This window comes from Neomonachus schauinslandi, chromosome 16 (assembly GCF_002201575.2).
Source record: "Neomonachus schauinslandi chromosome 16, ASM220157v2, whole genome shotgun sequence".
NCBI classification, from domain to species: domain Eukaryota; kingdom Metazoa; phylum Chordata; class Mammalia; order Carnivora; family Phocidae; genus Neomonachus; species Neomonachus schauinslandi.
In genome coordinates, this window is record NC_058418.1 from 15,636,531 (window position 1) to 15,924,888 (window position 288,358).

The 288,358-nt window shown below is 41.2% G+C and overlaps 11 protein-coding genes and 2 pseudogenes across 21 annotated transcripts in view; 6 read left to right on the forward strand and 7 right to left on the reverse strand.

Moving 5' to 3' along the window:
- The window catches only part of LOC110590101 (zinc finger protein 382), a 382,742-nt gene extending 382,172 nt beyond the window's left edge, over positions 1-570 (forward strand). For 2 of the 3 annotated variants that reach the window (XM_044922194.1, XM_021700819.2), the window contains one exon: positions 1-297. This exon is cut by the window's left edge. The gene's annotated coding sequence lies outside the window, so the exon portion shown is untranslated. The other variant, XM_021700817.1, reaches the window with a different exon arrangement.
- A 3,192-nt stretch (positions 571-3,762) lies between these two features.
- LOC123323264 lies at positions 3,763-8,924 on the forward strand (annotated as a pseudogene).
- Positions 8,925-22,591: 13,667 nt separating this feature from the next.
- LOC110590108 (zinc finger protein 461) lies at positions 22,592-42,118 on the reverse strand. Its single transcript, XM_021700828.1, has 3 exons — positions 41,995-42,118; positions 40,812-40,907; positions 22,592-23,982 (listed from the first exon to the last, which is right to left on the reverse strand). The coding sequence occupies exons 1-3, from the start codon at positions 42,116-42,118 to the stop codon at positions 22,592-22,594; spliced, it is 1,611 nt and encodes a 536-aa protein (XP_021556503.1).
- A 25,572-nt stretch (positions 42,119-67,690) lies between these two features.
- LOC110590097 (zinc finger protein 567) lies at positions 67,691-224,039 on the forward strand. The gene is given in 11 exon segments (XM_021700812.2): positions 67,691-67,702; positions 68,248-68,309; positions 69,072-69,176; positions 71,368-71,441; positions 90,954-91,080; positions 91,334-91,420; positions 95,171-96,869; positions 138,808-138,851; positions 138,854-139,180; positions 139,183-139,555; positions 222,787-224,039. Coding segments are annotated over 8 exon segments (3,681 nt in total). The 5' UTR covers positions 67,691-67,702; positions 68,248-68,309; positions 69,072-69,176; positions 71,368-71,432; the 3' UTR covers positions 223,802-224,039.
- On the forward strand, positions 119,813-128,824 carry LOC110590220 (annotated as a pseudogene).
- Positions 143,400-144,718, reverse strand: LOC110590141 (dnaJ homolog subfamily A member 1-like). The gene is made up of 2 exons (XM_044922204.1): positions 144,409-144,718; positions 143,400-143,844 (listed from the first exon to the last, which is right to left on the reverse strand). The coding sequence occupies exons 1-2, from the start codon at positions 144,716-144,718 to the stop codon at positions 143,525-143,527; spliced, it is 630 nt and encodes a 209-aa protein (XP_044778139.1). The 3' UTR covers positions 143,400-143,524.
- Positions 168,327-194,594, reverse strand: ZNF146 (zinc finger protein 146). 9 transcript variants are annotated; one of them, XM_044922201.1, is made up of 3 exons: positions 194,526-194,594; positions 184,614-184,847; positions 168,327-171,417 (listed from the first exon to the last, which is right to left on the reverse strand). In XM_044922201.1, exon 3 carries the CDS (start codon positions 170,621-170,623, stop codon positions 169,745-169,747), a length of 879 nt encoding a protein of 292 aa, XP_044778136.1. In that variant the 5' UTR covers positions 170,624-171,417; positions 184,614-184,847; positions 194,526-194,594; the 3' UTR covers positions 168,327-169,744. The 9 variants fall into 9 exon arrangements, 7 of the variants coding, with proteins under 7 accessions (XP_044778136.1, XP_044778138.1, XP_044778135.1 ...); XM_044922203.1 differs by lacking the exon at positions 194,526-194,594 and adding an exon at positions 194,351-194,435 and having other exon boundaries at positions 184,614-184,704; XM_044922200.1 differs by lacking the exon at positions 194,526-194,594 and adding an exon at positions 194,351-194,425 and having other exon boundaries at positions 168,327-170,752.
- Positions 224,040-231,837: 7,798 nt separating the features above from the next.
- LOC110590151 (40S ribosomal protein S24-like) lies at positions 231,838-232,332 on the reverse strand. The gene has a single exon (XM_044922205.1). The coding sequence runs from the start codon at positions 232,291-232,293 to the stop codon at positions 231,901-231,903; it is 393 nt and encodes a 130-aa protein (XP_044778140.1). The 5' UTR covers positions 232,294-232,332; the 3' UTR covers positions 231,838-231,900.
- An 18,847-nt stretch (positions 232,333-251,179) lies between these two features.
- On the forward strand, positions 251,180-252,859 carry LOC110590162 (cytochrome c oxidase subunit 7A1, mitochondrial). The gene is made up of 4 exons (XM_021700907.1): positions 251,180-251,234; positions 251,974-252,060; positions 252,204-252,288; positions 252,737-252,859. The coding sequence occupies exons 1-4, from the start codon at positions 251,220-251,222 to the stop codon at positions 252,790-252,792; spliced, it is 243 nt and encodes an 80-aa protein (XP_021556582.1). The 5' UTR covers positions 251,180-251,219; the 3' UTR covers positions 252,793-252,859.
- Positions 252,860-253,590: 731 nt separating this feature from the next.
- On the reverse strand, positions 253,591-261,664 carry CAPNS1 (calpain small subunit 1). The gene is made up of 11 exons (XM_021700873.1): positions 261,585-261,664; positions 260,472-260,701; positions 259,467-259,500; positions 259,096-259,185; positions 258,883-258,940; positions 258,721-258,785; positions 256,422-256,490; positions 256,250-256,328; positions 256,002-256,118; positions 254,333-254,391; positions 253,591-254,147 (listed from the first exon to the last, which is right to left on the reverse strand). The coding sequence occupies exons 2-11, from the start codon at positions 260,681-260,683 to the stop codon at positions 254,121-254,123; spliced, it is 810 nt and encodes a 269-aa protein (XP_021556548.1). The 5' UTR covers positions 260,684-260,701; positions 261,585-261,664; the 3' UTR covers positions 253,591-254,120.
- A 12,458-nt stretch (positions 261,665-274,122) lies between these two features.
- Positions 274,123-283,335, reverse strand: TBCB (tubulin folding cofactor B). The gene is made up of 6 exons (XM_021700877.1): positions 283,141-283,335; positions 282,483-282,626; positions 278,200-278,296; positions 277,374-277,565; positions 274,528-274,600; positions 274,123-274,391 (listed from the first exon to the last, which is right to left on the reverse strand). Exons 1-6 carry the CDS (start codon positions 283,252-283,254, stop codon positions 274,277-274,279), a joined length of 735 nt encoding a protein of 244 aa, XP_021556552.1. The 5' UTR covers positions 283,255-283,335; the 3' UTR covers positions 274,123-274,276.
- A 455-nt stretch (positions 283,336-283,790) lies between these two features.
- POLR2I (RNA polymerase II subunit I) lies at positions 283,791-285,116 on the forward strand. Its single transcript, XM_021700892.1, has 6 exons — positions 283,791-283,966; positions 284,044-284,098; positions 284,412-284,485; positions 284,575-284,649; positions 284,754-284,805; positions 285,009-285,116. The coding sequence occupies exons 1-6, from the start codon at positions 283,908-283,910 to the stop codon at positions 285,069-285,071; spliced, it is 378 nt and encodes a 125-aa protein (XP_021556567.1). The 5' UTR covers positions 283,791-283,907; the 3' UTR covers positions 285,072-285,116.
- A 47-nt stretch (positions 285,117-285,163) lies between these two features.
- On the reverse strand, positions 285,164-287,484 carry OVOL3 (ovo like zinc finger 3). Its single transcript, XM_021700888.1, has 4 exons — positions 287,391-287,484; positions 287,252-287,316; positions 285,853-286,054; positions 285,164-285,372 (listed from the first exon to the last, which is right to left on the reverse strand). The coding sequence occupies exons 1-4, from the start codon at positions 287,482-287,484 to the stop codon at positions 285,164-285,166; spliced, it is 570 nt and encodes a 189-aa protein (XP_021556563.1).
- Positions 287,485-288,358: the final 874 nt, after the last annotated feature.

The window sequence follows — 288,358 nt, forward strand, 5'->3', positions numbered from 1 at the left end:
CTAAATTTTTTATTATTAGATTCAGCAGGCATAAGCTTCCTCTGTCAAGTTTCTACAAACATTTAAAATTGCTTATTTTCAATTTCAAAACATACCTTGTTGTGACCCACTAATAAGGAGTTGACCAACTGGCAGTGGTCTGTGGACCACACTGTGAGCGGAGGTGTTTTAAAGAAAGGAAGTGTGAACTGTATTTCTCGTTGGAAATATGAAATAAAAATTAGTTGTTACCTCCTCAAAATTTACCACAGTTCTGACTTCTAACATTATAAATTAGGTTTTGCTTATTATGAACCTTTATATAAATTGGATTATACATCATGTATTCTTTTATATATGGCTTGTTTCATTCATCATTATGTCTGTAAGACTCATTAGTGCATGCAGCAGTTCATTTATTTCTATTCTATATAGAATTCCATCATATGATTAAATGACAATTTATCCAATCTACTCTTGATGGACTTTTTCGTTGTTTACAGTTTAGGGTCATAATAAATAATGCCTCTGTGAATATATTTGTTTTTTGGTGTACATATGTTCATTTCTCTTGTTTTCATACTAGGAATGGAATTGCTGGGTCCTGGAGCATATTTGTTTGGTCAGCTTTGGTAGATATTACCAAACAACTCAGAACTTTCACAGTATGAGATAATTCACTCTGAAGGAAAACAACTGTGAATATAAGCGATATGGTGATGGTTCCAACCAGAGAATTCATGCTAGAGGGAAATTCTACAAATATGAAAACTGAGAATCCAATTATAATGCATGTATAAAGACTTTTAGCCACAGCCCAAACTGTAATATAATACCAAACAAATGTAATAAATGTGAGATTGCCTCCAAAAGTCATACTCAGGAGAGGAAGGCTCCTAGTAGGCTTCCTTGCATTAGAGAGTTCTAACTGGAGAAAAGTCCTATGAGTATAGTAAAGAGAACAGGAGATAATAGCTTTTACCTATGGCCTATATCTTGCTGGATGTGTAAAAATGATGAATATGGAAAAGCTTATGGTTCAAATCATACACAACACCATGGAATTCACATTGGATGGGAACTCTTTAAATGAAATGATCATAAGGGGTGCCTGGGTGGCTCAGTCAGTTGAGTGTCCAACTCTTGATTTTGGCTTAGGTCATGGTCTCAGTGTCGTGAGATCAAGCCCCGAGTCAGGCTCCACCCACAGGAGCCTGCTTGGGATTTCTCTCTCCCTCTATCCTTCCCCACAACCCCCAACACACGTGCTCTCTCTAGAAAAAAAATAATAATAATGATCATAAGAATGACTTTAGACATAGCTCACTCCTTATACAACATCAAAAAATTTATACTAAAGAAAGGAAAATTTAAAAAGGGAATAGATGAGGCTTGGAACTCTAACTCTGGGGAAAGCTGCTTCCAGGAAGAAGTCTAACCATACTGAGATTATAATGCTAGAGAGTCTACATGCTATAATGCTAGAGAGCACTTGGTTAATAGCCCCAGCTAAGCTCCCAGCCATCATCCAGTAACATCTGTCAACTAAATGAGCCATCTGGGACACCTAATCAAGTCTTCAGATAACTGTAGCCCCTACTAACATCCAACTGGAACCACCTGAAAGACCCCAAGCAAGAACTGCTCAGCTAAAGCCTTCTCAAATTCCTGATCACAAAATGGTTACATTTTAAAAATTAAATTGGATTGATTAAAAGAAAGGGAAAATAGGGGCACCTGGGTGGCTCAGATGGTTAAGCATCTGCCTTTGGCTCAGGTCATGATCTCCAGGTCCTAGGATCGAGCCCCACATCGGGCTCTCTGCTCAGCAGGGAGTCTGTTTCTCCCTCTTCCTCTTCTTCTCCCCACTGCTCCTGCTCTCTCTCTCTCTCTCAAATGAATAAATAAAAAAATTCTTTAAAAAAGGAAAATAATCTCTGAATGTCTATATTATAAAATAATGGTATGAACATTTGGATTCAGAGTCAATGAGCAAAAGTGTGGCGACCAGTAGGAGATTTTTGGCATGAAAAAAAAAATCCTGATACACAGTTGAAGATTGGCTGTATTTTTTGTTTGCAATTACATACATAAATAACAACTCGATGAAGGGTTCATATGCTATCTTTCTCATTTTCCGGCAGTAAATTATACTTATCAACTTGGTTAGCTTAGCTATGCAAATGCATTCTTCACAATTTTGCAAAAATGAAAATAGCCCCAAAAGACCTACTGTGGATAATGCAGGGAAACAAGTCTATCTTTGAAAGATCCTGTGCAGGGGCGCCTGGGTGGCTCAGTTGTTGGGCATCTGCCTTCTGCTCAGGTCATGATCCCCAGGTCCCGGGATCGAGCCCTGCATCGGGGTCCCTGCTCTGCTGGAAGCCCACTTCTCCCTCTCCCACTCCCCCTGCTCGTGTTCCCTCTCTCGCTGTGTCTGTCAAAAAATAAATAAAACTTAAAAAAAAAGAAAGAAAGATCCTGTGCAGAGTCATTTCCCTGATGTTCCATGAACTAAGATGCAGAGAGAAATCAAGATACGGAGATAAGGGGGCACCTGGGTAGCTCAGTTATTTAGTCATCTGCCTTTGGTCGGGTTATTTTCCCAGAGTCCTGGGATCGAGCCCTGCGTTGGGCTCCTTGCTCAGCGGGGAGCCTGCTTCTGCCTCTCCCTCTCCCTCTCCCTCTGCCTGCTGCTCTCCCTTGCTTGTGCTCTCTCTCAAATAAATAAATAAAGTCTTTCTGAAAAAAAAAGATATGGAGATAAGTACAGCCACGTCCCTGTAGAAGGTACTTTCAATGCTTTGAAGAAAGTCTAAATGAATTTTTGCTTTCTAACAGCTATTCACATATAAGCTGCTTCTTAGAAAAAGCAGGCCCAATATTTTATGTTTTGGTGTGAAACAGCATTGGGCTATGTTGCATACTCCTATATTAAAATTTCTTTTGAAGAAGTTGGGCATGTTCTTTTTCATTAATTTTTATGTATATTTTATGAATGGATAAATATATGAAATGAGGACTTTTCAACTAACCTATTGGTGAATGAAGTTTGGGCAGCTCTTAGGAGTGAATATGATTTTGGATTACTCCTAAGTATATATAACAGAATAGGAACTAATTCACAAATTCATATTTTATACACCTAACTGCAAGGTCATGAGACAAAAGATGGTTAACCTGTGCAAAGATTCCATCAGTCTAAAGGACTGACAAGACTCAACAGAGCATATCCATGTAATGCTTTCATTTAAAAGCAAAAGGGGGGTGCCTGGGTGGCTCAGTTAAGCATCTGACTCATGATCTCAGCTCAGGTCTTGATCTCAGGGATGTGAGTTCAAGCCCCACATTGTGGAGCCTACTTAAAAAAATAAATAATAAAAATATAATAAATAAAACCAAAGGATGTGGCTCACTAAGAGAAAGAAAAGGTAGGTGAGTAATTAGGGAGTCAGAATTATTCACACGCAACCTCCCCAGTGTCCTTATTCACATGCAGACTGCACTTTTTCTCCAGGTTGAACCACTAAGATCTGTGTGAATCTTTACTTTGGGAGAGCTCAAGGCAGAAGTTCCCTGCAAGGGCTTTTATGCCCGTCTGTTCACTCATTACATAATCAAGCTAGGCTACCTAATCATTTACTTGATAAACAAATTGGCTCTGGGGATCTACAGGGGAGCTTTAGACTTTAAATAGCGCCTCACATATCTCTGCCCTTATCTCAATCAAGGGTCAATGCCAGACATCCAAGCATCATGAACATAATGTTAGAGCTTTTCTAACTAACTACTGTTAACCTTTCTCCTATCCTTCTCCAAAGGAAACTATGGCCACTTACCAAGGTAGCTGCATTGGGGAAAAAGAAATAATCATACTTTTTAGGAATTACTGAACACTGGGTTGAATTGACTCAAGTTTCTGGAAACCCAAAATGTCACTGTGGTCCATCAGTTACAGTCGGGGCTAATGGAGGTCAGGTGACCAATGGAATTTTAGCTCAAAGCTGTCTCACAGTGAGCCCATTGGTCTCTCAGCCCATCTTGTGGTTATTTCCCCAGTTCCAAATGCGTAATTGGAATAGACATACTTGGCAACTAACAGAACCCCATATTAGTTCTCTGACCTGTGGGGTGAGGGTTATTATGGTAGGGAAGGCCAACTGGAAGCCTTTGTAGGTATAACTGCCTCTACCCACAAAAATAGTAATTAAAAAAATAATAATACCACAATCCTGTAGGTCTTGCAGATATTTGTGGCACTGGACTTGAAAGATGAGTGGTGATTCCAACATACTTCATTCAAGTCACTTACTTGGCTTACGCAGAAAACAGATGGATCTTAAATGACAATAGATTATCATAAATTTAATCAGGTGGTAATCCTAATTGCATTCCAGATGTGGTTTTGTTGCTTGAGCAAATTAACACATCCTCTGGTATGTGGTATACAGTTATTGACCTGGAAAAATTATTTTCTAGGTATCTTTTAGTAAAGACCACCAGAAGTACTGTGTTTTCAGGCCAGCAATATACCTTCACTGTTCTACCTCAGTAGCTGTGTTAATCTGGGTTCTCCAGAGAAACAGAACAACTTAGGGGTTTATATATAACACACATACACATATCTGTGTGTGTGTGTGTGTGTATTTGTGCAAACGCCTAAGTGGTACCCCCCCCACAGATACGTATATGCATACATGCATGTATATTTTGTATATACACACACATGTATGCATGTAACATATATTTATACAAATATATATATACACACACACACACATATATATTCTTTAAAGATTTTATTTACTTATTTGACAGAGAGAGACACAGCGAGAGAGGGAACACAAGCAGGGGGAGTGGGAGATGGAGAAGCAGGCTCCCCGTGGAGCTGGGAGCCCAATGCGGGGCTCGATCCCAGGACCCCGGGATCACGATCTGAGCCGAAGGCAGACGCCCAACGTCTGAGCCACCCAGGCGCCCCTACACACACACATATATAAAGAAACAGAAGGCAGAGAAAGAGAAAAAGAGATTTAATTAATTTTTTTTTAAGATTTTATTTATTTATTTGAGAGAGACAATGAGAAAGAGAGAGAGCACATGAGAGGGGGGAGGGTCAGAAGGAGAAGCAGACTCCCTGCTGAGCAGGAAGCCCGATGCGGGACTCGATCCTGAGACTCCAGGATCATCATGACCTGAGCAGAAGGCAGTCGCTCAACCAACTGAGCCACCCAGGTGCCCGAGATTTAATTTAAAGAATTGGATCAAGTGGGGCACCTGGGTGGCTCAGTTGGTTAAGCGCCCAGGGTCCTGGGACCAAGCCCCACATTGGGCTCCCTGCTCAGCGGGGAGCCTGCTTCTCTTTCTCCCTCTGTCCCTCTCCCTGCTCATTCTCTCTCTTTCAAATAAATAAATAAAATCTTTTTTTTAAGATTTTATATGACAGAGAGAGACACAGTAAGGAGGGAACACAAGCGGGGGAGTGGGAGAGGGAGAAGCAGGCTTCCCGCAGAGCAGGGAGCCCGATGCGGGGCTAGCCCCAAATAAATAAAATCTTAAAAAAAAAAAAGAAAAGAATTGGAAAGAGAAGAATTGGATCATGCAATTGTGGAAGCTGGTAAGTCAAAAATCTGCAGGGTAGTCATGCAGGCTGGAAAACCAGGTAAGAGTTGATGCTACAGTTCAAGCCTAAAGCAGTCTGCTGACAGAATTTCCTCTTCTTCAAGAGAAGGCAGTTTTTTTTTCTATCAAAGCCTTCAACTGGGGTGCCTGGGTGGCTCAGTCGTTAAGCATCTGCCTTCGGCTCAGGTCATGATCCCAGGGTCCTGGGATCAAGCCCCGCATCGGGCTCCCTGCTCCGCGGGAAGCCTGCTTCTCCCTCGCCCACTCCCCCTGCTTGTGTTCCCTCTCTCGCTGTGTCTCTCTCTGTCAAATAAATAAATAAAATCTTTAAAAAAAATTTTTTTAAGCCTTCAACTGATTGGATGAGGCCCACACACATTATGGAGGGCTATCTGCTTTACTCAGTCTACTGATTGAAATGTTAATCTTATCTAAAAATTACCTTCAAAGAAACATCTAAAATAATGTTTGAGGGCGCCTGGGTGGCTCAGTTGGTTAAGCGACTGCCTTCGGCTCAGGTCATGATCCTGGCGTCCCGGGATCGAGTCCCGCATCGGGCTCCCTGCTCGGCAGGGGGTCTGCTTCTCCCTCTGACCCTCCCCCCTCTCATGTGCTCTCTCTCTCATTCTCTCTGTCTCAAATAAATAAATAAAATCTTTAAAAAAATAATAATAATGTTTGAACAAATATGTAAGTACTGTGGCCTAGCCAAATGGACACATAAAATGAACCATCACAAGGGTATATCAACTCTCCAGCTCTAGGTCATAATTTAATCCACCCACACCTCGATCACTTTTCCCTTGCACAAGTCATCATGCTAGGCCATTACATTAATAAAGACTCTAGACATACTAGCAGAGAGTGGGAAATAACTTTGGCAAAAATTCAGGGGCCTTCCACCTCAGTTGAATTTCTATGGATTCAGTGTGGTGCATATTGAGATATCCTTCTTAAAGTGAAGAATCCCGGGGTGCCTGGGTGGCTCAGATGGTTAGGCATCTGCCTTCAGCTCAGGTCATGATCCCAAGGTCTTGGGATCAAGTCCCACATCAGGCTCCTGGCTCAGCAGGCAGCCTGCTTCTCCCTCTCCCTCTGCCTCTCCCCCTGCTCATGCTCTCTCTCTGTGTCTCAAATGAATAAATAAATGAATGTCTCAAATGAATAAATAAATAAATGAATAAACAGCATCTTAAAAAAAAATAAAGTGAAGAATTCCCTCCTAGTACAAAAATAGAGCCACGACACATAGTGGACTTTTTGGATTTTAGACACAACGTTAAAAAAAAAAAAAGTAATTTGGATATGCCATTATGGCCCCTTTACTTAATGAACTGAAAAACTCCTAGTTTGAGTGGGGCCCAGCATGAGAGAAAGCTCTTCAACAGGTCCAGGCTGTTTATACTATCTCAAATGAGAGTGGTATATTAGAGATTTGGCTCAAGCAGGCCCTGAAGGCAAAGTTGCATGAAGAAGTGGACTAAAGGGGCACCTGGGTGGCTCAGTCAATTGAGCATACGACTCTTGATTTCAGCTCAGGTCATGATCTCAGGGTGCTATGAGATTGAGCCCCGTGTCAGGCTCTGCACAGGGCCCGGAACCTGCTTAAGATTTTTTCTCTCTCTCTTCCTCTCCCTTTGCCCCTCCCCACCATGCCCTCTCTCAAGAAAAAAAAAGTTAAGTGGACTAAATAAATGCACATGATCCCTCCACCCCTACTCCTAAGATACTACAACTCCCAGCCCACCCTATGGTCTCACGGGGAGTGCCCTACAACCAGCTGGCTGAGGAAGAGAAAAATGTGAACACAGTTTACAGATGGTTCTGTATGACATGCAAGTACCACCCAAATAAGGACAGTTGCAGCACTACAGCCCCCTTCTGGAAACTTCTTGAAGGACAATGATGAAATTTTCCCAATGGGAAGAAATGTGAGGAGGGCATCTGGTTGTTTATTTTGCCTAGAAGGAGAAATGGCCAGAAGCAAGTCTATATTCATAGGCTGTGGTCAATAGTTTGGTTGGATGGTCAGGGACTTAGAAGGAACATGGCTGGAAAATAGGTGATAAAAAGTCTGGGGAAGTGGTAGGTGGACAGACTTCTCTGAATGGGAAATGATGTGACAATATTTGTGTCCCATGTGAATGCTTATCTCAGCAGAGGATCTTAATACATGTATAGGATGACCAATTCTGAGGATATCAGTCAACCTCTTTTCTCAGCCACTTGTGTCATTACCCAGAGGGCTCATAAAACAAAGTGGCCATGGTCCCAATGATGGAGGTTATGCATAGGGTCAGCAACGTGGACTTCCACTCACCAAAAATGTCCTGGTTATAGCTACTCCTGAGGGCCCAGTCTGCAGAGACCAACACTGAGTCACCAAAATGGCCTCATTCCCTGGATGATATGGCTTTTCTTTCCCTGCATTCAGTGCTTCCACCACACTACTATCTGTGGACTTATAGAGCACCTTATGCATCATTGTGGTATTTTAAATAACATTTGCTTCTGATCAAAGGGGTCATTTCATAGCAAATGAATTATGGCAATCAGCCCATACTCATGGTACTCACATGGTCTTCCCATGTTTTCCATCATTCTGAAGAAGAATTTTTTTTCCTGAAAAAGCTGTCTTGATAGAATGTTAGAATGGCCTTTTGAAGCCTCAGTGTCAATTGAGATAGCAATATGTTGTGGGACTGGGGAAGTGTCTTTGAGGATGCTGTATATGCTTTAAATCAACATCCAATATATGGTACAAATGGGTCTCGGAATCAAGGAGTGCAAATGGAAGTGGTTCCACTCATTATTACCCATCGTGATCCACTAGCAAAATTTTTGCTTTCCATCCCTGTAACCTTAGGCTCCGCTGGATTAGAAGCCTTAGTTGCAAGGAGAGGAATGCTTCCACCAGAAAACAATAATTTTTCCATTAAACTGAAAGTTGAAGCTGCCACCTGGGGTTGAGGCCGCTTTGGGCTCCTCATGCTTCTGAATCAACAGGCAAAGAAGGAGGTTACTGTACTCAATGAGTGATTGGTCCTGATTACCAAGAGGAATTTGGGCTGCTAATATATAATGAATGTAAAGAATCTTGTGTCTGAAATATAGGAGCTCCCTTAGCATATCTCAATACTACCATGTCCTGTGATTAATGTTAATGGAAAACTACAACTGGATTCAGGCAGGACTACTAATGGCTGAGACACTTCAGGAATATTTGGTTTATCCTGACAGGAAAGAATCAAAATCCTGAGGTACTTGCTGAGGGCAAAGTAGATATGGAATGTGTAGTGGAAGAAGATAGTTATAAATACTAGCTGTGACCATATGACCAATTGTAAAAATGAGAACAGTAATAGCATGCATAATTCTTCATTTTGTTATGTTTGTATACATATTAACCAAATATTTTTGTTTCCTTCCCTCTCTTATCCCCTTACTGTCAAACATAAGATTTATTAGTAATAGTTAGCTTTATATCACAGTTACAGGAAATAAGAGTGACCCTCACCCAAGGACTTCTGCGTCCTCTCTTGGGGAAAGGGTTAATGTGTTTTCAGTTGTACACAAGATAGCGTTTCATGTTAGTTGGAAGTATGACTTATTGTCTTCATTTGAAGAGTGTGATTAAAGGAAATGTGTGTGGGTGCCAAGCTGATAAGCAGTGGACAGTTAAGGTCATTTTTATGTGTCAACTTGGCTAGACTACAGTTATTCAAACACTAATCTAGGTGTTGCTGTGAAGGTATTTTGTAGATGTGACTAAAGTCCATAATCAGTTGGCTTTAAGAGAGATCACCCTAGATAATCTAGGAGGGCCTGATTTAATCAGTTGAAAGACATTAAGAGTAGAGCTGAGGAATTCTTGAAAAAGAAAAAATTCTGCCCGTGGATAGCAGTTTCATCTCATGTCCAAGAATTCTAGCTTGCCCTTCCTGATTTTAGACTTGCCTAGACAGCCCCCACAATCACATAAGCAGACTCACTGCAATAAATCTTTATATATACTGTTTCTGTTTTCTGCTTAAATACTGACTGACATAACAATCTTCCAACCTTTCTTCTTCCAGGCCCCTGACTAGGCCATTTACCCTAGGAGTGTGATTATTCTTCTCTTCGGCCTCTTCTCCTTCTACATGAAGTGGAAGACCAAATGCAATACCTGAAATTTCACCCATTGAGAAAAATGTCTCTTTAAGAGCTACCAGTGTGAAGCTTCTGTGTAATGCTGCTGCTTTCCATTTCAGTTTACATTCACATATAGAGCCAACAGACTGTAAGCCAAGTTCAGCCTTTTTCTTTCTTCCTCAGCTGGTTATATGGGACTCCCATATGTCCATATGAGTGATCTGAGAGACACTCTGGTGGAAGTGATGGGTGACATGCTCAGTAGATTGTGTGCCCTTAGTACTTCTTGTGCACTATTCTGAATGTACCATTTCCATTTTTTTCAAAGGTTGCACTGGGCTCATCCAACTTTATCACTTTGTGGTTCTGACAGGACATACCACACAATGGGCAATTCAGGGTGCATGGTGACTTGGTTTCACATGGTCAAGCATTCTGTCTTCACAGAGCCCAGTAGCACACTAGGAGCTTATTTTCAAAAACTATGTAATTATCTGCCGTGGATGACATGTCCTTGCTCATTCTGCTCTGACTAGGGCTTGCCATGAACTCCACGTCACATCATTTTCAATCAATCATATCTCCAACAGTATACAGTATTTCAGATCATATAGTTCAAGTGGAAGCATTATTTGCACCTCAGCTGGGACGTGCTGCTTTACTGTGGTAGGCTCCACTCAAAGCTGGCTGCATTCTTTGTATTCTATATGTGGGTATTCTAAAATGTTGAATGTGTTGCTTTCATAGCACAAAGAAGTTTGCCCGGACATGCACTTTCTTCTCAATAGTAGAGGATACAAACAGAGTAATTTCTCTTTTACTTTACTAAGTGGCAGGTCTCCGAATCTTTGTAGGTTTTTCTCTCATGCCTTGGGGAACATGTGTCTTAACAAGGCTTCCAATGTGCATGACATCCTTTCCGCATGCTGTCTTATCAAACTGATGTCATCAATGAAATTAATTAGTGACATTTTTCCAAAGAAGACATCCAAATGGCCAACAGACACATGAAAAAGTGCTCAACATCGCTCAGCATCAGGGAAATCCAAATCAAAACCTCAATGAGATATCACCTCACACCAGTCAGAATGGCTAAAATTAACAAGTCAGGAAACGACAGATGTTGGCGGGGATGTGGAGAAAGGGGAACCTTCCTACACCGTTGGTGGGAATGCAAGCTGGTGCAGCCACTCTGGAAAACAGTATGGTGGTTCTTCAAAAAGTTGAAAATAGAGCTACCCTATGATCCAGCAATTGCACTACTGGGTATTTACCCCAAAGATACAAATGTAGGGACCCGAAAGGGGTATGTGCACCCCGATGTTTATAGCAGCAATGTCCACAATAGCCAAACTGTGGAAAGAGCCAAGATGTCCATCAACAGATAAATGGGTAAAGAAGATGTGGTGTATATATATACAACAGAATATTATGCAGCCATCAAAAGGAATGAGATCTTGTCATTTGCAACAACGTGGATGGAACTGGAGGGTATTATGCTGAGTGAAATAAGTCAATCAGAGAAAGACATGTATCATATGACCTCACTGATATGAGGAATTCTTAATCTCAGGAAACAAGCTGAAGGTTGCTGGAGGGGTGGGGGGGTGGGAGGGATGGGGTGGCTGGGTGATAGACACTGGGGAGGGTATGTGCTATGGTGAGCTCTGTGAAGTGTGCACGACTGTTGAATCACAGATCTGTACCTCTGAAGCAAATAACACATTATATATTTAAAAAAAAAAAGAAGAAGGAGAAGAAGAAGATAGCAGGAGGGGAAGAATGAAGGGGGGGGAATCGAAGGGGGAGACGAACCATGAGAGACGATGGACTCTGAAAAACAAACAGGGTTCTAGAGGGGAGGGGGGTGGGAGGATGGGTCAGCCTGGTGGTGGGTATTGAGGAGGGCACATTCTGCACGGAGCACTGGGTGTTATATGCAAACAATGAATCATGGAACACTACATCAAAAACTAATGATGTAATGTATGGTGATTAACATAATAAAAAAAAAGAAAAAAAAGTACAAGAATGGAAAAAAAAAAAAGAAATTAATTACTATGATGGTCCAGATTTCCTCATTTTATATTTTGACAGAGGTGACAAAATTATAAACATGTATTTTGTCACTTGCAAATGGTCTTTGGTTTTCTTTTGTGATTGGGATAGAAAAGAATACAGTCATTCAAATCAATTACTATGTACTATGTATCTTCTATAACAAAAATACCAATTCCAGAGGCTACTAATTGGTAGAGCTTGCAGTAGCCTACAGCCATCTTCCAGTTACATTCACAGACTGGTGCATAAAATAGACATATGATTGTGAGATATAATAGTGACTGCCAATATTATATCCTTTTGATCTTCAGGGTGCGACTAATATCTACTCTTTCTGGATGTGATACAGTTTTTAATTTACCATTGTAGCTTGAGGGGACAGAGGTAATCTCAGAGATTTCCACTTGTCTTTTCCATTGTTACCCTTAACACTTAAAGGCCAAGAATTGCCTATGTGGAGTAACTCCAACTCCAAAGTATGTCAATACTTCTTGTAAATTTAGGGATACACAAAATAACCACCAGATGGTCTGTGAACCCAACAGATCCACTGTAAGCTAGACATTGGTCAGAAATCCACTTATTACCCGACCCCTGCATATGACTATTTTAACATGTGGACCATGATAATGCTTTAGGTTTCTGGATATCATTGTCAACTCAGACCCCTGTATGGGAGATTTCAAGATGTCTGGGTATTTTCATTTTTCCAATGTGTGGTTGCTCAAGTAAATAGCCATAGGTCTCTGTGGCAGAAAGACTAAGATGACCCTCAATGATCTCTGACTCCTGATATGCATGCCTTTGTGTAACCTCCTTCCCTTGAGAGTGCGCTGACTTGTCAAGTTATTTCTAATCAACCGAATATGGCAAAGACCATAGGAAGTCACTTATGTGATTAAAGTTACAAAAGAGAACTTCTTTCTTTTCTTGCTAGAAGACTCTTTATTGACTGTCTTGCTGGCTTTGATGAAGTTTGAATGCCATATTGAAGTTTTATGACTTCATATGTCATTTGATGAATTATGGAATATAAATATATAAAATATGCCATTTGATGAAGTTTGAATGCCATATTGAAGTTTTATGACTATTTTCAACTTTTTGAAGAACCTCCATACTGTTTTCCAGTTTGAATGCCAGTATGTATGTATGTATGTATGTATGTATGTATGTATGTATGTAAAGTTTGAATGCCATATTGAAGAAGCCCATACAGCAATGGAACTGAAATTGGATCCTGGCCAACAACCAGCCTGAAACTGATTACCTTAGTCTAACAGCCTGTAAGGAACTAAATCCTGTGTGGGCTTGGAAGTCATCTGTCCCCAGATGTGCCTTCATGTAAAACCTGGCCCATACCTTGACTGTAGACTTTTTTTTTTTAAGTTTTATTTATTTAAGTAATCTCTACACCCAAGTTGGGGCTTGAACTCACAACCCTGAGATCAAGAGTCACATGCTCTTCCAACTGAGCCAGCCAGGTAGCCCTTGACTGTAGCCTTTTGAAAGACCTTGAAGTAGAGGACAAAGGTTGTGCTCAGACTCATAAACCTCAGAAACTGTGAGATAATGACTGTGTGTTGCTCTAAGCTGCTAAGTTTGTGGTAGCTTGTTACAAAGTAACGGATAATACAGTGTAATAAAGGGTATGATTTCCATTTTTGATGTTTGACTGCTGTGTATCATTTCCTTTAGTGCCGGTGGGGAAGTTCAAACTACACAAACCCCAGCCTCTTCATGGGAACTCTTACAGAGCCTGACCCATAAGCGCAATAAAAAACCCAAGCCACTCTCCCCTCCCTTACCTCTCAATCCATTCTGAGACCTGCTTGGAATCCTCCCTTCTTCTCCCCAGAAAATCTCACTATGTAATAAACCTTTCCATACCCTGTTGGTGCATGTGTGGTACCATCAGTCTTGACACCCAAACCAAATTTTGAGTTGGGGGTCTATCCCACATCTTTAGGGTGGCTGCAAAAATGAGAGCAGTGAGCAGAGTGTCTAAGCAATAGCTACCACTACCAGGGGTCTCTCTTCTCATGCTTTGGTTTCCTAACAAGCTCTGTTGCCTTTTAGCAACTACGTATTTTGAGTTGTTGCCTCCTGGAAAGCATGCTGTTTGATATGTGCTGCTGTCTGGAGAGTTTGTGCTTTGACCTTTGCCACTTTGTGCTGTATTTTCTGAATCCTACCGAACCTCCATTATAGATTTAACTGATTTAAATCACAAGTTTTGATAATTGGCATTTACAGGAATGAGATTGAGGCCCTCCTTAAAGTAGCTCTCGGTCATGTGTCTTTGCCCAAATCTCTATCTCAGATTGAATCATATGTCTCAATTCCAGCAAAGTTATTACTGATGCTAGGCTCAGGGAAATGACACTTACCCTGGGACAATTACTTGTGTGTTTCAACCAGGCACTGACACTCATTCTAAAGCGCATGCAGGAGAAAGACTGATAGCCTGTGCAATATTCAGGACTGCTGGGTGATTGCTTCTGTGAAAGAAATGCAGTCACCATAGCATGTTACAAATCTATACTCCTTTTAAAACCAGACGGTCAAGATCATACAGAATACCTTTGCCAGTGCTGCTGCCTATGCCTCTGCAAAAGATTCTGATCCTCAGAGTTATAGAAGAAAAACACTCGGGTGCCTGGGTGGCTCAGTCGGTTAAGCGACTGCCTTCGGCTCAGGTCATGATCCTGGAGTCCCGGGATCGAGTCCCACATCGGGCTCCCTGCTCAGCGGGGAGTCTGCTTCTCCCTCTGACCCTCCCCCTCTCATGCTCTCTCTGTACCTCATTCTTTCTCTCTCAAATAAATAAATAAAATCTTTAAAAAAAAAAAAAGAAAGAAAGAAAAACACTCATGGAACCCTGTGGCATGGTCCCTTATGAAAAGTGGCCCTGAACACTTTATGCTCATCCCTTTTAAAGGGTGTAAGACAATATCACCGTATAGCCAACTGTAAAATAAAACAAGAAAGACTTTGGGATTGATTGAGGGCCACAGATTATCAATATTCAGAAAGCAGGGTGGGAAAATCAGTACCCAGAGTTGCTAAAATATATAACACGATATATTACCTAATGTGTTAATTTTAAACAAAAAAATTATGAGACATACAAAGGAATAAGAAAATACGACCCAGACATGGGGAAAAAAAGCAAGCAAATGAAATTGTCTGAGAGTGCCCAGATGTCACATTTAACAGAAAAGGACATCAAAGAAGCCATTAGGGGCGCCTGGGTGGCTCAGTCTGTTAAGTGGCTGCCTTTGGCTCAGGTCATGATCCCAGAGTCTTGGGATCGAGCCCAGCATCAGGCTCCCTGCTCAGCGGGGAGCCTGATTCTCCCTCTCCCACTCCCCCTGCTTGTGTTCCCTCTCTCACTGTCTCTCTCTCTCTGTCAAATAAATAAATAAAATCTTTAAAAACAAAACAACAAAAAAGAAGTCATTAAAATTATTTTGAAGAACTGAAAGAAAGCATGATTAAAGAAGCAAAAGAAAATATGATGACAATTCTTCATCAAAGAGCAAACATTAATAAAGAAATTGAGGGGTGCCTGGCTGGCTCATTCAGAGGAGTATGTGACTCTTGATCTCGGGATCATGAGTTTAAACCCCACATGGAGTGTAAAGATTACTTAAATAAATAAAACTTTTAAAAAAAAGAAAAAGAAATTAAAATTATAGAAAATCAAATAGAAATTGAGTTTAAAATTGCAATAACTAGGGGCACCTGGGTGGCTCAGTTGGTTAAGCAACTGCTCAGGTCATGATCCCAGGGTCCTGGGATTGAGCCCTGCATCAGGCTCCCTGCTTGGTTGGAAGCCTGCTTCTCCCTTTCACTCCCCTTGCTTGTGTTCCCTCTCACGCTGTCTCTGTCAATTAAATAAATAAAATCTTTAAAAAAATAAAATAAAATTGCAATAACCAAAATGAAAAATTGACTTGAGGAACTCAACAGATTTGAGCTGGCAAAAGAATGAATGTGAATATTATGAAGATTAGTAACTCCAAGTATAGAAAGAAAAAAGAATGAAGAACGGACAGAGCCTCAGAGAAATGTAGGACATCATTAAGAATGCCAACATACATGTAAAGGAGAGAAGCAGAAAAAACACTTAAGAAATAATGGCTGAAAATTTCCCGATTTACTGAAAAACTTTAATATACACATCCAAGAAACTCAAGAAACTCCAGGCAAAGATCCACAAGGACCTCATGGTAAAATTAATAAAAGCTAGTCAAGAAGAAACTCTTGAAAGCAACAGAAAAAGACTTATAACTTACAAGGGAGCCCTGATAAAGTTAACAGTGGATCTCTTATCAGAAACAATGAAGACCGGAAGACAATGGGATGAAATATTCGAAGTTCTGAGAAGAGGGGGTAAATCTGTACACAAAGAATTTTATATGCAAGTAAAATTGTCTTTAAAAAATGGTGAAATAGGGGTGCTGGGATGGCTCAGTCAGTTAAGTGTACGACTCTTGGTTTCAGCTCAGGTCATGATCTTGGGATCATGGGATCAAGCCCCACATCTGGCTCTGTGCTCAGCATGGAGTCTGCCTGAGATTCTCTCCCTCTCCCTCTGCCCTTGACCATGCTCGCATTCTCTTTCTCTCTAAAATAAATAATTTAGGGGCACCTAGGTGGCTCAGTTGGTTAAGCAGCTGCCTTCAGCTCAGGTCATGATCCTGGAGTCCTGGGATCAAGTCCCACATCGGACTCCCCGCTCGGTGGGGAGTCTGCTTCTCTGACCCTCCGCTCTCTCTGTCTCATTCTTTCTCTCTCAAATAAAATATTTAAAAAAATAAAATTAAATAAAATAAATAATTCAGGGGTGCCTGGGTGGCTCAGTCATTAAGCGTCTGCCTTCAGCTCAGGTCATGATCCCAGAGTCCTGGGATGGAGCCCTACATCGGGCTCCCCACTCAGTGGGAAGCCTGCTTCTCCCTCTCCCACTCCCCCTGCATGTGTTACCTCTCTCACTATATCTCTCTCTGTCAAATAAATAAATAATTTTTAAAAATTTAAAATAAATAATTTAATTAAATTTTTAATGAATGAATAAAAATTGAAAATGGTGAAATAAAGACATTGCCAGTCAAACCAAAACTGAGGGAATTTGTTGGTAGCAGACTCACCTTACAAGATACATTAAGGAAAGTTCTTCAGAATGAAAGCGACTTTAGATGGTACTCAAAAAAGCACCAGTAAAGGTAATGATGTAATTATAAAAAAGAGAGCACAAATGCATATTTCTTCTCTTAACTGATCTAAAAAGCAATTATATATATAAAACAATGTTTTGTGATAGTCCCAATCTATTGATAACCAATGTTGTGGCTGGACTGGCCCTTGGGGTTCTTATTATGACTGCAATATGCTCTCAACAATAAATATCAGGAAACTTTGGAAGAAAACATTTATTACTTGCAAGACCTGAAAATTACATGACACCCTTAGAGCCACACAGAGGGGTTGCAGGGAGAGAGACAGAGAGTGAAGGGTTCTACTTTTTTTTTTTTTAAGATTTTATTTATTTATTTGAGAGAGAGAATGAGAGATAGAGAGCATGAGGGGGGGAGGGTCAAAGGGAGAAGCAGACTCCCCGCCGAGCAGGGGGCCCGATGCAGGACTCGATCCCGGGACTCCAGGATCATGACCTGAGCCGAAGGCAGCCGCTAAACCAACTGAGCCACCCAGGCGCCCAGGGTTCTACTTTTATTGGGGTTGTGGGGGGCCTAGGGTTTTGTGGGCTTACTATTTACTGATGAAGTTAGAACATACGAGCAGGAATTTAATGTGAAGGAAGAGAAAAAAAAACAAGCAGCCCAAATGGTCAGTTGTTGAAATCAACCAAGATCTCTAAAACAAAAAAGCCCTGGAAGAGGGGAGGCCTGGCTCTTTATCTAGTCATGTGGCTGGCAAGCGTTTGAAATAGCCATCTTTGAAGTGGATGCCTCTTTGAAATGGATGCCTTGGTTTAAGTCAGGCACTTGCATTATTAAAGAAGGAAAACTGTTAGGGCTTATACTATACAATACTTATAAAATTGTATACAATATAACTGTATTGTTAGGCCTAGAACATATAGAAATATACTATATTAAATAATAACAGCACAAAGATGAGTGGAGCAAAGTTGTATTAGAATGAAGAAATGACACTAAATAGTAACTTGAATCCACAAGAAACAAAGAGAAATAGAAGTGGTAAATAAGAAGGTTAATATAACAAACTCTATAGTATAAACTTTGCCTCTTATTTATTCAGCATCTTTAGTTGACACAAAAATATATAAAGTTTGGGTTCATTACATATATAGATATAATATGTAAAATAACAACATGAAACAGAGGATGTGGAAATAAAGCTACCGATGGGTAACATTTCTGTATCTCACTGGAACTAAGTTAATACACAGGTAAAGTAGATTTTGATAACTTAAGATGGATATTGCAAGCTACACAGATGAGATTAAGACATTTCCAAGAAGACAAAAACTGGGAGCTCATCACCACTCTAGAACTGGGTTAAAAGAAATGCCAAAGGGAATTCAAGTTGAAATGAAAGGACACTAAGTAACAACATGAAATCTTAGGAAAGTATAAAACTCACTGGTAAAGATAAATAGTCAATTTCAGAATACTTTAATATTGCAAAGGTGGTGCATAAGTCACATTTCAATATAAAAGTTAAAAAACAAAAAATATTAAAAATAACTAGCTATAATAATTTCTTGACATGCAATATAAAAAGATGTAAAATGCATCATTAATATAAAATGGGGGAGGGCAAGGGTAAAAGCAGGGCATTTTTATGCAACTGAAGTTGTTATTAGCTTAAAATAGACTGTTACAAGATGTTTTATATAAGCCTCATAGTAACCACAAAGAAAAAACCTATAGTAGATACATGAGATAGAGAGAAGGAATCTATTTTAAAAAATCCTCAGGGGCGCCTGGCTGGCTCTTTTGGTGGGATATGTGACTCTTAATCGTGGGGTCATGAGTTCAATCCCCACATTGTGGTTGGAACCTACTTAAAATAAAAACTCTCCCCCCAGCTCTTACTCTTTCTTGCTATCTCGGTCTCATTTATTTATTTGAGAGAGAGCCAGGGTGGGGGGGATATAGAGGGAGATTGAGAGGAAGAAGATTCTCCGCTGAGCAGAGTCCCAACATGGGACTCGATCCCAGGACCCTGAGATCATGACCCGAATGGAAAGCAGATGCTTAACCAACTGAGCCACGCAGGCGCTCCAAATAAAATCTTTAAAAAAATAAAAAATAAAAATTTGAAAAACATAAATAAAAAATCATCAAATCACAAAGGAAAACAGCAAAAGAGGAAGAAAGGAACAAAAGAACTACAATACAGTAAGAAAACAATGAATGAAATGGCAATATGAAGATCTTATCTATCAATAATTACTTTAACTGTAAAGAATTAAATTCTTCAATCAAGGCCACCAAGTAGCTGACTGGACCAAAAAAAAAGAAGAAAAATAAAAAATATCCCAAAGTACGCTGTCTACAAGAAAATCACTTAAAAAAAGAAAAAAGAAAGAAAGAAAAGAAAATCACTTTAGCTTTAGGACACACACAGGCTGAAAGTGAAAGGATAGAAAAAGATATTCTGGGGGCTCCTGGGTGGCTCAGTCATTAGGCATCTGCCTTCGGCTCAGGTCATGATCTCAGGGTCCTGGGATCGAGCCCCGCATCGGACTCCCTGCTCCGTGGGAAGTCTGCTTCTCCCTCTCCCACCCCCCCTGCTTGTGTTCCTTCTCTCTCTGTGTCTCTCTGTCAAATAAATAAATAAAATCTTAAAGAAAGAAAGAAAGAAAGAAAGAAAGAAAGAAAGAAAGAAAGAAAGAAAGAAAGAAAGAAAGAAAGAGAAAGAAAGAAAGAAAGAAAGAAAGAAAGAAAGAAAAAGATATTCTGGGATGCCTGGGTGGTTCAGTCAGTTAAGTGTCTGCCTTCGGCTCAGGTCATGATCTAGCGGTCCTGGGATTGAGCCCCACATCGGGCTTCCTGCTCAGCAGGGAGTCTGCTTCTCTCTCTCCATCTGCCCCTCCCCACTGCTTGTTCTCTCTCTCAAATAAATAAAATCTTAAAAAAAAAATAAAAAGACATCCTGTGCAAATGATAATCAAAAGAGAGCAGAGGTGGTTATGCTTAAATCAATAAAAATAGACTTTTAGTCAAAATCTGTCAGGAGACAAAGGTCGCTATATAATAAGTGGTCAATTCAAAAAGAGGATATAACAATTATAAATATATATGCATTCAACATTAGAGCATTTAAATATATAAAGCAAATACTGACAGATCTGAAGGGAGAAGTAGAAAGCAATAAAAGGATAGTGGAGAACTTCAATATCCCACTTTCAACAATGGATAGCTCTTTCAGACAGAAAACCAATAAGGAGAAAGTGGACTTGAATAACACTTTAGACCAAATGGAACTAACGGACATACACAGAACATTCCATTCAACAGCAGCAGAATACACATTCTTCTCAAGAACACACACAACATTCTCCAGGATATATCATATGTTAGGCTATAAGACAAGTCTTACCATGTTTAAGACTGAAATCATATCAAGTAACTTTTTTGACCACAATGGTTTGAAACTACAAACAGGAGGAAAACTGGGAAATTCACAAATATGTGAAAATTACATATTTTCAGGAGTACACACTCCTGAACAACCAATGGATCAAAACAGAAACCAAAGAGTATCTTAAGAAAAATGAAAATGGATATAAACGTATGGGATAAAACAAATGCAGTTCTAAGAGGGGAGTTTACAGAGGTAAAAGCCTACCTTAAGGGAAAAAACCCCCAAAACTTAAGTACCTAACTTCACACCTCAAGGAACTAGAAGAAAAGAACTAAGCCCAAAGTTTGCATAAGGAAGGAAATGATAAACCTAAGAGCAGATATAAATGAAAGAGACTTAAAAGACAATAGAAAAGATCAATAAAAACGTAGAGTTGGTAGGTGCCTGGGTGGCTCAGTCGTTAAGCATCTGCCTTCGGCTCAGGTCATGATCCCAGCACGGAGCCCCACATCGGGGTCCCTGCTCAGCGGGAAGCCTGCTTCTCCCTCTCCCACTCCCCCTGCTTGTGTTTCCTCTCTCGCTGTCTCTCTGTTGAAAAATAAATAAAATCTTTAAAAAAAAAAAACAAAAAACTAAGAGTTGGTCCTTTTTATTTTTATTTTTTTTAAGATTTTATTTATTTGACAGAGAGAGTCACAGTGAGAGAGGGAACACAAGCAGAGGGGGTGGGAGAGGGAGAAGCAGGCTTCCTGCCGAGCAGGGAGCCTGACGTGGGGCTCGATCCCAGGACCCAGGGATCATGACCTGAGCTGAAGGCAGACGCTTAACAACTGATCCACCCAGGCGCCCAAGAGTTGGTCCTTTTTAAAGACAAAGTTGAAAAACTTCTAGCTTGTCTGACTTAACCAAAAACACAGAGACAGAGAGGACTCAAGTAAATAATATTATAAACAAAAGGAGAGAGTTCCAATATTGCAGAGCAGGCAATGAAGGATGAGGAGCAGAAAGGCAGTAAGTTTATAGTTGGCACAATTTTTATAAATCCCTGGATAATATTGAAAATAAATGAAAGAGGGCTAAATTTGGACCAATGATGAGAATTTCATGAATAAAAGATTATGACTGGGGCACCTGGGTGGCTCAGTCGATTAAGCGTCTGCCTTCAGCTCAGGTCATGATCCCTGGGTCCTGGGATCGAGCCCCACGTCAGGCTCCCTGCTCGGCAGGAAGCCTGCTTCTTCCTCTCCCTCTGCCTGCCGCTCCCCCTGCTTGTGCTCTCTCTGCCTGTCAAATAAATAAAATCTTTAAAAAAAAAAAGATTATAATTAATCTACTTTCATCCGAAGAATTTTTTTAAAAAGTTAATCCCTGGAAGAATACAAAAGAATTGACAGCTGTGGTTGACTCTGTGTAAGTAAAGCAGGTGGCTATAGAACCGGATATTAAGGAAGCTTTAATTTTTACTTTACTTGCTTGATAACTTGTGAATTTTGTAGCATGTGCTTTTATTGTCTAATTTTTAAAATTAAAAAATCAATGTAATATCAAAACATACATACACTCTCATGGCTGGTAATCTACCCTCCATAATGGAAATAAAAGAATGACAATGTAAGAATGTTTATTGTATGACCATTTGTGATGAAAATAGAAACAACTGAATGTCTACAGTAGGAAATGGCTTAAAATACAGATATATATCCCATACTAGAAATATTCTGAGGCTTGAAAAAAAATGAGTTAGATCTTTATGTATTCACCTGGGAAAATGTTCGCAATTATTTGTGCAAAAAGAAACTGCCATGAAATATGTCACTGTGAGTGGTATAACCTTCCACACACATGCAATAAACCCTTCATATTTGCAGGTATGTTTGAGCAGGATGGAGCAACACTCACATATTGGCTATCTCAGGGATTTGTGAAAGGGGAAGAAATTGTTTTCATTTTATTTCTGCCACATTTCACTAGTTTCAGTAAAAACACTGTTTTATAAAATTTATCTCCAATACTGGGTGTTATAACAACCCAGAAACAGCACTGGAACCAGAGCAATTAAAAAATTTTACCTGTTAATTACTTTTCCATTTTCCCGCTTGAATTTTTTTTTTCCCCAAGGATTACTGAAATAAATCAGTAATAATGAAATTCAGTATTTTACCAACTTTTACCTTGAAGACAAAAAGGAAAACCTGTATTTCTAAAAATATTATCATGATGCTAGAGTAGGATGGGGAGAGAGGAGAGGAAATCTTACTGGCATCTCAACAGTATGAAGTGCCTGATGTAGATTAAATTGCAAACCATGATTAAAGGCCTTTCCACACTCATAAGGTTTCTTCCCAGAATGAATTCTCTGATGGTGTGAGAAGCTTGAATGATAGCTAAAGGCCTTCCCACATTCCTTACATTCATAGGGCTTCTCACCAGTATGTATTCTCTGATGTTGAATAAGGTGTGAATGAAGTCTAAAGGCCTTACCACATATCATACATTCATGAGATTTCTCACCAGTATGAATTCTCTGATGTCTTTTGAGGTGTGAGCACTGCCTAAAAGTCTTCCCGCATTCCTTGCACTCATAGGGTTTCTCACCAGTATGAATCCTCCGATGTAGAGTAAGTTGTAAGCCATCACAAAAGGCCTTCCCACATTCATTACATTCATAAGGTTTTTTGCCAGAATGAATTTTCTGATGGTGAGAGAAGCTTGAGTGATAGCTAAAGGCCTTTCCACATTCTCTACACTTGTAGGGTTTCTCACCAGTATGAATTCTCTGATGTATGGTAAGGTGTGAGCGATGCCTAAACGTCTTTCCACATTCTTTACATTCATAGGGTTTCTCACCAGTATGGAGTCGAAGATGTTCAGTAAGTTGAAAGCCACGAATAAAAGCCTTCCCACATTGCTTACATTCATAAGGTTTTTCACCAGTATGAAGTCTCTGATGTTGAGTTAGCTGTGATCGCTGCCTAAAGGCTTTCCCACATTCCTTACATTCATAGGGTTTTTCACCAGTGTGAATTCTCTGATGCAGAATAAGTTCTGAGCCGTAATTAAAGGCCTTTCCACATTCTTTACATTCATAGCGTTTTTCACCATTATGGATTCTCAGGTGTTGTTTAAGTTGTGAACAATGAATAAAAGCCCTCCAACATTCCTTACATTCATTGCACTTGCTACTATTTTGAATTCTCTGTTTAGTAAGATATGATGTATTAACAGTTTCTGCACATTCCTTACATTCAGAAAGTTTTTCTTTAGAATGAGTTCTTTTGTGATGACTAAAAAATAAATGGTAACTGAAGATTTTTCTACATTCTTTACACTCAAAATTTTTCTCTCTATTATAAAATTCCTGAGTGAGTAAAGTATGTTGGTTAAATATAGGCATGTGTTCATGGTTGATAACAAATTGCCTGAAATAGCCCTCCTGTTCCTGTTGTATCTCAAACTGACTACTGCATTCCCAAATATCTCTGAAAATGGACTTCTCAGGATTATGACTTTTAAACTGTTCCATGATAGCCCATCGGGATGTCTCTGTCTCATAAATGTCTCTTTTTGGAGATAACTTCTTGGCCTCACACCTGGACACCAAGTCTGAAAGATAAGAAACACATTTTAATTGCTGGCTTTGTGTTAGAAAACAAATAAAATATCTATGGTAGAAAAGAGAGATAACTGAAAAATAATTCACACAAGAGATGAAAGGCTTGGAGAGCTCTTAAATACCATCATGCAACTGAATGAAAAAAAGGGTAAGGAGAACATAGAGAAATGAGAGCTCATAGGAGAAAGTGAGGGAGTTAATTAACAAGTCAAGTCAGTGGTTCTGAAATTTTTTTTGAAGATTTTATTTTTAGGCAATCTCTACACCCAACATGGGGCTTGAACCCACAACCCTGAGACCAGCAGTCAAACACTCAACTAACTGAGCCAGCCAGGTGCACCAATGGTTCTGAAATTTTGATCTACCTCAGAATTTGTTGCAATTATGGATGTTTAGGAAACATTCTAGATCAAATGAATCAGTATCTACCAGAGTCAGTTTTAGAATGAGATCAACTGAATTAGAATCTACAAGTATATGTTTAACACTTTCCACCACGCCAAAGGATTATGATATGGAGACTACTAATTACCCCCAAATGTATATTGTATATTGACTGAACCCATGGTTTTTAGTTGAGAACAACGCTGTCCAATATAAAACACTGCATTTCCCAGGCTCTTTTGCAGAATATGCGATGTAACTGAATTCTGCCTTAAAAAATGCATAAGTATTATATAGTAGTTTCTGAGATGTTAAAAGCCAGCTGGCCCCTGTCCTATACCCTTTATTCTTCCATTTCCTCAGACTGCAATGTGGATGTGGTGTCATGTCACATAATGGTTTTGCAGGGCAGAACTTCCACTCCAGCCTGGACTTTAATGCAAGAGAAAACTAACCTTCTATATAGTTTAAGCCATTATTATTTTTGAGTTTCTGTCACATGCAGCCAAACCTATAACCAAATTAAAGTAGCTTTCTATTGAACTGAAATTTAAAAATCCAATTCTTTATTATGAGAACACAAGGCCCTCTGTGTCCTAATAACGCCTCACTTAGAGTCCATTTCCATTTTATTGGTGTGCTACAACACTAACCTCCTTTCAACAATTAGGACATTCCAAAGTCTTTCTTATCTTAGAGCTTTTCAGAGGCTGATTCAGAAGAAAAAGTTTAAGACTGACAGCTGTATAAAGCATCCTATTCTAACACAATTTATTTTCCCATTTTCCTAGTGATGGACGTTTGGGTTGTTTTCAATTGTTGGCTATTATGATTAGTACTGCTATGAACATTCCTGTACATTTCTTTAGGTGGAAATAGGACTCCTTTCTGCTAAATGTATACATTTAGGAGTGAAACTGTTGCATCATGGGATATGCATTTGTTCAGAGTTCACTGACACTTTTCAATAGTTTCCTCATTTTCTCATCAAACTGTAAAAGAGTTCCAGTTCCTCACATCCTCACCAACACTTGTTATTGTCAATCTTACATTCAGGCATCCTAGCAGATATGTTATGATACTGCGTTGTGGTTTAATTTGCAATTTCCCTGATGGCAAGTGAGGTTGAGCACTTTTTCATATGTTTATTGGCCAACTGGATATCTTCTTTAATAAACTGCCAACTCAGGTCTTTTGTCCATTCTTACTGATTTTGTGTGTGTGGTAAAATTCATATAACATAAAATCTACCAGTTTAAACATCTGGAAGTATACAATTCAGTAACTTTTAATACATTCTCAATGTTGCTCAACCATCAGCTCACTATCTAATTCCAGAACATTCTCATCATGCCAAAAAGAAACCACATATCCATAGTCATTTCCTCTTCCCCTCAGCTCCTGGCAACCACTAATCTGCTTTGCATCTCTATAAATTTGTCTATTCTGGAAATTTCATACAAATGGAATCATACAATATGTAACCTTTTGTGTCTTTTTTCACTGACTACAATGTTAAGGATCAACCCTTTTGTAATATGTATCAGTACTTCATTTCTTTTTTAATGGCTGAGTAATATTCCATTGTACAAATATACCATTTATTATTTATCCATTCATCAGTCGAGTGTCATTTGGGTAGTTCCTGGGTTGTACTGTTCTTTTTTCTTTGTAGGAATTCTTAATGTAGTCTGAATATAACCAACATATTGCAAATATCTTACTCGGCCTGGCATTTTCACTCTCTTAATGTTTTGATGAATAGAAGTTCCTAATTTTAAGGCAGTCTAATCCCAAGGTCATGAAAATATACTCATATTGTTTTCTATTTTGCCTTTCATATTTAGACCTATAACCTACCTAAATTAGATTTTAAATTTTAAGATTTTATTTATTCATTTGAGACACAGAGATAGAGAGAGAGAGAGAGAGAGAGAGAGCATGAGCAGGGAGAGAGGCAGAGGGAGAGGGAGAAGCAGGCTCCTCGCTGAGCCAGGAGCCCGATGCGGGAAAAACAAACATTTAAGAATAGCCAGAACACTACTGAAAAAGATCAGAGTCAGAGAATTTACAATGCCTATGATAAAGACATCACAAAGACTTAAAAATTAAGACAATGTAGTATTCATATAGGGCCTGACTCATGGAAAGACCAGAAGCAGACCCACATAGAAAGCATTACAGATCAGTGATGAAAGAATAATTTAATAAATGATATTAGAACAACTAGCTATAGATATAAAAAAAATTACTCTGGTTCCCTACCATACACCATAAATACATAAACTCTAACTGCATTAAAGACCTACAAGTTAAAGGAAAAACTGTAAAGTTTATGGGAAAAAATATGGATATATATAAAGCACACCTAAAGGTAGAATGGATTTCTCAAACAAGACACAAACAGGCTAACTAGAAAAAAGATAAAGCTAAAAGAAAAATGGGCAAAAGATCTGTTTAGACATTTCACAAAAGGAGAAACACTAATGCTAAACAATCATATGCAAAGATGCTCAAACTCACTAGAAATCAAGGACATTCAAATTAAGATATAATGTGATACCATTTCATACTCATGAGATTGGTAAAACTTAAAATATCTAAGAATTTCACTCATTGTTAAGATGTTGAATCACCAAAATTATTAAACATTGCAGTGGTAATGTAAATTACTACCAACACTCAGGAAAACAATCTGGTGTAACATAAAGTTGAAGATGAACATGTTCTATGATCCAGCAATTCCAATAGTACATAGCCTGGAGAAAATCTTGTATTATGTGCTTCAGGAGACATGTAAGAATATTCATTGCACCATTGTGGATACTAGCAAAAAATTACAAACCCAAATTATAACAACCAGAAATTTGTGGAATGAAATATTATACAGCTATGACAATGAACTCAGGCATAAAACAATATGGGAAAATTATTATAAACCATATGGTACAAAATAACCAAATCACAAAAAACACATCTCATTATAATTTTTATAAACTTAAAAATAAGCAAAATACAACAAATAGTATTTAAGGGCATACACAAGTGTCATAAGCTATTTTTAAAAATGGAATAATCATAATACAATTCAAGATAATGGTTACCTTTAGAGATGTAGCAGGGGAAGGGACCAGGGAAAAGCATACAGGTAGCTTGCATGGCATTGGTCACATAACAATTCCTAACTAAATCACCAGATAGACTCCTCAGATTAAATAAAACATTCCATTCTCTCTGGAATACATTATGACAGGATCCAGCAAGATCAGTGGTACTAGTTACTTGGCTACACGTAGCCAAGACGATCCCAACAGCCAAGTTGTATGCCTGCCAGAAGTCAGCTGTATTTGTTCCCCTCCCTGTTTATACCAATAGGTGAAATGAATATGAAAACTGTTTCAGTAAACTAACTGTTTTGGAAAGATCACATAATGGCCATCATTTAAGAAAAAGAAAAAAAAAATGCTACGAGAAAAAGATTGGTGATGGTGACATAAAAATGAAGTACTCCACACACACAGTCTTTAGGATCTTCCCCTTCTTTAAAGAAATCAAAGCAAATATCATAGAAAATGCACAGTCTAAAGTTCATTTTTTAAAAATTTTTTAAAGATTTTATTTATTTTAGAGAGAGAGAATACACGTGGAGGGAGGGGCAGAGGGAGGAGAGGGAGAGAATCTCAAGCAGACTCTGCCTTGAGTTTGGAGCCTGATGAGGGGCTTGATCTCAAGACCCTGGGATCATGACCTGAGCCAAAACCAAGAGTCAGACGTTTAACCAACTGAGCCACCCAGGTGCCCCTAAAGTTCATTTTTAAAGGAAAATTTAAAATCTCTATCACAAACCAAAAACCCTGGAAATTACCTATCATACAATAAAATTACTTTGAATGCCTGAAGCAAGAAGGTCAATTGATTTGGATTCTGTGGACTTGAGGAACTACCGTGTGGTGAGTTCCCTGGGGTTTCTTTTCTTTTTCCTGTTTTTTCTTTTTTAATTCCGCTATAATTAACATAGAATGTTACATTAGTTTTAGGTATACAATATAGTGATTCAACAATTCTATACATTACTCCATGCTCATCCAACTAAGTGTAGTCTTAATCCCCTTCACCTATTTCACCCATCTCCCCACCCACCTCTGGTAACTATCAGTTTGTTCTCTATATTTAAGAGTGTTTTTTTGTCTCTTTTTTCTTTGTTTCATTTCTTAAATTCCACACATGAATGAAATCATATATTTGTTTTTCTTTGACTACTTCACTTAGCATTATACCCTTTAGATCCATCCATGTTGTTGCAAATGGCAAGATTTCATTCCTTTTTATTGCAGAATAATATTCCATTGTATATATACACACCACATCTTCATCCATTCATCTATTGATGGACACTTGGGTTGCTTCCATATCCATGCTGTTGTAAATAATGCTGCAATAAAAATGCTGCATATATCTTTTCAAATTAGTAATTTCATATTCTTTCTGTAAATACTCTGTGGAATTACTGGATCATATGGTAATTCTATTTCTAGGGTTTTTTTTTTTTAAGATTTTATTTATTTATTTGACAGAGAGAGACACAGCAAGAGAGGGAACATAAGCAGGGGGAGTGGGAGAAGGAGAAGCAGGTCTCCCATTGAGCAGGGAGCCCGACGCAGGGCTCGACCCCAGGACCCTGGGATCGTGACCTGAGCCAAAGGCAGACGCTTAACTACTGAGCCACCCTGGCGCCCCTATTTCTAGTTTTCTGAGGAAACTTCATACTGTTCTCCACAGTGGCTGCATCAGTGTGCATTCCAAACATGCATGAGGGTTCCTTTGTCTCTACATCCTCGCTAACACTTGTTTATTGTGTTTCTGATTTAGCCATTCTGATAGGTGTGAGGTGATACCTCACTGTGATATCTCATTATGGTTTCAATTTGCATTTCCCTGATGACCTGTGATGTAGAACATTTTTTCATGTGTCTATTGGCATCTGTATGTCTTCTTTGGAGAAATGTCTGCTAATGTCTTCTGCCCAATTTTTAGTTGGATTATTTGTATTTTGGGTGTTGAGTTGTATCAGTTCTTTATATATTTTGATACTAGCCCTTTATCAGGAATGTCATTTGCAAATGTCACTCACTCTAGTGAGTTTCTAGTGAGTAGACTGTCTTTTAGTTTTGTGGATTGTTTCCTTTGCTGTGTAGAAGCTTTTTACTTTGAAGTAGTTCCAATAGTTTATTTTTGCTTTTGTTTCCCTTCTCTCAGGAGACATATAAAGAAAAATGCTGGTATGGCCAATGTGAGAGAAATTACTATGTGTGCTCTCTTCTAGCATTTTCATGGTTTCAGGTCTCACTTGTAGGTCTTTAATTCATTTTGAGTTTATTTTTGTGTATGGTGTAAGAAAGTGGTCCAGTTTCATTTTTTTTGCATGTAGCTGTGCAGTTTCCCCAACACCATTTGTTGAAGAGACTGTCTTTCACCCATTGGATATTCTTGCCTCCTTTGTCATAGATTAATTGACCATATAATTTTGGGTTTATTTCTGGGTTTTCTATTCACTTCCATTGAACTATGTGTCTGATTTTATACTGTTTGATTACTACAGCTTTGTAGTATATCTTGAAATCAGCTATTGTTTCTTCAGATAAATTTTCTGCCCTTTTTTCTCTCTTTTCTGGGATCCCTATAACGTGAATATTATTATGCTTGATGGTGTTGCTGAGTTCCCTTAGTTTATTTTCATTTTTTATTATTCTTTTTCCTTTCTCCTGTTTGGCTTAATTGCTTTCCATTATTCTCTCCTTCATGTTGCTGATCCATTCTTCTCTTCCTCTAGTCTACTACTTATTTTTAATTTCAGTTGAGTTCTTCATCATGGATTGGTTTATTTTTATGTTTTCTCTCTCTTTGTTGAGGGTTTCACCGAGGTCCTCCACTCTTTTCACAATTCCAGTTAGTACCTTTACGACCATTACTTTAAATTCTCTATCAGTCATATTACATATCTCCGTTTCACTTAGGTCTATCATTGTGATTCTGTCCTGTTCTTTCATCTGGGACATATTCCTCTGCCTCTTCATTTTGTCTAACTCTCTGTGTCTGTTTCTATGTGTTAGGAAAGTTAGCTATGTCTGATTACGAAAGTGGTGGCCTTATGAAGAAGAGGTCCTGTAGTGCCCTGCAATGCAGTGTCCTCCAACTAGAACCTGGACTTCAGGGGTGTCTCCTATGTGTGTTGCAAGTGCCCTACTGTTGTGGCTGAGCTGCATTTGCCTTCAGTCTAGTCATCTGCAAAGCTTCTCTTTGCCTGTTGTGAGCTGAGTTTAGTCCCTGTGTTGTTAGTGGGCCAGTCTAGGGCTACTTTGGGCTTGAGCTGGGTCAGAGTAGGTGTCTGCCAGAGATGCAGTAGCACCTAACTTCACGGTGCTCTCCTTGTGTTGTTTCCTGAGGAGCTGTCATTGGTGAGCAGGGCCTATGGTCAGATTAGATGTCTGCTCCAAGCCCGCTGCTGAAGCCATAGTCAAACTGACATGGTTATCTTCCCCTGTCCCCAGGGCAGGAGTCACTTTGGAGTGGTGCTGGCCCCTGTTGGAGGTGCTTGCACACTGTCACATTAGTGGCACCACTCTGGAGAACTCCTACCAGGCCAGGTTGGAGGGGCATGATCCAAAGGAGAACAAGGGGGAAGGTAAGTGGTGTTAGCAAGGTTTGTACTGGTCTGCAATGGGAGAGGACATGTAGCCGCTCTGGAGAACTGCTAAGGGAGGGTCCACAGGAGAGCATGGGGGCAGGGCATGCTGTTAACAAGCTAGGTGGAGAGTGTGCATGCTGTGCTGGTTCCCACAGGTATCCATGTATCTATGCTGGGGGGCAGGGGAAGGAAATGGTGCCTGCCAGCTCTTTTGTTCTCAGAGAAGTTTCCCATAGATCCCTGACCCACCAGCACATATTCTGAGATTAGCAAATAAATCTTCCTATGTACCCCCAGGTGTTTGTCAAATTGCTGTTTCTATGCTATATATCAGCAGGGTTGTTTATTATGCTGTCTCTTTAAGGGCAGGGACTCGGTTTTCTATCACCCTCCTGGCTCTCTCAGAGCTGAGCCTGCTGATTTTTAAAGTTCCAGATGTTAAGCCCAACTAATTTAAAAAACTGGTGAAGTTAGACACCTCTGGCTTTCAAAGCCAAATGTTACGGGGACTCATCTTCCCAGTGTGGGTCCCCCATGCCTGGGATGGGTTTTGCTCCTCTTCCTTGTCAGTGCCTGTGGTGTCCTTCCCTCCCACAGACATTATTACAGGTCAGTTTGGTTCCTGCCCACATCTCTGCCCTTCCTACCTTTTTCAATGTGGTGGTTTCTCTATACTTAGCTGTGGACAGTCTGTTCTGGCAGTCATCGGATCATTTTCTGGGTTATTCAAACTGATGTGGGTGTTATCGAGGTGTAGCTATGGGATGAGATAAGCTCAGGATCCTCTTACTCCACCATCTTCCCAGGAAGTTTGTCCCTGGGTTTTCTTTTTATTTCTTATATATCCCCATAATGGGCACTGGACAGCAGGCCTGCAACCTGGAACCATTATCAGATGCACACACACACACCAAGAAAAATCCACTCTCCAGCCAAAAGACTAGGAGGAGAGAAGCCCAAAAGACTTAGTGGAATCCCTAGCACCTGCTCCACAACCTAGACCCTAGCAACAGTTTCATCAGCCAGCTGCAGTAGCAGCAAGAATTCTGTGATTGATGTATCAGTAGCCACAGCAAGAGGAAGTCTCTTGATGTACAAGCCAACAGATCAATTCACCCAGAAAGGTACCATTAGCAGAGTCTTGCATCTCCCTGTCCTCTGCCCAGTGGCATAAGGAAATCCATGCCCAGTGCCTTCTGTATCTCACTGAAACTAAGTGTATCTCAATGGCTTCTGCCTCCCCCAACCCACAGAAGGTGGCCTAGCTACACTAGGGATTCACAGAAGTTTCTGTCCTTGCAGACAACACCAGCAGGCACTGAACAGGATTCCCAGCAGTACCAAAGATATAAAGCATATCAGAATAGCATTGAAAGGGCTCTGAAAACTAAGCTGCCATTAGAACTAAAGCTTACAAAAGTAGGACAGATCTATACACTAAACCTAACAGCATGACTCCCTGATAAAATAGATTTAAATAGACTTAAATAGAATCAAGACTCTCTTAACATAAAAACAAAAATGTCCACGATACAACAAATCACCTGTCATACCAAAAGCCAGGGAAACCAAAATCTGAAGGAGAAAAGACAATCAACTGAGACCAATACCAAGATTAATTAGATGCTGGAACTACCTGACAAGGATTTTATTTTATTTTATTTATTATTATTATTATTTTAGATTTTATTTATTTATTTGAGAGTGAGAGGGAGAGTGAGCACGAGAGAGACAGCACCAATGGGAGGAGAGGCAGACTCCCCACTGGGCAGGGAGCCCAGTGACGTAGGGCTTGATCCCAGGTCCCTGAGATCATGACCTGAGCCGAAGGCAGATGCTTAACTGACTGAGCCACTCAGGTGCCCCCTGACAAGGATTTTAAAGTGGTCTTCATAAAAACACATTGACAATCAATTACAAACTCTCTTTAAACAAATGAAAAAACAGAATATTTCTGAAAAGAAAGTACTTACAAAAACGAAGTAAATGCAATGAAAAATATAATAATTGTTATAAAAGACACACTACTGGTCTCTAGAGTAGACATAACAGAAGCCAGAAATCAGTGAACTTAAAGACAGAATTTACTTCATCTGAAAAACAAAGATAAACAGACTTAAAGAAAAAAATACAGCCTCATTCCCTGTGGGACAATAACAAAAGATCCAACATTCATATCATCCAAGTCCCAGAGGACAGGAAAAAGACGGTGGGAATGAAAAAGTATTTAAAGATACAACAGTTGAACTTCCCAAATTTCATACAACACAAATCCACAGATTCAAGAAACTCAGCAAATACCTATTAAGAAAAATCCAAAGAACTCAAAACCAAGACATCCATTTCTAAAAACTAGACAAAGAAAAAAGTCTTTAAAATAGAAATGCGTATTATATATTGATGATAAAGAAATACCAATTCAAAAGACTAGATTTCTCATTTGAAACCATGGAGACCAAAAAGAAACAGCACAATAATTTTCAAGTACTAAAAGAAAAGAACTGTGAACCTCAAATTCTATACCCATTGGAAACTATACTTGTTTTTTAAAGATTTATTTATTTATGGGGCGCCTGGGTGGCTCAGTTGGTTAAGCGACTGCCTTCGGCTCAGGTCATGATCCTGGAGTCCCGGGATCGAGTCCCGCATCGGGCTCCCTGCTCGGCGGGGGGTCTGCTTCTCCCTCTGACCTTCCTCCCTCTCATGCTCTCTCGCAAATAAATAAAATCTTAAAAAAAAAAAAAAATTTAAAGATTTATTTATTTATTTTAGAGAAAGAGAGAGTACGTGAGGGGAAGAGGCAGAGGGAGAGAGAGAAACTCAAGCAGACTCCGAGCTGAGCACAGAGCCCAATGTGGGGCTCAATCTCACAATCCTAAGATCACAACCTGAACCGAAACCAAGAGTCAGACACTCAACCGACTGTTCCACCCAGCCGCCCCTCCAATGAAACTATTCGTAAGGAATGAAGAAGAAATATAGGCATTCTCAGACAAAGGAAAACTAAGAGAATTTGTTTTTGCAGACATGCCCTTAAAGAGTGGCTAAAGGAAGGGGCGCCTGGGTGGCTCGGTCGTTGGGCGTCTGCCTTCGGCTCGGGTCATGATCCCAGGGCCCTGGGATCGAGCCCCGCATCGGGCTCCCTGCTCAGCGGGAAGCCTGCTTCTCCCTCTGACCTTCTCCCCTCTCATGCTGTTTCTCTCTCTCTCTCTCGCTCTCTAATACATAAATAAATAAAATCTTAAAAAAAAAAAAAATCCAGGGGCGCCTGGGTGGCTCAGTCGTTAAGCGTCTGCCTTCGGCTCAGGTCATGATCCCGGGGTCCTGGGATCGAGCCCCGCATCGGGCTCCCTGCTCCGCAGGAAGCCTGCTTCTCCCTCTCCCTCTTCCCCCTGCTTGTGTTCCCTCTCTCGCTGTATCTCTCTCTGTCAAATAAATAAAATCTTTAAAAAAAAAAAAAAAAAGAGTGGCTAAAGGAAGCTCTCCCAAAACAAAGAAAATGATAACAGAAGAAGGCTTAGACATTCACAAAGAAAAGAATAATAGAATGAGCAAAAGGAGAAAAAAACATACCAGGCTATTCTTTACCCCATGAGTTCCTTTAGTCCTATTTTATGGAAAAGCAAAAATTTTAACACTATCTCTTGTGGTGATTAATGTTGTAGAAGAAATACTTAAAACAATTATACCAAAAAAGTGGGGAGGATAAAGGGACCTAAATGGATGTAAGGTTTCTACACTTCACTTGAAGTGGTAAAACATCAAAACCAGCAGGCTGTGATAGGTATGTACATATATGCTAATACTTAGAGAAAACAATAAAATAAAAATAAAGCAACATATTAAAAAGCATAAATCAAAATGGTACTCTAGAAATGTTTGAGTAACTCACAGGTAGGCAAGAAAAAAGAAACAGAAGAACAAGAAACAGAAGAAAACAACAAAATGGCTGGGGCGCCTGGGTGGCCCAGTCAGTTAAGCATCTGCCTTCGGCTCAGGTCATGATCTTGGGGTTCTGGGATCAAGTCTTATATTTAGAAGATCCCAAAAAAGAAATCTCCAAGTCCGCATGGTTTCACTGAAGAATTTCACCAAACATTCCCAGAATCTTGCACACAGTTTCTGGCAGAAAACAGAAGAGAACACTTCCCAAGTACTTTATGAGGCCATTATTACTCTGATACCAAAACCAGGCAAAGGCAGCACACACAAAATAACTGCAAACCAACATCCCCCATGAACTCAGATGAAAAAAAACCTCAATTAAATTTTACCAAACTCATTAATGAATAAAAAGAATGATATACAATGACTAAGTGGGATTTATTCCAGGTATGAAAGGCTGATTCAATATTTAAAAATCAATGTAATCCATCATATCAACAACTAAGGAAGAAAAAAATCCCATGATCATATTAATAACCATTTATGATTTAAAAAAACTCTTAGGGTGAGGGAGACAAACCATAAGAGACGCTTAATCATAGAAAACAAACTGAGGGTTGCTGGAGGGGACGGGGGTGGAGGGATGGGGTAACGGGGTGATGGACATTGGGGATGGTATGTGTTTTAATGAGCACTGGGTATTTTGTAAGACTAGTGAATCACAGACCTGTACCCCTGAAACAAATAATACATTCTATGTTAATTAACCAATTTAAAAAAAAAAAAAACTTTCAGGGCATCAGGAAGAGAAGGGAACTTCTTCAAACTCATAAAGAGCATCTACAAAAACCTAGAGCTAATATACTTTATGGTAAAAGACCAAATCCTGAATGTTTTCCCTCTAAAATTGTTAAAAAGGATGTCTACTCTTACCACCCTTATTTATTTAATTTTTTTTTTAGATTTTATTTATTTATTTGCCAGAGAGAGAGAGAGACAGCGAGAGAGGGAACACAAGCAGGGGGAGTGGGAGAGGGACAAGCAGGCTTCCCGATGAGCAGGGAGCCCGATGCGGGGCTCGATCTCATGACCCTGGGATCATGACCTGAGCCAAAGGCAGATGTTTAACAAATGAGCCACCCAGGAGCCCCATTACCACCCTTATTTAATACAGCCCTGGAAGTACTAGCTATTCCAATAAGGCAAGAAAATAAAGGGCACAGTTTGGAAAAAAAAGGAAATAAAACTATTTGCAAATGATATGACTGTCTACAATAATGAATCTACAAGGAAATAATTGAGTTGAATAAGGTCACAGAATACAAGATCAACATACAAAATCAATTTAATTTCTATACATTGACAATAAGCAACAACCAAAATAAAAAGGCAATTTATAAATGCTCCTGAAAAAAAAAATACTTAGGTAAAAAATTAACAAAACATGTACAGGATCTATATGATAAAAATTATAAAATGCTAATAAAAGAAATCAAAGAAAAAATACTTGAAGAAACATACTGTGTTCATGGATTGGAAGACTCAACAGAGTAAAGATGTTAATTCTCTAACTTCATCTACAGGTTTAACATAATTCCTATGAAAGTATCAGCAAGTTTTTTTGTAGACACAGACAACCTTATTTTAAAATTTACATGCATGGGGTGCCTGGGTGGCTCAGTTGGTTAAGCATCTGTCTTCGGCTCAGGTCATGATCTCAGGGTCCTGGAATCGAGCCCCCTCTTCAGGCTCCCTGCTCAGCAGAGAGTCTGCTTCTCCCCCTCCCTCTGCCCCTCCCCCCACTCGTGCTCACTCTCTCTGTCTCTCAGATAAATAAAATCTTTAAAAAATAAAAATAAATAAATTTTATATGCATAGAAAAGAGCACTAAGGATAGTCAAAGAATTCTGAAAAATAACAAAGTGGGAAGAATCACTCTTTCCAGTATTAAGGTTTACAGTAATTAAAGTATGGTACTGGCAGAGGGTCACAAAGATCAATAGTACAAAACAGAGAACTCAAAAATGGAGCCACACAAATGTGTCCAACTGATTTCTGACAAGGATGAAAATGCAATTCAATGGATAACTTTTTAAATAAATGGTGATGGAGCAACTGGACATCCATGGGGGAAAAAAAATTAACCTTGACCTAAAGTCTCACATCTGTAAAAATGAACTCAAGATGGTCCATACACTTAAATGAAAAATGTAAAACTATAAAACTTATAGAAAAACACAGGAGAAAATCTTTAAGATGTATGACTAAGTGAAGTGTTTAGGCTTGACATCAAATAAATAAAAAAAAAAAACAACCCTCACAATTCATAAGACTAAAAATGGACAAATTAGATTCTATGTAAATTAGAAACTTTTGCTCTGCAAAAAACCTTGGTAAAAGGTTGAAAAGAAAAATTACAGACTTGAAGAAAATATTTGTTTAACTCACAAATCCACAAAGGCCTATCTAGAATACATATAGAACTTTGAAAATGCAACATTAAAACACCAAATAATCAAATTAGAAAATGGGCAAAGACATGAACACACATGTCACTGAAGAGGATACACAGATAGCAAATAAACACATGAGAAGATATTCAACAAAATTTTCTTTTTTTTTTTTAAAGATTTTATTTATTTATTTATTTGAGAGCGCGCGCGAGAGAGAAACAGCATGAGAGGGGGGAGGGCCAGAGGGAGAAGCAGGCTCCCCGCCGAGCCGGGAGCCCGATGCGGGACTCGATCCCAGGACCCCGGGATCATGACCTGAGCCGAAGGCAGTCGCTTAACCAACTGAGCCACCCAGGCGCCCTCAACAAAATTTTCTATTAAGGAAATTCCAATTAAAACCACATTGAGGTATCGCTACCCACATATCAAAATGGCTAACATGAAAAACAGATATAACAACAAATGCTGGCTAGGATTCAGTGAAACTGGATCACTCCCGTATTGCTGGTAGGAATATAAAATAGTAAAACCAAAAATAGTTTGGCAGTTCCTTTCATTACATGTTTGAGCTTTATTCCAGACTTCTTTTCTTTTTTATTATTATTATTTATTTATTTGACACAGAGAGAGAAAGCACAAGCAGACAGAGCGGCAGGCAGAGGGAGAGGGAGAAGCAGGCTCCCTGCAGAGCAGGGAGCCCGACGCGGGGCTCGAACCTAGGACCCCAGGATCATGACCTGAGCCAAAGGCAGATGCTTCACCGACTGAGCCACCCAGGCGCCCACCAGATTTATTTTCATGTACACACTTTTACATGAATATAAGGAACATATATATATATGTTTATGTGTATATATATAGTTGTAATTCATATAATATATATATTCTTACATTCAGGTACTATATACATGAGATAGAAGAGCCAACTTCAAAAGGACATACCGTAGGATTCCATTTATATAACATTCATGAAATAACATAATTAAATAGATGTAGAAGAGATTAGTGGTTACCAAGGGTTAGGAATAAGGGAGAATGGGATGGGTATAGCAATAACAAACAGGAGGGAGCCTTAAGGTGATAGTACTATTATTTTGACTACTGTGGTATGATACAAGACTATGTGATAAACCTGCATAGAACTATACACACAGAAGTCTGAAAAAGTTCTATGGATTGTACCAATGTCAATTTTTCAGTATGATATTGTACTGTTGTGCCAGATGTTAACATCTGGGGAGGCTGGAGGAAGTGCACATGGAACTTCCTTGAACATTTCTTTTTTTTTTTTTTTAATTTTATTTATTTATTTGACAGAGAGAGAGATAGCTAGAGCAGGAACACAAGCAGGGGGAGTGGGAGAGGGAGAAGCAGGCTTCCCGCTGAGTAGGGAGCCCGATGCGGGGCTTGATCCCAGGACTGAGATCAGGACCTGAGTGGAAGGCAGACGCTTAACGACTGAGCCACCCAGGCGCCCTCCTTGTACATTTCTTCGTAACCTCCTGTGAATCTAAAATTATTTCAAAATTCAAAGTTTTTTTTTTTTTTTAAGATTTTACTTATTTATTTGAGAGAAAGAGAGAGCACAGAGGGAGAGTGAGAGGGAGAAGCAGACTCCCCGCTGAGCAGAGAGCTCAATGCAGGGCTCGATCTCAGGACCCTGGGATCATGACCTGAGCTGAAGGCAGATGCTTAACCGACTGAGCCACCCAGGCGCTCCTCAAAATTAAAAGTTTTAAAAAGGAAACCACTACACCTTTGCAAAAAGAAAGGCACAGTCAGGCATCAAACACTGATAGAAGAATGACATCTTTAAATGAAAACAAAACACTTAGAGTATATATCATTTTTCCATGATTCCTTCCATATTAGTTTCTTAGGACTGCTGTAACAAAGAACCACAAACTGGGTGGCTTAAAACAACAGAAATATACTCTCTCACAGTTCTGCAGCACTAATACTGATTCACAGATATCATCAAAGACCACTCATCTGTAGTATGGCCCTGCTCTTGGCCTCCAGGACCCTATACTTTCCTAGATGACCTCCTTCCTTCCCAATCAACCCTCTACTACCTCTCTCCTTTTTTTTTTTTTTTAGTATTTTATTTATTTACTTCAGAGAGAGAGAGCACAAGTGAAGGGCAAAGGGAGAGGGATAAGCAGACTCCCCGCTGAGCAGGGAGCCCGATGAGGGACTCGATCCCAGGACCCTGGGATTATGACCTGTGCCAAAGGCAGACATGTAACTGACTGAGCCACCTAGGCACCCAACCCTCTGCTATCTCTACTTCCTCAATGTAATTTTCTTTAACTTTCCCAATTTCTAATCAACCTTAATTTTTCCTACCATACCATTAGAACATATGTTCTTGATCCACTACTGTAACACTTAAAAAAAGGTATTCCTGTTACCTCGTAAAGCAACTCGTAGGAATTTTTAAAAAAATTAATAAACAGGGCGCCTGGGTGGCTCAGTTGGTTAAGCGACTGCCTTCGGCTCAGGTCATGATCCTGGAGTCCCGGGATCGAGTCCCGCATCGGGCTCCCTGCTCGGCGGGGAGTCTGCTTCTCCCTCTGACCCTCCTCCCTCTCGTGCTCTCTGTCTCTCATTCTCTCTCTCTCAAATAAAAAAAAAAAAAAAAAATTAATAAACACTGTTGACTGTCTTTTGATGAATAAACATTTTTAAGTTTGGTGTACTCCCATTTGTCTATTTTGCTTTGTTTACCTATACCTTGCTTGGTGTCATATCCCAGAAATCACTGCCAAATCCAATGTCATGAAACTTTTTCCCTATACTTTCTTCTAGTTTGGAGTCTTAGATTTAGTTCTTTGATCCATTTTGAGTTAATTTTTGTATATGGCGTAAGGTAAGGATCCAACTTTATTCTTTTGCATATGGATATCCAGTTTTCCCTACTCCATTCATTAAAGATAGTCCTTTCCCCCACTGAATGGTCTTGGCACCTTTATCTAAAATCATTTGGTCATATATGTGAGGGTTTATTTCCAGCCTTTTTATTCTATTCCATTTTTGAAAGATTTTATTTATTTATTTAGAGAGCGCGTGCAAGTGGGGGAAGGGGGAGAGAGAGAGAATCTCAAGCAGATGCCATGCTGAGCACAGAGCCCAATGTGGGGCTCAATCTCACAACCCTGAGATCATGACCTGAGCTGAAATCAAGAGTCAGACACTTAGGCTACTAAGTCACTCAGGCGCCCCTATTCTATTCCACTGATCTGTATGTCTGTCTTTATGCCAGTACCACAGTCTGATTACATAGTGTTATAATTAGTTTTGAAATCAGGTTTTCCCTAATTAGTCTAAAATAACCTTACTAGCCCAACATTCTGACCAGTGGGCCTACTCCTTGAAATAGCTTCCTGCCTCCTGATCATTGCTCACTTACCTGGGCACCGTCCTCCTGTCACTTCCCTCACAACCATCCAGGGCTCCTTCCCTTGCTCTAACGAAGAGATCACAGCCGGCTTAGATATAGAAAGTCCTGGTTATAAGAAAAGAAATGGAGATGAAGTGGAAATCAAAGTACCCAAATACTATGGTTCAGAATTGATAAAAAAAAAAAAAATAAGCTATAGCACAAAATGGTATTTGATAAAGTCTACAGTTGAAAAAAAGAATAAATTAAACACTCATATTCAGGTAAAGTCAAGATAAAAAAACAAAGCAGATAAATAGGTGATAAAATGCTACTTAAATTAGATAAGCTTTCTATCTCTACTTCGCTATGTGGAAAAAACAGCTTCTTGAGTATGCTTATTTCAGATATTTTTCTATGTTAAATGAAAAGTTCTCAGAATGTAACTCCCAGGGGCGCCTGGGTGGCTCAGTTGGTTAAGCGACTGCCTTCGGCTCAGGTCATGATCCTGGAGTCCCGGGATCGAGTCCCGCATCGGGCTCCCTGCTCGGCAGGGAGTCTGCTTCTCCCTCTGACCCTCCCCCCTCTCATGTGCTCTCTGTCTCTCTCATTCTCTCTGTCTCAAATAAATAAATAAAATCTTTAAAAAAAAAAAAAAAAAAAAAAAAAAAAGAATGTAACTCCCAAATGCAAATTGTTTAAAAGAGAGCACATTTGTTGTAGGAAATGCAATAGTGTTCATCTGAGCACTAAATAGTAAGTGATATTTCTTGATCCAGTCCATCACTACATTAACTGGGAAAGCTAAAGAGCTTCACACCCAGGCCCCATGTGTTTAGTTTTAACCTACTCTAGTGCACCTGCAGGTTTAGCACAGTGCAAATGAAACAAAAGATGAAGTGGTTTCTTTGACCATTAACTAATTAACAATTAATTTATTAACATTAAATAATTAAATAATTAAGCATAAGCTTTAATGGTACAGAATTCCAATTCTGTTCTTTAATCATCAAGGAAGAACACTGATTATAAGGACCAGAGGAAGGATTAAGGATGGGGAAAATGAAGACGCACCCCCATCTAAGTGTGCACATTTTTATGCAAAGAAAAAAATTCATCTAGTTAAATTTGAAAGGTAGCTCTAAAATTCATGGTAAAGAAAGCAGAAATTCCAAGAAACAGATTCTAAATTATAAGAGGCAGATAACTTTACCCAGTGAAACCAAGTTGCTATAGTTCTCCAACATCACATCTTTGTACAAATTCCTCTGTGTAGGGTTCAGGCATTCCCATTCCTCCTGAGAGACATCTATAGCCACATCTTTGAACATCACCATCCCCTAAAATGACAAATAACAGTACTATTTTTTGAAATTATAAGAAATATTTTTCAAAAGGAAGAAGAGGTGCTAAAAGAAAGCATGCAGGAAAAGGACAGTATATATACATATATATGTGTGTGTGTATATATATATATATATATATAGCGTATAGTGAGTATATAGGCAAAGGTGGAAGCTTGTAACATGGGTCAAAAAGAAATTTAGTGGAAATGAAGCAGAGTGCTTCCATGTTCTTAAAAATTCAATTTTTGCAGACACATCCTCTTGCATAGGATGGAAAATCAGTCATCTAGAAATTTAAAAAAATAAGTAGAGGTTTCCAACTAAGTTAAATAGTTGGAATTTTTTTAATCTTTCCAGAATGTCTTATGAAAACCTCCAACTTGAGAAAAAGGACTTGAAGATGTTTCTTCATCATTATGACCATTATGTCATAACCATTTTTACTTTTCATGCAAATTCTTTAGTAAATATCCAGTGCAGATTGTATTTTCCAAGGATAGATAGAACAACAACTCCCATCCCATATGCTCTTCTTCAGTGTAACCTTGACATGCTCCCACACTACTGGTATAAGGTCTATGTCCTCTGCCCTTGAACCTGATCCTGGGAAAACAGTTGTGACTTACTCAACTTATAAAGTATAGCAGAAATAACTATGTGACTTCTGAAGCTGGATTATAAAAAATGTCTCTCCACCCAGTGAGAACACCCTACACCAATTCCCATAATGTCTATCTGGAAAAGTCAAAATTGTGGAAAAGTTCAAAGATTTCCCATGTGTGATTCAATTAACCATTTTCCCCTGACAACACCATTTCCTGTGAGGACATCTCAACTGGGTGGCTGGTTTTTCTCCTACAATCTTACTCTTTCCTCAATCTCACTCCGTCCTCTCTTCTCCTCATTGCTGGTGCCAGCAACTGTCCCTCCTTCTCTAAAATATAATGTCATCATTTCATCAGACTATACATGCATTATTTCTACCTATTGCAGTGATGTGATAACATGCAGATTTTCTTCCCTCAGGAATTTTAGCTCCTGGCTCAGTGCTACCATCTCCAATACTACTCCTATCTTAATTCTCAGTGATTTCAAATATCTATATAAGTATTCCATCTATCATCCTGGCCTCCCAATTTCCTCACCTCCTCTCCAATGAGCTTGTCTTCCACTCTAGTTCACTCTTTGTATCACTATCCTAGACATCATCATTAATAGTAACTTCAACATCTCCAAAATATCAGCTGTCTTTCTCTCTGGACACCTTTACATTGTCACTCACCACACTCATACCTCTTCTCCCCTTCTTACCCAACTTAAAGTCTATATTCAGCTAATCATCCAACTTCATAATGAGCCTGATGTGAACTTCCTTTTCATATTTGCTAATAAGCAAAGCCTGAATCCTAGATAAATCTCTCTTCCTACTCTATCACTGTATCTATGTAACTGAATATGATTAGAGAAAATCACCAACCTTAATGACGAGTTTTTATTTTTATATTTTGTTTCCCTTTCTTAAATAAACATTCAGATGTCTTACGCCCACCTTGTCCTTTCCATTTTGTCTCCCACCTCCTAACCCCTTACAGATGAGCAATTTTGTAAGTTTCTTTGATATCTTTGCAATGTTTTTAAGCAAACACAAATATATATATATTATTTTCTACACTTTTACACAGAAGGTAACATACTATAATATATACACTGTTCTGTACTTGATTTTTAAATTCTAAAGTTAATGGTTTCCTTATTTTTCTATAGGTACATATAGTCCATTTTTGGCATTTATCATAGTTTATTTAACCAGACATCTCTAGATGGATACTTGGTTGTTTCCAATCTTTTGCTCTAACAAACAATAGTGCAATGAATATTCCTGTAAATATGTCATTTTGTATACATACAGGTATATCTGTACCAGAAAGTCTCAGAAATCAGATTGCTAGGTCAAATGGAAAATGCATTTGTAATTCTGGTAGATGCTGTCAAGTTTCCCACTATAGCAGCTGGACCATTTTGTCAGACACCAGCAATATATGAGAGTACCCATTTCCTCACAGCCAAGGCAGCAAAGTATTTTGTCAAAACATTTTGTTTTTATCAATTTAGTATGATAAAGAAATTATATGTCAGTAGAATTTTAAATGGTATTTCTTGAATTATGAGTTGAGTATTTTTCTTTTTGGGGGTCTTTTATATTTCTTTTTCTGTGAAATTTCTGTTCATGTCCTTTGACTCTTTTCCTACTGGGCCATTGGTCTCTTTTTTAAATTTCTTAGTCTTTACAAATTAGATGATAAGTTCAGTGCCTGTATATGAATTGTAAATACTTTCCCCATTTTGACATTTCTCTTCTGACTTTTCTTACCAGTGTTTCTTGCCATGTAGAAGTTTTTTATTTTTATGTAATCAAATTTGTTAATACTTTCTCTTTTAGTTCCTAAAATTTTGAATCCTAGTTAGAAAGTCCTTCCAAACATCAAAGTTATGAAGGAATACTCTCATGTTTTAGTCTAGTAATATTATGATTGCATTTTAAAAAATTAAATCATTCAATTTAATTGGAGTTTATTCTATATGGTAGATGAAATACAGATTGGGCTTTATTTTCCAAAATGGCTACCTAGTCTATCTTTAACCAAGAAGGGAAAAGAATTGTATACTGAAAACTGTAACATGCTGATGAAAGAAAGACAGAAGTAAATGAAAAGATATCCCATGCTTAAGGTATGGAAGAATTAACATTGGTAAAATGTCCATACTACTCAAAGCAATCTACAGATTCAATGTAATCCTTCGATTCCCAATGGAATTTTTCACAGAAATACAACAAATAATCCTAAAATTTCTATGAAACCATCAAAGACCTCAAATACCAAAGCAATCTTGAGAAAAAGGAACAAAACTGGAGACATCACATGTTCTTGTTTCAAACCACATTACAAAGCTATAGTAATCAAAACAGTATGGTACTGGCATAAAAACAGACACATAGATCAGTGAAACAGAATAGGAAACCCACACATATATGGTCAATTAATTTATGACAAAGGAGCCAAGAATATACAATGGGGAAAAGACAGTCTCTTCAATAAATGATGTTGGGAACAGTGGACAGCCACATGAAAAAGAAGTAGACTGTATCACTATCTTATACCATACATAAAAATCAACTCAAAATGGATTAAAGACTTGAATATAAAACCTAAAAGTATAAAATTCTAGAGGAAATCATAGGTGGTAAAGGTACTTGGCAATGACTTTTTGGATTTGATACCAAAACAGCAAAGGCAACAAAAGCAAAAATAAACAAATGGGACTACATTAAACTAAAAATCTGCACAGCAAAGGAAATCATCAACAAAATGAAAAGGCAACCTACATGGGAGAAAAATTTTGTAAATCATGTATCTGATAAGGGTTTAATAATCAAAACATAAAGAACTCATAAAACTCAATAGCAAAAAACCCCAAATAATCTGAATTAAAAATGGGCAGAGGATCTGAGTAGACATTTCTCCAAAAAAGACATAAAAATGGCCAACAGGTACATGAAAACATGTTCAAAATCACCAATCATCAGGGAAATGCAAATCAAAACCATAATGAGATATTGCCTCACACTCAGAATGGCTATTATCAAAAAGACAAGACATAGCAAGTGCTGGCAAGGATGTGGAGAAAGGGGAACCCTCGTGTACTATTGGTGAGAAATGTTAATTGGTGAACCTACTACAGAAAACAATATGAAGATTCCTCAAAAAAATTAAAAATAGAATTATCATATGATCCAGCAATTCCATTTCTGGGTACTTACCCAAAAGAAATGAAAAAATCTACTTGGAAAGCTATTGGGACCTCCATGTCCACTGCAGCATCATTTATAATAGGCAACATGTAGGAAAAAAATCCCAGTGTCCTCCAATGGATGAATAGATACAGAAAATGTGATACACACACACACATACACAAGAATATTATTCAGCCATTAAAAAAAAAAAAAAAAGGAGAGGCACCTGGGTGGCTCAGTTGGTTAAGTGTCCAACTCTTGATCCCAGCTCAGGTCTTGATCTCAGGGTCCTAAGTTCAAGCCCGGTGTTGGGCTCCACACTTGGTGTAGAACCTACTTTAAAAAAGGGGGGGTGGCGCTTGGGTGGCTCAGTTAGTTAAGCATCTGACTTCAGCTCAGGTCATGATCTCAGGATCCTCAGCAGGGAGTCCGCTTCTCCCTCTCCTTCTGCCCCGCCCCTTGCTTGTGCTCTCTAATAAATAAAAATAAAATCTTAAAAAAAAAAAAAAAAAAGGAAATCCTACCGTTTCCAATAACTTGGATGGACCCTGATGGCATTATAATAGGTGAAATAAGTCAGACAGAGAAAAACAAATGCCACTTATATGTGAAATCTAAAAACAGAAAACAAAAATCAAACTCATAGATGCAGAGAACAGATTGGTGGTTGTCAGAGATGAGGGGGTGAAATGGATGAAGCTGGTCAAAAGGTATGGTAACTATAGCCATTAATATTGTATATCTGAAAGTTGCTAAAAGACTAGATCTGAAAAGTTTTCATCACAAGAAAAAAACTTGTAACTATGTGTGGTAATGGATATTAACTAGATTTACTGTGGTGATCATTTTATAACATATACATACACCAAACCACCCAATGTTGTGCACCCAAAACTAACACAATGTTACATGCCAATTATATCTCAATAAAAAAAGTCTATCTTTAGCTTGCTGTTTTGAGATATCACTTTTACTGATATTCAATTACCATATGCAGGTGTATTTCTAAATTTTTCTATTCTAGTCCCTTGATCTATTTATACACCAGTACCATGATGTTTTAAGTACCATGCTTTATATTATGTATAATTATATGAATTACTGGTAGAGCTAACCTCTTCTAAGAGGGGATTAACAAGATCCAGAGTCAGAGTCAACAATATATAATATACAATGTTGAGTGTACAATAAAAAATTATTAGAAATGATTACTAGTAAAAGATTACTAGAAATGCAAAAAAAAAAAGAAGAAGAAGAAAATATGACCCATACTCAAGAGAAAAATCACTTAATAGAGGGGCGCCTGGGTGGCTCAGTCGTTAAGCGTCTGCCTTCGGCTCAGGTCATGATCCCAGGGTCCTGGGATCGAGACCCGCATCAGGCTCCCTGCTCAGCGGGAAGCCTGCTTCTCCCTCTCCCGCTCTCCCTGCTTGTGTTCCTGTTCTCGCTGTCTCTCTCTGTCATATAAATAAATAAAATCTTAAAAAAAAAAAAATCACTTAATAGAAACACCAGTAAATAATTCAGATGTTCAGATTAGCAAACAAAGATTTGAAAAATTTAGGTACTTTAAAAAAGAACCACAGGCAAATCCTAAAATCAAGAAATAAAAAATTCACTGGAAGAATCTGCAGCAGATTAAACACAATAGAAGAAAAGATCAGTAAACTTCAGGACAATTCAATAGGAATCACCCACTGAGGATCCAGACTGAAAAAAGACTGGGGGGAAAAAAAAAGAGCCATAATGATCTATGAGACACCAGCAGTCCAACATACATGTAACTGGAGATTCAAAAGAGAAAAACAAGGCAAAAAAAATCCTTAGAACCAATGGGCAAAATATTTTCCAAATTTCATTTTTAAAAAAGCAACCCATAGATTCAAGAAGCTCAATGAATCCCAAGTAACATGAAACAAAGAATGCTAGGGGCGCCTGGCTGGCTCAGTTGGAAAAATGTGGGACTCTTGATCTCAGAGTTGTGAGTTCAAACCCCACATTAGGTGTAGAGATTACTTAAATAAATAAAACTTAAAAAACAAACAAACAAAGAATACTATACCTATGATCATACTTATAATCAACCTACTCAACACCAAGGATAAGGAAAAAAAAATCTTAAAAGCAACCAGACTCCTTTTCCTACAAAAGACACACTATGCATAGGGGAACAACAATAGGAATCAAAGATTAATTCCCATTAACAACAATGGAGGCAAGATGACAAAACAGTATCTTTTTTTTTTTTTTAAAGATTTTATTTATTTATTTGACAGAGAGAGACAGAGCGAGAGAGGGAACACAAGCAGGGGGAGTGGGAGAGGGAGAAGCAGGCTCCCCGCAGAGCAGGGAGCCCGATGTGGGACTCGATCCCAGGACCCCGGGATCATGACCCGAGTTGAAGGCAGTCACTTAACCAACTGAGCCACCCAGGCGCCCAACAAAACAGTATCTTTAAAATGCCGAAAGAAAGCTGTCAACCTATAATTCTATATCCAACTGAAATCTTTCAGAATGATAGGGAAATAAAGCTTTGGTGGGTTTGGTTTTATTTGGATTGTTTTTTTGAAAGAAACAAAACCTGAGAGGATTCTTCACCAAAAGACCTGTGCTACAAAAAATGTTAAAGCAAGCTCTTCAGGGGGACAAAAAATTGATACTAGGTAAAAACTTCTATCCATAGAGGAATGAAGAGTACTATAAATAATAAATTTGGGGATAAATAGAAAAGATACCATTTTCATTTCATAATTTCTTTAAAATATAATTGACCATCTAAAGAGGAGAAAGCTTTGTGGTTTTAATGCATTTAGAAATAAAATATATGAGAACAACAGAATAAAAAGATGTGAAGGGAAAATGTAAGTATCTAGTTGTAAGATTTTTGCATTATTTGTGAAGTTGTATAATTACTATAAGACTGTAATAAGCTCTTTTTAAAAGCATACTGGAAACCTTAGAACAACCCCTAAAACAATAAAACAGTAAAAATATAGTATAGCTAATAATCCTATAGTGGAGATAAATGGAATTCTAAAAAGTAGTGAAGATACATGGAATACTAAGCAAATATAAAACTCGTCCAAGAGAAGGCAGGAAAATAGGGGATAAAAGTAAGACTAGATGACAAGATAATAGATTAAACCTAATAATTACATTCATTTTAAACAGTCCGTGGAGAAGTCAGCAAACTTTTTCTGAAAAGGTTCAGATAGTAAATATTTTAGGCTCTATGAGTCACATATGGTCCCTATCACATATTCTTCTTTATTTATAACCCTTCAGAAACGCAAAATCATTCTTAGCTTGAGGCTGTGGGCTGGATTTGGTCAGCATACCACAGATTGCTAGCCCCTGGTCTAGATACTCAAAGGCGGTGATTATCAGACTGGATAAAAAAGTAAGACCGGGCGCCTGGGTGGCTCAGTTGGTTAAGTGACTGCCTTTGGCTCAGGTCATGATCCTGGAGTTCCAGGATCGAGTCCCACATCGGGCTCCCTGCTCAGCAGGGAGTCTGCTTCTCCCTCTGACCCTCCTCCCTCTCATGCTCTCTGTCTCTCATTCTCTGTCTCACAAATAAATAAAAAATCTTAAAAAAAAAAAAAAGGAAGACCAAACTATATGCTGTTATATGAGATACACTTAAGTTAAAATAAAAGGCTAGAGAAAGATATGCCATGAAATAACAATAAAAGAAAGCTGAAGCAGTTATATTAATACATAGAACGCAGGAAAAAGAATATTACCAAAGGAACATTTCATAATAAAGGCGTCAATTCATCAAGAGGATATAGGAATCTTGGGCCACCTGGGCTCAGTCAGAAGAGCATGCAACTCTTGATCTCAGGGTTGTGAGTTCAAGCCCCACACTCAGTGTAGAGATCACTTAAAAATAAATAAACTTAAAAAAAAAAAAAGGACATAGTAATCCTAAATATGCATGCACCTACTAACAGAATTTCAAAACATAAAGCAAAACTGACGGAATTGTAAGAGACAAATCAACAGCTGTATTTGTAGGTTTCAAAAGTCCTCTTTCAGTAACTGATAGACCAAGTGACAAAAAAAATCAGAAAAGATAGAGAAGAGTTGAGTACTATCACAAAACACTTGACCTAGGGGATAAATACTCTATCCAACAATAGTATAACACTGCTTTTTTTTTTTTTCAACTGCACATTGAGAATTAACCAAGATAGTCCACATTTTGGGCCATAAAACAAGTCCCAATAAATTTAAAAGGACTGATGTTACAGAGTATGTTCTCTGACCACAACAGAATTAAATTATGAACTAAATAAATTAAAAATGAATTCTCAGAAAGATCTGAAAAAGTCCCCCAAAATTTATATGTTAAAGAACACTCTTCTAAGTAGCCCATGGGTAAAAGAAAAAAGGGAATTTTGAACTCAAAAGGAAGAGAAAATTATGCAGAAAAAAGGAAAGAATAAAATCAGTAATCGAAAGTAGCAATCAAAGAAAGGGCAAACTCGGGCGCCTGGGTGGCTCAGTCGGTTAAGCGACTGCCTTCGGCTCAGGTCATGATCCTGGAGTCCCGGGATCGAGTCCCGCATCGGGCTCCCTGCTCCGCGGGGGGTCTGCTTCTCCCTCTGACCCTCCTCCCTCTCGTGCTCTCTGTCTCTCGTTCTCTCTCGCAAATAAATAAATAAAATCTTTAAAAAAAAAAAGAAAAAAAAAAAAGAAAGGGCAAACTGGAGAGAAAAATCAGTAAAACTAAAAGCTAGCCTTTGAAAAGATCAATAAAACTGATAAATTGCTAGTATACTGATCAAGAAAAAAAGACAAATTATTAACATCAGGAATTAAGGGGGAGGCATTACTATAGATCTGACAGGCATTAAAAGGATAATAAGGCAATATTATAAACAACTTTATGCTAATAAATTTGACATCTAAATGGAAATAAATAAATTTCTTGAAAGACACAAATTACTAAACTGATTCAAGAAGAAATAAAACCAGGGTGCCTGGGTGGCTCAGTAGGTTGAGCGTCTGCTTTTGGCCGGCCCAGGTCATGGTCCCAGGGTCCTGGGATCAAGCCCCGCATTGGGCTCCCTGCTCAGCAGGGAGTCTGCTTCTCCCTCTGCTCCTCCCCCCCGCTTGTGCTCACACTCTCTCCCTCTCTCAAATAAAATCTTTAAAAAAAGAAAAGAAAAAAAAAGCCCCCCAAGCCCTATATTAATTAAAGAAATTAAAGTCTCCCCATGAAAAAAACTCCAAATTCAGATGGTATATTCACTTTCTATTGCTGCTGTAACAAATATAGTACCTTAAAACAACAAATTTATTATCTTACAGTTCTGTACGTTAGAAGTCCAACAAGGGTTTCACTAGACTAAATCCAGGCATCAGCAGGGCTCTGTACCTTTCTGGTGGCTTTAGGAAAGAGTCTATTTCCTTGCCTTTTCCTTGCCTTGACTAGCTTCTAGAGGTCACTTACATGGGTCATGGCCCCCTTCCTCCATCTTCAAAGCCAGTAACATTGCAGTTCTCTAACAGGAGTATACACATGACATTCTCACATCTCCCTCTGATCCTGATTCTTCAGATAATAAAAAATAACCTCCCTATCTCAAAATCGTTAATTTAATAACATCTGCAAATTCCCTTTTGCCACATAAGGTACCATATTCACAGGTTCCAGGATAAGCAAGTAGACATATCTGGGGGTGATTATTGTGCTTACCACAGATCCCTATGTTGTTGAATTCTATCAGACAATTAAGGAAGAAATACTACAATTCAATAAATTCTTCCAGAAAATAGAAGAAGATGTATTTCCTGACTTATTTTATAAATTAAGGTGAAATAAAGACATTTCTATGTTAAGAAAGCTGAGAGTATTTATCATCAAAAGAGACAAACCATGGGAAATGCTGAAGGAAGTTCTTCAAGCTAAAAAGAAATGATACCAAACAGAAATTCAGATCTCAAGAAGCAAGAGCAATTAAAAATGGTATATATGTGGATAAATAAAATATATTTGCAAATAATCCAATAAAGTATTTTTTCAAGATTCTTTTGATTCCTTTGTTTCTGTGGATTTTCTCCTTTTTAAATTTTTATATTGCACTTTCTCTTTCCTAATTTGAGATTTGTCTTATCTTATTAATGATAAGTTTTTCCTGTTTTTCTAACACATAGAATTTTTATCTTTATAAATTCCTTCCATATTTCCTTTTACTTCCTTTCAACTTATGTATTTTCATTATTTTTGTTAGAAGCATTAAAACTGTAACTTTGGGGCGCCTGGGTGGCTCAGTTGGTTAAGCGACTGCCTTCAGCTCAGGTCATGATCCTGGAGTCCCTGGATCGAGTCCCGCATTGGGCTCTCTGCTCGGCAGGGAGTCTGCTTCTCCCTCTGACCCTCCCCCCTCTCATGTGCTCTCTCTCATTCCTTCTCTCTCAAATAAATAAATAAAATCTTAAAAAAAAAAAAAAAAACTGTAACTTTGCCCTTAGAGTCTTACTTTAACAAAATCCCATGGGTTCCAAAATATAGTGCTATCACAGAGTACCAGAAAGTCTTTACTTTTAGATTATATTTCTTCTTTGATCCAGGAACAATTATTGAGACAGATTTTACAAATTGTTGGTAAGAGTAACTTTATTTTTCTGATTTTGTTATTAAATCCTTGCTGTATTTCATTGTGTTCAGAGGATATCGTTTATCATTTCTACTTACTTGGACTTAATTGTAGCCTAATATTTTGTTATTTTTCCTGAATGATCTATGAACACTTGAAAAGAATGTATAATTATTATTACTAGGATACAGAACTGAATATATATCAATTAGGTAGATTTGATAGAGTGTTTCATCCTTACTAAATTTGTCCACTTGGCCTGACTTTGACTGAAAGGATTAATTAGTGTCCTCTACTGCTTTCTTCTTCTATCTGCTTTCCTATCTGCTCACGGAAATGTGATATTTGATACATGTGCATTTATAACTATGTTATCTTCATTTTGAAATGTATACCTTAGAATTATATAGTGTCCTTCTTTGCCATGTTTAGTGGTATGATGTGTCCTGAATTTTGGTGTTTTTAGTTTCCATTTGTTTGTTATAATTTATCCATCCTTTCATTAAACTTTCTAAGTCACGTAAGTGTCTCAGAGTCTCTTAAATACAGAGAGTTGAGTTTTTCTTTGAGACTCAATCTAAAAGCCTTTTTCTGAGTTAAAATTCATATATATTTATTGATAGGACATATATTTATTTTTTGCTCTTAGTTTTATCTTGTAATTGTTTTGTTCATTTGTTTATACATATACGTGCATATATATCTGTGGGTCTTAAATCTTAAGTCTGGTATTATATAAATTTATTTTTTGTCTCTGTCACTACAAGTTAAGTTTCACAAGGGATGATTTGTATGTGTCCGATTTTTTTCCCCCACTGATTTATTTGTAGTTACCTAGAAGTAATATTTGTTAAATCACCTCATCAAACCAAAGTTCTGACAAGAGAAACATCAGTATTTCCCTTTTCAAAAGAATACTATTTCTGTTCTCTCCTTCTCCTGGCAGAAGTCTGAGCATATGAGAAATGAAAAATTATTTATTGAATGATTATAAGAACACTGGTTAGAAAGGAGAGGAGGAAGACCCTGAAGTTTTGAAACTAACACTTACTCACTAGTAAGTTATTGTATGATATTCAATCAGGCAACAATATCAGGATAAAGAATGCAAATATTCATAGGACTACAGAAAAAAAAGGACATTAGGAACAAAAAAATCAACTTACATGGGCCATGGTTTTTTTTTTTAGAATTCAATGTATTAGTCCTCTTCTTAGTTCCACTTTAGAAGAAACTCACAGTCCAAAGAAAATATTGCTGGATGAGAGGGGTTTAAAAAAAAGACATGAGATGATCTTGCTTCTTAGCTACCAACTTGCTAATACAGAATGACATTTTTCTTCCCCTTGCACGTCTCCTATGCCCAATCTCCATACACACATACATGAAAGATTAGAGGGAAATTGGACAAATCCCAACCTTACTCAAAACAAGAAGGGAAGCCAGGTATAGTAGAATGGAGTCAAGAAAGACTGGGCCCAGGTCCCAGAAAGACTGGGACCAGTGTCCCAACCCTATGATAAAATGAACACAACCAACCTGTTCAGACCTATCTGGACAAGATCTTCAGTGAATTAAGAGGAAAAAGAAAAGGAAATGGACATTACAAAAAGATTAGAGAAATAGAAAACAACCCAAAAGCCCTAATGCATGACTCACAGGAATTTTTTTTTTTTAATTTTTTTTTTTCAAAGATTTTACTTATTTATTTGAGAGAGAGAGAGACAGCGAGAGAGGGAACACAAGCAGGGGGAAGAGGGAGAAGCAGGCTTCCCGCGGAGCAGGGAGCCCGATGCAGGGCTCGATCCCAGGACCCTGAGATCATGACCTGAGCCAAAGGCAGACGCTTAACGACTGAGCCACTCAGGTGCCCCGACTCACAGGAATTTTAAAAATAGAGACTGATGGAACACAGACAAAAAAGAAGAAATAAACAAAACAAAAATTTCCAGGCCAGAGGGGCCTGGGTGGCACAGTCAGTTAAGCGATGGACTCTTGATTTCAGCTCAGGTCACGAGGTCCAGCCTGTGTCAGGCTCTGCACTGAGCCTGTAGGCTGCTTAAGATTCTCTCTCTCTCCCTCTGTCCCCCCACCTCCGCACGCACATGGACATGCATTCTCTCTCTATTAAAAAAAATTTCCAAACCGAAATAAATACTTGAGACTTTAATTCGAAGTATTGGTGAGAAAGCACACCTGGAAGCATCCTGGAAAATCTTCTGAAATTTATTCCTGAATACATACAAAAGACCTAAATATCCTGTAATAAAGAATTACAAAACAATGTGTATTGTGGTCTAATCTTTCAGGGAAAACACACATATACATAAGCATATATGTATGCATATAAGGAGGGTGAAAGCACTTGTAATAAAATGTTCAAAGATGGGGCGCCTGGGTGGCTCAGGCGGTTATTCATCTCACTCTTGGTTTCGGCTCAGGTCATGATCTCAGTGGGATCAAGCCCCATGTGGGGTGGCTTGTCCCTCTCCGTTCCTCTCCCTGCTCACATGCTCCCTTTCTTTCTCTCTGTCAAATAAATAAATAAATAAATAAATAAATCTTTTTAAAAATGTTTAGAGTGGTTGAAGAATTATAGGTAACTTTTACTTTAAATAAAGTAATATAACAAAAGAATTTTAAAAGTTTATATGAACATTTTGGTAAGTAGCAGCACCTAATCATCTCAGACACTGATTTTGGAAGTGCAACAGTGCCATTCTTTCCTCCTACCCTAGGTGTTTCTAAGGGGAATGGCAGAAGTAGTGAGGTAGATAAGAACTACGAGACACCAGGCCTTTCCTAAGTAATCTCTAAACCCAATGTGGAGCTGAAATCACAAGCCCAAGATCAAGAATCCCATGCTAAAAAAATCTTTAACAAAAAAACAAAAACAAAAAAGAATCCCGTGCTCTACTGACTGAGCCAGCCAGGTGCCCCCAACCAGGCCTTTCTTGAAGCTCAAACTTTGTGTGACCTTGTGTGTGATGTGGAGTACAGATTGTTTGTGACCATGGTAACTATGATTCTATGACACTTGGTGATGTGTTTGAGCCCTTCAGATAACTGTTGGGGATGACGGCTAAGTAGGCATAAGGGCAGTTTGTGGTTGGGGAGTGGTTGTTTTTGTTTTACTATATATATGTGTCTGTGTCTGGAGTAGTGGGATGATGATAAACGTGAGTTGTATTATGTCTTTTTGGCTTTGTGTTGTATGAATCTACATTTGAAAACCGGAATGTCTCCCTAACTGCCTGATTACGTGAGCCTGGGTGTAACGCTTTGCGTAATTGTGCTTTTTTTCTTTCATGCAAGTATCTGAGGCTCACACAAATAGCCACCTGCAATCATGGTCACAACCACATACAAACTCCATTCACACAAATGGCCACGCAGACAATTACACTGTCACAAAAGCACGATCCGAACCCAGTCGCTCTCACAACTAACAGCCAAATATCCTTAGTCCGGAGACAAACTCATAGTTTCCTTCAAGCACTCACAACAACCCAATCTATCCTCCTAGAGCAGCTCCTGCGCTTTGGAGGCCTAACACTCCAGACACTCCTCTTGCCCAGGCCTTGAGTTCCAGGAGTCCTTACCTTCAGCATCCTCAGGAAGGGCTCTGGTCCAAATTCTGATTTGCATTCCAGGTGAGGCCGCACGCCTAGCCTTGCACACTCCGCTGGTCGAGTAAAAAGCCCTCACCTGCCTCTGCGGCCGACCAGTCAGCCAACGTTCCTACCGGAAATAGCTTTGAACCGCTGTGTCCTCTGGGAAACGTAGTCCAAAAGGAAAGCGCCGGGGAGTTGAAAGTGGTAAATCTTCTGCCGGGTTTCGGGATGCACCTGCGCAGTTTCATCGGGCCTGGAGTGACGCTACCACCTCTCCCTTTCGAAGGCTCAGACCCGAATATTGGGTCTGAATCCGGGTCCTCGGATTCCTCTGAGGGCGGATTTCCCCAAGCCTGGCACCGTGGCTGTCCCTGCCTCTCAAGGTGGACGCGCACGTGCTGTGGTTTGAGGGAATTGTTGTCCGATGCGGAGGGATCCGGCCTTCGTCTGTAAGGTGGCTATGGGAGATGTGTTTTCTGAGTCCGAAGGTGCGAGTGGCCGAGGGTGAGTTTGATCGAGAGGGAGAGGATGTATATGTTACACCGACTGAGTGTGTCCTGAATGAGGAAATTAGTTTGTGAGACGTTTCTGAGACCGTTTGAAATAGTGGTCGTGATGTATACCTGTGTGGGGCCACGCGCAGTGATTGTGAAGTGGTGTAATATAACGTGGCTTAGGAGTGAGGAGCCATTTGAGACCTGTGATTGATTACGCATGCTTGTAGGTGGCGTGACTATGCGGGCAGTGAGTTTGTAAAGTTTTGTGGGAGGCTGTTTGTGTTGGGTCTACGTATGACTAGCAGGAGCGGTTGGCTGTGGTAGGTGTCCATCGCGAGAAGGGAGGAGGCTGGTCTCCCTGATGGACCCTGATGGATGAAACAGATACCTGGGCCACGCAGAGCTGATCCTGAGCCTTACCTGTATGCGGGCAAGAGGCGTGAAGCGACATTGTGGGGTCTAAGCGTGTGCGAGAAACCAGAATTGACTGAGAGGGGTGGAAACTAGTACAGATTATCTGCCAGAAGAGGCAAATCTAAAGATTTTTAACCTTGCTAAAAGTACAGAAACCCTATCTCAAAGTGTCATATGAAGAAATTTATCTATGAGAACAAGTGGTTGTGTTTCTGGGTCTGATTCTTGGTCACGTGTATGAGTTGGTTTGCATTTGATATTGTCCAAGGTGTTGAGTGAAATATACAAAGTATCGGAAAGTGGTTTGTGACTGTACCCAAGTCTCTGAATGAATTGTATGACAGTGCAAGAGCAGGTGATTAAACATTGTGACGTTGAGGTTGATATATGTGAGTTTTAATTGAGTATGATTGGGAGATCTTGTGAGAGATCTAATAAATTTGTTGAAGGCCTTGATAGACTAAAGACTGCTCTCTCCCAGAGCGGAAAGGAACTCTGCCAGCAGGCAGCTTTTGGACTCAAACGGCAGCTGGGTGTCCAACCTGCTGACCTGACCTATAGATTTCAGACTTAACAGGCTTCTACAATCTTATGAGCCAATTCCTTAAAATCTCTTTCTTAACTCAATACACACACACAGACACACACATACATCCTGTTGTTTCTGTTTCTCTGGAGAACTCTAATACACTATTATAAGGACATGTATTGTCTAATTTAATCCTCATGAGAACCCTGTGAGGGAGGTATTACCATTCTCAGTAAACTGCTTAGGCAAGTGAGGCATCAAGGGCTGAAATAAGTTGTGAAATGTCACAGAGTTCCTGAGAGATGAAACTAGAACTTGAGTTCCAAAGTCCTCAATCTTTATTTAACTACCAGATTCTACTATTTTCCAACTCTATACCTTCTGCTGTATTTCACTAAGCCATTCCTGATGAGTATCTCTCTTTGACAATTAAATTGAGGCCAAAATCATAGTGGTTATAGTGTGGTCTATCATATCTTATTTAACACATTGTTTATTCTGAAACCTTTTTTTTTTACTAATTACTATCAAGAATTCTTTTTTAAATTATTCATTTGAGAGAGAGAGAGCACACACACGAGGGGGGGGGGGGGCAAGGGGGGAGAGAGAGACGCAGACTCCCCGCAGAGTGGAGAGTCCAACTCAAAGCTCAATCCCAGGACACTGGGATAATGACCTGAGCCAAAGGCAGACACCCAACCAACTGAGCCACCTAGGTGCCCCTATTATCAGGAATTCTTCAGTGAACATCTTTGTAATACTTGTTTATTTTTAATTCTTCCTAAGTATCCAGAAGTGGGATTTCTATATAAGACATTAGACATGCCTACAGTGTACCAGAAGTTGTGCCTATGTATTAGGATGAAACACAGATGAATAAGATATAATTGCTACCTTTATGCTGTTCATAATCCAACAGGGGAAATAAAAGTAGGTCAAAGGTAGAACATAACAAAGACCTCTGGAGAAGTGCAATGATAAACCATGGGAGTTGACAAGAAAGAATCCTAACTATAGCAGCATGTCCAAATTATCGTTAATTCACAGGAACTCTTGAATGTGAATTTTCCCTAGTCAAGTTTATGCCCTACAGTTTTGACTCCCTTGATGTTGGGTCCAAAGGGAAACTAGTGGAGCAAGGTGATTCTCTGACTGGTTGCAGGGCATTATGGCTAATATTTCAGAAGTGAAATAAATTCTTCCATCAAAAGACATAAAACAACTAGACCAGGGTTTGAGCCTCTTAGCTCTTCTCTAGGCAGAAACCCCTAGGTATGCTTGGAAACAAACTGTTAGAAGGGACATAAGACAAACCATTCATAGCCAACTATATTTAGAATATGCTGAGCTATAGGGCGCCTGGGTGGCTCAGTTGGTTAGGCGACTGCCTTCGGCTCCGGTCATGATCCTGGAGTCCCGGGATTGAGTCCCGCATCGGGCTCCCTGCTCAGTGGGAAGCCTGCTTCTCCCTCTCCCATCCCCCTGCTTGTGTTCCCTCTCTTGCTGTGTCTCTCTCTATCAAATAAATAAATTAAATATTTTTAAAAAAAAAAGAATAACTGATTTGGCATTTGTATAACTGGAAACAACTGCATTTTGTTTTTACTGAGGCTTCATTTTCTTGAGATCTAAGGTGATTTCATCTTCCTCTGGCCCTTTTTCCCTGATTGGCAGCACCTCAGCAGACCCAAGTCCCATTTCATTTCCTATATATAGGAGTTTATATCTCTCAGCCAGGTGTGATTTCCTTATCAGAGGAACGGAGACAGCCCTGAATGGTAGAGAAACCAATGAGTAAACAGGCTCCAGGAAAAGGGAAGCCATTATAGTTAAAAGCTCAGCTGATATGGAAAGCTAGAACTTTAAGATGTTTGAGCAGCTTTCTTTAGCCTGAATTCTCAAAGATACATCACCATCATCCCCATTCTGTGTCTGTAGCTACTTCTATAATTATTTTGTGAATGTAAAAGAAATAAATACAGAGCATTAAAATTCAGAAAACAGGGAATCCTAAAATAACAATAGTCTACTATGAACATTTATTGTAAATCCCTTTACCCTCCCTGTATATGTAGACTTTCCTTTCAAAAACAGAATTGGCTACACATGGCTATTGTGAAACCTACCTTTCTTACCTAACACTAGTGAACATTTTTCCATGCCAACAAGTAAAGGTCTAGAGCATCGCTTGTAATGTAAAAAACTTCCATTTTTTAAAAGATGGAAGTGTATCTTCAGAGTAAATTCCTAATATTGAATGTCTGGTAAATATATACTTGAATAGCCGTGGTTTGAACTGCGCAGGTCCACATATAGGCAGTAACTATTGTTATTGGTAAGGATTCCACTCAACAGTAGGCTATTAGTAGTTAAGTTTTGGGGGGAGTCAAAAGTTACACATGATTTTCAGCTGCACAGAGGATAAGCATCCGTAACCCCTGTATTGTTCAGGGTCAAATGTAGATATTTGTGTTTTTTTTTTAATGTGGATAGTTTTTAAACATACTGTTATATGCCCCACTATAAGGCTTGTACCAGCAATATATAATACTGCCTAATCCCCTCTGTATTAGTTTTCTGTGGCTGCTGTAACAAATCATCACAAACAATTATTTTCTCTCATAGTTCTGGGGCCAGAAGTCCAAAATCAAGAAGTCATCAGAGCCAGACTCCCTCTAAAGACTCCAGGGAAGACCTGTTCTTTGCTTCTTCCACGTTCTAGTGGCTGTAGGTATTCCTTGACCTGTGGCCCCATCACTCCAATTTCTGCCTCCATGGTCACATTGCCTCCCCTTCCTCTGTCAAATCTTTCTCTGCCTCACCCCTACAAAGACACTTGTCATTGGATTTAGGGTCCACCCAGACAATCCAAGATAAACTCTTCATCTCAAGATCCTTAATTTAATTATATCTAATTGAATTAATTTCCAAATTAACATTCCTAAGTTAGGACCTAGACGTATCTTTTTTGGAAGTCACCATGCAGCCCATTATACCCTATCTTAATAACAATATGTTGTTATATTTAAAATTTTTGCCATTCTGACAGGTGGGAAATGGTGCCAGTATCATTTTAATTTCCATTTCTCTTTTCATACATTTAAGTGCTTTTACATATTTTTTGTGAATTGTTTGTTCCTTTTAGCCATTTTTTCTGTCAAATTTGTTGGTATTTCCTTCAATTTTTTTTTTTAAAGATTTTATTTATTTATTTGACAGAGAGAGACACAGCGAGAGAGGGAACACAAGCAGGGGGAGTGGGAGAGGGAGAAGCAGGCTTCCCGCTGAGCAGGGAGCCCGATGTGGGGCTCGATCCCAGGACCCTGGGATCCTGACCTGAGCCGAAGGCAGACGCTTAACGACTGAGCCACCCAGGCGCCCCGGTATTTCCCTCAATTTTAAGAGTTTTTTTAAATTGGGGTATAATTGACATATAACTTAGTTTCAGATGTACAACATAATGATTCAATATTTGTATATATTGTTAAATGAAGTGTTTTTTTTTAATATTAGGAATTCTTACAGACTGAATTATGTCCCTACTCCCAGTTCATAATGTTGAGGCCCTAACCCCTTGCACCATACCTTAGAATGTGACTTTATTTGGAGATAGGGCCTTTAAAGAGTTAAGTTAAGGGCGCCTGGGTGGCTCAGTTGGTTAAGCGACTGCCTTCAGCTCAGGTCATGATCCTGGAGTCCCTGGATCGAGTCCCACATCAGGCTCCCTGCTCCGCAGGGAGTCTGCTTCTCCCTCTGACCCTCCCCCCCTCATGTGCTCTCTCTCATTCTCTCTCTCAAATAAATAAATAAAATCTTTAAAAAAAAAAAAAAAAGAGTTAAGTTAAAGTGAGGCTGTTAGGGTGGACCCTAATCTAATCTAACGAGTGTCCTTAGAGGAAGAGGAGATTAGGGTATACAGAGAGACATGTGTAATGCATACATACAGAGAAAAAACCACATGAGGACACAGCGAGAAGGCAGTCATCTTCAGGCCAAGCAGAAGCGACCTCAGGAGGAAGTAAACCTGCCAACACCTTCATCTTGGACTTTAGCTTCCAGAACTATGAGAAAATTAATTTTTGTTGTTTAAACCATCCAGTTGGTGGTATTTTGTTATGATAGCCCTAGCAAACTAATACAGGAATATTAGCCCTTTATTTGTGATACATCTTGCAAATATTTTTTCCCAATTTGTAAGTGGTCTTTTGATTTTATGTTTTTTTCTAATGTAGTCAGATCTTTGTAGTCAGATCTTTGAATATTTTCTCTTATTGCATCTGTTTTCTGAATCATAGTAAGAAAGTTCTTTCTTACATCGAGGTTAAAGAGGGATTCACTGATGCTTTCTTCTAAGACCTATATGGTTTCATTTCTAATGTTTACATTCCTAATCTGTTTGGAGTTTATTCTTGTGGTATGATAATGTAAGGATATAATTCTATTTTTTCCAAATGGCAAACCAGGAAACTTGTCCCAGCTATGTGCTTATATTTTAATTTTTTATTTTGAGATCATTGTAGATTTACATGCAGTTGTAAGAAATAATAGATCCCACATAACCTTCACCCAGCTTCCCTCAATGGTTATTTCTTGTAAAATAATAGTACAATATCATGACCAAGATATTGATATTGATACAGTCCACAGAACTTATATCTTTTGTCATTTTACATGCACCCATTTGTGTATCTATGTGTATATTTAGTTCTATGCATTTTTATCATTTGTGCAGAGTCCTGTGACAACCACTACCATCATGATTCAGAACAGTTCTATCCCAAGGATCCCTTTTGCTACCCTTTTATAGTCACAGCCACCTCCTCTCCACCCAATTCCTGGCATCCTCTAAGCTACTCTCCATCTCTGTAGTTTTGCATTTTAAGAATGATACATAAATGGATTCACACAGTTTATAACTTTTATGAGATTGGTTTTCAGTTAGCATTATTCCCTTGAGGTCCACCCAAATTGTGAGTTTCAATGGTTCATTACTTTTTTTTTTAAGATTTTATTTATTTATTTGAGAGAGAATGAGAGAGAGAGAGAGCATGAGAGGGGGGAGGGTCAGAGGGAGAAGCAGACTCCCTGCTGAGCAGGGAGCCCGATGCGGGACTCAATCCCGGGACTCCAGGATCATGCCCTGAGCCGAAGGCAATCGCTTAACCAACTGAGCCACCCAGGCGCCCCGGTTCATTACTTTTTATTGCCAGTGTTTTTCCATGGTAAAGATAAACCCTAGTTTGTTTAACCATTTACCTGTTAAAAGACATTTGGGTTATTTCCAGTTTGGGGTTATTACAAATCTACTATGAACATTCACGTATAGGTGTTTGTGTAAACCTATGTTTTCATTTCTCTGGGAAAAATGGCGAAGATCGCAGTTGGCTGGGTCGTATGGTAAGCTATGCACTTCTTTTATTGTGAAACTTCACTTATTTCAATTTTGTTCATTCCCAGCTCTGTGGATACCCTTATCCTTAGGAATTTATGTTGGCAGCATCACTGGTCATAAGGGGAATGCAAATTAAATATAAATGTACTACTACACACCCATTAGAATGGCTAAAATTCAAAAGACTGACGATAATAATGCTGATCGGGTGAGGCAACTGGAATTCTCATACATAGCACGTGGGAGCATAAAATGGAACATTCACTTTCAAACACTACTTTGCAATATTTATTAAATCTAAACATTTACTTTCTAATCTAGCAATTCTGTTTTTGGGTACATAATACAAACAACTGATTTCATATGCATGCCAGAGACTGACACAAGAGTGTTCATAGTAGCTTTACTCATAATAGCCAAAAACTGGAAACTCAAATACTCCATCAACAAGGGAATGGATAAATAAATTATGGCACATTCAGACAATATAATACTATACAATACTATGTTAAATTACAAGCTACTGCTGCATACAGCATGGGTGGCTGTTACGGATACAATGTTGGCTAAAAGAGGCCAGACGCAAAAGTACATACTGTATGATTGCAGTTCTGTAAAGTTCAATTATTGTGATAGAGGTCAAAATAATGGTTAACTTAGAGGTATATTGATTGGGAAGAGACATGAGGGAGGCTTCTGGGATGTTGGAGTTTATCAAATGGTGGTTGTAAGGGTTTATAAAAGAAATCATTAAGCTATGATTTTTTTTTTAAAGATTTTATTTATTTATTTGACAGAGACATAGCGAGAGAGGGAACACAAGCAGGGGGAGTAGGAGAGGGAGAAGCAGGCTTCCCCGTGGAGCAGGGAGCCCGATGTGGGGCTCGATCCCAGGGTCCTGGGATCACGACCTGAGCCAAAGGCAGACGCTTAACGACTGAGCCACCCAGGCGCCCCATTAAGCTATGATTTTAAGATCTGTGTTCTACTTTGTACAGAAGTCTTATTTAAAATGAAGGAAAAGAAATTATATATGCTCAGTAAATGGCAGGTCTATGATATGAATCCACATTTCTCTAACTACAAAATCAGTTCTCTTTGATTCTGGTTTTTTGTCCCAGACGCCCAGATTTTATTACATTAAATGAAACCTCAGCATAGGTAATTAATTTAAGCAAACAAACACAACTTCCACTAAAGGTAGATTTAAAGGATTGATAATATCCTATATTAGTAGAATAGACACTCTTTATGGTATGTTGGTGAAAATTTAAGCAGGGCAGTTGATGAAGGTATGTAAGTCGATTTTAACTTTGAAAGCTTCATTCTCAACAATGTTTAAGACTTTAAGATATACATGTTCACAAAAAGGAGTGTGCAGTGAAATGCTGTATGGGGAAAAGCTAGAAAGAAGTTAAATATCCTTCAATAGGGAAATGTCTTAGTCAAAACATTTGTGACAGTTTGTAATTTGATGACATGAAAAGCTGTTCACTATATTTTGTTAGATGAAGAAGGTAGATTACAAAACAGTATTGTGGTGTGATTCTGTTTTGAATGAATAAATCCTATATGCCTATATCCATGTGTTAATTCACAGAGAAACAGATGAAATGATTTTGAATAAAATGTTCAAAGAAGCTGTTTCTACATGAGCTTTATTTTAAGCTTTTCTGTATTTTCTAAATTTCTGAATTAAGAATGTACTAATTTTACAGTCAGAAAAAATGGAGCTAATCCCTCCCTCTTTGAAAGCAGAAGAAATAATAGGAGATATGTGTATGAAACATGGAGTAGAGTTCTGTAGTGGTATGAATTCTGGCTATAAGTGGCCTGAAGTTTCTTCATAGATGTGAAGCCTTTCAGATTCTACTACCTTAAAGGTCTTAATTTTGAAACTTAAGATTTTTTTTTAATTTAAATTCAGTTAGCCAAGGTATAGTACAAAACCTAGGATTTTAATACACAATGGATTCCTCTTGCTGGTTGCCCCTCAGTTACCTCGGCTCAGATCTCTTATTGCCAGTCTCTCCACCAGCCATTGCTCCAACAAGGAAATCACATCTGCCTTGGAAATTAATTAATACTAAACCCTGCATGTAGGAGAAGAAATGGGACTTAGGCCTGATGTGGCTATGCAGAAATTCAGACCGTTCCTTTGATGATTAGGCAGAAAAGGAAGTTAAAGTAATCTGAAGGATCGAGATGATGACACTTTAGAAAACACAGCAGAGATGTCCATTTCTACCTCCAGGAATCTTAAATCAGTCCTTCAGAAAATTAGCTAAGTACCCTAACAAGTCACAATGAAGGAAGTAAGATGGCTCCACAATGCAGATTTTGAATTGGAAAGGGGGAAAAAGATATTGTAATCATGGAGACTCAGTTGATTAGTTAAATAAATGTATATAGAACCTGTATCACACCCTTGAACAAATTCCTCTAAGTGGGTTGAGTCATCTATATTCCACTCAGCAGAAGTCAATATCACATTCCTAAGTCTACATACCCATGAAATGACAGGAACCATGTCCTGCTAAGGTTCTGGAAGGGAATGTAAAGTTGGTGAAGACATGGGAGCTGGACAGTAAGAAGGAGTTGCTCAGCAAAGTTAATAGTTAAATAAATTATAAAATATCCATGTAAAAGAATACCAAGATAAACAAATGCAAAGCTGTAGGAAGTAATTAAGGATATAGAAAAATTTCAAGATATAATACCAGTAGAGAAATCACTTTACAAAACAGGTTAACCAATACAATTATATCAATATGGAGTGATAGATTTTTAAAAAGTCTAGAAAGTTAAACACCTGTTTCAGTTATCTATTGTTATGTAACCATCCCCAAAGTTTGTGGCTTAAAACAAAAAACATTCATTAGCTCATTATTCTGGGGTTGGCAAATTTGGCTTGGCTTGGCTGAGCGGTTCTACTAATTCCACTCATCTGATAGCAGCCAGTGGCTTGGTGGGGGCTGGATGGTCTAATATGGTCTCAATGAAATATCTGGCAGCTATTGCTGAATGTCAGCTGGGTTTCTGTCTCCAGGTGATCTTTGGTCTTTAAGCAAGCTAGTCATAACCTTCAGTTTGAGTGGTCTCAGGGCAGGAAGAGGAAAAGGGCAAAAGCTGCAAGACCTCCTAAGGCTTTGTCTCGAAAGTCTTACAACATCACTTCCACCACATGCTATTAGTCAAAGTACATCACAAGGCCCTGCCTAATAGTAACCTAACCATTTCACAGAAGAACTTTTCTGAAAAACAAAAACAAAGAGAACAAGGGCAACAAAACCCCCAACCTTGAGCTTGGTTTCATATATGCCCAGTAATGTTTTATCTGCACTCTTCACTCAGAGAAGAGCACTGCAGGGGAAGGGGAGGGAATCATCAGACACCAGACCTTTCTTGGAGCACAGACTAGTGAAATCGGAAGAAGTTCAACACCACACAGCCTCTTGCCATCTATCACACACAGACGGAAGTAAAAGGGAGATGGGGAGTACTGCTAATCCTTTTTAGTATCAAAGGAAAAAGCCAGGGTCACTGACATCCAAGGCTGAGACTTTCTCTAAGTTCACAGCACGTTTCCTGGGGAGACAGCTTTGGGAATGATGTGGTTCTGAAACATGGAACTTGACCTCAGCTCCCAAGGGAGATCCTCTGAGGAAGGAATCCTACTCCTAGGACTCTTCCAAATGTCTTCCTGGGACTCTTCCAATTCTAAAATTCATTCCAAAAACAGGTGTGTGCTTTTTTGCTTGTATGTAACCTTTATACTACCACTCAAATATCTGACTCCCTTTTGGTGACCTTTTCTCTGCAGCTGGGGTCCATGGCTCTAAAGCAGGAGAAAAAAGGAAGTTGCAGGGAACCCAGGCATATACAAATCCTAAGAAAGGACAGAACCTAAAATTGGCCCCTAGATGGGCAACATCATCTTCACTGATACCCCCCACTGTGTTAAGCACGAAGCTAGGCACTGGAGGTGGGGGTGCCCTGACAAGGCAGCTCAGGCCATGCCTCGGTGCAGCGCGACTTGAGTTAACATAGGCATTGCAGTCTTCACAAGCACAGATATACTCTCAGAGAAGTCTTCAACAGACCCCTCAGTCCCGACGTTAAACCCAGAACTGAAGACATGAAGCTCTATCTCATTACACAACCAAACTCGTACCGGTCAGAGAATTAAAAGCCTCTTCCATCACACTAGGTAACAACTAGGCACTATCTTATGATGGGCAGTCTCAAACCCCACAGTGTCACATGCCTCACATCCCAGCCGACTGGTCAGCCACAATGTCCTGCATCCGATTCGGGACACACACGCAAATCACATACCTGTCACAGCCACATTACCGCACATACTCGCACTCGGCTTCGTCACGACCACAAACGCGCATACACAGGCTTGAGCCCCGGGCTCCACACACCCTGTCAGCACTGTGGGGGCGATGGGCTTCCTCACCGTGCGCGACGGTTGCCACTTGGAACGCGACGACTTTCAGGGTTTCAGGCGATAACCAGAGAGAACCCAGGAATCAAAGTTCTTTTCCAAAAGCTGCACAGGGGCTGTGGGAAATGTAGTTCAAGGGCGGAAAAGCCCGTATGTCGAGAAGGCGCGCGCGCGCGCGCGGAGACCACGGCCTGAAACACCGAGCCGCGGAGACACTTGGGAGGTACAGCCCGCGCGGGAGTACGCAGGCGCAGACGGCTGGCCAGTGGTCGAAGGTGAGGCTGGTGGGTCTTAGGGAGGCGGAGGAGGCGGGTGATGGCGGGACCTGTGGGGAATGCCGAGGAGGGAGGCGGGAACCTGGGCTGGGAAAAGCGAGGAAGGAAGAGGGAACCTGGGCCAAGAAGGCCGGGGAGGAAGGCGAGAGTCTGGGCCCTACAGAGAGCGAGGAGGGAAGCGAGAACCTAAGTAAAAGAAGGAACCAGGATCCAGGGCCGAGGAACGCCGAGGAGGGAATAGGGAGCCCGGGCCGGGGAGCGCCGTAGAGGCAACTGGTAGTCCAGGCTGGACAGCGCTGAAAAGGGAACTGGAAGCCCGGGGCTGGTGTGAGGATGGGGAGGGCAGGAATTTTGTCTGTTTTTTTCTCCCCCGTAAGGAAACTCCAAGTCTAGGAGTGCGGCCTGGCACACACGGGCGTTCAGTTCGTGTAGCTTTTTGTGGCTGTCGTTGTGTAGTTTGGGCATGTGTTACTCCGGGTGACGTTGTGGAACCGGTTGTTTGTGAAAGTGATAAGGTCTCCGTGTGTGTCTAATTTTTAAAATAGGTTACGAGTCGATTCGTGTTTGAGACTGCATGCGACTTTGGAGAAACGACAGTAAAGGGTTTGTGAGTAAAATTTTGCTACTTTGTATGGAAGTCTGTTATAGGCTCTGTGAGATTAGCATGACGTGTGTTATGGGATTGTGATTGTGTCGTGGGTGATATAATTGTGTCTTTGTCTAATTTTTAAAGTGTTTTGTGTGCACAGTCCGCGGTAATTCATGAATATTGTTTATTGTGTGACTGAGTTGGAGCGCTTGAGAAATTGGATGCATGACCAGTTAAATATGTATTTAGGTTATCTGAATATTGGCCTTTTTAAACGCTTGTAAAATTTGACCCTGTGGCAATTAGACAAGTGAAATAGAGATTTTTTTTTTTTATGGAGAAAAGGAAGTAAAATAAAAATAATTTTCAGATGGTAGGATTGTATATTGGGAAACCCCACACTGACTAATAACTTGTATGTTCAAATGAGTAGAACACCATTTAGGAAGACACACATAAAAAATTTCTCCCATAATTGCCACTCAAAGTTTCTATTTGGGTGAATCTCTTTATTTCCCTGCTGCTGGATGCATTCCTAGACAGATTCAGTAATTTCTTCAGTCATTCTGAAGACTGAATCTGTTGAACATTCAAATATAAGATTAGTCTCATCATCTAATAGCTATTTAAATAAGAGTCTCTATAGAAATCAATACTTCGAACTTGTTTTAAAAGTAAAAACTCTCCCTCCTGCTGGAAGCCTGCCGGGGAAAAGAGTACATGATCAGTTTCTTCTTTAATTCCTCAACCTCTATTTTGTCTCCTCCTTATCCCCTCTAGGTGGGTAGTCTCTAGCTGGAATGGATTGGGAGCTGGAAAACAGGAGACAAGTCAGAAGTCAGGGACGAGAAGAGACTAACATAATTGGTACCGTTATAATTTAGTGTAAGTCATCTCTTAACCTTCTGAGAGAACCCACTGCTGGGAACTTCCAGATACACTTCCCTTCTCATGGGTGCAGCCACTTCTCTAGCTGTCTCCTCAGTGTTTTCTCTGAGCATGCAGTAGTCCACCTGCTCTGGTGGGTCTTGTTGTCTCTCCAGTGAGTCCTCTTGGACAAGAGGATCCAAGTCAACCCAGGCAGGCTCCATCCATGGGTTGCCATCTAGAGCTCAGGTGAGAATTAGCCCTCTCAGTCACTTTGCCCTCTCAAATCCTGGAAATATGTACATTTCCCCCAAAATTCTCTCACCACTTTGGTTTCCAGTGGCATCAGCCTCTGAGGGGCCCCTTGTTTTCTTCCCCTGGAAAACTATGCCCTAAAACGATTTTTACTCTCCTAGACATTTCCTTCTCTCAGCCTCTCAAAGTTGGGGTTAAATTAATGATAGCAAACCTTACGTTTTTTACAAGATTTTATTTTAGAATTAGGGACACTTAGAAGCTTGTTTTGCTCACCAGCTTTGGGATGTCTGCTGAGACTGAGAGAAAAATTTCTAAGTTACCATGCTGTTAAAAACAATAACAACAATTAGAAAACTCAGGTTTGTTGGAAAAAACATTGACAAATCAATAGGCTTTCTATGTGTGCTTATATGTATGTATATATATGTCAGAAAACTATGGAAAATGGCCAGTGGCCATCAAAAATATGAGATACAAAGGATTTTGTAATCTGTGAAAAAAGAGTGTTCCTAAGGGACTCAAAAAGTCAGACTTGAATAAAAGAACACGAAGACACAAAGTAATAAAGTGTTAAAACTCCCTAACATCGTGCAGTTCCATTAAAATTTCAGTTAAATTTTTGAACTTTCTAAAATTCTTAGGAGAATATGAACAAGCCAAAAATTCTGAAAGAAAATAATGAAGGGGGAAGTAGCCCAAACCTGATACTAAAATATGTTTGAAAACTGTAGTAACTGAAGAGTCATCCAGACAATTAAATGAATAGATTAGTGAAACTAAATATAAACTCCAAATCTACTCAGATATATAAAGGAAATAAAGTACATGATGTCAGTTTTGATGAAGGGAGGAAATAATGTTATTGAACACCTAACGGTACTAAACCAGATGGTAAATAATCTGTTATAAGTTATTTTTGCATGGGAAAAACAAAGACAATTGAGAAACTATAAAAAATTATTTTAAGTGAATGCAATATTTCCGGGGCGCCTGGGTTGCTCAGTTGGTTAAGGGTCTGCCTTCGGCTCAGGTTGTGATCCCAGGGTCCTGGGCTCACACATCGGGCTTCCTGCAGAGCCTGCTTCTCCCTCTCCCTCTGCCTGCTGCTCCCCCTGCTTGTGCTCTATCAAATAAATAAATAAAAATATTTTTTAAAAAAAGAATACAATATTTCCTTCCTTTTAAAAAGATCTAATAACCAATCTAGAAAATAAAAATATGATAGAGAAATGAAAGAATTATAAGAGACCATTCACATGAGAAACTAAGGATGTTTTTTAAACTTATGGAAAGAAGCTTATTTTAATAAAAAAAATAGGGGCGCCTGGGTGGCTCAGTTGGTTAAGCGACTGCCTTTGGCTCAGGTCATGATCTCAGGGTCTTGGGATTGAGCCCCGCATCGGGCTTCCTGTTCAGCGGGAAGCCTGCTTCTCCCTTTCCCACTCCCCCTGCTTGTGTTCCCTCTCTCGCTGTCTCTCTCTCTGTCAAATAAATAAATAAAATCTTTAAAAAAAAAAAGAAAAGAAAAATAAAAGCTAGAACTACAATTTCTACCTATTGGATAGGCAAGCATCTAGAAGTTTATATCCGCATTTGTCAGGGTGGGGGGTGACAGGTATTCTCATATATCGTTGGTGATAGTATAAATGGTAGAGCCTTATGGAGAGCAGCTTGGAGGTAGGCTACTAAGAGAGAAAAGATGGTGCTAGAAAGAAGGGGGACTTGCCCAAAATCTAACCTGTTGCCCAAGAGCCTGTATCTCTGCATTTGGGGATAAAATAAGATCTGTCTAGCTCATTCTCCCCCCATAAATGATGTGGAATGTGCAGAGTGGTCAAGGGCCAAAGTAAGGGAAACGGAGGCAATTTCAATTGAGTCCTAAGTCACAAGAGAGCTGTAAGGCATGTATAGTGTCATGTGGCTTCATTTCATCTCAGCTTTGCCTTCATAGGAACTGCCTCTTTTCCAAAGAGGAACCCAAAGGAAGACTGGTCACCTCTTGCAGATCTCAAAACCATGGCTCAGGTGAGGTGATGATTTCTCTTTCCTTTCCAAAATCATCTTTTTTTTTTTTTTTTTTAATGGATATTTGAGCATTTGTCTTTCTTGCACTAAATCCTCCTGCCTATCATCCCCTACAGAGAAGTGGTCCTCATTTCTTCCCATATTGGCCAGATAAGTCTTTTCCTTCCACAAATGCTCCTTCTAATTTTAACCAGTGTTCACACATTAAGTGGGTATATCGTTGAACATCTTTCTTCTCCCAGAGGCAGAGTTGGGACAAAAAAAGCGTTTCCTGGGCGCCTGGGTGGCTCAGATGGTTAAGCGTCTGCCTTCGGCTCAGGTCATGATCCCAGGGTCCTGGGATCGAGTCCCACATCGGGCTCTCCGCTCAGCGGGGAGCCTGCTTCTCCCTCTGACCCTCTCCCCTCTCATGCTGTTTCTCTCTCGCTCACTCTCTAAAAAATAAATAAAATCTTGGGGCGCCTGGGTGGCTCAGTTGGTTAAACGACTGCCTTCGGCTCGGGTCATGATCCTGGAGTCCCGGGATCGAGTCCCGCATCGGGCTCCCTGCTCGGCGGGGAGTCTGCTTCTCCCTCTGACCCCCCCCATGCTCTCTCTCTCTCTCTCTCATTCTCGCTCTCAAATAAATAAATAAAATCTAAAAAAATAAATAAATAAATAAATAAATAAATAAATAAAATCTTAAAAAAAAAAAAAAAAAACTTAAAAAAAGCGTTTCCTCAAATGAGAACATATTACTGCATGAACTTGTCTTGTTTAAATAAAAACAGTCAAGAGGGAGATGGAATTGATATATTGTTATTAATAAGTGGCAAGGAGTCTTGTCTTGAGGCTTTGAGAATAGAGCTATGCTGAGAATCTTACTTTTCTCCTGTCTGATCCTTCAGTTTTGCTCATAGCTGCTAACAATTCCTAAAAATCTGTGGCTTGCCAATAACACTCCCCCATTATGCTAATGGTGTTCCTATGTTTAAATTTCTTATAATGGGGAGCCTGGTGGCTCAGTCGTTAAGCGTCTGTCTTCGGTTCGGGTCATGATCCCAGGGTCCTGGGATCGAGCCCCGCATCGGCCTCCCTGCTCGACAGGAAGCCTTCTTCTTTCTCTCCCACTTCCCCTGCTTGTGTTCTTGCTCTCACTATCTCTCTCTCTGTCAAATAAATAAATCTTTAAAAGAAAAATAAAAAATAAAAATAAATATCTTATCCTTTTATATTTGGATGCAGGAGAAGTAAATGTATATGCTTAGATCACCATACTGAATTACAAGTTTAACTCTTGAAATATTCTGTTCTTGGTTTCAAAGTCGTTACTCTCTCTTGGTTCTTTCAGAAAATTCATCTTTAGGGGCACCTGGGTAGCTCAGTCGGTTAAGCATTCGACTCTTGGTTTCGGCCTAGAGCATGATCTCAGTGTTATGGGACTGAGCCCCTTGTCCGAGTCTCCTTGGGATTCTCTCTCTCCCTCTCCCCCTATGCCTCCCTCCCCCACCCCGCTCACATGTGCATGCTCTCTAAATAAATAAATAAAATCTTAAAAAAAAAAAGAAAATTCATCTTTGTATCTGGACGTCTTAAATACTAGTGTCCTCCAGATTTTTATTGGTTCTCTTCTTTTTAGTCTCCTGTTCCTATTCACAATCTACCACTAGTCTAATGAAGCTCACATAATTTTAAACCTGAAACTCTGTCAGAACCATATCCAATCTCCAACTAAATATCACCACCTGCATGTTCCACAGATACTTCAGGCATATGGCCAAGATTTATCTCATTATCTCCTGCCCATCCTATTCTTTCTTGTTTTGTTTTCAGTCTGCTTTTGGCCCCAGTCCCATACCCACCTACTAATACAGCTAGCTTGAGTTAAATAAATGTCTCTCTTCCACTGCATAATTTAGTGGTAAATATTATTCCTTATAACACAGTTCCTTCATCCCCACTGATATCTTTATTTTGAGTGCCTCTTGCATCCCGTGGTCACTTGTTTTCCCATTTAACACCTTTGCTCCTTTTCTAGTCCTCCAAGTGCTCACCCCAGTGCTCACGTTTGGATCTTTGTGTTTCTGTGCTTTTCTGTTTAACTGTGTGTATGTGTGGGTGTGGGTGTGGTAAAATATACATAATATAATATAAAATTTCACCATTTTAGCCATTTTTAAGTTTTAAGTTTAGTCCCATTAAGTACATTCACAGTGTTGTGTAACCAGCACCATTATGTATTTCCAGAAGGTTGTCATCATCCCAAACAGAAACTTAAAACATTGATCAATAACTGTTCTCTTGGGGCGCCTGGGTGGCTCAGTCGTTAAGCATCTGCCTTCGGCTCAGGTCATGATCCCAGGGTCCTGGGATCGAGCCCCGCATCGGGCTCCCTGCTCGGCAGGAAGCCTGCTTCTCCCTCTCCCACTCCCCCTGCTTGTGTTTCCTCTCTCGCTGTCTCTCTGTCAAATAAATAAATAAAATCTATAAGAAAAAAAAAAAACAACTGTTCTCTTATACTTTTTATAGCATCAGACCTAAAGCACATTAGAAGAATGTGTAAAGACAGCCTGTTAGGGTGGAAGATGTTAAAATGCTTGTTAACAGTTTAAATTCAAGAATAGTCATCATTAATAATAATACGATTTTCTTTCTTTTTTTTTTTTTTTTAAAGATTTTATTTATTTGAGAGAGAGAGAGAGCCCATGGGGGGCGGAGAGTCAGAGGGAGAAGCAGACTCCCCGCCAAGCAGGGAGCCCGATGCGGGACTCGATCCAGGGACTCCAGGATCATGACCTGAGCCAAAGGCAGTCACTTAACCAACTGAGCCATCAGGCGCCCCAATAATACGATTTTCCAATTCATGTACATCTCTTTTTATTTAGATCGTTAAATTCTCTCAGTAATGCTTTGTTGTTTTCAGTTTACCTTCTTGTATATGTTTTGATATATTGATCCCTGAGTATTTTTTTTATGTAAATGCTATTCATTTTTATGTCAAATTCTCACTGTTTACTGCTAATATATGAAAATGCAATTGGTTTTTGTATATTGACCTACAATCTTTTTAGTCACTTATTAGTTCTAGTAATTTTTTTATATTATTTAGGATTTTCTACATAGACAGTCATGTCATATGTGAATAATGACTGTTTTCCATCTTGCTTTTCTTTTTTTAATTTTATTTTATTATGTTATGTTAATCACCATACATTACATCATTAGTTTTTGATATAGTGTTCCATGATTCATTGTTTGCGTATAACACCCAGTGCTCCATTCAATACGTGCCCTCTTTAATACCCATCACCAGGCTAACCCATCCCCCCACCCCCCTCCCCTCTAGAGCCCTCCGTTTGTTTCTCAGAGTCCATAGTCTCTCATGGTTCATCTCCCCCTCCGATTTCCCCCCCTTCATTTTTCCCTCCCTGCTATCTTTTTTTTTTTTTAACATATAATGTATTATTTGTTTCAGAGGTACAGGTCTGTGATTCATCAGTCTTACACAATTCACAGCGCTCACCATACCATCTTGCTTTTCAATCTATTTATTTACTACATTGTCTAGAACCTTCAGTACAGTATTGATTAAAAGTGGTGAGAACAGACATTTTTACCTTATTCCTGACTTAGGGGAAAGGGATTCAGTGTTTTACTATTAAGTATGATATTAGCTACAGGTTTTGCATAGATTTATCATGTAAAAAAGTTCTAGTTTGCTGATAGTTTTTATAATGAGAAGGTATTGAATTTTTTCAAAAGTTTTTCTGAATCTATTGGTTATTCCCCATTATATGAATTTTCTCTTTTTTCTTTTTTTTTTTTTTAAAGATTTTATTTATTTGAGAGAGAGAGAATGAGAGACAGAGAGCATGAGAAGGAGGAAGGTCAGAGGGAGAAGCATACTCCCTGCTGAGCAGGGAGCCCGATGCAGGACTCGATCCTGGGACTCCAGGATCATGACCTGAGCCGAAGGCAGTCGCTTAACCAACTGAGCCACCCAGGCGCCCGAATTTTCTCTTTTTTCTATTAACACAGTGAATTATATTGATTTTGATATGTTTAGCCAGCTAAGTAGCTCTAGGATAAATGCCACTTTGTAATGATATATTTTTTTTATATACTGCTTAATGAATTTGCTAATACGTTGGTTTTTTTGTTGTTTTTTTTTTAAAGATTTTTTATTTATCTGAGAGAGAGAATGGGAGACAGAGAGCATGAGAGGGGGAGGATCAGAGGGAGAAGCAGACTCCCCGCTGAGCAGGGAGTCCGATGCGGGACTCGATCCCGGGACTCCAGGATCATGACCTGAGCCAAAGGCAGTTGCTTAACCAACTGAGCCACCCAGGCGCCCCTGCTAATACGTTGTTAAGGGTTCTTTTGTTTATGGTTCATAAGAATTTGGTTTGATTTTTCTTGTAATACCTTTGTTTAGTTTTGGTATCAGGGTATTTTTTTTTTTTAAGATTTATTTATTTGAGAAAGAGAGAAGTGTGCATGCGTGTGAGTGGGGGGAGGGGCAGAGGGCAAGGGAAAGAGAGACTCTCAAGCTGCTCCCCACTGAGCTGAACGCTGGGCTCAGTCTCATGACCCTGAGATCCTGACCTGAGCCAAAATCAAGAGTCAGCTGCTCAGCCAACTGAGCCACCCAGGCACCCCAATATCAGGGTAATTTTTATAAAATAAGTTGGGAAGTATTCTCTTCTCTTATTTTCTGAAAGAATTTGTGTAAATTGGTATTACTTCTTTTTTTATTTATTTATTTGTTTATTTGACAGAGACACAGCGAGAGAGGGAACACAAGCAGGGGGAGTGGAAGAGGGAGAAGCAGGCTTCCTGCTGAGCAGGGAGCCCGATGTGGGGCTCAATCCTAGGACCCTGGGATCATGACCTGAGCCAAAGGCAGACGCTTAACCAACTGAGCCACCCAGGCGCCCTGGTATTACTTCTTCGTAAAATGTTTGTTAGAATTCAGCAGTGAAGCCATCTTAACCTGGAGATTATTTTGTGGATAGGTGCTTAACTAGCAGCTCAGTTTCTTTAGTAGAATTAGGAATATTCAGGTTATTGGGTTTTTTCCCTTCTGTGAACTTCTGTAGTTTGTAATTTTCAAGGAATTTATCAAATTTATTGACAGAGTTGTCTAAAATATACTTTTTATCCTTTTGATGTTTGTGCAATCTGTAGCAATGCCCCTCTTTCGTTTATGTTATTGGTAATTTGTGTCTTATTCTTTTACTAGGTCAGTTGGCTAGAGGTTTACCAATTTCATTGATTGTTTCAAAGTACCAGCTTTTGGTTTCATTGGTTTACTCCATTGTTTTTGTTTCCTCTTTCTTTACTTCTTTTCTTATCTTTTTTGTTTCCTTTTTTTTTTTTTTTCCAGTACTTTATTAAATCATGTTCTGGTTTTGCAGATGGAAGCTTATATTATTGATATGAGACCTTACTTTTTTTCTAATAGAAGCATTTAATACTATAAATTTCCCTCTAAGCACTGTTTAAGTAGTCTTCAAGAAATTTGGACATGTTATATTTTTATTTTGATTCAGTTGAAAATATTTTCTAATTTCCTGTGAGTTCTTTTTCAACCTATTGGTTTAGAAGAAATGTATTTAATTTCCAAAATCTGTGGGGATTTTCCAGATAGTTTTCTATTATTGATTTCTACTTTAATTCTTTTCAATCAGGGAACATATTTCTATTTGATCTTAAATTTATGGAGATCTTAAATTTATGGAGACTTTTTTTGTGGCACAGATATAGTTTAAGTAGATGACTTTTCCATGTGCACATGTATAGAATATTCTGGTGTTATTAGGTAAAGTATGCTCTAAATAATCAGGTCAAATTGGTTGATTGTGATGGTAAAGACTTCTGTATCCTTATTGATTTCAGTCTATTTGTTATAGCAGTGACTGAGAGGAAAGTTGAAATCTTCAGTTATAATTTTGGTTTTGTCTATTTTTCCTTTTCTATTCTATCAGTTTTTACTTAATGTATTTTGAAGTTCTGTTTTTAGGGGCATTCACATTTAGAATCGTTACATTCTCTCATGAATTGACCCACTCTATTATTATGAAATGCCTTATTTAATCCCTAATAATATTCTTTGTTCTGAAATCTATGTTGTTTGATATTATAGCCATTTTGGCTTTCTTATGATTAGTAGTTACAGAGTGTTACATGTTTTCCATCCTTTAAAAAAAAAAAAAAAGATTTACTTATTTTAGAAAGAGAGAGAGTGTGAGCAGGGAGAAGGGCAGAGGGAGAGAATCCTCAAGCAGACTCTCCACTGAGCATGGAGTCTGATGGGGAGCTCAATTCCAGATCATGATCTGAGCCAAAACCAAGAGTTGAACACTCAACCAACTGAGCCACCCAGGTGCCCCTCCATCCTTTTTACTTTAACCTTCCTATGTTTTCATATTTATAGTGAGCTTTTTTTTTTTAAAGATTTTATTTATTTATTTGAGAGAGAGAGAGTGTGTGTGTGCGCGCATGCATGCGCAACCAGGGGGAGAAGCAGAGGAAGGAGCTGAGGGAGAGGGACAAGCAGAGTCAGTGCTGAGTGCAGAGCCTGATGTGGGCCTCGATCTCTCCACCCTGAGATCATGACCTGAGCTGAAACCAAGAGTTGGATGCTTAACCAACTGAGCCACCCAGGCACCCCTATAAGGAGCTTCTTTTGGACTATATAGTTTGTTCTTACTTTTTTCTCCAGTCTGATACTCTCTACTTTTTTATTGCAGTTTTTAGTCCATTTTCATTTAATGTAATTATTAGTAAGTTGGGTTTAAATACACCATGTTGCCATTTTTTCCTTTTTTCCCCAATTGTTATTTTACTGTTCCTTTTTTTCTATTCTTACTTTCTTTTGGATTGAGAAATTTTTTTATGATTCCATTTTTTCCTCTGTTATTCACATATTACAAGTACTTCTTTGTTTTATTTTTTTAGTGGTTATCCTAGGCCAAAGATTGGCAAACTATTGCCTGAGGACTAAATCAGTCATGCCACCTGGTTTTGTAAATAAAGTTTTACTGGAACGCAGCCAGTTGCCAAAGCATTTGGATAGCTTATGTTGCTTTCTCTTCAAGTTTACTGCTCTTTACTTCTTCAGTGTCTAGTCTGTTGTTATTCCCATCCATTGATTTTTTCATATTATCTACTTTTCTTCTCTAGAAGTTTTTTTTTATCCTTTTTTATATCTTCATTTTCTCTCATCATATTCATCTTTTCCTCTATATTCTTGAGCTTATGGATCATGTTCCCAATATCTGCTTTAACATCCTTATTTGCTAAATCCATCACCTGTTATTTCTGGTTTGTTTTGTTTTGTTTTTTTCTTCCTTCTAAATATAGGTCCTATTTTTCTGCTTCTTCACATGCCTGGAATTTTTTTACTTGAATTTTCAAATTGCTGAAGGCTGTATTTTGTTATGTTCCTTTAAAGAGTAAGTTACTTCAGATCATTTTGACCCTTTTGAGGCTTAAGCTTTTGTTAGTGTAGAGCAGCATTTGGTCTAGGGCTAGTTTAGCCCCATTACTAAGGTTAGCAACTTAGAGTTCATAGCCAAATCCAGCCTGCTGCCTGTTTTTGTGAATAAAATCATATTGGAATGTAGCTAGACTCAATTTTTTTTTTTTTTTTTACATGTTGTCTGTGATTGCTTTTGCACTACAACCAGAGTGGTTGTAACAGAGACCATATGGCCCACAAGCCTAAAATATTTACTGTCTGGCCCTTACACAGAAACCTTGACAACCCCTGCTCTGCTCAAAGCTTGTATATTATCAGCTGTCTCTATTCTGACTGGTGGGAATACAAACTGTTCTCAGGCCTGTTTGAGCTCTGGGAATTGTTCACCGTATTACTTTCCTCTTTTTCCTTCCCCAGCTCCACAGAGTTTTACTTCCATGTATTTGCAGATCAGTGTTCAGTCATAGATTCAAGGGAATCACTCTGCAGATGTCTGGAGTGGTCTTGGGGTGTGTTGTGTGTGTCTCTGCTACTCCCTACTCCTGATTATTTTGCCTGGCAGTTCTAGCTATCTTGGACCCTCCAAACTCTGATCTCTGTTTCTGCAACTCAGGGAGCCTGCTGGGCTCTGTTTGTGTATCCTCTCCAGGTTCCTGACCTAGAAACTGTTTTTAGGTGGTAGGCTGGGGCAGTTATAGAGCTTACTTTGTTTCCCTTCTTGCAGGATCACCATTTTGTCCTGTCAGCTCTGCAGTACTTGAAAATAGATGTTTAATATATCTTTATAGTCTTTTAGCTGTTTATGGTAGAAGAGAATTTCCTATAGCAGTTAATGTCTATGGAAATGGTAGTGTGGAATACTGATTTGCTTATTGGACAGTTAATTTGGTTCAACTCAAATCTCAGACTCTCTGATTGGTGGCAGCTTGAATCCCTGCTTTATTTCCTTTATGTTTAACCAGGGTGCTTGGCTTTGGGCCCACCCATGCCTAATTTGGGTATTAGCCAAAGGTATGAATAAAGTTTATTCAAACTCTTGGGGCTCCCTTCTGGCTTTCATTTCTGTGGGATTTCCCTGCTTCCCTTCCAGCTGCTGCTGTTACCCTAAACTCTGTCTTTTGGTTCTTCAAGCTAGTAAGACCATGGGTTTCCACCTCAATTTTATTTGCCACACACGGTCTCTACTTGGTACTTTCCCTCAGGCTACAGGTAGTATAAATTGGCAATTCTCCCCTTGCTCTTCTGTTCTTCCAAATGTAAACCCTCCCCTCCAGTTTCTATCTGTTTGGGTCTCTTTGCAGTGCCTTCAGATAGTTTTTTAAATATATATTTTTAATCTGGAATTTATACTTGTTATCTACAGTAACAGTCAAATAAGAGATATGCTGCCATTCTTGAAGCAGAACCCCAAAGCCACTCTCATTTTTTAATCAACTTCATTGAGGTATAATTTATATATAATAAAAGCACTCATTTAAGTATAGAGTTCATGAACTTTGAAAAGAATATAGGTCTATATAATCACAACAGTCAAGATTACAAAATTATCTGTTACCCCAAAAAGTTCCCTTCTCTGCCCCCATACAACCAGTAGCTCTACTGCCACTCCTGGCCTTCAGTAATCATATATCTGCTTCTGTTGCTATAAACTAGTTTTGCCTCTTCTAGAATTTCACATAAATGGGATAATAGAATATGTGCTTTTGGAGAGATTGGTTTGTGTAACTCAATGTTTTTGAAGTTTATTCATGTTGTGTACATGAACATTCTTTGTATTGTTAAGTGGTACTCAAGTATATAAATATACTATAATTTGTTTACTCATGTTTTGATAGACTTTTTTTAAAAAGATTTTATTTATTTGAGAGGGAGAGAGCATGCATGAATGTGGGGAAGGAGCAGAAGGAGAGGGAGAAGCAGACTCCCCACTGAGCAGGGAGCCCGACATGGGGCTCAATCTCTGGACCCAGAAATCATGACCTGAGCTGAAGGCAGATGCTTAACCAACTGAGCCACCCAGGTGCCCCAAGACATTTTTTCCCCTACTTTCTGACTATTACAGATGATGCTTGCGTGAACTGTATTTTCATTTCTTTGGGGTAAATGCCTAGGTGTGGAATCAGTGGGTTGTATGAAAAATATATGTTTAACTTTATAAGAAACTGCCAGATTTATGGAGAGTAGTACCATTCTACATTCCCACCAACAATGTATAAGAGTTAGAGTAGCTCCATATCCTCACCAACACTTGGTATGGTCACTTTTTAATTTTAATTATCCTAGAGAGTGTGTAATGGTATTTCACTATTTTAGTTTTCATTTCCCTGATATAAGTGCTGAGCATTTTTTGCTTGACATTTAGATATCTTCTGAACTTGTTCAGAGCTTTTTCCAATTTTTAATGCATTCGTTGTTTTCTTTTTGTGTTGTATGAGTTCTTTATATATTCTAGATATAAGTCTTTTGTCAGATAAAAGTACTGTGAATTATCTTTTCCCAGTCTGTGATTTGATTTTTTATTTTCTTAAAGGTCTCTTTCAGAGCTGAAGTTTTTAATTTTGACAAAATCCAGTTCATTAGGTTTTCAAATTTTATGTTGCTTGTTTTTTGTGTCCTATTCCAAAACTCTTTGCACACTCCAGGCTGTGCATATTTTGTTTTTTTGCTTACTATATGAGTATTATGAGTTTAGACTTTCTTTTTTTAAGTGAATTATCTATTACAGCTTAATTCTTTTGTATGCCGTAAGAGTTGAGGTTCCTTTATTAAATTTTTTTAATGAATATTCAGTTTTTCCAGAGTTGTCTGTGAAAAGACATCCTTTCTCTACTGAATTATCCTGGAGCCTCTGTTGACAGTTATCCATATGTATAGGAGTGTTTCCATAGTCTGTTTTATTGATTTGTATACTTACCCTTTCACCAGTGTACACAGTCTTGATTAGTCAATGAGGTCACAAAATCAGATAATGTGAATCTTCCAACACTGTCTTTTTCAAACTTACTCAGACATGCTAGGTGTTGTACATTTCCAGTAAATTTTAGAATCAACTTAACAATCTCTATAAAACAGTCTACTTAGGGGTGCTTGGGTGACTCAGTCGGTTAATCGTCCAGCTCTTGGTTTCAGCTCAGGTCATGATCTCATGGGTTGTGAGATTGAGCCCTGCATTGGGCTTGGTGCTCAGCGGGGAGTCTGCTTGAGGATTCTCTCCCTTTGACCCTACCCCTACTTGCATGCTCACACATGTGCTTTCTCTCTCAAATAAATAAATTAAATATTTAAAAAAGAAAAACAGATGTGTTGGGAGATTATTAAAAGTGGTACTGTAGGGGGCGCCTGGTGGCTCAGTCGTTAAGCGTCTGCCTTCGGCTCAGGTCATGATCCCAGGGTCCTGGGATCGAGTCCCACATCGGGTTCCCTCCTCGGCAGGAAGCCTGCTCTCCCTCTCCCACTCCCGGGGCTTGTGTTCCTGCTCTCGCTATCTCTGTCTCTGTCAAATAAATAAATAAAATCTTGAAAAAAAAAAAAAAAGTGGTACTGTAGGGGCACCTGGGTGGCTCAGTTGGTTAAGTGACTGCCTTCGGCTCAGGTCATGACCCTGGAGTCCCAGGATCGAGTCCCGCATCGGGCTCCCTGCTCAGCGGGGAGTCTGCTTCTACTTCTGACCCTCTCTCCTCTCGTGTTCTCTCTCTCATTCTCAGATGAATAAATAAAATCTTGAAAAAAAAAAAAAAGCGGTACTGTAAGGGGTACCTGGCTGGCTTAGTTAATGGAGCATGTGACTCTTGATCTCAGGGTTGTGAGTTTGAACCCCAGGTTGGTACAGAGATTAGAGATTACTTAAAAATAAAATCTTTAAGGGTCGTCTAGGTGGCTCAGTTGGTTAAGCGTCTGCCTTCTGCTCAGGTCATGATCCCAGCGTCCTGGGATCGAGTCCCACATTGGACTCCTTGCTCAGCAGGGAGTCTGCTTCTCCCTCTGCCTGCTCTGCCTGCTCTGCCTGCTCTGCCTGCTGCTCTCCCTGCTTGTGCTCACTCTCTCTCTGACAAATAAAATCTTTTAAAAATATAAATAAATATAAATAAATAAATAAATAAAGTAGTGCTCCACAAATATGAAATGAGTTAGGTTGTTGTCAGTATTCTTTAGAGATTCTGAATCTGTCCAGATTTTCCCCCCCCTTTGGTCTAGTTCTTTCATTTACTGACAAACATTAACATCAACCATGGTTTTGGACTTTTTTAAGTCTCATGTTACTTTTGTCAGTATTTGCCTAGTGTACTTTGAAACTTTTCTTATTTAAGTACATATACATTTGTAATTGTTATTCTGGTGTATTTTCTCTTTTATCATTATAAAATGCCCCCTTTGTCTGTAGTAGTAACACTCCTCAACTTTCCCATGTCTAGTGGTTGTGTATAATTTTCCATCCATTTCCATTTTCAGCGTATTTGTGTCTATGGTATTTAAAATATTTCTCTTACAGACAGAATTATATGAGTCTTGCTTTTTCATGCAGTCTAATAATCCTGGCCATTTTATTGGAGTGTGTAGTCCATTTATATTTAATACAGTTAGAGGTGTATGGATATAGGGCTACCATTTTGCTGTTTGTTTTCCAAATGCATAACTTGTTTTGTTTTAAGTTTTTAACTAATTCTTTTTTTTTTTTAAAGATTTTATTTATTTATTTGACAGAGAGAGAGAGATCACAAGTAGGCAGACAGGCAGGCAGAGGGAGAGGGAGAAGCAGGCTCCCTGCTGAGCACAGAGCCTGATGCGGGGCTCGATCCCAGGACCCTGGGATCATGACCTGAGCCGAAGGTAGATGCTTAACCATCTGAGCCACCCAGGCATCCCTTTAACTAATTCTTACTAGTTAACATATAGTGTAATACTGGTTTCAGGAGTAGAATTCAGTGACTCATCACTTACATATAACCAGTGCTCATCACAACATGTGTCGTCCTTAATACCCATCACCCATTTAGCCCATCTCCCACCCACTTCCCCTCCGGCAACCCTCAGTTTGTTCTCTATCATTAAGACTCTTATGGTTCACCTCCCTCTTTTTTTTTTCCCTTCCCCTATGTTCATCTATTTTGTTTCTTAAATTCCACATGAGTGAAATCATACAGTATTTATCTTTCTCTGACTGACTTATTTCACTTAGCATAATACACTCTAGCTCCATCCATGTCATTGCAAATGGCAAGATATTATTCTTTTTGATGGCTGAGTAGTATTCCATACAGATACACATACCACATCTTCTTTACCCATTCATCAGTTGATGGACGCACGTTTGGGCTCTTTCCATAATTTGGCTATTGTTGATAATGCTGCTATAAATATCAGGGTGCATGTACCCCTTTGAATCAGTATATTTGTATCCCTGGGCAAATACCTAGCAGTGCAAATTGCTGGGTTGTAGGGTAGTTCTATTTTTAACTTTTTGAGGAACTTCCATACTGTTTTCCAGAGTGGCTGCTACCAGTTTGCATTCCCACCAACTGTGTAGGAGGGTTCCCCTTTCTCCGCATCCTTGCCAACATCTGTTGTTTAATGTGTTGCTAATTTTGGCCATTCTGATAGGTGTGAGGTGGTATCTCATCGTGGTTTTGATTTGTATTTCTCTGATGATGAGTGATGTTGAACATCTTTTCATGTGTCTATTAGCCATCTGGATGTCTTCTTTGGAAAAATGTCTCTTCGTATCTTCTGCCTATTTCTTTCTTTTTTTTTTAAGATTTTTATTTATTTATTTGACAGAGAGAGACACAGCGAGAGAGGGAACACAAGCAGGGGGATTGGGAGAGGGAGAAGCAGGCTTCCCGCGGAGCAGGGAGCCCGATGTGGGGCTCAATCCCAGGACCGTGGGATCATGACCTGAGCCGAAGGCAGACGCTTAATGACTGAGCCACCCAGGTGCCCCTCTTCTGCCTGTTTCTTAACTGGATTATTTATTTTTGGGGTGTTGAGTTTGATAAGTTCTTTATAGATTTTTGGATACTAACCCTTTATCAGATATGCCGTTTGCAAATGGGAGAAGTCCCATTCTATAGGCTACCTTTTAGTTTTGTTGATTGTTTCCTTCACTGTGCAGCTTTTTACCTTGATGAAATCCCAATAGTTCATTTTTGCTTTTGTTTCCCTTGCCTCTAGAGACTTGTCTAGTAAGGTTGCTATGGCCGATGTCGAAGAGGTTTCTGCCTGTTTCTCCACTAAGATTTTGATGGTTTCCTGTCTCATATTTAGGTCTTTAATCCATTTTGAATTTATTTTTGTGTATGGTGTATAAAAGTGATCGAGTTTCATTCTTTTACATGTTGCTGTCCAGTTTTCCTAACACCATTTGTTGAAGAGACTGTCTTTTTTCCATTAATCTTTCCTGCTTTGTCAAAGATTAGTTACCATATAGTGTGGGTCCATTTCGGGGTTCTCTATTCTGTTCCATTGATCTATTCATCTCTTTTTGTGCCAGTACCAGACTGTCTTGATGACCACAGCTTTGTAATATAACTTGAAATCTGGAATTGTGATGCCTCCAGCTTTTTGTTTTTCAAGATTGTTTTGGCTATTCAGGGTGTTTTGTGGTTCCATACAAATTTTAGGATTGTTTGTTCTACCTATTTGAAAAATGCTGGTGGTATTTTCATAGGAATTGCATTAAATGTGTAGATTGCTTTGGGCAGCATAGACATTTTAACAATATTTGTTCTTCCATTTCTCTGTGTCATTTTCAATTTCTTTCGTAAGTGTTCTATAGTTTTCAGAGTTCAGATCTTTTACTCTGGTTAGGCTTATTCCTAGGAAAGTTATGGTTCTTGGTGCAACTGTAAATGGTATTTGATTCCTTGATCAAAGGTGTATTGGTGTATAAAAATTTCTTTATGTTGATTTTGTATCCTGCAACTTTGCTGAATTCCTGTATTCTAGCAATTTTTTGGTGGAGTCTTTCAGGTTTTCTACATAAAGTATCATATTGTTTGTGAATAGTGAAAGTTTGACTTCTTCCTTGCTAATTTGGATACCTTTTATTTCTTTTTGTTGTCTGATCGCTGAGGTTAAGACTTCTCGTACTATGTTAAATTACAATTATGAGAGTGGACACCCTTGTCTTGTTCCTGACCACAGAGGAAAGGCTTTCATTTTTCCCCATCAAGGATGATATTAACTGTGGGTCTTTTGTATATGGCCTTTATGATGTTGAGGTATCTTCCATCTATCCCTAGTTTGTTGAGGGTTTTTATCAAGAATCGATACTATATTTTGTCAAATGCTTTTTTTTCATCTCTTGACAGGATTGTATGGTTCTTATCCTTTTAATAATGTAGCATGTCACGTTGATTGATTTGCAAATATTGAACTACCCTTGCAGCCCAGGAATAAATCCCACTTGATCATGGTGAATAATTGTTTTAATGTACTGTTGGATTCGGTTTGCTAGTATCTTGTTGAAAATTTTTGCATTCATGTTCATCAGGGATATTGGCCTTTAATTATCCTTTTTAGTGTGGTCTTTGACTGGTTTTGGAATCAAGGTAATGCTGGCCTTGTAGAATGTGTTTGGGAGTTTTCCTTCCATTTCTATTTTTTGGAACGTTTTGAGAAAAATAGGTATTAACTCTTCTTTAAATGTTTGGTAGAGGGGCACCTGGGTGGCTCAGACAGTTAAGTGTCTGCCTTTGGCTCAGGTCATGATCCCAGGGTTCTGGGATCGAGGCCCGCATTGGGCTCCCTGCTCCATGGGAAGCCTGCTTCTCCCTCTCCCGCTCCCCCTGCTTGTGTTCCCTCTCTCACTGTGTCTCTCTCTGTCAAATAAATAAAATCTTAAAAAAAAAAAAAAAAAGTGTTTGGTAGAATTCTCCTGGGAAGCCATCAGGCCCTGGACTTTTGTTTGTTGGGAGATTTTTGATTACTGATTCAATTTCTTTGCTGGTTATGGGTCTGTTCAAATTTTCTATTCCTGTTTCAGTTTTGGTAATTTATGTTTCTAGGAATTCATCCATTTCTTCCAGATTGCCTAGTTTGTTGGCATATAATTTTTAATGTTCTCTTATAATTATATTTCTGTAGTGTTGGTTGTGATGTCTTCTCTTTCATTTGTGATTTTATTGATTTGGGTCCTTCTCTTTTCTTTTTGGTAAGTCTGGCTACGGGGTTATCAATTTTATTAATTCTTCCAAAGAACCAGCTCTTAGTCTGATTGATCTGTTCTACTGGGGTTTTTTTTTTTTCTATTATTTGTCTATTATTTACTTCTGCTCTAATCTTTATTATTCCCTTCTTCTGCTGGCTTTAGGCTTTTTTTCCTCTTACTTTTCTAGCTCCTTTAGGTATAAAGTTAGGTTGTGTATTTGAGAGTTTTGTTTCTTGAGACAGGCCTGTATTGCTATGTACTTCCTCTTAGGACCACTTCTGCTTCATCCCAAAGGTTTTAGACTGTCATGTTTTCACTTTCATTTGCTTTCATGTATTTTTTTTTTAATTTCTTCTTTAATTTCCTGGTTAACCCACTCATTCTTTAGTAGGATGTTCTTTAACATGTATTTGTGGTCTTTCCAAATTTTTTCTTGTGGTTGACTTCAAGTTTCATAGCGTTGTGGTCAGAAAATATGTATGGTAAGATCTCAGTTGTTTTGTACTTGTTGAGGCCTGATTTGTGACCCAGTATGTGATCTGTTCTGGAAAATGTTCCATGTGCACTGGAAAAAAATGTGTATTCTGCTGCGTTAGGATGAAATGTTCTGAATATATCTATTAAGTCCATCTGGTCCAGTGTGTCATTCAAAGCCATTGTTTCCTTGTTGATTTTCTGTTTAGATGATCTTTCCTTTGCTGTAAGTGGTGTTAAAATCCCCTGTTATTATTGTATTTTTACCAATGAACTTCTTTATGTTTGTTATTAATTGATTTGTATATTTGAGTACTCCCAAATTGGGAGCATAAATATTTACACTTGTTAGATTTTCTTGTTGGATAGGCCCCTTTATTATGATATAATGCCCTTCTTCATATCTTGTTACAGTCTTTGGTTTAAAATCTCATTTGGGAGTGCCTGGGTGGATCCCAGTTGGTTGCCTGTCTGCCTTCAGCTCGGGTCATGATCCCAGGGAACTGGGATCAAGCCCCACATAGGGCTCTCTGCTCAGCGGGGAACCTGTTCTCCCTCTCCCTCTGCCTGCTGCTCTTGTGATCTCTCTCTTGCTCTGTCAAATAAATAAAATCTTAAAATAAAATAAAATAAAATCTAGTTTGCCTGAAAAAATATGGCTCCTCAGCTTTCTTTTGATGTCCATTAGCATGATAAATGGTTCTCCATCCCCTCACTTTCAATCTGCAGGTGCCTTTACTAACCCTCTTTTTTAATCCTTTTAAATATATTCTGTATTTTAAGGTAGTTTTAGGTTCATGGCAAAATTGTATAGAAAGTACAGTTTCAGGGCTCCTGGCTGGCTCAGTCCATGGAGCATGTGACTCTTAATCTGGGATTTTGGGTTCAAGCCCCACATTGGGCATAAAGATTACTTAAAAATAAAATCTTTTTTTAAAAGAAAGTACAGAGTTTCCATTTACCCCCTGCCCCTACACAAGAATAGCGTCCCCATTATCAACATTTTGCACTAGAGTGATACATTTATTACAGTGAACCTACATTAACACATCATTATTTCCCAAAGTCTGTAGTTTACATTAAGGTTCACTCTTGGTCTTATATATTCAGTGGATTCTCACAAATATATAATGATATATCCGCCATTATAGTATTATATGGAATAGTTTCACTGCTCTAAAAATCCTCTGTGCTACACCTATTCATCCCTTGTCCCTTCCTTTTTTTTTTTTTTTTTTAAACTATCTCCATAGTTTTGCCTTCCCAGAATATCATATAGTTGGAATCATACAGCCTTTTCTGATTGGCTTCTTATCCTAACCTGTTTTGGGGTTTTTTTTTTTTTTTAAGATTTATTTATTTATTTTAGGGGAGGGAGGAGTAGGGGGAGTGGGAGAGAGAGAATCTCAAGCCAACTCCCCACTGAGCATGGAGCCCAATGTAGGGCTCAGTCCCACGACCCTGAGATCATGACCTGAGCTGAAATCAAGGGTCAGATACTTAACTGACTGAGCCACCCAGGCACCCCAACCTGTTTTTTAGTCATCTGTTCTTATATATGTTGTCTCTTGTGTCAATCAAATACATTTTAATAGTTCATTTTCATTCATGTATTGATTTTTTACTTATATCTATTTCCATGCCCAGGTTTTTCATTACTTCTTTGAACACATTAAAAATAGCTGCTTTGAAGCCTTTTTTTGGCAAAATCCAACATTGGGGCCCACTAGGGATTAGTTTCTCTGGCTTTTTCTGAATATGGGTCATACCCCTTCCTCTTGTTTTGTTTTGTTTGTGTGTTTAGTAATTTTTGCTAGAAACCTGAATATCATGAATAATACAGTAATTTCATTCTGTCTTTTTTTTCTGAGGATTATTGGTTTTTTTTTAAGCAGGCAACTAATTTGCTTGAAATCGAACTTTAAAACTGCCCCCACCCTCAAGTGTAAAGCAGCTGATATATCAGTTCAGTTCTTTCAGCTTCCACCTGCTGCTTTTTGACCCTAGCCCCCTTAGGGGAGGGGAGGTCAGTTCTTTTTGTGTTCACGTACTTTAGCTCTTTATTAAGGAATTGGTGTTTACACTTATATTTTAGGGCTTACTTTCTGTAGGGCTCTTTCTTCCAGTGTTCACCCCCTATATTTCCTGCTGCTCTGTGAGCTGCAATTTTCTGACACCTCCATCCAGTAAGGCTTCAGTTTTCTTCTGCTTGAGCTATGAGCAGGTTATGTAATGCTGTTAATAAAAAAAATGCAGAAATCTCAGAATCTCACTAGGTGTAGGTGCACTTCTATTTTTCAGAACTCTTTTCTGGTATCTTGCTAAGTCCTCTGTGATGTCTCCAACAATTGCTTAGTTTAACTACCAACCTGGAGTTCTGGCAGCGTTTATACTCTGATTTTGGTTCTTATCCTTTCTGTAGTTCTCTCACTTCAGTAATTTATTTCCAGGGGTGCCTGGCTGACTCAATTGGTCAAGCATCCCTTGATCTCAGCTCAGGTGTTGATCTCACGGTCATAAGTTCAAGGCCCGCATTGGGCTCAACACTGCATGGAGCCTACTTTAAAAAAAGAAAGAGAGAAAGAAAGAGAAGGAAGGAAGGAAGGGAAAAGAAAAGAAAAAGAGAGGGAGAGAGAGAGAGAAAGAAAAGAAAGAATGAATGAATGAATTTATTTCTAAATCTCCAGCTTATCTGCCAGTTCTAAATTCTGCCTCAGGAGCTGTAGGGTTTCTGCTACCTTCATGCAAAAAAAAAGCCATGAACTGAACAGTTCTTACCCATTGCAGTTGCTGTCCATTAAGAATAAATTCTTCAGTTTTTGCTTGCTTTGATTATTTTCCAGTGCCATCTGTCATTTATTATATATTATGTTCAGAAATATATGTTAATTCTAAATAATGATTATCTGAGGGATCGTTTTCATGACCAATTCACTGTATTAGTTTGGGATGCCAGTTGTTCCTATGCATTCTAAAACCATATTCTTCCCACATAACATAATCTTGACAGGGAAAAATTTTACTTCCTCAGTTGTGCTCCCCTTGTAATATACTGCATCTTGTATATTCTTTTGTTGTAGTACCTGTAACACCTTCTAGCAGGTTTGTGTTTATACATACCTTATTAAAGGTGTGTGTTCCTTGCTTTGAGGCTATGTAGGGACCATGCTTTGTATGTCTTGGCATTCCAGTAAACGAATGCAGTTTTGGGGTACAAAGCGACTTCACGTAAATATTTTTAGAATTAATTATTAAATAAATTCAGTGCCAGTTACTTCTGCCTTCACTTTTGTTTATCTTACCATGTAAATCACAAGACAAAAATGATTGGCTTTCTTTATATTCATATGAATGCCCCAAAGGAGCAGGATCAAAAGTAGTCCACAATATCTAGTCAGCTTACTCTGATCATAGTCCCAATCCATTGCAGTCATCAGTGTCATTCAAAGATGTGACTGTGGACTTCACTCGGGAGGAGTGGCAGCACCTGGATCCTGCTCAGAAGACTCTCTACATGGATGTGATGTTGGAAAACTATTGCCATCTCATCTCTGTGGGTAAGAAAAACTCTCTTTGAAAATTCCAGTAGTATACATTTCCTTTCAAAGTGCCTGAATTATGCCCTGAATTTCAGGCTTAAGAGGTGATGAATTATTTGTCAACAGAGAGGATAATTGTGTCTTACCCAGAACAAGATGTTAAGTTTTCTCTTACATGAAGAAGTATCTTAATTTGCATTGAAAATGTACTGTACTAATTTTTCAAATGTATTGAGGCCTAAGCAACTTAATCCAAATTTTTCTTTATCAGGGTGTCACATGACCAAACCTGATGTGATCCTCAAGTTGGAACGAGGAGAAGAGCCATGGACATCATTTACAGGTCATGCCTGCTTAGGTGAGTTTCTGACTCTTCAGGTGGATAAAGTCTAGTGGAGAATAAATTTTAAAATGGTCATGTGGTGGGTGGCACCTTTGAAATATTTTGTCTTTTTAAAGGCTCCTAAATTTTTAAATGATCATCATGCCTGCAAAATTTAAACTTTTAAATATCACTTTCCCAATATAATATTCTTTTCTAGTTTGCTTGATGTTATCAAGGATAGTTGCCACTCAATCAAAATGTACTATAAGCCTTCCTTTAGATCTTTTTTCTTGATTTGTGTCTTTTTCTAGGCTCAGTCCTTTATCTTCTTGCCGTTGTATATATTTCTTTTAGGCATTCTTAAATCTATTTTTAAAGAAGAGAATATTCTTGGTTAATGTTTTTCTTCTCACTGCTTTCCATTTTTTTTCTTTTTCTTTTTATTACCTCAGATTTGTTTTCTGTGCTAAGTCTAATAAGCTCCCCTTCTCACCACAAATCTAGCTGTTGGTTTTAAAACTCACTTGCCTTGGCTAGATTGATAATTCCACAGTTATCATTTTCTTCCAGTAAACTTTTGTGGTTCATTTTATATGGCTGATCATCACACCTGAAGTCAACCCTTGGTGTGAGTAAAACATTACTTATTCTTATCCTGATTCCCTTAGTGATTATTTCCAACTTGTTCTGTTTTCTTCATTACTGGCCATATTGCCTGGAACAATACCTGGCATGTAATAGTCACTGATACATATATTTTTAAATGTATATTGTTTTACTAGACTCTCAGTCTTATTTCTCTGATTTGACCTCAAGGGATCTGCCTTTAAATTATAGTAATCTCATCCATTCTGAGGACTGAAGCTCTTTGTTTTATGTAGATGTCTCTAACACCGACATACTCAGCACATTTCTCCCACCTTCACTGTAGTACTTCAGGAGTTCTGAACTCTGATGTTTCATCTATTTTGTGACATTATGTTGAAATGAAAATCATGAAATTGCCTAGCTTTTAAATTCTTCCTCATTATCTATTTCCAAATTATTTTATTTCTACCATGACACCAGCTTTTTCTGTCTCTATCACCATCTCTTGTGGATCTCTTCACAATTTGTATTATGTTTATCAGCCTGTGAGATATATTTACTTACATCTTCCCATATTTTCATTTTTCACTGATGTCATACAAAATGATGTTACCTTATTTCATGTCTTGACTATAATAATTACATCTTGGCTTTCCTCTAATTTTGTCTTAACTCTTTCAATTTATTGTTCCCTATTATTATATGAAATTGAAATTCTTGATTCAAGGACTACTAAAATAAGTCTTCATTTGGTCTTTTCAGCTTTATTTTTCTCCCTGTGGAAAACTTGGTAATTTCCACTTGATCTAGTCTCCTCAATGTTCTTCACACATCTATGATTTGTGAAGATGTATGTACTTTTCATTGTGTTGTGTTCTCCCTTTCATATACTATATATCTTTTAAGTTAAGTCTTGAGATTTTTTTTCTCCATAAATTGTTCCTTAACTACTCCACATTCTTTTTCTGAATTCCCATGCTACCTACTAACTAAAACACAACTCTTGGATATGGTTATATAATTTGATACCTGATTATACATGGTTTATATTTAAGGATTTTTTCCTTAAGAGGATAAGATCCTCTGTTCGAATCTTTTTTGCTGTAGTGTATAATATGTTAAGGACTCAGTAGTTGCTTCATTAACTGTGGAGCTATACAGAGGAGGTATGTTTTCTTCTATTCAGAAAGCTCATACTGGTAATTCCTTTCAGATACCTGCTCAGGCCATCACTGTATAGATTCTGATTGAAATGGTTGAATTCTGCCAAGCACTATCTATCTAGGTAGGATACACAGTGTTAATGTACACTCAGAAGAGTTCAAAGGAGATAACCAATAAAGTATTTTTTTCTATGAAAAAGGATTACTATCAAAATCTGCATTTTTCATGAAATATTTATGACTTGATTAAGCTTGTAAAAAGATTTGTTAAAAAGACTTTCCTAGACTATAACCATTTTCAAGTTATAAAGAAATAGTGCTTAAAGTGGTGGGGGGAAATAAGTGAAGGAATTTTCATATCATCGAATGATAGCATTTTTTTTTAATTACCTAAATATGAGCAGAAATAAGACTGGAAGGCAAGCCAAATGATTAAAAGAACATGAGCAAAGCATGTGATTAAGTGAGATATTTATAAGGCAATAAATATGAGGCCTTCTGTTGTTATGTGTGAGATTTGTCAGATACGTGGACAACGCTGAAAGCTTGTTTGAGTATAAAAAGTGAATCTAGGTGATTTAAAGTCTTGTTTACAGAGGTTCCTTTTATGTTCGTGTTGAGGGTAATGGACTGAAGGAAAAAAACCTAGGTTTAACATTGTTCTATTGGATGTGGATGATTCCAGAGTAACAGAAGTCAAATATAGCTACAAAATTATAAGAGAAATGAAGGTTAAAGTTAATGATTTAGAATGAGAATGAACAATCTAATCTTGTCCAGCATATGGAAAACTGAGTTAAGAAAAGTTATTTTATTGGGGAAAGACTTGCAGCAGTCTTTAAACATGAAAAAGTAAGTCTACAAAGAGGAATAGTTATAATTGATGGTCATGAGATTTTTGTTATTGAACCATCCTAGAAGGATAGATAATAGCAATATGAATATGCCAGTAAATGTACCCCCAGTTTTATAATTCCTGTGGAAGTATTTTCTTAGCTCTTTTCTCACAAGAGAAAATGATTCCCAGCTATATGGGGGATTAGAGCCTAGGCTATAAGATTGTCTTTCGGGGCGCCTGGGTGGCTCAGTTGTTAAGCATTTGCCTTTGGCTCAGGTCATGATCCCAGGATCCTGGGATTGAGCCCCGCATAGGGCTCCCTGCCCCCTCTCTCACCCCCCCCCTTGTGTTCCCTCTCTCACTGTCTCTTTCTCTGTCAAATAAATAAATAAAATCTTAAAAAAAAAAAAAAAAAAAGATTGTCTTTCTAGGGGCTCCTGGGTGGCTCAGTTGGTTGACAGTCCAACTCTTGATTTTGGCTCCAGTCATGATCTCAAGGTCCTGAGATGAAGCCCCACATCAGGCTCTGCACTCACTGGAGAGTCTGCTTCCTCAGGAGTCTGCTTCTCTCCCTCTCCCCCCACTTGCATGTGTACTCTTTCTCTCTAAAATGTATCTTTTTAGAAAAAGTGTCTCTCTAAACACTAGGAAATTGATACTTGGAAGATTAATTAGCCATTGATAGCTACATGGATAGGGGTGGTGGAACAACTGGAAGTGTTTTGCCTCACAATCTAGGGATGAATGTATAAAAATACAGGCTCTGATCTGTGTTCTCCAAAAGTAATCCTTCCTCTAGTATTTTTCTTGAACAAGCTTTTCTACTAATTTTTCTTGTCCATCCTACTTAAAGTTTATTGTCTTTGAAAGGTTCACTTCATTGCTTCTGAATCCACCTATCCAAGCATCAGTCTCTCACCATTCTTTGTCTTCTCCTCACTGCTTGGTGTATTTGTTTCACTTTCTGTATGAAGTTCTGGTACAAAGTGCAGAAGTTGCTAATGTACATTGCTTAATTTTTTATTTTTTTCCACACTGAGGCAGGGTTTTTATTTAGGTTTTGTGTCTTTTCCCAGGCAGGGAGTAATTTGTCCTGGGTCTTTCTTGATCTCATATGCTAGATACTAGTACAACTTCTTTCCATAGCAAATATGTGAAGATTCACAAATTGTTATTAATTATATTCTTTTGTAGAAGAAAATTGGAAAGAGGAAGACTTTTTAGTGAAATTCAAGGAACACCAAGATAAGTTTTCTAGATCAGTTGTATTCATCAACCACAAAAAACTGATTAAGGAAAACAGTAATGCGTATGAAAAGACATTTACTTTAAGCAAAAACCCTATTAATTCAAAAAATCTACCTCCTCAATATGACACTCATGGAAAGATTTTGAAAAATGTTTCAGAATTAATCATCAGTAATCTAAGTCCTGCAAGAAAAAGACTTAGTGAGTATAATGGATATGGGAAATCACTCCTCAGTGCTAAAGTGGAGACAGCTCAACCTGGAGTCAAATCCCATAATCAACGTGGCAGGGCTGTCAGTCATAATGAAGTACTTATGCAATATCATAAGGTAGAAACTCCAGCACAGTCATTTGGATATAATGACTGTGAGAAAGCCTTCCTTAAAAAGGGAGGCTTAATTACACATAATAGAGCTCACAGAAGGGAAAACCCATCTGAGTATAATAAAAGGAGAAGAGCAACCAATATTGAAAAAAAACATACATGCACTGAATGTGGGAAGTCCTTCTGCAGAAAATCAGTATTGATTCTGCATCAGGGAATTCACACAGAGGAAAAACCCTATCAGTGTCATCAATGTGGAAATTCATTTAGAAGGAAGTCCTATCTCATTGATCATCAGAGAACTCACACAGGAGAGAAACCCTTTGTTTGTAATGAATGTGGAAAGTCCTTCCGCCTAAAGACAGCCCTCACTGATCATCAGAGAACACATACAGGGGAGAAATCATATGAATGTCCACAGTGTAGGAATGCCTTCAGATTGAAGTCACACCTCATTCGTCATCAGAGAACTCATACAGGAGAGAAACCGTATGAGTGTAATGACTGTGGGAAGTCCTTCCGCCAGAAGACAACACTCTCTTTACATCAGAGAATTCATACAGGAGAGAAACCCTATATTTGTAAAGAATGTGGGAAGTCCTTTCATCAGAAGGCAAACCTTACTGTACATCAGAGAACTCATACAGGGGAAAAGCCCTATATTTGTAATGAATGTGGAAAATCTTTCTCCCAGAAGACAACCCTTGCTCTTCATGAGAAGACTCATAATGAGGAGAAACCCTATATTTGTAATGAATGTGGGAAGTCCTTCCGCCAGAAGACAACCCTTGTGGCACATCAGAGAACACATACAGGGGAAAAATCCTATGAATGTCCTCACTGTGGGAAGGCCTTTAGGATGAAGTCATACCTCATTGATCATCACAGAACTCACACAGGAGAGAAACCATATGAATGTAATGAATGTGGGAAATCCTTCAGTCAGAAGACAAATCTGAATCTACATCAGAGAATTCATACAGGGGAGAAACCCTATATCTGTAATGAATGTGGGAAGTCTTTTCGCCAGAAAGCAACTCTAACTGTACATCAGAAAATACATACAGGACAGAAATCTTATGAATGCCCTCAGTGTGGGAAAGCCTTTAGCAGGAAGTCATATCTCATTCATCATCAAAGAACTCATACAGGAGAGAAACCATATAAATGTAATGAATGTGGGAAGTGCTTCCGCCAGAAGACAAATCTCATCGTACATCAGAGAACTCACACAGGGGAGAAACCCTATATTTGTAATGAGTGTGATAAGTCCTTCAGTTATAAGAGAAACCTCATTGTCCATCAGAGAACTCACAAGGGAGAAAACATAGAAATGCAATAAATGATGTGACTTCTTTGTAAACCCTTTCCAAGTTATTGTAAAACTTTAGTTTAAAAAAAAAAGCATGCTAAAACATTTTAATAAGGTAATTTTAATCACAAATGTAATAATAGTTAAAGTACCAACTACATAACTATCTACTGTTTACTAGCATATATAATGGGTATGATCATTGTTATTGAACTCTATCAGAAATGAAGCTAATTTTTAAGTTTTCAAGTTCTGTTGACTCAGTTTATTTTTTAAAAAAGTTTTACATAATACATGCAGAGGCAAGATACAAAATGGTAATAAAATCAGTTTTTATAAAAGAAAATATGAAATATATTTCTCCTTATGCTCTGGAATTAAAAAGTTGTTACTTCCCCAAAGATTACCATGTACCTGGCTTATAACGTCATGAAGTAGTCTTTGCATGTCTTTAAACTTTATGTATGTTTTATCATGTGTCATGAATTTTTTTGTGTCTTGTTTCACTCAACATTTTTAAGATTCACACATTATTGCATGTGGCAGCAATGTGTTCATTTTCATTCTCTTTACTCTTCATTTTAAAATATACCATATTTATCCTCTTGATGGATATTGGTATTTTTTATAATTTTGTGTTATAATAAAAATACTGCTATAAATGCTATAAATATTCATGTGTGTGTGTATTTCTGTTAATCTTATATTAAGATGAATTACTCAGTCCAAGGGTATATGCAAGTTTCTTCAGCTATGGTAGATAACTGCCAGACATCTCAGACCTTTCTGACTATGAGTTGATTCACTTTGGAGAGTAACAGCTCTGACTGTAAGCAATGTGGAGAAAGGTCTTTTAGCAGTCATCCAACTGGAGAATTCTAAAAAAATCCATATAGTGTTATAATTGTAAGAAGACTGTTAGTCATGAGTATATGAATGTAAGAAATTTTAAAAAGACTCTTTAGCTGTGGCTTAAACCTTACACAAAACCAGAGAATTCATATTGGAGGGAGCCCTACAGTTGTCACGATTATAGGGATACTTTTAGCCATAACTTACACCTTATTCAACATCAAAGAATTCATACTAGAGAAAGGGAGACCAAGAAGTGACATAGATGAGTAAAATTTGGGAGAATAAGTCACTGTAGACAGAATTATGAAATAGATATATAAGTAAGCCTTTATACCTTGATTTTTCTCAGGAAGTGTGGGTCTCTGAACTTCTCAAATGAAAAATCACTGGAGGGGCACCTGGGTGGCTCAGTTGGTTAAGTGTCTGCCTTGGGCTCAGATAATAATCCCAGGGTCCCGAGATCGATTCCCGCATCGGGCTCCCTGCTCAGCAGGGAGCCTGCTTCTCCCTCTCCTCCCCACTTGTGGTCTCTGTTGCTCTCTCTCTCTCTCAAGAAAAAAATAAAATCTTTTAAAAAGGAGAAAAATCACTGGAGAGATTGTGATGTTTGAGAATTGGAAATCTGCTAAAACAATAACATCTATAGCATCTTTTCTGTGAAAATAGTAAATTCAGCAGCACCTTGAACAGTGTTACTGAAAGCCCCTGATTATTTATAACATATATTTACTGTATACACTGTTACTCTGTATAATAAAATGCAGTGGAAATTTAAATAAGCTTCCCCTGCCCCCCAATTGAGGCCGTCTGTCTTACAGAAAGGGACGGCAATTGCCAGTGGATAATAAATGGAAACATGCTTGTCCAGGGCTTGCAGATAACTTGAGAGAAAAAAAAAGTGGGTGATAAGGAAATTCCGACATGATAAGAATTCAGACTTGAGAGGGTCATAGAAAATATAATGCCTTGTCTGGCCAGACAGAACATTGTGGAATTTAGCCTTTACAAATAATTATTTATGCTTACTGGGAATGGGGTCTTTTGAGGTTTGGGGTTTGTTTTGTTTTTTGAGTGTGGGCAGTTTGAACATACTAGAATAAAATAAATAGGTAAGTTATAGGGTCTGTATTCATAAATATGAGAATCTAGTAATTGTTTCATTTGAATAAATCTATATTTGTATATGAATAAATACTATTATATGCTAACAATTGGCAATTAACAAAAGAATTATACTCACAACTGAGGATGTAAGCCTATCCTTTTTCCTGGGTATGTAGTGAGTGGGGAGGTAGTGGTACAACTGAATCTGTTCTAGCCTCAACCAACCAAAGATGTTGGGAATGTGTGAGTCACTTTTTCTTGGATAGTCTACTCTCATTTGTTTCTTCTCTCCTATGCATTTCTGTGCCTGTCATAAAAATAAATTATCTAGCATTCCTACATGTGCTATCCTGCCTCCTGGTTTACTAATTATGTCCTGAAATAGCCATGTTTTGTTTTCAGTAGAGCATTGTATGCATATACTTATTGCTATACATAGTACATAAAATTCATGTTTTATAGGTCTTGTGTATGAGGTACTAGAAAATCTGGTGTACTAACGGACAGTGTTTTAAATGGCTAAACTTAAAAATACAATTACGAACTCACAGATGACTAGGCTGTTTTCTTACCTACTAGAACTTCCAGTATAGGAGGTTATATAAACAAGTCAAAAGTATTTGTATAGTCATCATTGGGAACCTCTACATATTTATGCTCTTAACTGTTTTCCAAGATCTCCTGCAATTTCTACTCTCCTATCATAGTTACTATACCCACCAAAATATATATCACTTATAGGAGGGGATGGAATGGAGTATTATTAGAAGAGACACATTGCTACTGTATTCATTATAATGAAAACATTAAAAACAGGTAGGCCAGTCCCAGACTCCTTTGGTACCCTAGGACAAACAGCAAATATCCTAAACCTATATTTCACATTTTACATTTCCCTTACTCCCAATCCTATAGTAAGCCCTCCTCATGCAAATCTGTGGGATGTAATATATCTCAGTTGGCTAAAGAGGGAAGGGGCAAAAAAGATACTATGCAAATGTTTGTCCACAAAATGTTACCCACTTGAAGTGTCCCTGCAAAAATTCAAAGAAGTGGCAGAAGCGAAGTTTTCTGTATGATTTTTCTGTTTTTAAATGTATAATTTTTAACTTTTCCATTTAAAATCAAGTCCATTCAATTTAATTTTGTAAGTGTGCTACTTTATAAATATACTGCAATTTTCTTGTTTTAACCACCAAATTTGTGATGATTTTTATGGTAGCTCCAGGACATTAATACAGATTTTGGTACCAGGAAATGGGGCTCTGCTAAAACAAACACCTAAAAATGTGGAAGTGCATTTTGGCAATGGGTAGAGGCTGGAAGAATTTTAAGCCACATGATAGAAAAGCCTAGATTGCCTTAAACAGACTGTTAGGCTTAGGGATGGTAAGGTGTAGGCTCAGGAGGAAAAGAGCAAGATTGAGAAAGCTATTTTCTTAGAGGATACATATATCCTCATGAGGAGAATGTTACTACAAATATTAACATTTAATAGTGTTTCTGGTGAGGGCTCAAAAGAAAATGAGAAAACTATTACTGGAAACTGGTGGAAAGATAATTCGTATTACATAGCAGAAAACTTGGCTGAATTGTGTTTTATAGTTGTGTGAAAAGCAAACTTGTAAGTGATGAATTTGAATACTTGGCTGAGGAAATTTCCAAGGAAAATGTTGAAGGTGGGACCTGGTGTATTCTTGCTGCTTATAGTAAAATGTGAAAGAAAAGAGAAATTGAGGAAGTAACTATTATGCAAAAAGGAACCACAGTCTGGTTATTTGGGGGAATTAGCCTATCCAAACTGCAAAGGATGCTGAAATTAGGAGATTCACTGGAGAAAGCTTGCTCTGGAGAGAGGGTGTGCCTGGACAACTTTAGCTGAAGAGATTAGGTATGTGACTCATGGATCCAATCAACCATCTCAATAGAAATGAATAGAGATGGTTGCCTAACAGTGATGGCTTTTTTTTTTTTTTTTTTTTTGAGTGTGGGCAGTTTGTCCTGCCTCCTGACTAATTGTGTGGATCCCTGTGACAAACAGAGAAGACCCACAACCCGTAAGGTCTTTGCAAATTTTGTATCAGCAGAAACACTGCTAGCTTGGACTGACAAGAACAGAGACAGGATGAAATAACAAGGCTGTCAGGTTTCCAAAATTCTACAGGCAGGAAAAGGGCTGATCAAGATACTCAACTATAAACATGCGTTACCTTCAAGAAAAGAGGAAGAATGACCATGAGCCATGGGCCTTGAGGGCAGAGACCCAACCTGGAAGGTAGAGTCTCAGGGCACAGGGGATTACTGTCAGGCCTTGAAAACTAATGAAATTTACTCCACTGGGTTTTGAACTTTCTTGGGACAAGTGACTTCTTGTGTGTTTATTGACCATCCGTATAGTTTATATCTTTTGTCTGTTTTTTCTTTTTTGGGGGGGGTTATGTGGGGGTTTTTGCTGTTGGATATTGAGAGTTCTTTATATATATTAGATATTAGTACTTAGCAAGATATGTGATTTGCAAGGATTTTCCTCTAGTGGGTAGGTTGTCTTTTCATCCTCTTAGCAAAGTCTTTTGCAGAGCAAAAGATTTTAACTTTGATGAGATCTAATTTATCAGATTTCTCTTTTATGAATCATGTTTTTGGTAATCATGTTTTCATCTCTTTACCTAGGTCTAAATCCCCCCAATTTTTTCTTTCTTTTTTCCTGCAAGTTTTATAGTTTTATGTTACACATTTAAGTCTACAATCCATTTTGAGTTAATTTGTGTTATATGATTGTATCATATATATGACTGAGATATTATTGAGTTATAATGTATAAGACTTAGGTAGAGGATTTTTTGTTTTTGTTTGCCTGTAGTGTTCAATTGCTCCAGCACCATTTGTTGAAAAAGCTGTCTTTCCTCCATTGAATTTGTTTTATACCTCAGAAATCAGTTGGGCATGTTTATGTGAATCTAGCTCTGATTCTTTGTTTTGTTCCATTGATCCAAGGGCCAGTTTCTACTAATACCACACTGCCTTTATTATTGTATCTATACTATAAATCTTGATATTGGGTTGAGTGATTCCTCCCACTTTGTTATTCTTTATCAAAAGGACTTTACACATTCCAGCTCATATGTCTTTCCATATAAATTTTAGAATGATCTTTAAAAAAATAATAATCTGGGGGGCGCCTGGGTGGCTCAGTCGTTAAGTGTCTGCCTTCGGCTCAGGTCATGATCCCAGTGTCCTGGGATCGAGTCCCACATCAGGCTCCCTGCTCGGCAGGAAGCCTGCTTCTCCCTCTCCCGCTCCCCCTGCTTGTGTTCCCTCTCTCGCTGTGTCTCTCTCTGTCAGATTAATAAACAAAATCTTTAAAAAAAAATAATAATAATCTGGTTTATATTTACCAACATAGAAAAAGTAATGGCCTCACAAATATATCCACATCTTAATCCCTGTGAATTTCCAGGTTATATAGCAAGGGATTGCAAGATGGAATCAAGGTTGCTAACCACCTGTCTTTAAATAAATTATTCTGGATTATTCACACGGGCATGATGTAATCACAAAGGTCTTTTTAAAGATGGAAGAGACAGAAGAGGAAGTCAGAATGATGCCTTTTGAGAAGGACTCTACCTGTTGTTGCCTGTTTGGAAGATGGAGACCAAGAGCGCCATGCGCCAAAGAATGCAGGCAGGCAGCCTCTAGAAGCTGGAAATGACAAGAAGATTAAGAAGAAAGAGGAGGAGGAGAATAGAGGAGAAGATAGAAGAAGGTCCCACCTGAGCCTCCAAAAGGCCATAAAGGAATGCAGCCTGCCCACAACTTGCTTTTAGCCCAGTGAGACCCATGTCAGACTTCTAACATATAAAACTGTAAAATAATAAATCTGTGTTTTAAGCCATTTGTTACAGTAGTAATAGTACATTTACAAAAATTCTTGCTGGATTTGGATAGGAATTACATTTAAACCTCTATATCAATTTGGAGTAAATTGACATCTTTACGGTGCTTGGCCTTCCAATCCATGAACACACTGTGTCTATATATTTTGTTTTATTTCTTTCATCATTGTGTAGTTTTCAACATAAGAGTCCTACATATGTTTTGTTTTACACTACTATGTATTTTTGAGTGATTATAAATAGTATGTATTTTTTAATTTCAGTGTCCACATGTCCATTGCTAATATATAGAAATACAACTGATTTTTGTATGTTTGTCTTCTACTTTGTGACTTTTCTGAACTCAGTTGTTGGTTCTAGAAATTTAATGACTCATTGAATTTTTCTACATAATCATGTTATCTGTAAGTAGGACAGTTTTATTTCCTATCTATAGGCCTTTTATTGCCTTTCTTTCCCCTACTGCATACACAAGAATTTAAGGATTATGTCAAGAATAGTGAGAGGATAAATTCTTGCTTCTTGATCTTCAAGGTAGGATTTACTATTACACCCTTAAGTATAATATTAACTGTAATTTTTTTGTAGATACTTTATCAATTTGAAGACGTTTCCCTCTATTCCTGTTTTTCTGAGTTGTTATCATGAATCAGAGTTGAATTTGGTCAAATGTTTGTCCTATATCAGTTGATTTGATTGTGTTGATTTTTTGTTCCTTCTTTAGTTTGTTGAAATGGTAGATTACCTTGATTGATTTTCAAATATTGAACCAGCATTGAATCCCTGGAGTAAACCCCACTTGGTCACGTAAAATTCTTTTTATATAATATTGAATTCTCCTTGTTAATGTTTTTTAAGGATTTTTTGTGTCTATATTCATAATGTATAGTAGACTGTGTATTTTTTTCTTTTATACTGTGTCTTCAGCATCAAGGTAATACTAGTATTCTGTTTTCTGGAAGAGATTGTGTTCTTTAAATATTTGGCAAAATTCTCAAATGAAATTATCTGACCCTGGAGGTTTCTTTTTGGGGAATATATTACAGATTATAGGTTAAATTTCCTTAATAGTTTTTTGGCCATTCACATTATTTTATATTGGGTGTGTTGTGGTAGTTTTGTGATTCAAGTAAGTTGTTCATCTAAGTTGTCAAATTTATGCGTAGAATTGTTTGTAGTATTCCCTTATCCTTTTGATGTCTGCAAAGTAGTGATATCTGCTATTTCATATGGGTATTGGTAATCTGTGTCTTTTGGGTTTGTGGTGGTGGTGGTCTTTCTAGAAGTTTGTCGATTTTATTGATCTTCCCAAAGAACCAGCTCTTAATTTCAGTGATTTTTCCTATCTTTTTTTTACGTTTTAAGTTTCACTGATTTCTGTTCTTACTTTGATTTGTTCTTTCTTCTGTTCGTTTCCCATTATTTTCTTTTCTAGGTCTTGTTTTGGGAAGTTAGATTAATAATTTGAGAATTTTCCTCTTTTCTAATATATGCACTTAGTGCTATAAATTTCCCTTTCATCCCTGCTTTATCTGCCTCCTACAAATTTTGATACATTTTTTTTTTAATTTTCTTTTCTTTTTCTTTTTTTTTATTTGACAGAGAGAGAGCACAAGCAGGCAGAGCAGCAGGCAGAGGGAGAGCAAGAAGCAGGCTCTCTGCTGAGCAGGGAGCCTCATGTGGGGCTCGATCCCAGGACCCTGGGATCATGACCTGAGCCGAAGGCAGACGCTTAACCAACTGAGCCACCCAGGCGCCCCTGTTTTTTAAACTTTCATTCAGTTTTATTTTCATTCATTTCAATGTCTTTTTTCTATGAATAATTTTTAATTTTTATTTACTCAGAAAAATTAAATAACCAAAGCAGTATTTTAAAATTGCATATGGTTCACTTATTTATCAATAGAGAGTATTCTTTCTGATGAAAATGCCATTTTCACTAACATCTCATTTTTAAAATTCAGGTAAGTCTCTTTGGTTATCATTCACTAAAATACATTTTGGTTTTTACCATATACCAATTTATATATGTAGTATTTATTTCCAAAATTAGGTTCCCAAACCATAATCAGCTCAACATGTTTTTGAGACTTCCTCTTTGACCCATGGATTGTTTAGAAGTGTGTTTTGTTTGGGTTTTTTTAAAAGATTTTTATTTATTTATTTGACAGAGAGAGAGAGACACACAGCGAGAGAGAGAACACAAGCAGGGAAAATGGGAGAGGGAGAAGCAGGCTTCCCGCTGAGCAAGGAGCCCGATGAGGGACCGATCCCAGGTCCGTGGGATCACGACCTGAGCCGAAGGCAGATGCTTAACAACTGAGCCACCCAGGTGCCCTAGAAGTGTGTTTTTAAGACAGCCACTTCTGGTTTTCTTTGATTAATGTTTGCATGATATATCCTTTTCTATTCTATTACTTTCAACTTGCCTATATCTTTATATCTGAAGTGCGTTTCTTGGCAACAGCATATTTTTTGTTTTAAAGATTTTATTTATTTATTTGACAGAGAGAGACACAGTGAGAGAGGGAGCACAAGCAGGGGGAGTGGGAGAGGGAGAGGGAGAAGCAGACTCCCCGCAGAGCAGAGAGCCCGATGCGGGGCTCGATCCCAGGACCCTGGGATCATGACCTGAGCCGAAGGCAGACGCTTAACCGTCTGAGCCACCCAGGCGCCCCAACAACATATTTTTTAAAATGTTTTAATTGTGGCAAAATATACTTAATGTAAAATTTACCAGTTTAACAATTTTTAAGTGTACAATTCAATGGCATTAAGTACATTCACACTGTTTTGCAAACATCACCACTATCCATCTCCAATATTTCATCATCCCTAACTGAAACTTGGTATCCATCAAACATTAATTCCTTATTACCACTTCCTCCCAGCCAGTGGTAACTACTATTCTACTTTCTGTCTCTATGAACTTGACTATTCCAGGTACCTCATATCATGGAATCATATATTTGTCCATTTGTGTCTGGCTTCTTCCACCTAGCGTAGTATCTTCAAGCTTCATCCATGTTGCATGTGTCAGAACTTAATTCCTACTAAAGGCCAAATAACATGTCCATTGTATGTATATACCACATTTTATTTTTCCATTCATCCAATAATGGACATTTGGGTTGCTTCTACCTAATTTTAGCTATTGTGAATAATGCTGCCATGAACATTCACATACAAGTATCAGTTCTAGTCCCTAATTTAATTCATTTGTCATTGTTGTACTGTATGATAATTATATATTTAATTTTTTAGAGGAACTGCCATAATGTTTTCTACAGCAGCTTCACTACAAGGGTTTCTCCACATCCTTGCCATTGATTATTACTTTCTTTTCTTTTTTTAATTATAGCCATCTCAGTGATTGTAAAGTGGTATCTCATTGTGGTTTTGATTTGCATTTTCCTAATGACTGATGTTGGTTCCCTTTATTCTTGAATGATTTTTATATATATGTTTCTGTTTGGGTTTTTTTGGGTTTTTTGCTGGATATAGGACTTGGAATTTGGAATTCGTTCTTTCAGTGCTTTAAAATGTACCGCTTCTTCTGGCCTCTATGGTTTCTTATGAGAAGTCTGCTTTTGTTTGAATTTCCCCCTCCAAATTTAAGGTGGTGTTTCTCTTACTTTCAAGATTTTTATTTTGTCCTTAGTTTTTAGAAGTTTGACTATGATATGACATGATATTGATTGGGGGCAGAGGTGGGGGGAAGCTTGTTACTCAGTGTCTTGAATCTGTTTATGGTCTTTTGCCAAACTGGGGGAATTTTCAGTCATTATTTCTTTGAGTACTTTTTCAATCCTGTTGTATTTTTTCTTCCAGGACTTCCATGTTAGGAATGTTAGATCTTGTATTATAATCTCACAGGTTCCTGAGTTGTTTTTCACTCTTTTTCAGTCTATTTTCTGTTATTCAGATTGGGTAATTTCTGTTGTTCTGATTCCTTCCTCTGTCTCCTCCATTTATGCTGTTAGCACATCTATTAAGTTTATTTCCATTATCATACTTTTCAGTTAATTTTCCTTTGTTTATTTTTTATATCTTCTATTTTCATCACTGGACTTCACATTTCTTTGCTAAGACTTTGTTTTTTCTTTTGTTTCAAGTATATTTGTTTCAGGCATTTTTGTGAAGTTTTATGTATTTATGAGATAATTCTAATATCTTTGTCATCTTGATACTCTTTTGAATATCTTTTTTCACTCAATTTGAGATTTTCCTGGTTCTTATTATGATGATGGATTCTAAATCTTATTTAAACCTTGTTTAAACTGGCATTCTCTGACTCCACTCACATGGGAAGGGGGTGTGCCATCTTGTTATGGCAGGTGGGAGACAGAAACACAGGTTTCTCACTCAGCCTCCATTGACGGGGGAAGGAGTCCTCCTCCTTACTATTATGTGTGAATGGGAGTTCTAGCACCCTACCAGCCTCCTTTTTATACCTTCCTGGTTGAGAGAGGTAGGAGTGCCTCTTTATTGCTCTTCATTTGCCCTCCATATTCACCATAGAAAAGAATGGCCTAGTTAGCCTGGGTGGTGGTGAAGATCTTGACTCTATATTACACTTACTCTGACACCAACCCAGTTAGTTGCTAAAAATTTCCCTCTTGGGGGATGCCTGGGTGGCCCAGTCTGTTAAGCATCTGCCTTTGGCTCAGGTTATGATCCCAGGACGCTGGCTGGGATCGAGTCCTATGTCAGGCTCCTTGCTCAGCGAGGAGCTGGCTTCTCCCTCTGCCTGCCACTCCCCCTGCTTGTACTCACTCTCTCTCTCTCTCTGACAAATAAATAAAATCTTTAAAAAAAATTCCCCTCTTGGTACTGCTGTGGCTGTATCCTATAAATTAATATCCTATATTTCCACTTTTGTTCAGTTGAAAATATGCTCTAATTTCGTTTGAGACTTCCTGTTTGACTCATGGGTTGATTACATGTCAGTTAATTTTTAAGTATTTGTGGACTTGCTAAATATCTTTGTTATTTTTTTCTAATTTAATTCCATTTTGGTAAGGAAAATGCTTGGCCTGATTTCAATTCTTTCACATTTATGAAGATTTAGTTTATGACCCAGAATATAGTTTATCTTGGTGAATATTCCACATGCAACTGAAAAGAATACATACTCTGCTGTCAATCTATAGATGTCGTTTAGATGGCATTGAATTCTTCTGTACCTTGATTTCTTGTCTGTTTATCTATCAATAGGAAGAGATAAATGTTAAAATCTCCCACATTAATTGCGGATTTATCTACTTCTTTCAGTTTATCAGTTTTTGCTTTGTGCATTTATTTTATATAGACACATATATATCCCCCACCTTTACCAAGGTATAACTGACATATAACACTGGCTAAGTTAAGATGCACAATGTGGGGGCACCTGGGTGGCTCAGATGGTTAAGCATCTGCCTTCGGCTCAGGTCATGATCCCAGGGTGCTGGGATCAAGCCCCACGTCCAGCTCCTGGCTCAGCGGGAAGCCTGCTTCTTCCTCTCCCTCTCCCTCTGCCTCTCCCCCTGTTCATGCACTCTCTCTCTCTCTCTCTGTATCTCTGTGTCTCAAATGAATAAATTAAAAAAAAAAAATCTTAAAAAAAAAGATGTACAATGTGATTATTTGATACATGTATATATTGTGAAATGATTACCACAAAGGGTTAATTGACCCCTCCATCATTCCATATAATTACCTTTTTGTGGGTATGGTGAAAACAGTTAATCTACTTCCTTACCAAATATCAGTTACATAATTCAGTATTAACTAGAGTCACCATGTTGTACATTAGATTCCCAGAACTTACTCATCTTATATCTAGAAGTTTGTACCCTTTGACCAATATCTCCCCACTTTTCCCATCCCCAAACCTCTGGCAACCACCATTCTCACTCTGTTTCTGAGTTTGCCTTTTTTAGATTCCACATATAAGTGAGATTGTACAGTATTTGTCTTTCTCTGGCTTATTTCACTTGCATAATGCACTCAGGATCCATCCATGTTGTCACAAATGGCAAGAATTCCTTTCTTGGGGCGCCTGGGTGGCTCAGTTGGTTAGGCGGCTGCCTTCGGCTCAGGTCATGATCCTGGAGTCCCTGGATCAAGTCCCACATTGGGCCCCCTGCTCGGCAGGGAGCCTGCTTCTCCCTCTGACCCTCCCCCCTCTCATGTGCTCTCTCTCTCTCTCATTCTGTCTCAAATAAATAAATAAAATCTTTAAAAAAAAAAAAAAAGAATTCCTTTCTCATGGCTGAAAACTACTCCATTGTTTTTTTTTTTTTTTTTAAGATTTTATTTATTTATTTGACAGAGAGAGACACAGTGAGACAGGGAACACAAGCAGGGGGAATGGGAGAGGGAGAAGCAGGCTTCCCGCGGAGCAGGGAGCCGGATGTGGGGCTTGATCCCAGGACCCCAGGATCATGACCTGAGCTGAAGGCAGACGCTTAACGACTGAGCCACCCAGGCGCCCCATCCATTGTATTTATGAGTGTACACACACACACCACATCTTCTTAATCCATTCTTCTATAGATGGATACTTAGATTGTTTCCATATCTTGGCTATTAGTGACTAGTGCTGCAATGAACATGGCAGTGCAGATATGTCTTTGAGATCCTGATTCTATTTCCTTTGGATATATACCCAGAAATGGAATTGCTGGATCATATAATACTATTTTTACTTTTTGATGAATTTCCATACTGTTTTCCATAGTGGCTGTACCAATTTACATTCTCACCAATGATGTACAAGGGACCCCTTTTCTCCATATCATCACCAACACTTGTTAAGTCTTGCCTTTTTAATAATACTATTCTAACAGGTATGTGGTGATATCTAATACTGATTTTAATTTGCATTTTCCTGATAATTAGTGATGTTGAGTACCTTTTCATGTACATGTTGGCTATTTGTGTGTCTTCTTTGGAAAGGTATTTATTCAAAGGTATTGTATGTCTTCTTTGCCTATTTTTTACTATTGAGATTTTTGCTGTTTGAGGTTTTTTGCTATTGAGTTGTAGGAGTTCCTTATATTTTAGATATTAATCCCTTATCCAGGTAGATGGTTTACAAATATTTTCTCAAATCTATAGGTCAACTTTTCATTTTATTTATTTTTCTGTGTGGAAACTTTTATTTATTTTTTTAAAGATTTTATTTGAGAGAAAGAGCACAAATGGGGAGTGAGGAGGCGGAGGGGTAGGCACGGGAGGGGCAGAGGGAGAGGGAGAGAGAGAATTTTAAACAGGCTCCACAGCCAGGGTGGAGCCAAGGGCACAAGGTTCGATCTCATGACCCTGAATATTTTCACTGAATAGAATGAGACTGATAGTGATTTCCTTGAAGTATTTTAAAAATGTTCCACCTACCCATGGCATTCATACTTTCTGATGAGAAATTTTGTTATTAAAGGTATTGTTTTCCTATATGTAATGCATCAGTATTCCATAAGAAGCTTTCAAGGTTTTTTTTCCTTTGATTCTCAGCAGTTTTATTATGGTCTGTCTCAGCAAAGTTTTCTTTTTAGTTTATCCTTTTTGTGGGATTACAGGCATACCTCATTTTACTGAGCTTTACAGATCAGTTTTTTTTTTAAGATTTTATTTGTCCATTTGACAGAGAGAGACACAGTGAGAGAGGGAACACAAGCAGGGGGAGTGGGAGAGGGAGAAGCAGGCTTCCCGCCGAGCAGGGAGCCTGCTGCGGGGCTCGATCCCAGGACCCTGGGATCATGACCTGAGCCGAAGGCAGACGCTTAACGACTGAGCCACCAGGCACCCCTGCAGATCAGGTATTCTTTAAAAATTGAAAGTTTGTGACAAGTCAGTCTTGAACAAATCTATTGGTGCCAAAAAAATTTTCGAACAATATTTGCTCACTTTGTGTCTCTGTGTTATATTTTGGTTAAGTCTTACGTCAAAATGTTCATTATTATTGTATTTGTTGTAGTGATCTGTCATCAGTGATTATGACTCACTGCTCAGATGATGATTAGCATTTTTTAGTGATAAGGTGTTCATTAAGGTATGTATATTTGTTTACACAATGCTATCGCACATTTAACATACTATAGTGTAGTGTAAACATGACTTTTATATGCACCGGGAAACCAAAAAATTCATTTGACTCTCTTTATTGTGACATACTTTATTGTGGCAGTCTGGAACCAAACCCAAAATATCCCAAGGCATGCCCATATCTTTCTTGAATCTGTAAGTTTGTATCTTTTGCCAAATTTGGTAGGTTTTTGGCCATTATTTCTTTAAATATTTTCTCATTGCACTTTCTTCTCTCCTTCTACAATTCAAATGACGCAAGTGTTAAACTTTTTGGTATTGTCCCTTAGGTCTTAAAGTTTCTGTTAAATTTTTTTAATCTTTTCTATTGGAGGGGTGCCTGGGTGGCTCAGTCAGTTAAGCATCTTCCTTCGGCTCAGGTCATGATCCTGGAGTCCTAGGATCGAGCCCCATGTTGGGCTCACTGCTCAGTGCTCCTCTCTTTCTCCCTCTCTCTCTCTCAAAAAAATATATAAAATCTTCTTTAAAAGTCTTTTATGTTGGGGGGCGCCTGGGTGGCTCAGTCGTTAAGCATCTGCCTTCAGCTCAGGTCATGATCCCAGGGTCCTGGGATCAAGCCCCACCTCATGCTCCCTGCTCGGCGGGAAGCCTGCTTCTCCCTCTCCCACTCCCCCTGCTTGTGTTCCTGCTCTCACTGTCTCTCTCTGTGAAATAAATAAAATCTTTAAAATATATATATATTTTGTTGGATAATTTTTATTGATATATGTTCAAATTCACTTCAATCTTTCCTTTGTTTTCTCCATTTTGTTATTGAGCATCAAGTAGGTTTTAATTTTTGTTATTATTTTCCAGTTCTAAAATTTACTTTTGATCCTTTTTTTTATAGCTTCTATTTCTCTGCTTAGTCATTCTCTCAAGAGTGTTCACCTTTACTTCTTGAAACATGGTTCTCATAGCATTTGAAAGTCTTTGGTAATTCGAACATGTGTGACCTCAGTGTTGGGTCTTTTATTTTTTTTTCCCCACTGTGAGTTGAAATTTTCTTCATTCTTTGTATGTAGAATACATTTTTGTTTCTTGGACATTTTGAATAATTTTATTCTCTTGGCCTAGAAATCCTATGGAAGTTGATAATTTTGGTTGGTTTTAGCAGGCAATTTATTTCCATTCAGCATGCAAGTTCCAAACCACTTTCTGTGCCTTGAGGCTCCAATGTCAGTTCAGTTTTCAAAGCATTTGCAGTGTTGTTATGCTTTATGTGTGTTTCACCCACTATCCATTTTGGGACCCAGATGATGATCTACCTTCTGATTCAGTTCTCAAGGCCTTTCCTATGCTGCCTAGTGTCAGATCTACACATGTACAGCTTGAGAGTGCTCCCTCAAGTCCATACACCTTATGGGACCCCTGACTTGAGTTGCCTCCTTGCCTCTGTCTCCCCAGAACTCTTTAGTTCCCAGAGATCCCCTTCCTGATCTAGTTAGATCTAAAGAGCTTTAGTTTTCTTATTCTTTTTTTTTTTTTTTTACACTAGGCTCCACAGCCCACCTGGGACTTCAACTCATGACCCAGAGATCAAGAGTCACATGCTCTACCAACTGAGCCAGCCAGGCACCCCTTTAGTTTTCCTATTCTGCTGTGCCCTTCCCACAGCTAGGTCTTCCTCCAGTGCCAAGCAGTAAGAGAATAAAGAGGAAAAAAGTAATGGGATTTCCTCTATTCTATTCAAAACAGACTTTCACTAATAAGGTAGGATTCTCCTTCCTCAGGGTTTAAGTACTTGCTGGCAGCTGCTGCAACTACCACCTGCCCACTACAGGATTGCAGCTTTCAGACTATTGTTTGCCTGGGGTGAGACCAGAAAGAAAACAAAACAACATAAATTTCTTAGACATTACCCCACAAAATCCTCTTCTCCCACTCATTTGACCAGAAAGAGCCTCTCTCGGAGTTCTTTCTATTTGAGCTTGGTGCACAGTTCTGGGATTCAGGTTGTGTTTTAGTCCAGGCAAGAACACTTAACCACCAAATTAGTCAAACTTCCAAATTCTGGTTTCCTTCTCCAGTCTACTAAAATTTACTTTCAGGTTTCTCTAATAGCTGCCCATCCATTCTCTCTAGGATTTTAACTGCATTCAGTGGGAGACACAGGGAAGAATATACTAATTCTATCTTAACTGGTATTGGCTCTTTCTTTTTTAAGATTTATTTATTTTAGAGAGAAAGTGCATGTGTGAGTGGGAGAGGGGAGGTGACAGAGGGAGAAGTGGGAGAGAGTCCCAAGCAGACTCCCCACCAAGCACGGAACCCTTCCTGGGGCTCAATCCCACAACCCCAAGATCATGACCCGAGCCAAAAACCAAGAGTCAGACACTCAACCGACCGAGCCACCTAGGTGCCCCTTCTGTTTGTTTTTTTAACTTCTTGAGTTTGGATACATCTTGCTTAAGAAGCTGTAAATAGAGTGCAATCATATAAATTATATAAATTTTTTTTTTTAAGATTTTATTTATTTATTTGACAGAGAGAGACACAGCGAGAGAGGAAACACAAGCAGGGGGAGTCGGAGAGGGAGAAGCAGGCTTCCCACGGAGCAGGGAGCCCGATGTGGGACTCGATCCCAGGACCCCGGGATCATGACCTGAGCCGAAGGCAGTCGCTCAACCGACTGAGCCACCCAGGCGCCCATATAAATTATATAAATTTTAAAATGGTGACTGATAAGCAAAGTTCTAGCTCTCAAATCATGATTTCCTCAATTCTTGGTTTCATTGCTAATGTTTTCCTTAGGGTATTTGTATTCATATTCCTATATCTATTTTTTTTTTAGAAACAATCCTCATCCAATATTGTTTCAGACTGTTAGCCTTATAGAATTAGCTTGTAAAATTCTTTTACAGATTATCTCTGCAGTTTTTACCTGGTGACTTATTTACGTATTTTTTTAAAAGAGAGATTTTGAACCAAATTTTCATTTTCCCACTACATTTATTAGACGAGGCCAATTTCTACTTTGAGTCAATTTGAAAAAAAAATATTTTATATACATAGTATTACCATGCTATTTTAAAACTCTCCATAAATATATGTATGCCACCTTATTAAAGCCATTGTATTTCTCATCTTTACATTGATCAAATTTATAAGTCTAGTTTAGATCGGTGTTTTTTCCACAGAAAATAGATGTTTTACTCATCCTCCATTAACTTCTAACTGTATGAATGTTTTCCTTCTGCTGGATTTAGGTTAATCTGTTCTTTTCCTAGTTTTTTTTTTTTTTAAAGATTTTATTTATTTATTTGAGAGAGAGAGACAGAGATAGTGAGAGAGAACATGAGTGGGGAGGAGAGGGAGAAGCAGGCTTCCTGTTGAGCAGGGAGCCCAACATCCCAGGATGTTGGGAGAGAGAGGGAGGCTCCATCCCAGGACCCCGGGATCATGACCTGAGCTGAAGGCAGACACTTAACCGACTGAGCCACCCAGGTGCCACCTTTTCCTAGTTTCTTAGGTTTGGATTGCTTTGACAGCTTATCAACTCTCCACTATGTGACAGATACTGTATTAGAACTAGGATTATAAGTGTAATCATGTGGGGCAATATCATTTGTTAGATGGTGACTGTTAAGCAAATCAAAATTCTGGCCCTAAATTTTCATTTCCTGCATTTATTAAAGAGTACTAATTTCCCACAAGATTACTTTCCAAAAATGACTTTAATCACCTCCTACAGGTTTTGATATATAGCAACTCATTATCACTCATATCTGAATGGTATCCTATTTCAACTCTGGTCTTGCCTTTGAATCAAACAAAATATAAATTTCCAAGAGGGTGTTAGAATCACTTCACAGATTACTTTCTAATTGTAAGGATTAAAAAGGGCCTTTAAAATGAGAAATTTAACAGTCATCACCTTAACCATATGATCAAATTTAGTTTCATGGTATCAATATGTGCCTCAATATATGACAATACAAAATATTTAACATCATTTATGATAAAATATTCTTGCAAAATTGTTTAACCCAAACTCAATCTTTTCTCTACACTTAATTTCCAATGTAGATGGCAGAGTAAGTTAAATGAGAACATTAGGAAACAAACACAACAATCCAAAATATGGAACACCCTACAAGACAACTGCATGGCCTCTAAGAAGAAAAAGCCAGCGTCATGGAAAAAAGGAATAAAGGTAAAGAACAAAACTAGACTAAAAGAGACATATCAACTAAATGTAATTTATGAACCTAGAGTTGATTCTAGATAAAAAGAAAAATAAATAACTATTAAAGTCAATCTTGGGACAACTGGGAAAATTTGAACATGCATCACTTGACATATTTTAGAAGGTGTGATTATATTATGGTTATGTAGAAAATTATAGGAAGATAAAGCAAATATGACAAACTGTTAGCCTTTTTTTTTTTTTTTTAATTTGACAGAGAGATAGTGAGAGTGGGAACACAAGCAGGGGGAGTGGGAGAGGGAGAAGCAGGCGTCCCGCCAAGCAGGGAGCCCGACGTGGGGCTTGATCCCAGGACCCTGGGACCATGACCTGAGCCGAAGGCAGATGCTTAATGACTGAGCCACCCAGGCACCCCTAAACTGTTAGCTTTTAAACTGGGTGGGGGTTGGATGGTAAATGCCTGTTCATTATCCTTTTCAACTTTTCTGTGTTTGGAAGTTTTCGTAATGACAAGATGGGGAAGTTTAATGGGCAGTTTTCTCCGTTATCCTTTTGATAATTTCTAATAAATTTTGAATTCTAAGAAGATAGTGTAGATTATAGAATACGTGTTATTTGGACTTGACTGCAAACTGCATAATACCCTTTTCTACTTCTTCAGCAATGAGCTATATTCTCAATATATATTTACAGCCATTAATTCCAGAGTATTCCAGGATTAATTTCCTGTTGCAACTTAGGAATGAAGTTGTCTCACATGTTCTTTATTTTTTTTAAGTTTATTTATTTATTTAGTAATCTCTACACAATGTGGGGCTTGAACTCACAACCCCAAGATCAAGAGTTGTGTGCTCTTCTGACTAAGCCAGTCATGTGCCCCCATGTTCTTTATATTCTACTATACTTTATTCAGAATCAATTATTTGAAGTTCAATAGGAGGTGGGTAGTGATTGGAGGCTTTCTAAGTTCATTACCAATATAGAGTCTTTCATAAGAATTCACTAACAGTTACGCTATTATTACCAGAAGAACAGTAGCTAATCTTTAGTTGCCAAATAATCTTACAAGGGTTTACAGAAGTTAATCCTCACAAAAACACTATCAGATAGGTATTAACTTCACCCTTTTACAACTGAGGCACAGAGCTAATAAGTATATTGTTGAATATCTTGAAGATGATGATAGGCTAAGTATGTGCTGTGACTTAAGGCTTTCCTTCAGTTCCACAACTGATAGAGTAAGAAATTCTTCTCTAGTGTGAATCTGCTAACATCCAACAGGAACTGAGTGATTTTAGAAATCTTGTATATTCAATAGATTTAAGACACCTGGTATGAAATTTTTTATGCCAAATTAAGTTGTAGGATTGACCCCCCCGCCCCCGGAAAAGGGTTTCCTAAACATTTTCCCCTAGTATGAATAATATTCTATGAATAATGGAGTAAAAGTACTTTCATATGTACTCAATAAGGTTATGAATTCTCAGATTTGATAGTGGCATGAATATTGGGCCTTCATACATTTCTCACCTTTTTAGAGTTTTTCATCATTATAAATTCTCTGATGCTCAATAAGGTATAAACAAAATCTAAAGGCATTCCCACATTCTTTACATTCACAGGGTTTCTCCTTAGTGTACATTCACTGATGTACATTTTATCTAAAGGCCTTCCCACATCACTCCTCACTTATAGAATTGGTTTCTCAGCATTGTGAAATATCTGATGATCTGTAAGGATTTAATGAAGTTGAAAGGCTTTTCCATATACCTTCAACCGAATTTCTTATTAGTATGCATTTTTTGATGTTGATTAAATGTTGAATTCCATCTATAGGCATTCTCACATTCCTTATATTTGTAGGGTTTCTCTTTAGTATACATTCTCTTTAGTGTACATAGTGATGTTGGGTAAGTTGAATTCTGTCTAAAGACCTTGCCACATTTCTTATATTCACAGGGCTTCTCACTAGTATGTATACTGTGATGACCTTTAAGGTGTGAATGCAGTCTAAAGGCTTTCCTACATTCCTTACATTCATAAGATTTCTCACCTTTATGAATTTTAGATGTCAGTTGAGTTGTTCATGCAATATAAATGGTTTTTCACATTCCTTATATTCATAGAGTTTTTCATCAATATGAATTTTCTGGTGTACTCTTAAAGTATCTCAAAGAGTTGAAGGTCTTCTCACAGTCCTGACATTTACAGCGTTTCTCACCAAAATGAGTATGCTGGTATATATATATTTTTTAAGATTTTATTTATTTATTTGACAGAGAGAGACACAGCAAGAGAGGGAACACAAGCAGGGGGAGTAGGAGAGGGAGAAGCAGGGTTCCCATGGAGCAGGGAGCCCGATGTGGGGCTCGATCCCAGGACTCTGGGATCATGACCTGAGCCGAAGGCAGACGCTTAACCGACTGAGCCACCCAGGCACCCCAGTATGCTGGTATATTTTAAGGTCTTTGCCAAAATTAAAAGCTTTCCTACAGTCTTTACTTCTTTTTTTTAAAGATTTTATTTATTTATTTGAGAGAGACACAGTAAGAGAGGGAACACAAGCAGGAGGAGTGGGAGAGGGAGAAGCAGGCGTCCCGCTGAACAGGGAGCCCAAAGCAGGGCTCGGTCCCAGGACCCTGGGATCATGACCCGAGCTGAAGGTAGACGCTTAATGATTGAGCCACCCAGGAACCCCACATTCTTTACTTTTATAGGGTTTCACACTACTATGAATTTTAGATGTTGAGTGAGATGCTGATGTATTCTAAAGACCTTCCCACATTCCTTACATTAATAGGGTTTTTCACCAGTATGAATTTTCTGGTGTCCTCTGACATACCTGCCCAAACTAAAAGTCTTTCCACATTCATAGGATTTCTCACCAGGATGAGTATTTTGGTATACTCTAAGATCTCTGCCAAAACTAAAGCCTTCCCACATTCTAGACATTTACAGGTTTTCAGATGTTGAGTTCTCCATGAAGCTTAAAGGCCTTCCCACATTCTTTACATACATGCATAAGAATTTTTTTTTTAGGGGCGCCTGGGTGGCTCAGTCGTTAGGCGTCTGCCTTCGGCTCAGGTCATGATCCCAGGGTCCTGGGATTGAGCCCCACATCGGGCTCTCTGCTCAGCGGGAAGCCTGCTTCTCCCTCTCCCAGTCCCCCTGCTTGTGTTCCCTTTCGCTGTCTCTCTGTCAAATAAATAAATAAAATATTTAAAAAAAAAAAAAAAGAATTTTTTTTTTAACAGATGTTTATTTGTCAGAGAGAGAGAGTGCACAAGCAGAGGGAGTGGGAGAGGGAAAAGCAGGCTCCCCGCTGAGCAAGGAGCCTGATGCCCAGACTCAATCCCAGGACCCTGGGATCATGACCTGAGCTGAAGGCAGATGCTTAACTGAGCCACCCAAGCATCCCGTGATGTAGTGATTTTTAATATAAATAAATAAAATGGTGGAATTACAATCAGTGGTTTATTAAATTCAATCAAATGTATTTTTTAAATAAGCTTACTAAGCCTTTTGTTTTTATTTTTTTATTTTTTTTAAGATTTTTTATTTATTCGTTTGAGACAGAGGCAGAGACAGAGCACAAGCAGGGGGAGAGGCAGAGGAAGAAGCCACTCCCCACTAAGCTGGGAGTCCAACATGGGGCTCAATCTCAGGACCTGGAGATCATGACCTGAGCCGAAGGTAGACTCAACCATCTGAGCCACCCAGGCGCCCTCTTTTATTTATTTTTTTTAAGATTTTATTTATTTGAGGGGCACTTGGGTGGCTCATTCGTTGGGCGTCTGCCTTCGGCTCAGGTCGTGAGCCCAGAGTTCTGGGATTGAGCCTCGCATCGGGCTCCCTGCTCAGCGGGAAGCCTGCTTCTCCCTCTCCCGCTCCCCCTGCTTGTGTTCCCTCTCTTATGCTGTCTCTCTCTGTCAAATAAATAAAATCTTTAAAAAAAAAAAAAAAGAATTAAAAAAAAAGATTTTATTTGAGAGACAGAGCACGAGCTGGGGGAGGCGCAGAGGGAGAGGGATAAGCAGACTCCCCGCTGAGCAGGGAGCCCGCTGCTGGTCTCGATCCCAGGACCCTGAGATCACGACCTGAGCTAAAGGCAGACGCTTAACCTTAACTGAGCCATCCAGGTGCCCCAATTCAATCACATGTATTAAAAAAAAAATGCAAAAAATAAATAAAACAAGAAAGTTCTTAGAAAGAATTCAGAACCGGGGCCCCTGGGTGGCTCTGTCGTTAAGCGTCTGCCTTCGGCTCAGGTCACGGTTCCAGGATCCTGGGATCGAGCCCCACATCAGGCTCTCTGCTCGGCAGAAAGCCTGCTTCTCCCTCTCCCACTCCCCCTGCTTGTGTTCCCTCTCTCACTGTGTCTCTCTCTGTCAAATAAATAAATAAAAATTAAAAAAAAAAAAAACACACAATAAAAGAAAGAATTCAGAACCATAGGTCGCCTGGGTGGCTCAGTCAGTTAAGCATCTGCCTTCAGCTCAGGTCATGATCCCAGAGTCCTGGGATCGAGCCCCTTGTGGGGCTCCCTGCTCAGCGGGGAGCCTGCTTCCCCCTCTCCCTCTGTCCCCCCACCTGTGCTCTTGCTCTCTCTCTGAAATAAATAAATAAAATCTTTTAAAAAAAGAGGGGGGGCGCCTGGGTGGCTCAGTCGTTAAGCATCTGCCTTCGGCTCAGGTCATGATCCCAGGGTCCTGGGATCGAGCCCCGCATCGAGCTCCCTGCTCTGCGGGAAGCCTGCTTCTCCCTCTCCCACTCCCCCTGCTTGTGTTCCCTCTCTCGCTGTGTCTCTCTCTGTCAAATAAATAAATAAAATCTTTTTAAAAAAAGAGGAAGAGAGAGAAAGAAAGAATTCAGAACCTGAAAGATGAACATAAAAATTGTGAATGTTTCAAAAAGAGAAAAAGCTGTGTGCTTACAAGAGAGTAAGAATCAGATTAATCAGACTTTCATCAGTTACAAATATGTGAGGAAAACTAAATCTTTTATTTTTTTTGAAAGATTTTACTTATTTATTTGACAGAGAGAGACACAGCAAGAGAGGGAACACAAGCAGGGGGAGTGGGAGAGGGAGAAGCAGGCTCCCCACCAAGCAGGGAGCCCGATGTGGGGCTCGATCCCAGGAAGGAAAATAATTTTGCATTTAGAACCCCATACTTTGCAAAACAGAAGGGGAATCTAAGCAGAATAAAGAAATCTCTGAGTGCCGACAGAAAATGAATATCCAACTTTTAATCAGGAATTAGACATCTGAAATCAGAGGGGGAGACAAACCATGAGATACTATGGACTCTGAGAAACAAACTGCGGGTTCTAGAGGGGAGGGGGGTGGGGGGATGGGTTAGCCTGGTGATGGGTATTAAAGAGGGCACGTTCTGCATGGAGCACTGGGTGTTATACGCAAAAATGAATCATGGAACACTACATCAAAAACTAATGATGTATGGTGATTAACATAACATAAAAAAAAAAAAAAAGAATTAGACATCTGCCGACGCCTGGCTGGCTCAGTCATTAAATGTCTGCCTTCAGCTCAGGTCATGATCCCAGGGTCCTGGGATCAAGCTCCACATTGGGCTCCCTGCTCCTTGGGAGGCCTGCTTCTCCCTCTCCCACTCCCCGCTGCTTTTGTTCCCTCTCTTGCTGTGTCTCTCTCTTCAAATAAATAAATAAAATCTTAAAAAAAAAAAAAAAGAATCAGACATCTGAAGAAGCAGATAAACATGAGCCATAAACCAGAAAAATATCCATTCATAGAAATAGATGCAAGAGACAGAGATAATAGAAACATCACACAAAAATGTCAAAAACAGTTACTATAAATAAGATCCAATGTACAGGAAAACATGAACTTGATATCTTTTTTAACCAAAATGGACAGAACAGATGAAAACAGACTATCTCAGTATTTCCATACATTCTGTATGGAACTAATAGCCGATTAGACATTGTAGCAGAAAAAGTCCAGTGAACTTGAACAACATAGCAACAGAAACTATCTAGAACAAAGCTCAGAGGGAAAAAAAAAAAAAAAACCTGACAAAACAAAACAAAAACAGCAATAATTACCTTTGGGATGATACCAAGAAGTCCAGCATATGTGTAACTGGAGTCTAAGAAGGAGCAAAAAGAAGGTGAACAGAAACAACCTTTCAATAAATAATGTCCAGCTTTAAAATATTTCATTAAAAAATATAAAAACCCCATAGATACCAGAATCTGAACAAACCCCAAACAGAAGAAACATAAATGGACACACACACACAGAGGCACATCATAATATGTTGCTGAAACACAGTGATAAAGAAAAAATTTTTTAAAGGAGCCAGAGGAAAAAAGATATCTAGATATTTTGCATACAAAGGAGCAAAGAACTATAGTTGACTTTTCATTAGAAACTACACAAGTTAGAAGACAAAATTGTGAACCTAGAACATTATACACAGTAAAAAATATCCTTCAAAAGTGTAGATGAAATAAAGACTTTTTTAGACAAACAAAAGCTGAGAATTCACTGTTGGCATACCTGCACTTCAAAAAATATTAAAGGAAATTTACTGAGCAGAAAGAAAATACTAACAGGTAGATATTTGGATCTACACCATGATGTGGAAAACATGGGAAATGATAAACATGAGGGTAAAATTTCACTGCTTAAAGGAAACACATATACATGTAAAATATATGACAAAAATAGCATACAGAATGGGAGAGGGGAAATGGAAATGTACTGCTGTTAGGTTCTTAAACTGTATGTGGAATAGTATAATATTATTTGAATTAAAACTGTGGTATGTTAAAGATGGTACTATGGCCATTATAGCAAGCCCTAAAGAAAATACAAAAACAAAGAGGTATAACTAATAAGCCATGGTGGAATAAAATGGAATCACAAAACAAACAAACAAACAAAACAGATGGAACAAACAAAACCAATGGCAAGATAGTAGAATTAAGTCCAACCACAGTGGTAATTACTTTAAAACATAATGATTTAAACCAGGGGTCGTCAACTTTTATGTGTAAAGGGCCAGGTACTGTTTTAGGTTTTGGGGGCCATATGGTCTCTGCCATAACTATTCAACTATTCAGTTGCAGCATGAAAGCACTACAAACATGTAAACAAATCTGATGACTGTATTCCAACAAAACTTTATAAAAACAGGTGGCAGGCCGGGTTTAGTCCAGGAACTAGTTTGCCAATTCCTGGTCTTAACACTCCAATTAAAAGGCAGAGATTGTCAGACTGGATAAAAGTATAAGACCAAACTATAAACGGTCTAAAAGACAGCCACTTTAAATATAAACATATAGACAGTTTGAAATATAGGACAAGAAGGGCTCCTGGGTGGCTCAGTTGGTTAAGCATCTGCCTTCGGCTCAGGTCATGATCCCAGGATCCCTGGGTCCTGCATTTGGCTCTCTGCTCAGTGGAGAGCCTGCCTCTCCCTCTCCCTCTGCCTGCTGCTCTGCCTGCTGTGCTCTCTCTCTCTCCCCCTCTCTGCCAAATAAATAAAATCTTTAAAAAATAATATAAAATGTAGAAAAATACATAACATGCAAACTAATCATAAAAAGGCAGGAGTGGCTATATTAATATGAGACAAAGTAGACTTCAGAACACGGAATATTACCAGGAACAAAAAATTTTATAATGTAAAAGGGGACAAAAAATCCTAATATATATGTACCTAATAACAGAGTTCCAAAATATGTAAAGCAAAAACAGAACTGGAAAAAAAAAATAGAGAAATCTATCATCACAGCTGGAGATTTCAACATACTTCTCTTATTGATAGGACAAGCAGACATAAAATCAATAAAAATAAAGAAGAGTTGACCAACTCTGTCAATCACCTTGACATTTATAGAATACTGTTTTCAACAACAGCAGAATACATATTCTTTTCAGCAGCATGTAAAACATTCATCACAAAACACCATATTTGGGGCCATAAAACAAGTCCTTATAAATTTAAAGGCTTGGAATATATTCTCTGAGCACAAAAGAATTAAGCCTGAAATCAATAATAAAAATATTTGAAAAATCTACAAAATGATTGATATTCAAACATCATATTTCTGAAGAATCCATAGGTTAAAGAAGAAATCATGAGGGGGTCGCCTGGGTGGCTCAGTCATTACGCGTCTGCCTTCGGCTCAGGTCATGATCCCAGGGTCCTGGGATCGAGCCCCGCATCAGGCTCCCTGCTCTGCAGGAAGCCTGCTTTTCCCCCTCCCACTCCCCCTGCTTGTGTTCCCTCTCTAGCTGTGTCTCTCTCTGTCAAATAAATAAATAAAATCTTTAAAAAAAAAAAAAAAAAAGAAATCATGAGGAAAAATTAAACTTTTGACCCAATAAAGAAAATAGGGCATACTAAAATGTAGGAGGCAGCTGAATAAAACTACATAGAAGGGAGGGAGATTTCTAGCTTCAAATTCCTGTATTACAAAATTTAAAAAGTTATCAAAATAAATGATCTAAGAAAGAAACTATTTAAAAAGTGCATATTTGGGTGCCTGGGTGGCTCAGTTGGTTGGGCGACTGCCTTCGGCTCAGGTCATGGTCCCGGAGTCCCTGGATCGAGTCCCGCATCGGGCTCCCTGCTTGGCAGGGAGTCTGCTTCTCCCTTTGACCCTCCCCCCTCTCATGTGCTCTCTCTCTCAAATAAATAAATAAAAAATCTTTAAAAAAAAAAAAAATAAATAAATAAATAAATAAATAAAATAAAAAGTGCATATTAAACCCAATGCAGAGAAAAATAACAGCATGGAAATCAGTGAAAGAGAACAGTCGAGATATAGAGAAAAATCAATTAAAAATTAATTCGTTCTACAGGAAGAAATAGAAAATTTGAACAGATCCATAACCAGCAAAGAAATTGAATCAGTAATCAAAAATCTCCCAACAAACAAAAGTCCAGGGCCTGATGGCTTCCCAGGAGAATTTTACCAAACATTTAAAGAAGAGTTAATCCCTATTCTTCTCAAACTGTTCCAAAAAATAGAAATGGAAGGAAAACTCCCAAACACATTCTACAAGGTCAGCATTACCTTGATTCCAAACCAAAGACCACACTAAAAAGGATAATTAAAGGCCAATATCCCTGATGAACATGAATGCAAAAATTTTCAACAAGATACTAGCAAACCGAATCCAACAGTACATTAAAACAATTATTCACCACGATCAAGTGGGATTTATTCGGGGCTACAAGGGTGGTTCAATATTTGCAAATCAATCAATGTGACATACCACATTAATAAAAGGATAAGAACCATACAATCCTGTCAAGAGATGCAAAAAAAGCATTTGACAAAATATAGTATCGATTCTTGATAAAAACTCTCAACAAAGTAGGGATAGATGGAACATACCTCAACATCATAAAGGCCATATACAAAAGACCCACAGTTAATATCATCCTCAGTGGGGGAAAAAATGAAAGCCTTTCCCCTATGATCAGGAACAAGACAAGGATGTCCACTCTCACCATTGTTATTTAACACAGTACTGGAAGTCTTAGCCTCAGCAATCAGACAACAAAAAGAAATAAAAGGAATCCAAATTAGCAAGGAAGAAGTCAAACTTTCACTACCTGCAGATGACATGATACTCTATGTAGAAAACCTGAAAGACTCCACCAAAAAATTGCTAGAAGTTATACATGAATTCAGCAAAGTTTCAGGATATAAAAACAATGTACAGAAATCAGGTGCACCATTATAGAGCAGCAGAAAAAGAAATCAAGGAATCGATCCCATTTGCAATCACACCAAAAACAATAAGATACCTAGGAATAAACCTAACTAAAAGATCTTTACTCTGAAAACTATACAACACTTACGAAAGAAATTGGAGAGGTCACAAAGAAATGGAAAAATATTCCATGCTCATGGATTGGAAGAACAAATATTGTCAAAATGTCTATGCTACCCAAAGCAATCTACACATTTAATGAAATCCCTATCAAAATGCCACGAGCATTTTTCACAGAGCTAGAACAATCCTAAAATTTGTGTGGAACCACAAAAGACCCCAACTAGTCCAAGCAATCCTGAAAGAGAAAAACAAAACTGGAGGCATCACGATTCCAGATTTCAAGCTGTATTACAAAGCTGTAGTCATCAAGACAGTATGGTACTGACACAAAAACAGACACATAGATCAATGGAACAGAGTATAGATCCCAGAAGTGAACCCACAACGCTATGGTCAACTAATCTTCAACAGACCAGGAATGAATATATGCAACAAATGGTGTTGGGAGCAACATGCAGAAGAATGAAACTGTACCACCTTCTTACACCATACACAAAAATAAATTCAAAATGGATTAAAGACCTAAATGTGAGACAGGAAACTATCAAAATCCTAGAGGAGAACACAGGCAGAAACCTCTTTACTTCGGCCACAGCAACTTCTTACTAGATATGTCACTGGACGCAAGGAGACAAAAGCAAAAATGAACTACTGGGACTCCATCAAGTTAAAATGCTTCTGCACAGTGAGGGAAACAATCATCAAAACTAAAAGGCAGCCTACAGAATGGGAGAAGATATTTGCAAATGACGCATCTGATAAAGGGTTAGTATCAAAAAATCTATGAAGAACTTATCAAACTCAACCCCCCAAAAACAAACAATCCAGTTAAACAATGGACAGAAGACACGAAGAGACATTTTTCCAAAGAAGACATCCAGATGGCTCATAGACACATGTAAAAGATGCTCAACATCACTCATCATCAGGGAAATACAAATCAAAACCACAATGAGATACCACCTCATGCCTGTCAGAATGGCTAAAGATAACAACACAAGAAACAAGGTGTTGGTGAGGATGCAGAGAAAGGGGAGCCCTCTTGAACTATTGGTGGGAATGCAAACTGGTGCAGCCACTCTGGAGAACAGTATGGAGGTTCCTCAAAAAACTAAAAATAGAACTACCAGCAATTACACTACTAGGTATTGACCCAAAGGATACAAAAATACAGATTCAAAGCAGTACATGCACCTGATGTTCATAGCAGCATTATCAACAACAGCCAAACTATGGAGATAGCTCAAATGTCCATCGACTGATGAATGGATAAAGAAGATGTAGTGTGGGATGCCTAGGTGGCTCAGTTGGTTAAGCATCTGCCTTCAGCTCAGGTCATGATCCCAGGGTCCTGGGACTGAGTCCCACATCAGGCTCAGCAAGGAGCCTGCTTCTCCCTCTGCCTGCTGCTCCCCCTGCTTGTGCTCTCTCTGACAAATAAATAAATAAAATCTTTTTTTTTTTTATTTGCGAGAGAGAGAATGAGAGAGAGCACGAGAGGGAGGAGGGTCAGAGGGAGAAGCAGACTCCCCGCTGAGCAGGGAGCCCGATGTGGGACTCGATCCCGGGACTCCAGGATCATGACCTGAGCCGAAGGCAGTCGCCCAACCAACTGAGCCACCCAGGCACCCTAAATAAATAAAATCTTAAAAAAAAAAAAAAAAGGAAGATGTAGATGTAGCGTATATACAACGGAATATTATTCAGCTGTCAAAAAGAATGAAATCTTGCCATTTGCAATGACATGGATAGAGCTAGAATGTATTATGCTAAGTGAAATAAGTCAGTCAGAGAAAGACAAATACCATATGATCTCACTCATATGTGGAATTTAAGAAAGAAAACAGGTGAACATATAGGAAGGTGGGAAAGAAAAAAAAAAAGGAGAGAGGGAAACAAACCCTAAGAGACCCTTAACGATAGAGAACAAACTGAGGGTTGATGGAGGAAGGGATGGGCTAGATGGATATTGGGTATTAAAGAGGGCATTTGTTGGGATGAGCACTGGATGTTGTATGTAAGTGATGAATCTCTGAATTCTACTCCAGAAACCAATATTGCACTGTATGTTAACTAAAATTTAAATGAAAAAAAATTGGTTCTAAAAAAATTCTTTGGAAAGATTAAGAAAATTGATAAACCTCTACTAGACTGGTCAAGAGAAAAGAGAACACAAAATTACCAATATCAGAAATTAAAATGTGGACATCAAAACTAGTTTAAAAAAGCAGATATGGGGTGCCTGGGTGTCTCAGTCAGTTAAGTGTTTGCCTTCGGCTCAGGTCATGATCTCAGGGTCCTGCGATCGAGCCCCAGGTCGGGCTCCCTGCTCAGTGGGGAGTCTGCTTCTCCTTCTCCCTCTCCCCCTGCTTGTGCGCTCTTCCTCTGTCAAGTAAATAAAATCTTTTTTAAAGGGCGCCTGGGTGGCTCAGTTGGTTAAGCAACTGCCTTCGGCTCAGGTCATGATCCTGGAGTCCCAGGATCGAGTCCCGCATCGGGCTCCCTGCTCGGCAGGGAGTCTGCTTCTCCCTCTGACCCTCCCCCCTCTCATTCTCTTTCTCTCTCTCAAATAAATAAATAAATAAAATCTTTAAAAAAAAAATCTTTTTTAAAAATAAAGGGATGCCTGGGTGGCTCAGTTGGTTAAGCATCTGCCTTAGGCTCAAGTCATGATCCCAGGGTCCTGGGACTGAGTCCCACATCGGGCTCCTTGCTCGGCAGGGAACCTATTTCTCCCTCTCCCTCTGCCTCTTCCCCTGCTTGAGCTCTCTCTCTCTCTGACAAATAAATAAATAAAATCTTTTAAAAATAAATAAATATATAATATAAATAAATAAATAGGGAAGTTTACAGCAATAGAAGCCTCTCTCAAGAAACAAGAAAAATCTCAAATAAACAATTGCACAATAGACCTTTAGGAGCTAGAAAAAAGAATAAACAAAACCCAAAACAAGTAGAAGGAAGGAAATGTAATAAAGATTAGAACAGAAATAGGGGCGCCTGGGTGGCTCAGTCGGTTGAGCGTCTGCCTTCGGCTCAGGTCACGATCTCAGGGTCCTGGGATCGAGCCCCATGTCGGGCTCCCTGCTCAGTTGGAAGGCTGCTTCTCCTTCTCCCACTCCCCCTGCTTGTGTTCCCTCTCTCGCTGTGTCTCTCTCTGTCAGATAAATAAATAAAATCTTTAAAAAAAAAAAAGATTAGAGCAGAAATAAACAAAATAGAAACTAAAAAAGCAATAGAATAGATCGTTGAAACCAGAAGCTCGTTCACTGAAAATATCAACAAAATTGATAAACCTTTAACCAGATTCATGAATTTTTTAAAAAGGAGAGAGGATTCGAATAAACAAAATTAGAAATGAAAGAGGAGAAATAACATAATAAAAGATTATAAATATAAATAAATGATTATAAGAGACTATTATGAAAAATTATATGCCAACAAATTGGAAAACCTAAAAGAAATGGATAAATTCCTAGAAATATATAACCTCCTGAAATTGAATCAGGAATAGAAAATTTGAACAGACCAATTACTAGCAATGAAATTGATTCAGTAATCAAAAAACTCCCAACAAAGGAAAGTCCAGGACCAGACAGTTTCACAGGTAAATTCTATCAAACATTTAAAGAAGAATTAATACCTATTCTTCTCAAACTATTCCAAAAAATAGAACAGGAAGGAAAGCTTCCAAATTCATTCTATGAGGCCAGCATTACCCTGATACCAAAACCAGATAAAGGCACTACAAAAAAAGAGAACTATAGGCCAATATCTCTGATGAACATAGATGCAAAAATCCTCAATAAAGTTTTAGCATACTGGCCGCTTCCGGGGACAGGGTCTGGGGGAGGGGTGGCAGGTGCCACGTCCAGCCGCGAAGGTGGCAGGAAGCCTCTGAAGCAGCCCAAGAAGCAGGCCAAGGAGATGGATGAGATAAGGCATTCGAGCAGAAACAGAAAGAGGAGCAGAAGAAACTTGAGGAGCTAAAAGCGAAGACCGGGGGGGATGGGCCCCCTGGCCACAGGTGTAATTAAGAGATCGGGCAAAAAGTAAGCTGTTCCTTGTGCCCGAGGCAATGATGATCCTTAATTCCATTCCTGTTTAAACATCTGGATTCCCTGTCATAGCATCTGTTGCTACCTATAGCTGGAATGAAGTGTTGTCTTAGATCCTGTTGTACATTTAAGAATAAACTTCTGTAAAAAAAAATAAAATAATCGTAAAACAAAAAAAAATATTAGCAAACTGAATCCAACAATACATTAAAAATCATTTACCACTATCAAGTGGGATCTAATCCTGGGATGCAAGGGTGGTTCAATATTTGTAAATCAATCAATATAATAAATCACCATCAACAAGAGAAAAGATAAAAACCCTATGATCATTTCAACAGATAAAAAGTATTTGACATTCATGATAAAAACCCTCAACAAAGTAGGTATAGAGGGAACATACCTCAACATAATAAGGGCCATATACAAGTAACCCACAACTAACATCATACTCAACAGTGAAAAACTGGAAAGCTTTTCCCCTAAGATCAGGAACAAGACAAGGATGTCCACTCTCAACATTTTTATTCAACATAGTACTGGAAGTCCTAGCCACAGCAATCAGACAACAAAAAAGAAATAAAAGGCATCCAAATCGGTAAGAAGTAAACCTTTCACTATTTGAAAATGATGTGATACTATATATAGAAAACCTGGAAGACTCCACCAAAAAACTACCTGAACTGATAAATGAATTCAGTAAAGTGGCAGGACACAAAATGAAAATACTATTTTATTTCCATACACTAATAATGAAGCAGCAGAGAGAAATTTAAAAAATGGTCCCATTTATAATTGCACCAAAAATAAGAAAATACTTAGGAATAAACTTAACCAAGGAGTTTAAAAGATTTATACTCCAAAAACTATAAAACACTGATGAAAGAAACTGAAGATGACACAAAGAAATGAAAAGATATTCCATGCTCATGGACTGGAAGAACAAGTACTGTTAAAATGTCTATACTACCCAAAGCAATCTACAGATTTAATGCAATTGCCATCAAAATACCAAGAGCATTCTTCATAGAACTAGAACAAATAATCCTAAAATCCATGTGTATGGAACCACAAAAAAAAAAAAAAAAAAAAAATAGCCAAAGCAATCTTGAAAAAGAACAAAACTGCAGGAATTACAATCTCAGATTTCAAGATATCCTACAAAGCTGTAGTAATCAAAACAGTATGGTACTGGCATGAAAACAGAAACATACATAGATCAATAGAACAGAATAGAGAGCCCAGAAAAAAACCCATGATTATATGGTCAATTAATCTTTGACAAAGGAGGCAAGAATATACAATGGGAAAAAGACAGTTCCTTCAACAAATGGTATTGGGAAAACTGCACAGCTACATGCAACAGAATGAAACTGGACCACTCTCTTACACCACACACAAAAATAAATTCAAAATGGATTAAAGACCTAAATATGAGACCTGAAACCACAAAAATCCTAAAAGAGAACACAGGTAGTAATTTCTCTGACATTGGCCATAGCAACATTTTTCTAGATAGGCCTCCTAAGGCAAGGGAAACAGAAGCAAGAATAATGTATTGTAACTGGGGCACCTGGCTGGCTCAGTCGGTGGAGCATGTGGCTCTTGATCTCAGGGTTGTGAGTTTGAGCTCCACACTGAGTGTGGAAATTGCTTAAAAACAAAATCTTTAAAAATAATAATTTATTATGCCAAAGTAAAAACTTCTACACAGCAAAGGAAACAATGAAACTAAAAGACAACCCACCAAATGGGAGAAGATATTTGCAAATGACATATCTGATAAAGGGTTAGTATTCAAAATATATAAAGAACTGATACAATTCACACCCAAAAAACAAATAACCCAATTTTAAAAAGGGCAGAAGACATGAACAGATATTTCTCCAACAGATGGCCAACAGACACATGAAGATGCTCAACATCACTGGTCATCAGAGAAATGCAAATCAAAACCACAATGAGATATCACCTCACACCTGTCAGAATGGCTAAACTGAAAAACACAAGAAACAGCAAGTGTTGGTAAGGATGTGGAGACAAAGGAACTCTTATGCACTGTTGGTTGGAATGCACACTGGTGCAGTCACTGTGGAAAACAGTATGAAGGTTCCTCAAAAAATTAGAAATAGGCTCCTGGGTCGTTCAGTCGGGTGGACATCCAACTCTTGATTTTGGCTCTGGTCATGATCTCAGGGTCATGGGGTTGAGCCCTGTGTGGTGCTCCACCCTCAGCAGGGAGTCTGCTGCTGGAGATTCTCTCCCTCTGCTCCTCCCCCTGCTCGTGTTCTCTCTCTCATAAATAAATAAATATATTTTTTAAAGATTTTATTTATTTATTTGGCAGAGAGACACAGCATGAGAGGGAACACAAGCAGGGGGAGTGGGAGAGGGAGAAGCAGGCTTCCTGCCGAGCAGGGAGCCCAATGCGGGGCTCGATCCCAGGACCCTGGGATCATGACCTGAGCCAAAGGCAGATGCTTAATGACTGAGCCACCCAGGTGCCCCAATAAATATTTTTTTAAAAATTAGAAATAGAATTATCATATGACTCAGTAATTCCACTACTGGGTATTTACCCAGAGAATACTAATTTAAAAAGATATATGCACCCCTACGTTTACTGCAGCATTATTTACAATAGCCAAATTATGGAAATGTCCAATGATAGATAAGGAAGATGTGGTGTGTGTATACACACACACACACACAATCGAATATTACTCAGCCATAAAAAAAAGAATGAAATCTTGACATTTGCAACAACATGGATAGATCTAGAGGGTATAAAGCTAAGTGAAATAAGTCAGTCAGAGAAAGACAAATACCATATGATTTCACTCATATGTGAAATTTAAGAAACAAAACAAATGAACAAAAGGGACAAACCAAAAAACAGCTTCTTAACTACAGAGAACAAACAGATGGTTACCAGAGGGGAGGTGGGTGAAGGGTTGGGTGAAATAGTTGAAAGGGATTAAGAGCACACTTATCTTGAGAGCACTGAATAATGTAGAGAATTGATGAATCACTATATTGTACACGTGAAACTAATTAACACTGAATGTTAATTATACCAGAATTAATTTTTTTTAAAGAAATGCAGGAAACCCTGCCATTTGCAACAACATAGATGGACATTGAGGGCATTATGCTAAATGGAATAAGTCAGAGAAAGAAACTGTATAATCTCACTTGTATGTGGAAATCTTAAAAAAATCAAAAAATTAAAAAACTGAACTCGAGATACAGAGAATAGATTGGTGTTTCCAGATGTGGGAAGCTGGGAAGGCAAAATGGGTGACAGTGGTCAAAAGGTATAAACTTCCAGTTATAAAATGAATAACTCCTAGGGATGTAATATATAGCATGTTGACTATAGTTAATAACTTTGTTGTAAACACTATTTGAAAGTTGCTAAGAGAGTAGATCTTAAAAGTTCTCATCACAAGAAAAAAAAATTTATTAACTATGTGTGGTGATGGGGACGCCTGGGTGGCTTAGTCAGTTAAGTGTCTGCCTTTGGCGCAGGTCATGATCCCAGGGTCCTGGGATCGAGACCTGCATCAGGCTCCCTGATCAGTGGGGAGCCTGCTTCTCCCTCTGCCTGCTACTTCGCTGCTTGTGCTCTCTCTCTGGCAAATAAATAAAATCTTTAAAAAAAAAGCTGTGTGGTGATGGATGTTAACTAAATTTATGAGATCATTTCACAAAATATATATATATTGAATTATGTTGTACACCTGAAACTAATGTTATATGTCAATTATGTCTCAGTGAAAAAATGATAATAAGAGCTATGGAGAAAAATTAAATAGGACAAGGGTGATAGGAAGTACACTGGTTGAGATGCTATTCTATACAGGGTGGTCAAGGATGGCTTTTCCAATTTGGTGATGTCTGAGTTAAGTCTTGAAGAAAAGTGAAGGAGTAAGTGATGCCAATATCAGGAGTAAGAAAATTCCAGGCAGGGGAATCATCAAACTCATACGCAGAGGGGTCAGAATTAAGTTACAAAAAAATTTACAGAAGATAGAGTCAGGTTAACAGAGAGCCAGATCACACAGGGCTATATAAACAACTGTAGAGACTTTGGTTTTTATTCTGAGATGGGAAACCACAGAAAGCTTTAAGTCAAGAAGTGACATAATCTGACCCACATTTTGGAAGAATCACCCTGGCTATTGTGTTAAGAAATAATTTTAGGCAGGCAATGGAGGAAGTAGAGACCAGTTAATAGGCTACTGCACAAATCAAATGAGAGAAGACTGTGGCCTAGATGTGGATCAGCTGAACTTTTACATGCAAAGGCTTCCAATATCTGAACTGCCCTTTCACCTGGGCATAGGTATTAGTCACAATGTTGAAAATGCATATGCTCTATCTCAAACACAGTTTCAATTAACTGCATAAAATGCCCGTATAGCAGGAATTACTTAAAATTTCCTTATTTATGAAACTCGTTTTGGCTATTATTATCTCAAAGATTGTCCTACGGTGTTGTTTTTAAATCCATCCATCTTTTTTGTAATCCTTAGTATCATTACAGTCTCTTTCCCTTTAGAAGTCAATGATGGACGTGGATTCCAGGTTGAGTACCCCAATGAGGACCATTTGAGCACTTAATTCAAAACAGACCTGGAAACTGGTCCAAGTGTTTACTCACAGATTACCGGGTAAATCCTGGTCTTATTGGTATAGAACTCTTTGATCAAGCCCCCAATCTCATTTATACTTCAAAAATACTGCCAAAGTGAAAGATCTTATCACTTACTTGGACTGAGACTAACCAACACCATCCCATAAATTGCATGGCTTTCGGTACCAGGACTGTGGTGTGTGACGTTACATACAAGGTAATCTTATTTCCAACAATTCTGTTAGGATAAAGGCTCTTGTATTTGCCTCACTAGACCAGCAGAGATCTTAGCAGAGATCTGGCACACAGAAGAAACTGCCCAATTAATACTAAGAGGGAGGGGATAGATTAAAAAATTGAGTCTTTGGACTCAATCCAAATGGGAAGTACTATGGACAAGGTTTGTTGAATGGGCTTTTGGTAGTCAGGAACTGTCAGGAGAGGGAAAAAATTATGCTCTGAGAAACAAGAACTATTTCAGGGAAGAAAGAAAAAAACCCCAAAGCACCTTGATCTTGGCCTCTAGATGTTCAATAATCGTTCTTTACTCTTCCTCTTAGCAATAGAAACTGCAGAAAGAGAAAAGAAATTGATGAGACACTGGCTTTTCTTGGAATTCCAGTTGACCAGGTTGGAACATACACTTTAGGGACTCCGGTCGCTCACTGTCCCCACACACATACAAAGGAAAGTCAGGGAAGCCTAATGTAGTTACAGGAAAGGGCCAGAATCTGTCATGAACTCACAGATGTCTCCTGGATAGAGTGGTGAGTAACACCCTCCACCCCATGTGCAAACATGGTGCTGTACCAGGTCACTCGCTTACATATAATCCCACACCTTGGGGACACACAAAGTCAGAATCACACAGCCTCCCCACACCCACATACCCATTGCCCCACAGCCAATCACAATCACACACACACACACATCCCCCAAGGGGGTCACACTAGTCACACCTGCACAGTCACAGACTCACACACACACACACACACACACACGATGCCGCACACGTTCCCAAAATCACACACACTCCCTCACCGCGGGACACAGTCCCAACTGCACAATCACCGGCCCTCTACATCCCTGTGCACGATGGTGCAGTCATGCAGTCACAATCACATACCCATTCTGGGAACACGCACAGTCCCAAGCACCCTACTCCATCACCCAGAGTCATCACCACATACAGTCACAATCACACACCACGACGACACGCGGTAACAATCACAATTAGTCTCTCTCCCCCTCCCATCCCCTCTCCCTCCCTCCTCTCTCTCTCTTATTCTAGCTCTCTGTCTCTGTCACACACACACACACACACACACACACTCACTCACTCACTCACTCTCTCTCTTCTCTTCAGCCCGCTCCGGACACGAAATGCTCCTACCTGAACTCCTCACCCTAGTCCTTCCCTAGTTCCGGTCTGGCCCAAACTGGCCAAGTTGCACCGGACTCCAAAGGCCCCGCAGCGGCTAACTCGGAGAAGCCAACGGTCCCGCCATCCCGCAAAGCGGCCGAAATCCTGAGGAATGTAGCGTGCGCCTGCGAGTCCCCTGGAAAATGCAGTCCGGAAGCGGGCAGCAGGCCTCCAGATTCCTCTCAGCGCGCGAGCTGGGCTCGTGCTCATCTACAGCTTCTCCGCGCCAAACAACCGCGAGGCCCGACGCCGAGCGGCTGGTAAGCGGAGCAGGTCGGCGGGATGCACCCGCCAGGCCTTCAGCCGCCTCACCCGTAGGCACTAGACGAGACGCCGCGTTCTCGGCGGACGCAGCCTCGAGCCGCAGCGTCTGTGGGAAATGTAGTCCAGGCCAGAAAAGCAGCCACTCAGGCCAGAATGCGAGCGGACACCTGGTCCTGGCCGCCGGAATCGGACCGGCGGCGCCCGGGAGATTTCTGGAGGTTCTAGTTCGCCTTCTGCATGCAAAGGGATGACATTTCATCTTCGTCGGTGAGTGCAAGCCTCGGTCGCTCAGCGCTGAGGGTGAGTGAAGGTGGGACGTAGTCGTCTCTTTCGGGACCTAGTGGAGGCGGCGACCGGGAAAGAATCACGGTCTTGCAGGGGGAAGTGGGGACGCGCCCGAGGGACGCCCTCAGGTGAAGAAGGCGGCGGGGCAGAGGTGAGTCCGGAGATGCTGTGTTGCGACCGCAGGGTGTGACTGGGTGTTGTGTATATATGAATATGGGTCACCTATTTGGGAGAGCAGGATCGTATCTGTTTATCACCAGTTAACCCCTAAGCCTCCTCCGTAAAATGGTAAGGAGGCATCTTTCTGGAGCATCAGTTTTCTTTGAAGGTTGACAGGAGGAAAAAGTAACCTATGACATGATAGACAACATAAAATGGGTTTTTATGTTAAAATAGACATGTTTAGTATGGATTAAAATGCTAATTTAACATGCTTTTAAAGCAAGAAAGAAGGTTGCAAAATAATTGTTATGAAATGCTTGATTTTATCAGTTGAGACCCTCAAGTTTAGAAACATACTTTCTTATGTACATTTAATGAAACTACTAAAATATTTAGGTTTAACTCTACCACCTCTTTGTTTTCTGTTTATTCCACCTGTTCACGATCTTAACCTTTTCAGAATACAGGTTCTTTTGCAGTTCTTCAATTTGTGTTTACCTGATGTTTCCTCATCATTTATACATTTTTTTAAAGATTTTTTTTTTTTTTTTTTGAGAAAGAGAGCCTGCAAGTGTGTGGAAGGAGAGGGAGAGAGAATCTCTCTTTTTTTTTTTTTTTTTGACAGAGAGACACAGGGTCCTTTTTGTGAATTGTACAGGGACCTCTTTATTTTGAAGAATCATGACCTATATTTCTAGAAAGCTTATATTTGTTCTCTTAAAGTTTCTTCCATTCAGTTTGCTCCTCTCTCTCTTGAACTCCTTTTATCTGGGTATTGAAATTCCTAATTTTATCTGTTATCCTTCTCATCTTTTACTACCTTTTTTAAACTTTTTTTTCCTACAACTGAGTGATTTCCACAACACTATTTCCCATATCTGCTATTAAATTTTTACTATAGCTATCTTTTTTTTAATTTCAAGAGCAGTTTTTAGGGGCACCTGGGTGGCTCAGTCAGTTAAGCGTCTGCCTTTGGCTCAGGTCGTGATTCCAGGGTCCTGGGATCGAGTCCCACGTTGGGCTCCCTGCTCAGTGGAGAGCCTGCTTCTCCCTCTCTCTGCTGCTCCCCCTGCTTGTGCTCTCTCTCTGTCAAATAAATAAATGAAATCTTAAAAAAAAAAGAATAAACTTTTTAAAAAGAGCAGTTTTTATAGTACCTGTTATTTGTTTCCTTAAAATAATATCTTATCTCTCTGTGGTATTGTGGGGGGGGGGGGGTTGGTGGGTTGTTTCTGTTTTTTTGTCTTTTTCTGTTCCTTACATGTATCCATTTCCTTGGAAATTTTTTTTCATTGTTTTCATTTGTCTTTCGTATTACTAGGTTTACATTAACATTACTAGGTTTTCCCTAATGTACAGATTAATAGCTGTCCTTTCATCTTTTCTTAATGCACTAAAAAGATGACTGTAATATCTATATATAATGAGGACTTGTCAACTTGCGAGCTTCTTTATAGAACTATTGGTCAAGAATTCAGACATTTCGGGACACCTGGGTGGCTCAGTCGGTTAAGCGGCTGCCTTCGGCCCAGGTCATGATCCCAGGGTCCTGGGATCGAGTCCCACATCGGGCTCCTTGCTCAGCAGGGAACCTGCTTCTCCCTCTCTCTCCCTCTGCTTGTGCTCTGTCAAATAAATAAAATCTTTAAAAAAAAAAAAAAAAAGAATTCAGACATTTCTGGGGCGCCTGGGTGGCTCAGTTGTTAAGCGTCTGCCTTCAACTCGGGTCATGATCCCGGGGTCCTGGGATCGAGCCCCGCGTCAGGCTCCCTGCTCAGCGGGAAGCCTGCTTCCAGACAGGGACAGGTCCCTCAGCAGGGAGCCTGGACAAAATCTTAAAAAAAAAAAGAATTCAGACATTTTTTTTGTCAGTCTCAAAATGTTAGTATTACAGGTTTTCTCCTGAGCTGTTCCATTTCTCCAGAGAAGAGTCTTCTCATCTCTTTTTTTTCTAAAGATTTTATTTATTTATTTGACAGAGAGAGACACAATGAGAGAGGGAACACAAGCAGGGGGAGTGGGAGAGGGACAAGCAGGCTCCCCACCGAGCAGGGAGCCTGACGCGGGGCCCGATCCCCGGACCCCGGGACCATGACCCGAGCTGAAGGCAGACGCTTAAGGACTGAGCCACCCAGGCGCCCCTTCTCATCTCTTGAATACCAGAATTTTGGAGGTCCAACAGTAATGAGGACCCACCATTTATTTAATCCCCCTGATTTGAGGTGCCTGAAAATGGCTCAGTCAGTTAAGCGTCCAACTCTTGATTTCGGTTCAGGTCATGATCTCAGGGTCATGAGCTAGAGCCCCACCTGAGTGGCTCAGTGGGTTAAGCATCTGCCTTTGGCTCAGGTTATGATCCCAGGGTCCTGGGATGAAGTCCTGCATCAGGCTTCCTGCTCAGTGGAGAGTCTACTTCTCCCTCTCCCTCTACCCCTAACCCCTGCTGTGCTCTCTCTACCTCTCTCTCTCATATAAATAATCATAAGACTTATGATTCTCTTCCTCTGCCTCTCTTCCTCTGCCCCTCCCCCCACTTCCATGTACTCTCTCTTAAAAAAAAAAAAATCCCCCTGATTTCAGTTTGGTGCCTTTCCCTGCCATCTGCTTTTCCTTTTTTTTTCTTAAAATTTTTTATCTATTTATTTGAGAGTTGAAAGCTTAATTTAGACTCAACATATTATGAAGGAATCCATGTAATAAAGAAATGCTATGAATATTGTAAGTATATTATAACTCATCCTATTTTGCAGTAACCCCTGCTAATTGAAATCTGTATTAACAGGGATTCATAAATAAAGCTCATTAAACACCTGAGAATACACTGTGGAGAGAAGCCCTATGAACTTTCTCCATGTGAGGGCTTATATTCACACTCATCTTATTAGTCACTAGAGAAATAACGCAGCAAAGGAAACCTGTACATGTAAGGCTATTGGAAAACCTTTAGCCAGTTACTCAAACTGAAGGAATATGAGAAAATTCAAACTGTGGAAAAACTCAATGACTGTAACAAGTTTGGAGAACTGTTTTGCCAGAAGCACAACTTCATAGAACATGAGAAAATTTAAACCTTATGAATGTGAAAAAGCTTCCATTCAGATGTCAAACCTCATAAGTCACCAGCAAATTCCTTTTGGAAAGAAATCTTATTCATGTAAGAAATAAGCCACAAACCAAATATCACTGACCATGAGAAAATCCATATGGAAGAGAAACCCTTTGAATGTAATGAATGTGGAAAAGACCTCAGAAGCAATACCTCACCAAGCATCACACTGCTCACTCTGGAGAGAAATCCTACAAATGTAAGGAATGTGGAAAATCCTTCGATCAGATAGAAAATCTCATTACCCATCAGAAAATTCATATTAGTGAGAAACCATTTGGATGTAATTACTGTGAGAATGCTTTTATTCAGAAGTCAAGCCTCATTGAACACCAGAAAATGCATACTGGAGAAAAATCCTATACATGTAAAGAATGTGGGAAAACCTTCAGCAGGAAATCAATTCTCACAAAGCATGAGAAAATTCATATTGGAGAAAAACCTTTTAAATGTAATGAATGTGGAACAGCTGTAGCCAGAAGCAATATCTCATTAAACATCACAACATTCATACAGGAGAGAAACCCTTTGAGTGTAATAAATGTGGAAAATCCTTCTCTCAAATTATATCACTTTTTGTACAGGTGAGAATTCACACAGGTGTTAAGTCTTATGATTATGAGGTATGTGGGAAAGCCTTCTCACAAAGCTCATCTCTTACTGTACATACGAGAAGTCATACAGATGAGAAACCCTATGGATGTAATCAGTGCGGGAAAGCTTTCTGTTAATTCTCAGCTCTTGCTTTACATGTGAGAACACATACAGGTGAGAAGCCTTATCAGTGTAGAGATTGTGGGAAAGCATTCAGCCAGAAGTCACACCACGTTAGGCATCAGAAAATTCATACTCATTAAAGATAATATTAATGCCTTGATAGCAAAGCCTTCAGTAGGAACTTACACCTCCTACACATCAGAGAATTCATCATGGGGTAAAACATTATGAATGTAGGAAAGCCTTTAGCAGGAGCTCAAAATATGAGATATCAGAACATTCTTATGAGCAGAAACATTAATATAATGAAAATCCTGAGTCCAACAAAATTTTCAGTAAACATCATAGTTAATGCTGAACCTTTGGAAACATTCCCATTAAAGTCAGAGACAAGACATGGATGCCTGATATCACAAGTCAGTATAATCCTAGAGACCAGAGCCAATGCAATAAAATGAAGAAGTATAAGGATTGAAAAGGAATACATATTTTCAGATGATATAATTTTTATATAGTTATGATTATTAAAACTTTGTGATATGCATTAATAGATATTAGGTTAATAGAATGGAATATGAAGCCTACATACAGTTCAATTCTGTAAAGAAATTATGACCTAATTAAACAATGTTTTGGGTGATTATTGCCTTTCTCTGTAGAAAAAAAGATTCCTACCTCTTATCGTACATTGAAAAAAGAAAAATCCACCATGAAAAAAAAAATCTGAAACTTTAGGAAAATGACTTAGTAAACCTGAATAGATTTTCCTAAAGTATACCTCCAAACACCCCAAAATTTCTTTTTTTAGTATTATGCCTTAGAAAAACTCCAATACAATACAGAGAGATGTGTACCATAATGCAGTGTGATTTCTGGCAGCAAAAACTATTAGCATGATTTCTAGCAGCCAAATATTGGGGGTGGAAGGAATTGGAAATGCCTGTCATTAGGTAAAAGGTTGAATAAAATGTGTTATATTTATATGATAGAATAATGTACAGCAATTTACTGCAACAAACCATATCTATATGGATTAATAAGGATGATCTAAAAACCATGATCTTGAGTGAAAAACAAATCAAAGGGCAGATGATGCACATAATATAATAATATCTCTAACTGGAATAAAACAACATTAGATTGTATATTGGTTATGGGTATAGATATGTATGGAAAGGTATAAAAAAGGATTGGATGATTGTATGCTAAATTCGTGATGGTGATTGCCTTTGGGGACAAGGAAGAAGAATGGGATGGGGTGATGGTTACAGAGATTTTGGCTTCACATCTAAATATGTATGTTATTTAAAGACTACAAAGAAACATAAAATATTTTACTTCTACATGGTGGTAATACACATATTTGTCTTGCTATTTTTTGTGTTTGTGAAGTTCTTCATAGTTGAAAAGGTGGATTTATATTACCAATAGAAATAACGTTAACAGTGGTCTCCATTTCCAATCAGATTACTAAAGGTGTATTTTTTGAGAAGTTTTTGTAAGCTGTTAGGTCTATTGAACATCACAAACCATAAGCTATGAAAGAACTTTGGGGGGGCGCCTGGGTGGCTCAGTCAGTTAAGCATCTGCCTTCGGCTCGGTTCATGATCCCAGGGTCCTGGGATTGAGCCCCACTGCATTGGCTCCACGCCCAGTAGGGAGTCTGCTTGTCTCTCCTACCCTTCCCCTGCTCGTGCTCTCTCTCTCTCAAATAAATAAATCTTTTTTTAAGTAAATAAGTAAATACCAGTCGTTATTAAGTAATCCTGTCTTTCAGCTGTGTGTTGGCCTTGATACATATGCAGCTTCCTGCTCTGTCATAGAAAGAAAGCAGACCTCTCAGGCCACCTCCACCACACAACACTTTCCCAGGAACTTCTTTAGTCAGGCACCTCTTCCTTCCTCACTCCTCACACTTAATTGTGTGAGAAGGAGTTTACCACCACGTACTGCCATGCCCTGGTGTGGCCACAGGAGTTCAGCCAAGCACTGGAGAGTGCAGTAAGAGTGGCAGAGGGGCTCTGTTCAAGAAATCCAGAGAGTCTGCAGCTGCCCCTCAAAGACCATTCCACACATTCATTTTCTAATTAGTCATACGTCAAAGGGGAGCAGAGGGACAGATGGATGGACTAGCATTCACACAAGCTGTGGTTGAAAGAATTCTGATTTTCCAAAACTGGTCTAACAGGGTGGTAGATGTGGTGATGTTAGTTGGGGTGGAAGAAGATTCATACCGTGTATTTGTTTAGTGACCCCAAAGATTTTAAATTATATTATCATTTGTATTTAATGACCATTAAATGCTCAGAAACTGATTAAGGTACCATGTTTTGATTCACAGTTTTTACGCCAAACCATTTCTTTGTTGTGTTTTGTTCTCTAAAAAATTCTAAGATTTACCCAACTCTGATTATATTTGTATTTCTCATGCCTATGTTTTAAAATTTGTATCCATGGGTTTTCTTTTGTCCCTTTCTTCTGAATCCTGGAAGAACTTTGTCTTTGACATCAGTGATATGATTTTTGAAGTGTCAATTTTTTTTTAAAGATTTTATTTATCCACTTGACAGAGAGAGCGAGCACAAGCAGGCAGAGTGGCAGGCAGAGGGAGAGGGAGAAGCAGGCTCCCCGCTGAGCAGAGACCCTGATGCGGGGCCAGGATCCTGGGATCATGACCTGAGCCAAAGGCAGACACTCAACCAACTGAGCCACCCAGGTGCCTCTGAAGTGTCAATTTTTTAAAAAATTGAGTTATAGCTCTTAGCTGCTAATACCAATGCTTCTTATAGTGGTGAAGTTTTGGTAGTTACTCAAAATTGTTAGATTCAGTTATATGCAGTTTTGTTTTTTGGTAGGGGAGAAAAATGTTTTTCTAATAGAATGTATTTCTGAAAACTTCTAATTGCTTACTATGTAAAATTACTCAACTAATTTATTAAAAATGAAATCAGAGGGGCACCTGGGTGGCTCAGTTGGTTAAGTGTCTGACACTTGATTTTGGCTTAGATCATGATCTCAGGGACATGAGATCAAGCCCTGTGTTGCTACACTCAGCATGGAGTCTGCTTGAAATGCTGTCTCCCCTCTCTTTTTGCCCCTCCCCCCACTCACGTGCTCATTCTCTCTAAATAAATAAAATACAAATAAAAAATTTTAACAATACTCTCTATATATTAATTCATTGGATCCTTATGATGCAAGTATTATCATAATTCACAATTTTCCAGATAAGGAAACTGAGGCAAGTTGTCCAAGGTAAGCTAGCAAATGATAGAGCTAGAAATCAAACCCCAGCAGCCTGGTTCTTACTCACTATGCTTTATTTCTTCTCACGCAAGACCCTAGACGAGACTTTCATGAATTAGAAAAATCAATAAATGGATACTTAAAAAAATGAGTGAATAAATGAATACATGGATTGCTGAATCAAAATTAACTCATGGAAAAAAAAGAATAAGCCACTGGACAGTAAGAAAAATGATCAGAAGTGTTTTTATTTCTTTTAAGGATTTTATTTATTTATTTATTTATTTGAGAGAGAGAGAGAGAGAAACAGCATGAGAGGGGAGAGGGTCAGAGGGAGAAGCAGGCTCTCCACTGAGCCGGAAGCCCGACGTGGGACTCGATCCCAGGACTCCGGGATCATGACCTGAGTCAAAGGCAGTCGTTTAACCAACTGAGGCACCCAGGCGCCCCAGAAGTGGTTTTTTTTTTGGTTTTTTGTGGTTTTTTTGAGCTTTTATATTTGAGTTTATTCTTCATTTAACTTTTTTTTTTTAAAGATTTTATTTATTTATTTGACAGAGAGAGACACAGCAAGAGAGGGAACACAAGCAGGGGGAGTGGGAGAGGGAGAAGCAGGCTCCCCACAGAGCAGGGAGCCCGATGCGGGACTCGATCCCAGGACCGTGGGATCATGACCTGAGCTGAAGGCAGTCGCTCAACCAACTGAGCCACCCAGGCGCCCCTTCATTTAACTTTTAAAACACTACTATAGTTGAATATTAAAACAAAAACAATAGCAAGTAGTGAGCTATGATTACAGTCCTTCACTCATTCACTACTGCATATAAAATGCCAGCAGTGTTATTCACTGGCCCCATTAAGAGGTCTGACACTGAACACCACCCCTGGAATGATGTTCATCATCCTCATAGGCTTCCCCATTGTAATGGCGCCATCTTTCCTGATTTGGATCAAAGTCCACCAGTTCTACCTGGTCCATTTCATCAGTCTCTTCTACTTCCTTCCTCTCAGGTAGGAGTTTTTCCAGCAAAGAGAGTTTATCAGGAGAGAGAAAGCCATTCTCAGCAAAGTTTACCTTAAATTCAATGATTAGGCGACCCTTCTCATATGGTCTACAATAAATTGGCATGCCTTCATTTAGCACACACTTGATATCTCCATGCTTGACAATTTGACCTGGGTGAGAGGTGATGATGATGGTTCGGTTGTCAAGAGTAGATATTGGCTTTTGAAAGCCGCACAGTGCTTCAACCAGCTGTATGTCCATACACATGAAAAGGTCTTCTCCTCGCCGAGTAAAAACAGCGTGGTCCTTCTGATCTAAAACAATGATAATATCTCCTGGTTCCAGTCCTGGTTCTTGGCCTCCTTCACCATGGAATGTTATCTTCTGGCCATCCTTCATGCCTTTGTCAATATGAACTTCTAGAATCTTCTTCTCTCGAACTATCTTCCTCCCATTGCAGCTTTTACATCTATCTTTGGGACTGATCCGTTCCCCATGGCCCTGGCACTCCATGCACACAGACTGAATTTGCTGAACCATTCCAGGTCCTATCTGATGAATTCTTATTTGCATTCCAGTACCTCGGCAATTGGGACAACATTCGACTGCTCCTTTCTTACCACCTCAGCCTTCACATTTATCGCAAATCACATTCTTTTGCAGAGCTAGTTTTCGTGTTGCACCATTATATAAATCTTCTAAGGTTACTGAGAGCTGATGCACAACATTTTTACCTCTCCTTTCTCTCTGCATCCTTCCTCCTCCTCCAAAAAACATATCAAAGATGTCCATGGGGGAGCCAAAACCACCACCAGCTCCACCTTCTTTAATTGCCTGTTCTCCTCCTTTGTCATATAATTCCCTTTTCTTTGCATCAGAGAGTACTTCGTAAGCTTGAGAAATCTGTTTAAACTTGTCTCCTTCATTTGGATTCTTATCAAGGTGATACTTCAAGGCCAGTTTCCTGTAGGCCTTTTTCAATTCCTCTTGGGTGGCATTGGGTTTGACCCCCAAAACATCATAGTAAGTGGTTTCTTTTACCATTTTCTACAGCCGGTGAGAGGGCAGAGGCCGGTGTCGGGGAGCAGGAAGGAGCGCGTTGCTGGGCGCAGCTCGGGCAGCTGCCGCTCCTCCGCGTCTCACCGAGCGTTCTGGAAAGTTCCCCAGAAGTGTTTTTAAAAAGTAGGTATTTGAGAGGGATGAAAACACGTAAGTATAAATAAATGCAAAAGAGCAAATAAAAAAGAACAAGACCTTAAGGACTGGGAAAAGATGTCCATTGGGGAAGAACAAGGGCACCTCCCTTTTTGAAATGAGAGAGAAACAGGTAAGGGTAGCACAGAGAATAGTCATCGGGACACAGAGAGGACATGCTGAAAGATTTTATCGCCTCCCAATGTCCCAGGCCTTTCTCCATAGGCCATGGCCTTTGAGGAGAGCTTCCCACTAAAGATCTCAAGGTTGTTTCTGGGGCTTTCCCCCACCTGATCAACCCCTGCCTGGGCACAGTCCTTCTGTCACATCCAATCATCCAGGGCTCTTTCCCGTGTTCGCATAAGGAGATCACATCTGGCTTAGAAATGGAATATTCTCTTCACACACACAAACACACACACACAGAGAAGAAAAGAAGAGAAAAGAAATGGGACTTGACCAAGTTGTAGAGATTCCAGAATTCAAATCCAGTTGCTTAGAAATGAAGGAAGAGAGGCAATCCCAGATAGGATTTTAAAAGGTGGGGGGCAGGGAGGAAAGGTTTTCTGGAGATAGGATGAAATTGCCCAAAGGAGCCGCTCATTCCCAAACTTACAAAGCACAAACTACTCCCTTAAGAAAAGAGAAGGAAAAAAAAAAAAGAAAGAAAGAAAGAAAAGGGAAGAGAAATTCTTCTAGGCACATGAAAGACGACCCATAAAAGCACAAATAAGAAATTCCAGAAATATTTGGAGATGGATATGCTTACCCACTGAAATTGGGCTGCTATAGTTCTGTAACATCACATCTCTATACAAATCCTTCTGAGCAGAGTCCAGGCATTCCCACTCTTCCTAAGAAAAGTCTACAGCCATATATATCCCTGAACATCACCAATCTCTGGAAAAACAAATCCGTGTAGTACTAGTGAAATTGAAGGAAATATTTTAAAATGGAAGAATCAGAACTGTAAAAGGACACTGAGGAGAAAGGGTGAAAGGCTGGAGCTAGAAGTTTGTGTTATAATATAGCACAGTAAGATAATTAGAGTACATGCATGTTGCTTAAGCATGGTAGGACTTTTCCATTATCCTTATATACCTGGAAGTGAACAAAATCTATGTAGAGATTAAAAAAACAAAAAACAGGGGCACCTAGGTGGCTCCATCAGTTAAGTGCATGGCTCTTGATTTTGGTTCAAGTCATGATCTCAGGGTCATGAGACTAGGTCCCACGTCAGGCTCCACGTGGAGTCTGCTTAAGATTCTCTCTCTCCCTCTCCCCCTCACCCTCTCCCCACCCCACTCCACTCCCACTTGTGCACCTGCTCTCTCTCTAAAAAAAAACAAAAACAAAAACAAAAAACAATGTTTATGAAATACAAAGCAAACTATAGGCTTGGTAATAAACAAATTATAAAAAAAAAAACAACACATGAATTCCTCATCTCCCATGAAGAACTAAACAAGAAAAAGGAGGGGCGCCTGGGTGGCTCAGTTGGTTAAGCGACTGCCTTCAGCTCAGGTCATGATCCTGGAGTCCCGGGATCGAGTCCCGCATCGGGCTCCCTGCTCGGCAGGGAGTCTGCTTCTCTCTCTGACCTTCCCCCTCTCATGCTCTCTCTCTCTCATTCTCTCTCTCTCAAATAAATAAATAAAATCTTAAAAAAAAAATAAATAAACAAGAAAAAGGATTTTTCCATAACATCTTATAATAATAAATATTTCCTTCTTGGAAAACAGAATTAGAACCAGGAACTAAAACATGGCTGGATCTGGGAACAAGAGAACTTCAGAACTGGAAAGATGAAGGCTGGGCCTTCATTTTACTGTAATTTTTAAAAAACAAACTCAAGCTTACAGAATAGTTGGAAATACAGTGGAAAGACATGCCCCATACCTGAATACTTCAGAGTGTGTTTCTCACAAACCAAGGACATTCTCACATATGACACAATACAACCATCACCATCAAAATCAGGAAATTAATATTGATACACTATTACCTATCCTCAAACATACCATGTGAATTTTGCCAATTGTCCCAATGATGTCCTTCATGGCAAAATGAGTTCAATATCATGTCATGTCTCCTTAGTTCATTCCGTCTGAATCACTTCTTCAATACTCTTTGACTTCCATGAATTTGACAATTTTGAAGATTATGGGCCAGTTACTTTGTGGAATAACCCTAAATTTAGTATTGCCTGATACTTCCTCATGATTAGATTCAGATTATACATCTTTGGTGGGAAGGTCACAGAAGTAATACTATGTTCTCAGTGTACTGTATCACGTTATACACAACTTGTCCCATTATTGATGATATTCACTTAGATCATTAAATTAAGGTGGTGTCTGTCAGACTTAGCTAAGGAAGAAAGCTTAAGAGGATTTAAGTAAATATTCCATTCATCAAATTTTCAATATATTTATTTTTTATATCAGTATGGATTCATGGTTTCTCACTGTTGGAGAAGGGAGTTACAAATATTGAGAAGGGAAAAACTAGAATAAATACTGTGGTGTTAGAATGAAATTAGAGGAATCAGTGTGAACTCGTGGTTTCTAATATATACAGTTAAATATAGAAATAAGTAAAGATGCTTAGATTTTGGCTCCTAAATACTATTTCCTACTTAAAAGGATATTGAGGGGCACCTGGCTGGCTCAGTTGGAGGAGTGCAACTCTTGATCTCAGGGTCATGAGTAGGAGCCCCATGCTATTCCATCATGTGGATACAGAATGATTTACTCATAAATTATCTATTATTGTATATGAACTCTGGGCCAGGTCTTTATACTACATAATTCTCCTTATCTCTAAGTATATCCATAAAAAAATATCCAGAAGTAAAATCACTGAAAGTTAAAGGTCATTCCCAGATATTACATAGTTTTTGATTCTAAATAAATCATTCTAAATCTTTTGAGGTTAGACTCCCTTTGGTGGATATTATGAAAATAAACATTCCTCTCCTCCTAAGATGGAACTGGACTTTTGGGGTCCACCTAAACACTGTCCAATAAAAACATAATACAAGCCATACATGTTAAATTTTCTTATAGCCATATTTTTTAAAGTAATAGAAGATAAAATGAATTTTAATAATATACATTATTTAATCCAATATTTTCAAATATTATTTCATCATGCAATCAATATAAAAGAATTATTCATAGGATATTTTACATTCTTTGTTTCCTGCTAGGTCTTTGAAATCTGAATGTATTTTATACTTACAGCCCATCTCAATTCTGATCAGTTACATTTCAAGTGCTCAATGGCCACTTGTGGCCAGTAGCTACCATATTGCACAGCACAGGCTCAGTATTATAGCTCCCATCTTTCACTGTGACAGGAACACCTAGGGAAAAGATTACTGAATGATCTTGATTAAGAATTCTCACGAGAAGGAAAACAAACACTCTCATGCTCTGAAAAAATAAGAAGTCACTTTCAGGAAAGAAAACAGCCACTAACCTCAGAGTTTATAGATCACCATTTTTTTCCTTGTCCTCTGGGCACCTTTCTTGGAAATGGGCAGAAATAGGAGAAGGAATCATGAAATATGGGCCCCTGCTTGTAACCCAGAGTGACCCAGAAAAATCACAGCCTCTGGGGATTAACATAAGAATAAAAAAAAAAAAATCACAGCCTCAATCCTTCCCCACTTGTCACAGACCCACAGAGGGAATCTGGGCAAGCAGGCCCTCCCAGGATTAGAGAAGAACCGAATTCCTCTACAAGGTGGTCCAAGGTAGGGCAATTCAGAGGGTATAGGGGAATCTCCTCCTCCTATTCCAGAGTTAAACTGGTGGAAACCTCCAACTCTAAGTTTCATTTTAAGACCTGGCATAGAGCATGGAGACCCTTCACCTCAAAACTTTACTCTAGGCTCATGTTCTTCCTTGGGGGTGATTTCTATGAAACTCTCCTGTCACAATAAGGTGAGAGGGTAGAGGGGCAGCAGAGACCACACAGTCAGAAACTTCCAGAAATCTAACACTCACAGTTAGCCTCCGGGTGCACATCACTCCCATAATGCCCAATCTGTGTCAGCTCCTAATAGGATATGGCTTGGAGATGCCAAGAGAAAACTGTACAGGTCCTGCTCGCATGAGGGTGTAGTGGCACTGTTGTGAAGCGAGGGGACAGGCCTGGGAGAAAAACAGGGGATTGGCACTAATACCAACCCCAGAAACACAGAAATAAGAATCTGTACCCATCCCCTGCCAGTTACATTCCTATGGTCAAATGCTCACAACTTCCTCACGATCTTCAAAATCCCCAAAAGTACCATTGCACAGCCAATAGAGATCCCAGAAACACTGAAATGAAGACAGAAACCTCTCACACCCACTCGCCTCACAGCCAAACTCTAATATTGTGACACAGGGTAACCACACTCATAGTCGCCTTCAGAGAGACGCAAAAGCAGCCACAGAAACACTATCACGCTGTCATAATCCAACCAACCCATATCCCGGAGACACAATTATGGAGATTTAAAAAAAAAAATGGGGCAACTGGCTGGCTCAGTCAGTGGAGCATGCGACTCTTGGTTTTGGCGTTGTAAGTTCGAACCCCACATTAGATGTAGAGAGATTACTTTAAAATCTTAAAAACCGGGCACCTGGGTGGCTCAGTTGGTTAAGCAACTGCCTTCGGCTCAGGTCATGATCCTGGAATCCCGAGATCGAGTCCCGCATCGGGCTCCCTGCTCAGCAGGGAGTCTGCTTCTCCCTCTGACCTTCCCCCCTCTCATGCTCTCTCTATCTCATTCTCTCTCTCAAATAAATAAATAAAATCTTAAAAATCTTTTTTTTTTTTTAAAGATTTTATTTATTTATTTGACAGAGAGAGACACAGCGAGAGAGGAAATACAAGCAGGGGGAGTGGGAGAGGGAGAAGCAGGCTTCCCGCGGAGCAGGGCGCCCGATGCGGGGCTCGATCCCAGGACCCTGGGACCATGACCTGAGCCGAAGGCAGACGCTTAACGACTGAGCCACCCAGGCGCCCCAATCTTAAAAATCTTAAAAACCAAAAACAAACCCCAGGTATGGAGATTATGCTCATACCATCTCCACTGCTCTTCACCTCCAAACCCTTACCAAAATAAATAACACAAATGGTGACATGCAGTCACACACAATCACATTCACACAGCCGTACCACACTACACTTCCACTAGCTGAACAATACAAATATAAAGCAACCCCTCCAATACATAGTCAATAACACAGACAAGAGACACACACAGTCCACGTCGTCACAAACGGTCACACGCATAATCCTGCAGTCACAATCATGCAAGAGTCACACAGCCAGCCAGTGCCTCACCCCACCCCACCCCCCGTGCGCGCGCGCGCGCACGTCCCCGCCGCCGGCTCCGCGCTCCCTCACCGACCGCCTCTCGAGGGTGGGTTCGGCCGGCTTCAAACTGCACAAACGAAGCTCCCGCGAGGCCGCAGCCTGGCTCCTAAGCGAGGGCTCTGGGACAGAGAGTAGCCTTGGGCACAGAGGCTTCTCGGTAATGTAGCCCTGAGCCCCGAAAGCCGCGGACCGCGCCAAGATGGGCTGTAGATTCTGCCCGGAGACTGGAGTTGCCCTGAACTGCGGGGCCTGAGGAGACCCTGAGTTCAACTCACCCTGGGCACCAGAGATTTAGCCAAAGCACGAACTGGGGCAGGTGGTAGCCTCGAGAAGAAGGTTCCAGGAAATGGAGGCCAGGGCTAGATGTCACTTAGAGGCGCGGTGGACCCTGTGAAATGGAATCGTGAGTGGAGCCAGCCTCGCCCGCCTGGCCTGCGCTCCCCTCCGTGACACCTCCGTTGCAGTGGCTGTCCCCGCGCAGAGCAGGCCCCTCCGCCCAGAACTGAGCCTCTTTCCTCGGCTGGGACAATTCACGCCCCCAGAAGCGAATCAGTGCGCTGCGAAGACGTGTGGTAGTCCCAGGGAAGGGGAAAACCCGTGCAGCTCTAAACCGAGGCCATGGTCATGGGAAGTGGAGGGAGGCAACTGCCAAAGGGATTCAAAGGACAGTGTGCGATCCTTAGCGACAGACCCTATGACTCTGCTTAAATACTGATACATTACATCTGTAGGGGGCAATGCGGGAGGCTCCATTTCAAACTGGGTCAAAAAATCAGAAGAAATAAAATAGGGGCGGCTGGCTTGCTCAGAGGTGGAGCAGGGGACTCGATCTCGGGATTATGAGTTTGAGCCCCAGGTTGGGTGTAGAGATGACTTAAAAATAAAATCTTAAAAAAAAAAAAAAAAAGAAAGAAAGAAAACAAAAAGTCAAATAAGAGAATTAGAATTTCAGAAGTTTTCTAGCCACTGAACAGGATAACAGGAATTTAAGAAAAGGGAACAGAGGAAATAAAATACTGAAACTGATCAATACAAGAAAATGTCCTAAAATTGACAGACATGAGTCAATAAGAGGAAAGCCCATGGAGAACCAAGCACCACTGAACGAAAAAGATCCATTCTAAGGCATGTAATTAGACAATATCAAAGCATCAGGGATGGCTGACTTCCACTACTACCCAACATGAAATAAAGCCATTACAGAGTATCCAATAACTACTTAACACTCTGGACAGGATACAAAAAGCAACCAACCAAGGACTCAGAAATGTAAATAATTGCAAGTGGAAGGGGCCGGGGCTGGATAAAAATTTGAAGAATGAACAATGCAGAGGTATGTTAGCTGGGGTATTTTTCTTCCCCATCTCCTGGTTTTGCCTGGAAGGAGGGCATGTCCCAGAACTGTATAATTAGTGCAAACAGCAAAAGCTGTAAGCGAAATCCCTTCTCTCTAGGCAGAGGACTAAAAAAAGAGGCTCCTGAATGGGAGTGGGGTGAAATTTCCCCTTTTTTTCTCTACTGACTTTGCACCAACATCATCACTGCAGGTCCTGAGGCTGCAGGTCCACTACAGTAGCTGTCAGCAGAACCAAGAAAAGAGGTCCACAGGGTCACCACAAGGTGAGTTGTATGACAGCTTGGGGGAGGGGGACAACCAAAACTTTGACAGAAACCCACTCTTCCTAACCTGAGGACTGGCAAAAGTGGCCGCTGGCAGTCATAGGATGGGGGGAATATCCTGGATGAGAGACCTAGAGAAGGGGATCCCCTGACTCTGAATGAACTGGTAGGAGACCCAGACTCCCTCTCAAGCTGTACAGGAATAGAACAGACTCAAAGACGCATAATAAAGGCTCTGAGAAGTGAGCTGTGATATAAACCACTACACAAGTCCTAGACTAAGGTCAGAGTGGCATATATGTGGGCATGCCCAAAGCAGCATAGTAAAGCCTTTGAAAACTGAACTGATATTGAATCCATGACCCACAGAAGGTTAAACAGAACATTCAGTGTGAACCTAACTGGGTATACTGCCTGCTAAAATTATTAATATATATATATTATCCAGATGATTTTATCAGAGTACAGAGTCCCAGGTAATAATATTAATATTAAAAATGGGGCTGGGTGGCTCAGTTGGTTGGGCGACTGCCTTCGGCTCAGGTCATGATCCTGGAGTCCCGGGATCGAGTCCCGCATCGGGCTCCCTGCTCCGCAGGGAGTCTGCTTCTCCCTCTGACCCTCCTCCCTCTCATGCTGTCTCTCTCTCTGTCTCAAATAAATAAATAAAATCTTTAAAAATAATAATAATAATATTAAAAATGTCCAGGATATAATCCAAAAATTACTTGATACAAAAAGAACCAGGAAGGGGCGCCTGGGTGGCTCAATCAGTTAAGCGTCTGCCTTCGGCTCGGGTCATGATCCCAGGGTCCTGGGATCAAGCCCTGCATCGGGCTCCCTGCTCCACGGGAAGCCTGCTTCTCCCTCTCCCTTTGCTTCCTGCTCCCCTGCTTGTGCTCTCTCTCCTTCTCTCTCTAATAAATAAATAAATCTTAAAAAAAAAAAAACGAACCAGGAAAATATGGTCAATTATCAAGGGAAAAGAAAAATCAATGGATGCCAAAGTCAAGATGACTCAAATGAGCCTGAGTGGCTCAGTTGTTAAGCCTCTGCCTTCGGCTCAGGTCATGATCCCAGGGTCCTGGGATCGAGCCCCGCATCAGGCTCCCTGCTCGGCAGGGATCCTGCTCTCCCTCTCCCACTCCCACTGCTTGTGTTCCTGCTCTCACTATCTCTGTCTCTGTCAAATAAATAAAATCTTTAAAAAAAAAAAGATGACTCAAATGTTAGAATTATTAGACAAATTATCAGATTAAGACTTTAAGACAGTTAACACTATGCTACATTTGACTCTTTAACTGAATGGAACCACAGAAGTTCTCAAAAAAGACAAACACTATAAAAGGATCCAAAGGAAAATATTAAAACTGAAAAATGTAATACCTGGAATAAAAAAAGAATTAGATGGACTCAATAGCAGAATGGAGATAACAGAAGAGTCAGTGAACTTGAACTTGAAGATCAGTGAAAAGTATCCAATCTGGGATGCCTGGGTGGCTCAGTCAGTTAAGCATCTGCTCTCGGCTCAGGTCATGATCTCAGGGTCCTGAGATCGAGTCCTGCATCGGGCTCCTTGCTCAGTGGGGAGCCTGCTTCTCCCTCTACCTGCCACTCCCCCTGCTTGTGTTCTCTCTCTGACAAATAAGTAAAATCTTAAAAAAAAAAAAAAAAAAAAAGTATGCAGTCCAAAGAACGGAGAGAAAAAGACTGAAAAACAACAACAAAACAGATCCTTTAGCAACCTGTGGGACAAGAGCAAATGCTCTAAAATTTGTGTCATTGGAGTTCCAGAAATTGAGGAGGGAGAGATTGAAAAAAAAAAAATATGTAAAAAAATAATGGCTGAAATTTGGTGGAAAACATAAATTTACAAGTTCAAGGAGTTCAGTAAACCTCAAACAGGATAAACACAAAATCATGCCCAGACACAACATCAAATTGTTTAAACAAAATATTTTGAAAGCAGCCAAAAAAAAAAAAGAACACATTACAAATAGGGGAAAAATGATTCAAATGGTTGTGGATTTCCCATCAGAAACCTTAAAGACCAGAAGACAGGAAAGCAGTATATTTAAAGAGCTGATTTAAAAAAAAAAAAGTGCCAATCTATAACACCAGTGGAAATACCTTGGGAAATAAGGTGAAATAAAGACATTCTTAGATGATGGAATATTAAGAAAATTCATTGCCAGCACCCTACTCTAAAAGCATTGCTAAAGAAATTCTTAAAATGGAAGAGAAATGAAAGAAGGGGGAAACTTGGAACTTCAGAAAGTAAGAAAAAGCAACATAAATGGTAAATACTGGGGAAAATATGAGACTATTTTTCCCTTCTGAAATTATTTAAAATATGTATAACTTCAAAAAGTATTACATGGGGCACCTGGGTGGCTCAGTCGGTTAAGCGTCTGCCTTCGGCTTAGGTCATGATCCCAGGGTCCTGGGATCGAGCCCCGCATCGGGCTCCCTGCTCAGCGGGAAGTCGGCTTCCCCCACTCCCTTTCCCTCTGTGCTCTCCCTCAAATAAAATCTTTTTTTAAAAAAAGTATTACATTGTCTGGTAGGGTTTTCATTATATGTAGATGTAGTACATATGACAACTGTAAAATGAAGTGGGGAGGCTTTAAGGCTTATACATGTACTTGAAGTTGTCAGATATTAACTTTAAGTAAACGGTGACAACACAAGAATGTATGTTGTAATAACTAGAGGAACCACTTTTAAAAATACAAAGAAATTGGGGCACCTGGGTGGCTCAGTTGGTTAAGCGACTGCCTTCAGCTCAGGTCATGATCCTGGAGTCCCGGGATCGAGTCCCACATCGGGCTCCCTGCTTGGCGGGGAGTCTGCTTCTCTCTCTGACCCTCCCCCTCTCATGCTCTCTCTATCTCATTCTCTCTCTCAAATAAATAAAATCTTTAAAAAAAAAAATACAAAGAAATAAAGCCAAATAGACAATACATAAGCTCTCATTCTCTCTCTAAGATAAATATTTTTTTAAAAAGAACTGCCAATCAATAATTCTCTTTCTAGTGAGAATATCCTTTAGGAATTAAGGTGAAATAAAGGTGTTCTTGGAGAATACCTTTGGTGAATACCTTGATGAATTTTCTTCTTGGAAGGAAAAGGAAGAGAATTCATTGCCAATATCCCTACTTTGAAGGAAATGCTAAAGTTCATCAGGCTGAAGAAAAATAAATGGGAAACTTGGAACTTAAGAAATAAAAGATGACCAACAAGAGTGGTACATACCTGGATAAATATAAAAACATTATTCATCCCTTTAAGAGTTGTCAGTGTATATAGATATAACACTAAACATAGAGATTTTAACGGGACTTTATGGTTGTGAGGCTTACATTCTTTTTTTTTTTTTTTTTTAAAGATTTTATTTATTTATTTGAGAGAGAGAGAATGAGAGACAGAGAGCATGAGAGGCAGGAGGGTCAGAGGCAGAAGCAGGCTCCTCGCTGAGCAGGGAGCCCAATGCGGGACTCGATCCAGGGACTCCAGGATCATGACCTGAGCCGAAGGCAGTCGCTCAACCAACTGAGCCACCCAGGCGCCCGTGAGGCTTACATTCTACTTAAAGTAGTAAAATATCAACTCTACATGGACTGGGAGAACTTAGATATGGATACAGATCCTCCTTGACTTGTGATGGGTTTACATCCAGATAATCTCATCATAAATTGAAAACATCATAAGGCAAAAATGCATTTAATACAATTAACCTATCAAACATCACAACTTAGCCTAGCCTACCTTTTTTTTTTTTTTTAAGATTTTATTTATTTGACAGAGAGAGATAGCAAGAGCAGAAACACAAGCAGGGGGAGTGGGAGAGGGAGAAGCAGGCTTCCCATGGAGCAGGGAGCCCCATGTGGGGCTCGATCCCAGGACCCTAGGATCATGACCTGAGCCGAAGGCAGACGCTTAACGACCGAGGCACCCAGGCGCCCCTAGCCTAGCCTAGCCTAGCCTACCTTAAAGATGCTCAGAACACTTACAGTTGGGCAAAGTCATCAAACACGAGCCTCTTTTTATAACAAAATGTTGAATATCTCATAATTTGTTGAACACTGTACTGAAAGTGAAAAACAGAATGGTTATATAGGTACAGAATGGTTCCAAGTGAATTGGTTGATTACCCTCATGCCCAACTGGGGTCTGTGGCTCACTGCTGCTGGTAAAATCTAACCTAGAGAGGGAAACTCTGGGTTGAACAGTTTTTTCTTTCATCATTTGAAAAATGTGCCATTTTCTCCATGACTTCTGATGAGATATCTGCTGTCAAATTGTTTTCCTTCTATAAGTAAGGTGTCATTTCTCTCACTGCTTTCAAGATTTTTTTCTTTATATTTAGTTTTCAGAAATTGGATTATAATGTGTCTTGGCTTGGATTTCTTTGGGTTTTTTTTTTTTTTCTTACCCCGTTTGGGTTTTGCTCAGCTTCTTGAATCTGCAGGTTATAGATGTATGTATTTTGCCATATTTGGGACATTTTTCAGCCATTATTTCTTCAACTACTTATTTAGCCCTGACTTCCTTTTCTCCTTCTATGGGACTCCTGTGACAGGAATATTATATTTTTTCTTATAATCTCACAGGTCTCTAAGGCTCTGTTTCGTTTGTTTATCTGAGGTTTTGTTTTCAGTCTAGTTTCTCTCTGCTGTCAGACTGAATAATTTTTATTGTCTGTCTTCAAAGTCAATGAATCTTAAAAAAAATTTAATGAATCTTTCCTCTGTACTTTCCATACTGCCGTTGAGCCCATCCATTGTTTTATTTTTTTATATCAGTTATTATATATTTCAATTCTAAAATTTCCACTTAGTTCTCTTTATGTCGTCCATTTTTTGCTGAAATTTACTTTCTATTTTTCACTTATTTCAAGTGTTTTTGCAATTGCTAATTAGGGCATGTTAATAATGGTTGCTTTATTTTTTTATTTTTTAAAGATTTTATTTATTCATTTGAGACACAGAGATACAGAGAAAGAGAGCATGAGCAGGGAGAGAGGCAGAGGGAGAGGGAGAGGGAGAAGCAGGCTCCCTGCCGGGCCAGGAGTCAGGAGCCAGGACACCGATGTGGGGCTCGATCCTAGGACCCTGGGATCATGACCTGAGCCGAAGGCAGATGCCTAACCATCTGAGCCATGCAGGCGCCCCAATAATGGCTGCTTTAAAAGCTTTGTCAGATCATTGTAAGATCTCTGTCATCTGTGTTGTCATCTATTAATATTTTTTTTTAATTTTTAAGGTTTTTTTTTTTTTGAAGATTTTATTTATTTGACAGAGAGAGCACAGGCAGGGGGAGCGGCAGGCAGAGGGAGAGGGAGAAGGAGTCTCCCCGCTGAGCAGGGAGCCTGATGTGGGGCTTGATCGCAGGACCCCGGGATAATGACCTGAGCCGAAGACAGACACTTAACCAACTGAGCCACCCAGGCGCCCCTCTATTATTTTTTAAATATTTTATTTATTTATTTGACAGAGAGAGACACAGCGAGAGGGGGAACACAAGCATGGGGAGTGGGAGAGGGAGCAGGTTTCCCGCGGAGCAGGGAGCCTGATGCGGGGCTCGATTCCAGGACCCTGGGATCACGACCTGAGCTGAAGGCAGATGCTTAATGACTGAGCCACCCCATGCGCCCCATCTATTAATATTTTTGATAGACTATTTTTTAAAGCAGTTTTAGGCTCATGACAAAACATCTATTGATTTTTATTCAAGTTGAGATTTTCCTGGTCTGGGTATGATTTTTTACTGAAACGTGGACACTTTGGGCATTATGTTATGAGACTAGATCTTATTTAAACCTTCAGTTTTAGCTGGCTTCCTCTGACGTTGTTATGGTTGAGAGAGCAGAGATACCACCTTGTCTCTGCCAAATGTGGGTAGAAGTCTAGGATCTCCACTCAGGCTTCTTTGATACCTGCGAAGGGGAAGTCCTCCTAGTTATTGCTGAACAGGGACAGGAACAGGGACAAAAGTTCCAGCTCTCCATTAGGCATCCACTGGTAACCTCCCTGGCTGGGACAGATTGGACTATATCATTACTGGTTCCCAGTTTCCAGTCTTACTAAGCTGCTGCTTTCCTTGTTCTTTGGTTAGAGTGCAGGATTTTTTTTTTTAAGATTTTATTTATTTATTTGACAGAGAGAGACACAGCGAGAGAGGGAACACAAGCAGAGGGAGTGGGAGAGGGAGAAGCAGGCTTCCCGCTGAGCAGGGAGCCCGATGTGGGGCTCAATCCCAGGACCCTGGGATCATGACCCGAGCCAAAGGCAGACGCTTAATGACTGAGCCACCCAGGTGCCCCTAGAGAGCAGGCTTTTGCTGGGGCTTTTTTCCTACTGTCTACACCACTTGGCATTTCAGAGTTGCCAACTTCTTCAGCTCCAAGTGTGGGACATATGAGGCAAAAAAAAAAAAAAAACCTCCAAGAATCTCATCACCATGTTATTCCTTAGGTCCCATGGTCCCAACCCTGTGTCTTCTTTCCACTTTCAAAATCTTACGTTTGTTTTCTCTAAGCATCCAGGGTTTTATTTGTACTTAGGAGAAACAGGGAAAAGTACCTCTACTCAATCCTCCTTGAGGCAGGGAATCTTCCATTTTTGCTTTAATTATTACTTCCACCTTGTACATCTGTCCTTTTCTTCCCCTTTTATATGTCTATTGTACATATAGAGGATATTCTAGATCTATTTTTATATTTTTCCCTTTCATAATTTCAGTGTCATTTTTCTTGGTCTTGTGATAACTTACCAAGCTGTTAAGATTGATTTGGTACCCTGCCTATCTATTCATTATGCTAATTATAGTTCTTCAGTCAAATTGCTTCATTGTATTGGTCTCAGTTTGTTCACTTATAAAATAAAGGGGTTAGAAAAAAATAAAATAAAGGGGTTGCAATAGTCTTGAGCTTCCATTTCATCTCTAAAGATGCTCTTTTACAATAATGGTTTAAGAACTAATATTTAATTACTAGCTATGTAAATTTCTATTTCCTCATCTGTAAAATGAAAATGAGTGACCACATTTCATAGACTTGATACATTATAAGTTTTTAGAACAGTGTTTGGCAAATATTAAAGACTCAATTATTGGTAGTTACTATTTAGGAACCTATGATCTCTAAGTGTACAAAAGCAGGAATAGGAAAGGCTCAATGGAAGAATAACAGCTGAGGGCGCCTGGGTGACTCAGTTGGTTAAGCGACTGCCTTCAGCTCAGGTCATGATCCTGGAGTCCCTGGATCAAGTGACCCTCCCCCTCCTCATGTGCTCTCTCTCTCTCATTCTCTCTCTCTCAAATAAATCTTAAAAAAAAAAAGAACAGCTGAACTCTGCCTTTGATGGCAAATACATTTTGATAGCTGGTAATTAAGAATTATAATGGATGGACATTCCAAGCAGAGGAAAAAGCATAAGAAAAGTTGGTAATGTGGAAGAGTGCAAAGCAAGATCTGGGACCATCAGCAATCTATTTTTAGTTACTATATAAAGCACATGCTGACTGCCTTCGGCTCAGGTCATGATCCTGGAGTCCCAGGATCGGGCTCCCTGCTCAGCAGGGAGTCTGCTTCTCCCTCTGACTCTCCCCCCTCTCATATGCTCTCTCTCTCTCTCATTCTCTCTCTCAAATAAATAAAATCTTTAAAAAAAAACGAGTTATAAATTAGTGATAGGTAAAACTAGAAAAGTAGAAAGTGAACAAAATATGAAAGAACTTGAATAATGATATAAGGAATTCAGATTGTTCTTCACAAGAATTGAAGAAATAGGGGCAGCTGGGTGGCTAAGTCGGTTAATATCTGCCTTCGGCTCAGGTCATGATCCCAGGGTCCTGGGATTGACTCCCGCATGAGGCTCCTTGCTCAGCGGGGCGACTGCTTCTCCCTCTGCCTACCGCTCCCCCTGCTTGTGCTCTCTCCCTAATAAATAAAATCTTAAAAAAAGAATTGAAGGGGCGCCTGGGTGGCTTAGTTGGTTAAGTGACTGCCTTCGGCTCAGGTCCCTTCGACTGCTCGGCGGGGAGCCTGCTTCTCCCTCTGACCCTCCCCCGTCTCATGTGCTCTCTCTCTCTCATTCTGTCTCAAATAAATAAATAAAATCTTTTAAAAAAAATTGAAGAATTATAAACATTTATTCTTTGAATGGCAATGAGATAACCAAAGCCATCTTTTAGATTTCCCTGGGAGATACGTGGAGATTGCATTTACCAATGACCACATTCTATATGGCTCTATTATCATAAAAACTTTGCAGGGCGCCTGGGTGGCTCAGTTGGTTAAGTGTCTGACTCTTGGTTTTACCTCAGGTCATGATCTCAAGTCCTGGGATAGGGCCCCCCTGAGGGGTTCCGTGCTCCATGCTCAGTGGGGAGTCTGCTTCCCCCCTTCTCTCTCCCTCTGCCCTTCCCCCTGCTCGTGTAGTCTAAAATAAATAAATCTTAAAAAACAACTTAGCTTCTCCTGCCCTTTCCTTCCTAGATTATGTATCTGACAGGAATCCTTGAATTATCTCAGTAACCCAGACAACCAAACATTTAACCATTTACACTTAAATGAAGTTAGGAAAAACTAAAACTGGTCTGGTTCCAGGTGAAAAAGATGGGTGTGACTGTCTGCAGTGGTTCAGAGAATTTACATAAGAAAGCCAACCAAACAGAGCTATGAAGCCCCTGCACCCCCACTTTTCAGACCTGTCAGCATAGCCACTGTTAGTCAACCATCCTCACACTTCCCCTCTACTACTGTCTGGGCCTATCATTTCATTTTGCCCTTAAAATTGCCAACCATATCACAAACATTGCATATGTGCTAAACCTCAACACTAAAAGTTCTACCTCCACTTTCTGCCTTAACTTAGCCACGCTTTTCCTAAGGATTTCTCTTTCCTATCGTCCACTAGAGTTGATGTTGCTCATTCCCCATGCCTCACAACCTATGGATCCCAGATGTCATTGTTTTGTTGCTTACATATTTGCATCCCTCATCCTCACAATGAAAGTCCTTCAGTGAGAGCTATGTTCTATGTTAATACCCCTTCCTATATTTTGAAATATTGTAATGTTCAAAACTCATTCTGGGAATATAGATTTGAGAAAAATTCACGCATCTAATTTTTTTTTTTTTTTTTAAGAAACTGATGCCTTCTAGCTAGATTTGCTCAAACTCATGCTGGCAATTTTAAGGACTTATGTATCTAAGCTTATTTTCACAGAAACTGCTGTTTGAGTTAGGTTTACTGATTTCCAGGTTGTGGGTTGGATTATGTCTCCAAAAAGATATGTTTAAGTCCTAACACTAGTATCCATGAATGTGACTTTATTTGGAAACAGGGTCTTTGCAGAGGTAATAAAGTTGAGATCATACTGCATCAGGATAAGCCCTAAATCCAATAATTCATGTCCTTATGAAAGAGAGAGGTTTGCAGACAGACAGAGGAGCCTAGGGGAAAGGGACCATGAAACTACAAAACCAGGAATGCCTGGGGCCACAAGAAGCAAGGAAGCATTCTTCCCCACAGCCTCTAGAGGGAGTATGTCCCAGATCACACCTACTGGTTTTGAACGTCTAGCCTCCAGAATGGGGAGAGAATAGCAAAATACCACAAACTTGATGGCTTGTTTTAAGTTTTGTGGTATTTTGCTCTGGCAGCCCTAGAATACAAACACTCCTCATTCACTGAAAACCTTTACATTCGTTTTGAATTTCCTCTATCTTTAGTTCATCATCATCTGCATGGAAGACTTACCCAATTGGCCAGTCCTCTTCTCACATATATTTTCACAGTGGTAAAGAACAGTGATGAATGAGAACATATCATGTGGATTACAAACTTAAGGGGCGCATGGGTGGCTCAGATGGTTAAGCGTCTGCCTTCGGCTCAGGTCATGGTCCCAGGGTCCTGGGATCAAGCCCCGCATCAGGCTCCCTGCTCAGCGGGAAGCCTGCTTCTCCCTCTCCCACTCCCTCTGTTTGTGTTCCCTCTCTCGCTGTGTATCTCTCTGTCAAATAAAATCTTTGACAGGCGCCCCAGCATATAGCTGCTTTAAAACAAAAAAGCAAAAAAAACACCCAAACCCATCCTTTCACAATCTTTGATCCTAACTGAAAAGTTGAGCCCATTTACACTTATTGGGATTAATGATACATTTAGATTTATTTCAAATATTCATTATGGTTTCTACTTAACTTTTTTTTTTTTCCCCCACTTTCCTGCCTTTCTTTGGGTTGGTTCTTTTCTCATTCCATTTTCTTCTACTTTAGAAGTTCTCTTTCCCTGCTGCCTCTCCCTCTTAGTGGCTACCCTGGCTACTTTAACATGCACACTTAAGACAGTATGTATGCCATCCTCTTGAAATAAAAGGACCTTAGAGTGCTTTAACCTAATAACTTGCTCATAAAAGTTTGCTTCTCAAAACTTTTTTATTATTTTTAATTAAATTTTAAAAAATTTAAGTAGGCACCACATCCAGCATGGAGCCCAACACAGGGCTTGAATTCATGACTCTGAAATTAAGACCTGAGCTGAAATCAAGAGTCAGATGCTTAAATGACTAAGACACCCAGGTGCCCTTTTAATTTTATTTTTAAGATCTTATTTTAGAGATAGATAGCACGAGAAGTGGGAGGGGCAGGACAGAAAGAATCTCAGGCAGGTTTACACGGGACTCCGGGGCTCAATCTCACAACCCTGAGACCATGACCCGAGCCCAAACCAAGAGTCGGACACTTAACTGACTAGCCACCCGGTGCCCCCTTTTATTTATTTATTTTTTTTTAAGATTTTATTTATTTTTTAGAGAGCGAGCGAGAGAGAAACAGCATGAGAGGGGAGAGGGTCAGAGGGAGAAGCAGGCTCCCCGCTGAGCCGGGAGCCAGATGTGGGACTCGATCCCAGGACCCTGGGATCATGACCTGAGCCGAAGGCAGACGCCCAACCATCTGAGCCACCCAGGCGCCCCCCTTTTATTTTTTTTTAAAGATTTTATGTGAGAGAGAGAGGTAGAGAGGACAGGAGCAGGGGGGAGGGGCAGAGGGAAAGGGAGAAGCAGACTCCCCGCTAAGCAGGGAGCCCGACGCAGGGCTTGAACCCAGGACCCTGGGATCATGACCTGAGCTGAATGCAGACTCTCAACTGACTGAGCCACCCAGGCGCCCCTAATTTTATTTTTTTAAAGATTTTATTTATTTGACAGAGAGAGACACAGCGAGAGAGGGAATACAAGCAGGGGGAGTGGGAGAGGGAGAGAAGCAGGCTTCCCGTGGAGCAGGGCTCGATCCCAGGTCCTGGGATCATGACCTGAGCCAAAGGCAGATGCTTAACGACTGAGTCACCCAGGCGCCCCTCTAATTTTATTCTTAAGTAAACTCTATACCCAACGTGGAGCTTGAACTCACAACCCTGAGATCAAGAGTCACATGCTCAGGACACCTGGGTGGTTCAGTTGGTTAAGCAATGGACTCTTGATTTCAGCTCAGGTCATGATCTCAGGGTTGTGAAGTTGAGTCCCACTTCAGGCTCTGCACTCAGAGGAGAGTCTGCTTGAGGATTCTCTCTCCCTCCTTCTGCACGCTCTCAATCTTTAAAAAAAAAAAAAAAAAGTCACATGCTCTACTGAATGAGTCAGCCAGGTGCCCCTGCTTCTCAAAATTTTAGTTCTTTTGTTAACTCCACAAAGTGGACATTACCATTGTTGCATAGTCACTATTCCTTAAAATATTTATGTTGAAAAAATTTTTTGCATAAATATTTAACACTTGGTATATTTTGTCTGGTCTCCAGTATTTTCTTGTTATCACATATCAACTTATTTTCTACAAGATTCCTGATGTAGCATTGCCAGAAATTCCCTGGCTCCATATTAATTCTACAGCTAATGAAGATTTGCCCAAAAGTTCATTCCTCCAACCATCTGCATTTTATCTTTTAGTTCTTTAGGAGAATAATCTCATTATATAGAACTTTTATTCAATAACAAACTCTCATTAATTCCCTTTCATTTAGCAGGTTATCTGAGTAAGTTTCTCAAATGTGATTAACATCTGAAATCATTGGAGAAAAGTTACCATTAGTATGTTCTTGGCCAACTCCATAAAACCCAGGGGTTTTCTGCAGTTCAAACTGGATACATCTTAGGGATGTATGAAATGAGGATTGCTTGATGAGGAAAAGGGGATTTTTTTTTTAAAGGTTTTATTTATTTATTTGACAGAGCCACAGCGAGAGAGGGAACACAAGCATGGGGAGTGGAAGAGGGAGAAGCAGGCTTCCCGCTGAGCAGGGAGCCCGATGTGGGGCTCGATCCCAGGACTCTGGGATCATGACCTGAGCAGAAGGCAGACGCCCAATGACTGAGCCACCCAGGCGCCCCGAAAAGGGGATTTTTAATGAAAAATTTAACAGCCTTCATTTTACTGGGGATCCATGAGCATGTTTCAACTCTTAAGTATAACATACCTCCTATTATCTCCTCAAATCTTACATTCCAGCTTTCATTCTAACTAAACAACTTTATCTGATAGTTCAGAACTCCTTTTATTCTTCCCATATTTTCAGATGTGCTTGCACTGATGCTTACATTCTCTTCCTTCCTGTTCAGATAAAATAAGCCAGTTCCTACCAACCACCAGCTGGGTCATCTATGCAACAGCTCATCTTCTCTTAGCCACTCAAATATTGTGTACTGAAGTTACCTTACGGGGGCATTGCCATCTGTTTATAAATATACTCTATATATTCTATCTTTAATAAAAACCAAAAACCCTTCCTTAATCTCACATCTGCCTCAACCTGACTCACTCTGGGCTTCCAGCAAGATATTTCAAGTAATCTATACTTGCTGTCACCTCTTCCTATCTTTGTTCACTATCTCAGTCTAATAGTGACAAACATTTATTGAGCATTTATTATGTACAGAGAGTAAGATTTTCTTTAATGTTAATTATTTAATTACAACAACTGTATGAGATGATGCACTACTGATAAGGCAACTGAGGCACAAATGTTACAAAACTTGCAGAAAGCCTCAAAAACAGTAGCAGGGGCGCCTGGGTGGCTCAGTCATTAAGCGTCTGCCTTCGGCTCAGGTCATGATCCCAGGGTCCTGGGATCGAGCCCCGCGTCGGGCTCCCTGCTCTGCAGGAAGCCTGCTTCTCCCTCTCCCACTCCCCCTGCTTGTGTTCCCTCTCTTGCTGTGTCTTTCTGTCAGATAAATAAAATCTTAATAATAATAATAATAATAATAGCAGGTAGGCTGATAGCAGAGCCATACTCTTACCGATTTATCCTATGCTGCTCCAATCTGGTTTAGGACCCCACCAGTCCACCAAACAGGCTTTTCAAAAGGTCTACAATGGCCTATAAATTGCCAAACCTAAAAGACATCATGTGCTCACCTTACTCAATTTTGTAGAAGCTATCAACAGAATGATTATCTTTCTCTCTTGGCTTCTGAGACACCAAACTCTAGATATCCTTTCTCCTTAGCACAGGAGATTGGCCACTTTTCCTTTTTCTACATGGTTCCTAAACATCGGAGTGCCAAGGCTCCAAACTAAGCTTTCTTGTTTTCTCAAACACATACTTTCCCGGAGTGATCTTATCCTATCACCTAACACTATCTAAAAGGTTGATTCCAAAGTTAGTGAGTGGTCTCCTCTTATTTCCACATAGTATCAAACAAGCTTTTCAAATCTAATGTACCCATAATGGATTCTTTTCCCTCCTGAAATGCTTCTCCACAGCCTTCAACATTCTTTAATTAACCAGTTATACATTTAAGAAGTTGGCATTGTGCTTGAGGTCTTCCTGTTATCATGCACCTCAGTAAATCCTGTTAGCTCACCTCCAAAAAAACCCAGATTTATCCATTTCTATCTCCAATGAAGCATCTCTGTCCTAACCTCTATCACCTCGTGTCAGTGATTATTCAACTCTTAAATGGTCACCCTGCCTCTACTCGTTCCCATTTCAATCCACTCTTCAAAAGCATCAAATGATCAAGTGTCAAAATGTTAGTCATATCACTGCCATACTCATTTTGATTCTCGTTGCATTTAATAAAGTCCAAGCCTTTGTTCAACACGTCCTATGATCCTTACATCTTATGCTCCATGTCTGTATCTTCAACCACATCCCACAAAACTTTCCCTTCCTACTAGTGCATTATTTTCCTTGTTTATCACAAAATAAAAAATGTAACAACTCCCCACCCCCAACAAGAGCACTCAGGCGGTTGGGCGACTGCCTTCGGCTCAGGTCATGATCCTGGAGTCCCTGGATCGAATCCCGCATCGGGCTCCCTGCTCAGCAGGGAGTCTGCTTCTCCCTCTGACCCTCCCCCCCTCTCATGTACTCGCTCTCTCTCATTCTCTCTCAAATAAATAAAATCTTTAAAAAAAAAAAAATCTCAAAAGGGCAGCAGCATGTTGTCTTGATACTGTGTATCTAATGTCTAGCATGTAATAGGTGGTAAGCAAGTATTTGTCAAAAGTTTGCAAAAGGGGCACCTGGGTGGCTCAGTCGTTAAGCGTCTGCCTTCAGCTCAGGTCATGATCCCAGGGTCCTGGGATCGAGCCCCACATCGGGCTCCTTGCTCAGCGGGGAGCCTGCTTCTCCCTCTCCCACTCCCCCTGCTTGTGTTCCCTCTCTCGTTGTGTCTCTGTCAAATAAATAAAATCTTTAAAAAAAAAAAAAAAAGAAAAAAATTCTCAGCTCCCACTTCAGATTTACTGAATCAGCACCTCTGGAGGTAAAGCTCAAGCAGCAAGCACTTTCGGTGACTCTAATGTACACTGAAGTTTAAGAATCACTGACTTTGATGAAAACACTGGGGAAAAAAAGTAAGGCTAAATAAATGCCAGCTTATGTTATCATTACTTTGTATGACAAAAATCACATTTAACTTTGTTATTCATTGGTGGAAAATAGTAACATTACAAAGCCAGTTTTTTTCACAAAATAGCTTGTGTTGGAGCTAGTATTTTAGACACAGAACACCTTAAATTTGAAATACATATGCAATCAAGGAAAGCAAAGAAAGTGTTGCTTACCGTAACAGACACAACTAAGGAATACCTTAAATGGTAGATTAAGGTTGACTGATAATTAGGACATTTTAGAGGTTTTTTGTTGTGCTTGGGGTAAATAAAGGAGACTGTTTAGTGGCCCTTACATGGTTTGGGTATTATAGACGGTATTTATCCAGGCAATGTGGGATTAACCAAGATTTATCTTACAAATCTTGTCTAATGATTCAGGTGTCCAACTGTCAAGTCACTTACCAATTAGAATGAAGTAAGATAGACGTACTTGGGGGTTCAGATCACCCACCTCCTGACATGCTGAGTAATAACAATTCTGAACTTCAGATTCAATTTTCCTCTATGGGTCAGTACAACCAGTCTTGCTCTGTGGGGGAGGAGTCCTAGGCCATAGCCAGTGAACACATAAGGCATTCCCCTGGTTTTGTCTTAGGGTCAGGCTTTAATTACTCTGTTGACTCCAAAGCTGCACAAACAGGAGCAGAGTTAAGAGTTAAGTGAAGCAAGACAGATAAAAGAGAAAAAAATACTTTAGGAAAATGTTTTAGGACTAAAATCTTATATACAATATTTTTCTTAACTGGCAGGTGATAAAATGGAGGCAATTTTAAAATGGTGTACAGGGGCGCCTGGGTGGCTCCAATGGTTAAGCAACTGCCTTCAGCTCAGGTCATGATCCCAGGGTCCTGGAATCGAGCCCCGCGTTGGGCTCCTGGCTCGGCAGGGAGCCTGCTTCTCCCTCTCCCTCTGTCTCCCCGCCCTGCTCATGCTCTCTCTATATCTCTGTGTCTCAAATGAATAAATAAAATCTTAAAAAAATAAAATAAAATAAAATGGTGTACAAACATGCGGTATAATTCCTCAGTAGATTAATATAGAACAACCTTTTTAAAAAGTGGGTGGGGGACTTCATATTAAAAAGGACTAAGATTTGGGGTGCCTGGGTGGTTCAGTTAAGCACCCGGCTCTTGATTTCAGCTCAGGATATGATCTCAGGGTTTTGGGATGGAGCCCAGCACTGGGCTCTACACTCACCTAGGAGTCTGCTCAAAGATTCTCTCCCTCTTCCTCTGCACCCCGCCACTCTGTTTAATAAATAAATAAATCTTAAGGGGGGAGGGGAGACCTGAGCTGAGATCATTGTTGGAAGCTTAACCAACTGAGCCACCCAGGTTCTCCCCAAACTTAAGCTGTTCTCATGAAAATGTACAGGACAGCAAAATTGGTATTCCAAAATCAGTTTATCTGAAAAAGACAAGTTATATGAAGTATGTGCATGTACACTTACTGAACTAAAAGTTCTTAAAAATTTCTAAGCTCAAATGGTATGTTGCAAAGTAATGTTAGAAATGTAAAGACAGACCATACAGTGCACACCATAACATGTAAAAATAAAACAGATTTGGATTATGCTGTCATTTTTAATTTTAATAAAATAGATAATTTCGTATTACATAGAGAGCAAGTCCATCCACTCATTATTGATAAAATTTTAGAAATATTTTCTATAAAAAGTTTAGTACTTGATTGGGAATGAATCCATTAGAACATGATTTCTACAGGTACAGTGTTCCCATCCTCACCCCCATTCTTATTAATTTTGAGAAAATTTAAAAATACAGAAAAGTACAAAAAATAAGACAAGATATCCATATACCACAATCCAGAATTATCCAGTATTTTGATATATTTACTTGCAGTCTTTTTAGTTTTTAAGAGAAATGGATGTTTATATATAAAATTGAAGTCCCTTTAAACAGTCCCCATCCCATCCCTCCCACACTCATCCCCTTTCCCTTCTCCACTCTTCACAAGCAACCACTATCAAGAGTTTGGTCTGTATCTTCCAATCCATTTCAAAAACATTTTAAAAACATACATACATATATGTATCCATTACCAATACTGAATTTTGTGAGAAAAGTTTTAAAATTTACAAAAATGTCATTGTAATATATGTGTTATTCTGCAACTTCATTTTCCCCCTTCAACATGATTTTTGAGATCTTCCTCTGTAATACATGTAGATCTTGCTTGTTAAATTTTACAGATATACAGTATTTCATCATTAAGTATTTTCCATTTTGTTCCCGATGGGCATTTAAGTTGTTTCCAACTTATGGCTACTACAAATCATGCCACAGTAAATAGACTGGTATATATTTCCGAAGCATACAAACTCAGAATTTCTAGGTATTCTTAAACTTGTTATAAGGAATGTTTCCCTACTCCCAAGGTCATAACCATTTCAGTATGTAGCTTTTTCATATTCCTGTTTTTATCTTCTTGGATCTTACCTTGGTGTATATATAGTTCATGGTTTGTTTTTTTCCTTGGAGAACAGATTACCTTCAAATCATTGTTTACATAGTCTCATTATCTTCTCACCTCCCATTGCCATTTCTATCATAGTCTAAATTCTAATAAATGCATAGGTGTTTCCAGAATCTCTTCTGTTCTGCTAAATCAATATAAAAGTCTCTTCCTTTCCAAAACTTACAACTTATTTTTTTATTACATTGGTGAAAATCTCCAGATCTATGCAGACAGCAATAAGAAGCATGTTTCCCATTCCCAATTTTAGTGGAAATGCATCTAAAGTTTCAGCATTACCTGCACCATCAGCTTTTTTGTTGGGTGCAGGATTTTTATCATACAAATGTCTTTCTTTTCAGTATAAATTCCCTGGTGTCCAGGATGTTTTTCGCTTTTGTTTTCCTCATTTGTGATACTTTCCTTGAGCATGATTATTTCTGATGTGCTACGAGGCTTAAATTCTTAGTCAATGCTTTCCAATTTTTAAGATATTTACATGGTTTTTAATGAGTATGAATTTTCTGATGTCTAATGTGGTGTGACTTCTGGCTAAAAGCTTTCCCACATTCACTACATTGATAAGGCTTCTTACCTGTGTGTATTCTCAAATGCAGAGCAAGGGTTGAAAACTGAGAGAAAGCTTTCCCACACTCATTACAACCATAGGGTTTCTCACCTGTATGGCTTCTCACATGCACAGTAAGAGATGAACTTTGAGAGAAGGCTTTTCCACATACATTGCATTCATAAGGTTTATCACCTGAATGAATTCTCACATGTACAATAAGCGATGTTCGTTGAGAGAAGGCTTTTCCACATTCATTACATTCATAGGGTTTCTCTCCAGTGTGAATGTTCTGATGTTTTATGAGGTACTTCTTCTGGCCAAAAGCTGTTCCACATTCACTACATTTAAAGGGTTTCTCTCCAATATGAATTTTCTCATGCTCAGTAAGGTTAGACTTGCCACTGAAGGTTTTTCCACACTCCTTACATACAAAAGGCTTCTCTCCCGTGTGAGTTCTCTGGTGTCTGATGAGGTTTGACTTCTGAATGAAAGCTTTCCCACAATCCTTACACTCAAAAGGTTTTTCTCCAGTGTGAATTTTCTGATGGGTAAGGAGGTTTTCCTTCTGGCTGAAGGATTTTCCACATTCATTACATTCAAAAAGCTTCTCTCCAGTATGGGTGTTCTGATGTTTAATGACATATTGCTTTTGGCTAAAGGCTTTTCCACATTCATTACATTCAAAAGGTTTCTCTCTGTTATGAAAATGCTCATGCTCGGTGAGATTTGATTTGTGGCTGAAGACTTTCCCACATACCTTACAAGCAAAGGGGTTTTCCCCACTACAAATTCTCTGCTGACTGAGGTGTGACATCTGAATGGAAGCTTTCCCACATTCACAAGGTTTCTCTCCAGTATGAATTTGTTGATGAATGAGGATTTACTTTTGGCTGAAGGTATTTCCACATTTCTTACATTTGAAGGGCTTCTCTGTGTGTATGACCTTTCAAATGTAAAGGGATAAAATTCAAGAGAAAACTTTATAATACACAGTACATTACAAGCTTTGTCTCCAAGTATAAATTTTCTAATGCTCAATGAGGTTTTGTTATATTAACTGGTTTCTCTCCAGTAAAAATTTTCTTCTGCTCAATGAGATCTGTCATCTAGCTAAAGCCTCCTCAGTATTCCTTAGAACAGGGTTTCTCTCCAGCCTGACTTCTACATTTAATGAGGTGTGACATATGAGTGAAAGTTTTCCCACATTCAGTAAATTCATAGGGTTTCTCGCCAGTATGAATGCTCTGTTTTCAGAAAGCGTTCAAACTTTTTTAACTAAGGCATTTCCACACTGACTTATACTTAAAGGGGGTTATTACCATAAAGAATAAGCTGTGGCAGGATTTCCAAACTAAATTAAGTTGATGATTCTTTCCTACACAACTTCCCTCATGACTATAAGCTAAACTGTGTTTCAAATTCTTTCTAGGTAAGTTGAAAAAGATGTTGCCCTTAAAAGATATAATGTCTGAGATCAGAGGAAGTATTTTTCCAATTTTCTTATATTCACTGCTTTTTGTTTTTCCTCAGTCTTTACTGGAGATGGATGCAACTTCCTTCCCAAGTCTTGTTGCCTCTCTATCTGCTCATCATCTTCTCAGGCTTCTTCTAAAATGGAGTACAAAGAATCATCATTTAAAGGAGTTAATGTATAAAGTGCTTAGTACTGTGGCTGGCAAATGGTAAGCACTCGATAATGTTAGCTTTATGTTACCATTATTTATGAGTTTTCCCATTACTAGTAATAAAATTTTGGATTGTGCTTTTGGGATGAACTCTGGAAGCCCACCTCACAGTATGAAAAAATCCTCATGACCAATGTCACCAAATAACTTTTGAGAAGGAAACGCTTGTGGAGGATATCTGCATAGAAAATTAACATTCATGGGCACACAGAGCTTAAGGATTACTCTTGAAAAATAACCTTTCCCATTTCTTAGTTCAGCAAACTGAATGTAACCAACAATGAGGAATTAACAAGTAGGATAAAAAGATGACATAAAATTGAGAAAGTCTCCCAGGATGTCTAAGAAAAGGAAAGGAATTAACCAACAACTGCTTCCTTCCAAAACTCCAATTAAAGACAAGAAAAGGGAAAATGGTACAAGCTCACAAGAAAAAATGGACAGGACTAGAGACATCAATACACACAGACATTAACAAATTTCCTGATAACATAAGAGCACACAAAAGATTTTCAACACAGCAGAGCTGAGGAAGTTTAAGTATGTAAAGATACTGCAGAAGATGCCAATGTCAAACCAATTTATGCCACAAAATACCAGAAAGACTAAGGAAATGAAGGGAATCAAGTACCTCAAAAGAAGGAATAAAGGATGGTAGCTGAAAAAAAGATTATATAAGGTGCAGTTGGAGCACTACCCTCCCAGTAGGACCACTCCTTTGTAGGAAATGGAAATTATTCTTTGCAGAAATTTTTTTTTTTTTAAAGATTTTATTTATTTATTCATGAGAGACAGAGAGAGAGAGAGAGAGAAAAGCAGAGGGAGAAGCAGGCTCCCAAGGAGCAGGGAGCCCGATGCGGGGCTCGATCCCAGGACCCCGGGATCACGACCTGAGCCGAAGGCAGACGCTTAACCGTCTGAGCCACCCAGGCGCCCCTCTTTGCAGAAATTTAATCAGAGAAGCTCCAGGCTCAGGGACATCCAGTAAGAGATGATAAGGGAGAGGTGCTACACTGAAATCAATGGGATTAAATCTGTACATAATATGGTGAGCCCTCCAGGACAGTCTGTAGCTCATGCCAAAAAGGGTTGGCCTTCGTAATATATACCTGTGAGCAGGGTATGAAAGGCTCCTTCTCTGAAAAACCTGAAAAGCCCATGAAAAAACTCAGTAGATACCCCTCCAAGATGTTATCTGTCACCTGTACTCTCTCTCTCTTTTTTTTTTTTTGACCAAAACAAAGGACCTGGACACATCAGGGTTTGTGTGAGTAAAGCAGTATAATCATTCTGTGGAGACCCTGGTCCATAAGGCATTCCCCTCCCCCACTTTTTTAAAGATTTTATTTTATTTTTTTAAAGATTTTATTTATTTATTTGACAGAGAGAGACATAGCAAGAGAGGGAACACAAGCAGGGGGAGAAGGAGGGGAGAAGCAGGCTTCCCCGCGGAGCAGGGAGCCCGATGCGGGGCCCGATCCCAGGACCCTGGGATCACGACCCGAGCCGAAGGCAAACGCCCAACGACTGAGCCACCCAGGCGCCCCTAAGATTTTATTTTTAAGTAATCTCTACACCCAGCGTGGGGCTTGAACCCACAACCCCGAGATCAAAAGTCACAAGCCCACCAATTGAGCCAGCCAGGCACTTTTTTTTTTTTTAAAGATTTATTTGAGAGAGAGAGAGAGAATGAGTGGGAGGGGCCCAGGGAGAGGGAGAGAATCTCAAGCAGACTCCCTGCTGAGCACAAAGCCTGACACGACCTCACTGGATCTCACGACCCTGAGATCATGAGCTGAGCCAAAACCAAGAGTCAAACACTTAACCAACTGTGCCACCCAGGTACCCCACCCCATGGCATTCTACTTTTGATTCACTGAAACCTACCAGATGACTAGAAGCAACCAGGTATGAAAGAACTTGTGATCACCTTTTAGTGGATCAGTCTTAAATATGGTCGCAGCCAATATTTCAAACACATTTGAGGAACCCCTACTAACAAGACAGATCAACATCAAAAGAAAAAATAAGAATGTCTGAGAAATATAGGTAAGGAACAATAAACAACAACAAAACCTAAAACCAATCAGACAGATGATATTTTATCAGTGAAACAATAATCTGGTTCTGTAAGCAAGAAACAAAAAGTTCCTTTGAAATTAAGATGGGGAGTGGGAAGTTAGACTGTATTATTCACTAATTAACAGGGTCCTCTTACTGGAGAAGGATTATAGTACTTCACCCTAGCAAACTCAGGCATGGCCAGCTAACCTGTTTGGCCAATGAAATATAAGCCCAAGTGACAAGTATTTCCCGGAAGAAGCTTTAAGAAGACAAATTCAGGGACGCCTGGGTGGCACAGTCGGTGGAGCATGAGACTCTTGATCTTGGGGTTGTGAGTTTGAGCCCCATGTTGGGTGCAGAGATTACTTAAAAATAAAATCTTAGGGGGCGCCTGGGTGGCTCAGTCGTTGGGCAGCTGCCTTCAGCTCAGGTCATGATCCCAGAGTCCTGGGATTGAGTCCCACATGGGGCTCCCTGCTCAGAGGGGAGCCTGCTTCTCCCTCTCCCACTCTCCCTGCTTGTGTTCCTGCTCTCTCTGTCTCTGTCAAATAAACAAATAAAATCTTTAAAAAAATAAAAATAAAATAAAATAAAATCTTAGGGGTGCCGGGGTGGCTCAGTCAGTTGAGTGTCTGCCTTTGGCTCAGGTCATAATCCCAGGGTCCTGGGGTCAAACCCCACGTTGGGCTCCCTGCTCAGTAGGGAGTATGCTTCTCCCTCTCCCTCTGCCCCTGCTCTCTCTTGCTCACTCTCTCTCAAATAAAATCTTTAAAAAATAAATAAAAATAGGGGCACCTGGGTGGCTCAGTTGGTTAAGCAACTGCCTTCGGCTCAGGTCATGATCCTGGAGTCCCGGGATCGGGTCCCGCATCGGGCTCCCTGCTCAGCAGGGAGTCTGCTTCTCTCTCTAACCCTCCTCCCTCTCATGCTGTCTCTCATTCTCTCTCTCGCAAATAAATAAAATCTTTAAAAAATAAATAAATAAATAAATAAATAAATAAAAATAAAAATAAAAATAAAATCTAAAAAAAAAAAAAGATAACAAATTCAATGCCAGTTACTCAAAAAATTAAAAATAGGGGCACCTGGGCAGCTCAGTTGTTAAGCGTCTGCCTTTGGGTCAGGTCATGATCCCAGGGTCCTGGGATCGAGCCCTGAATCAGGCTCCCTGCTTCGCGGGAAGCCTGCTTCTCCCTCTCCCACGCCCCCTGCTTATGTTCCCTCTCTCGCTGTGTCTCTGTCGAATGTAAATAAAATCTTCAAAAAAAAAATTAAAAATAGAACTAACCATATTCACTTCTGGTTATACATCCAAAGAAAATGAAAACATTAAGTCAAAAAGATATATGTGCCCCCATGTTCACTGCAGCATTATTTACAACGGCCGAGTTATGGAAACAATCTAAATGTCTATCGATGGATGAACAAAGACAATGCGGTACATAAAATACAATGGAATATTATTCAGCCATTAAAAAGAACGAAATCGGGGCGCCTGGGTGGCTCAGTTGGTTAAGCGACTGCCTTCGGCTCGGGTCATGATCCTGGAGTCCCAGGATCGAGTCCCGCATCGGGCTCCCTGCTCGGCGGGGAGCCTGCTTCTCCCTCTGACCCTCCCCCCTCTCATGTGCTCTATGTCTCTCTCAAATAAATAAATAAAATCTAAAAAAAAAAAAAAAAAAAGAACGAAATCTTGCCATTTGCAACAACATGGATGGAACTTGAGGATATTACAGTAAGTGAAAGAAGTCAAAGACAAATAATGTATGATCTCACTTATATGTGGAATCTTTTTTTTTTTTTTTAAGAAATTATTTATTTATTTGACAGAGAGAGACAGCGAGAGAGGGAACACAAGCAGGGAGAGTGGGAGAGGGAGAAGCAGGCTTCCCACCGAGCAGGGAGCCCGATGCGGGGCTCGATCCCAGGGCCCTGGGATCATGACCTGAGCCGAAGGCAGACGCTTAACAACTGAGCCACCCAGGCGCCCCTCTATGTGGAATCTTAAACAAACCAAGCTCATAGATAGAGAACATACTGATGGTTGCCAGAGGTGGGGTTGGGGTGTGGGCAAAATGGGTGAAAGGGGTCAAAGGTACAATTTCCAGTTATAAAATAAGTCATGGGGATGTAATGTACAGCATGGGAACTACAGTTAGGAAAACCGTATTGCATATTTGAAAGTTGCGAAGAGAGTAGTTCTTAAATGTTCTCATCGGAAAAAAAGTTCTTTAACCATGTGTTGACAGATGCTAACTAGAGTTACTATGGTGATCACTTCATAATATATACAAGCATCAATTATGTTGCAGGGGGTGGGGGGATGGGGTAATTGGGCGATGGGCATTAAGGAGGGGACCTGATGTAATAAGGACTGGGTGTTATTTGCAACTGATGAATCACTAAATTCTACCCCTGAAACTAATAATATACTGTATGTTAACTAGCTTGAATTTAAATAAAATCTTAGGGAAAAAAATATATTGTACATCTAAAACTAATATAATGTTGTGGGTGAATTAGACCTCAATAAATTTTTTTAAAAGACAAATTCAGAGCATAAACCAAGGTAACATATTAGCTGAGTGAATAAGTTCCAGAAAACAAAAGAAGAACACTGATTAGAGGAAATACTCAAAGAAAAACAAAACAAAAAAAAGCTTCCTCTCCTGTAAGCCATGAATCTCTAGACTTAAAGGGCACACTTAGTACCTTGCATGATGAAAACAAGATGCATACCTACATGTATCACCATGGTATTTCAAAAGAAAAAGAGGCCATAAATAAAAAAAAAACTATTATATATGTACACACACACACATATATATCACCCAACTACACGCAGATATGTATCACCGAAAGGAACAGGAATCAGAATGTCACCAAATTTCTCAACAGAAAAACGAGAAGCTAAAAGACAAAACTCTGAAGGAAAATTCTAAGCTTAGCCTACCAATCTAATGGGACAAAGCCATTTTTCAGGTATGCAAATTTTAAAAAATTTTATCTCAATGCACCTTTCCTCTCAGGATGCTACCAGATGAGCTCCACCAAATTAGTAGGCAGAGAAGGTGATACAGAATCCAAGAAAGGGGATATAACATGGGGAAAACAAATGAAAAAAAGTCTTTGATAATGTTGATGAAAAACTACAAGATAAGAGCTATCAGGTCAAAGTACAGCCAGTTCTGACTGGAGCAGGACAAAAATTCTACAGGTATATCTCCATGGGGAAAAAAATTTCCCAGTGCATTTGACCATCTGGAAACTAGTATTTAGAGAGCTTTTAACTATTCTATGGAGTCTGTGCTAAATATAGAAAACCAAGGAAACAAAAGTATGACAAATATAAATTCCATGAAAGAAAAAAAAGTATAATAAATAAAATTCTATACTACACAAATACTTCTGTTCTATATGAAAGGATAATAGTTGTCTCAAAAAGATGTCTTAAATAAGTTGTGAGCTAAACTAGTCACTTTTTTCATGGAGCACTATTAATTTACTTCAATAAATTAATAAATGACTGCCTTACAAATTATGGTTATTCAGACTTGGGTATTATTTGGCAGGTACTTTCTTGAGACAGAACGAAGTGAGAATCATTTCAAGAAAAACAACAGACAGTACATGTTGCCAATGATAAAATTTGAGTTTTCAAACAAAAATTAAAATTTTGGAAAATCTGTATCCTTCGCCATGAGATTGATAGGTCCCAATACTTAAAAGACTTTGATATGGGGCGCCTGGGTGGCTCAGTCGTTAAGCGTCTGCCTTTGGCTCAGGTCATGGTCCCAGGGTCCTGGGATCAAGCCCCACATCCGGCTCCCTGCTCAGCGGGAAGCCTGCTTCTCCCTCTCCCACTCCCCCTGCTTGTGTTCCCTCTCTCGCTGTGTCTCTGTCAAATAAATGAAATCTTTAAAAGAAAAAAAAAGACTTTGATATGGTAATATTTGAAAGATCTGTATAACTCAATTGACCAATACATGATGTTTCAAAAGTCATGCATGGGCAAGAGACCCACTCAAATTTTAAGACAGACCAACAGATTTTACCTAAGAAAACAAAAAAATACAGAGTTTCAAATTCTATATTGCAGCTAATCTTGAAAAAATTATTTATCAGGTGTTAATGTAGTACCAAAAAATATCCACAACTATCTGAAAAGGCTACTGAAATATTTCTCCCTTTCTAACTACATCTGTGTGAAGTCACAATTTTTTCATATACGTCAACCAAAATAACATGTTACAACAGCAGAAATGAGAAATCTAGCTGTCTTCTATTAAACCAGACATTAAAGATATAGATATGACAAATACTGCCTCTCTTCTCACTAAACTTTTTCATTTTGAAAAATTATTTTTTTTTAATTTGTCAGAGAGAGAGACAGAGAGAGAGGGAGAGAGAGCATGAACAGGGGGAGCGGCAGGCAGAGGGAGAAGCAGGCTCCCCACTAAACAAGAAGCCTGATGTGGGACTTGATCCCAGGACCCTGGGATCATGACCCGAGCCGAAGGCACTTAACTGACTGAGCCACCTAGGTGTCCCTGGAAAATTATTTTTATTAAGAAATATAATTTAGGGGCGCCTGTATGGCTCAGTCGTTAAGCATCTGCCTTCGGCTCAGGTCATTATCCCAGGGTCCTGGGATCGAGCCCCACATCAGGCTCCCTGCTCAGCGGGAAGCCTGCTTCTCCCTCTCCCACTCGCCCTGCTTGTGTTCCCTCTCTCACTGTGTCTCTCTCTGTCAAATAAATAAATAAAATCTTTAAAAAAAGAAAGAAAGAAAGAAAGGAAGGAAGAAAGAAAGAAATATAATTAAAGGGCACCTGGGTGGCTCAGTCGTTAAGCATCTGCCTTCGGCTCAGGTTATGATCCCAGGGTCCTGGGATCAAGCCCCGCATCGGGCTCCCTGCTCGGTGGGAAGCCGGCTTCTCCCTCTCCCACTCCCCCTGCTTGTGTTCCCTCTCTCTGTCAAATAAATAAAATCTTTAATAAAAAAAATATATAATTTAAATTTACAAGTAATGGGATTATTATTTTTTAATAAATACACTTTTAAAAGTTTCTCAATTTTACTTTTAAATAAGGCAAATATCACTAAAGTCCACATAAACCAAAAGGTCCTCGTGTTTGTTTATATATTCCATTGTGGTAAAACACACAACATAAAATTTGCCATTAACTATTTTTTTAAAAAGCCATCCAGGCGCCCCTACCATTAACTATTTTTTTCCTTTTACTTTTTGTAATTGAGGTATAATTGACATAACATTATACGTTCTTTAGGTTCAGGTGTACGACAAGGATTCGATATTTGTATACACTGCAAAATGGTTACAAGTCTAGTTAACATCTGTCACCATACATACAGATCTTTTACTTGTTATGAAAATTTTTAAAATCCAGGTGGTCCTCAAGTTTTAAGAATATAAAGGTGATTGCTAATGGGTACCAAGTTTCCTTTTTGTGCGGATGAAAATGTTCCGGAATTAGTGGTGATGGTTGCGCAACTTGGGAATATACTAAAAACCACTGAATTGTATACTCTAAAAGGATGCATTTTATGTTATGTGAAGTAAATCTCAATAAAGCTGTCATTAAAAAAAAAGTGGAAGTCTGAAAACTGCTACTCAAAACATTTCTCATTACTCATTCAACAAATACCTTCTTTCCTTACTCTGTGCATGGCACACTTCTAAGCTCTAGGGATAAACAATAGTGACCAAAACTGACAAAATTCGCTGTCCTCATCAAGATTACACTATAGTGGACAGATAAATAAAGAAGATGGTTTGTTAAAAAGCTGTAACTGCTATGGAAAAAAGATCAGAGAAGGGTAGAGTTTTAATTTTAGATAGAGTGGCCTCTGAGAAGGCAAGATTCAAGACATAAAAGAAGAAAGTGAGCATTCTGAACAGATTTTAAAGAAATTCACCAGACCTGAGGAAGAGCCTGTCAAGCATGTTAATTATGCAATCAGTGAATCACAATTATGCATATTATGTTCCTCATGTCCTTCTTTGGTTTAACTTGACCCCTCCTATTTTTTGACCATCTTAGAATCTACAGAACCTCCTGAGAGCAGCTCCAATAACATGCTCCTAAAAAGCTTTCTCCAATCTTGTCTCTTACTTATGAACATCTTTCCCTGAACTTCTAATTACAATCAGATTCACTTTTCCTAAAATGTTTCATACTAAGTATCTTTAAACCGAATTTGTATATAGCTAAGTCTTAACATCCTAACTATAACCTGAAATGCTGGATTGTATTAGTCACTCTACTCTTTTCTTTGAATGGCTGATGGCAGAAATTTTTTAAATGCCAGGGGCAATACCATGGGAGAAAAAAGGAAGAGAGAGAACTTAGATTTTAAAGACTAAAAAGACAACAACCAAATCCAAAGTCTAAGCCTTGACTGGATTCTGGCATTTTAGAGAAAGCTGTACTCCACACCGGGTATAGTTAAAGAAAAAAAAAAAAGAACAAAATTTTTTTAAAGCTATAAAAGTATTTTGGATATAAATGAGGAAATCTAAATATGGACTAATTATTACATATTAGGGCATTATAGCTAATCCATCTAAGGAGTAATGATATTTTGGTTACGTAGAATGATGCCATTATTTTTAGACAATGAATACTTAATTTTTTAGAGGTGAAGTGTCATGACGTTTCAGCACATACAAATATGCATACACAGGGAGAGACATATAAAACAGACATAGCAAAATAAGTATTGAATCTACATAGTGGTATATGGGAGAATGCTGTACTCTTCTTTCAGATTTTAATATTTGAAAATGTTCATGGATAAAAAACTGAAAAAGAATTGATCAATAACAATCCTTCCACAACAATTCATAGATTAGTTAATAAGTATCTCCTATTTAATCAAAACGGGAGACAGAACCATGGGCCTTCTTTTCAACAGGTTATAATATAGACTCCAGATACCAAAATATAAAAACATGTAAGACAACTTACTCAGGACTTTTGAATTTCCATGAAAATGTGAAACAGGATGGTCGAAGGGGAGATCAACAAAAGAGGAACATGTTTAAATAAGTAGGACCTGAATAGGTAGAACATTGCGTAATCAAAAGCCAAGATTCAAAGAATTTTATAAAGAAAATACGTTCACATTTATATTCATGGTTAGTTAATATGTCCTCTCTTGATAAGATTAAAGTATATCTTTTTAAAGGCTTGGCTGACCATATCTCAAAGATCATGAGAAAATAAATAATCCAGACATAATATGAAATTGGTTTTAGGTAATCTCTCTGGACCTGAAAATAATGAGCTGAAATCTCCAATTTAGGTATTATATTAATGACTTCAGTGATACAAAAAGAATGAAACAAATCAGACAGTTGTTTATAGTATAAACAGGTAAAATTATGGTGGGCAAGACAGAAAGGCTGGAAAAATAAAAACTGATACTATAGAGTTACTTCTAACTTCAGAATAAATGAGTGTTGGGGAGCCTGGGTGGCTCAGTCGGTTAAGCATCAGCTCTTGGTTTCGGCTCTGGTCATGATCTCATGGGTTGTGGGATAGGCTCCGCACTGCACATGGAGTCCGTTTCAGATTCTTTCTCCCTCTCCCTCTGCTCCTCCCCACTTGCACTCAAGCAGGCACACACACACTCTCTCTCAAATAAATAAAATCTTTTTAAAAAATGAGTCTCTGGGATTTAATTTATAAAGAAAAGGAGGAAAGGCAGAATGCAGTGTTCTAGGAGCCACCTCCAGTGAGAGGAGAAAGGGGAAAAAAATAAAAGCAAAAGATAAGAAAACACTTAGAAAGATAAAGCAACATCTCAGGTCAAGGCACCAATCAAGCAAAAGTGCGAGAGAATTCCTACAGGGGTGACTCACACGACATAAATAGATCCTTTCTTCTAAAATGGTAAAATAAGAACATCTCTGCCCACTTTTCACATCTGTGAAGGATAAAGAAAAACAGGGAAGAAAAAAAAAAAGGGAAAACTGCATTGTTGAGAAGAGTAGGAAGTAGCTCTAATTCTAACATCTTATGAGGATAGTTAGCAGGCAACTGCCATTGCTGTTTTTTTAGGGAGAGTTCTCAGGCACAGTGCTCTCCGAAAACATAAGGCACAGCCTCAGGGGCCAAATCATCACCTTGTTTCTAGTAACAGAATCCAGGAATGTAGGCTGGATACAGAAGACTTGGTGGACCCACCAGCATCCCTAAATGGTAGGGAAAGTAAGATGGAGCAAGGAAATACAGAGACACCATCAGTAAATAAAGCAGCTTACTAGTACGGCAGAACAGAAGGTCACAACTATCTCCCTAAATTCTTGACTTGTATATCTAACTGCCTATATGAATATGCACTTAAATGATCAGTAGACACGTCACAATCAACAAGTCCAAAACAAACCTCTTGATCTATCTCCCAAAATTCCTGAAGTCTTCTTATCTCAGGAAATGTTAACTCATTCTCTTCTAGATAAAACCCTGGAGTTATCAGTGTGATTCCTCTTCCTCTTATAAACAATACAACCTAAAAAATAAATAAATAAAAATAACACAGTCTATCAGCCAATCCTGTCAGCTATTTCTTTAAAATATTTTAAGAATCTGGGGCACCTGGGTGGCTCAGTGTCTACCTCCAGCTCAGGTCATGATCCCAGGGTCCTGAGATGGAGCCCCACATCAGGCTCCCTGCTTTTCTCTCTCCCTCTGCCCCTCTGCTCCTCCCCCTGTTCGTGATCTCTCTCCCTCTCTCTCTTGCTTTCTTTCTCAAATAAATAAAATCTTTAAAAAAATAAAATATAAGAATATGACTTGTCACTAGCTCAACTACTACCATTTTCTTACCTAGATTACTGCAATAGCCTCTGATTAATCTCCTAGCCTTGGCCCCCCATACCTTATTTTCTATACAACAGCCAAAATATAATTTTGATCTTATCACTCCTCTGCTCAAAACCCTTTGATGATCTCCCAAATCACTCAAAATAAAGGTCAAAGTCTCTGATTTGGCCTGTTACCTAACCAAACCTGTTCTTTTTCCTTTGTGCTCACTGTGTGCCAGCCTACTCTGCCCTGATCAGTATTTCTAAAATAGCAAGCTCCAGACTCAGGGCTTTTAACACTTTTTGTTCCTTCTGGCTGAATGCTCTTCCATCAAATACTACATGCCTCACATCTTTTTTTCAAACATCATGCTTTTAGTGAGACCTTTCCCTGACCAACTCATTTAAAATTATAACTACCGGGCGCCTGGGTGGCTCAGTTGGTTAAGCGACTGCCTTCGGCTCAGGTCATGATCCCAGAGTCCCGGGATCGAGTCCCGCATCGGGCTCCCTGCTCAGCGAGGAGCCTGCTTCTCCCTCTGACCCTCCCCCACTCATGTACTCTCTCTCTCTCATTCTCGCTCTCTCAAATAAATAAATCTTAAAAAAAAAAAATTATAACTACCAACTAGCCTTCTCTATGCTGGTTTTCCTTGCTTTAATTTTTCTCCAGAGCACTACCACCATCTGATAGAACATATATTTTTACTTATTTACTCACAGCGTGTCTTCCTCAGGAGGGAGGAATTTTTGAAAACTTTAATCAATGACATCTCCTTAGTAACTGAAATGGTACCTAATAATATCATTCAATAAATACTTGTCAACTATATGAATATACCATGTCGAGAGAAATGTAAATTGGTTTACTACTTTTGAGAACATGCTTATTTCTGTCAAGTCTATAAATAAACATAACTTTGACTCAGCATTTCCACTTAGGATAAATCACTATATAGTTGTATCTACACTACCTCTGCAAAGCAATATAAATAAGTATATATGCACTTGTGTATTCAAAAGCATACGTCTGGAAACAACCTAAATGTCCATAAATAGGAGACAGGTCAAATAAAATGTGTTGATAAGAGTCCTTCCCAGAAAACAAAAACAAACAAAAACAACTATGGACCCAACAGAATACATACTACCATTTATATGAAAAGGAAAAGTGAGGGCTTACATACGTATATATTCATATTTATAGCATAGATATATAATATATGCTGGTTTATTCATAGACTACCTCAAGAAGGCTACATGTGAAACTCTTAAAAATGACTGCATCTTTATATATATGTATTTTTTAACGATTTTATTTATTTATTTGACAAAGAGAGAGCACAAGTAGGCAGAGTGACAGGCAGATGGAGAGGGAGAAACAGGCTCTCTGCTGAGCAGGGAGCCGGATGTGGGGCTCGATCCCAAGACCCCAGGATCATGACCTGAGCCGAAAGCAGCCGCTTAACGGACTAAGCCACCCAGGCGCCCCATGACTGCATCTTTAGAAAAAAATCTATAGGACTGAAATAAAGAGTTAAGAGACTTTTTCACTGTACACCTTGATGTTCAACAATTTTTACAAGCTCATGTTATTATATTAAAAACCAAAGACTCATAACATTTATATGCACATACAGCAGAAAAGGGCAGAACTGATTGCTAAGCCAACAACTTCTGAAAGAGGTATATGGGGGTGGAAGAGAAAGGGAGGCTTTGTTTGTTGATGTGTAATGGGGGAGAAGGTGGGATAAGAAGACAAGAGAAAGCATGATTACAGATGTAAAACATAATTCAGAGGCATTTTACCACTGAAAGAATGAAAGAAGGTGGCAAGTAATAAAAAGGAACCTAAATGTCAGACAATATATAAAGACTTAAGACCTATAAAAGACAATGCATGGGAGGAAAAAAGTCTATACACATTGGGAGGTATGAGATGAGGGTATGAATGAAAGGGAGAACAATCACACAGAGGTAATACAAATAAAGTGTGAAGTGCTGACATCCAGAATGGAGATAAGAGGGGCATCTAAAAAATCTGATTAAATAATACAGTACTGAAGCAGAAAAAATCATTACTGTAAATGTAATCCAGGTATCTAAAGAATTCATACCAAGTAAATACTCCAAGTCTAGGGACTATAAGAAAACATCCCTGAGTATTTCAAAGGTATCAGTGCTGCCTGAACAACTGTGACCTGCCTTGCCATTAACTCACCTGAACAAATTTCCTTTCCACTTTGTTCTCCACCATCCAGAGTGTCTTCTTATTCAACAGAGGATCACATACAGTTTGGTCAGTTTATAACCTGCTTTTGGGGAAATGACACAGCACTAGAATGTTAATGCTGGGGGCCAAAGTACCATCCTAGAACTCAGGCTGAGCCCTGGGGCCTCCAGGCCTTCTGAATGATGAGGCAGGTGCAGTTTCCAGGTACACAAGGAAGCAGCCCTGTGAAAAAGAACAAAGTAATGACCTTTTGCCTTAGAGATTAAAGCACACACAATTATAATAAGCAAAGGGACTAAGACTATCTGAAACCTGAATTTCAAAGCCATACCCATTAAACCATTTAAGTTTCCACACATCCAGAAATGGGGTAAAAAAGAATTATTTCTCAGAATTTCACTTACATAGGAAAGCTGTTCATACCTTACATGACTGGTTGCTACTGTTCTGTACCACCACATTCCTACATAGGTTCCTGAGTGGATTTTAACCATGGCCCTTATTCCTGGATGAATTTAATACTCACATCTATGACAACAGCAGTGGATGCCTATCAGAACTAAGTCACGAGGATACAATGCATAGGAAATCGTTCTTACAGTATTCAGGAATAAAGCTGCAAAAAGTTTTCCTGGAGTCCTAACATTTACTTTGTATTATAATCTGATTAAAACTATGTATTAGAAATGTCCTCTAGGGGCGCCTGGGTGGCTCAGTCATTAAGCATCTGCCTTTGGCCCAGGGTCCTGGGATCAAGCCCCACATCGGGCTCCCTGCTCCACGTGAAGCCTGCTTCTCCCTCTCCCACTCCCCCTGCTTGTGGAATTCCCTCTCTCGCTGTGTCTCTCTCTGTCAAATAAATAAATAAAATCTTAAAAAAAAAAAAAATTTTTTTAAGGACATTATTGGGACAACTGACAAAATTTGAATATGGATTTTGTATTAAATAGTAGCAATGTGTCAATGTTAAAAATTTTCTGATTCTAGTTACCATACTATGGTCATGAAAAACAATGTCCTTGTTCTTAGAAAATTCATGCTGAAATACTTATAAAGGAAGCATGTATTCAACTTAGTCTCAAATGGTTAAAAAAAATTATGCACACAAATATTTGGACAAAGAAGGAAAAATAAAGCAAAAAAACAAAACGTAAATGGTAAATTTGGGTAAAGGATATATGGGACTTTCTGAACTAATCCAACTTTTCTATAAAGTTGAAATCATATAAAAAAAAAGCAAAATCCTAAAAACCTGAGTTACTACTTATACACATACACACTATCTACTATGTATGTTGAAAAAGCTTGGTCACCAATTTTTGTGCTGGGGTGTGGCAGAGATGGAGGGCTTAGAACATAATTTAAACAGTAACGTACACAGAAACAGGGGAGAGTGAGTTGGCTGAAGACAATCTGTAGGGGAAAGGAGATCAAGTTTGATATTCTGGACATCCAGAGTGTCAGGTTTCTGAGTAACATGCAGGCAACTGCGCATATACGTAAGGAGCTCAGAATAGGCCTAGGAAGCCCAGGAAGGAAATGGGAATTTATCAGCTGTGAGAATATCAGTGCTGCTGAAGACATAGGTGGAATGTGACTGTGACTGCTTAGAGAATATACACAGTATATGAAGAAGATAATCAAGGACAGAATCCTAGGAACACCCAATAGTCAAAGAGGCAAGGAAAGGTTTCAAAGGAGCATGGTGGCTGCTTAGTTTTGAATCTTTCAAGTACTTCTTCTGAAAACTATACAAAATATCAAGAATAATGGGGGTGGTGGGCAGCCAATACACACTTTATTATCTTTTGTAAAACTAGCAGAGAGAATACGTTCACTCTAAATTATATTAAGTGTAGCCCCAAACACCCAAAATAGTAGATATGGTGTAGGGACCACAACAGTATGGCAGGCACAGCAAGAAAGACTACATAATGGTGAACAGTCTTTGAAATAACAGATCTCAGAAATAATTAGCAAATATTCATTCTCAGAATGACAGTGTGTGAGAACTGTTGCAACTGAGTCTAATAATGAACAACAAAACTAGAACCAAAAAACCCCTCCCAAACTCCATGTACCAAAGGCAGACCCACAAGTGGCCTAAACAGGAAGTTGCAAAGAAGCCTAGGAAGAACTGGGAATGCTTTGAGGGATTCTAAGAACTTAAAAAGCTCAGATTTGTGCAGCTAATATTTCTTTACTGAATGAGTAGGTCTCACCCTAAAGGGATCTAATAAAACAAGACCTAGATTAAACAAAAAAGGACTGCGGGGAAAGCAGGAGTATGCTTAAAAAGTACTTGGGAGTAGGGTGTCCCCAGATTTAGTAACTTCTAAAAGTGAATTTATCATTCTGGAAGGCAAGTACTGTGAAGAATTATGGGAAAACAGGGAGATGGGAGATAGAAGTTGGCTTCAACCAGGTCAGGGTGAGGAACTCATTTGCTTTAAACACTAGAAGAGGCACATAAACTCTGAAGCACAGAATGCTATTATGTTTCCTTTTTCCTGGTAATGGTCTCAAAAAAAATCTATCTCATGCAAACATGAGTAAACAAAATAATTTGTCTGTATCCATACAAAGATACTACAAGAAAAACAGTGAAAGCAAACAGCATAACTTTCAAACAGCTGAGTAAACTCACATGAAAAATACTGCAACAAAGAAAGAAATGAAAACAATGAATTTTTAGAACTTTAAGAAGCAAGCAAAGCTATATAAAGAACACAATGATAAAAACAGACTCTTAACTATAGAGAATAAACTGAGGGTCACTGGAGGGGAGGTGGGTGAGGGAATGGGTTAAATGGGTATTAAGGAGGGCATTTGTTGTGATGTGCACTGGGTGTTATAGGTTAAGTGATGAATCACTAAATTCTACTTCTGAAACTAATATTACATTATATGTTAACTGGAATTTCAATAAAAACTTGAAATTACAAAAAATAAAAAAAGAATACAATGATAGAGACACTAAGTGAAGAGAAGGTCACTCAAAAGGAGGGAATGAAAAGAAAACAAAGTAAGAATAGACATCTTGGGGTGCCTGGCTAGCTCAGTCCGTAGAGCATGTGACTCCTGATTTTGAGGTTCTGAGTTCGAGGCCCATGCTGGGTGTAGAGATTACTTAGAAATAAAATCTTAAAAAAAAAAGGATGAACATCTTATTTTGTTCTGCCTGATTTTTTTTTTTAAAGACTGCAGTATTAGAGTTTGGGGGGATTTTTGTTTTCCTTGATTAATGTGATCTTTCCTGGTTGTTTCATCTGAGGCATAGCAGTAGCTTCAGCCTTAAACTTTTTGTTTCTACTCACATCCCCAGAGTTGCAGGCAGCATGGGTAATGTATATATAGGTAATCATAATCTATATCTGACCACAGAAGCCAACATCTTATCCAATGCAAAAACAAACACTGGAGGAGCTTCTATTACATTCTACTAAAAATAAGGATGCTGACTCAAGTATTATATAATTATAAGCAATAATTCGGTAAATTAAGCTGGAAATAAAATTAATTTATAGATAATCAACAACTTTCCCATATACCACAACAAATGACATTGTTGTAAAACAGCAATAGAAAAAATAAAGTACCTAGAAATAAACTTAGTAAGAAGGTCTAAAACCTGTTATGAAAAAAAATTTAAACACTCCAGAGGACCCAAAAGGAAACTGGAACATATAAATAAAGTACATATCATGTACATGGACAGTATTTAACATCATAAAGATCTAATGTCCCTTTCTCCTAAGTTATTGTATAAATTTCGTGCGATACCAATAAAAATAAGCTTTTTCCCCCGAGAACTAGACAAGTTAACTCTAAAGTTTATACAGAAAAATAAGTAAGTGGGGGCCTGGGTGGCTTAGTCAGTTAAGCGGCTGCCTTCGGCTCAGGTCATGATCCCAGGGTCCTGGGATCAAGCCCCGCATCAGGCTCCTTGCTCAGCGGAGAGTCTACTTCTCCCTCTCCCTCTGCCTGCCTCTCTGCCTACTTGTGCTCTCTCTCTTTCTCTGTCAAATAAATAAATAAAATCTTTAAAAAAAAAAGAAAAAGAAATAAGCAAGGGGGTGCCTGGGTGGTTCAGTCAGTTGAGTGTCTGACTTTTGATTTTGGCTCAGGTCATGATCTCAGGGTCCTGAGACTGGGCTCCGCACACAGCAGGGAGTCTGCTTGAGATTCTCTCCCCCTCCCACCCTCTGGAAGCACGTACATAGTGTATGCGTGCGCGTTCTCTCTCAAATAAATAAAATCTTGAAAAAGAAAGAAGAATAGCTAGGAAACTCTGAAAAGAACAAGCAATAACAGACTAGTTACACCAAAATTATAAAGATTCAATAATAAAAATATAAATATTGGTATATGAATACAGACTGGAAGATGGATGAGACTATGAAGTCCAGAAATAGACCAATACATGTGAGAATTTATTATATGATCAAAATGGAATTTTAAAATAAACTTAAAAACAAATAAATAAAATAGTAAACTTAAGAACTTTTAATAAATGGAGTTGGAAGAATTGGGTAGCCAACTGGAAAAAGAGGATGCATGCCTAATATACAACAGGATAAACTCTAAATGGACTAACATATAAATATAAAAATGAAACCCTATAAAAATTATAAGATTTGAAAGCACTGGTGAAGGCTTTGACTATAAATGATTGATAAATCTAACTATATGAAAAAAACCCACAAAACCCTCATGATTCAACAGAATTTTTAAAAAAGAGGGGTGCCTGGCTGGCTCAGTCAGAAGAGCATGCAACTCTTAATCTCCAGGTTGTGAGTTCAAGCCGCACATTGGGTGCAGACATTATTTAAAAATAAAATCTTTAAACAAATTTTAAATATAAAAAATTAAAAAAAGAAAAATGAACGTCAAAACAAATTTTTTAAACTTGAAAAAAAAAAACTGCAACTCATTTCACATAGGGCTAACTTTTCTAATGTACAGCTACTAGAAGAAAAGGGGACCCCCCACAGAAAAATGAGAAGGATATGAACAGACAGTTCCCAGATAAATACATGAAGCCCTTAAACATATGGAAGATAATCAACCTCCCTCATAAGAGATGTAAATAACACTACACTGAGATACCAATTTTCACTTATGCCTTTGGCAAAAAATAAAATAATAACACTATACTCTAATGGTAAGGTTCTAGCAGAGAAGGTGCTCTTGTACATTGCTAGTAGAGTGTTAAGTACCTAGCTATACGGCAATCTAGAGATACTCCTGCATAAGTCCAAAATGACACAGGTAAAAAATTATTCATTACTGCAATTAGTAACAGCAAAAGATTGAAAACAACCCAAATGTCCAACAACAGATGTCCAACAACTGAATCAACTACGGTAAACACACACAATGGCATCTTATTTATACAGCAGTTAAAAAGAAAAAAAATAATAATAATGATTAAGGACATCTTCAGGACACATGGAAGAAACTATACTTGGCTGGGACAAAGAATGTGATGGGTGAGGGAAGCAGAATGAGATGTTATCACTGTGAGTTGTATTTCTTTTGTTGTTGTATCACATAAATATGTAGTTTCTTTTAATTTTTTTGTTTTTGGGGGTTTTTTAAGATTTTTAAATTTTTTTAAAGTAATCGCATTAAATTTTTTTAAAGTAATCGCGATACTCAATGTGGGGTTTGAACTCACAACCCCGAGATAAAGACCTGCATGCTCTACCAACTGAGCCAGCCAGGTGCCCCCATTAGTTAGTCCTTAAGTAATCAAATTCATTTTTTAAAAAGCAGTCCCTGAACTTGAAAACAAATTGAAACAAATGAACCCAACTATACATTAACCTGAGTAACAAAGTTCCCCAAAGAAAGGATTTAGACTTTAGAACAGAGAATTGACTGTACATCTTTAGTGGGATGCATTCTAGGGACAAAATAGCTACAAAGAAATTTTTCTGATAAAGTGATAAAGTATGTTCATGGTTACTATTAATACCAGTAATGTTACTGTGAAACCCACTTTCCTTATATTGAAAGATAAAACAAAGAAAATAAGCATTTATGTTAACATGTTTCAAAATTTTTACTATGAAATATAATTAGGAGCTAATTATTAGATAAAAATATCATAAAATTTAAATTGAATTAGAAATACTTATATGAACTCATGATTTTTAAAAATGGATTTTCTAGCTCTATCACCAAAATGCCTTGTAACAAAATTACTGCTGCAGCAATGAGAACGTCAGCACCCAGATCTTGGGCTCTAATACCATTCTCTAATAAAAGGAACCAGAGCTCCTTGGGAGAAATGGCAAATTCGAAGGCTAAGAGGGAAGGTAGAAAATGGGCCTGGAGTGCAAGAAGGTTTTCAAATTAAATGGCAGCAAGTCAAAATGAACTAGGAGTCAGACTGGAGGAATGTCTACCAGCTAAAACTGTGGTAATATGAGTATCAGAAAGAAAGTTTTAGTTACTAGAACACAACTTTATAATGATGCTTACAAGTCAGAAAAATTTGAAACAATTTGAGGTTTGCAATCAAATAAATGTAAAAGGAATTTTAAAAACTAGGAAATCACCACTTTCCAACCCTTAAAGAAGCTGATTTAGCCAAGGATTATTTATCAGTGTTGAAACCATCCATTAAATCAATGGGGAATGAACATTCATACGGTACCAAAGTAAATCATAAAGATTTCATTTTGGTCAAAAAGGGAAAAATATAATCACTAATGATATGTCTCTCCTTATGTTATGCAATTTGAAGATCATCTCTGATGTACTCTGGCCAAAAGTAAGTCACAATTTGGATTTTTAAAAAACATGATCAGAGGTTCTGAATTACAACCATGAGAAAGTAACCACAGAAATCAAAGAACATTTTCATGAAAAAGATAATGATGGGTTTCTAAAGATGAATGTAACTTGAACACAGAAATCTTAACTTCCTCATTCCAGTTATAAAAGGAAATGTCAAAAAAAAGTTTAAACATGGAAATAAAAAAAGAACATCTATATATCTGAATCTTTCAGAAATATCTACCAGAAATAGTACAAATGGCTGTACTATTTCTAAAGAACTATTATTTTGCAGATAGTAATTATACTATTTATCATTTATCGAGTACTTACTACATACCAGGCACTATTTTTTAGAACTTAGAACTCCTTACTTAATCTGCACAACCAACCACCCCATGAATAGATACTATTATTTTCTATTAGTAAATAAACAGGCATAGGTTTAAGTACATCAAGGTACAAAGTGGCAGACTTCTGAGTTAACAGCAGTCTGGCTCCATGGCCTATGTCCTCCTTAAAAACAAACAAAAAAACAAAACAAAACAAAACTTTAACTTTTAAATACTAAATTCATATACTTAGAAAACCAACATAAAAAGTTATTTGCCCAGGCACCTGGGTGGCTCAGGTCATGATTCTAGCGGGCTGGGATGGAGCCGCCCCCCCACTGAGCTCCGTGCTCAGCAGGGAATCTGCTTCTCCCTCTCCCTCTGCCCCCCAACCCCCACGCGTGAATCATTCTCTCTCAAATAAATAAAATCTTAAAAAAAAAAAAAAAAAAAGCTATTTGCCTTTGCCCTACCTATCCCGGTACCACCACCCCAAACAGAGATAGCCACTTTTATTAGTTTCTTGCCTATCTTTTGAGTTTTCTAATGGAAACAAATACAAACATATATTATTTCTGCCTCTTCTTACTTCAAATGAAGCATACCATACATTTGGCATCTTGTTTTCACTGAACAATACATTTTAGAATTATTTCAGTGTCAATATACAAAAAGCTTCCTCCTCATTCTTTTGTACACTTGTGTATTATTCTGTTGTATAGATGGACCTAATTTTATTAAATGAATCTCCCAGTGATGGCTAATCTTTACCTATACCTGCAATGAGCAACTTCATACCTATATCATTTCATGCAAATGCAGGTACATTTGTAGGATTAATTTCCAGATGTGAAACAGTCACGCCAAAAAGAAAATACATTTGTAATTATAGATGTTGCCTGCTTCATGCTAACACCAATACGATTTCAATTTCTAAGGATTTATATTTTAAAATACGTTACCACTAGATGGATGGATCTAGAGAGTATAATCTTAAACTAAATAAGTCAAAGACAAATACCATATGATTACACTGATGTGGAATTTAAGAAACAAAACAAACGAACAAAGGAAAAAAAAAAAAAGACACAAACCAAAAAAACAGAATCTTAACTACAGCGAACAAACAGATGGTTACCAGAGGGGAAGTGGGTGGGTAGGGGGATGGGTGAAACAACTGAAAGGGATTAAGAGTACACTTGTCTTGATGAGCACTGAATAATATATACAGTTGTTACATTACTATATTGTACACCCGAAACATATAATACTGTATGTTAACTATACTGGAATTGAAAAACAAAAAACAAAACAAACAAAAAAACATTAGCGCTGGGCTCCCACCTCCCCACAGCCAACTGCTTTTCTTTTTCAGAGTTTTACTGGCTATTCTAGTTTATTTCTCCATATGAGGTGCATAGTCAGTTTATCTAATTCCCCCGCTCCCCCCCAAAAATTGTAGATACTTTTATTACGATCACATTGAATTATTAAATTTATTTAAATTTGCACACGCTTTATGACGTCTTCCTATTAAAAACATGGTGTATCTAATTAATATATTATTCCTCTCAGCACTTTTTTTTAAAAGTTCTTTTCTAATAATTTTGCAGACTGTTTCTCATTTTTTTATTGTTACTGTAAATAGTTCTCTTCTACTATGTGTTCTGGCTGTTGTTTATTTGGAGACTGTTGATTTGTAAATATTAAATTGGCACCCAATTACTTTAACTCTTATTATTTAAAATTCTGTTAGGGATGACTGTGGGGATTCCTTAAAAAAAGCATCTTTGTAGAAGGAGTAACGGTCTTTATTACTTCACAAAATCCATTCAACTTGGAAACACCTCGATTCATTTAGGAGTCAGACCCCTAGAAACTAGGTCAGACTAGTAAATAAACATTGCCTACAACTAAATTTTCTTCAAAGAACGAAGATAACCGTACCTAACCTGGAACTCCAAACCCTTGACTCTAATCCTGGGCTTTCTGTGCTATATGACGCTGTTGCTCAAAGTGCAACGTCGGCATTTAATCTAGGACTTAACAGCAGCCCTATTAAAATACCCTGAAGATCAGGAGATTTGAGATCGTCTCAAGCTCCCCCACGAACAAAAAGTGCCTTCGAAATAGTCTTGCTTGCTTAAAAAAGAAGAAACCACGGTGATCTGCATTCTACTCCAATTAAAAGTAAATGTGTTTTTATATAAAAATTCACTTTTAAATCAGTTCTCACTTAGCTTTTCCCCCCCTTCAAATAAAAAACACTCCACGAAGATGGCACCGTTATTATCAGCACTTTCGACAAGCGAAGTGCGGCTCAGATATTATTACCTCAATGCTAGTCTCCTACATCTCCCTCTCAGATGCAGCCATACACAATCCTGCACCCAGGTTCTCACTCAATAATCCCGACATCCAGTCAAACTTACGGACAAACTCAGGGTCACACACGCTGGAACCCTCCTCAGAAACCCCCACCCCCACCCCACATGTAGGCCAGAAGCTCTTAAACCCACTCCTCATCCTCGCGCCGCGCCCCAACAGATCCAGAATCCTCCCCTTCAACCTCCCCGACCCGACCGGCCCAAGACGCCCACATCCCACCTCCTACTTTCGCGCCACGTGGACCCAGGGGCCGGACTGACCCGCGGACAAAGACCAAAATGTCCACTCGGCGCGCTGCGCCTGCGCACTCCGAGGGCGAGCGAGCACTCCCAGAAGTCTCCGCGACGCGGCCCGCACGGTCACCGTGGCCAGGCCCAGGCTTGTATCTGATTACCTTCTGTCAACAGCAACGCCGCTTTTCCGGCCTTGAACTACATTTCCCTTAAGGCTTTGCTGGTCAGCACTCTGTCCCACACGAACTTGGCTGCCACTTCCAGTGATTATGGGGCTCTCAGGGTGAGTCGTCCTGCTTTAGAAGAAAATCAGCTCAAGCCTGGTGGGAGGTTTGGAGCAGGGACTACGTCTTTGAAGCTCCCCCAGGCGCAGTGTGAAACGGCCAAACTCAGGCTCTGAGGTACGAGGACGCCATCTTAGCTGTCTCTGGTCTGGCTCTGGACTACGTTTCCCAGAGGCCACAGTGGCTCGACGTTACGTCTTTCTTGACGTCGTGGCGAGATCGTTAGCTCCACAGGGACCCGGACGCGACCAAGGGGAGGCAGAAGGTGAGGGGTCTGGGAGTCCGGGGCGGGGACGGGGCGTGTCCAGAGCCTCCGGTCTGTGAGCGCTGGCGGGAGCCGGCTGAAGATGCCGGGTTGTGAATGAGTCTTTGTGGCTGCGTGACCAGGTGTGGGTGACTGAGTGTGCGGTTGTGGCCGCCTGGCTCCAGGGCGTAAGTCTGGTTGTGTTTGTGTAACCATGTGTGATACTGTGTGTTGGGGTGTGGGGTCCTTGCTACTGTGGGTGATAACTGCTTGTGTTTCTGTTGTGTATGTGTGACTGTACGCCTTGTTCTTGGGGGTGCGGGTGTCTGTGCGGTTATGATTCCATGTCTCCAAGGTGAGCGTATGGTTTGGGTTGCACAATATTATAGCCACGTGTGGTATTGTGTGCAGTTGTGTGTCTGTGACTGTGTGGTGACGATGCGTGTGTATCCCTCTTGTGTCCCGTGGAGTGTGTCTGTGAAACGGTGGCTGTGTGTGGTGCTGTGTTTGTAAGTGTAACGTGTCTTTCTTTGCCTGTGTGAGTGTGACTGTCTCAGAGTGAATGTTCAATTATGACTGGTTGGTGTTGGGTGGGCTGGAGTGCCAGTGATTATGTGTGTCCCCCAAGTGGGTATGTGATTGTGATTGTGTGAGACAGTTGTGGGTATTGGTTTGGAAAGGCTGTGATTATATGAGAGTAACTTTGCGTATCATCGTGGTGAGTAAAATTGAGTAACTGTGTATGTCTTTTTAGTGGGTGTGAGATTGTGACTGTGTATAAGGGCCTGGAGGTGTCTGTGATTGTGTGGTTGTGTCCTTGTGTGTTTCAAGAGTGGATGTGTGGTTGTGTTTGTGTGACACTGACCATTTGTGTCCCACCATGTGTGCTGATGTGAGGTGCCTGTGACTCCAGTATACTGACCTTTGCAGAACCTGTGAAGTTAGAACAGACTGTGGCCCTGGACAGTGATAGCCTCAACCTTTACCTGTGACACTGGGATTGGACACGATGTCCAGTCTTCTCTGACTTCTGTCTCCTGTGTGGAGATCAAAATGTTCTGCTTACTCACAATTCCTTTTTTTAAAAGTCTTCTCCAAGAAGATGTTGAGAGGAAAAGGAAAGAATTGCTATTGAACATCGAAAAGCTAAGCTCAAGATGCATCAGTTTTTCTTCTTTCCCTGAGACCCTTCTTGTTTTTCAGGATGTGCTTTTCTTTTCTTTTTCTGAAACTTCTTGCCTAACTTCTCCTCCCCCAAAGGACCTGATCTCCAGTATATTGCCATTGGAGTAAATTATTGAGACCCCTTTATGTGAACTGAAAGGTCCATATACCCCCTGCTTCCTGCACGCCTAATGTTCATTAAAATTTTTTTAACTTTTCGGGGCACCTGGGTGGCTCAGTTGGTTAAGCGACTGCCTTCGGCTCAGGTCATGATCCCAGAGTCCTGGGATCGGTCCCACATCAGGCTCCCAGCTCAGCAGGGAGCCTGCTTCTCCCTCTGACCTCTCCCCTCTCATGCTGTTTCTCTCTCTCTCTCAAATAAATAAATAAATAAAATCTTAAAAAAAAAAGATTTTTTTAACTTTTCATTTTGAATTAGTTTTAGACTTAAAACTCTTGCAAAAATAGAATTCCCATATACTTTTTTTTTAAGATTTTATTTTTAAGTAATCTCTATACTCAGCATGGGGCTCGAACTCACAAACCCAGAATCAAGAGTTGCACACTCCACGGACTGAGCCAGCCAAACACCCCAGAATTCCCATATATTCTTAACCTGTTTCCCCATTTTACCATTTTATGGTTATGTTTCCATTTTACATAATCACAGTACATGATCAAAACCAGGAGATTAACATTGATACACTACTACTAACTAATCTACAAACTTTATTCAAATTTCATCAATGTCCCTTAGTGTCCTTTTTCTGCACGAGGATCCAATCCAGGATCATATGTTGCAGTTAGTAAGTCTTCTTAGTCTTCTTTGATCTGGCACGGTTTCCCGGTCTTTATTTGTCTTACTTGACCTTGACACTTGTAAAGAGTACTGGCCATTTATTTTGTAAATTCTGCATTGTAGAATGTTCCCCAATTTGAGGTTGTCTGATGCTTCCTTGTGATTAAATTCAGAGTGTGCTTTTGGGACAACAATATCCCAAAAGTGATGTGTTCTTCTCAGTACATCGTATCAGGAAACAAGAGGTCAATTTGCCTCATTATTAGTGGTAACTTTAATCACTTGGTTAAAGTGGTGTCTGTCCAATTTCTCCACTGCAAAGTCACTGTTTTTCCCATTGTAAGTAACATGTGTCTTGTGCAGAAATACCTTAAGCTTCTCATCTTCCACCTGCAAATCTTAACATTCATTGATAATTTTTGCCTGAAAATGTTATTACAGGCTATTTGCCAAATGGTGATTTTTAAATTTCCATCCTTCCTTCTACATTTATTAAATAGGATCCTACTGTTAGGAGATTTTCCCTCTCCCCCACTTATTTACTAAATTATGTATATATAAATTGGATTGTTTTTTATTTTATTTTTTTTAGTTCTGTAGGTTACAATTCATTACTGTCACTATGTCTTTGCTCACATTACCCCAGATTTGGCCATTGGGAACTCCTTTAAGTTGACTCCTGTATACTTTCAATGTGTCCCCTTTATTATTTTTTTTAGTACTGCCATATTTTCTGGCACCATGAGATGTTCCAAGCTGATATTGTACTTTTGTTACCCAAAACTGGGTTTATCTCTTGATGGGTGTCGATCCAAAAGACAAAACCAGCCGAAGGATAGGAAGAGTTTTTCTTGCACTAAGTGAGGGAGGACACCGGGGATCTTCCCTAAAGCAGTGTCTCCCTGAACAAAAGAATTGGGGAAGTTTTAAGCTAAGGGTGCATATATATTAACAAAGGGGCTTGTACAATGGGGAATACAGCATGAACAGAGGCAAAAGTCATCTTAAAATGACTGACTCCGTGTCAAAGTCATGAGGGCCAGCAAAGGACAGCATCATCAATTGTCTGGCCCCAATTGGTCTGGTATCTGAGTGTTCAAGGGGGTTTAGATCCTGCAGATATAATTCAAGAATGTAGATCAGGTCAGTCTTCACTTTTGAATCAGCTCCGTGAATTTTACTGCTGATTTGTCGTTCCTGGTATGATTAGGTTACCTCCTGGCCTGATAGTGGCCGTTTGTTCTTAACATTCTTTCACAAGATGGCCAGAGGCCTAAAATGACTTTTCTTGTATCAAGAATGCTGTGTGTCTGGTTTTTTATTTTTCCCCCCCAAGGACCCCTAACTCTTTCTGTTTACACTTTCCCAGCCCCAGTTCTGGAACATGTACATTTCCTAGGGAACACTGGCTCCTTTTAGTAGAAAATGATATTTAGAAACCAAGATTAGGGGACGCCTGGGTGGCTCAGTCATTTTGCGTCTGCCTTCGGCTCAGGTCATGATCCCGGGGTCCTGGGATCGAGCCCCACATTGGGCTCCCTGCTCTGTGGGAAGCCTGCTTCTCCCTCTCCCACTCCCCATGCTTGTGTTCCCTCTCTCTGCTGTGTCTCTCTCTGTCAAATAAATAAATAAAATCTTAAAAAAAAAAAAAGAAACCAAGATTAGATATACTCATTGCTTCTAGGTACTCTCAGCTATGAAGTATATATATCTATACACACACACACACAAATCCATATCTATCTGTATGAGTATACGGATAATCCATTGCTTCATATGCTATCTCTAATTCCAGTTTAACACCAGGGGGTTTATTCCAGCCTTCTCCATTTCCTTTTATTTTTTGGTAACTCCTTTCTCTGACAATGAAAAAGTTGACTCTTGGGATGCCTGGGTGGCTAAGCGTCTGCCTTCAGGTCATGATCCCGAGGACCTGGCATCGGTCTGCGTGGGGCTTCCTGCTCAGCAGGGAGCCTGCTTCTCCCTCTCCCTCTGCCCTTCCCCGATGTCTCTCTCTCAAATAAATAAATGAAGTCTTTAAAAAAAAAAAGTTGACTCTTATTAACCACAATATATTTATCCATTTGCTCAGTCCTAAGTAGAAAGTAGTTTAAGAATTGCTGACCTAAAATAAGACGAAATCAGAGAGGGAGACAAACCATAAGAGACTCTTAACTATAGGAAACAAACAGAGGGTTGCTAAGTGGGTGGGGGGTTGGGGTAACTGGGTGATGGGCATTAAGGAGAGCGCTTGATGTAATGAGCCCTGGGTGTTATATGCAACTAATGAATCACTAAACTCTACTTCTGAAACTAATAATAACTATATGTTAATTGATTTTAAATTAAAAAAAAAAGAATTGCCAACCTACACTCCCATACCTCATACAGTTATTTTTATTTTTAGTCTTAGTGAAAATAGTTTTCCTCACACCCTCCTATATGGTAATGTTACTCATTTGTAATATAGTTGGTTCATTTGTTACCATTTGTATTTTATTTTGGATTTACACACATACATCCTGTTTGATTTTAATTATTTTTTGAGTACAGGAAACATTTCTTTTTTTTTTTTTTTTAAGATTTTATTGATTTATTTGACAGAGAGAGACACAGCGAGAGAGGGAACACAAGCGGGGGGAATGGGAGAGGGAGAAGCAGGCTCCCTGCTGAGCAGGGAGCCTGATGTGGGGCTCGATCCTAGGACCCCAGAACCATGACCTGAGCCGAAGGCAGACGCTTAACGACTGAGCCACCCAGGCGCCCCCAGGAAACATTTCTATGTTTCTAAAAGCCTTAATTATTTTTTTTAAAGATTGATTGATTGATTGATTTGAGAAGAGAGAGCACATACACGTGGTGGGGTGGGAGGGGCACAGGGAAAGGGAGAGAGAGAAACCCAAGTAGACTCCATGCTCTCAGGGCTTGATCTCATAACCCTGAGATCACGACCTGAACTGAAACCAAGAGTCAGATGCTTAACCAACTGTGCCGCCCAGGCACCCCTAAAGGCCATAATTAGACAAAAGATCTACCCAATCACTCCTCCACCATTCCTTCTCTCCCAATTCTTTTTTTTTTTTTTAAACAACATATTAGTTGTTTTTTTTTTTTAAGATTTTATTTATTTATTTGAGAGAGAATGAGATAGAGAGAGAGAGCATGAGAGGGGGGAGGGTCACTGGGAGAAGCAGACTCCCTGCTAAGCAAGGAGCCCGATGCGGGACTCGATCCCGGGTCTCCAGGATCATGACCTGAGCCGAAGGCAGTCGCTTAACCAACTGAGCCACCCAGGCGCCCCCCTTCTCTCCCAATTCTATTACCCCATCCTTTCCACACTTTTCCCACTCATTGTAGGTAACCAATTTCATTAGTTTGTTGGGGGTTTTTATGTTTGAATATACATTGAAATATACAGAAAATTTAAACATACATAAAATTGGCCACTCTATTTTTAAATGTACCATTCAGTGGCATTGAGTACATTTACATTGTTGTGCAGCCATCACCATCATCCATACCAAAACTTTTTTCATCTTCCAAAACTAAAACTTTGCTCCCATTAGACAATAACTCCCCATTTCCCTTCCCTCTAGCTTCCACCTTTTGGCTATTGTGGATAATAGTGCTACGAACATTGGTTAACAAATATCTGTTCAAATTCTTGCTTTCTCTTCTTGGGGGCATATACCCGGAAGTGGAATTGCTGGGTCACATAGTAATTCTATGTTTAATTTTTTGAGGAATCACCATACCATTTTCCACAGATGCTAAACCATTTTACTTTCCAACCAGTAAAGCACAAAGATTCCAGTTTCTCCACATCCTTGCCAACACTTGTTACACACATATATATATACACATAAATATTTATATTTTAAAATATTTTTGGGCGCCTGGGTGGCTCAGTTGGTTGAGCGGCTGCCTTCGGCTCAGGTCATGATCCTGGAGTCCCGGGATCGAGTCCCGCATCGGGCTCCCTGCTCGGCAGGGAGTCTGCTTCTCCCTCTGACCCTCCTCCCTCTCATGCTGTCTCTCGTTCTCGCTCTCAAATAAATAAAATCTTTAAAAAAAATAAAATAAAATAAAATATTTTTATGATAGCTATCCTAATGAGTATAAAATGGTATCTCGTGAATTTTTTTAAGTTTATTTTTTTTAGTAATCTCTGTACCCCACATGGGGCTCAAACTCCCAACCCTGAGATCAGAGTTACATGCTCTGCCGACTGAGCCAGCCAGGCACCCCTCATTGTGTTTTGATGTGCATTTCCCTAATGATTACTGATGTTGGGGATCTTTTCATGTACTTTTTGGCCATTTGAATATCTTTGAGAAATATCCTTTGCCCATTTTTTAATTGGGTTGTTTTTTGTTGCTGAGTTTTAAGAGTTTTTTATGTATTATAAGTATCAATCCCTTATTAGATACAAATAACAAATATTTGTTCCCGGTTCATGGATTGTCTTTTTACTCTGTTGATAGTGTCCTTTAACGCACAAGTTTTTAAATTTTTTTAAAAGATTTTATTTATTTATTAGAGACTGAGAGACAGAGAGAGAACATGAGCAGGAGAGAGAGGCAGAGGGAGAAGCAGACTCCCCGCTGAGCTGGGAGCCCAACGTGGGGCTCAATCCCAGGACCCTGGGATCACGATCTGAGCTGAAAGCAGACCCTTAACCATCTGAGCCACCCAGGTGCCCGCGAGTTTTTTAATTTTAATAAAGTCCACAACATTCCTATTTTTTCTTTTGTTACCTTTGCTTTCTTTGTCATATCCGCGAAATCATTAGATTAATTAAATCCAATATTGTGAAAAATTTCCCCTATGGTTTCTTCTAAGAGTTTTATAGTTTTAGCTCTTATGTTTGGATCTGTGATACGTTTTGAGTTAATTTTTGTATATGGTATTAGGTAGGGGTCCATCTTCATTCTTTTGCATATGGATATCCAGTTTTCCTGACACTATTTGTTGAAAAGACTGTCCTTTTCCCCATTAAATGGTCTTGTCTAGGGTGCCTGGGTGGCTCAGTTGATTAAGCGACTGCCTTTGGCTCGGGTCATGATCCTGGAGTCCCAGGATTGAGTCCCACATCAGGCACCCTGCTCGGCAGGGAGTCTGCTTCTCCCTCTGACCCTCCTCCCTCTCATGCTCTCTCTCTATCATTCTCTCTCTCTCAATAAATAAATAAATAATAAATAAATAAATAAATGGTCTTGTCTATTCCTGTTGAAAAGTATTTGACCACATATGTGAGGGTTTCCATTCTATGCTATTGGTCTAGATATCTGACTTTATGGCGGTACCACACTGTTTTGATTACTGTAGCTTTTCTTTTTTTTTTTTTAAGATTTTATTTATTTATTTGAGAGAGAGAGAATGAGAGAGAGAGAGCACATGAGAGGGGGGAGGGTCAGAGGGAGAAGCAGACTCCCTGCAGAGCAGGGAGCCCAGTGCGGGACTCGATCCTGGGACTCCAGGATCATGACCTGAGCCGAAGGCAGTTGCTTAACCAACTGAGCCACCCAGGCGCCCTTGATTACTGTAGTTTTGTAATAATTTTTGAAATCAGTGTTCTTTGTTCCAATGAACAGTGTTCAGTGTTCCAACTTTGTTCTTTTTCAAGACTGTTCCTTCAGATTCTATGTGTATTTTAGGATGAATTTTTCTATTTCTACAAAAAAACATCATTGGGTTTTGATAAGGATTGCATTGAATCTGTATATCCCTTTAGGTAGTGTTGATATCTGTCTTGGTCAGCTGAGGCTGCTCAGAGTTATGGAGGCTGGAAGTCTGAGACCAGGGTGCCAGCATAGTTGGTTTCTAGTTAGCGCTCTCTTCCTGGCTTGCAGATGCCCACATTCTTGCTGTATCTTCACAGGAAAAGAGAGAGAGAGAAAGCAAGCTCTCTCTAGTGTCTCTTTTTATAGGGATACTAAGGACTAATAGAACCCCCCACCTTACAAACTCATTTAATCTTAATTACTTCCACCCTTATAAACTCATTTGATCTTAATTACTTCCACAATGCTCCTGTCTTCAAATACAGTGACAGTAGGTGTTCGGGCTTCAACATAGGAATTTGTCTTCCAATCCTTGGGCACAGGATATCTTATCATTTATTTATGTCTTCTGTTTCTTTCAGCAGTGTTTTGTAGTTTTCAATGTGTAAGTCATTTTCTTTCTTGGTTAAGTTTAGTCCGAAGTATTTTGTTCTTTTTTGATACTATCATAAGTGGAATTATTTTCTTGATTTCCTTTTTTTTCAGATTGTTCATTATTACTGTGTAGAAATGCAACTGATTTTTGTGAGTTGATTTTGTATCCTACAACATTGCTGAATGTATTAGTTCTAACAGATGTGTGTGTGCAGGGGGAATCTCTAGGGTTTTCTACATGTACAATCATGTCATCTAAGAACAGAAATAACTTTACTTCTTCCTTTCCAATTTGGATGCCATTTACTTCTTTTTTCTTGCCTAAAGCTGCTCTGGCTAGGACTTCCAGTATGTTGATGAACATCTTTTCATATGCTTAAGGGCCATTTTTACATCTTTATTGTGAATTATCTGTTCATATCTTTTTCCTATTTTTCTTTCAGTATTTTGTCTCAATGTTTAAGAATTCATTACATATGAGGGATATTAGTCCTTCACGGTGATGTATGGTGCATGTATTTTCTTTTAGTTTGTCAGTTGTCTTTTAACTTTGTTTATGGTGGAGTTTTGTTTTTTGGGTTTTTTTGTCATTCAATTTTTTTTTTAATGTTATGTAGTCAAATTTACCAATATTTTTTTTCATTACTTCTGGACTTTGACTTTCTCAACCCCAGGATTAAAGAGGAATTTACCTGTGTTCTTTTCTAATACCTGTATGGTTTCATCTTTTTCAATTTAGATCTTTTTCCATTTAGATCTCTGATACATTTGGAGCTTAATTTTATATATGGTATGAGGAATGGATTTAATTTTATATTTTTCAAGTGGCTACCCAGTTTTCCGAACACCATTTATTAAAAACTTGTGATGCCATCAATCTCCATCATATACTAAATTTCCAAATATACTTGGTACTATTTCTAGGTCTTCTGTTCTGCTCCACTGGTCTGTTCATCTATTTATGCACTACTGTTTTAATTATAGAGGCCTTGCAATATATTTTAATGTCTGGTACAGCCACATCCCAGAAGTCTGGGTAGGATGGAAGTTTGTTGCGGTGGGGGTGATTGGGTGGCTCAGTCGGTTAAGCATCCAACCCAATTTTGGCTCAGGTCATGATCTCAGGGCTGTGAGATCGAAACCCCACACTGGCCTCTGCACTAGGAGTGCAGCCTACTTAAGAGTCTCTCTCTCCTTCTCCCTTTGCCCCACCCCCACACTCCTCACTCTCTCTCTCAAAAAAAAAAAAAAGTTTGTTGCAGTGACTAGATCTAATTTGATTTTGGGGCATTTTGGGTTTTGGGTAGTCTTAAATTTGCTTCAAGCCAAATTCTTATTGTGCTTTTGATAAATTATGAGAAATAAAAAAATATAGTTAGTAGTACTTGATGTTTGTGAGTTAGTCATTATAGCAGGGTTTTAAATAAGGTCTTAGTCCCCACTCTTAGACATCAGGGCTCTGCAGACTCCATGAAATTTTATTCACAATTTTTGCAGATGTTTATTCATTTGATTTTTTTCTTGGAAGAAGGTTTAACATTCCATAAGATTTTCAAAGAGATTCAAGACCCCTGAAAATTTAGAACTACAGGTCTAAAATCTAAGACAGTGATACCTGGTAATATCCTTTGAGATGCCCAAAATTTGCAGCCAACAATAGAGAAACCGAAGAGGAATGTTCCATCATCTATTACATTCATATGATGGAATATTATCCAGCTAATAAAAAATATGCTTACAAAGTGTTAATCAGAACAATGAAAAGGATGTCATAAACAAAATGATAAATTAAAAAGGGCTCAAATTTTGCAAAGACCCCACCTAAAAATCTGATCAGTGATTGAACAGAGAAGAAATTCACTGTATATCTGACACAATGCTTTCTGCTTTGCATACACTGCCTTATTAATTTGAACTGCCCTAAAAATTGGTCATTCACAGAATGTTTTTGATAATGAGGCTATATCAATGTACCAGGGAATATGAGTCAACATTTAAAAGACTGTTAGAGTACTTCTAGTTATTACTGGTTTTCAGTCACACTAATTTCCTTTTTTGTCCCTATTCGTGTCATAGATATTTTCTCAGTTGCTCATAATTTTCCTACTGCCAGGAAAATAAATACTAACTACCATTATGGTTATTTATTTTTAAATGGAAACAATATTGTTATGATTTTTATTATGAAAAACATAAACTTACTGTAAAAATAGAAACTTGCTAAAAATTCTTCATCCAGAAATATTCTTAATATTTTGATGGATATATTTCAAATATTTTTTCTGTGTGATTTTATAGAGGGGTATCACATATATATAAATTCTGTAACCTTCCTGCCTCATTTAATAATGCATTGACCATAGTACTGTTGTATTTTTTTAAAGATTTTATTTATTCATTTGAGAGAGGAGAGGGGGAGAGAGCACGAGTGGTGGGGAGGGACAAAGGAAGAGGGAGAGAGAGACAGCAAACTCCCTGCTGAGCACTGAGCCAGTCACGGGGCTCAATCCTGGACGCTGAGATCACGACCTGAGCTGAAGTCAGGTGCTTAACTGACTGAGCCACCCAGCCTCCCCAGTACTGTTGTATTTTAAAATCTCTATATAGTATTTCATTATCAAGATGTACCTTAATTTATTCATTTTATTGTCTATTAAAGAGTATTTATATTTCTATAATTCAGTTATGAGCTATTTTTGTGCATACCACTTCATATATTTTTATATTGAATTCCTTTGGAAATTAGACATTTACTAAGAATTGGCAAAGATGCGGGGCGCCTGGGTGGCTCAGTCGGTTAAGCATCTGCCTTCGGCTTGGGTCATGATCCCAGGGTCCTGGGATCGAGCCCTGCATTGGGCTCCCTGCTCTGCGGGAAGCCTGCTTCTCTCTCTCCCACTCCCCCTGCTTGTGTTCCTGCTCTCGCTATCTCTCTCTCTGTCAAATAAATAAATAAAATCTTAAAATAAATAAATAAATAAAAGTTAAAAATAGGGGCGCCTGGGTGGCTCAGTCGTTGAGCATCTGCCTTCGGCTCAGGTCATGGTCCCAGGGTCCTGGGATCAAGCCCTGCATCAGGCTCCCTGCTCGGCGGGAAGCCTGCTTCTCCCTCCCCCACTCCTCCTGCTTGTGTTCCTCTCTTGCTGTGTCTCTCTCTGTCAAATAAATAAATAAAATCTTTTTAAAAAAATAAGTTAAAAATAAATAAATAAGATAAAATTTGTAGTCTTGGGGTACCTACATGGCCCAGTCAGTGAAGCATGTGATTCTTGACCTCAGGGTTGTGAGTTCGAGCCCCACGTTAGAGGATGAGATTATGTAAGGCAAAAAAATGTTTTAAATAAAAGTTATAGTCTCTATTTACCCTTTTTTTTTTTTTGAGAGAGAGAGAGAGGGAGAGAATCTTAAGCAGGCTCACTAGCCTGCGATCATGACCTGAGCTGAAATCAAGAGTTGGAGCTTAACCAACTGAGCCACCCAAGCACACCTGTATTTACTTTTTTTTTCTCCTGTATTTACTTTTAAAGTGCAAATGATGTAATAGGTGAGATAATACTAGTATACAAATGTTCAAAGTAAAGGATGATAAAGGGCACTATTTACCCTGATAGTATGCTATGAGAATTCATAAGAAGGAGATAACTTGTATGACCAGAGCAGTCATTGTCATGTCATGTCTAAGTCAAACTGATCTCATAAGAGCTCTGTGGAGGGAAATTAGTTTTCTTGAGTCCTATACAGGACTTGCAGTTTTCATTCTAATCATCAGAAATCCGAAGTGTGTCCAATTGGGCGAAATGAGTTTGTAGCTGTTTGGAGAATAGTGGGGCAAGTACAGAAACATAACAGATCCATCTGACAAGAAGAGCTAAAAGGAAGCACCACTTATACATAGGACATGACCCTAATGACTTTTCATTTTTTTCCAGGCACGACTACAGCACACATGAATATAGTTACCAAATCAAGAAGTTTGCAACTATTAGGAGCTGACAAAGCAAAAACAAAAGCCATTCTGTGAAAATATAACTGTTTTTAGAATATCCTAAGCTATTATTTCATGTTCAAGGGGAAGATTGTTTTTAAAAAAAGTAAGTATTTTCTTTTTCATCTGCTATTTGGGAATAGCTTACATTTAACAGAACCTAAAAATCATTTAAAAATTGGGGCGCCCGGCTGGCTCAGTTGGGAGAGCACGCGACTCTTGATCTCAGGGCTGTGAGTTCAAGCCCCATCTTGGGTGTATAGATAACTTAAATAAATAAAACTTTAAAAAAAATGAAAAAAATTTAAAAATTAATACATGGTTACTGAAAAACATACACTTAAGTAAAACTAAGAACATTGAAGATCACAACCCAGAGATAACCAAAGTAATCTTTAAGGATAAAACTTCCTAGACATTTTTCATCTAATTTGTCTGTCTATATTGTCTGTATTGATATATCTTTATATTTTACAAATAGGATCACGTGATGCCCAGCTGTTTTGTAACCTGCTTTTTTTTCATTTAATCATATCTTAAACATTTTTATGTTATTAAGTATTACATTACTAAATTTCTGAGTACTTAGAATTACTGTTCTGTAGAAATCTTTCATTTTTTTAACCTATCTGCTCTTGTCTTACTTAGAATACTGAATATTGCCTAAGAATGTATATATCTCTCCTTGTAATGATTTTGGTTGATGTTTATACTGGAAAAATATATGTTTACATCCTTAAAATTCAGTACAACATGAAAGATTTCACACAATGTGAAAAATCCGTTTGAGGTGTATAGAGTTGGAAATGAACCAGTTCTGTTCTATTATTTCTGAAGCTTCCTCTGACTTTTTAAAAAATTGTTCTTTCTCGCATCAACCACAGGCCAGAGTCTGAATTTTTATATAGTCAGAATATAGCTGAATTAGTATATTAGTTAGGACAGGCTGTTACGCTGTAGTAGCAAACAACCCCCAAATCTCAGTGGCTAACAGAATCACTTTTCATTAACTTGATCATGCTACACGTCTAATGTGCATGAGTGTAGGCAGGGTCCCAGACCAAAGCAGACTCCACCAATCTATAGCTGTACCATCTAACACATATACCCTTGGCCACCACATCAGGGAATAGACTGGAGAATTGTGCAGTCTTGCCAGTGCCTCAGACTGAAGGGACACACATCACCTTAGCTCAGGTTCCATTGGCTAAAACCAGTTTATGGCCCTGCCTGACTGCAAAGGTCAGGAAAATGTCATCTATATGCCCCAAAGGAGAGGAAAACACGATAATGGTGAAACAGTAGTAATTCAGTTAATGTCTACCAGACTAGCTAAGACCCATTTATTTTTCTGTGTGTAGGAAGTTGCTTCTGTAAATTAAGTGTGATTTCTTTTTGGAGCAAGGAGGATATCCTGGATTGAGGGCTGACAAGAGGTCTGTGCACAGGTGAGTGAGGAGACTAAGGAAAATGGAAGATTTTCATGTGAAAGCTCACTTTCTCTGTGCAAAGTCAGGAGCTTTAAGTTACTGTTTGAGAACAAGCCCCCCCAAAGGCTCTAGAACAAATGGAGGAAATAAAGCTCCTTCAGCATGTAAGTTCCCCAAAGCACCTCACTGTCATTCATGAATCACTCCATTCATATTTCCTTTTATAATTAACCCCCCCAATGAAGAGGAAGGTATACATTCTATTACTTACGATTATGAAACATATGCTTAAGGGAAAACTTCAAAATATAGAGAAAAAAAGATTCTTTTCGTAGATATACACCTAGAGACAAATGTTGAAAAATGTAATTGAAAATCCTTTCAGTCTATCTTATGTATACACACACATGCATATATAGAACATATGTATATTTTTCCTATAAAAATAGGATTACACTGGGGCGCCTGGGTGGCTCAGTCAGTTAAGCGGCTGCCTTCGGCTCAGATCATGATCCTGGGGTCCTGGGATCAAGCCCCACGTCCGGCTCCCTGCTCAGCAGAGAGCCTGCTTCTCTCTCTCCCTCTGCCTACTTGTGCTCTCTATCTCACTGTCAAATAAATAAATAAAATCTTTAAAAAAAAATAGGATTACACTATACATACTGTTTCATTAGTTACCTTATCCGCCCACTGTTGTTTGACATCTTTTTTTATTATGTTAATCACCATACATTACATCATTAGTTTTTGATGTAGTGTTCCATGATTCATTGTTTGCGTCTAACACCCGGTGCTCCATGCAGAACGTGCCCTCTTTAATACCCATCACCAGGCTAACCCATCCTCCCACCCCCCTCCCCTCTAGAACCCTCAGTTTGTTTTTCAGAGTCCATCGTCTCTCATGGTTCGTCTCCCCCTCCGATTTCCCCCCCTTCATTCTTCCTCTCCTGCTATCTTCTTCTTCTTTTTTTTTTAATTTTTATTTTTTTTCCGTTGTTTGACATCTTAACATCAACAAATATATGTGTTGTTCATTTTATGGCAACAGTGTTTGCATTGTGTTCATATACTGTAATTTATTTATTTAACCAATCCTCCTTTTAAGTTCTCTCCAAGTTGTTTCCATTGTCAGCAGTGTCTCCATCGTGTAGCCCCCACACGTCTTTTGGATAGTCTCAGCTATGGAATTGCTTCATCGGAAAACACACCTGGTTTAATTTCTGCTAACATTGCCTTGTTGGACGTTTGCAAAACTACAGCCCACTGTGTGTGTGATGTGTAGTAGTAACCTCAAGTACTAAAGTCTAAAACAGAACTCGTAATTGGCTTATTGACAACTTCGTACTTCCAGTTACTCAAGCCAAACAGCTTAGTGTCATCATGGCTTCTTTTTTTTTTTTAATTTGCTTTTATACCTAAAATCAGCAAATCCTGCCAGCTCTCCCTTCAGAGAATATTTAATCTGGTCAGTTATCACCACCACCCTAGTACAAGCCCCCCTCACTCCTTGCCTGGATTATTGCAGTAACCTTCCACTTGTCTCCCTGCTTCCTCCCTTGTCTTCTTAGTTCACTTTCTGTGAGTGATCCTTTTCAGTGTAAATCAGATTATGCCATTCCTTGTCTTAAAACATTTTAGTGGCTTCCTGTCTTACTCAAGAGTAAAAAACCAAAGTTCTTACAGTGGCACACAAGCCCCATGTGATCTATCTTCCAGCTACGTCGCTCACCCAAATGAGCTTCTGACCCTCTTTCTTTTGCACACTCCATTCCAGCCACCGTAGTCTTTTTTATTAATCAAAGAAAGCCTGCTTCTGCCTGGAGGCCTTTGCAATTGCTGTTCCCCATACTAGGAATGCACTCCTCTTAGATATCTGCATTTTTCACTCTATTCAGTCTGTGCTTACATATCACCTTCTCAATGAAAAGCCTTCTTCGGCCACCTTCATTCCCCTGAAGCTCCCTACTTAATTTTTCTCCGCAGGACTTTGGCCATCTGACATAAAAATTGGAATATCAGTGTCAGTATATCAGTATTTGTTATTGTCTCTTTCCATTAGAATGTGAGATCCACTGGATTTATTATCTTCCTCACACCTAGAACCATGCCAATTGAGGTAGGAGCTCAGTAAATCTGAAAGAATTTTTGACTCCTCTCTCTTTCTTTTTTTTTTTTAATGTTTTATTTATCCATGAGAGTCAGAGAGAGAGATAGAGAGAGGCAGCGGCAGAGGGAGAATCAGGCTCCCCGCTGAGCAGGGAGCCCGATGCGGAACTCGATCCCAGGACCCTGGGATCATGACGTGAGCCGAAGGCAGACGCTTAACCATCTGAGCCACCCAGGCACCCCTCCTCTCTCTTTCTTTGCCTCCATATCTGATCAGGTGCCAGAGCCTGTGGATTTTACTTCTCTTCATCTTGAAATTATACACTTCCTCCTTATTTCCACTCTAATTATCCTGGGTCAGGTTTTTTGCTTGCAAAAAAGTATAAGCACCTTTCAGTTGATCTCTCTGACTCCAATTTTGCTTCTCTCCAATAAAAGAATCTGGCCATATTGGCCCTATAACTTCCCTCTGTAAATTCTTCAGTGGCCTTCCATTCCTTACTGGGTGAAAAACAAACATTTATATTTAAGTTAGTATTCATTGGGCCCTTTTCCAGACACCATGGCAAGTGCCAGTCACAGTCATGATGAGACCTGGTCTTTGCCCTCATTATTATTATCTTATTTCATTCATTCGCCTTCATTTTCCAACCCCTGATAGCACCTCCAGCATTATCTTCCTCTAGATTCTAGAACTAATTAAATTTAAATTTAATTTAAAATTCAGGAAAAAATCATACGAGGCACTTTTTAATTGCTTAGTGCATGTGGCTGATGGCTACATTATTGATGGTACAGATACAGAGATTTCCATTATCGCAGAAAGATTTGTTGGACAGCACTGGTCTAGACCTTTCCCCAAACTGTACAAGTCATTCCAAATTATTCTCTCCTCCACAGATACACCATATACTTTTGGTCCACTGTTTTTGTCACTGCTCTTCATTGATCAGAATACTCTTCTGTACCTTTTCTGCCTAATAAAATAATCTGATTTTTAAGTCCCAATTCATATTCTACAACTTATAGGGCATTTTCCTTGACACCACTGCCATTGAGTAAGTTAGTCTTCCTTCTGACCCACCCACCCAAAAACCATAGGAAGCTTCTTGCACCTCTGATTAGAACCAGCCTTACCACCCTCCTTAAAACCCCTGAGTTCTCATTACTCTGAGGCGATTTTCCACAGAACTCCAGCCTTAGCAAACACCAGCCAGTGAGGAAGTAATGTTCTGCAGGAAAGGAGGAGGGGAGGCTTAGATTGAAAATTAGGAGTGCTGGCCCAAGAGGCTTCTAGAAATTGAGTTCCCATTCAAGTCAATACTCTGGATATGCAGATATGCTTGTAAGATACCTATTTACTGTGATTTTCTTGCTCCTGTCTGGTGAGTCCAGCCAGGGTTGGAGTCTCTGATGAAGCCTCTGGTGTAGGTGGTATTCCTTTCTGGACTTAGAAGAAGGAAGTAGGGGCACCTGGGTGGCTCAGTCAATTGAGCATCTGCCTTCAGCTTAGGTCATGATCCCAGGGTCCTAGGATCCAGTCCCACATTGGGCTCCCTGCTCAGCAGGGAGTCTGCTTCTCCTTCTGCCCCTGCTGCTCCCCCTGCTTGTGCACTGTCTCTCTCTCTGTGTCAAATAAATAAAATCTTAAAAAAAAAAAAAAAGGAGGAAGTAGATTCAGGGAAGTACCCAGGAGGTTTTGCCTGTTGAGCCCAGAGTAGCTAGAAGACTTTGTTTAGGGATATCTTTTTCTCAGGGTTTGACCTCCACAGGTATGCTATGCTGCTATGCTCCTAGCCTGTGGGTACTGTCCTCAGCCTTAGCGGGTAAAGTGAGCAAGTCTGAGTTTTGATCATCCTTGCAGCAGTTGCAGAGGAAGATCAGCTTGGAATAGGTGGGAGCCATCTAGGCCCCATATAGAGTATAAATTAGCATCAGCAAGTTGGAGAACTATTCAGGCTGGAATCCCTCCTGCTGAGGCGGTTAGATTCTATGTGAGTGCTGGAACCTATCTTCGTTGACTATCTTTTAGTTTCCCTAGAGTTGCAGAAGGGGCTGGGTTTTGTTAACTCTTTAGTTATTGATATGAGTGTTGGGTGGTGGGACAAGGGGGAGGGCAAGGGAAGCAAAGCAGGGACATTGGGTACAGTTATTTTAAGGTCCTCTATTTAGGAGTGCTCAGGCAAGCTCAGTTTATGAGAGATTTCCCCTTTTTCCCCCCTACTCTGCTTTTTTAGGACTCTGCATTTGTCCAAGAGAAGAATCTAAAGAAATCAGAGCAGCTCAGGTAGTTCTAAAAGCCATGGCACAGGTAAGTTGAATTTCCTCTATACTTGAAATAATCTCTCTTCCTTTCAAATCATATGAACAGGTGTGTTCTTCATCCTGAAACTTCCCTGTCTCACTGAGCCCCATTCTTGCTTCCAGTTCCTTCATTCCAGAGATGAGTGGCTCTCTCTTCTCCAACAGTATAGACATAGACACACAGTGCTCTTACCAGTGGAGCAGAAATATATTCTCTTAAGAGAAATATGAGAGCCCCCCCCTTAACAGAACCACGGTTGAGTGGGGCCAGAGATGAGATAACTTTGATCTTTTCCATTAATCTAGGTGGTTTCTGTTCTTCTATTTTTAAATGTTACTCCCTCGTTAAAAATCATAAAACATTTCATACTACCAAAGAATATATAAAAAAAATTATAGGGGCGCCTGGGTGGCTCAGTCGTTAAGCGTCTGCCTTCTGCTCAGGTCATGATCCCAGGGTCCTGGGATCGAGCCCTACATCGGGCTCCCTGCTCTGCAGGAAGCCTGCTTCTCCCTTTCCCACTCCCCCTGCTTGTGTTCTCTCTCTCACTGTGTCTCTCTCTGTCAAATAAATAAATAAAATATTTTTAAAAACCTATCTATAACATGTATATGGTGTAAAAAATAATAAAGTATCAATGTACTCATTACCCAGATTAATATCCCATCTGAGCAGCCTGCATTCCCTTCCCAGATCATATCCCAACCCACATTGCATTACTGTTCCCACCAATGGTAATCACTGCTTTCAATTTTGTGTCAATCAGTCCTTTGATTTTTTATAATAGTTTTACCATGAATGAATGCTACTAAGCAATATACTATCGAGTTTTTTGTTTTTACATTTTTGTACAGTTATCGTACTCTATATTTTTTACCAGATTTTTTCATTCAACACATGTGTTTACAAATCATTCATGTTAAGTTGTGTAGCACTAGATTAGCAGTTCTCAAAGCATGGTCCAGGAAGACTTTGACATCCTTTCAGGAGTTAATACTAAAATGTTACTTGCCTTTTTCAGTCACATTCTCCAATGAGTGTACAGTGTAGTTTCCTAGAAGCTATATAATATGTGTTATCCCAACAGATTGAATGTAGAAGTAGATGTGAAAATCCAACTTTTTATTCAGCCAGTCATAAAAGAGATTGCAAAAATATAAAACAAAGCTATTAAATTTTTTGACAATAGTTATTTTTCTTAAAAAGTATATTACATAACATGTAACAGGCTTATTATTGGTTATTTTAATAAATTAATTAGTATTTTTAAATCTCTCACTTTTAATTTCTAATGTAACTATTGATAGATATACCCAGCATTAACAGTTCTTTGAGGTCCTCAAATTTTTTTTAACAGCCTTATTGTATATATAATTTACATATGATGAAGTTCACCCATGTAAGTGTAAAGTTCAGTGGTTTTTAGTGTATTTATAGAGTTCTACAACCGTCAGCACAATCCATTTTAGAACATTTTCATTACCCCAAAAAGAAATCCCATTTGCATTAACAGTCTCTCTCAATGTCTCCTCCTTATCCACTGGCAACCACTCATTTACTGTCTGTCTCTGTGGGTTTGCCTATCCTGGACATTTCATATGAATAGAATCTTACAATATTTGCTCTTTCATGTCTGGCTTTTTTGACATAGTATGTTTTCAAGCTTCATCCATGTTGTAGCATTTATCAGTAGTTTATTTGTTTTTATACCAAATAATATTCCATGGATATATATATTCCACATTTTATTCTTCAATATATCAGTTTATGGACATTTGGGTTATTTCTGCTTTTAGGCTATCACAAATAACACTACTGTGAACATTGGTGTGTACCAGGGTTTGGGGGTGGACATATGTTTCCATTTCTCTGTACCTACATAATTCTATGTTTAACGTTTGGAGAAACTGTCAAAACTGTTTTCCAAAGTAGCTGCCCCATTTTACATTCCTGCCAGCAATGTAAGAGGGTTCTGATTTCACTACATCCTCACCAACATGTGTTATTTTGGTTTTTTGGTAATAGTCATCCTAAAGGATGTGAGGTGGCCTCTTATAGGTTTGATTTGCATTTCCCTAATGATTAGTGGTATTGAACATCTTTTCATATGCTTGTTGGCCATTTGTAGATCTTCTCTGGAGAAATCACTACTCAGATTCTTTGCTTAGCTTTTAATTGTTTTGTCTTTTTTGTTGAATTGCAAGAGTTCTTTATATATTCTGGACACAGGTCCCTTATCAGATATAAGATTTGCAAGCATTTTCTCCCAGTTTTTTGATTTGGATGTTTTCTTTCTTTTTCTTTCTTTCTTTAATGGAGGGGGTGGAGCAGGGCAGAAGGAGAGGGAGAGAATTTTTTTTTTTATAAGATTTTATTTATTATTTGTCAGAGAGAGAGATGGAGACAGAGAGCAAGTACAAGCAGGGGGAGCTGCAGGCAGAGGGAGAAGCAGGCTCCCCGAGTAGCAAGGAGCCCGATGCGGGACTTGATCCCAGGACCCTGGGATCATGACTTGAGCCGAAGGCAAACACTTAACTGACTGAGCCACTCAGGCATCCTGAGGGAGAGAATCTTAAGCAGGCTCCTCCACCCAGCTCAGAGCCCGAAGTGGGGCTTGATCTCACAACCCTGAGATCATGACCTGAGCCTAAATCAAAAGTCAGATGCTGAACCAACTGGTGCCCTGGGATTTTTACTTACTTGATGGAATTATTTGTAGCACAAATGTTTTTAGTTTTGATTAAGTTTATTTTAACTGTTTGTCCTTTTGTTACTGTGTTTGATGCCATATCTAAGAACCCACTGCCTGACCAAGGTCATGAAGTCATACTATGTTTTCTTCTAAGAATTGTAGTGTTAGCTCTACAACCTTACATTTAGTTCTGCAACGTATTTTGAGTTAATTTTTATATACGGTATGAGGTGGGGTCTAACTTCTTTCTTTGCACATGAATATCTACTTGTCCCAGCGCTATTTGTTAAAAAGACTGATCTTTCCCTCTTGAATTGTCTTAGTTGACTTAATTTAGTATGTGGTAGTCCTTAGGGAACTGGGCAGAGGATGCCTTTCTTCAGAAAGGTTTTGCACCTATGAGTGTTCTCAAACTTGGCACACTAATTTTTCACATGGGGTTTCCTCCAACTGCATGAATAATGTTACTTTAAATTCCAGGCTTCCTTGAAAGTAGGCCCTGGGTTGTAGATCGGCAAGGGAAATGATTATTAGTAGTAATAGTGTTATCATTAATGATAATCCTTTTTTTCTCACCTGGAGTGCAGAAGGTTCCTTGTTACTTTTTTCCAACAAGGTTTTCATTGGAGCCTACCATTTCACAGAGAGAGCTCTTCTAGGATCCCAGCTTTAAAGTGAGGGTCATGGGCTCTCACTCCATTTGGTATGTGTCCTAGGCCCCATACTAAGGTTAATTCCCAAACTGTTTGACTTCAGGGTGGCCCCTGCTAACATATTTGCTTATCTCTGTGTTCAATTGCATGTGTGTGTGGTGTTTATTGTTTTTATCATTGCTGTTAGCTCTGGGATTTAATTTTCCTTACCTTCTTGAGAGCTTAGAGAAGCATTAAATAGGTGTTATAGCCTAGGTGATTGCAGTAGAAGCCTCCCCACCCTTGCCGTGTACACATGGTCAGAGCTGGAGTGGTTGGTCTTGGTCTCAGTGTGTGGTGACATCTCCTATTTTAGGAGGCCTTCAGGATGGGGACTGTGATTGGGAACTTTGGTTACAGAAAGTTCTTTGGTCTTGCAAGGGAATTTATGAGAGACAACCATAAAATTGTCCATTTTGAGGTTGATCAATATGTGTTAGTTGTGAGCCATATATATGTGACTGAGGTGCACCTTCCATTGGCTTTCTTATTTCAGGAACAAGGAAAAGTGGACAGTGAAGAATAATAGATAATTAACAGGTACATAATAAACATTAAAGATTTTAAGTTAGATGCTCCCAAATAAGGGGATAATTACATCTTCCAGGACATAAGGTGCATCATTATACAGCAAATAAAAATCCCTGTGTTTAGGGCGCCTGGGTGGCTCAGTTGGTTAAGCGACTGCCTTCGGCTCAGGTCATGATCCTGGAGTCCCTGGATCGAGTCCTGCATCAGGCTCCCTGCTCGGCGGGGAGTCTGCTTCTCCCTCTGACCCTCCCCCCTCTCATGTGCTTGCTCTCTCTAATTCTCTCTCTCTCAAATAAATAAATAATCTTTAAAAAAAAAATCCCTGTGTTTACTATAAAATTTGCCATCACAAAAAATATGCTCATGATATCTAACAAACTGCTTCTCGGTGGAGACACTGTTGGCATTCTCAGCAGTACGGTTCTTTATTGTATGGGACTGTCCTGGGTACATGGCCCAGATAAACCAGGACACAACATTCCTGATGCAAGGCGCTAAAAGTCAACAGCACGCAGCCCCCAGTCCCAGCCAACCTCCCCCAACATTGTAACAACCGGACCATCCCCTGCATGATCCCAAATGCCTGAAGGGGAAGGGAAAACCCGGATTGAGATCCTCCAACTAATTATGAACCTGGGTCTCTAGGACAGTTTTTTTTCATTTATTGTGAATATAGGATAGTTTTAAAACTTCTATAAGTCCTATATTTTAAGTTAGAGATTTATAAGACATTTTGGATTCTATCTTTTTCATTATCTCCATGGAGAAATTTTTAAAAGACTTTATTATTTGCAAGGCCCTTGTTTGCTGTGTATTTTGTATATGCTATTTTGTTTATTTGTAAGATCCCACTTAGCGGGGCACCTGGGTGGCTCAGTGGTTAAGCGTCTGCCTTCGGCTCAGGTCATGATCCCAGGGTCCTGGGATCGAGCCCCACATCGGGCTCCCTGCTCCGCGGGAAGCCTGCTTCTCCCTCTCCCACTCCCCCTGCTTGTGTTCTCTCTCTCGCTGTGTCTCTCTCTGTCAAATAAATAAAATCTTTAAAAAAAAAAAAAGATCCCACTTAGCTAGATTTTGTTCATTCCCAGACCCTTCTAGGAAATAGGAGTCCTACTGTATGAAAGAGGTTTTAGCTCTAGCTACAGGAATATTCAAAAGTATGTAAGCTTCTAGTCAAATAAATGTACTTATTATACTACCTTCATGGCATAGTCATCCCGCCCTAGCTCGCTTGCTTGCTTGATCACCTCCTTCTTACAATGCCCTTCTCCATCTCCTCTCTTTCCATCTTTCAGACATTTTCCTGGATGAGTCAGATTGTCAAAACCTAAACCTACTCATCAATTTCAACTTCATTTAAAATGGTACAACCAGTTATTATGTGCCTCCTGATGGATGCGATAGGAAGTACATAGCACCACCTCTGATATATTCCTGCCCCTCCAAAGAAAATGTGAATCAGGCCTACAGATCTAACTACCTTTTCACACAAAGTATGGAAGTAAAGCAACATCTTAAACCATTCCATGTAGATGCAATAAGCCAACAATGTGAGAGATTCTACTGATTCAAATGTTTCTTTAATAAATAAATAGCAATAAAAATTTTTGAAGGGTTTCTGGGGGCTCTTATAGATTCTAGAGACTTAAGGAAACCTATCCTCTAAATGCAATATGTAGATCTAATTTGAATCTTGATTTGAACAAACCAACTGTAAAAAAATAATCACTTTTGAGAAGATTGGGGCAATTTGAAACTTGATCTGGTTATTAGGAAATTATTGTTAATTTTATTAAGTATGATAATGGTATTCTGGTTGGTATGCTTAAAAAAAAAAAGACTGATCTGTTAGCTGCTAAAGTATTTATAGTTAAAATACATTGATGTTTGGTATTTGCTATGTAGGATCTGCCTCAAAATACACCAGGGGTGAAAAACACAGAAGGGAAGAAATAAAACAAGATTTGCAAAGTCATGTTAATTGTTGAAGCAGAGCGATGGGTTCATGGGGGTCATTATCCTACTCTATATACTTTTGTGAAATGTTTTGAAAATTTTCGCAAGAAATGAAAAAAATAAAAGTCCTTTCATTTACTAGTAATGCATGGGTTTATTATTTCAGGGATTCGTAACATTCAGGGATGTGGCCATAGAGTTCTCTCAGGAAGAATGGAAGTGCCTGGAACCTGCCCAGAGAGACTTATACAGGGATGTGACTCTGGAGAACTTCAGTAACTTGGTCTCACTAGGTAAGGATGTTGTGTAATGCAGGGCCAGACAGGAAACAAGGCTCCCAGGGACTACAACAATGGAAGGTTGTTATCACCTCTGGTATAGAGGGAAAACTGCCACTGGACCATGGTGAGAGCTGGAGTCACGGAGAAGGACCCAGCAGCAACTGTAGCCACTTCCAGAACACCCCAGTCAGAGGAGGGAGGGAGAGGGATAAATACTCTGAACTCTCTCATCCTACCCACTGGCCTCCTGCTGATGCTTTCCATAATGCCAAACCAATGAGAAACCATAGGGCCAGGATAATACAGTCCTTACAGGTAAGCTTTCTGGGGCAGGACCAAGAACAGGGAGGAATGGATTGAGCAGGGAGGAGAGGGCAAATGGAGAATGACCACCATAGTTATCTACTCTAAATAATTCAGGACTAGCCTTCTGGAATTTCTGGTATCTTCATGGTGAATTTCTAGGGAGACTTATAAGTTTCTGGCTGAATGTCTGCTCTCTGCTCCCAAGGGAATTGTTTGTGCTTTATGGAAGGGGAAATGGGTAGTTCCATGGGCACCCCTGTCTTCCTATCCTTTGGACAAACTTTACTCCTTCCTTCATAATTGTCTCTCTTCCTTGGTGACCAAGGGACTGGGTTTGAATTTTGGAACAGGACAATCATGCTCCATTTCTTTTCCTGTAAACAGGACTTTCCATTTCTAAGCCTGATGTCATTTCCTTATTGGAGCAAGGGAGAGAACCCTGGATGATTACAAATGATATGACAGGACCATGGTATCCAGGTGAGTGAGGGGTGATCCACTGGGAGAGGTCATTGGGAAGTGGGTGAGTCAACTGATAGCAGTAGCTTGAGTTATTGTTGAGAAGCTTCCCTCCAAGCCATACCGAAAATTGCCGAACAACAGCCTGAGACATGAAGACATGAAGAGCAAAAATCTTGTCAGCATCTGATCCCAAGGGAACCTTGCCCTTACCCCCATTAATCCCTCTCTTTCTTCTTGCTTGGTTTCCTCCCATTTCAAAAAAGGACATGCTCCCTTCTTCCTCAGTGGCTGCCTTTTTACCTGTACTTTGGATCCTTTTTCCTGCAAGTATCTTCATCCCTTAAAAAATACTTAATTTCTTAAAACAGCTCACTTTACCCAATTCAGCAATTCATTTATTCTCTAAATGTTTGAGAGAGACGGTCACGTAGAGTGGCTAAGGACACTGACTTGGGAATCAGACTGAGTTCAAATCCTGGCTCTGCCAATTACTAGATCTGTGAGTTTAGGTAAATTGCTTAAATTCTCTAGAGTGCTTCAGTTTTATCCTCTGCAAATGAGTTAAAAACAGAGCCTTCCTTATGTAGTTATTATTGTGATTGTTACAGGAATTAATCATATGAAACTGCCCAGAACAATGGCATGCAGGAGTGACCACTAAGTAAAGATTATCAAGTGTTATTAATTAGCACGTGCTGGACGATATTGGAATCTTTGAATACTTAATACTGAATACTTAATCCTTGAATACTTTGAATACCCCCCTAACTTCTCTGTTATTATTATTATTATTTACTTTCATCTGAGATTATTTTTCCTCTGTCTAAAGAACACCCTTGGGGCGCCTTGGTTGGCTCAGTCAGTTAAGCGTCTGCCTTCAGCTCGGGTCATGATCCCAGGGTCCTGGGATCGAGCCCCGCATTGGGCTCCCCGCTCGGCGGGAAGCCTGCTTCTCCCTCTCCCACTCCCCCTGCTTGTGTTCCCTCTCTCACTGTGTCTCTCTCTGTCAAATAAATAAATAAAATCTTTTGAAAAAATCTATTTAAGAATACTAAAATATAAAGCTTTTTCCTTTTTTCTTTAAATCTTTAAAAAAAAAACTTAACATTTCCTTTTGTGTAGGTCTGCTCAACAAATTCTGTTTTTTTTTTTTAAAAAAGCAAGAAGCCTGCTTCTCCCTCTCCCACTCCCCCTGCTTGTGTTCCTGCTCTCACTATCTCTCTGTTAAATAAATAAATAAAATCTTAAAAAAAAAAAAAGAAAGAATGACAACAAAGATAGGCAGGGACTCGCTTTGCCAAGAGCCTGTGAACCATGGCAATGACTTTGGAATTTATTGGAATTTTACCAGTGACTTTGGAAATGCCCAGAAGGCTACGGAAAAATTTAAGCAGGGATTTTCATTTTGATTGGCATCAGCATCATGTTGTTAAAAACACAGATGCTGGGGCATGAGGGTAGCTCAATCCGACTCTTGGTTTTTGGCTCAGGTCATGATCTCAGGGTCATGAAATACAGCCCTGCATCGGGCTCTACACTCAATGGGCAGTCTACTTTGAGATTCTTTCCCTCTGCCCCTCCCCCCCCACTTTCTCTTTCTCTCTTTCTCTAACATAAATCTTTTTTTTTTTTTTTTAAGATTTTATTTATTTATTTGACAGAGAGAGAGAGGCAGTGAGAGAGGGAACACAAGCAGGGGGAGTGGGAGAGGGAGAAGCAGGCTTCCCGCGGAGCAGGGAGCCCGATGCGGGGCTCGATCCCAGGACCCTGGGATCATGACCTGAGCCGAAGGCAGACGCTTAACGACTGAGCCACCCAGGCACCCCCTAACATAAATCTTAAAACACACACACACACACACACACACACAAATGCTTTATTTATATGAAGTGCCCAGAAACTGGAAAACTCATAGAGACAGAATTAATGGTTCTCTGCTGTTAGTGACTACTGGGGGCTGGAGGGAATGGAAAATGATGAATGACTCCTTAATGGGCACAAGGTTTCTATTTGGGGTGATGAGAATGTTCTGGAACTAGATAGTGGCAATAGTTTCATGACATTGAGAATGTATCACAAACTACTAAATTGTACTCTTTAAAATGGGATTTATGTTCTGTGAATCTTACCTCAATTTAAATATATATAGGGACGCCTGGGTGGCTCAGTCAGTTAAGCATCTGCCTTCAGCTCAGGTCATGATCCCAGGATCCTGGGATCGAGCCCCACATCGGGCTCCTTGCTCAGTGGGGAGCCTGCTTCTCCCTCTGCCTGCCACTTCCCCTGCTTGTGCTCTCTTTCTCTCTCTCTCTGACAAATAAATGAATAAAAATCTTAAAAAAAAAAAAAAAAGAAACCTCATACCATATCTTTAATATATATATATGCTTTTTAAGTATATATAGATATATACATATAGGCAAGTATATGCACACATATGCCTTGTCCCTACTCCTATAGATTTTGATTCAGTCTGGGGTGGTCTCAGACCTTTATAATAAATTGTTAACAGGCTTCCTGGATGATTCTAATCTTTATAAAATTGAGAAACCCCAGCTTAATTTCTTTTCTTGCTTCCTTCTGGCACCATATGAGCTCTCATCATATTTGTGCTTTCATGTGCTCTGCAGAAATTGCACAGCAATATTTAGACTTACATAAGCCATTCACTTTTTAAGGTGATTTTCATTTTGTCTCTCTGGTCTGCTATAGAATTTTTTATTTCTCTTAAAAGAATAAAACTGCTTGTATTTTTTTTTTTCCTTTTTCAGAGCTGGAGTCCAGGTGTGAGAAATTTCCACAAAAAGATATTTCTGAAGTAGAGTCATTCAGTTGGGAAATAATGGAAAGCCTTAAATGCTGTGATTTTGATGGCTCTAGTTTGAGAGATGGCTGGGAATACAAAGGCCAATTTGAAAGACAACAAGTAACTCAGGAATGCTGTTTCAAGCAAGTAAAAGTCATGTATGAAAACATGCCCACTTTTGAGCATCGTACATCCCTCACTTTACATCAGAACAATGAGATTGGTGAAAAACTGATTGAATGTAATGAATGTGGAAAAGCATTTAGCCGTGGCTCACACCTTATTCAGCATCAGAAAACTCACACTGGTGAAAAACCTTTTGAATGTAAGGAATGTGGGAAGGCCTTTAGTCGTGCCTCACACCTTGTTCAACATCAGAGAATTCATACAGGTGAGAAACCTTATGACTGTAAGGAATGTGGGAAGGCTTTTGGCCGTACTTCAGAACTTATTCTACATCAAAGACTTCATACTGGTGTCAAACCCTATGAATGTAAAGAATGTGGAAAGACCTTTAGACAGCATTCACAACTTATTCTGCATCAAAGAACTCACACAGGTGAGAAACCCTATGTATGTAAAGACTGTGGGAAGGCTTTTATTCGTGGCTCACAACTTACTGTTCATCGGAGAATTCATACAGGTGCTAGACCTTATCAATGTAAAGAATGTGGGAAAGCCTTTAGACAGCATTCACAGCTTACTGTCCACCAGAGGATTCATACTGGTGAGAAACCCTATGAGTGTAAGGAATGTGGGAAGGGCTTTATTCATAGCTCAGAAGTTACTCGACATCAAAGAATTCATTCTGGGGAGAAACCCTACGAATGTAAGGAATGTGGGAAGGCCTTTAGACAACACGCACAGCTTACACGACATCAGAGAGTTCACACTGGTGACAGACCTTATGAATGTAAGGACTGTGGGAAGGCGTTTAGTCGTAGTTCATACCTTATTCAACATCAGAGAATTCATACAGGTGACAAACCCTATGAATGTAAGGAATGTGGGAAAGCCTTTATTCGTGTTTCACAACTGACCCATCATCAGCGAATTCATACTTGTGAGAAACCCTATCAATGTAGGGAATGTGGAATGGCCTTTATTCGTAGTTCACAACTTACTGAACATCAGAGAATTCATCCTGGGATCAAACCTTATGAATGTAGAGAATGTGGGCAGGCCTTTATTCTTGGCTCACAGCTCATCGAACACTACAGAATCCATACTGGTTAGAAAGCCTTGAATGTTAGGGGTGTAGGAGCCTTTACATGGAGTTCACACCTGACTCAGTATTAGATAATGTATATGTAATGTGATTAATGTGAAAACCTTCACTTATCACTTCCATTACGGAACATCGGATAACTCATAGCAGAAGAAAATCCAATAAATGTGGGAATTCTTTTTGCCTCACACTCACTGCTTACCAAGCATCAGAAAACATAGGCTGAAATAAATATTAATATGAATATAGAAAACCTTTCTATTACCACTCAAAATGTGTTAAACTTCTGAGAATTCCTCATATTAAGATATTTTGTGAATGTGCCTTTTACCCTTAAGTAAGACATACATCTTACTTAACATTATCTCAGCTCCACCAGTTACCGACTGTATAGCACTGGACAAATAATGCAGTCTTCCTGTTCCTCAGTTTACTTGTTTTTAAGCAGTGATCATTATACTTTTTTTTTTAATATTTTATTTATTTATTTGACAGAGACAGAGATAGCGAGAGCAGGAACACAAGCAGCAGGAGTGGGAGAGGGAGAGCAGATTTTCCCGCGGAGCAGGGAGCCCAATGTGGGACTCGATCCCAGGACTCTGGGATCATGACCTGAGCCAAAGGCAGATGCTTAACGACTGAGCCACCCAGGTGCCCCAGTGATCATTATACTTACCCAATAGAGTTTTCCTATCAGATATTTTATATAAAGCCTGTATTCAATAAATATTAGTTACCGTTGTTACTTAGTAACGGTATTAGTGTTAAGGAGTTCTTGTGAGACGAGGCCTTCTGAATGTGTCAAGTATTAAAAAGCTTTCATAACCACTTGTTAATGATAATTCATTCTAGAAAAGAGTAATCAAGTGTAATTATCATGCGGTCGTCATGATATTTAAAGCTAGAAAGTCACAAGAGTAGAAGCTAACAGAAGAGTAGCCAAAAGAAATCTGCCCATTTGGAAATCTAAAGCCACCTTCAGGTAGAACTTGAAAAGCAGTCAAAAAGTTCTGCACATCAAAACCAGTTCAGTATAGCCAAAGCTGTGTTCCTGTCAACCCAAGGAGTGAAGGTAAGGGCTTTGTTCTCCAAATGTAGATCTCCAGCACCTACTTGTTGGCAGTTACATACTAAGCACATTGAATGAATGGTCAACTCTAAACATTAGAGGGAAATAAACCCTAATCAGTGGTAAGAATGATCATTAAAAACAAAAAATAATAAAATAGAAAACAACAGTAGACTTAATATGAAGGTTATTTATTTAACAATGTAAGATGGACAATTAACAACCCTGATCTAGAAAAGAAAATGTTTAGCATTATGAATAAGGAAGGGGTGAATATTCCTTTTAAAAAGCTACTATGCATGATTTTAATGTATTAGGAAATTTGAATAGATTTTTACAAAAATATCAAAGTTCACAAAGATATGGAATACCTGAATAAATCAATGATTGTAGAAGGACATAAAAAGTCAGTCTGCCCCTTCAAAAAAAATAGTTTAACCTACTAAAACTTCAAGGAACAGATAGATAATCCCTGAGAGAAGCTTGCCAGTTTATTTTTAAGGCTAAATAAAATTATGATTAAAAAAAATTCAACAAGGATGGCTCCCAAGAAAGAAATTGTAGATGATTATCATTTGTGAAAATAAATATAAATAAAATCCCTGCTAATTGAATCCAGTCTCTTTAAAGTTAGAAGCTCAGGGGCGCCTGGGTGGCTCAGTCAGTTAAGCGTCTGCCTTCAACTTTGGTCATGATCACAGGGTCCTGGGATCGAGCCCTGCATCAGGCTCCCTGCTCAGTGGGGAGCCTGCTTCTCCCTCTCCCTCTGTTGCTCCTCCTGCTTGTTCTCTCTCTCTGTCAAATAAATAAATAAAATCTTAAAAAAAAAAGCTCATTCTAAATGGAATATCTAGAATTTCACCTATTTTGGGTTAATTATGTTTTCAGAATTTTGATATCACTCCAGATGACAGTGATAGGGCCAAGAGCCCTGATCCAACCCCAGTGATATCTGGATTAGAGCTTGTGAATGAATCTGGGGAATCTCAAGAAGCATCCCCTCAGTCCAGGCAGTGTCAGGGCCAACAGGCCTGTTGTGTCCTGAAGCCATCCATCTTCTCAGTCATCCTGAGTGTTCACTAAGGCACCTGTATTTTCTACATGTGTCACTGCCTACACAGGGTTAGAAAGTAGTATTCTGTATGTCATTTTTAAGTGGTTTCATGATTAGGATGTACATTTGGAGGGGCTCAAAGCTATGACATTAATAAGTGTTACTTTGAATAGTTAAAACACATGCACAGGATAAATATTTTAAAGTTACGATTTGGTGTACAGACATAAGTCAATGTCCACACCCTTCCCACCCTGTTACTGTATGTACCTATCACTGTATCAAGTTCTTGTATATACTTCCTGATTTTTATGTTTACCTCCTAAGTGTAGACATGTACATAAGTCTTTATAAAAGTTTTTTTTTACATAAATGGTAACAAATTTCTATACTTGCTATTTTTGCTTATCCATAAACCTTGAAATTGGGTCATATCGATACATACATAGTTGCCTTATTCTTAACAGCTGCATAGTATATGTGTTTCATTATTTATCCTGTCGATTTAGTTTTTTTCATTATTCTTTGCTTTCAATCCTATAATAAATATCCTTGCACATAAATTATTTTGTATATGTGTGATATCTCTTTAAGATAAATTCCTAAAAGTGGAAATGCTAGATCAAAATGTATATACCGTTTTGAAACTTTCTGTTCACACAGAATCTTATAATGTACCCCTAGTGCCCCCATCACCAGCTTCAGTAATTATCAGCTAATGGCCAGTCTTGTTTTATCTGTATTCCTACCCTCTCCCCCACCCTCATGTCAGTGGGAAGTAAATCCCAGCTACATAATTTCATCCATAAATATTTCAGTATGTATCTCTAAAATATATCACAATTTGAGAAAAGATTTTCACTCCTTAAAAAAAATGGCGGGGTGCCTGGGTGGCTCATTCGGTTAGGCGTCCAACTCTTGATTGCAGCTCAGGTCTTGATCTCGGGGTCATGGGTTCAGGCCCTGTTTTGGGCTCTGTCTGGGCATGGAGCCTGCTTAAAAAACAAACAAACATTAAAAAAAAAAAATACTGTCATTCCAGATCTGATGGTCAGTGTTCCAATTTCTAATTGATAAATGTTGATTTTTTTTAAGTTAATTGAGATCCAAATTATGTCCAGAAATTGCAGTTGTCACATCTCTGAAGTCTGTTTATCCATTCTTCCTCATCCTTTTTTTCCCTGGTAATTTATTTTCTGAAGAAACTAGATTGTTTGCCTTGTAGAGTTTCTCAGAGCCTGGTTTTTGCTGACTGCATCCCATGGCATTGTTTTTGTTTGTTGGTTGGTTGGGTTTTGTTTTGTTTTTTTTAAATATTTTATTTATTTGACAGAGAGAGACACAGCGAGAGAGGGAACACAAGCAGGGGAAATGGGAGAGGGAGAAGCAGGCCTCCCGCGGAGCAGGGAGCCCGATGCGGGGCTCGATCCCAGGACCCTGGGATCATGACCTGAGCCGAAGGCAGACGCTTAACGACTGAGCCACCCAGGCGCCCTGGTTGGGTTTTTTAAAAAAGATTTTATTTATTTATTTGACAGAGAGAGTACAAGCAGAGGGAGAAGCAGGCTCCCCGCTGAACAAAGAGCCTGACGTGGGACTCGGTCCCACAACCTTGGAATCATGACCTGAGCCGCAGGCAGATGCTTAACGGACTGAGCCACCCAGGTGCCCTCATGGCATTGTTTTTTTTGTTTTTTGTTTTGTTTTTTAAAGATTTTATTTATTTATTTGACAGAGAGAGACACAGTGAGAGAGGGAACACAAGCAGGGGGAGTGGGAGAGGGAGAAGCAGGCTTCCCGCTGAGCAGGGAGCCCGATGCGGGGCTCAATCCCAGGACCCTGGGATCATGACCTGAGCCGAAGGCAGATGCTTAATGACTGAGCCGCGCAGGCACCCCCCTCATGGCATTGTTTAACATGCTCCACTATCCTTGGTATTTCTTATAAATTGGTAGTTGTTATGTAGAGGCTTGATCAGATTGAGGAAGGTCTTTGTTTTTGTTTCTGTTTGTTGAGATATTGAGATGAAACATTGAGGTGTCTTTTTATGATGTTAGCAAGTATTGTTCAATTGATCTGTTAATCCATTAAGGATTACAAATGATACCCTATTTCTTCTTCCTTTATTAGCCAAAACATTTTTATGAAGAAAAACTTCCCTTTAACTACCATTTGGTTACCCATGTTATAGTAAGGAAAGGCAAGATAAATGCTTCTTTCTTTCTCTTTATTGGTTTTCAAAATAATGAGTTGGTTCCCTTGCATTCGGCCATGATAACTTACAAGTTTAGGGGTGTGTAGCATACTTATTTAAATACAATTTGGTTGTACTCTCATTGATGCTCAAATTGTTCCATGTTTGGGATGTGGAGCCTCTTCCAGCTGGCTTCTTTGTCCTTTGGTATGACCCCATTAGTCTTTGATCACTTGCTTGCTGTCTGCCACAAGATGTACCAGGCTCTCCTTGTTCATTTCCTACCTCCCACCTGGAAGTAGCCATTTTCCAAGGAGTCGTGGGTTTTTTGGTTTTTTGTTTTTGGTGGGTTTTTTTGGTATTTTGGTATAGTCCCAAATGGTATATAGAAACCACAAATCACGAGGAGTGCTTCATTCTCTGGTTGGTGATTTTTATTTTTATTTTTTTATTTTATTTATTTATTTATTTTTAAAGATTTTATTTATTTATTTCACAGAGAGATAGACAGAAGAGCACAAGCAGAGGGAGTGGCAGAGGGAGAGGGAGAAGTAGGCTCTGCACTGAGCAGGGAACCCGATGCGGGACTTGATCCCAGGACCCTGAGATCATGACCTGAGCTGAAGGCAGACGCTTAACCATCTGAGCCACCCAGGCGCCCTCTGGTTGGTGATTTTTAGATAGCTGTTTTAATCACATTGCTCAAGTGCCTTCAGGAAGATTATGCATCTATGCATCTGCCCACACAGTAGAGAGATCCCAAAACACCACATTCATCTAATCCTGCAGAAAACACTTACTTTAAATGTAGACCATTCAATGGGTGAAAAATGGAAAAGTTACTTTTGATTTCACTTGCATTCCTTTGACTATGGATTATGATAGATGACCATTTGCTCACATACTTCTTGACCATTGGTATTGCTTGTAGCATGGTGCCTAAAACATAGTAGCTGCTGAATAAATATTTGTTAATGGAATAAATTAATTGTATGTTCATATCCTTTGCTCATTAGTAATGAACTAGTCATATTTTTCTTACTTAAAAGAGCTATTTTTGAGAGGAATAAATGTGTATAAAGTTCCTAGCACAGCCCCTGGAATTCATCAATGTTCTCTGTCTTGTTATTTGCATACATTGTCATTTATGTCTCTGATTTGGCTTTTTTCCCCCTATTTTAAAAGATAAGAAATTGAGAGTCAACGAGATTAAGTAGCTTGCCCAAGGCCTCATAAGTGCAGAATCCTAAATTACAAGGGCAAGGTCAAGATAGGGCAGAGTTTCATGTACATATACAGCTTTACAGATGTGAGACTGTGAAAAGGAAAAATCAGTGTTTTTTCAGGTAATCTGTAAAATGCATGGTCCTAATACAGAAAGTGGCAAGGCTAGGAACAAAGGTATGAAAGAGCTTAATAAGAATCTTTTTTTAAGGGCGCCTGGGTGGCTCAGCCGTTCAGCGTCTGCCTTCGGCTCAGGTCATGATCCCAGGGTCCTGGGATTGAGCCCCACATTGGGCTCCTTGCTCAGGAGGGAAGCCTGCTTCTCCCTCTCCCACTCCCCCTGCTTGTGTTCCCTCTCTCGCTATCTCTCTCTGTACAAACAAACAAACAAAAAAAAAACTTTAGAAAAAAAGAATCTTTTTTTAAAGATTTTATTTATTTATTTATTTATTTATTTATTCAAGAGAGAGAGAGAATGAGCGGTGAGGAGGGGCAGAGAGAGAAAGAAGCAGACTCCCCACTGAGCAGGGAGCCTGATGTGGGGCTAGATCCTAGCCCCTTTCGATCATGACCTGAGCTGAAGGCAGACACTTAACCAACTAAGCCACCCAGGTGCCCCAAGAATCTTTTTTTTAATTTTTTTTTTGTTTTGTCCTTACAAAAGGTGAAAATACTCAAATAGAAGAATACAGAGTATAGAAAACTGTAAGAAAACATTTTGAGTATCTTCACTCAAATATGCATGTTAATCATTTTTGTGTATTTCCTCCTAGTTTCTAAATTTTTAAAAATTCATACTTTATGGGGCGCCTGGGTGGCTCAGTCGGTTAAATATCTGACTCTTGATTTCAGCTCAGGTCATGATCTCAGGGTCCTGGGATTGAGCCCCAAGGCAGGCTCTGCGCTCAGCAGGGAGCCTGCTTGAGGATTCTCTCCCTCTCCCTCTGCCCCTCCTCCCACTCACACACACACTCTCTCTCTAAAATAAATAAATAAATATTTTTTAAAAATTAATACTTTGGGACACCTGGGTGGCTCAGTTGGTTAAGCGACTGCCTTCAGTCCGGGTCATGATCCTGGGGTCCTGGGATCGAGTCCCATATCGGGCTCCTTGCTCAGCAGGGAGCCTTCTTCTCCCTCTCTCTCCCTCTGCTTGTGCTCTCTCTGTCAAATAAATAAAATCTTTAAAAAAAAATTAATACTTTATTATGGAAAACTTCAAATATGCACAATAGTAGAAAGTACAGTGAACTCTCATAATTCTCATCACTCTGCTATAAAAACCGTCAATGCATGACCAGTCTTACCTTGCCCATATCCACACCCACTTCCCCTTTCATTGGATTCTTTTTTTTTTTTTTTTTGTGCATCCTTTTGAAAGCAGAACTTAGGTCATATATCTGTAAATATTTCAGTAATTATCTCTAAAAGAGAATTTAAAAAGATACCTATATGTCAGTAGAAATTTATAATCTTGAGCCATTAGTAGGGAGGACAATAAAATTTTATACTAAATCTGGCTTAAGCTTATGATTCTCACTGTGATTGCAGAGACAGTTGTCTCACATGTATTAGAAGAATCAGGAATTTAGGAAAAGGTTTTCCTATGAACAACATTCTTAACCCAAAAGTTCTCTCTTTCCTTTTCAAAAAAGGAAAATTTTCAGGTGCAATTGTGAGATGTGAAGATTGCTTTGTTGTTTGTTTTTATTATTTTTTTTTTAAGATTTTATTTATTTATTTGACAGAGAGAGACACAGCGAGAGCAGGAACACAAGCAGGGGGAGTGGGAGAGGGAGAAGCAGGCTTCCCGCTGAGCAGGGAGCCCGATGCGGGGCTCGATTCCAGGACCCTGGGATCATGACCTGAGCTGAAGGCAGATGCTTAACGACTGAGCCACCCAGGCGCCCCATGTTGTTTGTTTTTATTTTTAAAAATTGACTGAATTAGGGGTGCCTGGGTGGCTCAGTCATTAAGCGTCTGCCTTCGGCTCAGGTCATGATCCCAGGGTCTTGGGATCGAGCCCCGCATCGGGCTCCCTGCTCAGCGGGAAGCCTGCTTCTCCCTCTCCCACTCCCCGTTTGTGTTCCCTCTCTCGCTGTCTCTCCCTCTGTCAAAAAATAAATAAAATCTTAAAAATAAATTGACTGAATTGGTACAACTCTTACCATAATTCTAAATCCTTGATGTGTTGAGAACTGTATTTGCTTCTTTGCTCCTAGGAGACAGATATTTGTTTAATAAATAATAAGTAATAACAAGTAGTAAATCTGAGTTAATAAATAAGGCAAATGATAGAACATTTTTGTGGGGAGAAGATGGAGGTGGGAAACCTTCCCTTTACCAAAAAAAATTTTTTAGATAGATATAGATATGAAATTCCACACTTAGAAGTCACTATGCCTTAAACTCTAGCTGAAGGAGAATTCCATAAGTCATTCCAAAGAATTCACATATTTTTTTTTCACGTTAACATTCTTAGTTTATTGATCCTCTCATGAAAAATCTGCACAACCAGATAAAGCCACTGCAGCATCTTTACTCCTTCTGTTGTCCAATCTCCAGCTCACTTTTTGCCAGCACCAACATTGGCTTTTGCAGTCCCCCTGACTTTCTTCATTCTGTTCTTGCGTTCCTTTCGCTGTTTTCTTGATGTCTTTTTCTTCTCATACAGGCCATGTCTTGCAAGTCTGTGTTTGGGTTCATTTTTCTTTGCATAATCCAAGGAATCATATATCATGCCAAAGCCGGTTGTCTTGCCACCACCAAAATGGGTTCTGAATCCAAACACAAATATGACATCTGGTGTGGTCTTGTACATTTTGGCTTGTTTTTCCCGAATTTCTGTCTTAGGTACTGTTGCCTTTCCGGGGTGAAGAACATCAATGACCATCTGTTTCCGCTGAAGTAGTCGGTTAGTCATGAACTTCCTGGTCCGGATAGTTACTGTGTCGTTCATGATGGCGGCCTAGCTTCAAGAATTCACATATTTTTAAAAAATATTTTACCTGGGACATCTGGGTGGCTCAGTTGGTTAAATATCTGCCTTCAGCTCAGGTCATGATCTCAGGGTCCTCAGATGGAGTCCCACATCGGGCTCCTTGCTCAGCGGGGAGCCTGCTTCTCCCTCTGCCTGCTGCTCCCCCTGGTTGTTCTCTCTCTCTCTCTCTGACAAATAAATAAATGAAATCTTTAAAAATACATATTTTATTTTACTTATTTATTTGAGAGACACAGAGCATGAGCAGGGGGAGGGGCAGAGGAAGAGGGAGAAGCGATGTGGGGCTCAATCCCAGGACCCTGGGATCATGACCTGAGCCGAAGGCAGACTCTTAACCAGCTGAGCCACCCAGGTACCCCAGAATTCACAATTTTGGAAATAAAGTTTGATTGTTCCCCTTTGTTAGATTCATAAGCAACATTAATGATGCAACAGCTTGCTGTACTACTCCACTAGAAATCCCCCAGACATCTCAAGTGTAATGTCTAAAACAAGATTTAAAATGCCGCTTTTCCTTCCATATTTCTAATACATCTTGTGTAAGAACGTATTTAAAGTTTAAAAATAGTCTGCCTGGCCTCTCAAGCCAGAAACAGGCTGTCAGCTAAGACTTCTTGTACCTTATCTCCTATGTTTAAAACAGTAGCTTTAGAACCAGGTCTGGACTCTGTCACTAGCTAGATGAGGATAGTCTATCTGCACTAAGCTTTTCAGTTTGTAGCTCATAGTAGTACATCATGGAATTATCATGAACACTTAAATGTGAAGGTGTACCTAGCAGTGTTTCCAGCACACAGAAAACCTAAAATCAGAAAAGAAAGTTTGATATTATGTAACCACTCAAACTTAAGTAATTGCAGGCATACCTAAACTGAGTCATTCCTAGTCCCATAATTAAGTTCCTCTAACTGTCCTCCCTCTCAGTGAGTGGCCTGCATTTCCCATCCAGTTCCCCAGGCCAGACACCCAGGGACCATCCTTGGCCTCCCTCTCCCTGATAATTCTGAAATCTACTTTGCTTTTCCTCTAGGACACATCTGGAACACACACGTCCCTTTTCTGATTATCAGAAAGAGGTACTTTAGAATAATAGGCCCATGGGGCACCTGGGTGGCTCAGTCGGTTAAGCATCTGCCTTGGGCTCAGTCATGATCCCGGGGTCCTGGGATTGAGCCCCGCATTGGGCTCCCTGCTCGGCAGGGAGTCTGCTTTTCTCTCTCTCCCTCTGCAGTTCCCCCTGCTTGTGCTCTCTGTCAAATAAATAAAAATAAAATCTTTTTTAAAAAATAGAGTAATAGGCTCTGCAGCCAGAATTCTTGAGTTTATATCCAAGGGCTGCTACTTACTGTGTGACCTTGAACTAGTTTCATACTTTGTAACTAGGCAGTACTTTTGTTGTAATGATGTAAATAATATATGCCTAGGACATGCCTGAAACATAGTAAAAGTTGAGTACATTTACTTTTTGTTCAACTCAATTCAACAATATTTATTGAGAACCTACTACTATACTCCAAGCACTATTCTAGGCACTGGGGATACAGTAGTGAACAGAACAGACAGAAAGCCCCATCTTTGTGGAGGTTGTATTCCAACGGGGGAAGAGAGAATCATATAGTGAGTAGATTTTACAGTGTGTTGGAAGATGATATGTCCTAAGGTGAAAAAAGGGCAAGGTAAAGGAGACTGAGAATATGAGGGAGGTACAAGGAGAGTTATCACGATTTAGTATCATTACCACATTATCTAATAATTATATTCATTAATTGTGCATGTTTCTTATTAATAACATTGTTACTATTTATAATTACTATGCCAAATATTATGCAGTATAATCAATAATTATTTTTTATTATTACCATTTTTATCATTGCCTTAATTCAGGCCTCATCATCTCTTATCTGCCACCAAAGAGCTGGATCTAAAATTAAATATAAGCACATCACATCAATAGTCTTTCCTCACTTCAGGAATAGAGGCCAAGCTCCCTGATTTAGCACAAAGTCCCCCCTGACCCCTCAACCTTGGACCTATGTGACCTGCTGGGCTCACCAGCTCCATCTCTTAGCCCTCCCACTGGAAGTACCCAAGCTGCTTCAGCTCATCCTCACAGCACATTATTTCCTGTGATGTGATAGAGTGAGAGGACAAGGTCACTGTGATCTCATCTGAAATGAGAGAGAAGGATGCTCTGCAACCACAAAAATAACAAAACATTGAGGTACAGGGTAATGACTGTTCTAGCTTCGGGTACTCAAAGTAAAGATAAGAACTGTTTCAGTGTTGATAAACATAATAGATTACATTTAGAAAATAAAGGAACATTTTAGTCACCAAAGTTTCTTGAAACATGCAGATAATGTTCAGTGTGAAAATTAATCATGACTCATAATTGTTTGCCTGACAGAAAAGATCTTCGACTTCCTAAGATAGGGTGTCAAGGTCATTAGTTTACTTGGTCAACTTCCTACTTTCAATCCTCATATGTCCCCAGTGGAAGCGTTCTCTCTGGGGACAAAGATCTTCAAATCAGCAGAGTTAAGAGTTTCCAGGAAAGTAAGGAAAAATTCTGCCAGTTATTGGGTGTAACAATGAGAGGAGCCACTCCTCCTTCCACTCCTTGATTCCCAGGTCCATGTATTTGGCTATGGGGGAGACAGCACCATATGATGGTCTCTGAGTCAAAGCATATACTAAATCCTGTGAAAACAGAACTCCATCTTTCCAGGTTGTTGACTCCCAACTGGCACCATAACTGAGTCTTCAGTAAGTTATTCCACCTTTCAATTGGGCTAGCTGGTGCCAGATGATAGGGTATGTAGTTAGACCAAGTAATTCCACAGGCATGAAACTATTCTTGAACTTCCTTTGCTGTGAAATGACTTCTTTGACCAGCTTCAGTGCTGTAAAGAATGTCATGATGGTGAATAAAGCATTCTGTGAGTCCACCTATAATGGCTCCAGCACAAGCATTATGGGCAGGAAAGGCAAGTCCTTTTCCAGAATATACGTCTATTCTCATGAGGATAAATCGCTGCCCAACTAACCTGCCACCAAGTGTACAGGAGAATGATTAGCTGCAGAAGATGACATAATTGGCTCCAAAATTCTAGAGCTCTGCTTTGTGATTCTCCTACTGGTGCTTACCAGAGCCTCCAATGGTCCCTACAGGGAAGATTCCTTATCAGGGACACTATGTTGGTGTCTTCTGTTAGCAGATTAAGCACTTGGCATTTAACTGGTTAGTATTAACCAGGTCAGCCTTGATGAGGGAGGTCCACATTGCTGAGCCTATGCATAACTTCCATCCATGCTACCATGACCACTTTGTTCATGGGCCCATTAAGAAAGCACTGGCTGGCTGGGGAAAGAAGGCTGACATCCACAGAATGTGTCATTTTTGTCTACCTGATTATTAAGGATCTCCCTCTGCAGTGGGTGTTCTTTAGTGGGCATTCATATGGAAGTCCTCCTTGAAAGCCTGTGCTCATCAGAGAGCTCAATGAATATACCTCTTCTCCAGAATTCCTTGTCACCAATTTTCCAATATTGTTACTTCCGAGTCCCTGACCAACACTAGCAACTGCCCACGAAACCATGCAGAGTCATACTTCTGGCTATCTCTCTAAGCCAGCCAAATGAGAAAAGCCAAATATATTGTTCAAAGTCCTACCCACTGGAAGGAATCATTCTTCACCATTGTCCTTCAGGATTACCTCTGAGTAGTGTAATGCCATAGCTATCAACTTCTCAGGCGGCACCATATCATGCAGACCCGTCTGTTTTCCAGGCTCATGTTTTTACCTCCTCAGTCAGCCCATTGTAAGGAACATTCCATGTGACCGTAGGCATGGAGGAGTCAATGCCATAGGAGTTGGTGCCATATGGATCTGAGCCACCTGTTTGTGCAGCTCACTGGTACCTTTTGTACGTGCCAAGTTTGGTCTCTTCTGTACCATTCTTATCTGATGATAGATTACTGCTGCTCACACCCAACCTCATGGCCAGATGGGTCAGACAACACACAGCTTATGATGGAAAGCTCAGGCTGAATGGTCACCTCACGCCCCACAGTCAGGGTTTCAGTCTCTACAAAGGCCCAGTAGCAAGACAAAAGCAGTTTCTCAAAAGGAGAATGATTAGCTGCAGAAGATGACATAATTGGCTCCAAAATTCTAGAGCTCTGCTTTGTGATTCTCCTACTGGTGCTTACCAGAGCCTCCGTACAGCATCCCTATTTACCATAAACACTCAAGTACTTCGAGATCCTCTGGATCATAAGGGCAAGTGGTCGAATGGCTTGTACCGCAGCCTCAACTTTCCACAGAGCCTTCTCTTGTTCTGATTGCCACTAGAAACTTGCAGTCCTAAGTGTGACTATAAGCACATTCCAATGTCATATATGTTGCCTCCACAATCCAAAGACCTGCCAAACTTTGTGCCTCTTTGTTCATTGTAGGTGATGTACTTTGGAGGAGATATGTTGACATCCTCCAGACCACGGAACCCAAGAAATTTCACTGAAGTTACGGCCCCTGATTTTCGGGGAGTTTGTTTCTTACCCTCTTATGTATATGTTTTACTGAGGTATGTAAAGCCCTTCCTACTTCCTGCTTCTCAGATCCAGTCAGCATAATGTCACCGATGTAATGCACCAGGATGATCTTCTGATCAAGATTTCTGCAAACTGCTTTATGTCAAAGAACAGCAGAGCTGACATAACCCTGAGGCAACACCGTGAAGGTACACAGGTAAAAGAAAATTGCTTCTGGTAGTTCTTCCAAATTGGTATCGAGAAAAAGGCCAGGTCGGTAGCTGCAGCCCAGGTACCTGGGGATATGTTGATTTTTTCTAGTAGAAGTACTACATATGGGACAGGAGCTGCAATGGGAGCCACCATCAGGTTAACTTTACAATAGTGCAGCCAAACTGGTGAATTAAATAAAGGTATCAATTTATCAAGTAATTACTTTCTGCAATTCCTTCAAGGATGCAATATTCCTTGCTATTTACTGTCTTTGAAGGGAAAAGAAGTTTCAGGAACTTCCATTCAGCCCTTCCTAGAATAATGGCCTTCATCTACCAAGGGTCGAGATACAAGGCTCAGCCTTTTTGTCCACGGGCAGCTCTGTAGGGCCAGCCCATCCCAGTTCCACAGCTTCCAGTGGGTTGACAAAGGCGTGTTGCTGTTGCTTTGCAGCCAGACTTCTGCCCCCAACCAGCTCGGCTGCCTTCAGTCTCCCAACAGATGCTGAATCCGTAGCACCACCTGTCAAACATCCTGAATGCAGACCTCTTAGAGTCTGCTTCCTGTGGACCTTGAGCCTTTCTAATATTTTCAGAGCAAGAGAAAGATCGAAGTTCTCAGCTCAATATTTTAATTGTGCTATGAGTGTTAATGAAGAAGTCTTATTTTTATTGTATTTAATTATATCTGGCATGACAAGATATCAGTCAATATTCTTATTTTATTTTGGTATATTTAATGAAGTATATAATTTTTCAGGGACAAATCAACTGTGATAAATTAGGAACTCTACCTCTCAGTGATAAGACTGTATCTTATCAAATCTAGACTATTATTTGATAACAACCCAGCATCCCAATTCTTGTAAATATAAACAATTTTTTTTAGGCACTTAAGTCTGACATGGAATTGATAGTCTATTTCCTTAAAGCACTAGTACTTCATGCTGTACAATACTTTCCACTAATGTTACGTATCAGGCAAGATACGTAAACCTCCTTTATGGAGGTTTAACTGTATTTAAATTTAACTTTATATGCACAAGACCGAATACACTAATAGGATTGGGAAGAGACACTGTTAATCAGTATACATTAAACTGGCAAATTTGTAAAAGGAATTACAAGTGATGGACCTACAAGCATGACCAGAAAACCCAGGGGAGCTATTAAATTGTTGGAAGAATTGTAGGAACAATTCTTCATATAACAAAGCTCTGGCACTCAAAGAGATTCTTCTGAATCTCATTAAGTGGCTTTGAAAATGCAGCAAGAATTGTTTAAATAAAGCTCATCAAAGAACTGATTTTTTATTTATTTTTTTTATTTTTATTTTTTTAGATTTTTTATTTCTTTATTTGAGAGAGAGACACAGCGAGAGAGGGAACACAAGCAGGGGGAGCGGGAGAGGGAGAAGCAGGCTTCCCGCATAGCAGGGAGCCCGATGTGGGACTCGATCCCAGGCCCCTGGGATCATGACCCGAGCCGAAGGCAGACGCTTAACGACTGAGCCACCCAGGCGCCCTGAAAACTGATTTTTTTAAAGATTTCATTTATTGAGAGAGAGAGAAAAAGCATGAGTGGGGGGAGGGGCAGAGGGAGAGGAAGAGAGAGAATCCCAAGCACGGAGCCCAACGCAGAGCTCGATCTCAGGACCCCCAGATCATGACCCAAACTGAAATCAAGAGTGGGCCACCCAACCGACCCAGCCACCCAGGTACCCCAAAGAGCTGAATTTTTGAAATAACATATTTTGTTCAAAGATTGCAGCTACCATCCTGAATTTAATTGTCACGAGGGTGAACTGAACTCAGTAATGAGATACACATTTCCTACTTGAAAAGTAATTTCATTTGGCAAATATTTTTAAAGCTGCTATTTAACAAACAAAAACTGACACATTTAACTGTTACTCTTCGCATTCTTAATGGATTGCATCGAAAGTACAGGGGGAAATTATATGTTTCAACATGTGGAACGTATTCAAGGACTCCAAAGGAAATTATTATGACAAGCAAAACAAAAAATCACCAGCATTGTTGCAATGTATTGAAAAGAACAATGTTAAGGTGGTTTGAATGAAATAAAATAGCAAATAGTGTTTAAAATCCTGTCGTCGGGGCGCCTGGGTGGCTCATCAGTTGGTTAAGTGTCTGCCATCGACTCAGGTTGTGATACCAGGGTCCTGGGATCAAGCCCCGAGTCCCATCCAGTTCCCTGCTCGGCGGGGAATCTGATTCTCCCTCTGACACTACCCCCGCTCGTCCTCTCTCTCTCTCAAATAAATAAAATTAAAATTAAATAAAATCCTGTTTGTCCATTTAACCTTTGCAAACTAACCGGTTAAATGAATTGTGGAAAATCCATGCACTGGAATACAGTACAACTTATAAAGAAATATAAAGAGTGAGGAAGGTATTTATGTACTAATATGTACTCCAACAAGTTTACAACAGAGTCTAGTGTTTGTTAAGTGCTCAGTAAATGTTAGCTATTATCATCCCACCAGAATGTAAGCTACATGAATGTATGGGGTTCTTTTCAGTTTCCTTCACTGCTGATCCATAGTGTCTGGAACAGTGCCCAGCACCCAGTAGGTGTTCAGGAAATATATTTCAATTTTTAATCATGGAAAATTTCAAACATATACAAAAGTAGGGCAAACAGAATAATGAACACTGCTTCCTCATTTCTTTTCTTTTTTTTTTTAAGATTTTATTATTTTTCAACAGAGAGAGCGAGGAAGGGAACACAAGCAGGGGGAGTGGGAGAGGGCGAAGCAGGCTTCCCGCCGAGCAGGAAGCCCGATATGGGACTCGATCCCAAGACCCTGGGACCATGACCTGAGCTGAAGGCAGACGCTTAACGACCGAGCCACCCAGGTGCCCCACTTCTTCATTTCTATGACCCATCCTCCGCAAACTTGCTTCATCTACACTCCCACTCACTTTTCCCCCATGATGGGTTTCAAATCAAACCAAGACATCCTATCATTTCATCCATAAATACTAAAAGTTGCATCTTTAAGTGACAACTCCCTATTACCCCTAAACAATTAACATTAATTCATTAAAACAATAAAATATCCAGTGTTCACATTTCCTTGTTGGGTCATATATATATTTATATTTTTTTTGTTCAAAACATACGCACATTGTCTGTTCAAATCAGGACCAATATTATTGAATGAATCTGCTGATTTCAGGAATTAATTATTCTTTTATGACTGAGAAGGCTGAGTATATTTTGGGGGTATTGTCATGTTTTTTTGGGGTGCTGGGTCTTGCTTTTGTTTTTTTATATACACATAATATTTCCCTGGAAGGATACACAAGATACAGATAACATGGAATTGTTCCCCTGGAGTCTTCAGGGGAATAAGACTTCTCTCCCTATTCACACTTATGAATTTTATTTTTAAACCCAGTTAAATTTAATTTAAATTCAATTAATTAACATATAGTGTATTATTGTTTCAGAGGCAGAGTTCAGTGATTCATCAGTTGTATGTAACACTCAGGGCTCATTACATCACATGTCCTCAATGCCCATCACCCCGTTACCCCATCCCTCCACCCCCTCTCCTCCAGCAACCCTCAGTTTGTTTCCTATAGTTAAGAGTCTCTTATGGTTTGTCTCCCTCTCCGATTTCGTCCTGTTTTCTTTTTCCCTCCCTTTCCCTAGGCCGCTCTGTTTTATTTCTTAAATTCCACATATGAGTGAAATCATATAATTGTCTTTCTCTGATTGACTTATTTTGCTTAGCATAATACCCTCTAATTCCAGCCATGTCATTGCAAATGGCAAGATTTCATTTTTTTTGGATGGCTGAGTAATATTCCATTGTATATACATCTTTTTTTTTTAAGATTTTATTCATTTATCTGACAGAGAAAGAGAGAGCACAAGCAGGGGGAGCAGCAGAGGGAAAGGGAGAAGCAGGCTCTCTGCTGAGTAGGGAGCTGGATGTGGGGCTTGATCCCAGGACCCTGGGATCATGACCTGAGCCGCAGGCAGACGCTTAGCGACTGAGCCACCCAGGCGCCCCAGAATTCAAAAGTTTTAAAAATCAAGTCCTAGGGGGAAGTCTGGGTGGCTCAGTTGGTTGAGCCTCTGGCTCTTGATTTCAGTTCAGGTCATGATCTCAGAGTTGTGAGATCGAGCCCTCAGTCGGGCTCCACACTCAGCATGGTGTCTGCTTGAGATTCTCTTCCTCTCCCTCTGCCCCTTCCCCTGCTTGTGTGCTCTTTTTCTCTCTCAAAATAAATAAATAAAATCTTTTAAAAAAATCAAGTCCTTGGGGTGCCTGGGTGGCTCGGTTGGTTGAGTGTAGGACCCTTGATTTCAGCTGGGGTCATGATCTCAGGGTCCTGGGATGGAGCCGGGCATTGGGCTCCATACTCAGCGGCGAGTAAGCTTGAGGACTCTCTCCCTCTCCCTCTGCCCCTCCTCCCACTCTCTCTCTCTAAAATAAATCTTTAAAAAATCAAAATCAAAATCAAATCCTGAAACATCATGGAACAGGATCAGTGTGGAAGGTCCAGGTGGGAGGGGTGACTGTTCTAGGCCTGCCACAAGATGGCAGCAGAGTGACACCAAAGCTTGGTTCTGGACCCTGGAAGGGTGTCTGAGTCCGTCTCCCTCCCTACCCACAATGGGCAAATCCTGGTGGGTTCCTGCCCACTTTTGCCCTGAGTTGTTGACAGTGGCTGGGCTAAACCATCCCCAGATTCCTTTTTTTTTTTAAGATTTTATTTATTAGAGAGAGAGCCCATGAGTGGGGGGAAGGGCAAAGGGACAGGGAGAAGGACAAGCAGACACCCTGCTGAATGGGTTAGCCCAAGGCAGGGCTCCATCCCAGGACCCTGAGATCATGACCTGAGCCAAAGTCAGATGCTTAACCCACTAAGCCACCCAGGCATCCGCATCCCCAGATTCCTGATCCACAAAAACTGTATAAGATAATAAGTTGTTTGAAGCTGCTACATTTTGGGGTAATCTGTTAACTGGCAGTAATTAATACATTGGACATCATACCAAAAAATATTTAGGTATGTGGGGTGTGTGTTTTACGACTTTTATTTTGGTGGGGCAGCTGGGTGGCTCAGTTGGTTAAGCATCTGACTTTGGCTCAGCTCATGATCTCAAGGTCCTGGGGTCAAGCCCCATGGTGGGCTCCCCGCTGAGCGGAGAGTCTGCTTCTCCCTCTCTCTCCCTCTACCCCTCCTCTGGTTCGTGCTCTCTTTGTCTCTCTCTCTCAAATAAATAAAATCTTTAAAAAATTATTTTTTTAAAGTAATTCTACATATAGCCTGGGGCTTAAACTCTTAACCCCAAGGCCAAGAGTTGCAGGCTCCACCAACCGAGCCAGCCAGGCTCCCCTAAGTATGAATTTCTAAAATATAGATTTTTTAAAACACAACCACCAAAGCCATGTCACATATAAAAATTTCAAATTATTTGTATAATGAAATATTCAGGCATTTGGGGGAAGTATCTAGAGGAAGAATATGGATATCTGCAATTTACTTTGAAACACATCAAAAAAGATATAGATTGACAGAGATATAGATGGCTAGTTATATGATAAAGCAAATACAGCAAATGTTTACGGTAAAATAAAATCTAGGTGTTAGGTATATGAGTGTTCACTCTAAGATGCCTTCACCTTCTCTGTACCTTTGAAAATTTTTTTGTACTAAAATGTTGAAGGAAAAGTCCATCATTGTTCAAGTTTCCAATTGTCTCAAAAATGTCACAATTTTTCCTTTGACTGTTTGTTCATATCAAGATCCAAAAAAGGTCTACATATTGACATTGGTTGGTATAGAAGTTGCATGGTCTTTTTTTTTTTTAAGATTTTATTTATTTATTTGAGAGAAAGAATGAGAGACAGAGAGCACGAAAGGGAAGAGGGTCAGAGGGAGAAGCAGACCCCCCGCCGAGCAGGGAGCCCGATGCGGGACTTGATCCCGGGACTCCAGGATCATGACCTGAGCCGAAGGCAGTCGCTTAACCAACTGAGCCACCCAGGCGCCCAGAAGTTGCATGGTCTTTAGACCACAGTATTTTGTCGCCTATATGTTACAGCAACAAAGTCTTCAAGCTAGCTAATACAGGGCAGCATAGTTTATAACCCCCAGCTGGCTCTTTATCCAGAGTTTGAGCTCTTTTGTCCTGCAAGTCGAGACAAAACCATTTCTAAAAGAGACCTGAGCAATGACAGCAGCAGCTTCTTGATTCGGGCTTCCTGACTCCAGGTCAGTGCCACAGGGGGGTGTGTTCTCAACCTCATCCCTGCAGGGGCCACTTCAGAGCAGACGGCTTTCTGAGATCAGCTTTTAGATGCTTCCAGTCATTCCGGGATCGCTAGCCTGGAAGCAAGATATGTGTTGGGAGCCTGATCTCAGACTCAAACAGGACCTGAGCAGAAGGGAGAGGCTTAACCGACTGAGCCACCCAGGCGCCCCTCCCTGAGGCAAGCTCTTGGCTGCCTGTTCTGCCTCCCTGGGGCCTGGGACCTGTGCAAGGGCATTGTGAGGGTCAAGGTCCAATACGCGTCCATTGTCTATGACCTCTGAGGGCAGGGCGGGGTGCCAGCCCCCCCTTCAGTCACCACGCCATGGCACATTCAGCAGGTAACCCAGCAGGAAAGAATGTTTTGCCCACCTTTGATCCCTGGCTCTTCTTGGCACTTTAGTTGCATTACCCCAGGCACCAAGCCCATGGGAAGGGCAGATGCCTGGTTCGACTTCTCCACCTCTGGCCAGAACACAAGGAGTTGGTGCAGTGGCCAGTGGGGAGAGGGGAAGCTGGCAGCCAGTGGGCAGTCTAGTTAATGACACATGCTGTCATGAGGCACATTTGTGGGCATACACAAAGTTGCAGGGCAGGTGCCCCAGATGCCTGTCCCTGCTCACCCCAGAAGTTATCCATTGCCTGAGGGAGCACAGGATTAAATAGCAGATTCAAAACACTACGACAGGTTGAGAGAGGTCACAGAAAAAAAGGAAAAAGCTTTATATTTTAGTATTCTCAAATAGATTTTTTCAAAAGATTTTATTTATTTATTTGACAGAGAGAGAGAGAGAGAGCGAGAGAGGGAACACAAGCGGGGGGAGTGGGAGAGGGAGAAGCAGGCTTCCCGCTGAGCAGAGAGCCCGATGTGGGGCTCGATCCCAGGACTCTGGGATCATGACCTGAGCTGAAGGCAGACACCCAACTGACTGAGCCACCCAGGCGCCCCAATATATTTTAGTATTCTTAATGGCACTTTTTCCCCTGCTGTTTCAAGAAGGGGTCCCACATTTTCATTCTGCAGAGTCCCCACAAATTAGGTAGCAATCCTGATTAGAAGGCACTCTTTCAGTCTTTCCAACCTTTCCGGCATTCAATCCCTAGATGGATTTCTATTTTCTTCCCTGAACACTGATGCTACGGCTGCAGATAACAGGGGACAGCTGGATGAGTGGCACAAGGGCAGCCACTCCCTGAGGACGCTCAGAAATATCTAGAAGATAGAAGTAAGACAAGCACTGAGGTCCTCCTTTATTAAATGTGTGGGAGGGCGCCTGGGTGGCTCAGTCGGTTAAGCGACTGCCTTCGGCTCAGGTCATGATCCTGGAGTCCCCGGATCAAGTCCCGCATCGGGCTCCCTGCTCAGCAGGGAGTCTGCTTCTCCCTCTGACCCTCTTCCCTCTCGTGCTGTCTCTCATTCTCTCTCTCAAGTAAATAAATAAAATCTTTAAAAAAAAATGTGTGGGAGTGAACAAATGAGAGAACATTTGGATTACATTTCCTTCAACAAATATTTATCAAATCCACCCATGTGCCAGTTGCTAGGGATGCAATGGAGTCTAAGTCAACAGATGGATAAATAGAAAAGCTACACTGTTTTCCAGGGTGACAAACTGAGCATAGAGGTGGGGTAAAGACATAAAGCAGCGAAGACAGTTGCTTTTGCAGCCGAGTCATTTTGTATGCATGTTTAACAAATGCAGAGTCAAATATGGATTCACAATAAACCAAGACATCACACACACACACACACACAAATACCCATTCAAACAAGGAAAATTATGCTGCCCTCCATTCCACTCAAGGAGTGAACAACATATGCTCCCGAGGGAGTATGAGATATGGGAATAATCTACTACTTCCTTGGTTCCCATGTCTCACCTGGATGAATGTGTGTTGAGTGTATTTTTCATACAACATGGTCCCTAAATCCAAACCTAACATCAATGGTTAGTGAAAGCCACAGCAATCTGTTTCAACATGGGAGGAAAAAGGACTGTGCTCGACATTATGAAAGATGGAAAAAAAAAAAAAAAGATGGTATCTTACCTTCCAATATGGTGTCATCTTAAGGTATTTTCTTTCTTTTTTTTAATTACTTATTTATTTATTTGACCGAGAGAGCACAAGCAGGGGGAGCGGCAGGCAGAGGGAGAAGGAGAAGCAGTTTCCCTGCTCAGCAGGGAACCAGATGTGGGACTTGATCCCAGGACCCTAAGATCCTGACCTGAGCCGAAGGCAGATGCTTAACAAACTGAGCCACCCAGGTACTACCCTTAAGGTATTTTCTTTCTTTCTTTCTTTCTTTTTTTTAAAGATTTTATTTATTTATTTGACAGAGAGAGAGACAGTGAGAGAGGGAACACAAGCAGGGGGACTGGGAGAGGGAGAAGCAGCCTTCCTGAGGAGCAGGGAGCCCAATGTGGGCCTCGATCTCAGGACCCTGGGATCATGACCTGAGCCGAAGGCAGACGCTTAACGACTGAGCCACCCAGGCGCCCCTCCCCCACTAAGATATTTTCAAGGGAAGTTTTAACTATACACTATTTTCACCTCAGGCGCTGACTTGAAGGAATCCAGGTACAAGGAGATTCTAGGAGCCAATCATTGCTGGCTTTGTCCTGAGCGCCCCCTCCTGTCCCCCTACCTTTCCTGGTGCCTAGTAGTTGAGACATCCTGTCAATGCTGACTGGACTTCACCTTTCATGACTAAGCTGCCAGAGACCGAGGACATGGCCTAGCACAGAAACAATCAGGTCCTCTTTCTCAGCATTTTGAAAAAAACTATAGAAAAGGTTGGTCAGGAGACTATTTTCATTTGAAATTTAAAGATCATGCCGTAAGAGTCACCAAAGAGATCACTGCAAGCCAATGTTATAAGGGAGCAGAAATTATAAATAAGCAGACATCGTTGGTCTCAGAACAGAAAGAAATAGACAATGTGGAATGTGACTGAATCACATTTTTTTTTTAAGATTTTATTTATTTATTTGACAGAGACACAGCGAGAGAGGGAACACAAGCAGGGGGAGTGGGAGAGGGAGAAGCAGGCTTCCCGCCGAGCAGGGAGCCCGATGCGGGGCTCGATCCCAGGACCCTGGGATCATGACCTGAGCCGAAGGCAGACGCCTAACGACTGAGCCACCCAGGCACCCCATATTGTTGGGTTTTTTAACATTCATCTTTATTAATTTAATAATGTGAACATGCACGTGAGGTATAATGGATTAGAGACAGATTTCTTTCTTTTCTTTTCTTTTTTTATTTGAGAGAGTGAGAGGGAGTGAGAGGGAGAGAGAATCTAAAGTAGATTCCGCACTGAGCACAGAGCCTAACGCGGGGCTCGATCCCACAAATCGAGATCATGACCTGAGCCGAAACCAAGAGTTGGATGCTTAACCAACTGAACCACCCGGGCGCCCCTAGAGACATAATTCTTATTAAATACCTCAAAGTAAGGGGCGCCTGGGTGGCTCAGTCGGTTAAGCCTCTGCCTTCGGCTCAGGTCATGATCCCAGGGTCCTGGGATCGAGCCCCGCGTCGGGCTCCCTGCTCGGCGGGGAGTCTGCTTCTCCCTCTCCCACTCCCCCTACTTGTGTGGTCTATCTCTCTCTCAAATAAATAAATAAAATCTTAAAAAAAAAAAAAATTTCAAAGTAAGTAAGTGCATCAGCTCCCTCTGCCCTAGTCCTTACTCTAGGGCGATGTGATGAAAGCCAGGTCAATTGTCCTGTGTGAGTAGCCGGGTGGCCCATGGGCAAGAGACAATGAAAAATAATTTTTCTCTGCTTAACAATGAGAAGGAGGCAGCTCTGTGCCTACAGATCTATGCGGGAAGAGAAGAGACACTGGTGCAGTGAACCAGGAGGGAGAAGACAGGGTGGCCTGGACCAGGGTGAAGGAGCTGGGGAAAAGAGGTGAACGGAAGTGAGAGACCCAGGATCCCTCCTCAGGAATTAGGAATGGGGAAGTAGGGAACAATGCTGAAAATTGGGAGCAGCTGGCCACACCAAGCCCTGTCCCATGAGAGGCCAACTCAAATGCCTACCAGGACAGGGCAAGGAATATGAATAAGTGAAATAGGTGTAAGATATTAGGGGTTGGTGGGGACTTGGGTGAAGTGGAAATGCATGTCCCTATGTCAGTAGCAAACTTCAAATAATAAGCATCTATTAATTTCCCCTGATTTGGTGGGTTGGCTGGGCAGTTCTGATCCGACTCAGCTGGGGCTGGGTGGTCTAGGATGCCCTCACTCATGCCATGTCTTGGTCTCAGCTGGAGCAATGGGGAGTGCCGGTCGCAGTGCCTCTTGTCAGCCAGCAGGCTAGCCTGGGCTTGCCCACACGGCGGTGGTCACAGAGTTCAGAAGAGTAGCAAAAGAGGGCAAGTCTCCATGCACAAACATTTTTCAATCCTGTTCGTGTCAAAACGGCTAATGTACTACTGCTTTTGGCCAAAGCAACATGGACATTCCCTTATCAAGACTGACTTGGCTACTGTTAAAGAAAAAATTTATTCTGACACTTATTAAAATGCCAAATGTCCTTTACTCAGGACAACTGCAATATAGGGACTACTGCAAGGGAGTTTTTTTTGCAGTGGGGTAGAGAGATTGGGCTCAACTCTGAATACAAGGAAAAGTGGGATTTAGAGCCAAAGGGGGTGGGGTCAGTGGATGGGAAATTACTAAGAGGGTAAGGTAATTCTTTGCTAAATAGACCTAACAGAATTCTTGCTGAAGGCCGGTCAGGGTGACCAAATATTGCCTGGGGGTGGCGGGGGGGGGGCAGGGGGAATGAAGAATTTGGTCAGGTGTCAAGGATGATCAAGTGTAGGGTTTCAGGAGGTTCTGGTTAAACTGACTTAGCAGGATTCTTGCTAAAACTGGACTCTATAAGGATAGACAGAGAAGCTCAAGGTCAGGCCGAGTCAAGCAAAGGGCTCAGAGGTGCAATAGATAACTGACAGTCTACCTCTTTGCCTGCTGAGCTTCCCTAAGCACCCATCTAAACACATTTGATCTGTCTTAAAATAACAATAAAACTCTGTATTTTTACCTATCCCTGTTCCAGGTGAAAGAGTTGTACTTTTCCCCAGAATGAGAAGAACCACGGTCTCAACAGTCATTGTATCCATCACAGCCTATATTAATCACTCCTCAAATTCTGTCACAAAACTTATAGTAATTATTGAGCAGATTCATCTGTTAAATTAGCCTACTGTAGCGTTTAAATGGAAAAGTGTAAGGTATTAAATTTACAAGCATAGTTTGAAAGTGTTAGAGTTTAATTGTTATAAAAGCCCTCTTTAAATAAAAAGAGATTGTTAAACCGTTTTAGACTATGTCACAATCATGACTAAAATCATTAGGGCAACTGTACTTAACCCTGGCGGCACATCAGGATCAAATAGTATGAATATAGAGGTGCCTGGGTGGCTCAGTCACTAAGCGTCTGCCTTTGGCTCAGGTCATGGTCCCAGGGTCCTGGGATCGAGTCCTGCATCGGGCTCCCTGCTCCGCGGGAAGCCTGCTTCTCCCTCTCCCACTCCCCCTGCTTGTGTTCCCTTCCTCGCTGTCTCTCTGTCAAATAAATAAAATCTTTAAAAAAATAGATATGAATATAGATATATAATTTGTTTCTTAACCATCTCAAGGTAATAAGTTACAGATACAATACCTTTTACTCCCAAATACTTCAGCCTGTATTTCCTAAAAACAAGGACATCCTATTACATAACCACTGCACAATCATCAAAATCAGGAAATTAACACTGATACAATGTTATTGTCTAATCCACAGACCTTTTTTTAAAATTCACCCACTGGGGCACCTGGGTGGCTCAGTCGTTAAGCGTCTGCCTTCGGCTCAGGTCAGGATCCCAGGGTCCTGGGATCAAGCCCCGCATCAGGCTCCCTGCTCGGTGGGAAGCCTGCTTCTCCCTCTCCCACTCCCCCTGCTTGTGTTCCCTCTCTCGCTGTCTCTCTCTCTGTCAAAAAATAAATAAAATCTTTAATAAATAAATAAATAAATAAATAAATAAAATTCACCCACTGTCCCACAAATAAAAAGTTTTAAATGATTTTTCCTAATCCAAGATTCAATCTATAAATTGTGGATCATCAGGTTTTTCCTTTTTTTAAGCCCTGATCTGTTAGAGATACATATGTAAATATGAAATATGATGTTGGCATTTGCTTTAAAATACTTCAATAAAGGGGAAAAAGGAGTTGAATGGGGCAAATACATGAAAAACACTGTAATGGTGATCATTGTTGAAGCAGGTGATGGGTCCTTTCTCCCTGCTTTTTCTGTTTTGAAATCTTCCATAGTAAAAGGAAAATTAACTAAGTATAAAAATACTTGATATAGGGCGCCTGGGTGGCTCAGCTGGTTAAACGACTGCCTTCGGCTCAGGTCATGATTCCAGGGTCTTGGGATCGAGTCCCACATGGGGCTCCCAGCTCAGCGGAGAGCCTGCCTCTCCCTCTGACCCTCTCCTCTCTCATGCTGTTTCTCTCTTGCTCACTCTCCAATAAATAAATAAATAAAATCTTAAAAAAAAAATACTTGATATAGAACTCTGTTAAAAAGAAAAATCACAGGCCCAAGATAGTCACTTGTGCTAAGGCCCCACTTCAGTAAACCAAGACTTAATACCTAACCTAACTGTAGTTTCCATGCCCCAAGGAATGTAAGGGGAATTTACTGGTCAACACTAGGAGGTAACCCCATAAACCCCAATCATTCCCCTTAGGAGGGAGACCTAGCCTAAAACAATGCATTCTTTGCTGATTCCTACCCCCAGCCCCACCCCCGGGAGGCCTTTCAAGGCTTTTTTTTTTTTCTCGACAGAGAGAGACTCAGCGAGAGAGGGAACACAAGCGGGGGGAGTGGGAGAGAGAGAGGCAGGCTTCCCGTGGAGCAGGGAGCCCGATGCGGGGCTCGATCCCAGGACCCTAGGATCATGACCTGAGCTGAAGGCAGACGCTTAACTGCTGAGCCACCCAGGCGCCCCCCGAAAGGCTTTTCAAAACCTTTCCCTTTCTGTAGCTTCAGGTGCTCCCTAACATTCACTAGATGAAATGCTGCCCAATTCATGAATAATTTAATGAAATCTTTCAGATCTTCACATTTACTCAGTTAAATTTGTTTTTTAACTAGCCTACCGCTAGAAAGCAGTAAAAATAAGGGCTCTTGTTTCTGTGTAGTTGTTATTAGCTCAGTTACGCAGTAATTTTGCAAGTTACCATGATTGTAACTGTTAGCTCAGTTATGCTGTTCTATGAGCTCTTTAATGCTCTCAACACACCTCTGAAGAAGATCCTGACTTAGCCCCCACGTTACAGATACGGTAACTAAGGCTCGGAGGTGCAATCACCCGTCTATGTAGATAGAACAGAAGTTGGAACCCGTTTATCTGCTCCCTCACTCGTTCTCCAATACGAACTCGGGTAAGGATAGATCTGAGCGACCCCGGGAGAGGAACTGCACTTGCCCCAGACGAGTATCTCCGCAGAAACAAACCAAAAAATGTATTCCCTGCTTCCATTTACCTCTCTCCACTTGGACCAGCGGAAATTCCGAGTAACAGATGGATGCTTCGGACCTTTTGGCGCGGAGGGCGGGATTGGAGCGTCCCCTCGGCGCGCCTATTGCACGAATCCGAATCTGGCAGCCGGATTTGCCCGGCTTCCCCCACACCCCGCCCGCCACCACAGACCCCGGGACAGGGCTGTCACGCGGCGCGCCGAGGGCGTGGCCTGGGATTCCCGGGGAGGGGAGGGCGCTGTGTGTCCTTGGGCCGAGAGGGGAGGTGACTCCGGCCGAGGAGGACGCAGAATGAGGGCCCTGCGGGTGAGGGCCCCCAAGGGCCGGGCTGGGGAACCTAACCCGAAGCCCTCGCCCCAATACGAGACTCACTAAACATCCCGAGATCTGGGGCCTTGGAACGTGAGCCCCCCTCAGGGTTTGGGACTCCCTCCTAAACAGCCTGGGACCCTCAACCCCCGCCTCCTAACCCAAGGGCTTCTGAGACAGCCGGGGACCCCTAACATGGCCCAGCGCCCCGGTTTGAGCTTCTTCCCTTCACCCAGGGCCCCTTTAACATCTCGGGACGTAGGCCCTGGGAACTTAACACCGCTTCCCCTCCCCCGGACTTCTTAGGCAGTATGGAAACCCCACTAGGCACCCGGATCCAGGAGTGGATCATTCCCGGGACATGGGCTCCTCCCGTTAATCTAGGAAACCCTCCCCATCAAAAAACAAAAAAACCCCACCGTCTCGGGACTTGGACCCGCAGAACAAGTGCCCCTTCTGGGTCTGCTCCTCTTCCAGGACCCTCTAGACAACCAGGAAACCTCTAAGCCAGACTCTCTAGGCGCGAGTCTCCTTTTTCTGGGCCTTTCTTGGCAGAAGCCCTTCCCGCCCTCGCACTGGCAGTTCGGATCTTGCCTTTGAGACATACGCAAGGAATAGGGCAGTCCCGGTGTCCGGGCGTCAGAGAGCCCGTACCCTCTTCCCACGCCCCACAGCCAGACCCTTTGGGGACACCCTTTCAGGTGTCTCCGATACCCATCCACTCCCTCCGCGCCAGGTCTCCCAGGCGCTGGTTCGCTCTTTCAGCTCAACTGCCCGGAACCGCTTCCAGAACCGAGTGGCTGAGAAACAGAAACTCTTCCAGGTAGGCGGAGCAGGGGTGGGGCGAGGGGGAAGAACCCAGACCCCAGGCTCGGTCCTGGAGCAGAGCAGGGGGAGACGGGATATAGGGATATAGTCCACAGAGCAACCTGTACCCGTTTCTCATCGGATGCCTCCACCACCCAGGCGGACAATGACCTCCCAGTGCACTTGAAGGGCGGGGGAATCGACAACATCCTGTACCGAGTGACCATGGGGCTCTGTCTCGGGGGTGAGTACCGGACAGCCACCGCCTGAGCTGTTGGGGGAGGTGGCAAGGCTCGAGCTGGAGTGAGGAAGGGGCTGGTTCCCAGGCTGAGGTTTGGGGAGAGGGCTAGGGGCTGGGCAGGGGCTTAGGGGACTGAATTCTGAGCTGGCCAGGTTTGGGGATGGTCCAGGAGTCCGGGCTAGCAGATAGGGAGGGAGCACCTAGGGCTTGGGCTTCTGTCTCAGGAGGGGGTGTGGGGCCCAGGCAGGAATTGTGGAGAAAGCTGGCAGCCTGGTTTGGATCAAGGCTAGGGGATTCTCCACCTGAAGTGCAGCTTGGGACGGGAGCTGGAGTCTGAACTGGAGCTGGGATCCAGACTGATGATTGAGGAGCCTGCAGAGGGGCTTAAAAGCTGAGATGGGGTCCAGGGAGGCGATTAGGATCTCACGCTGTCACCTTCCTCCCTCCCTAGGTACCGCCTATAGCCTGTACTGCCTTGCCTGGGCCTCCTTCCCTCACAAGAAGTGAGACCAGGAAGCTTGCGGAACCTGAACAAGCATTAATAAATGTGCTGGCTTCTTGGGGAACCCAGTCCAGCTGTGGCCTCCATTTGTCTGTGCCCCCCCCGCCCCCGCCCATCCTCCCACCACCAAGGAATCGCCACACTAGGACAGCCCATTGCCCTAGCCCTGAGTCCCTCATGCTGGAGGATGACTGATACTACAAGGCTACTCATGGGATATTGCTGCCTCTCAGCCCTCCTGAGGGGCTGGGGAGCCCCAACAGTACCCCTGGGCTGCCTCGCAGGGCCTGGGGATCTGGGATCATGTCCTGGAATTCGAGAGGGGCTCTATTCTGGGATCAGGCAGCCCCTCTCCCTGCAGAGGCTCGAGGGCGGGAAGGAAGATACTGAGCATGGCCCATGACACAACAGAGGCAGAGGTAAGTGAGGACAGACTCACTCAGGACAGAGCCAAGAGGGAGCAAGCATGGCCTTGGGGAACAGAGCGGGAAGAGGGGGTGCAGTACTGAGACCTCCCAAGGGCCTGGCTCTTGCAGCAGAAGCAGAGATTGCCCAGGCTTCTGGGTCCCAGTCTCAGCCTCCACAGGATCTGTAAGGGATCTCAGCAAGAAAGTGCAGCTCAACTAGAATCCAGTATGAGAAAAAGGACAAAGACAAGAAGAGGACCAGGGAACACGCAGATCCAGGCCTGGGGATAGACATGAGACAGACCAAACCACCCCCATCCTCTAGGACCTAGACTTCCCTCTGCCCCTGACAGAGACAGAGCCACCCCTCAACGCTCAGAACAGGAAGCAGATCTCAGAGCAGCAACCGGGGTGCTTTTATTTCCTCCTGGGCCTGGCAGGCTGAGAGCCGAGTACAGACAAAGGCACAGGGGCGCCTGGGCCTGTTAGGGCCTAGAGTTTGGCTGCCAGGGTGGTAAGTGTGAACAGGTGTGCCAGAGTGTGTAGGGACTGGAGTGACCCTCCTAGAACCGAGAGAAGGGCCCTTGGGGTGCGGAAACAACGTAACTGTTGGGTTTGGCACAGGTGCATGAGGCGGGTTGTGGAGAGAGTGTGGGATGGGTGTGCCGGGGGTGGGGTGACCCTCGGGACAGGGTGTGTTGGAGTGTCTCAGAGCCACGGGTAACTCGGGCATGGCATGTCAGGCATGTTGGGCCCTGGCTGTTGACTGAGAAGCTGAGTGCCAAGGGCTGGGGGAACCAAAAGACCTGTGGGTCAGTAGGGCCCATGAAGACGAGACTGCAGCCTGGCTCAGCCCTGGGAGAGATGGAAGAATCCAAGGTGACTCCTACAGTGAGGTGATGAGGGGGCAGGTCTGGGGTTCCCATTCAGGAATACATCGTCAGCTGCAGCCACTGGGGAGAGGAAGGGCACAGGGTGAGGAGCAGGGAACCAAAGAATAGCAGACACCTTTCTCTGCTCTCCCCCAGGGGTTGTTGGGAAAATAGGAGGGAGGGAGCCCAAGCTCTGAGTTGGTACAAGGAGCTGAGGGGAGGGGCTCCCCTGCTGGGCACCCACATCCCAGAACGGGAGTTCTTACCTCCTGGATGTTCACCTGAATTTGTCCAGTGCCATCCTTGTCAAGAGATTTGAAGGCACCTAGAGAGGGAAAGGGTTGGGGGGATTTGGCTTTTAGGATAAAAATATACAGGGGCACCTGGCTGGCGCAGTCGGTAGAGCATGCGACTCCTGATCGCAGGGTTGTTTGAGCCCCATGTCAGGTGTGGAGATAACTTAAAAATAAAATCTTAAAAAGAAAAAAAAAGATGAAAATATACTAACATATGGGATGATGGTAATAGTGGCTAGTAGCACTTGGGGCACCTGTCTCGTTCAGTTGGTGGAGCATGCCAACTCTTGATCTCCGGGTCATGAGTTAAAGCCCCACATTGCATGTAGAGTTTACTTAATTAAAAAAAAAATCTATCTATCTATGTATCTATATGAAAAAAAAAAATAAGGGCACCCACTTCCTGCTCCTACTGTCTGGTGTAGTCCCCACTCATGTCCTGAAACCTGACTCCATGTTCCCCACCCAAAGCCAAACCTAGGCAAACCAGGGTCTACACTGTCTTTGCTCCCTCTCTAACAACTCGGTTACCGCCCTCAAGTATCCACACACGTGGTGTCCCGGACGCTGCACTCACTGCAGTTCCTCCTGGCCCTCTTGCTGGTAAATCTAATGGCCATTTCTTGGGCCTTCTCATAAGTGACTTTTGGAATCATCTGCCCTTATTGTCCATTCCCCCTTCCCTTCATGTCCCTGACATACCTGCCCCTTTTTCTCTACCCATGGTTTAAATGCTTTGCCCTCCCTGGGCTCTTCCGGAGGCTAAGATCTTCCTAAAGCCAAACCTGACCCCATCCCTCCTCTGCCTAGAACCTGCTATGGCTCTCCATTGCCCCCAATAATGTCAGAGCACCCCTGAACATGGCACTCACAGCCCTGCATGGCCTGACCGTGCCCATTGCTCCTGCTTCCTTTTACTCAGTTCTCTCAGATCCAAGTTCAAAATCTGGCTTTGCAACTTCCTAGCTGAGTGGCTGGGAGCAAGCAGTTTTGCCTCCTTGAACCCTAAGTTCCTCCTCCAGAAAATGGAGACAATAATTCCCACTTGATAGTGGTCTTAAAGATTCAGTGCATTCATATTCATAAGAGCCCTCACAATCCAGCCCCTACTAACCCCTCCCAGCCTTATGTCTCTGCATCCCAACCCCTCTCCAGCATTCAGAATTGAATTCAACAAAAAACACCAAAAGCACCGCCTTCTCTTTCCCTTCGCTCAGGCTGTTCCCACAGCAACAGTTGTCTCCACTCTCTCCCTGGGGTCACTCCTCTTCATCCCTCAATTCACATCTGTCCTCCTCCAGGAAGCCCTTCTTGATCTCGGAGTCTGCATCGAGTACCTCCTAGGTTGAGATAGCTCACTGGGCTTTCCCATTCACAAATCTAAACCCACTCGGCCCTGAGCTTCTCCTCCCAGGCCTGATCACTGCCCTGAGCTTCCCGTAGCCCAACTGTAACCATTCTGAGCAGTCACTGTCTGGTGATTTGCATCTCCTCCGGTGGACTGTGAGTGACGTGAGGGCAGGAACTGGGCTGTTGCTGTCCCTGGAATTGCTCGCCTCGGGGTCAGGCTCAGAGGAGACCCTGGCCAAAGGAGGTGGGACAAATTCCCACCCAGGAAGAGAGCTAGGGTGTCACTCACGGAACATGGCATCCAGCCTGACCAGGCAGCTGATGAAGTTGTCAAAATCCATGTTTCCTCCTTCATCCGAGTAGCGTCGGATGATCATGTTGTAGAGATGTTCATTCAGGTGGAACCCTGAGAATGGTTTCCTTTCTCAGGTGTGGGGGCCACAAGGCCCAACCCACTCCCACCCCTAGGATTCAGGCTCACGGGGGGCTGCCTTACCAATGCCACCCCCAGTCAAACCATATCCCTGCCAGCCATACCTGCTGCCTCAAAGGCCCCTGGGAGTTCACTGCTGCAGATGGTACCTGAACGGTCAACATCAAACTGTTTGTATATGGCCTGTGGGGACAGGGAGGTAAGGATTCAGTTGAACATTGTGGGGCATGGCATCTTCATGGCTTGAGGTCTTTTGAGTTTGAGGTCACCACGCACCTGCCACTTTTTGATGTTGTTCCACAAGTACTTGAATTCTTGGAAGCCCAGCTTGCCAGTGGTGTCACTCTGGTGGAAGGGTGTTAAGAATAGTGTAATGACCGTACCGAGATGCATGTGCTGTATGCACTGTGATCATGACCAAGCAGGGGAATCTAGGCTAAAACCTTGGATATGGTTTGACTTTTCTTTTTATCCATACATAATTTAGTTCATGTTTCTTTTTTTTTAAGATTTGGGGGGCTCCTGGCTGGCTCAGTTGGAAGAGCATGCAACTCTTGATCTCAGGGTCGTGAGTTCGAGACCCACATTTGGTATAGAGATTACTAAATAAATATATATTTTATTTTTAAGTAAAATAAATTAAAAATAAATAAGCATAACCATAACTTCTCTAAACTATAAATTCCTCACCTGAAAATAGTAACTAACTCCTCATTTATAAAAAATTTTTTAAAGTTCCAGCATTTTTTTATATTTTTTTAAAAGATTTTATTTATCTGAGCGAGAGAGAGAGAAGGATCGAGAGAGAGAGGAGGAGCAGGGGGAGGGGCAGAGGAAGAGGGAGAAGCAGACTGCCCGCTGAGCAGGGAGCCCGCCGTGGGGCTTGATTCCGGGACTCCAGGATCATGACCTGAGTCAAAGGCAGACGCTTAACTGACTGAGCCACCTAGGTGCCCTCATTTATAAAATTCCTTTTTTTTTTTTTAAAGATTTTATTTATTTGACAGAGAGAGACACAGCGAGAGAGGGAACACAAGCAGGGGGAGTGGGAGAGGGACAAGCAGGCCTCCTGCAGAGCAGGGAGCCCGATGCGGGGCTCGATCCCAGGACCTGAGCCGAAGGCAGACGCTTAACAACTGAGCCACCCAGGCGCCCCGCCCCTAAAATTCTTAATAGCAATTCAATTTCATGAATGTCAGGACACATGAAAAACAAGGGTATCTTAAAACTCTAAGGAAATCAGGTGATGATAGTACACACCTGCTAGGTTTGTGATATAAGCAGAATGAGATAAAGCCCTTAGTTCGGGGGCTAATGTTTGATAAACTCTCAGTAATAATGATGGCCAAGATTTATCAAGTTACCTAGTACATGCCAGGCAGTGCTAAGCTTCTCAGGAACATCACTTTTCTCACTAAATCCTTAAGACATCAGCCTCACCAGTATCATTCCACAGTCACAGCAAAAGAGACCGATTCAGAGATGAAAATCTACCTAAGATCATAGTAGCAGCTAATGCGTACAGACCTCTTACCATGTGCTACGCGCTGTGCTAAATAAACCTTTTGCATGTAGCTCCAATTCAGTTTCACCATTATCATTCACTTCATTTTATAGACAGGCAAAATGAGGCACAAAGAGGCTCAGTAACCTTGCTAAGCGGCACAGCCAAGCTTGTAGAACTCTGTGCAACGTATGTATGTGATCACATGACAACACACATGTCTACATTTTCTCTATGTGCTGAGCATGCACGTATCCAAGGTCAGCTAATGACCGGCCCATGTGCAAACATGCATGTGTGTTCCTGTGAACATGCCTCACATATCTTCACCTGTATGGTGTGCCCTCGTATATATGTGCATGTATTTGGTCACACCTACAGCAGTTATAAGCTTGGGTTCTTGGGGCACCTGGCTGGTTCAGTCGGTAGAGCGTGCGACTCTTGATCTCCCCGTCATGAGTTCAAGCCCCACGCTGGGTGTAGTACTTACTTAAAAAAAAAAAAAAGAAAGAAAGAAAGAAAGAAAACAAGCTTGGGCTCTCAAGCCTAAAAGACCTGAGTCCAAATTCCTGTCCTGGCACTTACTCTTTTCATATACCTTCAGACAAATGATTGCCTCTCTCTGAGTCTCAATTTCTTTGCCTACAAAATGGACTCTAACAATTCTGCCTTTTTGGGATGCCTGGGTGGCTCGGGAGGTTAAGTGTCTGTCTTCGGCTCAGGTCATGATCCCAGGGTCCTGGGATCGAGTCCCACATCGGGCTCCTTGCTCGGCAAGGAGCCTGCTTCTCCCTCTGCCTGGCTCTCCCCCGGCTTGTGCTCTCTCTCTGACAAATAGATAAAATCTTAAAAAAAAAAAAAAATCTGCCTGTTTAACACCATGGCTGTGACGTGCCAGCTGATGTTACTATTTATTGCCACAAGTCTCTGGGTGTGTGGTAGTGGGTGTGTGTTCTGACATATACATGTCCACGTTTGTGGGTGTGCAAGCTATACCCTGGCTGTCCCAACTGTGCTCTCACAAAACTCCTTCTTCACCCAGGGCTCCAGTCAGATTGCCCCCAAGGATACATCCATCACGGCCACCATGCTGCGACATGTGTCAATGCCAAAGCCATCAGTTTTCAGATCAGGGTCTGTGGGGGACAGGTTGAAAGTCAGAGGCCAGAGGTCACAGCTACCCCAGCGCCCATGGTTCTAAACCTGCCCTATATGTTGAGCCCAGTAACTCACGTCGGGTCACGACCTTGTTGAGAATGTTCATGAGTTCTGTGGCACTGACCTCCATGTCCTATGGGGAAAAGTCAGGGATGGTTAAACGGGAAGAGTGTCATGAGGGAGAATGGGGATTCTTTGGCGATTTCCATTGTTGAGTGTGTGTGCAAGGGCAGCCCAAAGGAAGGAATGGAAAAATGAGGACAAGGATGGGGGCCCAGGGTTACTTACATCTCCAGCCAGCTGGGCAAATAGCCTCCGGAACTGCCGGACCTCCTCGCTCTCATTGGCCTCAATGTTGGAGTAATGGCTGTGTGGAGGCTGCAGAGGGAGAGGATCTCAGAGCAAGTGGGGGAGGGGTGCCCTGGCCAGGACAGCCCTAGGTGGGAAAGTCAGAGTGGGCTGGGTGGCTGGGTGATCAAAGGAATGAGAGATGGTCAGTGGACAGTGGCTATAGCTAAGATCCATGACTAAGGCTGGGGACATGGCAAGGGAGAGACTTAATGAGAGGAATTTCGTAAAAGGGACAAAGGGACAATGATGGATGCTGAAAAAGGCCTCGGAGTGAGAAGCAGGGTCTCTGATTATGGAGGGTGGCTTACCGGAGGCTCTGGGTTGTACTGTGCAGCTGCCTCACTGAGGGGAGACAAATAAGGGAGTTAGCGCCAGTGGGCGGGGCCTCCAAAGACCGCGGCAGCCCCCGCGCCCCAACCCCCCAAACCCCAGCCCACCACCCTCCCTACCTCTCCCTCTGCTTGACTTCTCTGTCCTCGTCCTCACCTGTTCCTATCTTTGCTGCTCTGGTTGCACCTGGCAGGAAACTCTGAGCCCCAACCCCACAGTAGGCGCCACTCCTGCCAGGGCACACCTGCCCAATGGCAGATTCCTCAACAGATCCAGCCCCTTCGACAGCTCAGCTTCATAGAAGCTCTGACCCAGCTTCCTGGGCTCCACCCTCCTCGGGTCCCTTCTGTCTAGGAACCTACTCCATCCTATGGCTTCCTAAACGCCTGTGTCTTCCCAACATTCCACCCCAGCTCCATGAGTTCCCACCCCTTCGAGGGGTGGCCATGGTTAATTAGGCCCCTAACGACAACCTGCTCCACCTCCACCAGGTCATATTTCTATTTTAATCCAGACAGTTCCCAGACAGACCCAGCCCCTTCAAGATCATTTCCCCTATCGCATTAGGCCTAGGCCTCTTCTGGGTCCGCCCCCTCACCGACCCACTACGACGGCCGTGCGGGTGCCCATAAGACAAGTCTTGCCCGCATGAAGAGACCCCAAGCCTCATTGGCTCCGCCCCCTAACGTTCGTCGCCCGGGTAGCTGGAAGCAGGCCGCCCCAGCCCCATTAAGCCCCACCTCCCGAAACCCCAGCCGCGCCCCATCAGATCGTCCCCTCAACAGTCAGACTCCGCCTATGTCAAGCCCCGCCTCCTGAACTGCCATCAGCCTCCTTACGGTCCGCCCCCTCGAGCCGCGTCCCGCAGCCCAAGCCCAGCCCAGCCTAATTAAGACTGTAGGTCAGCCTCCAGGTTACCTCAATCTATGCAGGCGGGACATCCTCCTCCGCCAGGCCCCTCCCCTCCTCGGGCCCCGCCTTACCTGATGGCACTAATGACCCCGCCCAGGATGCGCATGGCAGTTCCGCCACCGCCGCCGCCGCCGCCGCCTCCTCCGCCGCCGCCGCTGCCGCCGCCACCGCCTCCTCCCGCTCCGCTGATCAGGCCTCCGATCATATTCCCCAGGCCTCCGCCCAGGCCCCCGCCTCCCCCGCCGCCGCCGCCTCCCTTCAAGAACGAGTTAACCAGGAACATGGCTGCAAATTAAGATTCCTGAGGGGGAAAAAAGGGGTCAAAAGGCCGTATCGCCATTGAGCCCGCTCCCTCCACATAAAAATACGCATTTCTGGCAGCTGGACTTGGGGGGAATAATATGAGGCCTCCGGGCGGGGACTTATCCTCCGGCTGGGGCTTGAGGGTCCATTTGGGATGGGGTCGGGGCTTCTGGAGGAGGGTAGTTCTCGGATGGGTGGGATAGGGACGGAAGATCGGATTTGAAATCCCCTCTGGGTCCAAAGGATCCCCCAGAGGGACCCTGGACTCCGTCTATGCATAGGCATCATTAAAGGGTCCCGGTCTGGTGGGGTTCTCAAGATGGGGGACCCAAGTTGGTGTAAGGCATCTTTGACGTGTCTGGGCACACGAATCTGAGATCGAGCCCCAGAACTGGACTTTGGGGTCTTGGGTGGGTCAGGGGCGCCGATCAGAGATTCTCCGCCTGGAGGCCTCCGGGGCAGGGTTTAGGAAATCCCAGAATGTGAGCCTGAGGGTTTCGAGTACTCCCAGCAGCGGGATTACTGTCACCGCTGGTTCTGTGGGCTCGGGTCTAAGATTGTTGTTATGAATTCCGGGGCCCGGGATAACGGGGTTCCCATTATAATTGAGAAAACGGATCTAAGGATCGTGGTTCTGGGGACCCCACCCTGGGCAGAAATTTGTGGGATCTCTCAAATCCATGGGCTCTTATTTTAGATCCTGAGGTAGAGGGTAGAGGAGTCCCCGGGGCGGGATAACTGGGTGCCGGCAGACTGGGGCTTCAAATCTGAGATCATGGGTCTGGGGGACCCCTGAGATCAGGACTTAAGGGTTTCGTGGGATATGGGGGCCGCAAGGGCCGGGATTACGGAGTACGGGGTAATCCAGATCGGGCGCTCACCGCCTCGTTCACACGTCCTCTGGTCCGTTCGTCCGTGCTGCTCCCGGGCCTCTGGCCGCGTCCGGCTCCGTAGGGCGGGGCCCGTGACTCAGGCTGCCCGGACCGGGTCAGGCACAGCGGGGCGGCACACCAAGCATCCGCGCGGTCCTAGAGCCGGCATTGAAGCTGCGCCTGCGTGCGCCGGGCCCGCCTCACGTAACGAGATGCGGCCGCCGCGGCTCCGCCCCGCTCGTTTCCTGAGCTGTGGGTTCCGACCCTGCCCTGACTCCGAGGTCTGACTTCGTTCACTGTTCTCCGGCTCAGGTGAATTAATCCACCCGGGAAGTTCAGTCGCCGCGCCCGAGATCACCCCCTACTGTTGCAGTGTGGATTCGCTTCCATGCGGCCACGTGTGCGGTTTTCGGTCCGCTGGAAAAGGGACTCCTGGCACGCGGCCCCTATCCTAGCCTTGTCGCGACAAAGCATCTGGACACCCCGAGTTTTGTTTCGCCCACAGCCCGGGGGCAAGCGCCCGCATTTGGGGCAGGGGCTAAGGCTAGACTAGATTTCCCGGGACCCTACAGCAACCCGTATGGCGGTCAAACTGCGGGAGGCACTTTGTCGCCTACAAAAGTTGCCTCTGCCTCCTCCACCCGCACCTTTTTACCCCGAGTCAGGGTCGCCAAGTGTCGCCTCCTTCCCATCTCTATAGAGGGGCCTGGGCACAAGAAGAGTCCCTCTGGCCACGGCCTGGTTTCTGAGGCTAGATGTTCCCGAGATCTGGTGGAGGAGTCGGGGGTGGGGAACGCAGAAGCGGGCAGGAAAAATGGCGACTGAAACCTCTTTTGGAGACCTTTCGCTCTCGGGCTCCAGCCTCCAAACTTCACGGCTCCTCAGAGGGAGTTAAATCTGGTTCCCAGACATTCTGGATGTCTGGCCCTTAGAATCCCCCCTGGAGGCTGGCTTAGCTTGAGTCTGAATCCTGGCTCTGCCATTTAATAAGTGGGATCCTTTGGGCTCTGAGCAAGGCTGTTTTTTGTTTTGTTTTAAGCAAGGACTTATTAATCTGTAAAATGAGAACAGGGGTTCCCATTCCCCTTCAGAATTAAGTGGTAAACGCTTAGTAAAGAAGAATCATTTTGTGTGCTTGTACCCATGTTCCCTCCTGCAGCCCACCTGGATTCCTCAGGTGGTTGACTGACTCACCCTTAGGTAATACTGATAAAAATAACTGCTAAGCCCTCTCCTGAGCACTTTACATATAACCTCATATGCCCTTATAACAGTCCTATGGAATGGATGTATGCAGCATTTCCATTCTGCAAGTAAATAAACTGACTCTGAGGGTAAACTCCCTAGCCTGTAACCTTAACCACTACCCTAATGCATTGACTTTTCAATAGTATAATTAGTATTGGGGCACCTGGCTAGCTGAGTGGGAAGAGCATGAAACTCTTGATCTCAGGATCATGAGTTCGAGCCCCACATTGGGTGTAGAGATTACTAAAAACAATGAACTTAAAAAATAATATAATTAATATGATAATAGTTCATTTAACAAGATCACCACAGACAAAACTGCGTTAGCAGCCAGGCCAAGGAATTGCTACACAAGCCTTGCCTATGAGGCAGGAACTTACAGGAGAGAAAACTGGAGGCCGGGTCACTTGCCTGAGGTCACAGAGGACGGCAGAACCAGGTGTGAACCTGGGCATGGCTGATGCCAAAACTTTTGGTGATGACTCATCCAAATTCCCTTCTCACCACACCCTTCCCTGCCACACTGGAAAGCTTCCGCTGTCTGCCCTCTCCAGGACTCACCTGCTGCCAGGCCTTTCATGGGCTGTGCCCTCAACCTAGAACACTCCTGACTTTTTTATCTGGTGATATAGGTACTCAGGCTTGGGTGTCAGCTCAGGAGTCACCTCTTCTAGGAAGCACTCCCTGTCTCCACCCCAACCGGAGACTGGGTGAGGCTTGCATTAGCTTGCTTGTAACTTACACTCTCATAACACACACTGCCATCTCGTGCCACTTACTGTCACCTAGATCAGTCTCCCTGGCCAGTTCCAAGCCTCAGGTCTTGGTCCTCCTCTGTATCCCACTCATGCCATAGAGGACCTCCACCAAATACATGGTTTAAATTCCATCTCTAGGCTGTTAATACCCAGATTTCTATCTTCCACCCAGACGTCTCCAGGCTCCTACAAACTGCATTCTACTCACCTTCTCCATGGCGGTCTTAGAAGTGTCTCAAACTTCACACATCCTAAACTGAGCTGACTTCCTTCCAAACCTGCTCCCTCCCCCACTTCCCCATCTAGGTTGATGGCACCTCTGTCCAGGATCATCCCTGACCTCTCTTCCACACCTGCTCCAACCTGTCAGGAAACCTTGTTGATTCCACCAGCACTGGCCCAGCCTCCATCCTCCCAGTCCTGGACACCACAGCAGCTCCTCTCTGGGCTCCCTGCTCCCCTGCCTGCCCTCATGATCTGCTCTCCCCCCCCCCCCGCAGCCAGAGGGAGCCTGTGACACCCTGAGTCAGGTCAGGGCCGTCCCCTGGCTGCACCTCTGTCCTCTTTTTTTTTTTTTTTCTTCAAAGATTTTTTAAATTTATTTATTTGAGACAGAGAGAACGAGAGAGAGAGCACATGAGAGGGGGGAGGGTCAGAGGCAGAAGCAGGCTCCCCACTGAGCAGGGAGCCCGATGCGGGACTCGATCCCGGGACTCCAGGATCATGACCTGAGCCGAAGGCAGTCGCCTAACCAACTGAGCCACCCAGGCGCCCTGCACCTCTGTCCTCTTAAGAGTCAAAGTCCTCGGGGCGCCTGGGTGGCTCAGTCGTTAAGCGTCTGCCTTCGGCTCAGGTCATGATCCCAGGGTCCTGGGATCGAGCCCCATATCGGGCTCCCTGCTCTGCAGGAGGCCTGCTTCTCCCTCTCCCACTCCCCCTGCTTGTGTTCCTGCTCTCGCTGTGTCTCTCTCTGTCAAATAAATAAATAAAATCTTTAAAAAAAAAGAGTCAAAGTCCTCACCATGGTCACCAAGCTAGGGATCTGTCCTGTCACCTCTTTGACCTCAGCTCCTCCCTCTTAAGAAAGTGAGAAGAAACCCTACTGGCAGCTTAACCTGGATGTTCCCAGCTGAACACTGACAAGGAGGCTCTGCAAGTGCAGCAATACCCAACCAGCCCATCTCCTGGTGCCCTTGAGGGCTGCTACCCCATTACCAAGGCCCTCTCTAGCCACGCCTTAGTGCCTCCCCTCTTAGTGCCTCAAGTCTGCACATTAGTCGTCTCAGGAAGGTCCTTTCAGATCTTTGATTTAATGCCCACACTCCCCACCCCACCCCACTCTTACACTGCCTTTATCATTTATCACCTATGTTTTTTTTTTTAAGATTTTATTTATTGGGGGCGCCTGGGTGGCTCAGTTGGTTAAGCGACTGCCTTCGGCTCAGGTCATGATCCTGGAGTCCCGGGATCGAGTCCCGCATCGGGCTACCTGCTCAGCAGGGAGTCTGCTTCTCCCTCTCCCGCTCCCCCCTCTTGTGCTCTCTCTCTCTCTCACTCTCTCTCTCAAATAAATAAATAAAATCTTAAAAAAAAAAAAAGATTTTATTTATTGGGCGCCTGGGTGGCTCAGTTGGTTAAGCGACTGCCTTCGGCTCAGGTCATGAGTCTAGAGTCCCTGGATCGAGTCCCGCATCGGGCTCCCTGCTCGGCAGGGAGTCTGCTTCTCCCTCTGACCCTCCCCCCCTCTCATGTGTTCTCTCATTTTCTCTCAAATAAATAAATAAAATCTTTTTTAAAAAAAAGATTTTATTTATTTATTTGACAGAGAGAGACACAGCAAGAGAGGGAACACAAGCAAGGGGGGGTGGGAGAGGGAGAAGCAGGCTTCCCGCCGAGCAGGGAGCCTGATGCAGGGCTCGATCCCAGGACCCTGGGATCACGACCTGAGCCGAAGGCAGACGCCTAACGACTGAGCCACCCAGGCGCCCCTATCATTTATCACCTATTAACATAATGTATAGTTTATCCAGTTCTTTGTCTTTCTCCCCCACTAGAATATGAGCTCCTCAAGGGACTGCTGTCTGTCTTGTTCACTGCTGTGTACCTACTTCCTGGAACAGTGCCTGGCACATCTTAGGTACTCAGTAAATATTTGTTGAATGAATAAAATGTTCTGTGTGAATTTTCTCATGTATTTCAGCACCATTGATGAGATAGTGCAGCAAGCCTTACTAAAGCCCTCCACCATCTTCCAGATTCCTTTGAACTCAGGCTTGGTTATGTGACTTGTTTTGGCCAATCAAATGTGAACAGAAATATTGGGAGTGTCACTTTTAATATTTTAAATTTTATTATTTATTTAGTTTTTTAAAGATTTTATTTTTAAGTAATCTCTACACTCAATGTGGGGCTCGAACTTACGACCCGAAGATCAAGAGTTACATGCTACACCAACTGAGCCAGCTAGGTGCCCCTTATTTTATTTTATTTTTAAGTAATCTTTATACCCAATGTGGAGCTTATACTCACAACCCAGAGATCAAGAGTTGTATGCTCTACAGACTAAGCCAGCCAGGTGCTGGTGGGAGTGTCACTTTTTTTAAAAAAGATTTTATTTGTTTATTTAAGAGAGAGAAAGAACAAGTTGGGGGAGGGCAGAGGGAGAAGCAGACTCCCCGCTGAGCAGGGAGCCCGATGCGGGGCTTGATCCCAGGACCCCGGGATCATGACCTGAGCTGAAGGCAGATACTTAACCGACTGAGCCACCCAGGCACTCCCAGAGCATCACTTTTAAATGTAGCATTCAAAAGCCAGTGCAGGATGCACTATGCTTTCATCCCCTGCCTAGGCAGCTTTGGGAGCCAGACAAACAAAAAAGGTGCCACATGAAGGAAGCTAGCTGGAGCCATGGCATGGAGGACATCTGGTTGTTTCTATGAGCAAGAAATAAAATTTGAGGAATTAGTCTACTAAGGTCTAGGGCTCATTTGTTACTACAGCATAACCTAGCGTATTCTGACTGATGCAGGTAGAAGTTATTACTATCACGCCAATGAGAAGAGAGATGGGATTACTTGTCCAAGATCACACAGCTGGTAAGTACCAGAGTCAAGATTTAAACTCAGTGGGGGGCCTGGCTGGCTCACTTGGTAGAGAATGTGACTCTTGATCTCGGGGTTGTGAGTTCGAGCCCCACATGGGGCGTAAAACCTATTTAATTTAATTTTTTTAAAGATTTTATTTATTTGAGGGGCGCCTGGGTGGCTCAGTCGTTAAGCATCTGCCTTCGGCTCAGGTCATGATCCCAGGGTCCTGGGATTGAGCCCCGCGTCGGGCTCCCTGCTCTGCGGGAGGCCTGCTTCTCCCTCTCCCACTCCCCCTGCTTGTGTTCCCTCTCTCACTGTGTCTCTCTCTGTCAAATAAATAAATAAAATCTTGGGCGCCTGGGTGGCTCAGTTGGTTAAGCGACTGCCTTCGGCTCAGGTCATGATCCTGGAGTCCCGGGATCGAGTCCCGCATCGGGCTCCCTGCTCAGTGGGGAGTCTGCTTCTCCCTCTGACCCTCCCCCCTCTCATGTGCTCTCTCTCTCTCTCTCTCATTCTCTCTCTCAAATAAATAAAATCTTTTAAAAAAATAAAATCTTAAAAAAAAAAAAAGATTTTATTTATTTGAGAGAGCACGAGCAGAGGGGAGAGGGAAAAACAGGCTCCCTGCGGAGCAGGGAGCCCGATGCAGGGCTTGATCCCAGGACACTGGGATCATGACCTGAGCTGAAGGCAGATACTTAACCAACTTAAACACCCGGGCATCCCAATCTTTGAGTATTCTTAACACTTCCTGAAATGTTGTTAAATTCTGCTTGGACATTTGGTCCTTCCTTCCTCATTCCCTCCCTCCCTCCCTCCCTCCTTTCCTTCCTTCTTTCCTTTTTTTTTTTTTTTTAAGATTTTATTGATTTATTTGACAAAGAGAGATAGTGAGAGAGGGAACACAAGCAGGGGAAGTGGGAGAGGGAGAAGCAGGCTTCCCGCTGATCAGGGAGCCCAATGCAGGGCTCGATCCCAGGACCCTGGGATCATGACCTGAGCTGAAGGCAGATGCTTAACCGACTGAGCCACCCAGGCGCCCTCCTTTTTTTTATAATAAAAAAATGGTGTCATGAAAATCCTTTTAGTAAAATATTTATCCACTTCCTTGATTATTTCCAGGGGCTAAATTCCTAGCAATGTCAGTGATGGATCAATAGATGGGCATATTTTCAGGCTTTGGACTCAAGCTACAGAGTCATTCTCCAGACAGGTCATTGCCATTCACATCCCAACTGTGGTAGATGGAGTCTCTCATTGCCCTGAACTGTCCTCAGCCTTGGGGTACCATAGTTTAAGATCTTTGCTGATTTGCCAGACAAAAGGAGGTGTCCCAGTATTTTAAGTAACATTCTTGGGTGAGTGCTTGCTTTGGCAGCACATATACATTCTTGGGTGAATGTGGCTTTCATGATTTTTTTGGCCATTGATATTTCTTCTACAAATTGTTTTTTCATATTCTATGCCCATTTTTATTTGTTGGTTTTTCATGTTAATTTCACATTATTTTGTTAATATCTTCATTCATTGAGGGTGGTAACCAATTGTCTATCATTTTTGTTGCAAATATACTTCTCTAATGCATATTTACTTCAATTTTGTCTATGCCCTTTTTGGACATATAAAATATTCAGCTCTGAGGTGCCTGGGTGGCTCAGTCGTTAAGCGTCTGCCTTCGGCTCAGGTCAGGATCCCAGGGTCCTGGGATCGAGCCCCGCATCGGGCTCCCTGCTCCACGGGAGGCCTGCTTCTCCCTCTCCCACTCCCCCTGCTTGTGTTACCCCTCTTGCTGTCTCTCTCTGTGTCAAATAAATAAATAAAATCTTAAAAAAATAATAATAATAAGTCCCGCTACCCTGAGACTGCAATGCTGGAAGGCCATGTAGAGGTGCTCTGGTTTTAGTTTCTGCTGAGCTCCCAGCCAACAGCCAACATCACTTTCCGCCAAGTTACTCAGTCACTTTGACAACCAGCCTAGTCAATTGGACTAGGGATTGGACTCCAATCCCAGCCAACTTCTGACTCAGACACATGAGAGATCCCAAGCTAAACCCTTCCTAAATTCTTGATCTACAAAAATGCGGGAAAAACAAAATGTCTGATTTAAGTTGCGGAGGTTTCGATCATACTTAATCCAGCAGTAGGTAACTGGAACACAGGTACATTAAGTCCTGTTGCTGCTAACAAATTAAAACCAAAATTTAACAGCTCAAAGTTCACTCATTTATTTAAGTAATCTCTACACCCAACATGGGGCTCGAACTCCTGACCCTGAGATCAAGAGACGCATGCAATTCTGCCCGAGTCAGCCAGGCACCCAGAAAATGTAACTGCTTAAAACATTTATTATCTCATTTTCTTTGGGTCAGGAATTCAGGAGTGACGTAACTGGGTGGTGTGGCTCAGGAGCTCTCATGGGGATGCAGTTGGGTTGTTGGTCAGGACTGCATTTATCTCAGGGCTTGACAAGGGTGGAGGATCAGCTTCCAAGCGGGCCCACTCTCAGGACTGCTGACAGGGGGCCTCAATTCCTTGCAGACTCTTTGCAGACCTCAGTTTCTCACCACATGGACTTCCCTATAGGGCTGTTTGAGTGTCATCACAATATGGGCAGCTGGCCTCTCCCCAGGCAAGTGATCCCGATACAATGCCTTTTATGACTTGGTCTTAGAAATCAACACTGTTACTTCTGCCATGCTCTATTCCTTAGAAGCGAGGCACTAAGTCCAGCCCACCACACTCAAGGGAAGGGCTGTTAAAAAGAGAAGTGTCAAAGAACATGGAACTTTTTTTTTTTTTTTAAGATTTATTTGAGAGTGAGAGAGAGCACAAGTAGGGGCAGGGGGTAGAGGGAGAGGGAGGAGCAGACTTCCCACCGAGCACAGAGCCCAACACGGGGGTCCAGGCAGGGCTCGATTCCAGGACCCCGAGACCATAACCCAAGCCGAAGTCAGATACTTAACTGACTGAGCCACCCAGGCGCCCCCTAACTTGGAACATATTTTAAAACCACCACAACAGGGGTTGCAAACTCAAGAGGCACATATGTACCTCTTCATGGAAGAATTCAAACAACACCCATAAATTATATGTACCCGAAAATTGAGCCTGCATCTGACCTAGTTTCTGAATGTACCAGTTTATAGAACATACAGGAGTAGAAAAATATAGTAAAGGATACCAAGAGGTACAAACAGCCAAATCAGACTGTAAGAAATCCCACAGGAAGCTTGAGAGGGAGGAGGAATGTGGTAGAATAAAAGACTTATATATCAATCAAAAACAGTGTGTGAACCCTGTCTGTGATAAAATTTGGAAGTTTTTGGGTTTGTGAGTGAGCGGCTAAGAAAGAATTCTTGAGATGTTTTTGGTGCAAAAAGGTGATTTTATTACAGCATAGGGACAGGACCCATGGACGAAAAGAACTGCACTGGGATTGTCTGATTATATATTTCTTATTTATTTTTTTTAAAGATTTTATTTATTTATTTGACAGAGAGAGAGCACAAGCAGGGGGAGCAGCAGAGGCAGAGGGATAATCAGGTTCCCTGCTGAGGGAGCCTGATGCGGGACTCCATCTCAGGACCCTGGGATCATGACCTGAGCCCACGAAGGCAGACGCTTAACTGACTGAGCCGCCCGGGCACCCTAATTATATACTTTTTAATTAGTGGGGGTTAGGGATAGCGTAGGTCTCTAAGGAATTTGGAAGCAACGCTTTCAGGGCCTTGAGGGGCTAGCTGCTGTTAAGATAAGGTTACCTTTAGGCTTTAATAAAACATAAACATTAAGGCATTAAGGCAGCATGACTTTCTTGAGGAAGGTCACGCTCTGCATGTTTCAGGTATCTGTCAGTGGGCTACAAGCTGTAAGGAGACTTAATTTAATCTACATTTCTCGTACCTTTGTTTCCGTCATCATCTGGATTGTGATCGAACAAACCAACAGGAAAAAGACATTTATGAGGGGTGCTTGGGTGGCTCAGTCCGTTAAGTGACCCAACTCTTGATTTCGGCTCAGGTCATGCTCTCAGGGTCATGAGATCCAGCCTTGAGTCCAGCTCCATGTGGAATCTGCTTGGGATTCTCTCTCTCTCCCTCTGCCTCTTCCCCTGGTCCCTGCTCATGCTCTCTCTCAAAACAAATAAAATCTTGGACACTTGGGTGGCTCAGTTGGTTAAGTGTCTGCCTTCAGCTTCACTGATCCCAGTGTCCTGGGATCAAGTCCCGCATGGGCCTCCCTGCTCAGCGGGGAGTCTCTTCTCCCTCTGCCCCTGGCTTGTGCTCTCTCTCACTCACATTGTCTCTCTCAAATAAATAAAATCTTTAAAAAAAAAGACATTTAGGAAACACCCGGAGACTTCTGAATACTGACCTATATTAGATGTTAAAGAATTACTGCATTTTTTTAGGTGTGATTGAAACTATCTTTTAGAGATAGGTACAGAAACATTTCCAAATGAGACGATATATTGCCCGAGGTTTGCTTTAAAATAATGGAAGAGGAGAAGAGGAAGCGGAATAAATAAAACACGACTGGCCGTATGTTTGACAACTACAGAAGCTGGGTGATGGGTACTTGGGAAATCCTTAACTATTTTAATTTAAAATTATCTTAATACGTTGGGGAAAAAAGATTTAACTGTTTAGAAGACAGAGAAGAGGGAAAGGGGGATATTTTTTCATTTAAGACGTGAGCGCCTTCACCCGGCTTGATTGCCGACCACAAGCCTAGAGAGTGAATGACCGGTGGAGATGCAGGAAAGCCGAAAGGAGGGAAGACGGCCCAGCCAGCTCCAGGCCACAAAGTGACCTCGTCTGGGTTCTTCCAAAAGGCCACAAAGTCCGCTCTAGCGCCCCCGCCAGGACGTCGGTTCCCACCCTCTCTTAAACTCCGACGGCGGACCTGCAGCCGTCCACGCCTGCGCAACACCGCCCTCCGCGGAGGAGCCCACGTCCCTTCACCCCACAATTCTCCGCGACTTCCGCTTGAGCTTCCGTTGAGCAAAACGAGGCTGAGGTTGTCGCATGGTTTTCTGGGAAATGCAGTTCGCATGCCAGGCTGGAACCACCGCCCAGCGCCAGCGAGAATCCACGCTTCACGAGGCCCTGGCGCGCGGTTCGCTGAGCAGTGCGCTGCTGCCCCCACGTGGCGGCTGGTGGTTATTGCACGCGTCTGGGCCGCCTGAGGTTGCAGAGACTTGGGAAACTAGCGTCGATCTTGGAATCTCTGGGAATCTCTTCCGGAGACGGACTCACCCCAGATGTGCAAAGGTGGGGCGAGCTAAGAAATTAGGGTGAAGAAATTAGGGGCAGGTCCCTCTGTGAGGCTTAAATAAAGCCAGCATTACTACTGTTGGCTGTGAATAGTCGTTATTATACCTACTGGTAATATCTACTGAGTAGGCATTTACCTATGTGCCTGGAGCTGATTTAAGCGCTTACTACGTATTAGCTCATTTAATGCTTACAACAGTCGTTTGGGGGGGGGAAGTGCTGTCATTACCCCCGATTTATAGGAATGAAGCTGAAACCTGGAGAGAAGGAATACTTGTTCAGTCCCCCAGGGGCCGCATGACAGAGCTGGGGTTTGAACCCAGGCTGCCTGGCTTCCCAGTCTGTGCTTTTCCTCAGTAAAGTTACACTACCTCTCTTAACCTACTGAATAATCCCAAATTTCTAACTGGTACATGAATCAACTCCAGCAAGCCATTAAGCATGTTCAGTAACTGATTTAGCTCAGCTCCAAGACAAAGGTTGCATTCAGCCTAAGTTTGTGTTTAACAAAGGGATCAAGTTCCTGATGGGCATGAATCACCAAAGGGATTTCAGGCCTACAGAGCCCTGTCCCTTCTTGTTCAGGTGATTCCTATTCAAATGTCCCCATCCCAGCACCACTAGCCGATTTAGTGATTTTGTTCTCCTTCCCCCACTGCCAGCAACCTGATTCATAATTATCGCAGTGGGAAAAAAAAAAGAGAGAGAGAGGGACAATCTGTCTGCCTTTACCTCCCAGGCAAGGACTGTGTCCACTTCATGAACGTGTCCCCAATATGAGGCCTGACATACAGTGGGGGGCTCAAAAACTGTAGACAGTGTTGGATATTTACTGTCTTCCATCTGCAATGACTTACGAAGTCAAGGTTCATGGACTCTGGCTGAACTTAAATTGGTAGGTGCTGGTTGGGAAGTTGGGGGACCTCCCCTCTAAGGCTCCTCACTCTGACAACTCCCTGACACTGTAGAGGCCTAAGCCTTGGGATCTTTTTCTAAAGTAACCAGTTATTTTGGTTTTTGTTTTTATACATTTGACAGTTTCAGTAGATGTACAGGTACGTATCTATCACAGTGGGTGTCTGATGTGAATCTCAATGTTTCCTGTGTGTATGTGTGGCTTCCCCGTGTGTGAATCTGTGAGTCACCCCAGGAAAAACTTCAAGGAGTTAACGAGGGGCTTCTGCACATTCAGACACATGCACAGTGTGACCCAAGTTCCCCAGAATGCAGGGACTGCATGCGTACAAGTCATACCTTAGGGCACAATGTGCTTTGCCCAGCTTGACAATGCTATGAGGGGCTCCATGCTACTTCCATTTTTTTTTTAAGATTTTATTTATCTGACAGAAAGAGACACAGCGAGAGAGGGAACACAAGCAGGGGGAGTGGGAGAGGGAGAAGCAGGCTTCCCACTGAGCGGGGAGCCCGACGCGGGGCTTGATCCCAGAACCCTGGGATCATGACCTGAGCCAAAGGCAGACGCTTAACGACTGAGCCACCCAGGCGCCCCTACTTCTAGTCTGATTTCTTTCTTTTAAAAAGTATTATTAAGTGAACAGGTAAGGTCTCCCACCCACAGCAACTGTGGTGGAACAACTTATTGACCCCCAATATCCCTTCTCCACAGCTTCTGTAGTATAGGAACTTCTGATATTTGGCTAGGAACATGGTTGCCCAGAATAAAAACTACATTTCCCAGTCTCCTTTGCAACTACAAGTGGCCATGAGACAAAATACTGGTCAATGAAATAGAAACAAGTTTTGAGTTGCACATATTCCTTAAAGGCAAGAGGTATCCTTCCCCTTCCCCTCTCCCTGGTGCCTGGAGCTGATGATGTGGAAATCATGAGGAGAAGGGAGAGCAATAAGATATATGTATGGAGACTGGCCTCTGACACAGAGGGATCACCATACCAACTCTTGGTGATTACATGAGACTTTACATGAGAAATAAACTACCTTGTTTAAGCCACTATTATTTTGGGCCCCTTTGTTATAGCAGGAAAAACATTACAGTAACTAATAAAGGACAAAGAACAGTCTCATGGGCCCCCAGCTATCAGCTAAGGAATAAAGCCTCATCCTGCCCAACCTCTTCTTTACCCAGCCTCCTATTTCACCCTCACCTACCCAGCCATCGCCCACCCCTCTGGTAATCATCAAGTCCTCCAACACCTCCCAGGTTTCCAGCAAATTTATTGCATGAGTCTCAAAAGTCAATGGCAAGGTAAATAAAATAAAAATGGGCTCAGGGAAGAGGGCCATGGGCACACACAGGGAGGGGCAATGAGTAGGCGAATTAGTTGGAGCAGGGGGATGCCTTTCCTTGGGTGTCACATCTCATCCAACCCATAGTCTTCCTCGGGAAAGTCCCCCACTGTCACAACTGAGGGCTTGACGAAGGCGCCGTACTTGGCCTGGCATTCGAAGTAGCGTTTCCCATTCACGCTGCAGGGCATGATGGGGGAGGCAGTGGTCAGAAAGGGCCCCAACATGGCTCCCACCCCAGATGCTCACCCACACGCACTTATGCGTATAAGCACACATATGCACACACAGATGCCCAAACGGGATTGCTTATTACCTGCCATCGTTTTTCCCTAGTGGCTCATCATAGCGGACGCCAACCCAGTAGCCAGGCTTGAAATCTGTGAGTCCTGCCCAGGGAGGAAAGCTCAATGAAACCTCTGGATGCAGCTCACCCCAGATTCATTCCCACCGAGTACAAAGCCTATCCTGGCAAAAACCTCTCCTTGCTACCACCCAGGGCTACCTCCATCTCCTGCCCAGACTAATATCGTAGCCCCCTTCACTGGTCTCACTGTTTCTAACCCGGATGCCCTATTTACTCAACACCCCCAGTTGGAGGAGTCTGTAAAAATTTAAAGTAAACAGCACCGCTACCTTGCCCCAAATTCCTCAAAGGCCGCCCATCCCACTCGGCATAAAATCCACCCTGCTTATGATCAAATGACAAGGGTGCTAAGACTATACAAGGAGGAAAGAATAGTCTTTTCAACAAATAGTTCTGGGACAACTAGATATCCACACACAAGAGAAGGAAGTTGGACTATCTCACGTCACACACACAAATTAACTCAAAATGGGCCTAAGACCATTATGCAAAACGTAACGCTATAAAACTCTTAGAAGAAAATATAGGAGTAAACCTTTATATTGGGCACTGGTTTCTTAGATATAATACCAAAAACGTAGGCAACAACAACAAAAAATAAATTGGAGCTCATAAAAATTTTAAGATGTTCTGCTTCAAAGGACGCTATCAAGAAAGTAAAAAGACAACCAACCTACAGAATGGGAGGGGAAAAAAAAGAATGGGAGAAAATATTTGCGAATCATATATTTGATAAGAGAATTGTATCTAGAATATATAAAGAATTCTTACAACTTATGGGCTGCATTGTGCCTGCCAAAATTCACATGATGATGTCCTAACCTTCAATACTTCAGAATGTGACTGTATTTGGAGACAGGGCCTTTAAAAAGGTGATTAAGTTAAAGTGAAGCCATTAGGGTGGGATATAATCCAATCTGATTGGTGTCTTTGTAAGAGGAGGAAATCTGGACACCCAAAGAGGCACCGGGGATGTGCCCCCACACAGAGGGAAGACCACGTGAGGCCCCAGCAAGAAGGCAGCCACCTCAAGCCAAGCAGGCCTCAGAAGAAACTAAACCCGCCAAGGCCTTGATCTTGGGACTGCCAACTTCCAAAACGCAGAGAAATACATTTTTGTCATTTAAGCCATCCGGTGTGTGATTCCTTGGTTAAGGTGGCCCCAGAAAACTAATACACAACTCAACAACAACTAAACAACCCAGTTAAAAAATGGGCGAAGGATCTGAATAGACAGTTCTCTAAGTAAGATACACAAATGGCTCATGGAAAGATGGTCAATCTCATTAGCCATCAGGAATGCAAATCAAACCCACAATGCTGTCCCATGTCGTACCTACTAAAATGGCTGTAATTAAAAAGACAGATAATAAGTGTGTTGGCGAGGATGCCGGGAAGCTGGAGCCCTCATACACCGCTGGTGCGCCCATGACATGGCACGGCTTCTCCAAAGTTAAACAGCGTGACCATGTGGCCCAGCAACGCCACTCCTACGTGCAGAAACATGAAAACCCGTGTCTACACAAAAACTCATACAAGAATGTCCACAGCAGTATTATTCGTAACAGACAAGAAGTGGAAAGGACCCAAACATCCATCAACTGATGAACGAGTCCGTAAAATGGGGTGTGGCCAATCAACGCGGCATCAGTCGGCCATAAAGAGAAACAAAGCACCGACTCGTATTACAACACAGATGCACCTCGAGAACTCAGTGAAACGAGCCAGTCACGGAAGACCATGTCTTACAGGATTCCAGTTATACGAAACGTCCAAAACAGTCTCTGTCTACAGAGACAACATTGATTAGTGGCTGCCCAGGACTGGGGGAGTCGAGGTTTCAGAAATGGGGAGTGGCTGCTAATGCTTACGGAGTTTCTTTCTGGGGAGACTAGAATGTTCTCAAATTGACTGTGGTGATGGCTGCACAATTCTGTGAACATACTTAAGGCCAATGAACTGTATGCTTGAAGTTTTATGGTATCTGAATTAATAGCTCAATAAAGCTGTTATTAAAAAACAACCCAGGCGCCTGGGTGGCTCAGATGGTTAAGCGTCTGCCTTCGGCTCAGGTCATGATCCCGGGGTCCTGGGATCAAGTCCCATGTTCGGGCTCCCGCTCAGCGCGAAGCCTGCTTCTCCCTCTGCCCCTCCCCCTGCTCATGCTCGCTTGCTCTAATAAATAAGTAAAATCTTTAAAACAACAACACCACCACCACCCAACTGCTCTCCACTGTCTTTGAGGCCCTGCATGGTCCGGCCTCACTCCTGCCCGGACCTTACCTCTTACCCCTCCCCTCATTTCCTTCCCAAGAGCCATGAGCCTCCCTCGCTAACTTCCTTCCTGGGCCTCAGACAGGCCCAGCCTGTTCTCGCTCCCGGCCTTTGCACTCCCCGTGCCCTCTGGCTGGAGCACCCTTTCCTTCATGCAGTCCTTGCCCCAGGAAGCCTCCGGGATCCCTCTCGAGGACGGGTCTGGTGCTGCCTCTCAGCTCCCACAGGCCCCTGAAGCTTCCCTCCTCCCCGCCCCCATCACCTCGGCCCGTGCCTTCCCCATCTCAGCTCTGACACGGCGCCCTGTGCCTTCACCTCTGAACTGACCCCTCCGGCCTCCGTCTCCTCCATCACAACGCACGCTGTTCTGCCTCTGCATCCCACTGCCCTGCATGAACACTCTGGGCTGTCACTGTCATTGCTGGGTCTGTCTCTCCTGCTGGACTGGGATCTCCCTGAGGGCGGGGTCGCCAGCACTGCCCACCTCCAGGCCGAGCAGAAAGCCTCCGTGGGCCACATACCTACATACATGACGGTGCCCCGGCGAGGGAGCTGCCCCGGCGCCCGCACTTCACAGCGGCTGCCCACGGGGATGGCGCTGGCCTGGCTCTTCTCCTCGTTCAGGCGCTGGCTGGTCTCGGCCTCCTGCTGTGCCCGCTCCTCTTCGTTGTAACGGCCTAGCTTGCTGCGCTTCAGGAAGGAGCGGACTGAGTCTGAGGGTGGGGTGGGGGACAAGGCTTAGACATGGTTTCCCTGGTGTGGCCTCTGGCCTAAGGGGATCACCTTCCACCCGTACAGGGCCAACATGCAGAGAGAAACTCTTCTGGGAGTTGGAAGGCTGCCACCCACGCCCCGAGTCTCCCACTACAGCCCTGGCTTCTCCCCAGGACTCCTGGGGCCTCTCCACAATCCAGAAACTAAAAAGAAGGTGCCTGCCTCCAGTCTTCCCATTACCCCATCTTCCTACATCCCTTCAGTATCATATTCCCTCCATCCAGCCTCTCTTCATCTTACTCACTACACATTCGGATCTGTTTTGCTCATGCCCCCAGGGCAGTAGCAAAACTACCCCCCCCACCCCAGACTTCCCTCTCATGCCCCCGTCTGCTGGCCCACGCTCCCTCACACCTCCCAGCCCCAACTCACACCCCACACCCTGTGCCCCTCCAAGCCCTATCTGTCCACACACCAACCTCATCCCACGCCCTCCACTTGCCATGTCTGTCTGTCCCCGCTGCCCACACCACCAACCTCCCCACAGTGTCCCTGTCTGCCCCCAACCTCTGTCCACCCGCACAGATGCCTTCTGGCCCCCACAGGCCCCCATCCATCCCTCTGTGCCTGTACCTTGCCTCTGGTCATAGGCTTCTTGTGAGATCTGGTATTTCTCCACCTTGGACACATCCTCATACTCCCCAAGGTGGGCACCACTGTGGTCAATGACCTGTAGTGAGGGGAGGGAGGTCAGTGGGGAGCAGGGCCTGGCCTGGGAGGGTTGGGATGCTGGGGGCTGCACGTTACAGCATTCCCCGGATTTAGTCTCTCCATCTAGGAAAGGCCACATTCCTCTACCCTCACCTTTACCCAGGCCTTCTCTCCTCTCCTAAGCCTAGCAGAAGGGATGAGGACAGGTGGCCACACTGGCCATCACCCCTTCCTCACCCCCATCCAAGCCCTCAGAGGCTGGATCTGCCCCCAGGCAATCGCCACATGCTGCCGCCATCACCACTGATGGTCCCCAAGTCACTGGAACTGAAGGGTAGAGCTCAGGTCTTGCTCATGAGACTTTTGGGCAGCACATATGCCCTCTTTGGATATCTGGGACCCTCCTAAGCTGGCCCCAACCTCCAGACCCGGAAGCATCTCTTCCTGTCCCACCCCCCAATATTCATTCACTCGTTGTTGCTAAGCTCTTCCATGGCACCCAGCTGGGCTGGGTGCTGGGTGCTAGGGACACAAAGAGTGCTTATTCTGCTGGGAGACCAACCCTAAACAAACACATCTATTAAACACCAGACGAGGGGCGCCTGGGTGGCTCAGTCGGTTAAGCGACTGCCTTCGGCTCAGGTCATGATCCTGGAGTCTCAGGATCGAGTCCCGCATCGGGCTCCCTGCTCAGCAGGGAGTCTGCTTCTCCTTCTGACCGTCCCCTCTCTCATGTGTGCTCTCTCTCACTCATTCTCTCTCAAATAAATAAATAAAATCTTAAAAAAAAATAAAATAAACACCAGACGATGACAAGGTTCTACATATATAAGTACCACAAAGAGGCTTAGGAGCATGAAGGGTGGTCAGAGAAGGTTTCTTTTTTTTTCTTTTTAAGATTTTTTTTATTTATTTGACAGAGAGAGACAGCGAGAGAGGGAACACAAGCAGGGGGAGTGGGAGAGGGAGAAGCAGGCTTCCCGCTGAGCAGGGAGCCCGATGGGGGGCTCGATCCCAGGACCCTGGGATCATGACCTGAGCCGAAGGCAGACGCTTAATGACTGAGCCACCCAGGTGCCCCCAGAGAAGGTTTCTGAAAGGAGGGGATGCCTGAGCCAAGGTCTAAAGTCTGAGAAGGAATGACAGGCACCAAATCTCGGGTGCAGAAATGTCCTTAGCCCTTTTCAGGAACAGCAGGGACGCCATGGCGGCTCGAGTGGAGAGCCAGGGGAGGCTGGGAGACACAACAGATCACTGCAGACTTTGGCTTTTACCCAGACTGAGCTGCAGCCAGGGAGGCTCTGAGCCAGGAGCACCCTGACCTGACTCAGGGCCTCACAGCCTCCTTCTGGCTGCAGGTGGGGAGCAGACTGCAGGCCCCCCCCTCCCCCAGGAAGGGCTGCTGTGGAGTCCAGGAGTGAGATGGAGGTTGGGACAGGGCAGGCGCAGTGGGGGAGAAGAGCGTAGACTCCAGATAGATTCCGGAGGTGGAGTCCACAGGGTTTGCAGACAGACTGGATACAGATGAGAGGGAAAGACAGGGGTCAGCAAAGACCCTTAGGTGTTTGGCCTGAGCCACTGGGCTAACACAGCAAAACAGAAACGGCCCTTTTCTCTGGCCAGGATCACTAAGAATTTCTACTTTCTGTATTAAGGATCTTGTAAATTTGAGGTGGCTATTATTTTAGGCAACAAATATAGTTAATATATTTTATATACATACTTAAAAATTTTTAAGTAATCTCTGTGCCTAACATGGGGCTTGAACTCACGACCCTGAGAGCAAGAGTCACATGTTCTACCGACTGAGCCAGTCAGGCGCTTCAAATACAGGGAATATTTATAAACAGGAAAAGAATTTAAAACAAAAAAAAATTCCCCAGAGGTTCCACCTCTAGGAAACCTTCCTCAACTGACCTGAGGAGTGAGAGGCCTGTCTACACCTGAATCCATGTGTGAAAACCTCCTGTTTGAGGATGCCATGACCCGTGCCTGGCCCACCAGCATCCGGGGCTGAGGCTGCCCACTTGTCAGCCCGAAGTCTCAGTCCTGGGGGCCCAGCACTATCCTGACCCACGCCCACTATGATCCAGGCCCCACTGCACCACCTGGACTATGGAAGAAGCCGCCTCCCCGGTCTCCCTACTCCTCTGGTCTTCTGCAGTCTGCTCCCCACACACAGTCAAAGGGAGCCTGTGAACACCTGAGCCAGACCAGGACTCTCCTGGCTCAGAGGCCTCCCCTGGCTCCCACTTCTGTCCACCAGAGGAGAGGCCACTCCTCAGACCTTGTACTTAACTGTGCTCCCTTCCACCTCAGTGTCTGCACATGCTGTGCCCTTCTCCTGGAGTATTCTTTTTTTTTTTTTTTTTTAAAAAAAACTGTATTTTTTTTTTTATTCTTATGTCAATCTCCATACATTACATCATTAGTTTTAGATGAAGTGTTCCATGATTCATTGTTTGTGCATAACACCCAGTGCTCCACGCAGAATGTGCCCTCCTCAATACCCATCACCAGGCTAACCCATCCTCCCACCCCCCTCCCCTCTAGAACCCTCAGTTTGTTTTTCAGAGTCCATCGTCTCTCATGGTTCGTCTACCCCTCCGATTTCCCCCGCTTCATTCTTCCCCTCCCGCTACCTTCTTCTTCTTCTTCTTTTTTTTCTTAACATATATTGCATTATTTGTTTCAGAGGTACAGATCTGAGATTCAACAGTCTTGCACAATTCACAGCGCTTACCAGAGCACTCTCCTGGAGTATTCTTTTCCTTTCCTCAGTTAACTCTTCCTATTTTCCAGGTCTCTGCTCAGGCATCACCTCTTCCAGGAAGTCCTCCCAGACCTCACTGATAGGTCAGGTTCCCCCAGTATCAGCTCTCCCAGCTCTGTGAGCTCTTCCTATATGGCTCTCGTGTCTCTGACATTTCATATTTGTTCCTGTGAATGTTTAGCTAACATCTCCCTCGCACACTGGACAGAGCTAAAACAGAGACCTCGTCACACGTGGCTCACAGCTATAGCCCCGGCATAACACGGATGCTCAATGAACGCTTAAGAGGTAACAAAGAACCAGTTCTCTGAGCACAGTGACTTCCAGAGTCATGCAGATTGAGGCGAAAATTCTAACTATAGTTCATCCTTAGGAAAATAAATTCCATCCTGAAGCTAAGTGGTTTTTTTTTTTTATTTTAAAGATTTTATTTATTTATTTGAGAGAGAGAGAATGAGAGACAGAGAGCATGAGAGGGAGGAGGGTCAGAGGGAGAAGCAGACTCCCTGCCGAGCAGGGAGCCCGATGCGGGACTCGATCCTGGGACTCCAGGATCATGACCTGAGCCGAAGGCAGTCGCTTAACCAACTGAGCCACCCAGGCACCCTGAAGCTAAGTTTTATCTTGTGCAAAATGGGGTTAATCACACCATCTTCCATACTGATTCAGGTCAGTATCCAACAATGATTCACTGAGCATCTTCTCTGTACTAGGCATTATTCCAGGTGCTGGGGGAAATGCACAGTATGTCACTGGGTGCTAGGAGCTAAGGACAAAAACCAAGTAAAGTGGCAAAGAGAGGAGATTTAAATTTTATACTGAGGTCAGTGAAGGCTTCACACCCTCCAAGTGTGTGAGGAAGGGTGGAGTGAGCCATGTGAAGCCATATAAAAAAGAACCATGCAGGCTTAGGGTATATAGCACTTGCAAAAGCCCTGAGGTGGAGGTCACCTGGGATGCTGGGATATCTGAAGAGTAAGGGGCGGGGGGGACAGAGAGGATGATGTGAGTTGATGCATGCAGAGGTCCTCTGTGTTCCAACTTCTCCCAACGCATCCAAGTCTCATCACTCACCCTGACCCACCTCAAACTATGCCTCTGTACCCTGTTCCCTCCACCTGCCATGCTCCTCCTACCCCTTATCCTAAGTTGCCCTTTCCTCATCCTTCAGGTCTCAGCTCAGGCATCCCACCCCTCAGGAAGCCTCTTCTGATACTTCCAGGAGTCAGGTACCTCTCTGAGGGCCCCCAATTCCCTGGGCTTTTCCCAGCCCAGTTCAGACTACTCTGGCTGTCACTGTCCAGTGATGGCTCTGTCTCTCTCCCTGCTGAACTGGGGGCTCCATGAGAGGAGGGCCTATCTTGGTTATCACACAGAACAACGTACAGCAAGTATTTGTTCAATAAATAAATGAATGGAGGGGACGTCTCACGTGGATGCGGCAGCCGTCGTCTACGGGGTACGAGCCCAGCAGTGCATCCTCCTGATCCAGCTTGCTGTAGAACTTGTCGTCAGGTCCATACAGCTCCAGTTCCATGCAAGAAGCAGGACTGCCCACCACCAGCTCTAGTTTACACTGCGCAGGGAGCAGCCGGTGGAAGGCTGTTAGCGGCCCCACCCTCTGCCCTGAGGCTCCACCCCTTGTTTTCTTTTTTTAAGGTATGTACTTGCAAATTTATATATTTTTATATTTTTTAAAGTAAACCCTACGCCCAACGCGGTACTCGAACTCACGAACGGAGATCAAGAATCGCAAGCTCTACCAGGGGAGCCAGCCAGGCGCCCCTAAGCTCCACCCTTTGTAACAACCATCATCCCATCCTTGCTCCTCCAAGAAACCCACCATTTAGGACCCACCTGGTTATCCCTGGCCACGCCCTATGCAACCTGTGATTTCCCCTGGCTTCGCCCCCAATTTCTGGAACCTCCGGTTCCCTCTAGCCCCGCCCCTCCGAGGCCCAGTCCCCAATCTGTTCAACCTCGGTTGATCCCCGCCCCTCCCCGCGTTCGGGAAGCCCCTCCATTTCTCCTTTGCCCCGCCCCCTCAAACCCTACGCCCCGCCCTCCGGACCCCGCCCCCACGGCCACACCTTGAACTCAGCGATGGTGAGGCTGCGACTGTACCGCTTTTCAGAGCGGAAGCTGTTGAGAGAGCTGCTGATGAAAACGGTCACTGTGGGCGCCGACAAGCCCGTCACCTCCATCTCGCCACACCCTGCCGGGGTCCGCAGCCCGGTCAGTCGCCTCACACCAGCTCCGCAGCCGCCGCCGCCGCTTCTGGGATATCAGCCCCTCCTTCTGCTCCCGACCTGGCCAATCCATGCTCTCCCGCAAACAGGGTCCGCCAATCGTCGCCGTCTCTTTTCCACGCCAGGAAGCGGGCTCTCCCGTACTCGTGGGTAGGCCCAGCCAATCCTGAGAGGTCTTCCATGGTGCCTAGTTCTTCCAATAGCCGCCCGGGAAACTGCCCGGGCGAGCGAAGGCTGAAGCCCACAGGAAGGACTGGCAAGAGTTACCTCGTCCGCGCATGTGCAGCCAGCAAAAAGCGATAGCTTCATTTATGCTCCCGGCCTTGCATATTACGTAAAGCATCGTATTCCTGGCTCTTGTACCATGCTATTCTACAAACGGGGTAAGCGAGGCTCAGAAGTTGGAGCCAATTACCGCAGGATATCAAAAAAACTAAAGCAAGTTACTAATCGAACCTGGGCGCAGAGCCAAGCACAAAGCCCAGGGGGACAGTATGTGTTCGTAGCTCCGCCCCTCCCTTGGCGAAGCAACTAGGCTTGACCCTTCCCGCGACCGGTCGCGCGGCGGAGCAAGTGCGGAAGGCTTGCTTGGCGGGCAGTGCGTAGCTATGGAACCAGACGGTACCTACGAGCCGGGTTTCGTGGGTATTCGATTCTGCCAGGAATGGTGAGCCTGGGCCTGCGAGTGTGTAAGGGAAGCAAGTAATGGCCCCAGGACTGACCTCTGACTTCTCCCTCCCACAGTAACAACATGCTTTACCCCAAGGAGGACAAGGAGAACCGCATTCTGCTCTACGCGGTGAGCACGAGTCTGCGGAGTGCCCGGGTCTTCCCAGAACGGTCCACCTGTTCCCAGTGTGCCCCCAACCTACTCCACGTGACCCTTACTCCTTTTTACGCCTCCTACGCCTTTTGGTCTCGCCTCCTATCCCCCGAGTGAACCCTACTCTCTTGTCTTGCCCATCCCCGAAGTGATTCTCAATATACCCCGTTATCCCAACTTCGAGACTCCATGCTCTAGTCATTCCCTCCAGGGAAGACCCAGCCTTCCCTTCCAGTCGCTTGCCGGATCTCTCCATGACCCCCTCCCCGCCACACTCGCCCTCTCGTAGTGCCGGAATTGTGATTACCAGCAGGAAGCCGACAACAGCTGCATCTACGTCAACAAGATCACGCACGAAGTGGAGTGAGTAGCAGCACTAGAGCCGGGGGACGGGGTTGTTGGCTTGGGAAAGGCCTGGTCTGGGCATAATTATTCACCTTCTATTCCCTCAGCGAACTGACCCAGATCATCGCTGACGTGTCCCAGGACCCCACGTTGCCGCGGACCGAGGACCACCCGTGCCAAAAGTGAGAGCGCGCTGTTGGTATTGGGGATGGAGAGTGGCTCGTCCTCACTGGGTGAAGGGAGGAGGGAAGGGTATGGTTGGCTGAGTGGCTGACTGTCCTCCCAGGTGTGGCCACAAGGAGGCGGTGTTCTTCCAGTCACATAGTGCCCGGGCCGAGGTGAGCGGCAGGAGGAAGGCTTTCTGCGTGTCCCAGGGTTGGTCCTCCCCGGGGGCAGGGATACCAGTATTGGGGGGGACCCTTACCAGTGGGGAAGGCCCCTTTGCCTATTATCTTGGGGTGCGGCTCTGCTGGATGGAGGTGGTGTGTCGTACGCATCCATGGGGTGCAGGCCCTTCCTAACCGTGCACCCTTTCTGGCAGGACGCCATGCGCTTGTACTACGTGTGCACGGCCCCACACTGTGGCCACCGCTGGACCGAGTGAACTGTCCTCTCCCATGTGTAATAAATTCTGTGTTTTGTGTGTGCATTTCCTGCGTTTATTTGCCTCCCGTGGGTTGTGTGGGATGCACATTCTCAAGCAGCGCGATGTAGGGCGCGGTGCTGCACGTAGGCGTCCGGCCTCGAGCAGGTGAAGCCACAGTCCTCGCACACATGCAGCTTCTCACGGCGCTCACGATAAGCGTAGCTGGCCGGCTGCCTGTGCACCTTGGCAAGATGAGCTTCCAGTGAGCAGCGCTGTGTAAATGCTTTTCCGCAAGCTCCACAGCGGAATGGCCGGATCCCTGTGCAGAAGGGTGGGGGACACAGACAGGGCAATGGCCTCCAAACCAAAGCCTCTCCACCTTGCCCTCCATGAGCATTCCTGCATTCCTGCTCCGAGGTGTCCAGACTCTGCCTGTGTCCCACCATGTGCTACCTCCACCCAGTACAGATGTGGGCCAGACGCCTGTGTTCCCCACCTGCTCATCAGGATATTCCTTCCCCAGGAGGAGGAGGGAGGCTTTTCCTTGCACCCTTCCGTCTAGGACCTGAATCCTGTAGCGACTACTGTCTTCACGCTGCACCCCTCAGCAGGCCTCCACCCTGGCACCACCTTAGCACCCAGTGGCTGGGGCCTTAAGTAGGAGGTGCTCCAAGCCGCCTGATGGCTGAGTCTTCACCCCATGAACACAAACGCTGGAACATCCTGGGCACCTCTCTCCCATTTCATTCCAGACTTCCCTGGGGCCCAGCCGCCCTGCCCTGCCCCTGCCCCTCCTCACCGGTGTGAGTCCTCATGTGGCGCTTGAGGTCGAAGGCATCGTGAAAGCCCTTACCACAACAGTGGCACATGTGACGGCGCGCGGGGCTGTGGCACTTGAGGTGTCGCGTCAGCATGCGCTGCAGAGGGAAGGCCTTGAGGCAGAGTGGGCAGCCAAGTGTCCCCGGGCCCCCGGGAGCGGAGGCCAGCCTGCCCTGCATGGGCTGTGGGAGGGACGTGGGAGTTAGACCCCCCGGCCGGAGCAAATGGAATACCTAGAACCAGGAACCAAGGAGGGCTGGGAAGGCTGCTATTCGTGTGTGCGAAGGCCTTCCCTGACCCTTCCCCGTTGCCTTTACCTTGCTTTATATTTCTCCATAGCACGTCTTCCAACGTAACATAGTTACGTAACATAGTGGATGGCGATTTCCTTTTTTTTTTTTTTTAAGATTTTATTTATTTATTTGACAGAGAGAGAGAGAGCGAGAGCAGGAACACAAGCAAAGGGAGCGGGAGATGGAGAAGCAGGCCTCCCGTGGAGCAGGGAGCCCGATGCAGGGCTCGACCCCAGGACCCTGGGATCATGACCTGAGCCGAAGGCAGACGCGTAATGACTGAGCCACCCAGGCGCCCCATAACATAGATTTTTCTAATTTTATTGTCTATCCCTGTAGCCCCCACCAGATTATAAGCTCCAGGAAGGATGGAATTTTTGTCTTATTCCTGGTAAATATCCATTGCCTAGAACACTTCCTGGCTTTGAACAAATACTGAAATAATTGCAGTCACATTTCTATTCCGGCTAGTGCTTTCCTTCTTCCAGGACATGCACAGCTGAATATCCCTTCTGAGAACCCCCAGTCTTCCCATCCTGCTCCTGTCACCTTTTCTGGTCTGACATAAAGCAAATCGCCAGGGGCGCCTGGGTGGCTCAGTCGTTAAGCGTCTGCCTTTGGCTCAGGTCATGGTCCCAGGGTCATGAGATTGAGGCTGTGTCGGGCTCCATGCTCAGCGGGAAGCCTGCTTCTCCCTCTCCCACTGCCCCTGCTTGTGTTCCCTCTCTCGCTGTGTCTCTCTCTGTCAAATAAATAAATAAATAAAACCTTAAAAAAAAAAAAAAGAAAAGAAAATCGCCATCCACTTGGCTTGAATCTTGTTCTGCCCCACTGGACAGAGGGATCTTGGGATAGGAAATGTGACTGCCCACGCTAGGGAAATGGTGCCTGGGATGAAGCCGAACAGTGAGCTCTACTAAGAAAGGAAAGGCATTCCCAGCAGAGAGAACAATAAGTGGAAAGGTCCTGAGGTTGGAGGGGCATGTGCAATGGGCTTGGGAAGTAAGGGGCAGTCAGGTTATGTTGAGGCTGAGAGCGGGCAGGGATGAAACTGAGCAGGGTCTTGTGGTCCAGCTGCAGACTTACCGCTACCCAAGGGTCTCCGAGGCCAGAAGACTGGTGTGCTGGAGGGCCCTGCTGGTTGCTGCAGTCTGAGGAGAGAAGCCAGACGGTGATGCTTTGTGTCTCACCTACCCCTCACCTCCAGGCCCAGTGAGGGGCCCACCTGGGACATAGGCATCTCCCCGGAGCTGATCAGGCAGGTGGCCCCAGTTGCGTGGCTGTGGACGCCGACTCCTGACCAGGAAGGCACGGGGCATCACCTCCAGGAATGGTGAGATGGCCCCACACAGGACTGCTTCTTCCACCTACAGTCACACCTCAGCCCCAGGATGACTGGAGGGGGAAGGGAGGGAGGGAGGGGGCAGCCCTGGAGGAGGCTCATTCTCTCCATGCAAATTTTGTGACCAGCCCAGGGAGCCGACTTAGCTGGCTCCAGTTACCTTTGCCTCGGGACCCACCATTCCTTCCCCTTCTCCTACACCAGGTTCCTGAGGGCACTCTCCAGCCACCAGGGGCGGCCAAGCGCTAGGACCCCCAAGAACACCAAGCGAGGGCAAGATTGAAGCTTAGACAGCTCCTGGGAGTGGGAAAAAGGAAAGACTGCAGGGAGGCTGTCCTCTTAAAGTAGCAGGGCTAAGGACCTGAGGGTCTGTTTGCCAGGCAAATCAGTTACCAACCGGACATCCAACAGCCTGTTTGGTTATTCAAATCACAGCAGCTGTCTGAGGAAGCGGGAGTGAGGAGTGGCTGTGATTGCTTGCTCCAGAGGGTGGAGAGACAGCACAGTGCAGTAGGGAAGGACAAGGGGGAGGATATAGGCTATGCATCTTCCAACAGGAAGCTCTACCTCTCTGATTTTCAGATGCCCAGAGCTGATGTTCAGCCAGAAACACTGTTCAGATGTAGCAGGTATTAGAATATTGGTGTGTTAATAGTCCAGCTCCTAGTGATTGCCTGGGACACCACTTCCCCACTCTCCCACAGTCCAGGAGCCAAAGGGGGTCACCTGACACGGCCAGGGGCTCCCAGAACCCCACCCCTACATTCAAGCGAGTCTGTGTTCTAGATTGATCATTGTCTGACCTCTTAACCCCTGGTTAAGGATTTTGAATATTCTCTGTGCAGTTACTT

What these genes read in the sequence shown, in the direction of transcription:
- LOC110590108 (XM_021700828.1), bottom strand. Translation starts at nt 42,118, where the DNA reads ATGGTGATGTTCAAAGATGTGGCTATAGATGTCTCTCAGGAGGAATGG. An exon ending in TAGCAACTTGGTTTCACTGG is followed by an intron (nt 40,908 to 41,994) that starts GTAAAGTTATCT and finishes TCTTATAACCAG; the next exon opens with GACTTTCTATATCTAAGCCG. An exon ending in GACAGGAGGACGGTGCCCAG is followed by an intron (nt 23,983 to 40,811) that starts GTAAGTGAGCAA and finishes CTTATCTTTCAG; the next exon opens with ACTTGGTGTCCAGGTGTGAG.
- LOC110590141 (XM_044922204.1), bottom strand. Translation starts at nt 144,718, where the DNA reads ATGGTAAAAGAAACCACTTACTATGATGTTTTGGGGGTCAAACCCAAT. An exon ending in GATGCAGAGAGAAAGGAGAG is followed by an intron (nt 143,845 to 144,408) that starts GTAAAAATGTTG and finishes CCTCTCACCCAG; the next exon opens with GTCAAATTGTCAAGCATGGA.
- ZNF146 (XM_044922201.1), bottom strand. Translation starts at nt 170,623, where the DNA reads ATGTCACACCTCAGTCAGCAGAGAATTTGTAGTGGGGAAAACCCCTTT.
- LOC110590151 (XM_044922205.1), bottom strand. Translation starts at nt 232,293, where the DNA reads ATGAACGACACAGTAACTATCCGGACCAGGAAGTTCATGACTAACCGA.
- LOC110590162 (XM_021700907.1), top strand. An exon ending in AGAAACAGAAACTCTTCCAG is followed by an intron (nt 252,061 to 252,203) that starts GTAGGCGGAGCA and finishes TCCACCACCCAG; the next exon opens with GCGGACAATGACCTCCCAGT. An exon ending in CATGGGGCTCTGTCTCGGGG is followed by an intron (nt 252,289 to 252,736) that starts GTGAGTACCGGA and finishes CTCCCTCCCTAG; the next exon opens with GTACCGCCTATAGCCTGTAC.
- CAPNS1 (XM_021700873.1), bottom strand. Translation starts at nt 260,683, where the DNA reads ATGTTCCTGGTTAACTCGTTCTTGAAGGGAGGCGGCGGCGGCGGGGGA. An exon ending in TTGCCCAGCTGGCTGGAGAT is followed by an intron (nt 258,941 to 259,095) that starts GTAAGTAACCCT and finishes TTTTCCCCATAG; the next exon opens with GACATGGAGGTCAGTGCCAC. An exon ending in CAACAAGGTCGTGACCCGAC is followed by an intron (nt 258,786 to 258,882) that starts GTGAGTTACTGG and finishes TGTCCCCCACAG; the next exon opens with ACCCTGATCTGAAAACTGAT.
- TBCB (XM_021700877.1), bottom strand. Translation starts at nt 283,254, where the DNA reads ATGGAGGTGACGGGCTTGTCGGCGCCCACAGTGACCGTTTTCATCAGC. An exon ending in TCACCATCGCTGAGTTCAAG is followed by an intron (nt 282,627 to 283,140) that starts GTGTGGCCGTGG and finishes CTCCCTGCGCAG; the next exon opens with TGTAAACTAGAGCTGGTGGT. An exon ending in GGGCACCGTCATGTATGTAG is followed by an intron (nt 274,601 to 277,373) that starts GTATGTGGCCCA and finishes CTCCCTGGGCAG; the next exon opens with GACTCACAGATTTCAAGCCT.
- POLR2I (XM_021700892.1), top strand. Translation starts at nt 283,908, where the DNA reads ATGGAACCAGACGGTACCTACGAGCCGGGTTTCGTGGGTATTCGATTC. An exon ending in ATTCGATTCTGCCAGGAATG is followed by an intron (nt 283,967 to 284,043) that starts GTGAGCCTGGGC and finishes TCCCTCCCACAG; the next exon opens with TAACAACATGCTTTACCCCA. An exon ending in AAGATCACGCACGAAGTGGA is followed by an intron (nt 284,486 to 284,574) that starts GTGAGTAGCAGC and finishes CTATTCCCTCAG; the next exon opens with CGAACTGACCCAGATCATCG.
- OVOL3 (XM_021700888.1), bottom strand. Translation starts at nt 287,484, where the DNA reads ATGCCCCGTGCCTTCCTGGTCAGGAGTCGGCGTCCACAGCCACGCAAC. An exon ending in TCGGAGACCCTTGGGTAGCG is followed by an intron (nt 286,055 to 287,251) that starts GTAAGTCTGCAG and finishes TCCCTCCCACAG; the next exon opens with CCCATGCAGGGCAGGCTGGC. An exon ending in CCACATGAGGACTCACACCG is followed by an intron (nt 285,373 to 285,852) that starts GTGAGGAGGGGC and finishes CCTTCTGCACAG; the next exon opens with GGATCCGGCCATTCCGCTGT.